The 209,969-nt window shown below is 31.6% G+C and overlaps 26 protein-coding genes and 1 non-coding gene across 39 annotated transcripts; 11 read left to right on the top strand and 16 right to left on the bottom strand.

The window, feature by feature from the left end:
- Window positions 1–5,210: 5,210 nt before the first annotated feature.
- LOC109810959 (butanoate--CoA ligase AAE1-like) lies at window positions 5,211–8,693 on the bottom strand. Its single transcript, XM_083066729.1, has 3 exons — window positions 7,642–8,693; window positions 6,858–7,469; window positions 5,211–6,659 (listed from the first exon to the last, which is right to left on the bottom strand). The coding sequence occupies exons 1-3, from the start codon at window positions 7,903–7,905 to the stop codon at window positions 5,814–5,816; spliced, it is 1,722 nt and encodes a 573-aa protein (XP_082922855.1). The 5' UTR covers window positions 7,906–8,693; the 3' UTR covers window positions 5,211–5,813.
- Window positions 8,694–9,931: 1,238 nt separating this feature from the next.
- LOC109810948 (Pentatricopeptide repeat (PPR) superfamily protein) lies at window positions 9,932–13,071 on the bottom strand. Its single transcript, XM_020374563.3, has one exon. The coding sequence runs from the start codon at window positions 12,937–12,939 to the stop codon at window positions 10,618–10,620; it is 2,322 nt and encodes a 773-aa protein (XP_020230152.1). The 5' UTR covers window positions 12,940–13,071; the 3' UTR covers window positions 9,932–10,617.
- Window positions 13,072–14,544: 1,473 nt separating this feature from the next.
- LOC109810894 (putative serine/threonine-protein kinase At1g54610) lies at window positions 14,545–19,614 on the top strand. The gene is made up of 8 exons (XM_020374496.3): window positions 14,545–15,814; window positions 15,905–16,189; window positions 16,368–16,685; window positions 16,760–16,987; window positions 17,444–17,544; window positions 18,324–18,438; window positions 18,527–18,796; window positions 19,230–19,614. The coding sequence occupies exons 1-8, from the start codon at window positions 15,386–15,388 to the stop codon at window positions 19,362–19,364; spliced, it is 1,881 nt and encodes a 626-aa protein (XP_020230085.3). The 5' UTR covers window positions 14,545–15,385; the 3' UTR covers window positions 19,365–19,614.
- A 1,102-nt stretch (window positions 19,615–20,716) lies between these two features.
- On the top strand, window positions 20,717–23,245 carry LOC109810869 (exosome complex component RRP45A). 3 transcript variants are annotated; one of them, XM_020374452.3, is made up of 5 exons: window positions 20,724–21,397; window positions 21,509–21,697; window positions 21,787–22,028; window positions 22,424–22,482; window positions 22,745–23,245. In XM_020374452.3, the coding sequence occupies exons 1-5, from the start codon at window positions 20,759–20,761 to the stop codon at window positions 22,942–22,944; spliced, it is 1,329 nt and encodes a 442-aa protein (XP_020230041.2). In that variant the 5' UTR covers window positions 20,724–20,758; the 3' UTR covers window positions 22,945–23,245. The 3 variants fall into 3 exon arrangements, 2 of the variants coding, with proteins under 2 accessions (XP_020230042.2, XP_020230041.2); XM_020374453.3 differs by lacking the exon at window positions 22,424–22,482 and having other exon boundaries at window positions 20,723–21,397; window positions 22,745–22,898; XR_003805240.2 differs by lacking the exons at window positions 22,424–22,482; window positions 22,745–23,245 and having other exon boundaries at window positions 20,717–21,397; window positions 21,499–21,697; window positions 21,787–21,928.
- A 1,150-nt stretch (window positions 23,246–24,395) lies between these two features.
- Window positions 24,396–30,386, bottom strand: LOC109810841 (uncharacterized). Of its 2 annotated transcripts, none has more exons than XM_020374413.3 (10): window positions 29,500–30,386; window positions 28,789–28,901; window positions 28,625–28,687; window positions 28,412–28,498; window positions 28,038–28,203; window positions 27,670–27,862; window positions 26,091–26,926; window positions 25,100–25,711; window positions 24,919–24,984; window positions 24,396–24,602 (listed from the first exon to the last, which is right to left on the bottom strand). In XM_020374413.3, the coding sequence occupies exons 1-10, from the start codon at window positions 30,067–30,069 to the stop codon at window positions 24,486–24,488; spliced, it is 2,823 nt and encodes a 940-aa protein (XP_020230002.1). In that variant the 5' UTR covers window positions 30,070–30,386; the 3' UTR covers window positions 24,396–24,485. The 2 variants fall into 2 exon arrangements, with proteins under 2 accessions (XP_020230002.1, XP_020230003.1); XM_020374414.3 differs by having other exon boundaries at window positions 28,625–28,684.
- Window positions 30,387–34,603: 4,217 nt separating this feature from the next.
- Window positions 34,604–37,872, bottom strand: LOC109810978 (porphobilinogen deaminase, chloroplastic). Its single transcript, XM_020374598.3, has 5 exons — window positions 37,593–37,872; window positions 36,535–36,940; window positions 35,521–35,727; window positions 35,082–35,259; window positions 34,604–34,980 (listed from the first exon to the last, which is right to left on the bottom strand). Exons 1-5 carry the CDS (start codon window positions 37,757–37,759, stop codon window positions 34,868–34,870), a joined length of 1,071 nt encoding a protein of 356 aa, XP_020230187.2. The 5' UTR covers window positions 37,760–37,872; the 3' UTR covers window positions 34,604–34,867.
- Window positions 37,873–40,391: 2,519 nt separating this feature from the next.
- Y14 (RNA-binding (RRM/RBD/RNP motifs) family protein) lies at window positions 40,392–43,049 on the top strand. The gene is made up of 4 exons (XM_020374533.3): window positions 40,392–40,767; window positions 40,844–40,980; window positions 41,995–42,146; window positions 42,651–43,049. Exons 1-4 carry the CDS (start codon window positions 40,494–40,496, stop codon window positions 42,694–42,696), a joined length of 609 nt encoding a protein of 202 aa, XP_020230122.1. The 5' UTR covers window positions 40,392–40,493; the 3' UTR covers window positions 42,697–43,049.
- A 1,894-nt stretch (window positions 43,050–44,943) lies between these two features.
- On the top strand, window positions 44,944–50,415 carry LOC109810889 (CCCH-type zinc fingerfamily protein with RNA-binding domain-containing protein). Its single transcript, XM_020374491.3, has 9 exons — window positions 44,944–46,103; window positions 46,209–46,382; window positions 47,948–48,127; window positions 48,205–48,302; window positions 48,969–49,223; window positions 49,307–49,457; window positions 49,621–49,815; window positions 49,921–49,978; window positions 50,085–50,415. Exons 1-7 carry the CDS (start codon window positions 45,229–45,231, stop codon window positions 49,796–49,798), a joined length of 1,911 nt encoding a protein of 636 aa, XP_020230080.1. The 5' UTR covers window positions 44,944–45,228; the 3' UTR covers window positions 49,799–49,815; window positions 49,921–49,978; window positions 50,085–50,415.
- Window positions 50,416–54,703: 4,288 nt separating this feature from the next.
- Window positions 54,704–60,532, top strand: LOC109810976 (uncharacterized). Of its 3 annotated transcripts, XM_020374594.3 has the most exons (11): window positions 54,707–55,989; window positions 56,261–56,500; window positions 56,934–57,063; window positions 57,167–57,319; window positions 57,457–57,701; window positions 57,849–57,918; window positions 58,196–58,402; window positions 58,553–58,788; window positions 59,116–59,194; window positions 59,265–59,402; window positions 59,742–60,532. In XM_020374594.3, the coding sequence occupies exons 1-11, from the start codon at window positions 55,037–55,039 to the stop codon at window positions 59,877–59,879; spliced, it is 2,589 nt and encodes an 862-aa protein (XP_020230183.1). In that variant the 5' UTR covers window positions 54,707–55,036; the 3' UTR covers window positions 59,880–60,532. The 3 variants fall into 3 exon arrangements, 2 of the variants coding, with proteins under 2 accessions (XP_082922913.1, XP_020230183.1); XR_003805242.2 differs by lacking the exon at window positions 59,742–60,532 and having other exon boundaries at window positions 54,704–55,989; window positions 59,103–59,194; window positions 59,265–59,335; XM_083066787.1 differs by lacking the exon at window positions 59,742–60,532 and having other exon boundaries at window positions 54,704–55,989; window positions 59,103–59,398.
- A 1,521-nt stretch (window positions 60,533–62,053) lies between these two features.
- Window positions 62,054–69,667, bottom strand: LOC109810888 (beta-adaptin-like protein C). Its single transcript, XM_020374490.3, has 15 exons — window positions 69,457–69,667; window positions 68,143–68,340; window positions 67,671–67,784; window positions 67,273–67,523; window positions 66,927–67,062; window positions 66,643–66,822; window positions 66,427–66,519; window positions 65,805–66,016; window positions 65,630–65,693; window positions 65,364–65,543; window positions 64,432–64,524; window positions 63,715–64,112; window positions 63,126–63,315; window positions 62,845–63,048; window positions 62,054–62,643 (listed from the first exon to the last, which is right to left on the bottom strand). The coding sequence occupies exons 1-15, from the start codon at window positions 69,541–69,543 to the stop codon at window positions 62,344–62,346; spliced, it is 2,700 nt and encodes an 899-aa protein (XP_020230079.1). The 5' UTR covers window positions 69,544–69,667; the 3' UTR covers window positions 62,054–62,343.
- Window positions 69,668–78,203: 8,536 nt separating this feature from the next.
- LOC109810835 (hexokinase-3) lies at window positions 78,204–83,307 on the top strand. The gene is made up of 9 exons (XM_020374408.3): window positions 78,204–78,677; window positions 79,901–80,057; window positions 80,141–80,320; window positions 80,762–80,836; window positions 81,352–81,507; window positions 81,580–81,678; window positions 81,757–81,884; window positions 82,544–82,625; window positions 82,721–83,307. Exons 1-9 carry the CDS (start codon window positions 78,406–78,408, stop codon window positions 83,072–83,074), a joined length of 1,503 nt encoding a protein of 500 aa, XP_020229997.1. The 5' UTR covers window positions 78,204–78,405; the 3' UTR covers window positions 83,075–83,307.
- Window positions 83,308–85,250: 1,943 nt separating this feature from the next.
- LOC109810921 (THUMP domain-containing protein) lies at window positions 85,251–89,870 on the top strand. Its single transcript, XM_020374528.3, has 7 exons — window positions 85,251–85,410; window positions 85,507–85,623; window positions 86,068–86,556; window positions 87,427–87,566; window positions 87,692–87,812; window positions 88,806–88,946; window positions 89,544–89,870. The coding sequence occupies exons 1-7, from the start codon at window positions 85,336–85,338 to the stop codon at window positions 89,625–89,627; spliced, it is 1,167 nt and encodes a 388-aa protein (XP_020230117.1). The 5' UTR covers window positions 85,251–85,335; the 3' UTR covers window positions 89,628–89,870.
- Window positions 89,871–91,553: 1,683 nt separating this feature from the next.
- LOC109810958 (ubiquitin-conjugating enzyme E2 20) lies at window positions 91,554–92,880 on the bottom strand. The gene is made up of 6 exons (XM_020374576.3): window positions 92,687–92,880; window positions 92,553–92,580; window positions 92,185–92,412; window positions 92,029–92,092; window positions 91,879–91,938; window positions 91,554–91,791 (listed from the first exon to the last, which is right to left on the bottom strand). Exons 1-6 carry the CDS (start codon window positions 92,788–92,790, stop codon window positions 91,745–91,747), a joined length of 531 nt encoding a protein of 176 aa, XP_020230165.1. The 5' UTR covers window positions 92,791–92,880; the 3' UTR covers window positions 91,554–91,744.
- A 1,452-nt stretch (window positions 92,881–94,332) lies between these two features.
- On the bottom strand, window positions 94,333–105,025 carry ALB1 (ALBINA 1). Of its 2 annotated transcripts, XM_020374449.2 has the most exons (15): window positions 104,719–105,025; window positions 104,241–104,419; window positions 103,617–103,701; window positions 103,160–103,476; window positions 102,895–103,018; window positions 101,653–101,745; window positions 100,760–100,855; window positions 98,939–99,073; window positions 98,010–98,210; window positions 97,571–97,726; window positions 96,895–97,002; window positions 96,308–96,442; window positions 95,476–95,637; window positions 94,813–94,933; window positions 94,333–94,727 (listed from the first exon to the last, which is right to left on the bottom strand). In XM_020374449.2, exons 1-15 carry the CDS (start codon window positions 104,956–104,958, stop codon window positions 94,642–94,644), a joined length of 2,238 nt encoding a protein of 745 aa, XP_020230038.1. In that variant the 5' UTR covers window positions 104,959–105,025; the 3' UTR covers window positions 94,333–94,641. The 2 variants fall into 2 exon arrangements, with proteins under 2 accessions (XP_020230038.1, XP_029129709.1); XM_029273876.2 differs by lacking the exon at window positions 104,719–105,025 and having other exon boundaries at window positions 104,236–104,253.
- Window positions 105,026–112,744: 7,719 nt separating this feature from the next.
- SCL3 (scarecrow-like 3) lies at window positions 112,745–115,214 on the bottom strand. The gene has a single exon (XM_020374597.3). The coding sequence runs from the start codon at window positions 114,548–114,550 to the stop codon at window positions 113,126–113,128; it is 1,425 nt and encodes a 474-aa protein (XP_020230186.1). The 5' UTR covers window positions 114,551–115,214; the 3' UTR covers window positions 112,745–113,125.
- Window positions 115,215–117,745: 2,531 nt separating this feature from the next.
- Window positions 117,746–125,486, bottom strand: CYP97B3 (cytochrome P450, family 97, subfamily B, polypeptide 3). Of its 2 annotated transcripts, XM_083066559.1 has the most exons (14): window positions 125,230–125,482; window positions 124,937–125,117; window positions 124,455–124,562; window positions 123,367–123,451; window positions 121,738–121,976; window positions 121,124–121,297; window positions 120,949–120,996; window positions 120,775–120,834; window positions 120,533–120,619; window positions 120,310–120,398; window positions 119,990–120,081; window positions 118,899–118,960; window positions 118,190–118,339; window positions 117,746–118,112 (listed from the first exon to the last, which is right to left on the bottom strand). In XM_083066559.1, the coding sequence occupies exons 1-14, from the start codon at window positions 125,370–125,372 to the stop codon at window positions 117,888–117,890; spliced, it is 1,743 nt and encodes a 580-aa protein (XP_082922685.1). In that variant the 5' UTR covers window positions 125,373–125,482; the 3' UTR covers window positions 117,746–117,887. The 2 variants fall into 2 exon arrangements, with proteins under 2 accessions (XP_082922685.1, XP_082922686.1); XM_083066560.1 differs by lacking the exons at window positions 117,746–118,112; window positions 118,190–118,339 and adding an exon at window positions 118,408–118,813 and having other exon boundaries at window positions 125,230–125,486.
- Window positions 125,487–139,668: 14,182 nt separating this feature from the next.
- Window positions 139,669–142,530, top strand: LOC109810891 (SUN domain-containing protein 5). Of its 3 annotated transcripts, none has more exons than XM_083066886.1 (4): window positions 139,669–139,956; window positions 140,177–141,393; window positions 141,499–141,584; window positions 142,167–142,317. In XM_083066886.1, exons 1-4 carry the CDS (start codon window positions 139,767–139,769, stop codon window positions 142,183–142,185), a joined length of 1,512 nt encoding a protein of 503 aa, XP_082923012.1. In that variant the 5' UTR covers window positions 139,669–139,766; the 3' UTR covers window positions 142,186–142,317. The 3 variants fall into 3 exon arrangements, with proteins under 3 accessions (XP_082923012.1, XP_029129703.1, XP_029129704.1); XM_029273870.2 differs by having other exon boundaries at window positions 139,670–139,956; window positions 142,162–142,530; XM_029273871.2 differs by having other exon boundaries at window positions 139,671–139,950; window positions 142,162–142,530.
- On the bottom strand, window positions 142,400–144,840 carry LOC109810964 (GDSL esterase/lipase At5g08460). The gene is made up of 5 exons (XM_020374582.3): window positions 144,403–144,840; window positions 144,166–144,293; window positions 143,792–144,031; window positions 143,157–143,412; window positions 142,400–143,052 (listed from the first exon to the last, which is right to left on the bottom strand). Exons 1-5 carry the CDS (start codon window positions 144,803–144,805, stop codon window positions 142,820–142,822), a joined length of 1,260 nt encoding a protein of 419 aa, XP_020230171.2. The 5' UTR covers window positions 144,806–144,840; the 3' UTR covers window positions 142,400–142,819.
- Window positions 144,841–147,723: 2,883 nt separating this feature from the next.
- On the top strand, window positions 147,724–149,929 carry LOC109810946 (phosphatidylinositol 4-kinase gamma 2). The gene is made up of 2 exons (XM_083066223.1): window positions 147,724–149,170; window positions 149,250–149,929. Exons 1-2 carry the CDS (start codon window positions 147,842–147,844, stop codon window positions 149,625–149,627), a joined length of 1,707 nt encoding a protein of 568 aa, XP_082922349.1. The 5' UTR covers window positions 147,724–147,841; the 3' UTR covers window positions 149,628–149,929.
- Window positions 149,930–150,062: 133 nt separating this feature from the next.
- On the top strand, window positions 150,063–150,856 carry LOC109810910 (uncharacterized). Its single transcript, XM_020374516.3, has one exon. It carries the CDS (start codon window positions 150,177–150,179, stop codon window positions 150,699–150,701), a length of 525 nt encoding a protein of 174 aa, XP_020230105.1. The 5' UTR covers window positions 150,063–150,176; the 3' UTR covers window positions 150,702–150,856.
- A 290-nt stretch (window positions 150,857–151,146) lies between these two features.
- LOC109810909 (GDSL esterase/lipase At4g10955) lies at window positions 151,147–153,505 on the bottom strand. 3 transcript variants are annotated; one of them, XM_020374513.3, is made up of 3 exons: window positions 153,351–153,505; window positions 152,621–152,741; window positions 151,147–152,273 (listed from the first exon to the last, which is right to left on the bottom strand). In XM_020374513.3, exons 2-3 carry the CDS (start codon window positions 152,680–152,682, stop codon window positions 151,304–151,306), a joined length of 1,032 nt encoding a protein of 343 aa, XP_020230102.1. In that variant the 5' UTR covers window positions 152,683–152,741; window positions 153,351–153,505; the 3' UTR covers window positions 151,147–151,303. The 3 variants fall into 3 exon arrangements, with proteins under 3 accessions (XP_020230102.1, XP_020230103.1, XP_020230104.1); XM_020374514.3 differs by having other exon boundaries at window positions 152,621–152,994; window positions 153,351–153,456; XM_020374515.2 differs by lacking the exon at window positions 153,351–153,505 and adding an exon at window positions 153,269–153,344.
- A 1,651-nt stretch (window positions 153,506–155,156) lies between these two features.
- LOC109810872 (dynamin-related protein 5A) lies at window positions 155,157–160,423 on the bottom strand. Its single transcript, XM_020374458.3, has 16 exons — window positions 160,191–160,423; window positions 160,041–160,104; window positions 159,852–159,959; window positions 159,670–159,771; window positions 159,466–159,516; window positions 159,302–159,363; window positions 158,999–159,089; window positions 158,736–158,800; window positions 158,302–158,496; window positions 158,058–158,177; window positions 157,721–157,791; window positions 157,367–157,592; window positions 156,702–156,752; window positions 155,878–156,106; window positions 155,608–155,747; window positions 155,157–155,524 (listed from the first exon to the last, which is right to left on the bottom strand). The coding sequence occupies exons 1-16, from the start codon at window positions 160,317–160,319 to the stop codon at window positions 155,396–155,398; spliced, it is 1,833 nt and encodes a 610-aa protein (XP_020230047.1). The 5' UTR covers window positions 160,320–160,423; the 3' UTR covers window positions 155,157–155,395.
- A 1,608-nt stretch (window positions 160,424–162,031) lies between these two features.
- Window positions 162,032–163,967, bottom strand: LOC109810913 (small ribosomal subunit protein uS11). Its single transcript, XM_020374520.3, has 6 exons — window positions 163,806–163,967; window positions 163,588–163,707; window positions 163,463–163,508; window positions 162,943–163,028; window positions 162,576–162,705; window positions 162,032–162,331 (listed from the first exon to the last, which is right to left on the bottom strand). Exons 1-6 carry the CDS (start codon window positions 163,806–163,808, stop codon window positions 162,264–162,266), a joined length of 453 nt encoding a protein of 150 aa, XP_020230109.1. The 5' UTR covers window positions 163,809–163,967; the 3' UTR covers window positions 162,032–162,263.
- Window positions 163,968–166,674: 2,707 nt separating this feature from the next.
- On the bottom strand, window positions 166,675–171,774 carry LOC109810861 (UDP-glucose 4-epimerase GEPI48). The gene is made up of 9 exons (XM_020374441.3): window positions 171,359–171,774; window positions 170,618–170,667; window positions 170,314–170,449; window positions 169,287–169,388; window positions 168,788–169,015; window positions 168,372–168,450; window positions 168,169–168,251; window positions 167,488–167,579; window positions 166,675–167,131 (listed from the first exon to the last, which is right to left on the bottom strand). The coding sequence occupies exons 1-9, from the start codon at window positions 171,662–171,664 to the stop codon at window positions 167,038–167,040; spliced, it is 1,170 nt and encodes a 389-aa protein (XP_020230030.1). The 5' UTR covers window positions 171,665–171,774; the 3' UTR covers window positions 166,675–167,037.
- A 7,202-nt stretch (window positions 171,775–178,976) lies between these two features.
- On the bottom strand, window positions 178,977–179,049 carry TRNAA-CGC (transfer RNA alanine (anticodon CGC)). The gene has a single exon. It is a non-coding gene; the product is annotated as a tRNA-Ala (tRNA).
- Window positions 179,050–180,815: 1,766 nt separating this feature from the next.
- LOC109810952 (RING-H2 finger protein ATL20) lies at window positions 180,816–183,527 on the bottom strand. Its single transcript, XM_020374567.3, has 2 exons — window positions 182,712–183,527; window positions 180,816–181,371 (listed from the first exon to the last, which is right to left on the bottom strand). Exons 1-2 carry the CDS (start codon window positions 183,427–183,429, stop codon window positions 180,902–180,904), a joined length of 1,188 nt encoding a protein of 395 aa, XP_020230156.1. The 5' UTR covers window positions 183,430–183,527; the 3' UTR covers window positions 180,816–180,901.
- A 9,058-nt stretch (window positions 183,528–192,585) lies between these two features.
- Window positions 192,586–196,962, top strand: LOC109810927 (PHD finger protein-like protein). 2 transcript variants are annotated; one of them, XM_020374536.3, is made up of 6 exons: window positions 192,586–192,757; window positions 192,940–193,073; window positions 194,107–194,265; window positions 194,857–195,117; window positions 195,861–196,526; window positions 196,684–196,962. In XM_020374536.3, exons 2-6 carry the CDS (start codon window positions 192,990–192,992, stop codon window positions 196,771–196,773), a joined length of 1,260 nt encoding a protein of 419 aa, XP_020230125.2. In that variant the 5' UTR covers window positions 192,586–192,757; window positions 192,940–192,989; the 3' UTR covers window positions 196,774–196,962. The 2 variants fall into 2 exon arrangements, with proteins under 2 accessions (XP_020230125.2, XP_082922635.1); XM_083066509.1 differs by having other exon boundaries at window positions 192,586–192,862.
- Window positions 196,963–209,969: the final 13,007 nt, after the last annotated feature.

The following is a 209,969-nucleotide window of genomic DNA, read 5'->3' as shown; positions in this document are numbered from 1 at the left end:
TCATACATAGGCTAATTTGGTATAAATAAATTATCACAAAATTTAAATACATATTTTTAATCTGCGATTATCCGATTAGAATCTTATTTAGTAATATATAATTATATTTAATATAGATTTCATTAATATATGTTTATTCATATTACTGAATTTAATTTTATTTAAAAAGTTACATAGATCACATCTAAATAATTGTATATAAATTTTATTTAATAAATTATATCCTTTTATAAAAATATTAAAAATTGATGAAATCGATCATAAAAAGTGACATGATGACAATAATTTTTAAGTATTTCTTTGATTTGGTTGTATAATAAGATAAAAAATAAATAAATATGAAAATAAATTTTAGATTAATTTTTAATATAAGATTAATTATTTATTTTTACTCTTAATAATGTTAAAATTATAAAAAACTTATAATATCTAATAATAATATGTAAATATACAGGAAATATTTTCTACACTTTACATGATTATATATAGAAGAGGGAGTATTCTTAAATAGATCTTTTTTTTTTTGAAGAAATGCTACAACCTCTGAATCATAAATGTCAATTTATTCTCTGATTTTTAAAAAAACAAAATATTAAATTAAAATAATTTTATATATTAAATCAATCTACAAAAATTCAGTGTTAGAAAGATTTTTTTGGATTATATCTTTCGGAAGATTAAACATTTCCTTTTCAAATTATACAAATCACGCCAGACAAAATTCAAAAACATATTTGTAGTTGTCTTAAAATGTTATTTATTTATAAGATACTTTTCAAGAAAAAATGTTATTTTTATGCTCATGTAACATTATAACTATTTTTCTACTATTTAAATTCTTGTTATTAATAATAATATTTAAGATTCCTTTTGGTGAAATAATTAACATTTAAATTTAATATTTATATAATAATTCAGGTCAAAGGGATATGAAAAGACTGTAGTGAATCACGTAATCCAAAAATTCATGAAAGAGGATAATCTTGGGCACGTTATCATAATAAAATATTGGTATTAGGTTATGATAAATTAATCAATGATGGATGCATGTTCGACTTGGAATCCAATTCTTATGTAGCTTTCCATCTCATATTCATATTAAATAAGAGTTCTTCCACTCACGTTGCTTCCCTTTTTTAACTAAACTTCAGTGATTAATCAATCCACACATATATATAGTAAAAGAGATATAAAAAAGTATAATTTTTTTTATTTTAGTGAATTATTATATCTCTAAAAATAATTTCATATTTCACAAATAACTATTTACGACCTCTTTCAAATTATTATTTTTAATATTTTTAATTTTTAAAATTGAAGACATATAGAGTACTTTTTTCTACTAATATAATATAATAGTGACATTGCGAATTTTTTACAGAAATATAATTTAAAAAAAAAATACTCAAAAAGAACTTGTTATACATTATTTACAAAAGTAGCATAATTCACTGTTCAAGCTCAAAATTCGGTTCTCCAGTAGGAAATCAAATTCTGAATTTCTTCGTCGCTAACGTTCCTGGAAACTAAATTCTGAGCTTGAACGGTAAATTGTGCTTATAAATAATGTGTAACATGTTCTCTTTGAATACTTTTTTAAAAAAAAATTATATTTGTGTAAAAAATTTGACATTGTGCATCTCTCTCGTATTTTTAGGGAAGATAACCATGTTGTGATACTTTAATAAAGCATACTCTTAAATCTGGGATTAATAATAGAATTCATGATGTTGTTACTTATATTATTTTATTATTTTGCTAGCGCGTGTTTCTTCCATGATTTTTAATTAAATTTGTAATTATTCCTTTGATCAATAAAAAACAATTTCCAATGGATGTCCTTTGAATATTTTTTTGCGGAAAAAACCACTCAGACACGACACTTATAATATGTTTTATTTATAGATGTAACTTATTCTAATTAGGGGTGTGTAGACGGTTCGGCTATGCGGACTGGTCCGTAATTCCGTCGATTTTGCGAATAATGAACTTATTTTTTTTTAAATTTATATGATTATGTCTAATTTTTGAGTCCGGTTCGTGAAATTTATAGACTTGGCAGATGTAATCAGCGGGCTCGCGGGTTAGTCAGCAAACTTTACTAATTAATATTTTTAAATATTATGATTTTAATATTAAGTTGTGTATTTAATTTTTTAAATTATTATAATATTAAAATTATGTTTAGTTGGTAGGTATTTGTCATTTGAATTACTTTTATGACATTTTGATGCTTTTATTATTGAAAGTTTGGTACTATTATTTAAGTATTTGTAATTATTTTTATTTTAATATTTAGTATTTTAAATCATTTTAACTATTAATAAATTTTAGTATGATAAAATTTAGCTTATAAATAAAAAATATTTTTTTTCTTCTAATTTTATGTATTTTTATTTTTAAAAATTTATTTTTTTGAACGATTATTTAGGCCCGCGGACCGATCCGTTATCCGCGGATTTTGGCGAGCCGGATACGGACTTAAAAAATAAGTCCATTTATTTTACGGACCGAACTTATCCGGCCCGTATAAAACACGAGTTTTACAGACCGGGCCTTAAACGGCCGGACCAGTCCGTATACCCACCCCTAATTCTAATCAGTGTTATGATTACTTTTAAAATTTTAAATTTTAGTAGTAGAATTGATAAATACTTTTGTTAATATTATGATAAAAAAATTATTTTATTTATAAAAATAAAAGGATAAAAAATAAAGAATACAAAGTAAGACAATTTTTTTAGATTACTTAAAAGAAGAAAATAAAAAGTTAAACAATTTCTTTTTGGATTGCATAAAAAGGGAAAAAAATTATGAATCTATTTGGCAAATATTTTAATATTTTTTTAACTTCTTTATTTTATCTAAATTATACTTTTGGTCTTCTATTTTTGTCAATCCATAATTTAAAATTTTTATTTTAAAATAAAGATATTTAATCTTTCAAATTTTAAAAGTACCAAATTTTAATCTTTTTTATCAAATTGATATTTATTAATTATTAAATTTAACATTTACTTATATTTAAGTAATATGACATTTAGTAGCATGATTTTTTTATATTAAATAATTTATGCAAATAAAATTTATTAATATAAAATAAATAACAATTATTTTAAGAGAATGGATGTGTAAATTTTAGTTAATTGTTTTAACTATTGGATTAAGAGAGAAGTTAAGTTTTAAGATGGGAGTTAGGTTAGTTTTCATCATATGCTCTTATAATTTCTTTTCTTGTACATTTGCACTCTGAAGAATTGGGAGAATTAGAAGTCGTAGGAGATCACTCCAAATGTCCATATCCTTCGATTAGTGTTCCCCAAGATAAGGGGATGAATAATCTTGCTTTAGGCATGTGATAACTATTTGGTAATGAGATTGACCCTCCAATCTCTTATTTATTATATGAAAAAGGAAATCCCAACTTGTAACTTGTGTTGTATTTATGTTGATTCTTCAATGCTCTATGGAGTGTATTGAACATGTGTATGGTTAATTTTGTTTAGCACTAGTACAAAAAGGGTAATTTATGTCGATTATTTTAAGCTTTTTATGTCAGAAAAAGGTCTGACGTTAATACAGGAGACGTAAATTTACGTTGGACATTCACAAGAGCCGACGTAAAAAAGTTAGAAACAACAAAAAACATAACGCGTACAAGCAGAACGGGCCGTTCTCCAAGTAGAACGAGACGTTCTCCAAGTAGAATGGGACGTTCTCCAAGCAGAATACAGGCCGTTCTGATTGGAGAATGCCCCATTCTGCTTGGAGAACGACTCGTTCTGCTTGGAGAACGAGACGTTCTGCTTGCAGATCCACCCACACGCGAAGCATTTTCTACCTGTATTAACTAATATATTAACAAACGATGATCCACTCAAACGCGAAGAAGAGGATAATATTAACTAATATATTAATAGATCAATACATACATTTATTTTCAACATATTAGCTAATATATTAAGAAAGGATTTTCCAAACTAACCTCAAACGCGAGCCTAATGCAATCGGTCAAAAACTCAAGAATTACCCAAACGCGCAAACATACACTCAGATGCAATACACTCTAACGAAATCTTAACTCAGAAAACTCGAATGACACATACACTCAAAACTCTTATTTAAATATTGACACGCATGCGAATACAAAATTTGTAGATATTTTACGTCGGACGACGTAAAAAAGTTAGATTTAATTACAAAATGCCACCACGTTTCTTTAACGTCGGATTTTTCTTTGACTAACAAGAATATAGTGATGTAAATTACCCTCTTTTCCTACTTGTGTACTAAACTAATCTTGTGAATCTTTCATTACTCATGGATTCTTATGGAATCCTTATAAAAATACATTTTGGATTATTATATTAAATGTTATGAGTATATAATTATGTGTAAATTATCTCTTTTAGTAATTTAACTTTACCTTTTTAGAGTGTTTAACAGATTGGAATTTCGACTTGAAAATGTGAACATGTAATGTGAAAATCTAATAAAAATATGTATTTTTTTTTTATAAAAGAAACGCTACAGCCTCCGAATCATAAATGTCAGTTTATTCTCTGATATTTAAAAAAACAATAATATTAAATTAAAAAAATTATATATTAAATCAATCTACAAAAATTCAGTGTTGGAAAGATTTTTTTTGGATTATATCTTTCGGAAGATTAAACATTTTCCTTTTCAAATTATACAAATCACGCCACACAAAATTCAAAAACATATTTGTAGTTGTCTTAAAATGTTATTTATTTATAAGATACTTTTCAAAAAAAATGTTATTTTTATGCTCATGTAACATTATAACTGTTTTTTTATATTTAAATTATTGTTATTATAATAATAATATTTAAGATTCTTTTTGGTGAAATAACATTTAAATTTACTATTTATATAGTAATTCAGGTCAAAGGGATATGAAAACACTGTACTGAATCACGTGATCCAAAAATTCATGAAAGAGGATAATCTTGGGCACCTTATCATAATAAAATATTGGTATTAGGTTATGATATATTAAGCCATGATGATGCATGTTCGTCTTAGAATCCATTTCTTATGCAGATTTCCGTCTCATATTCATATTAAATAAGACTTCTTCCACTCACACGTTGCTTCCCTTTTTTAACACACACACTCACACATTTTGCCATCGGTAATTGCCTCGGAAAATTACCCACTACTTGAGATCTGATAGTAACTATTTCATATAAGCAATTTATCGATAAGATATATCCGTTAGTAATCTATCAAAAATTTGATATTTTTCATGGATTTATTGGTTTCTGTAATTAATATCAATTTTTCTTATAGTACTTTAGTGGTTCAAGGAGACTTTCATATGTTAAATAAAAAAAAAAAACTTTTTTAAAGAAAAACTAATTGAATAAAAAAACACGAAGGATCAATTTTTGGAGTTTACATATTGTTTCTTTTTAGTTCATTTTTAAATTCAGTCAAACTTCTGATTGAAAATAAAAGGTGTAGTTGAATTAATTTAAGTGTCTATTCATGCTAATACACAAAAATTATTTTATATAAATAAATTAAAATAACAACATGGAAGAACAACATTACAAACAAATATGGATCGATCCTCTAGAGTTTGGAATCCTACTACACCATGCACTTATAATCGAACGTTACATCATATTGAAAAGAAAAGAAAAAAACTATATATGTTTTATTTCAGGGAAAATTAAAATAAATATTTCTAAGGGTTTAGACCTTTGCAAGCAAAATTTCAACTACACAGAATCTAGACCCTGAAAATTAACATTACAATGAAATATCAGAAGAAATGTGGTTTATTATAAGCGACTAATGTTCTTCTTAAACAAGCTTCCCATGGCCATTGCCTTCTCCCTCAGAACATACTTCTGCGTCTTCCCAGTTGAAGTCTTTGGCAGATCATGAAACACCACAGTTCGAGGAGCCATAAACCGAGGCAAACGTTTCTTACAAAACCGTATAATCTCTTCCGATGTAGCACTGCACCCTTCCTTGAGCTTCACAAATGCACAAGGTGTCTCTCCCCAGTAATCATCAGGTCTCGCAACAACAGCAACTTCATAAACTGCAGGATGACTGAAAATCACTGCTTCAAGCTCAATGGAGCTAATAATTTCACCCCCTGAGATTATAATATCCTTTGACCTATCCCTGAGTTCTATGTACCCATCAGGGTGCTTCACTCCCAAGTCACCACTCCGATACCATCCACCGCTAAATGCATTTTCTGTTGCCTTCAAGTTCTTCAGATATCCACACATCACAGTGTTGCCTCTGCACATCACCTCACCGATGCTTCTTCCATCCGCTGGAACACTCTTCATTGTGCGAGGATCCTTAACGTCCAGTTCTTCCATTCCAACGTGGAGCATTCCCTGACGTGTCTTCAGTTTTGCCCTTTGATCTCGTGACAGATTGTCCCATTCTGGTTTCCATAAGTTAACTGCTGCTGGACCATACACTTCTGTGCAACCGTATGCATGAGTCACATCAAACCCTAGCTCTTCCATCCTGATTATCACGTCCGGCGGGGGCGGTGCCCCGCCAGTCATCACCGCCACCTTTCCCGGAAGCGGCTTCCGGACTTCAGGTGGTGAATTGATTATCATGTTTAGGATTGTTGGTGCACCTCCCATGTGTGTTACCTATTAGAATACAAAGTCACATAAAACAAGAGAATGAACGTGAACACATGCAAAATCTATATAGACATATGATAAAAGTAAATTTATGAGAGATAATGAAAATATCACTCTAATGTGAAGACCTATGTGGATTCTTGGTATACATGAGATATAATACTCTTGTTGAAAAGTATATTTCTACAATCATTCCATGGTTACCTTGTGCTTAAAAATATTGTGAAATATTCTTTCAGCAGTTACATTTCTTAGGCAGATATTTGTGCCACCTTGAGCAGCCATACTCCAAGGGATGCACCACCCGTTGCAATGAAACATGGGAACGCACCATAAGTAAACCGAGGTGGTTCTCATTTCGTTAAGAAGTATTGAAACCAAAGCATTGAGATAAGCACCTCTATGGCTGTAGATTACTCCCTTGGGGTTTGCTGTAGTTCCGGAAGTGTAACTGATTGAGATTGTTTCACACTCATCTTTTGGCCTCCTCACCTCGAATTCAAGGCTCCCTTTAGCTATGAGATCCTCGTATATCAAGGTTCCTTTAGCGGTGAGAGGTGATGGGTGTCCACACTCCAAAATTGAGACCACAAGGGGAAGCTTGGTGGTGGTTTTGGAAAGGATTTCAAGTGCTCCTCGAGCAAGATCAAGATGTTGATGATCAACGAAAAGAAGCTTGGCCTCAGACTGTTTTAGCAACGTTGAAATCATTGCAGAATCGTAACGCGTATTCAGCATGCAGATAACAGCACCTGCCATGGGAATCGCAAAGTGTAGCTCATACGAAGCTGGAACATTTGGAGCCAATACAGCAACCTGCTCATAAGCACAAATATCACAATATTATTGTATTAATATTTAATACTATGTATTATTTCTCAAAATTATAAACATACAATCACTTTTCTTTCATGACTATATTACTTGTATCGCTGAAAATCAATAAATAAAAAAAAAAACAAAGAGAAAGAAGGAAAGATGCACAAACCACGTCACGGGGAGAAACACCGAGTTGAGAAATGGAAGAGGCAAGTTTGATGCAGCGTTGGTGTGTCTGTGACCATGTGTAGGAAACATCACCGAAGACCACAGAAAGCTTGTCACTGTAAACGACGGCGGCGCGGTCCAAGAAGCTGATCGGAGTAAGAGGAACGTAGTTGGCAGAGCAGCGGATACTTCCCTCCATCGATCTACAATCTTCACCTTTGTGCTTTGCTGAAACTGTAAACTCTGAAAGGATGTGCATGCGCATGAATGTGAATGATTGATAGCAAGGACGTGTTGGTATATATAAGAATGATGCTAAGTGCTAACTAATACTAAAGTATTAGCAGTTATCAATGCATGGTCAACTTTCAGCTTCATGTCCTTCATTTTTATTCGCCAGTCAATCCATATAATTTCTGTTAATTAAATATTTTGACTACTTTTGTATGAATCTATACATATTATATGAATCACAATTAAATATTATAATATTCAACACAAAAAATAATTAAAGATGTTATTTATGAATTTTATAAAAGATATAGCTTTACATTAAAATAATTAGTAGCTTTATAACATTTCTTAAATAACTTGTATATTTTTTCACAATATACAGTATTATTTGTAAGTTTTATAATTAAAAATATTAATTTTAATTTATTTGATTTAATTTTAAAATATTTTATTTTAATTATGTATATTACACATTTCAGCCTTTTCCAATTTTTTACTAATATTTTTTTTCCTTTATAATGTTTGATCTTGAAATTTTACTTAAAAAATTTAAATTTAATTTTACTCGAATATTTATAATTAATAGGGGTTTAAGTAGATTGGGTTGGATGGATTTTGATGGATTCATTATTCGATATGATTAAAATTTAACTAATAAGGTTAAATTATATTTGTGCAATTTTTTAAAACTCAACACAGCTCGATTATGAACAAATTGAATTGGGGTGAGTCAATCGAACAACATAGTTAAATTTATTTATATTTTATAAAAATTCAATTAAATATTTTTTAATGAATGTAAATCGTTTGATATCTTGTTACAAATAAAATGTTATCGACACATAAATAAATTTTAAAATAAATTTGTTGATTTATTACAATATTATCTACTTGAACAATTAACATTAATATTAAATAAAATTTAAAATAAATATATGATATTATTACAATATACTATGAATAAATAAAAAAATATAAACTCATTATTAAGCAAGAATGACAAAGAATATATAACTGGATCGAGTTAGGCCTAATCCAAATGTCAAAAAAGTTGATCCAAACTTATTAAGTCATAATCTATATAATATTTCAAAAATTTAATAATGATTAGTAATTATTAAGATATTTTTATCCAAATTTTTCTTTTCATTTTGATATATTGGTTTTCATATATTTGTATTTTTAATTATTTTAAATAGCAATTTACTTTATAATATTAGAAAAATATAATAATATTTAGTAATTATTAATTATGATATTTAATAAATATAATATATTTTTACGTATAAAATATTGATTAGGATATTTAATAAATGTAATATATTTTTTCAGTTGTTATCTTATCATGAATTTATGATGTTAGAGAAATTTATTATTTTTATAATAACTACTTAAGAATTTTATCAAATTAGTCAACAATCCAATCTTTTTTTAATTACATTGAGGATGAATGCTTATTGAACTTTTTACTTAAATTTAAAAATGTAAAATATGTTTTAATGCATTAATAATTTTTTTTATTATTTAAAAGAATTAGTGGATAAATATATTTTAAAAATGAAAAATAGAAATATAATATACAAATGTATACAGTAATTTATTTATTAATTTTTATCCTTTAATTAATACATTGTATGTAGCCATATTTGTTAATTTTTCTATATATATTATATTTAATGATATATTATTTAAAAATTATAAGTATTAAAATTAGTTCATTTAAGTATATTTTTGAATGAAAATAATAAATAAATAATATTTAATAAATACAGTAGTTAAATATATAATCATGATTGAATTTGACTATACAATGCACCATATTCAACAAACAATGACTTGCAACAACAATATTAACAAGTAACATATTTGTTACATTATATATATATATATAAAGAGGGTTCAAACGACATCGGTATAACTTTTACTAAGTGTTACACCGCTTAATAACTTTATATTAAATGTGAATTTTGAAAATCCAACCGTTAGATTGAAAGTTCATATCTCTTAGATCATATATGTCAAATTTTATATTAATGTAAGATGATTTGATACTTCATTCTCACAAATAAATTTATATTAATCATGTAATAAGGATATAAACAATTTTCGGAAGTTCTAGATGAATGAAAAAATAAATTTATACAAACTTGTAATCTTTGTTCAGTACCCATCCTTAAACCCATCTGTTGCAACAGCAGGTGTCTACGTAATGGTAACAAAATATATCCTGCAAGAATAGATTCCTCAAGCCGTAACACTTTTAATTTCTAGTCTCTGCCTTCCTAAGTTGGCATAGCAGTAATTTCTTTATCGTAGAAATGCTCCATGAAAATTTTCAAGGGGATCTGGAATATGTCATCCAAATGACATCAATCTCCATGTTTGATAAGCAATCGAAAAGTTGGATTTACACTGATAGTTATAAAAGCGCCATCAGGAGATTTATTAACATCTTCCAGAGGATTATAAGGAATTAAGAACAGTGAAACCAACAACCATTGTTAACTTGGTAATAGTTTCACTCCATAACTAGAGCACCCTTTTGTAGAAATTCTCAAGTTTCTGCAGAGGATTAAGAACAGTGAAACTAACCATAATTAACTTGGTGATAGTTTCACTCCATAACAAGAGCTCCCTTTTGTAGAATTTCTCAAGATTCTGCAGAGGTGGTTAGATTTCAACGACCATCATAACAAGACATTATTTCTCGAGTTTATTGGCAAATGCCAACCAAGATAAAAGATTATTGTTCGTTTTCCAGAATGATTTGCATATCATTCTTGCACTCACTTCGGCTATAACCGGGATCCTTACGAACATGGTTGTCACTCATGAGATCTCTTACAACACGTGCATCATCCCATCTTCCCAAAGAAGAATACATGTTTGCAAGAAGCACATAAGAGGCAGAGTTTTGTGGGTCAATTCGATAGAGTTCATCAGCTGCTCTTTTTGCTAAGTTCAAGTTAGCATGAATACGGCATGAACTTAACACAACCTCCCATACAACTGCATCATCTTTACATGGCATGGTATCTAGAATGACTTCTACTTCATGGAATCGCCCTGCTCGGCTCAGACAATCTATGATGCAAGTATAATGATCCAACTTTGGCACCACTCCAAATTTTTGCAGCATGGCATTGAATATTTCAAGTCCTTCATCAACCAAAGATGAGTGGCTACAAGCAGTTAAAACAGCAACAAAGGTAATATCATCAGGTTTCTCACCACATGAAATCATGTCATTGTAAAGGCATAGAGCCTCGTGACCATCTCCATTCTGTGCATAACCATGTATCATTTCGTTCCATGTAACAGTATTTTTACCGGGCATCATATCAAAAAACCATCTGGCCCCGTGTATATCCCCACATTTACAATACATTTCTATAAGAGAACTTCCCACAAATATGTCATCTAGAAAACCATCTTTTATGATCTGAGCATGAAACTGTTGACCTTGAGATAAGGAAGAAAGTTTTGCACAAGAGCTCACTACGGTAGCAAAAGAAAACTCAGAGGGAAAGAAGCCAAGTTGACGCATCTGTTTGAAGAAAGACAAGGCATCTGGTTCAAGAGCATTGATTGAGAATCCTGCTAACATTGAGTTCCAACACACAACATCCAGTTCAGGCAGTTTACTGAACACATGCTTAGACAACTCCATTTTCCCACATTTCGAGTACACATTAATAAGGCTACTAGCAACATAGACATCATCATAAAATCCAAACTTCTGAGATGCTGCATGAACCTCCTTTCCAGCCCCAAGAAGCCCCAATTCAGCACATGAACTGAGAATAATGGCCAAAGTAGTCCGGTCAGGATGTTGGCATTGAAACTGCATTTTTCTAAACAGTTCAACTGCCTCTCTGTGATCACCATTCTGATTATATCCTGAGAGTATAGCATTCCACGAAGTCAAACTTGGGCATGACATGCAGTCAAATATTTGACGCCCGGTTCCAACATCCCCAGACTTAACACACGCTGTCAGCATGTTAATATAAGTAACATCATCAGGCTCATATCCATCACTCTGCATTCTCCGAAGATACTCTGCAGCCTTCTCACTGTTGCATCTGTTCCCATACCCAGCTATCATTATATTCCAAGAAACAACACTGCGCTGATTCATATTAACAAAAACCTTCTCAGCAATATCCATGTCCCCAATCTTGGCATACATATCAAGCAATGAGTTACTCAAATGGAGGTCTCCCTCAAACCCCAATTTAACTGATAGTGCGTGCATTTGTTTTCCTTGAGCATTGTGACAAAGACCAACATCCCTTTCCCCTTTTGCACAAACACCCAATACGCTGGACAAGGAGACAGAATCAACACGAATCCCTTTTCTCAACATGATCCGAAACAATTCTAAAGCTTCCTTGACTTGATTACTCTGTGCTAATCCGCCCATCATGGTAGTAAAAGTAACCTCATTAGGCTGAGGAATGTCCCCAAAAACACGAAGTGCATCCACATTTAGCCCGCACTTAGAATACATGCACAAAAGAGCATTAACGACGTAGATATTACTTTCAAGACCAAATTTGACCACAACCCCATGATATCTCCTGCCACAGTCTGCATCCAACAAAGCAGCACAAGCACTAAAAAGGGTAGCGAATGTTATATGGGAGGGTTTAAGTTGAACTCCATGTTCCAGCATCATTGAATCGTAGGTATCCAATGCTTGGCGTTGATAGCCACACCGTACCATGGTGGTGATCATGGTGTTCAATGAGACGGTGTTCCTTTCAGGCATTTGCAGAAAGAGACGGCACGCGTGTTGCAAATCGGGGATTTTGCAATAGGAGGCCAAGATGGCGTTCCAGGAAAAAATGTTTTTGTGAGGTATTGCGTCGAACACGTGGCGTGCAGAGGCAATGTGGTTGCATTGGGAATAGAGTTGGATGAAGTGGTTGGAGAGGAAGGTGTCGGAGAAAAGGTGGAGACGGAAGAGTCGAGCGTGGAGAACTTTGGCAGATGAATGAGCTTTGTTGGTGATGCAGAGTTGCACTAGATTTGCCAAATTCAAAGTCTTTATTTTTTCCATGAAAACAATGCCACGTCGGAACAGATATTTCTGGGTGCCGCAGGAAATCTATGATCTTGCTCTTCCTTCTTTCGCTGTCAGCGTCCACAATACAACAAAGCCTTCAACGGAAATAGATCCCCTAATCTTATGGAAGGAAAGTTAGGGTAACTTAAGACGTTTAAACCGATGAATTTGTAATAATAGATCAGATTATGACACGTATACATTTAAATCAAAATATATTTTGTACACGTGTCACAATGTGATTTATTTTTATAAATTTAACGGTTGAAATGAATTAAGTTACCATAACTTTTATATCTCCAAATCAGAGAATCCGGATCCGCCTTCAACTTATTTGAAGGTTGTTACTACTGTTTCATCTATCTATTTATTAAAAAAAATTAATCCTTTAAACAAATATATAAGATTAATTTTAATAACATACTCTTTAATATATTTCTATTAATATATTCATTTTTATTGGTAAATTTTATACAAAGCTACAAAATTGTGAAAGATAGTTATTAAATAAGGTGTAAAGTTACCAATTTTTGTATTTTCTAGTAAATTTCAATTAATTAATGAAAGTGTATTTGAATGAGTGAGTTAGAAAAAAATGGACCTCTTCTTTTTTTTTTTTTTCTCTCTCTCTCTCCATTTCTTTCAGTTTTTAAATTTTTTGAAAAAATCAATAAAATGAAGTTGAAGTTGATGGAATTGATGCATACTTTAAGAAATGTGACATATATACTTTTAAAATTTTAGTAATAGAAGAAATGGAAAAGATTTCTACTCATATTAAAAAGTATGTTGTACCATTATGTAGGCTTTGCTATTATTATTATTAAGGTCATGTTACAAAATAAATTTTCAAGTTAGGTTTAGCATTTAAAAAAAAAACTTAAAATAACCTATATTCAATAAACATATCAAGCTTAAAACCTTAAATTTAACAGTCAAGCCGAGGTCAAGCTCATCCTGATTATTCAATAATTAAAACGAAATATATTTATAATGTTTAAAAGAAAAATAAATATTACCGATATGAATCATTTGTGCGAAATTTTTTTAATTTAATCATATTTATCTCGAACAAAATATATTATATCTAATAGAAAAATATATGTATCCAAAAAATATAAATGAATATAATTTTTATAGAAAATGAAAACTTAAAAATATCACAATTTTAAGATAAAAATATATTTAAGTCTTATTGAAAATTTATAACTGGCATTATGACACAGTAATAGTTGTGCTTTTATGATGAATATTAAAAGAGTTTATACAATATTGTCGGTACATAGTTTAATTATTTAAAAATTAAAAGAGGTTGATGTGACTCTTGTGAGTCTTGTCTGATTTCTGATTTCTAATAAAAATTTTTAGAAAATCAATAAGATAATTTGTAATAAATTAAATAATAAGGTAAAAAAATGAATACGATAATTGGTAATAAATTAGATAATAGCGTAAAAATCCTCTAAAAAAAAGATAATAACGTAAAAATCATTTCAATGGATTTCATTAATGTTAATTTGATAAAAACGTTAAGTTAGTTAGTTGATTTGTAAGAATAGAGTGTTTCCAGCGAGGGAGGAAGGAAGGAAGAGTTGGTGTTTCGCAATTCTCGCACAGACACCGCAAATCTCTCATCTCTCTTTTCCTCCCTCCAACCATTTTTCCAAATCAAAACCATTATCAAATAAACCCTTTTTTCATTTTTCATTTTTCATTTTTCCATTAATGTCCCTCCTTCCCTTAACCTCCCCCTTTACACAACATAACAACAATCAAAATCATCTTTTTTTCGTTTATTTTGCTTTTGATTTCAACAAAGAAACGACAAAAATATCTCCTACGTTGTTGTGTTGTTGTGTTGTGTTGCGTCTGTCACCTTCTGTGTTAATAGCGGGAAATTAAAGGTCAAGGAATTTCAGATTTTTCCTTCATTTCTTGCCATCTACCTCCATTGAATTGAATTATCAACACTCATTCAACCCTTTGATTTGGTGTGTCCTTCTTTGATTATACTTTTTCCTGTTCACATATTCATTTAGAACGCTTGAATTTCAAAATCTTGTGCCATTTTCTGTTTTGAGTCCCCATTAAGATTCTTCACTCTGGGAATCTGGAGGGGCAAAGCATTGAATTTTGAAAGCCATATCCATTTCTTATGAATTCTTATTACGTGGGAAATAAGTCAAATAGAAACATTGCAGCATTGATTTCGCCAGTGGGTTTTCCACTGGCATGATCGTCTTTGTTCTCAATAAAGGGTGTCCAATACAAGTTTTCACGGTTAATGGCTACTTGACCATTGGAATTAGAAGGGTGGGAGCTTCTGGGTTCCCAACAAAATACGAGTGTACCCAGTTGCTTAACTTTCACATAAAAAAAAAGGTAGACATTAATTGATTGATTGAAGCAACACCAACACCAACAACCCTTTTGTAAGAATATGGGGTGCATATGCTTTAAGTCCTCAAACAATGACAAAGTTTTTGAATATGAGAAAGACAAGGAAAAGGAATGGAACAAGTATTCAGTGCAATTGGTTGCTCCTACTTTGTTTGATGATGGTAGCAGGAATGGTTCGGTGCCCCGAATGACTAAGTCATCATCACAAGTGATTAGAGGGTCTATCAAAGTGCCATCAGAAGATAAATGCAACCACTTGGAATTCACAAAAAGCCAGCTCCAGAAGTGCATCGCAATGAATTCTGGTGTAGGTGACAGAAAGCCACTAATGAATAGAATACTAAGTGTGCAACATTTTGCTGGAGAATATGTTGATGTTGGATGGCCAATGTGGTTATCTTCAGTAGCAGCAGAAGCCATCAAAGGGTGGGTGCCTCGAAGGGCAGACTCTTTTGAAAAATTTGACCAAGTTAGTTTCAAATATCACTTCTTCATGCGCACTTTTGTTTCAAATTGTTTCAACTAATTTACATTCGAGTGAATGCTGTTGTATCTGCAGATCGGACAAGGGGCTTATAGCAGTGTGCATAAAGCTCGTGACCTTGAGACTGGTAAAATTGTGGCCTTGAAGAAGGTTCGCTTTTCAAGTACAGATCCGGAAAGTGTCCGGTTCATGGCAAGGGAAATCTTTATCTTGCGTCAACTTGACCATCCTAACGTCATGAAGCTCGAAGGTATTGTCACTTCTAGAACATCCACCAGTTTGTACCTTGTTTTTGAATACATGGAGCATGACCTTGCTGGGCTAGCAACTATACATGGTGTGAAGTTCACTGAACCGCAGGTACATACATGTCATGCATGTTATTGTTAAAGCATAAAAAAGTACTTTTAAATTAGTTACTCATTTTAAACATAAGAGCTTACTAGTTATAAGTAGAAGATTGTAACTTGTTTAGCAAAAAGAGTGGTGAAATGTTGTAGCTGTATGGTGTTGAAGTATTTTTTCATTGGCTTGGCAGATAAAATGTTATATGCAACAACTGTTTCGTGGGCTTGAACACTGCCATAGTCGGGGTGTGTTGCACCGTGACATCAAGGGTTCAAATCTTCTGATAGACAGGAATGGAAATCTTAAGATTGCGGATTTTGGTCTTGCAACACTTTATGATCCTAATAAAAAGCAGGCATTGACTAGTCGTGTTGTGACTCTGTGGTATAGGGCACCTGAGCTTTTGCTAGGTGCTACGGAGTATGGAGTTGCAATTGACTTGTGGAGTGCTGGTTGCATTCTAGCGGAATTGCAAGCGGGGAAGCCTATCATGCCTGGAAGGACAGAGGTATTTTTTAAGAACCAATATATGAGTATTGTATGTTTATCAGAACTCCATTGAGAATGATTTAATGTATGCAGGTGGAACAAATGCACAAAATTTTTAAACTTTGTGGTTCTCCATCTGAAGACTATTGGCAGAGAACAAAGTTTCCCCATGCAACAAGTTTTAAGCCACAACAACCTTACAGCCGCCAAGTTTCCGAAACATTTAAAAACTTTTCTCCTACAGCATTGGCTCTTGTTGATAAGCTCCTTTCAATAGAACCAGAAGATAGAGGATCTGCAACTTCCGCACTTGAGAGTGAGGTAATTTTGGGCTGTCTTTTATCCTTTTTTTAAGCATACTTTGCAATTTGCATGGAAATTAATTATGTTATCATGCTTGATTCTAGAGAAGAACAAGACTTAGGCGTTGTTCTATTAGAACTTTGTGTTGTTATTCAATGAAAATACATTTTAACAGCTATAAGAACAACAAATGTAACAGTTCGTCAATGAAAATACAACTTGTGTAATAACTCTATAGACATGTTGTGTTTTCTAGGTGTTGTCCTTTATAAAAGTTAACTTTCCTGAAATTGCAGCTTGATTGTTGTCATCACCATACAAAGAAAAATGTGTCTTTTTTTTCATATATTCTTTTAGGCTTTTTATTTTTTTTATTTTTTTTTTTATTTTTACTGTTTTTCATATTGATTATGTTCTATTATGGTTCTGGGTATCCTACTTACCTTATTACTTCTCATGTTGGATATTTGTCAGTTCTTCACTACAAACCCATTACCTTGTGATCCCTCAAGTTTACCTAAGTTTTCACCAAGCAAGGAGTTTGATGCCAAGCGTCGAGAGAAGGAATCTTCAAGGTATTATAAGTTTTATTTCCCTAAATTTTGAAGATACTAATTGATTTATCATCGGTCTCATTTACATTTTTTTCTCTGTTATGTCTAACAAATATAACAAATTTATACCTTTCTCTTGTTAAGTAGATTTCATTGTCTAAGGGTATGTTTAAATAAATTTTCCTAGCAACATTTTTAGAAAAAAAAAAAAAAAAAAGCAGTTTCTCCATAAACTAATATTAACTTATGTACGAGTTAAAGTAAATTTTTGAAAAAGTAAATTTTTCTAAAAACATTTAAAAAAAAATAATTTCTTCATAAACTAATATTAGTTTATACACAAGTTAACGTAAATTTTTTAAAAAGTTAATATAAGATAATTTGTATAAATTCAACTAAAAAGATGTCTACAAATTAACTTATCTATAAGTTAATTTTAGTTTATAAACAAATTTATTTCATTTTATTTAATTATTTTTTTTATAGAGATCTTTACGAAGAAGTTTAGTTAAATATACTCCTAATTATTTTTGTCACATTATTCATTATTACCATTTTCCTTGGTGGAAACATGGTAAGACTAGAGATCCCTCTGAGAAAATAAGCATGAAAGTAACACCAGTCTACGTGAATACAAGGACTAAAACTATACGATGAAGATACATAGTTTGGGGGAAGCTAAGACCACGTTAAAACATTTGCATCCAATTAAAGATTTAATACACTGTTATTTTGGTACATATAATTTTGTGATTGGAAGCGCCATTTACATTCATAGAACTTTACCCTTTTTTAATCAGGAAAAAAGTGGAAGCTGTTAAAGGACGAGCACCAGCATCTGTTTATAGGGGACCAGGAGAAACCAAAGTACTAGAAACACCAGATTATAATGCACAGGGAAATATATCTATGCGGGTAAGTTTGTGGACATATGATATCCATGGTGATTATCATTTGCATTTTTGTTCAATTCTCAATCTCATGGCTACATCAACGTTGGCAGGGCAAGTCAAATACAAGAATGTCCCGTCTTAAATATCAATCCCAGGAGGATGGTGTGCGTAACGACATCAGCGATCCTAACAAAACAAGTCTACACAATGTCCACACACATTCTACTTCAATGATGACCAACAGTATAGCAATGCCATCCTTGTTAAGTAAGAAACAAGAATCTTCTAGGCTGAATCCTGAGTTCTGGACACACAAGTCTAATATGAATCATGCAGCAGCAGATTTGTCTGCCGCTTCCATTAAAAAGGAACATGGGATGGTAAAGAACAACCTTCTCTTTATTATGTCATTTCTAGTTTGCTTTAAAACTTGTTTGGATACAAGTTTGGTAGTGTTTTTTATTAATTAAAGAAAATTCTTCAATAAAAGATCTCTGAGAAGTACTCTAACTTGTATGTTGTATCCAAATATGTTCTCTTAGTCATGAAACCAACCATGTGATACGTAACATGAGATAGAATATTATCTGTTCATCAGTGTGTTTCACTTTTCTTATTAATTATGAAAATTTACAGCATATTATTGTATGTGCTGCATAAGAACTTCATAATACAACAATTTGTCAACCTGAAAATAGAAGAGTGCACACACACGTTAACGTTACAACTTTTTTGCATATGGTATATATTTGTACTTGTTCCTCTTAGAACTATTTAGATTTGTTGTTACATAGGCTTTGTTTGTGATTTCAGGGCTATTTTCCGAAGAAAAGTAGGATACACTGCTCTGGGCCATTGGTGCCTCCAGGTGGCAACATTGATGACATGTTGAAAGAGCATGAGCGATTAATGCAAGATGTTTTCCGAAGTGTGAAAGCGAATCCGTAAAACCAAAGTATGAAGAGAAATTGTTTTGGAAAGGGAGTGATATGTAAAATGGTAACAACCCCACATATGTAGCATGGATGGTTAAGTATTATTCTGATGACTGGGGTTCTTTGGTGCGGACTTGTTGACAGATATTAACACAAGTTTCTGTGGAAATTGTTTCGTTCCCTGTACATTGCGTCTTTAGCGTAATCAGAACTTAATTGTTTAGTTTACAATAGTGAATGGAATGAATTAGTAGAGAAGAACAGAGTTTTATCTTCCCTAACACTTGGTTCAACTTAAATTTAAATCAGGCTAAATATTTCCAGAACTAATTTAAACTGTTAGGACATAGGCTACTTTCTCATAAAAGATTGTCAAATGCTTCTAAAATTTCTTCTTGGTACAACATTTTTGGGATAATTACACTGTTTTGCCACAATAGAAATTAGATGGTTATGTCACGTGGTTTTTCATTCTAATCATTTTTAAGTTACCCTCTTTTTTATAAGACTTAAGTGATGTAAGAAAAAAAAAACTATACATATGATGAAAATTGAGTAAAATAATAAATCTAATGAACAATTAAAAAACAAATATGACGTTTAAAAAAAATTTACACTCATTTTTTTAAATATTTTTTCAGCTTTTATTTTCGATAGTCTCATAAAATTTAATAAGACGAGATTCAATTAATGAATTGGATAAAAATGATTTAAAATTATGTTTTAAAATTAAAACAATTTAAAATTTTAAAAGTTGACTTAAATTGATAAAATATTAAAATAAATATTTTAAAAAATGAAAAACAATAATATATATATATATATATATATTATAATTTAACATTTAAATTATTAAAAAATTTAATTTTACTTGTATGTCACGTGTTAAATATTTATTATATATAACTAAAATTAAAAATAAATTATGTATATAAATAAATATTATTTTTAAATATATAAATTATATTTAAAATTTAAATAAATAGATACTTTAAATATATAAATTATATTTTATATTTATGATCAATAATTTATATTATAATAAAATATTACTTTTAATTTTAGTAATTTATTTAAAAAATATTAAAATTTAATATATAAATAATTATTATACATAAAATTAAATTAAATATAAAATAAAAAATTCTAAAAATCTTCTTTATGGAAAAAAAAAATCTTAAAAATTTTCTCACACAAAGTAATCATTGGAGTTTTATATACAGTAGTTGATTAATTAACTGTAAATTAAAAAACTAAAATCTTTTGGCAATTATACCACTTTAGTCTTTATAATATTTTGGATGTGATTTTTAAAAATTAATAATTGAAATTGTTATATAAATTTGTAAGGTACTATAAAACTAAGTATGAGAGTGAGTGGCAGCTGCTTTGCCCTAAGCAGAAGTGATGGAGCAGAGGTTAGCAAACAGTTGGCGAATGCCAATAAACGACATCAAATTCATCGAAACGGCACTCCTTTCCGACCTCCGCGTCGACGGCCGCCGCCCCTTCGACCACCGCAAGCTCACCATCAAATTGGCCAAAGAAGACGGCTCCGCTGAGGTGCATTTGGGCCACACCCACGTCATGGCCTTCGTCACGGCCCAACTCCTCCGGCCCTACAGAGACAGGCCCAACGAGGGCTCCCTCTCTATCTTCACCGAATTCTCTCCCATGGCCGACCCCTCCTTCGAGCCCGCCCGCCCCGCCGACGCCGCCGTCGAGCTCGGCCGCGTCATTGACCGCGGCCTCCGCGAGAGCCGCGCCATCGACACCGAGTCGCTCTGCGTCCTCTCCGGGAAGCTCGTCTGGTCCATTCGCGTCGACATTCACATTCTCGACAACGCCGGAAACCTCGTCGACGCCGCCAACATCGCCGCGTTGGCCTCGCTGTTGACTTTTCGGCGGCCGGAATGCTCGCTGTCGGGAGACGATGGTCAGGAAGTGGTGGTGCATCCTCCCGAACACCGCGACCCTATTCCTTTGATTATTCATCATCTTCCTATTGCCGTCACCTTCGGATTCTTCAGCAATGGAAATCTTCTCGTATGAATTTTCTTTTCTCTCTCTATATCTATCTGGTTTTGTTTTTAGGGTTTAGGGTTTAAGGACTCTATGGTTTAAGGATTTTAGGGTTTAAGGTTTAGGTGTGTGTAGGTGATAGATCCGACGCATCAGGAAGAGCGCGTGATGACGGGACGCATGACTGCGACGGTTAATTCAAACGGCGACGTTTGTGCGATTCAGAAGGCTGGTGGTGAGGGCGTGTCTCAGAGCGTTATCATGCATTGCTTGAAACTTGCTCATACTAAAGCTACTGATATTACAACCAAGATTAGGGATGCTGTGAGTTCTTTTTTCTAATTTTCATGTTTGCTACACTTGTTGGATTGACATATTGTGATTGTAGTGTATATGCTTTGTTAATTTATTAGGTTGAAATACATAACAATGAAAGGGCATTGCGGAAGATTAAGCGACATTCTTCGTCTGTTGCTGTGGATGTATGTGGTGCTGTTATTGGATTAGGGGAGCAAAATCAATTAGATGGTAGTCATTTGGAAAATTTGAAGCTGAAAGAAGAGGAAAATTTTATGGAATGTGAAGCCACACCCTCAGGACAAGTGCAAAGTAAGGAGCAAGTGTCAAAAGATTTCGTAGGTGGTCCCTCGAGTTGGTAAGATATCAGATAGTCCAAGAACTAATTGTTTTCTTTGCATTGGTTTGTAATTTGAAATTTATTCATAGTCTAGTTGTTTCTAGTCAATCCATTTACTCATATGTCAATGGCATAACAAATTGTTCCAGATTATTTATATAAATCTAAAATGAACTGTTATGAGAGTGTAGAAAGTAACAGAGTGATAGAAAGTAAACTGGAAACTTGGTGCAACAAAGCAACAGAGTGATGGAAGGTAAACTGGAATTAGTAATTAGTGGTACTGGGTAGTTTTGATGTTCTTCCATTTTGAGATTTGTCTATGTGAAGAAGAAAATAGCTCTACTTATTCTTTTAAAATTTAATATAAGTATATTTTATATCCTGCCACCATTGCTCCTTCACTTCCTCAGGGATCCCTACTCAGAGTGTGTCAATTCAGATCTTCTAAAAGCTTCTCTAGCTTCACGTGGTAATGGCTTCTCTTTTTATCTTCAATTGTGATATCTTCTGTTATGTGGCTTTTGATTGAACAGTGGCTTTTTGTCGATGTACGGATCATTTTCTATTGTTGATTTCATTATTACTTTTATTTAGACTTTTTCCTTTCAGATTCCATTATCTATTTCAAATGATAAGTTGGTGTCTGTATCACTTTATGCACATGTATGTGGTCTAGTGAGAAGATACAACTGCATAATCTCTACTCACTGGAACTGTTGTATAATATGCAGGACCGTCAGTTCCTAGTAAACAAAAGGATTCAAGACGTGAGACTAAGCCCAAGGAACCACCACAGGAAATTAAGACAGATTCTTCACCAATTGACAATGCTCTAACTGCTGGGCAGAATAATGAAGGTAAGACTCTGAAGGATGCCGTCAAGCCCAAACACAAGAGAAAAAAGAAAGTATCTTCCAATAGCGAAAATTAAATGAGCTGTTTGTTGACTTATTATCACTGACCTTGGAAGCTTGTGTTTGTATACCCGTTGCAACTGAGAAGTGTGAGTTTCAATGTTCCCATTTTGTGAGAAGCAACGATTTTTTGTTTTGGGGGACCTTCCCCATATGGTATTCCAAATAGGAAAACAAACATGCAGCAAGTTGTCTGAAGTCTGAACGTTCTTTCTGTTTTTTCTGTAATGTGATAGACAGGACATTGTAAACATTCGATGGACAATGGAGTCTCAATTTTTTTCTGTGGTAGAAACTCCTAATACCGAGATTCTATTATACTGTTGTAACTTTTTGATGGCACTTGAAAGTTCCATACCCGTTTCCCCTTTACTACACGGTTGATAAAAATCTAAAAAAAAAAGTTCAAATTTAAAGTATTAAATTAAATATTTATTTTATAATAAATTTATTAAAAGATATCAATATTTTAATATTTCAAAGGATGATTTGTAGGCGCAATCCTCTTTAATTAAACCTTTCCATTTTCATTTTATATAACGATAGAAAAACAGTAAGAAGTGACATGAAGGGCATCAAGAAACAACTGCTTGATATCAAGAAACAACTGCTTGATTTGTTGTGTCCATATGAAGGAACATGATTTGGATTAAAGTAGTAATAAGTGACATGAAGGACATCAAGAAACAACTGTTTGATTTGTTGTGTGCATATGAAGGAACATGATTTGGATTTTGGATTCAACCTACAGCATATCAGTTGGTTCCAGATCAGTTTGTTCTAGAGCAGCTTTTTTCCGTAACTTTTGAATTCTGTTAACAATCTGTAGGGGACAATTCCGTTCACGATAAATTTTAGGTCTAGATGATATAGAACTACAGAATTGATGTTTCAAATTAGGATAAAGTTGTGAAATTAATTACATAAAAGAGCCTAGAGAGACCGTGTATGTCTATAACTAATACTATTACATGAAACATATATCGATTATTCCAAGGAAGAAAAACAATATCCATAAGCCAGGTGGGTTAATCGGACTAATAAGTAAAGAAAGATTCATTCTTAACTCCGAACCTTGGTGACTTGTGAGACTATTATTTATCCCATTCCCACTGAAAGTTTACTGAAGCAATGTGAAGAAAGAGACATTGACATTGACATGTTTTAATCATGAATAGAGAGAGAGAGAGAGAGACTGCTCATTTCTATTAGTCTAGGGCTTTTTTATTTTTACCTCAAACATCCCCTGCTCTAACTTACAGATGAGATAAGCAGGCATGCATCTTTCTGCTGCTAACAAGTAACTGTTACTATTCTTTCTTCTATTGGCATATGTTTTACATTGTCTGTACACCAAGTGTTTCAGAATTACCCATGATAGAAATTTAATTGTCAAGCGTCAAGGTAGAAGAATTTTATATTTCTTAACGGTGTTATCCCGTAATTCAATGACTTTGACAAATTCATATAAATAAATAAAAATATTAAATAATTTAATAACACATTATTGAATGACAGTTTACATATTTTCTACTCCAATAATACATTAGTATTAAATTCATGAAAGGTTGTATGCTACAGTACTCCAATAATTTTCTAAGCATAAACTAGCTGGAGTGCCAATGATCCGGGACCACACCCATTCTGTCTTCTCTACCAATTGAATTTCTGCCAACTGTCATAAGAGATGATGTCAGAAACATAGCATAACTCTACCACAAATAACTTAGGCTTCTAATATTGCTGCTGTACACTGAAAAGCTTCATAAGTTTTAATGAACATTAATAATAGGTATTGATTTCTATTAAGTTGGCCTTAGTTCAAAACTAGGTATTAAGTACGAGATTAGTATGTTATATTTGGATCCACATCCATCCTAGTTTTTCTTGTACATAATGATTGATTATTACCTTCTATACAATGGACTGTATTAATTAAACTATGATTTTTCATCAGATAATTAGAAGTCTCATTGTATTCAAGTTCTTACCCTGCCATCTCTGAGTTCAAATATTACAGAAGCTTCAGAAAATGGAATTGGCCTTGTAGGTGCCACCTGTGTCATATCAGACTAGATCAATTCCATGCCACGTTTTTATTTTTCTTTTTCTTTTTGAACATGCAATTAAAATTAAGTAATTCTACCAATTATTTTGGACTATAACATTTACCTTTGAGTCACATTTAATGTTCAGGTCACCAATTTTTCCTTGGTACTTCTTCAAGTATGATGTTGAATCTTCATCAATACAATCTACTTTGTCCTTTTGGAATCCTCCGTGTCTAGGTGCTTCAACCAGATTATTTCCTACATAGGGAAAACCACAATCCTTCCACTTCCAGGCCTTTTTGTCCATGTATCTAAGGTATACTTTTCCATCTGAGCCTATCAAAAATAATTGATTGCCTTCAAAGCCTGGACCAGGTGAACCAACAAGTGTTACACCTCTGTTGGGTGTTCCATGTTCCACCCAGTTCCATCCATATAATGAGCTCCATTGATATTCAACAAGGCCACCTTCTCTTGAAAGCATGAAGAGGGAACCTGAGAGTGTTTTTAATGATGGCCTTATAACTGTTCCAGGAAACTGTGATAGAACCAAATGCTGAGAATGGTAATGTTCATGCCACAAATCAGTCACTTTGTTATACTGATATAGGCGACCATTTCTTCCAATGACAAACACTATATTTTTCCTGAACAGTTCCTGGTCTACTATACATGCCACCTTGGCATCTGGAGGGTTTCTGCAATCTTTCCATTTCAACTTCTTCATGGAAACCTGGAAAAATTTTGTATAGAATTTAAATCTCAAATTATGGCATAGATATCTTTTGTTGCTGTATTTGGTTTTGATGTCTGAAGAATTAATTCCCAACAAAATTATATCCTTGTATATGGTTAACAACTTTTTCAATTAATCATATACTGTCAGTATAAAAAGTTTTACATAGTTAACCAATCAGAAATTACAATTTATATGACTTTTAAGATGGTTATCGTAAAAGTTAACAAATTTATTATATATGTAAATTGTGATTAGATGATAGTATAAAGTTGTTTTACACTGTTAATATATCACTATTAAAGGTTACACAATTAAGTAACATTGCGTCAGGATCAATATTGTCATTTTGTTCTATTTTTTAGAGTTTACGTACCATTAACTTCATTAGTTTTCCATTTTTGCTCACAAAGAAGAGTGTATCTTCAGTTGCAACCTTTTCTTGGCCTGGTAATCCATCCCAAGGTTGACCTCCAATAACATTTCTTCCTTTCCTCACAGCAGTGCAATTCCTCCATGATAACTCCTTGCCACTTCTTTCTCTGAGGAGCAGATTCCCATGTGCATTAACCATGAATAAGCTTCCATTATAGTTACTCAATATACCTCTCATAGCTGTTGAGCTTTCATGCCTCAGCCATATCCATGCACTCTCAATGCAGATGTACTCAAAAACCAAACCATGATCTGTTATTAAGAAAAATGACTTCCCTTCATCCATCAATCTCAGGCGAAAGTTGCCACTAATCCAGTTATCTAGTGTATTGTACTCTTCTGAAGATTGTATCAGTCTACCACCTGAAGCTCCTACTGATAAATAATGATTCTGTGCTTGGTTTTGCTTTCTCCTACTACCTGATACTAAACTTATTACTGAATCTTCTGACTCATCTGTTATGCCTGTGAGACAATTGTTGGGGCCACGTTCTTCTGTGCAATATTCTGCATTCCATCCTTCACTCTCTGGCACATCCAATATTGACCAAACATATTTGGTTGATGCTTTCCTTCGGATGCTTTGTGGCTGAGATGGCCCTGAACTTTCACCACCTAGTCCTAGTGGATGTAACTCTGCAAGTCTGCCATCATCTAGTGGAAACAGTATCCTGCCACTGTATAATTGTAAGCCAGATATACCTCTTGCAGCTTTTGCATGGAGAGGATGCTGATGATTTTTCCATGCTCCTGGAAATTGATTATTTGGAACAAGGCCTGTTTTCATGTGACTGTCAGAAATCAATGTCTAGAACGTAGGATTTAGATTGTATAGACCATAGATATAATTTGCTCTTTTTAACACTTCTACCAAAATGACTTTCAACAGCATTTTTTAAGGAAACAAAAGTAAAAAATATATATTTATTATACTAAGAATACAAATTTATAAATAATTAAATATTGAATAGAATATATTAAGTAATCTTTAACCAATGTAGGCACTCATCGGCAATATGCTATTGCTAAAACTTGTCATTCCTATCACTTGAAAATAATAAAATATCGAGAAATGGTGTTAAATGAATTTAAAAAATGAAGAATCTAATGAGCAATAAACCGTGTTGAAATTATCTGATATATGTAGCTTCTGTGAATTGGTGCTAGCCTTGACAGCTGTTAAATAGCTATTGATGTTACTCCCTCTATTTCAAAACTTTGGATCTTTTAGCTTTTTAATATTGTTCCAAAACTTTGGGTGTTTTAAGATTTCAATGTCTTTATATAATTTTTCTCAATTATACTCTTATATGTTGTTGAGTAATTAAGATTAGTTTAAATGGAACATTAATATTACTTTTGCGTGGAATGAGATTAATAAACGAGAAATAATCTAAATGTATTCTCCCTTCATTTTAAAACTTTGGGACTTTTATGCACACAGATTAATACTCCCTCCGGTGCAAGAAATCAATCATGGAAAGTAAAATATTTTTGCACTACTAGATGAGATGACTGACCTAATTGTTTTGGAATTCGATATTCAAAGACAGAGCCATATGATGTAGTGAAGAATAAGGAAATGGATGATGTTTCACTTGATTCATCTTGAAGAGCTGGTGTAATGGATGTTAAATTTTGATCTTGGAGACTTCCATGGACTACCCATTTCCACTTCCTTTGATGCAACCTTCTCTCTACCAAAGTGCCTTCCTGTATGATCACCCATTTTTTAAAAAGGGTGTCCTCTTAGACAAGAATAATTTCTTTAAACAACTTCATCGTAAAGTAAATCTAACCACGTCTGAGCCAAGCTAAGCATGTTAAAGTAATTCACAAAACCTATTGAATTTTTAAAAAAAGTTTCACATTCTTGTACCCGACAGACCTTTGTTAAAAGGAACAGAGATTCAGAATGGTCACCACTCAATCCAGGTACACTGCACCCTTTAGATGGCATCAAAGGTGCAGCTTGTGCTTTTCTTTCTTGCCATATGTGCCTCTTCCATGATGGTTTTGACTTTCTGTCATATTCATAAAGATCTCCAGCAGAACTACAGCACCACACCATTTGTTAAGTTTGTCAAACTCAAAAGATGAATAGTGCTTTTGATGTTCACTAGGTGGCAGTTTTTGACATTAAAAGAGAATAATATATTATAATTTTGCTTTCAAATCCTGTAATTTATTTAGTACTTTTATCAAATATGAAATTGCAACAAAACATGCCTAAAGCAATACAAGCACACACAAATCACCCACCTTATTGTATATACCACTTCTCTTGTTGAAGCAGCATCAGCTATTGCTGTTAAATTTGCTCCAGCTGGTTGGCCATGATTTATCCATCTGTTCTATATTTATGTCAAGATTGAGATGAAATTAGTAACACCTTGGAATCCATTTGTTAAAGGTTAGAGAACTTAGGATTCAACTTCCTATCTACAAATAATTTCTCCAAAACTAGAGTTTTACCTTGGGGGCTCAACCCAAGCAAGTTCTACTAGTGTTCCCTTCTTTGTACAGAAATAGACTCTTCTGTCCAACATGCAATAACACGAGACATCAAGTGACTAGATTTAGCACTGGCAATGCTAATGGCATATATGTTTGATCTCAGGAATTAAATTTGTACTTACCCCCCATCGTGTGAAGCAACTCCAGACTTCATCATCAAAAGATTTTTGTCCTCATCAGTAGGTGTCAATTCAACCCAAACTGGTTGTGAGCTTTCACCATATTGCACTTGTATCTGTAGCACAAAAAATATAATTAGCCGATCCAAAGTATAAGGGTTATTTATGCAGCTCCAATTCCAACTTCCACAACTTACAGAGGATCACTTCTTTCATCCGAGTTTATTACATATTAATACCGGTTCAAGTGTTGAATCTTAACATAATAGTGTCACTGTATCAGTGTCCAAATTACATGACTGATGCATAACGTTGGTAGATTAAATTGCATGGTAGTGCATGCTTGTGTAACATATATCTGAAAAATAAAGTTAACATGCACAATGCATAGTTTGCGGGACTTGACATCTACATGTAGTCGATAATAACCTGATAGCGAATAATTCAAATAAGCTCAACAACAATTAATAATTGATACAACAAGTTTTGATACTATTTTAAAAAGTGAATTATGGATATCACTCAATTTTATAAAACCAGCTTATAAGGTGAAAGCATTGTTTCATATACATTTTTTAAGTCTTATAACTAATCGATATGGGATCTCCGATAACATTTAAGGTTTCATTGCTCATGAAGATAAGGAAAGAAATCAGGTACTGCAGTTCATGTGAGCACTTAACATATGATGCATGGCGTATTATATCTTCTAACCTGATACAGATTTCCTGATTCTGATAGAGCAAGAATCGTTTGATTGATGACAAAAACAGATATGGCATGTCCTGCTGATACGGGTAAGTCATGAGGAACATTCACCCATTCCATTCCATTCCAAAACCTCTCATAGATAGAACCACTTTGACCAGTGATCCACACAGATGTCTCAGATATTTTAATCAATGAAATTCTCTTCCTCTGGGGCAGAACCACATCCTCTGCTTCCATGTTACTATCCTTATTATTTTCAACACTTTTCTTTTGTTCATCAAGTTTATGCTCAAGCTCCAACACTTGTTCTGTAGTCTCCTTCTCTGTCTGAAGTATTGAACCCACTTTTCTACAATCACCATTCACACAAGAGAGAAGATCATAGGGCAGTTTTGCTTCAACCCATGTTTGAGTTTGTTGACTGAACACCCAAAACTTTTCAGTTTTCTGCTGAAATCGTTGATTGGTTTGTTGAAAAATTTGATATGGGCACCATGAAGCACAAACCACAACTATGAAGCAGCTGAGAGACGAGAGTCCCCAGATGGCATATATCAAATGGAACATTGACATGGTGATGTTGTCATTGGAAGCAAGAGAAATAGCAAAGAATTGAAAATGAAGATTTGTTGTTTGGTCTAAGGACAAGTTTGGTTCTCTTTTACCATATCAAGTACCCCAAATGGAACATGGCTTCAAAAGCTTCGAATTATGGATAGTTCATGGAAAAGTGCTGCTTTAATGGTCCCCAAGATCAAGAGAATTTATTATTTGGGATGTGAATTCCCTCGAGAGAAAGGGAAGGTTAGTTACTTGTTGGACCATGTGGAAGGTGGTAGCAGCGGCTACTGATTCTTAGAATTTAACTACCTCTACGTACATAGTACATGCTTCTGTGTTCCTCAACTTTCGAGGTAATTATTGATATCAAATTACAAGTGTCTTTCATTACTTGGCCCCTTTTTAAATTTCCTTTTTCTTTTCTTTCACATCGATGTCCTAAAATTTCATCTTAGAAGTTGAGGGGTAAATAAAGTTTTCCTATTTAAATTTGAACTTATTTTTTTTAGATTTTAATCGACTAAAACACTAAAATGATCTAAGGGAACTTTCTTTAACCAATATATACGAAATATTAAGAAAGAAAGAGCAAAGGAATATTATTTTACTTTATGCCATGATTTATCTTCGTTTACGTGCATGACTGTGAATGAAGAATACTAGTCTGTATATATGTTAAGATTCTTGATTGGAAGCAAAAGTTTGTATGATGCTGCAGCAACTTTATGAATACTGTGATTGGTGGTTGCACTTCCATTAAGATGCCCTACCCTATAACTATAATTGGTATTGTATTCTACCTTTTGATTCCATTGATATAAAGTCATCAAAATATCAAATCAAACGGGGTTTTGTTTTCTAAAAGCGACTGAAAAATGCAGCAACCACCCAATTTTCTTTTGAAGCAACTCGCGGGAGAAAATGACATGAACCATTCACAAATCACAAGTGACTCGTCTTTATCAGTAACACAAATTACCTCTGCTCAAACAAAATGTTATTAATTCTATTTCATAATTTTTTATTGCCATTACTAAAAGATAGAAAATTTTATATAGTTTCTTTACACCAAAATTTTCTTTAGTTAGAAAATATTTAATGTTTTATTAATTGAATTTTTTTAAATCCATAATATGTTTTTAACTAGAAATAAATATAAGTTGAGTGATTTTTCAAATTTAATATATATATATATATAAACATTAAAAAAAATATTACATGATTTAGAGATTATTTAAATCATATTCTAAAAAAAAAGTAATTAATATATAAGTATCCAAAATTTACTTTCTTCTCTACATGTCACGTGTATCATAAAAGAAGAATTAGTCGACAACTAATAAATAAGAGTTAATCACCTATATATAGTCAGTGTAAATTTTTTTTAAACTGACGGTTAATCAGAACTGTTAATAGTGTCTTTTCATCTGTTCATTTAATTAAATTAAAATAAAAAAGCACTATTAACGACTTTGATTGACTGTCAATATAAAAAACTTTACACTAACAGTATTAACTCAATAAATAATCTTTAAGGGTGACCGACTTTTTTATTTATAAAAATTAATTATTAGTAAAATTAGTAAATATTCACACTGATAACCTAAAAAATAATTGAAGTATAAAAAAAATGATTCCATATATATAAATATATAACTCATTAAAAGATTAATGAATTTAATTTCTATATAGACTATCGGTATCAATATTTTATTTATTAACTGATTAAGAATAATTTTAAATGGTGACTTTTAAAATAATTATCACAAAATTAATAATATTTTATTATATTATAATTCATAATTGAATGGTAGTGAAAAGAAAAAGATTGTCAGTATATTTAAATTAAATTTAAAGATTATTTTCATTCTTTATTAATAAAATTGTAAATCATACATATTTTAATTTAAGGTAAGAATTTAATTAGAATACGTCATTAGTGTAATATTTCACACTACCAATTAATTATGAATTGTTATATGTTTTAAAAAAAAAAGTAGTCATTTTTTTGTAATCAATATATTTTGAAAAAGGTTGAAAATATAAAAGTAAGTAAACATATACAATAAATAAAAAATACATGGAGAAATAAATTGAAACAAATTTACAGTTTAAATAAATTTTCCTGTGACAATCTTAATTAAAAAAAATACTACGTTTATAAATATAAATGTTATAATTAAAAATTATAATTTATATTATGCATTCTACATACACAAATACCAATAGTAATTGTGAATAATATGTAACCAATATGAGATTTTTCAATAATAAAACAAAAAGACATGGGCCTACAACATCATATTGATGGGCCTGTGTATTAAAAAAAGGAAAAAGTAAAGGTGGTAGTTGTTCAACAATGAACAGAGGTAAGTAAGTTTGATTGATCTAAAAATAGAAGAGCATGTTGTGGTATGGGGACTTATACAACACGACAAGACTGACTTAGATTCCACTGTGAAAAGAATGCCACACTTTGATTCCACCAATACACATTGCATCAGAATCTCTAACGTGTGGACACCATTTTTCTGTTTCTTTTTCTTTCATCTTTTTCAAAATGCCTCATTCTCTCTTTCAGATTCATTGATTCAACTCTCTTCTTTTTCTTTTATGTTTTCAGGATTTCGTTTCATCTTTTATGTTGCTACTTTTTAATTCAGATATTATAATAGTTATATATGTATGTTTACAAAATTCAAAATAAGTATATTGATATTCAATGAAAAATAATATTTTTTAAAAAGGATCTGAAAAATCATATTACGATTTTTTAAACTTAAACAAACGAGTTTTTTTTGTTTTCTTTAATTTTGAGATTTTATAAAATGAGATAAATTTTTAATTTTTTTAGACTTAAATATATTTTTTATTTTTATATAATATATAATTTTTATTTTAATCATTGTCAAAATATTTCATTAGTTTTAATTCCTAAAAAATATATAAACCATTATTTTTTTTGTCTTTATTGTTTAATGACATTAATTAACTACTTGTGTTATGCGCTGTGTTGTGGTGTCTTAACATGTGATAGTTCTAAAAAAAATCATAATTTAAAAAGATAAAAATATTGTAATATAGATCATGGAGAAAAGGAAGAACAAGATAACAAACATCGTGACAATAACTTTTAAGTTAATTTTGATCTTTCAAAGTCTTTATGTCTGATCTCTTTCGATAATCTTTAATGATGGAAAGTTAGAAAACAAAAATGATGCATATGACTTAGAGATTATAATCCTTTTATTGTAGTCAAGTTTTCTTCATGAGTAATCATGTCATTATAACTTTATAATCATCCAAGAAAAATTACAACTATTATTTATTTCGTATTTCTATTTTACCCATCAAAATAATAGAAATAAGAATTTTGGTATCTACACATTATACAGGGATCACACCAGATGAGATTATACAAATCTCAATAAATTTATTCTTGTATCACTTTAATAAAGACATAATCTTATAGATAACATATAATACATGACTTAATATTATATATACAGTCACATGTTAAAAATTATCAGAAAAACATAGGAAAGTTTTGCAAGCACTAAAATAAAATTTTGTTCATTTTATACAATAAAAACATATTTAAGATTTATTTTTACTAATTCTTAAATTATAATTATATTTTTATTAACTTTACTAGTTTATTTCCGTTAAATAGCTAACATATGAAGCAGAATATGATTCCTTCATTTAAAAATGAATCTAAACTGTTACATTTTCCATTTAAAAAAAATTAAATCATCATATTTTTGTAAAAAAAAAAAAAAAAAGTGAAGCTTTTATTTAAATGTGATACATAGCATATATTAATTAGCATTTGGAAATGAAGTAGCCAATCAGCTTTTGCAGCAACAGCTTCTCCGAGTTGAACACCCCAATAATTGTTTTACTCTTAATTGGGCCCGACTTTACCCAAACCCAGGTGGCAAGAGAAAATTTTAGCACCAGAGGTAGATGTATCAATCCAATTTAGATGATTACCCATCATGCTTAGGGTGTGTTTGAGAACCTTGAAGAAAAAAAAAATTACACTCATAACTTTTTTTTTTTTTTTTTTTTTATCGAAACATATATTTTAAACTAGAATTCACACATACACTTAAGCTTCCACATAATAAAGTTTCAATTTCAAAGTTCCGTCAACGGTATGTACACGCATTCACCTTTTAGTTTTTCAGTTCTTCACCATCTAATTACAGCTGCGCACTTGCTATATTTTTATTAAACATGTACATGTACATGTGAAAACCAAAGAGATCGAACCCATTTGGTTTGGAGCCGATGCAGTTGAATAAGATGTGCAAGTTGTTGTAGACTTCTTAATATGAGTTTGATTACAATAAATAAAAAAATAAATTATATGCATGAGTGAAAAGATGTGACAGTAAACATAATGTGCCCTTGGCATTAACTCGCTGCAAAGTAAGCTGTAACTGTAACTGAAGTCAAGGGCAAAACCTAGGATTTTTCCTTTGGGGATGTGTAGTCTGTGTTAACCGTGCAATAACAAGGAAATTTAAGTACAGTAGAATTGGAGAAACGCCCAGATGTATTTAGCATGAACTCTCAAAAGTCCACTATTGTGGGGATTATACAAACTATCTAAAAAATTGGCATTCTAATATCCTCAAAATACAACAACTCGACCTTAATGAGAGGTCCACTCTCCCAAACTCAATTGGACACATAATCTACTCTAAGTTACAACAGGTCAAAGAATGAATTAACATGGGAAACAGTTATCAAAAATTGACCATGAAGCCTCTGTGCACCCAGTCAACACTTTAACCTGAGGCTAACTACTGAAGAAGTTAGGTCCAGCCCGAGAAAGAAGCTCCTTGCCAGCATCCTTACCCATTTCAATCATGTCTTCAACAGCATAAGGACCAACCCTGGATGTTTCTAGCACTACACAAAGAAATTGCAGGAGAGCTTAGAGAAAAGTTACTTGTGAAGGATTAGAAAGTAGACAAAGTCAAATACATAAATCTATGACAAGATGCTCATACCGCGGGTTCCATCAGGGGAGGCAACTAGTCCTCTGAACAAACAATTGCCATCCTCATTTCTGCAAGCATACCCTGCAATAGGAGTGCGGCAAGACCCATCCAAAGTCTGAAGAAAGGCCCTTTCACAGACAACTGCCAGTCTTGTTTCATCATGATTCAGTGAAGCAATGTATTCTGCCTGCAGAAACCATTCAACCAAAAAGTCAAAAATATTGAGAATCATAAACGAGTAAAGAATGTAAGGTGCAATGTAAAATTGTAATATTATTCAGTTAAGTTGGAATGCTTCAGATTCCTAATATAGACCAATATTTTTTTCCTGATTTGAGTTGGAATTTGTTGCAGTTAGGTATTTAATGGTGCATACAAACATTACTTCCCGGCACCTAAAAATAACAGCAAGTCTGCCAAAAATTCTGCACTATATTTAATCACTTACCATTTTATCATCATTACTTCTACAGGCTATTCCAATAGCACCTTGGGCAACAGCTGGAAGCATATCGTCAATTGATAGGATTGAAGTCACATTTTCTGTCATATTTAAGCGTTTGAGTCCAGCTAATGCTAATAGTGTAGCTTGGACAACCCCCTCACTGAGTTTTCTTAACCTTGTTTGGACATTGCCACGGAAATTTTCCTGCACCTGAGAAATAAAAATCCAGAACAATTTATCAGTGGTCCAAAAAATAAAAAAACCACAAATGAAGTAGCACAAGAACAATTAAAAACCTTTGATGGAAAAGGAAAATGCTTCAAGAAAGACAACATTCATGGAGTGAAGAAAAAATGACCATTTGAAACAGCAAGAGAAAAACGACTATAGCTTTCTAAGAAGGCTAAATGTTAAAGACACAGACAATGCTCGTAACCCGAGTATGGCTCACAAGGATAACATATTGTCTATTACTTCATAGTCCCAACCAAAATTGTTAGTCCATGTGTTAACATGGGCATACTAATGAGTAATGACAATCTACTAAATTCAATCATCCACAAATGATTACAACATTACTTTAAATTATTTGATCACAATTCGTACATGACAACAGCTATAAAATATTATGATTTGAAGTGTTACAAGTTCCCATTACATACTTTCATAAGCATTTAAAAATCTGATGTATGTATTAGGTTTCAGCAACAGCAAGTGCAACACTACTGTGACCATTTGTCAATTTGCTCTTCTATTTTACCTTGAGAATAGAGATTGAAACTTCCAATGACTTCTCATTAACTATAATTTTCTATTTTTATGTTATATTGACAATGTATGTAATGATAACTTTGATAACATCCTGCAGGCAAAAAAGGAAATTTGAAATTTTATACAAGAGATGTCCATTTAAGTCATCTGCTAGAGCAACTAATTTGGTAAAAACAAGTGTAGGAAACAATAATTTGCGATTTCAGGCTGTTAGGTCATAATGAGTTAAAAGGATTGCTAACTTACATTTAAAGATGGATATCTGTGGAGTATCTGTGACTTCCGTCTTAGTGATGCAGTACCAATAACACTTCCGAGGGGAAGATCAGCTAAAGAAGTTGCACTCAAGGATATAAATGCATCTCTGACATCCTCTCGAGGAAGGTTACATGGAAGAATTGTTTTATCAGGTAAGTAAGTAGGAACGTCCTTCATTGAATGGACAGCAATGTCAATTTCACTATTTAAGAGAGCCTCGTCTATTTCTTTGGTGAACAAGCCCTTCCCACCTATGTCTGCAAGTGGTTGTGTGAGGATTTTGTCACCTGTTGTTTTTATTATCACAATCTGTATAGCCCCCTCTTCGGCTAGATCTGGGTGTGATGCCATGAGTTTGTCTCTGGTCTCATACGCTTGTGCTAGAGCTAGTGGACTGCTCTACACATGAAAAACATAAAAATAACCCAATTTGGATAGAAGGGATCTGAGAATCTTTGCTAATCCAAAAATGGAAGCATGTATAACCACCATCCAGCTAGTTAAAATTGAGTAACAAATAATGATAAAATTTCATAGCAGAAGTGAAGACAAATTGCCATTTTTTCCCTTTCTTTCCACAAATACTTATTTCTAGCCTAGAAATTACTAAAGTTCAAAATTTAGTAACATATAAACAAATTTTCATAACAGAAGAATGAACATTTTACTTTCTTTTCCCCCGAAATAATTACTACTTCTAGGCTCAACATCTTTCGAGTCTAAATGGGTATGAAGTCAACTCAAGTCTAACTCACCAAAATAACTACTAACATTCCATCAATTAGCTCATCAATACATTTCTGGATGGCATTGCACACTTGTTTTCACCAATGGTAATAACAGCAACAAAATCATGAAATAGATAAATAATTTTAAAACAAGATAATAAAAAAGTGGCATCACAAATATTAAGACATTTACATAACAAGCCTTCAAAAGTATGACCAAGAGGGTGAAAGCCTATACCCCCAAAACCCTCTTTTGAAAAAGAAAAAAAAAAGGTGCATTTAGGGTTTATAAGTAGGGAAAATGGGGGAAAAGAATACCTTCCTCTGGTGCCAATTCTGATGAGAGCAACCTTAGTTTGTTGCTCAACGGCAATGGAAGCCTTGATCCGATGAAGCCTGGTGTGACATTTCGGAGATGACAACGTTAACTGAGAAGGAGGAAGGGTAACCCAGGCGCTATGGAGCGTGGAAGAAAGAGTATTCATATCAAGGAGATGAGAGAAGAGAATTGGTGAGTTGAGTTGAGTTGAGTTGAGGATAGATAGAATGTGATATCATATCATATCATCATATGTTAAAGATAAAGTTCATGCCGATTATTAATTTTCTTTTTCTTTTCGGAAATTACACGCTTTCATATTTTAATTCACCTATGCTGCTATTGCTCGCTCATTCGCTGTACTCGTCATCATTCAAATAATGTTTTTTTCACATTCATCAAGTGTTCATAAAGTAAACTAATACAAAATATAAATGTACTTGGAAGATTAAATTTTAGAAAATGGAAAATTATTTCAGAAAAAAAAAAAAAAAAAAAACTGAGTCTTAACCCACTGACTATTTCATCTCCGATTGTATTTTAAGAAATTCTATTTTTAAGATTAATGTAACTAAATGAACTTAGGATTTAATTCTTTTTTTAAACTATAGAATCCGTGGAAGTATCCTTCAGTTTCATCAAAATTAAGTCTCCTTCAAGACTTTGATGGTAATAAAGTTACCCACTCTACATTATTTTTCTTTACCAAAAAAAAAGGTATCTTATAAAATGAGAAATTAAAGATAATAGTGATTTTAAAACGTGTATCAGAAAAAAATTATTTTCAAAACTTATTCAAAAAGTAACATGATTATCTAACATTGGAATAATTTTTTTTAAAACCGAAATAATATGCTTTTAAAATCAAAACTCATTCTCATCTTTTTAAACCCGGAATATTATGTTTTTAAAAATCAAAAAATTTTGTAAAAATATAATTAATTTTTAAAAATCTATATAAAAATAATATTAAATCATGTAATTACGATTATTCTCTAAATGTTGTCTCATTATTATTCTCTTCACAATCTTTCACACAAATAAATGAATATTTAATTTTTCTTAGTAACTTTTAATTTAATGCACAAACATTTCAATAATATAATATAATTGAAAGTTTTTAAAAGGAAAACATACCTCATCATCCAACAATCGGCTCTCACCTCCAAAAATTGATCGATTCGAAGATGCAAACAAAGCAAAATTAGTTATAGGAGGGACAATGGGACATTGAGTATTGTAGCTTTAATTAATCACACTAATTAAAATTAATTAATTTTAAAATATTTCATCATTAAAATTAATTAAAACTATAATAGTCAAATTTTATGTTCTATTAAAATTGATATTAATTGTGTTTAATATTAGTAATTAATAAAATAATTATTTTGAATTTAAATTTAATTTTAAAATAATTTTATAAATTAATTAATCTTTTTAAATATCTCACGAATTTGATTTTCTAGTATTTTATATCTTTTTATGCGAATTTGTATTAAAAATAACTTAAATAGTCAGTAATCCCATTAAAAATATTTAAAGAGGTTGATAATTAACTTTAACGTTCCATGAGGTTATACCCATACCTTATCCCAATCTACACTTTTTGTAACAAAAAAATGTTAATACATATTTAAATTTAACCTTTTAAAAACACATTTTCTAAACTAATTTTAAAAACAGTAATTATATAATAAAATTGTATTATATTATACTAACAGTGAAAGATGCACCACGCACCTCCACTAAAAAAAAGGAAATATAAGTCACCACGAGTTACAATTTTATTTTGTTTTTTGTTTTTTAACAAAGCCAAACAATCAATTTATGGAGCTTTCTACATTGAGGCATAATAATCCCAAATTTCGAAAGGTTTAGCAAATGTTTGTCACCAATTGGTTATTCAAGTTTGGAGAAAATATACGAGTTTCCTTTCTTGGCTATCCAATTGATAATTGTGAGGAGACGAATAACTTCACTTTTGTAGACATTAAATAGGTATATTTTGTGGGATACTAAAGTTTTTACAAATTAACCAGTATCATCTCTTAAGCACATACTAACACTGAAATACATGATTTTTGTTTCTTAATGATCCAGCTGATTGTTGTAAAAAAGTCAACAGTCTTACTTTCATAGATACTAGGCAAGTATATTTTGTGGTACACCAACGTTTTCACAAACTGATCACTAGTATCTCTCAAGTACATACTAACATTAAAATAGACAAGTATGTTCTGTGACGATCTACCAATGCCTTCATAAGTTGACCACTAACATTCATAAAACACATATTAACACTTAAATAAATAGGTTTCATTTCTAAATGATCTAGTTGTTGGTTATGAGTAGATCGATAGTTTCATCTCTGCAAATACTAAATAAGTACATTTTACGATCCACCAAAATTTTCACAAATTATATACCAATATCTTTAAATACATATCAATAATAAAATTGTTGTGATTAGAGAAGAAAGTTGTGTTTATATTACACTAATGAGAAAGGAACCATTTTATTTGATATGTGTAACTAATTTAGATGAAAATTTTTTAATTTCAATTAATTTTTATTTTTATTTTAAATGTCATTTTTTTTAATTATTGTAAAACATCCAATAATTATCATTTCATTTTTATTATTTATTTTATTCATAATTAAGAAACAAAGTAAAAATTAAAAACTCACTTAAAAAAATTTACAATAAAATAAAAAAATTTAAAATAAAAAAAAATGTAAATAGAGAAGGAACGTTGTGCCCTAGATAAACCCCGGAAGGATTTAACCTTATCGAGCTAAATATCCGAACATAAGAATAAGATAAAGAGCTTTTTCTCTTTCTTACACACACTGAGACTGTTCCATAACTAAATTCGAATTCAATCGCGTGTGTTTGAGAGATGCAGGGAAGCGCAGCCGACGGAGAGGCCTTGGATTTCGAGCCTGAGGACGATGACTTGATGGACGAGGAGGGCGCCCCCGACGCTGACGCATCTCCGCCTCATCCCAAGCTCAAATCCGCCATCACCGCTGCCGCCACTTCCTCTGTCGCCGCCCCTAAGAAGACCAAGGGCCGCGGATTCCGCCAGGAGACCGATGCCAACCGCAACACGCGCCTCTCTGGCTCCGACTTCGACTCTCTCACAACCGAGGGCGGCCCTGGCCCTCAGAGATGTTAGTCCTCTTTCCCCCCTTTTTATTAGGGTTAGGGTTTCGATTTATTTTATTTATTTCGATTTTCTTTCCACAGCCATTGAAGGATGGATCATTCTGGTCACCGGCGTGCACGAGGAGGCGCAGGAGGACGATTTGCAGAACGCCTTTGGCGAATATGGAGAGATTAAGAACCTGCATTTGAATCTCGATCGCCGCACTGGTTTTGTCAAAGTAAGTGGTTATTCCTCTTTTCTTTTCCCTTTCTCGCTGCAAATGATTTTATTGAGCTACCTATTCATTGGATACTATCTACTCGAAAGGCTTTTGATTCTGAGAATAGTCTCTATTACGGAGGAATTTAATTGTAATCTGAGTTAAATTTGTTGCTCTATCTTTCAACTAGGACCCTTTTTTTTGTTGAAATTTTATTTTTGACATCATGACAAATATATGTATGGCTATAACCTAGTGGTAAATGATAAATGTTTGATCTACATGGTGGTTACTGTTTTGTCTCTGGCATTGTATTGTCAGTGTCCTGCATTGCTGATCTATTTTGATGATTTGAGTCATTTGACATTTGGATGTTTTGAATTTTTTGTTTTTGAGTTGAGCTTTTATTTTGCTTGTAAAGACTTCTGGCATGAATTTTGTTTTACTTGGTGGTTAATTATTGGCCCAAAACTGATACTCTGTGGGAACAGATGGATGTTAATTTGTTTTTCATTGATAGGAAAGGTTTTGGCTGCACTCCATGACATATATATATATATATATATATATATATATATATATATATATATATATATATATTTTATTTCAAAATTGACATTGCTTTAAGCATAGAACTAATACTGTCTTGATTTTGAAACAATGTGAATGAAGGAAAACACGGTTCTTCTTCCGGACTATGTGTAGGTTATTGTCACTTCTTGAACTGTTTCTATTACATTGTACTCTTGTTTGCCTCTGGCCCCTTTTTCAACTCATTTTATTATAAAAGATAAGTCTCTTTTTATAGACTTTTTGTCACTGTAAGTAGCAAGGTTTTTTCCTGTTCAGCAAGATCTTCTTCCGTTTTGTGCTTTTATATACATACAGCATTGATTCATTTTTTAAAATTAGTATTAGGAATGGCAAATTTTCTATTCTTCTTTCTATAACTTCGTTTACCACATTTTTTCCATCAGCATCTGGATCCCATGGAAATTTTGTTTTCTGGACTAATTAGTATTTTTATTTTAGGGTTATGCACTGATTGAGTATGAAAGTGCTGAGGAAGCTCGAAATGCAATAGAGAATTTGAATGGATCTGAGCTTCTTACACAAACCATTTATGTTGACTGGGCTTTCAGCAGTGGGCCTATTAATGAGTCAATCAGAAGAAAGAATGCTAGGTATGTTTATACACGTTTAATGTTTAAAATATTTTGATAGGGTTTTGTAGTTGTGCAACATTAAAGTATCATGGGAATGCAGTGTTGGTCTGAGTGTTACTTTGTTAGGTTTGGTATTTCCTGTGCTATTTAATTTAGCCAATGTGAACTCCCTTTGTTGCTTGGGTTTAACATAAATTAAAATTGATATTATATAATTTTCTTCGTGGCTAATGGATTGAAAATGAAAATAATGGGTATATTCCTGGACTGTGGATAAGTGTAAAACAATTTGAATTCCTATTTTGTACTTGTTTAATTTAATCCTGCCCTTTTTAGTTGTGATAGTGCTGAGTTTCTTCCCCGTATGTGAACACCCTGTTGTAAACTTTGAAATCTATTTAAAACCACGGGCCAGAACTTCAAATACCTAGAACTTAGTCACGTGGTTAAGGTTTTCTGGATTTGTATTATAAATCTTTCCGTGTTCAGCATATAAATGTTTTGAACTTTATCATTTTTCAGACCACCTCGTGAACGTCGCTCCCGAAGCCCGCGGAGGAGATATTGACATGTGTTTTGAGTGAATGCTTGTGTCGATGTGTGAACCCTTGAATGAGCGGCTTGGTTTCTTCTATTGCTCCAGTGTTGGAGGATTTTTCTGATACTTGTGCTTCCGTCAGGGAAAATACATATTTGACGCTGATGATTCTCATCCATTAAATCCGTTGTTGAATGCTATTAATTTGTAGCTAGTTTATTATGGTGTATGATGTTTAACATACTCTTGTTGCATTTAGTAATGTGTTTTGAACATGCTCTTTTCGTACACGTGACGGTGTTATGTTGAGGGACGTAGGATCGCCTTTCGATTGTGGTTTGTTTGTGTTATGCATTTTAAAGTGTGTCTCTATTCTTTTTTTCTTTTTCTGAGCTATAAATCTCTCTTTCTTTCAATGTATGCATCTCTTTCTCATATCTTTTCATTTACCCTGTCCGTGCATTTACATGGGTATGGGAATTGGTATTGTTACGTGTAAAGGCTTAATAAAGTTAAATGCGATATGCAACACCAATATTTCTGTTTGGTGGCATTGGTGGATCTTTGTCGTTTAGTTTATAACCTAGCGTGTGATGCCTACCTCTTACTTGAACCAACTAGTCAATGACTTGGTAACTCCTTAAAGGTGGTATTTATTAATTCATTTAGTAGTGAAATGTTTGATGGCACAAATTCGTGTGCCACTATGTTAACATTTCTCTTTTCATTTTATCTAACGTGTGTATTATTATCAAATTTGTGATAGGTTATTTTCCTTTAGTAACTTTTGCCCCATTTGAATTCTGTTATGAAATAGTAGCGCTCCTTTTAATAAAATTAGACTGGTTGAAGGAAAAATTTGCTGAATAAAGGAAGCCCAACATCCTCTATGATCAACAAAATTATACGATGGTGAACATATTTAAGAAATTTTTTTAATGTCAGGTAAAATATTTTTGGGGGGTCTTTATAGGTGAGTTTGAGAGATGAAGTGTTAGATTAAATTGGTCACTTTTGACTCCTTATTTGATAATCTTGGAGGTGTTAACCCATGCTTACTATTTTATGTAAAAAAATACTAGTAAGTAGTGTCTTTGGAATAATAATAATAATAATAATAATAATAATAGTAGTAGTAGTAGAAGAAGAGTATATAACCTTTGAATTTCAGCCCAAAAAAAGCTTTTTAATATCAAATTATATCTGAATTAAAATGTGATAAACATAATTTGTGTTATGAAATTAAAGTTTGTCTTAAATGCAAACAATTACCCTACAATCATTGATTTTATTTGACGGAATAATCATTGATAATATTAAAGAGATAGCATATGTGTAGTAGTAGCTAATACGTTGGCTATCACTCCACCCTAATGAATAGGAACTAGAAAAAAAAAAATTAATGTAACTAAAAACAAAAGGTGAGTTATAATGGTAACAGACTTTAGCATTATTTTAGTACGATGACATGTTTAGCGATTACATGAATGGTAGGATGTAGCTTATATCTAAAACAACTTTTAAATTCTGACTATCTCGTAACTAATTTATTGGTGTTGACACGTAATTAAATTGTTTTATATTTGAAAATTTAAGTCTTCCATTAAAAATGCAACCATAAAAAACTTATAAACAATTGAATCTGATAAAATTGAAAAACTAAAATTTGGAACAATAAATTAAAAATCTTTGTATTGCAGCGTTTAATTATACTGTTAATTTATTTTGAATATTAATCAGTTGTATTTTTAGATGATAAGATTGAGTCTTTTAAAAAAAATTATTTATTATTTGATTATTTTCAAGTCGTAACAAGTTAAAAGAAATCACAAGATATTTGAGTTTATGTCGGAAATATTTATTTTTTTAAAAAGTAACTATTTTTTCAAAATTTCTTAAAAATTTGACTAAAGCTGTTTGTTTGTTTGTTTTTTTTTTTCTGGTGTACGCATTTGAGTTAAATAAATTACCGTTAAATGGAAATTTTCTTTATTTTTTCCCTTTCTTTCTATATAGAAAAGGTATTATACTTAAATTAATTTAATATACATAAAACCGTTTAAAAGAATTAAATTACATTTCTATATTTTGTAAAACATTCTATATATTTTTTTGATCATCGACTCTTGAATTGAGGAATAATTTTTGTGAAAAAAATGACCGATTATATGCTGTGAAATCTCTTTTGTTTTATATATTTATATGGTTACAAATAATTTTTTAAATAAAAAATTGAAAGCGTTATTTTGTTTTTCCTTTTTTAAGAAAACCTGGGAGCATATTGTAACTTATGGTGTTGACGATTATCCATCCATCTTGTTGTGGATCTGAGAAATCTACCGCTCTCGGTCTCCGAAGATAGGAGAGAGATTACAGAGAGAGAAAGAGAAAGAGAGAGTGAGAGTGTGAGTGTGAGTGTGAGTGTGAGTGAGTAGAGTGAGTGTTGAACCAATGTATGCTTAGTCTCCAAAACCTACTGCTACTCCTACTGCTAAGGTAACAAACTTCACCACCACCACCCCCTCTGGCTCTGCCATTTCTCCCTCCAAGATTTCATCTTTCATGGGTTCTTTCGAAGCCACTAATGTGGTCCTCTCCAAAATAAAAAATTTTGATCCTGAAAACGCTTCAAAAATCATGGGGTACCTTCTCATGAATCTTGAAGAGTCTGAACTAATTCGGTTGGCGTGCAGCGCTGACTCTGTGCTCCACAATCTTGTTATGAGGGTTAAGAGCCACTTGGGACTCACACTCTCTACCCCTTCTTCCCCTTCTCTCCCCCCTTCTCCTCTTAACCCCATAGCAAGACTCGCTGCAACCTCCTCCAACCCGTTTTCAAGAAATGGTTTTGACTTCACCAGGAACCCATCTTCACCCTCCTCTCACGCCCATGCCTGGAACTTCCCAAACAACAACCCCATTAGTCCAAAGTCCACTCCTTTACTCTCTTACGACAGCATCCGAGCCCCCTCGCCCCGTGTCAACGGTGATTGTGATTTTGTTGACGAGCACCAAGTGAATGAGTACTTCCCCTTCCTTAATGACTCTTCCAAGAACGAAGATTTGCTCGATCCACGCCTTGAATTGGGTGTTGGGGGTCAAAATTGGCACGCTGGTGACTCACATTTGCACAGAAGAAGCTTTTCCGCCAGCGATGTTAGTTTTGGGTGTGAAGAAACCGGTCCTGGACTTGGATTCAAGCCGTGCCTTTACTTTGCCAGGGGATTTTGTAAAAATGGCACCAATTGTAAGTTTCTTCATGGAGCCTTCAATGATTCTGGAGATGTCATTGTTGGCTCTCCTAGTAAGCTTGAGGGGATGGAGCCGCGGGAAGATTTTGTTAGGTTCAAGGCCTCACAGCTTCAAAGAGTAGCATCTGGACCTTCTGCAGCAGCCAGAGAGAAGTACTACGAGTTCTTGGTGCAGGAGTCTCAAAGGTTTATTACAATTTGGAAGGAAACCTCTTTATTTTTGTTTAGCTTTCTAGCTGTGAGGGGTGATTTTTATCTGTTGTACATTCTTGTGTTGCTTTTGCTTTTCAGGGCAGCATTCATGATGGGGGAAGAGCTCTACAACATTGCCTGGGATAGGCCAGAAAGGAATGAATTTCTAGCCGCGATTTCTGGGGAAAAACCCAACTCTGCTTCGCGACAGATTTATTTGACTTTTCCTGCTGAAAGTACATTCAAAGATGAAGATGTTTCGGAGTACTTCAGGTAAAATATGTTTGCATGGATGCGATGCCATTGAAAATTGTGAAGTTATATGACATTATCATGGCTAGCTTTTTATGTGTAATGTGTCAGTACTTAATTGTTGCTATTAATTCTTCCAGTTTTTTTCGGCATTTTCACTGCACACACCTTAAATATTTTTGCTTGTGCTCCTTGGTGTGATTTTTGTTTGAAGCCCCAAAGAAGATGGATTTTGATTGCCTCTGATATTGATTTTAAGTCCTAGCTTGAGCAATGTTCGTGCAATTTGCGATGCTTGATTGATTTGAGTGTGCTTGGGGATTAGGAGTCTTTTGTGGTCTGGCCCTTCAGCAATCTAGAGTGCCCAGTTTAAACTCAGTAATCATTCGTCATGATGTTACTGAATTTAGAATTTCACTTCCAAGTCATATGTTTTATGTGTAACATTTAGAGTTTGTCTTTTTTAGGCGATAAACTTTGAAGAGCATGATGTATGTCTCCCATGAGGAGACTGGGTTAATACCATATTTTCAGGTATCACTTCAATATGTGTTTTCCCTTTAAAACAAAATAATTTAGTTTTTCTTGTTAAGAAGCTTGGCAAACAATGAAGTTCATAGCTTATAGTGATCACTTCTCATGAGTCATGATGCATACCATTATGATGTGTGTGCATGTCCCAATCAAAATAGTTGTGCAGTTCTTTAGCTTGCCAATGACTATTGGTTTATCAAAGGAAAAGTCTACATCAATGGCCAACTCATTACTAAATGAAAGTGTTTTGAACATGCTAATTACTAATTAGTGTGTGTTTTTGAAACTATATATCTACTTCTTTGGTTGGGTAGTCCGTGTTAGGATGCCATACATAAAGTAACCCTGTTTTATTTAATGATTAAATTCAAATTTTAGTTTTAATGTTTGAAATACATCTCATAATTGGTATGATTGTAACGTGTCAAACTGGGATTGAAAGAAAGCTTGAAAAGTGCTTTTCATAAACATGACATTGATATAAAGATTTGTTGTCATGATTTGCAGTTATACAATTAATTTGCTTGATTATGATTTTGCGGTTACAGAATAATATCCACCTGATGGTGTACACAATCCCAAGTTCTAAACGACAACATTTTGGAAGCAGATGTAGGATTTCATCTGGATTTTTTAATTTCTTTTTTGTGTGTGAAAGATATAGTTGTTCATTAATTATAGAAAAGGATGGATGGAGGCTTGTTTGTGACCTGTAGGGTTTGATTCTGGTCAGAAGGATGCAGCTTAAAAATAGTGATATATTCTATTAACTAAGATTAAGTGTCTTAGTAATGGCGTGGACCTTATGGCAAGTAAATGGAAATTATTTTATATGTATTACCAGGTAAGAACTAACTTTATTGTAATGATCGGAATTGTGATCTATGATTGACCTTACCATGCCGTATAATTTAATGTATACAATTACATATAACACAGTAGTGGCTGTACTTTTGCAAGTTCTTATAGAGTGTCTTTACATATTGATGCACACATACATTGAGATCCAAATTGAGGGATTTCATTGAAAAGTTACTTTTGTTCCTTTGAAGCAAATTCGGGCCTGTACAAGATGTGAGAATTCCATATCAGCAAAAGCGAATGTTTGGGTTTGTTACCTTTGTGTATCCAGAGACCGTGAGACTCATATTATCCAAAGGAAATCCTCATTTTATTTGTGATTCACGTGTACTTGTCAAGCCCTACAAGGAGAAGGGGAAAATTCCTGACAAGTAAGCGGGCATCATGTTTTTAATTGGCTTATATCTTACTATTCCTTAATTAATACTATTCTGAATAATTTATGCAGGAGACAACATCAACAACAGCAATTAGACAGAGGAGATCTTTCACCGTGTTTAAGCCCCTCGGGGTTTGGTTCTAAAGAACCTTATGATTTCCATCTTGGTAATCAAATTTCTCATATTGGCATTGTTGAGATCGTGCATCAACTAGAGATATGGGCCATATGGCCACTGTCGTTCTTTTAAGGCTTGGACAATCTTCACCTAACAAGTTGGTTTTGTGGGTTTGAGTTAGGCTTTCTAATCCAAATTCTAAAATAGTACCAGGGTCTATCATAGATCTGTTATTGGGTCTCCCTATTTGTCTATGCTTGGGATGTTTAGTCCTAGGTGTGAATATGTGTATTGAGATCTCATATTGATTAGAGATATGACCAGTGCAGTTTTTATAAGGATTGGGTAGTTCTCACCTTACAAGTCGTTTATGTGGGATTGAGTTATGCCTAAGTCCAAATTTTACATGTGATCAGAGCTTAGCGTGATAGGGTGTGTTGAGATTCTACATTGTCCAGAGGTATGACCAATGCAATTCTTATGAGACTTAGTCAATTCTCACCTTACAAACCAATTTTGTAAGTTAGGTCCTAGGTCCAAATTCTAAGACATTTTTATACTTGGTTTTTAGAGGGGTGTACTAAAAGAGTTGCTTTATACGATCCCTTTACTTTGAATACCCCAAACTTTCCGGAACATTTTAAGTTGATGCACATACTTGCAAAGGAGTCTCTCATGCTTGTTTCTTTTTATTCTCACCGTTTGTTTTATGCAGGGGCAAGGATGTTGTATAATCCCCATGATATTTTATTAAGAAGAAAAATTGAGGAGCAGGCTGAATTGCAGCAAGTCCTTGAACTTCAAGAAAGAAGGCTGAAGAATCTACAGCTTCCAGACTTCAAGAATAATCCCATTCACCATCACCAACGCAGTCTTTCTGTTGGCACTCCTTTGATCTTGCCCCATCAACTTCATAATCATATTAATGATGCAGGTCTTTCTTCTGATAGCAGTAAAGGAGATAATACAGGTTAGTCAATTGAAGGTGGCATATGGTATAGTTCTAGTGAAAAGGATTAAGACAGTTTACATTATCATCATATTTAATGGCAGGCTACGGTGGCAGCTTCACTTCCAATTCTTTAGGTATTGCATCTGAGAAACAGCAGCCTCAGATAGAAGTTGATCCAGCTCACATTGATGATTCTGAGAGTGGGAATATGAAGGATAGTGGAAATAAAGAAGGCGTAGATCTTAGTAATAGGTATGGGTAATGACTTTGTTTCAGATCTTCTTTCTATTGTACTATGGTGCAGCATTTTGGCGGCGTTTGCAATTTTAATTTTCCCTCTTCGAGGATATGATCATTTCATTTCAAATTTTCTGATGTTGAGTTCTTTCATCATGCTCTTTTTGCATTGGAGAAGTGTGGAGCAGGCCCTTCCTGATAATCTCTTCGCTTCACCAACAAAAGCAGCTGGAGATTATCATGCTGATTTCTCTACAATGGCAGAGGTCAATGAGAGTGCTGTATTTTCATCTAGCTCATCTTCTCACAGCAAGCCAGAACCTATAACTACTTCAAGCGATGTGGCTTCCCGTTAATTTCTTTGCAATTCAAGGTACTGTTAATTGCTGTCTGAATGTCACTCTTCCCTGCATAATAAATGTGGATGGACTTCTGCTGACAAGTTACACATTTCTGTGGCTCCATTTTGTGTCTCAAGATTATGGATTGTAGGTAATAAGAATAGAAGTGGCCAGCTGGGGATAATTTTTATTAGGGTAAGTTTTGTTTTCCCTGTGTCTCTTGGAAAAATGGTTTGTTCTTTACTAGTAAAAATCACCTCAGAAATGATTTTTCTTTTGTTGCTGGTTTGTTTCTTTGCAGATTTATAGAAGCTTATAGAAGAATCTTCTAGATGTATAGCCAAATACACCTAGATCAGAAGATTAGATCCTCTAGAGAAGAATCAAATGAGGTGTCACCACCATCATCAATACATACTACTAACAGCAGGCGATACATGTTGCATACTTGGACAGACATATTAGCTTATAAGACTAGTTTTTCTTTTCCTCCTTTCCTTTATTGTTGTACTCCCATTGCCTCCATATAAATCATCTATAGATGTGTATGTTTCTCTAGACTGAGGCAGAACAAAGTACTATTGTTTTACTTTAGCTTAGTGTATAAAACTTTGTCTACCATTTGGTTGCTATTTTCTACTGCTTCTAGGTTCTTTTTTATCAAGTGATACCTGACCGCAAATTAGTTTTCATTATTACTTATCACTTATTTACCAGTAATCGTAGCTAATCATGTACAAGAGATAACAACTGCTGTTAGTCGCTTTCAAAAAATGACCAGTAGTGGCCATTATCTGATTTGATTCAATTGTGTATCTATCACTATGTAACATATAAGCGATGATTCTTTGTTGATAATAATGTCACACCATAGTAGAAGTTACAATTCATTTTAAGCCATTTTTGATTAAAAGTTGGTGTATCAAATATGATTGTCCTTTTAGACTAACCATAATTAGAACAATATCAGAAGAGTTGCTCTATTCCACTAACCAACCATAATAAGGAAAAAGAATGTATATTTGTAGCAATGAACATAGCCAGTTAGTTAACCTTTTGATAGAGTTAGTATACTATAAATATAGTCCCGGTTCATTGTAGATGAGTTATGAAAGTATTAACTAAGGAGAAAGAGAGAGAGAAGTTGCAAGTGGAAACAAATAGAGTTTGTCTAGTAATGCGGAACGGAAGGCCCACATGTGAGGTGGGGAGAAGAAAGAGAGGGGGTTCACCTGTGCTGTCACATGGTGCTGACAACATTGAACAAAAAATTGTACAGAGGGCATTGCACTCCTTTCACCATCAAACTCATTGAAATGTTTGTTTTTGAGTCTTTCTGTTTTATGAATGGCAGAGCCTGTTTGTCCTCGCATACCCTTAATTTATGGTAGTTTCTACGCAGTGCTCATTTTGTTTTTGCCTTGCCTTGCAGCCTTTTCAAAAGGTTCTGCAACTGTTTCATGGCCTCAATCTTATTTTACTGCTTAATGGCCTAATCATCATCATTTTGATTCTTTTTTTTATGGTGCAGTACATCAAAGAAAAGGGAAACCCCCCATAAAAACTAGATTCTATAAAGTTACACCCCAGTGATGATTTTTATCTTGATTCCTTTACAAGTCACATCGTAAAATTCATAAAATATTAATGAGTCAATTTGAGCAAACTACTCTCAGATACTTTTAGAGTAGAATTTTTTTTATAAATTAAAATTAATTTATACACATATTCTAATTTGTAGAAACTTATTTTTATTAATTTTTCATAATCTTATTTCTAATTCATACATAAATTAGTTTTAATTTTTTTAAAAAATTATTTTTAATTTTTAAATATTTTTAAAAAAATATCTAAACAAACTCTTAGATTCAAATTTGAAATGGATGATTTTCTACCTACTCGATACACTTTTAGAGATTCAATTTTTTCAGCATTCAAAAGTTGTATTAGACTTTGACTAATCCGAATCAAGTCAAATACCGAACATAACTACATATAGAAATGTGAGGGAACATGTACTCACTCATTTTGAACTTTTTAACACTCCTATTTGTTAGGTTGTCATTTACACTTTATTATTTTTAACTTTACAGTGTTATGTCTCTTATTATACCATTTTTTTTCTTCCTACATTAAGTAAGGTATATTGTCCTATCTATTCACAACTTAAAACATTGGCCAGATAGACCTATTTAAGGAATTGAAATTCTCTCCACAGTTTATTTATTTACTTATTTGCGTGACTCCTATTGCAAATTATTTGTGCACAGTGCTATTAAGTATTTACATTTTTCTAACTAAACGTTATAAACATAAATAATCATTAAATTATTCTTATAACAAATAAAGTTCAACATTTAAGCCATTAATGAGAGGTTTAAGTAATTTGCAGGATATGATGTGTTCTAATTTTAGCGTTGTTGTCATACACCAAAAGTTCAATATTTCACCAATAACCTTTTTTTTCACAATTTTTTATGGAATGCTTTGGGAAAAAAATCTCATGTTACCTTTCAACATTTCAAATATTTCTGTAGTGGTTATTTATAATCATTCAGTTTTGAACTTTGTGCCTCACTATGTTTGTGCGAGGCTTTAATCATATGTAGGGCCCAAATAAATGTGAAAGTGTTCCATATCATGGCCCAAAAATATTTCTGCCATTTGTGTTCAGATTACTTTCGTTATGTGATCTCTTAAAGTTTTCTAAAAAGGTTTATATGAACTATGAAGATAAAACTAGAACACGACAAACTTTATTTACAAGCGTGGTCAAATGACAAATTTTATTAAATTTTTTTATCTGTAGTTAATGCGAAACAAAACAAAATCATTGTAGATTAATTATTTAATTTATTTCACGAGAGATGCATGACTTATATTCATATATAAATAAATAGGTAGTGATTTTTTTGTTTGTTTATTTGAAGATAGTGAATTTGAATATGGGATATCTATCTTCACCTAACCTAATTATACTCAATTAATTTTTTTGTCAATGTCAAAAGAAAATCATTTGAAGGGTCAAATCATCAATGTTAGAAGTAAAGCTGCAGTGATGGATACAGGTTATTAAAAAATCAAATTAAATATGATTGTGTTTAAATATCTCCACTTTATGAAAGGTTGAAACATTACATTAAACAAAAATGAAAGTTGCCCTTCATAGTTTGACCGCATCAAAATGGAAGCAAGCAATGAAATACTAATTGCAAAGTAAAATCATGCCATTTGACATTCTAATTGCAAAGTATCCAAATTAATGATGCAAAATGTTTTGGAAAACACATATAGCTAAATTTGATACTCTTTACATGCAAGAGGAAAAACAATTTGTATTGGAAAAAAAACAGACATGCCAAAAATGGTGCAACATAGGCTATTTCAGTAATCGTGCAAACGAAATAAATAGCTGAAATTTGCGTTTCAAATTCGAAGTTTGAACTTTCTCATCTAAGAAACATTTAAAATTGCTGAAATTGAAGTTACATATAAAAATATCATGGCAACTTTATTTTAGTAATTTTTGTTTAGCCAATTTTGAAATTTATGTTTTTCAATTCTGACTGACATAACACCTAATATGATCTGTATTATTACTATGTGATAATGGGTCCATGTCTATGTTTTTTCTTGGTCTGGTATTGGGCCTAATGTTTCGATTTTAACCTGAAAAATATAAAAACATATTTACGAGAAAAGCCTAATAGAAAGCTAAAAGAAAAAGTAAAGACATAAAAACTTAAAAGCAACCTAAAAAGGCGACAAACACGTGATAATATAATGAAAGTGAAGATGGAACATGGAAGTACCCTTTTGTTCCAGGAACACTTCTTTAAACTGCACCATACATTATAAAAAGCTATTATTAATACTTTTTTAATTCAACATTAATATTATTTGTCTCGAACAATATAAATACATGGGCAACAAACATTTTTCTAAGCAAAATTATTTCTGTATTATTATTAATCTGTCACCAAATGTAACTAGTAAGTATATCTGGAAAAAGCTTTTGCCTAGATTTTCTTCCAAACTGAGTACATGTTTATTTAACATTTATTTAATTATAATTAATGACGAGCGTTAAAAATATGCTTTAGAACAGATTTTTTTAATATATTTTATTATTAGTTAAAATTTATGGAAACACGAATATACTTAACAAATAAAAATAAGATCCACATTTTCTGATTTCAATAAATTTTGAAAATCATAATGTGCTTGCACACTAAAAATTATGTTGAAGAGCACAAAATAAAATCATAACTAACATTTTCGTTATCATTAAATTTTGATTAAGAGTTAGTGCATAATTTTATTTTAATTTAATTATTTTTAAAATAATAATTTCTTCAAAAGTTTTACAAAACATATTTAACTATTATTCATTTTTTAAAATAATATGTTTATTATTATCATTTTTATAAAAACAATGTTATAATTAGTTATTACCAAAAATAATTTAATTGATGAGAAAATCTTTAAAATTGTATAACGAAAAATATTTTTATTCTTTATCATTAAATATACTAATATTTGAACGTGTAATCATGTTTATTATATAATTAAAATTTATAATAAATTATATATATAAATATATAAATTTATATGTAAAATTTGTATAAATATATATTTTTAAGTATGTAAACTATATTTTATATTTATAATAAATAATTTATATTTTAACATAAAATCACTTTATTTATTGATAATTTATGTTGAAATACAAATATTTAATTTATAAATAATTATAATAAATAAAAATAAATTAGATAAAATTTCGTAAAAAAATCTTAAAAAATTCTCGTGACATGTCATAATTAATATTGATTTTTTAATTTTCACATAATGTTTTTTCTTACATACTAACATGTAATATGACAAACATGATTAATAAATCAGACATTAAAAATGATATTCATATTTTCTTCTACATTTTCCTCATTTCATCTTCGACGTTACGGTTACGGTGGTTATCAAAATGGTAATAACATATTTCAGAGAATGATTGTCACCAAAACTGTTGATTAAGGCTAATGACCACCGTTAATCACTTCATCGCTTCCCTTTCCACACCTCGCCGGAGCTCCGACTGCCCCGCCACCGTGTGCCCCCATCCTCTCTCCTTCGATTCGCCAGGTTTCAAATTCGTTTAAATTTTGGAAGCTAAACTCCATTTGTATTGTGATCGCCAAAAAAAAGAAAAAAACGGTTTTTGGATGAAAAAACTCTTTTTTGAATGTTGATGAAATGGAAAAAGGCCTCAATCTGGCATTGGAAGATATGATCAACTTGAAAATTGAAGAAAGTAAAGAAAAAAGAGATGGTGGAGTTCCCGAGAGAGATGATGGATTTGTTTTCACATCAAAACAACACAATTCAGGTCCATCATTCCTTGAGCTTAAGGCACCACCCCTCAAAACTAATATCTTTGGTGATGCTCATGATAAATTAAAATTCAGTGCAAAGAAGGAACAAGGTGGCAACACTAGGATGAACAAAAGTAGAGCAAAACTCAAGCTTTCTGCCCCCATCCAGCCACATGATTTCATTTGGAAGGCAAAGATGGACGTGTCGCAAAAAAATTATGTGACGTCCAATGAGTCATTTGGTTTAAGTGTGGATGGCATTGGCAACATCATACCCACTGATAAGGGCTTGAATAAGAATGAATGTGAAGTTGTAGGCAGAGAGACAAAAAAGGAAGCTTCAGAGTGTAAAAATACTAATTGTGATGGTGGTGATCATGATGATGATGGTCCAAATGATGAAACTGAAACTGCAGGCTTCAAGTCTGCCAATGATGAATTAGACATAACAAATAATGGTGATAGCATGTCCCATCTTGTTTGTGGTGATTCAGGTTCAAGAAATATGAGTGGATTTGGCTTCACATTTTCTGCTAAAGTGCAATCATCTAGCCCCAAACGCCACCCTAAAAAGATAAATTGGGTGAAAGTTGATCATGGTCATGATACTTACAACTCCAGTCCTAATTCATTATCACCTGTGACTTGTCCTCCATTATCTGGAACTTCCTCTCTTTTCACATCAGGCCAAGGTCAGAAAGCCACAGTATCTGCTCCTCTTCCCAAGACTAGGGGTTCTGAAGTGAATAAGGAGCAAGGGATAAAGAAGGAACTTGCTTCCATTTCTGCTATAACCATTGCGGCTGAGGAATCCTGTGAAAAGTGGCGTCTCAAGTTAGTATATATATATATTTTTGGTTTGCTTGCTACATTTTCAATCACTTGGTTATGTTATGATGTACTTACTTTTGTAGTACTTGTACTGTATTTCATGTCCTGGCCTATCACAATGACTTCCAATCTGTTATAAAATAGAAACCACATTATGTATTTATTGTGAATGTGAACACTCATGAAAAAGGGACTTGCATGATACAAAGTAAAGTTCATGTAGTTACATTTATTTTGATAAAATAGTCACGGTACTGAATATGTTTTATGACAGAGGAAACCAAGCCTATAAAAATGGGAATTTGTCTGTGGCTGAGGATTGTTACACACGAGGAGTTAGTTGTGTTTCTAAAGAAGAAGCACCTCCGAGATGTCGTAGGACTTTGATGCTGTGTTATAGCAACCGTGCTGCCACACGCATGTCACTTGGTAGGATGAGAGATGCAGTGGAAGATTGTATGCTGGCTGCAGAAATTGATCCAAATTTCCTCAGGGTGCGACTTAGAGCTGCAAAGTAAGGTCCCATTTTTTTGCTTTTAATCTTTGTCGATTGTGATTTAAGTTGTATGGACTTAATTTTGTTCTTTGACAAAAGAATACGCAGAATAAGGATATAACATAATAAATTCAGTGTTTTGTTGCACGTAGTCCTTGCATCCCAACCAATCCATTGTAGATCATATGTGCTTTAGTTTTTATAACCTTAATGTTGGAGATGATCTAGCTGTAGTGGAAAGTTTCATAAAATTTCTTGAAGACATGGATTAAATGTTCTATTTAGTTTTTAATGGATCGCTGATTTTGCAAGTGTTTTGTTTTATGCTGATTTGTCCAAGGCTAAACTACGTTGGTGTGTTTCAACACAATTTATTTGTGAACTAAAATGCTCAATATTTAGTAAATTAGATGATGTATCTCTCAGTTCTTTTCTTTTCATTATTTTTAAGTTGTTTCCTTGCTTTGGGGGAAGTTGGAGACGCGTCCAAGTATTCCAAGACATGCATGCAGTCAGGAACTGATATTTGTGTAGATCCAAAAATTGTTGTGGAAGCCTCTGATCTCTTGAAAAAGACACAGGTTTGACTGTTTATATTTATTTTGACTCTGGGGGCTTTGATCATTAGCTTTTCTTTTTCACCTCTCTCCTCTTTAACTGATAAGTGTCATTGACGGATGGCAGAAAGTATCGGAATTAATCAATCATTCTGACGAACTTTTGCAAAGAAGAACAGCAGCTGATGCAGAGAGAGCATTGGAACATATAAATGAGGCATTGATGATAAGTTCATACTCTGAAAAATTGCTTGAAATGAAGGCGGAGGCTCTTTATATGGTCTGTATTTGTCTTATAGTATATGCTGGTATTTTACTATAACTTTGTCAAAATCAGTCAAAATCAGCATTAGGCAGTTTGTGAAGTATTTTATTCAAGTTGACTCTGTGTTGGATAACTTTTGCTTTAAATATCAGCTATGTAGATATGAGGAAGTAATTCAGCTGTGTGCTGAAACCCTTGGTTCTGCTGAGAAGAATTCTAATCCATTAGATGCTGATTGGAACGTGAAAGATCTGGATAATTCACAGGTTTCAAAAAGCTTCTATTTCAGGCTTTGGCGGTGCTCAATGATGCTTAAATCCTACTTTCACCTAGGAAAGCTTGAAGAGGGTCTTTCTTTGCTGGAGGAACAAGAGGAAAAGGTATCTGCCATAAACAAGTAAGTATTATTAACATCTGATATATTCATCCTCCTATGTCCTCTCCTCAAAAGAACAATGAAAAAATAATAAAAAGATGGACATGTTTCATGGTGATCCCTTTTCATAAAATAGACATCAGCTTTGATAATGTCCCTGCACTGCAGGAGTGGAAGCAAGGTTTTGGAGTCACTAATACCACTAGCTGTCACTGTACGTGGGCACTTGCATCATAAGGTTAGCTTATACCATGTTCCATGATATCTTTCTGATGATTTTATGTATACCATACCATCAATCTTTTTATGAAACTGTCAGGATACTAATAATAGAACTTTTTGCTTCTCTTCTGTAACACAAGTACACAACTTTTTCTTTTGTCAAAGGGCACAAGAAAACATTTATAAGCTACATTGTCTTCCAATCTCTTTTCTTCAGTAGTGATCCGCTCTGTCCTTTTACTGTAACATGAAAATTCTTGTATTAGGACTAATGAAAATGTATTCAACTGTAGACTTTAGGGAATGAAGCGTTTCAGGCAGGAAGGCATGAGGAAGCTGTTGAACATTATACAGCTGCTTTATCATGTAATGTGGAGTCTCGCCCATTTTCAGCTGTCTGTTTTGGTAATCGTGCTGCTGCATATAAAGCATTAGGTCAAATTACTGATGCCATAGCAGATTGCAATTTGGCTATAGCTCTTGATGGAAGATACTTGAAGGTTTCTCTCGTCATTTTTTATGATATTGCTTTCTCATTTTATGCACTATTTCATTTTTAGCATTTTTCAAATGTATATCTTTTACAGGATACTAAATAATTTGTTTGTTAAAATGATCATATGAGGATAATGTATTTTATACTCTTGCAGGCACTTTCTAGGCGTGCAACTCTATATGAGATGATCAGAGATTATGACCAAGCAGCCAGCGATATAAGGAGGGTTGTCTCTCTTCTCATTAAGGGGGATGAGGATAATAGTAATCACCATTGCACATCTGATAGATCAACCAATTATCCCAATGATTTGAAACATAGCCAAATTTGGCTTTCGGAATTAGAGGAGGAAGACAGAAAGGGGATCCCTCTTGATATGTACCTCATTTTGTAAGCTCTTCTACTAATAATTAGCACTCCTTTAGCATTACTTAACATCTCAACCAGTATAAACCCCATCCTCCATTGATTCAAAATCATCCATTGGTCAGAAAGGAAGTGCAAGAACTTTTGTGCGTATAGGGAATATGTTGAAAATTTTCTTGTTAACAGACTAAACAAAATTCATGTTAGGATTTGTCATCACTCTTTGTGCAAGCTGTGTTTCATGTGTGACAAAAGTAGCATGCTGTTATTAGAGAACCCTGTCTGTTGCTAACTCATGCCACAATATTATCAATCATTTGAGGCGTCTGCTGATTCAGATTATAATGGCAGAGGAGTTGAACATTTTGTTTCGTCATCCGAAATCAAGAAGGCCTATCACAAAGCCGCACTAAGACATCACCCTGACAAGGTTGTTTGATTGGCCTCTTTGTTAAATCTTCATATATTAATAATCATTTAACTACTTTTATGTTATTTAGGCTGCCCAATCTTTGGCAAGAAGTGACAGTGGCGATGATCCGATATGGAAGGATATTGTTGAAGAAGTATGCAAAGATGCTGATAGGCTTTTCAAAATAATTGGAGAAGCATATGCAGTCCTATCAGACCCTGCCAAGGTATTGGAAAATGATACTTGTACAACATAATTTTTTTTATCTATCTCTCTCCATCAAGTCATTTACTACATGCATTTTGGTTCCACATCCATGATTTACTTAATCACATCAAAATTGATGCAAAAACAATAAATCGTTGTTTCTACTTATCCACGTCTAATTAAAATTGATGTGAATCCAAACATAATCTATATTTATTAATGATGGAGAGATATAGACACAAAAAATAATGTTGTATAAATTGTTGCAAGTGTATCATGACTTCAAGATATTCTGTGTGTTTTCATCCTCCTGTAACAAATATTCTGAGAGTATTTATATCTTCATGATTCCTCGCAGCGATCACAGTATGATTCTGAAGAAGAAATGAGAAATTCCCAAAAGAAACGCCACGGAAATAGCACGGCTAAAATTTGGAGACCATTTGGTACCTCATCTTTTAAAGATTATGAAGCTGGCCCGTCAAGTAGGCAATAAGAAAATGTGTGTTGAATTTTTGTCCATGGCTAGAATCTGGATTGCAGTTTGACTCATTGAATGTGATCAAGTTTGGTGATGTGTGTTTATCTTACGCATTTGAGATTAAGACCAACATGGAGGCAGATTTGAGACCAATGACATTGCAATTGGAGAAGTTCGGTTGATCTGTTCTTCGGATTTCTTTGGGATATTGGAAGAATTTTTCTTTTGGCATGCGAATGGTTGCATTCGATTATTATTATTATTATTTTACTACCGAGTCCTTACCATTATTCTTCTTCTTGGCTGACAACAAGCAAATGAAAAGGAAGGTTGGTTTTTGAGGTGTGTAAAGATCTTGTACTATCTGAAAGTTGATGTGTAAACAAACAGATTACATTAAATTGTGTAATACCACATGAAATATTTAATGACCTGAACATGTGCTTCCGATTGGATCTATCATCTATCATATATGCAAAGAAAGAGTACATTTACATTTGCTCTGGAACTACATAATTAAGTTCAAACCTTGCAATTGGATTGATGTTTGGAAAGAGACTGGATTAGAGAAACAATATAAGGATTTTTTTTTTCTCTTTACAAGATATATTTGAACATGCTCTATTTATTATGTATTTGACATTAATCTTATTTTTATTATTGAGTTATCATATATTTAAAGTATTTAATGTGTTGGTGTAAAAAAAAAGGAGTTAATATGTTCTTCCATATATTTATATATATATATATATATATATATATATATATATGAGGAGGGTTATAATTACACCGGTGTAACTTTTACTAAGTATTACATTACTCAATAATTTTATATTAATTGTAAAATTTAAAAATTCAACCGTTAGATTGAAAATTCATATCTCTTAGATCATATATACAAAATTTTATATTAATCCAAGATGATTTAATACTTCATTTTTATAAAACAAAATTGATGTAATATACTTATTTCAAAATACACTAAAATATGAACATTTTGATTACTTTCAAGTTGTTCAATTTTAACAAAATTTGTTATATACATATAAAATGATATGAACTTTCAATCTAACGGTTGAATTTACAAAATTCATAATTAATATAAAGTTATTGAGCGGTGTAATACTTAGTAAAAGTTACACAGGTGTAATTATAACTCCTTATATATATATATATATATATATATATATATATATATATATATATATATATATATATATATATATATATATATATATATATATATATATATATATAAGATATTTTAAATTTGGTTCGTGTGCTCTATTTATTATTTATTTGGTACTTTTATTTTTACTATTTTGTTGTCATAGATATATAAGATTTAATATGTTCTTCCAATATCTATAAAAATAATATTATAAATTTTGTATTGTGGAAGGGACCAGAGATGGATCCAAAGGAGGGCAGGCCGCATACGTGAGCCTTCCCCCTACGGCCCTACCCATTGCTGCCTTAAATGTTGTGCAGCTCTTTCATTTCACTTACTATCTCAATGAATTGAAAATAATAAAGAATTAATAAATAGTATATTGATTCATGTTCAGACCTTAGGGAATATGTTGGAAAGTTGTAGACAAAGTATCAAAAATTGACTCCCTTAACTTGTAGCATGTAGAAGCTGTAGTTTTACAAGTTGGAAGTGAAATCACGAGTTTAAGTAAGTCGGCTTTTACCTAATGCAACGAAACCATCACCTTCATTATAGTTTCAGCAAGTTGGTTGAACTTGAATATCTTGAGTTTAGCCGTGCAACTCTTAAATTAATTTTGGTAATTAGATGACTAACGATTTGATTTAAAGTAATTTGTGCGTGTACTGATGTGTCTCACCACCTGTATAATTGTTTTAGCAAGTTGGTGTTAGGTTATTTATGTGTGTCCCGACTCCCGCAACCTTCACCATTGTTTTAGTATGTTGGTGGAATGTTCTTAGGTTCAGCCATGATGCTTGGTTAAAAAAAACTCACAGAATGCACGAAATAGTAATGATGCTAATAAAACTGTTACGTAAAACCAGAATCTCTGGAATAAATTGCTCTATTGCCACGAGTCAACTGTGAAACATTAGTGTGATGGTGTAGGATAGGAGGTTTGCTTTTTCACCATCGGCCACTCCCCCTCCCCTGTTCACTGCTTGTATCTCCAATGAAAAATCTTAGGTGGAAATTCATAGAAAAAACTAAAAGCATCACAATATAATCACTTTACAAAGAACGCAATATTACAAGCCGTCGAACATCGGCAAAATGTGTCCTCAAGAGCACAACTGCATCCATGATGCCAATAACGGCAAAAACAGCAGTAGTGAAATACAGCCAGGGACAACACAAAGTCATAGTGGAAAATTTTCTTTTCAAATATAACACATCTGTCCAGGATATTTATCAAATATGCCAAAAAAAACAATACAATATATAAACAATGATTAAAAGAAAAAAAACAAAATTCAAAACTCGTTAACCCATGAGAAGAGTCTCAATGGCTTCAAAGAAAAGTGGTGACATTTCAGGGCTTGGAGTCTTGATTGCACATTTGACGCCAGGGTTTCCAATCACTGTGGTAAGTTCAATTAGTAATGGTATCCCTCTAGGGAGTTTAGCTGAAAAGTAAAACACGTCCTGGTTTGCATTCTTGCGCTTTGCAATAAAGAACGTGTTTGACGCAGCCAGTCGTTCTAGTGTTGCATCTGCACTGCCGATCAAAATGGCTGGGAAGTCCTTCGAAACCTCGTTTGAATCAGGAAGGGACCTCCATGTCTGCAGTGAAGTTAATAATCAGTTTCTCCATTTTTAAGTTATTAATAAGAGAACTGACAGATTTATTTGTGTTAAGGTTTCACAATGGACATGGCCTTCTATGTAACATAGATAACTAAACTGACTAAGCCCATGAAACTATAAAAGAAAACCTATTGCAGTTATACGTCAAAGAATCAAACAAATGGGAAAAAGATATACCTCTAGAAAACTGGAACGTTCCATTCTACCATCCTCGGTAAAAAATACATGTACAGAGATTTTATCATTGAAATACCACACAGGCTGTTGACTGTTTTTCACAGCAACCTGTAAAAGTGAGCTAGGTGGACCTTGCGACATATTCTGAAACATAACCATTGGGAGGAGTGTCCTAGCTGAAGTTCCAGGTTGAACCTGAGGAACCTGAACAAAAGGAATAATCTATAAGAACCTATGTTGACAGAAATATCAAAATAAAAGCCATATATACAATAACAAACCTGCAGGGGTCCGGCAGCTGCCAGACCAAATGTGTTCTTGTTAAATTGAATCATGAAACCATCAAGTGGAACTTGGGTGTTGTTCTCAAACAACAAACTATAAAATATTTGACCATCTTGTCTAGTCAGTTGTGCACTAATTTGTAAACCCTGACCAGTTGAAGCAGGTAGTAAAATAGGTAATGGAGGCCTGCAACCAAAGCATAAGATCTAATTACGCTTGATTTCACAAGCAGAGAATATTTTAATATTTAATATATCAGAATAACACAGTTTATCACTAATTGAAAATAGACTATGCAGTATACTGACTGTCATCCACCCAAAAATTGACGTGTATGTTAACTTGGTTGACTTTCACAATAACCACCTTAATAGTCATATACCTACTATGATTTCCAATTGGTTGACAATGTAAACATTTTCAAACTGACATGCATAGAAATTAAACTCATACAATTTCTATACAAAAGTAACATTCTGCCAATCTTGCAACAAAATATATGTAATACTTGTAAAAAAAAAAAAAAAAAAAAAAAAGATAACACTATTGCACAAAAATATGTTAATGACCCCAGATGGCACTCACCCAGTAGGAGTAGCTGGCTGATCAACGGGAACAATAGAATTATCCATGTTCATCAGATCACCAAGTAAATCTGGCACAGGTGCAACAGATGGAGGTGTGGCTGGTGCACCTGTTGCAGATGTAGATGCTGATTGCCTGGCAGTAGGTGGTGATGCAAGACCATTAGCAGGATTTGCTGGTGACTCAGGAAACCCTGATTCACTTCCTTCAGGATAGTCCTCGTCTTCAGTTCTCTGAGCTGAAGAGTGTACACGAGTTACAAAAGCATCTGGAGGCTTGTGATAAACAGAAGATAGTGTAGCAATGTTGGCAAGAAGCTCATCAAGTAGAGAAGGTTCAAGTTGGTTTGAATCATCAGTTATCACAGGCTTCTCAGCTAACACTACATCCTTAGCAGCCTGAGGAAAACAGAATAGATACATTAAATGTACTGCTCCATACTGATCCAAAGAAATTAAAAAAAAATAATAATAAATGTAGAACACCTATTATTTCCATGTGATTAGATCCAAACCACCAATTCATGGCCAAAAGGTCCACCCTAAATGTATACTAGTATTTTGCACAGAATGATAGGACAAATTAAGCAGTCTTCTGTAAATAGTTAACCGTTTTGGTGATTATCCAACCTTTAGTTAGATATGCAGCTCAACTATTGACCCCATGTATATATCATTGCAAACAAAAGAGATCAGACTCAAGTTCAAGAAATAAAACCTCAGGATCAGTTGAAAGAAGACGCCAATATATGTATGCACGATCTCTCAAATCAGGATTATCAGTCTCCACAGTGGCATTGTTCAAAACAACCTGTAAAGATGAGCAATTAAGTGAAACTTAGCATGCAAGTCTGATGATCATACCTGATTAAAAAGTTCAACTGGAAAAAAAAATGGGACAATAAAAAAGGGAGGATTTTTTAGTCTTAACAAGACAACTAAAAATAGACCGACAGATTTGTTGTCTTCTAAATTTGATTCCAATAATTTTAGGAAATTTTCTGGACATAATCTCAAATATGCATTCTTCAAAGCACAAGGATTTTTCTTTTCAAGGATATTCAAATTCATAATATACTGGGTGTAACTCAACCCAAAAAGCTAGCTCAAGGGAGAGGATCCAAGTCTAAGGGGGGGGTACTTTACCAGTATACTCCGTCAATGGGATCTTGACACCCGGCCCCCCCTTCTTACCTAGGCTCTAATACCATATTATAATTAATACGAATTGGGCCAAAATCAAATCCAAAAGATCACTCAAGTAGAAAGGCTAGCTCAAGTCATTATAAGGGGGGTAATTTGCCAATATATTAAGCTACTATGGGATCTGAAAAAGAGATTAAAAAACTAGTATAGAAATTGAAGATAAGTTACCCATCCCTAAACATTTACAGAATAAAACTACAACAACACAGATACATGTGAACAAAATAATAAAAGTTGCGAAAGGCAAGGAAAATACACAATCATCAATTATATCTGACAATTGATATTAAAATTAAAAAATGTGCATATTTACGAATCAATAAAAGAGGGAAGAACAAATTTGCATACTTATTATGCAAATTGTCCAACTTGAAATATCAAAACATGTCGCATAGTGGCATGTTAACCATATCTATATGAATAACAAGCATTTTGAAGAAAGACCTGAATCATCTGTTGTGGGCCTTCAGTTGGCTTCTTAAGGAAAAGTTTGACAGTAGCAGTCAGCAATTGTAGTTGGACTTGTGCAGGTTCTTCAGGGAAACTTTCCAAGAAACTCTCGAGAAGTTCATCAGCATTGTCGATTCTTTCCGCATATTCACCAATTATCCAGATCATTGATGCCTATCCACACAGGAAAAGAGATGAATGCATAAGCATATATGCCAGTGCATAATGACAATTATAAAGGCACACAGACAAACTTGTACCTTGGCTTCTGGCTCATCCAAGGTGTCTAAGCTCTCACAAAGTGTTGCAATTATGGACTCATATCTGCAGAGTAGAACAGAGACTCCATCAAATTTTCAAGGTGTGATAGTAATCTCTGACTGTGCTATCTTCCCCAAAAGTTAAATGTAGATAATAAAAATGTCATAATATTACGTGTTGGGATATCTTCTAAATATATCTTTGATGACAATGATTGCCTCTTGAACCACGTAATTTACTTTTATCTTGATCAACTCAAGCAAAACACTAATGCATCGTTCAGCTGCTCTCTCTAATTTGATGGCACAACGACCAATTGCTCGAACAGCCTTTCTTACAAAATCCACATCAACTTCAGTAGCGTACTCCTTAAATTCCAACAAAACCTGCAGATATTACAATGAAAAAAAATTAAAAACAAACTGAGTTTTACAAGATGTTCAGCAAAATTGGCTCAACTAAATGGTAACACGGCAATGCACCAAATGCATGAAAGATATGAGAATCTCATCAATGTGACAAGTCACAGGACAATTTTCTTTTCAATAAAATAAGATATTCTGTTGGCAAGGATAGAGAAACTACAAGGATAGGGTATCATCCAAAACATAAAGTATAAAACTGTTTGATGGCACAAATTTCCAGTCTCATCCATGTGAAAGCGTAACTGATTACCAAACCTTACGTAAGAAACATGTGAAGTGCTCACTACAACAACATAAATCAATTCCGACCATGTAAAAAATGGGGATGGGAAGAAAAATAAGAACTGACACTAGTATTATGCAAACAATACCTGGTCTATATTTCGATCTGAAGCAAGTTTTATCATAATTTCTAACTTTTCCATTTTCACATAGATGGGATCATTGTACTTGCAAAAGAACACCTGCAGAAAGAATATGCACTCCGTAAGCATTCCATTCTCTTCAGTGTAATAGACAAGTTCTTCACTAATGCCCAAGGGTGTTGTGACACTAACAAGTTCACAAGATAATATTAAAATCAATACCTTAATTTCATGAGCAAGAATTGTTGGTCTTCTTTGTACTATAAGATTGATATTGCGCAGTGCTACATATTGTATCTCAGGTTCTGCAGAGAGTAATGTCACAAGAGGAGGGGCCATCTTTTTGCAAAGATTCCGAACCACATCAGTACTCGTGATAAGCTCCATTTGCAGAAGGATCATCTAAAAGTCATTATAAATAGTGGTTAGTAAACCAAGAAATATGTTATCTCCAAAGCATCAGCAAAGACACAAGGTAACACAGGATAAAAAGAAAAAAAAATCACCTTAACAGCTGATAGAACAACTGCACAGTTGGCATGCTGTAAGCGTGGAGTAACTCTTTCTACTATGTTTTCAGCCTCGCGGGCATCAGCTGCCTTGTATCTAGACAGAGCATCCAATATGAAAACTTGACCCCACCTAGCACATGAAACAAAAGCAAGTGTCGTTAGGTTAATGAACCAATATCTGATCATAGATGTATGAAGAAAAACCAAGATGTCAAATACTCTAATAAAATAATAACCAATAAATTGCACAATCAATCATAAAGGGAGAGGAGTTGTGTTAAAACTGAATTCAAAATTGCTTCCAGTTTTTATTATGTTAGCAGATATACAACAAACTTACTCTGTACATTCATTTAAAGCAGTAAGGAGCTTCGACAGTGTGTGACTGGTGATCTCAAAGATCGGTCTACTAGAGTTTTCCTGAATTTCTGCAAGTGCTGCCACAGCATTAGCTACAACCATAGGATTATTATCAGATATCAAGTCCTTGAGCGATTCCAAAAAACCCCTGTCCTCAACTAACTCAGCATTTATGTCATAAAGTTTGGCAACACAAATGGCTGCTGTCTTACGAACATATGGATCATCATCCTGTCAAAATATATATCATATACAAATAAGACTTAAAAATGGGGGAGAAAGAAAATAGAAACTTTGGCATTATTTTCAGCCAGAGTAATTTCGAATTTAATAATAGATATATCATATATGTAAATTGTAACAGTGCCGTGTAAGTACCTTTAGGCATCTTTGAAGGGGATCACACAGATATTCTGTAATTTTATCAACACGAATGCAGCCCATTGTCCGTACAGCTAAGGCACGGATCAAAGGATTTGGATCTTGTGAATCCTGTCGGCATTTTATAAGATGAAAGGAGACATAAATGCATCATTACAACTTCAGATTAACTTCTATCAGTGAAAGTAACATCAAAATATTCAATTCAAGTGTACAATTATAATAATAAGCCACGTTTTCTGATAAACATCTCCCACGGTAAATCAACACCCTCAACCAGTGTTTATGAATTTGGGATGAATTTCATAAAGTGAGATAATAAAAATTTGGCATTACATGATGAAGAGGGGAAAATGGACATATAGTCAAGAAAATCCAAAAAGGAAAGAAATAAATGATAGCAAAGGATAAATATATAACTAATAAACAAGGCTACATAAGGAAAGAGCACAGTCATTCCAGTTTTTACCTTCACAAATGTATTCACGGCAAGTATTGCTAGATCAGGCTGGCTCTTTGCGTAATTTATCAGATATAAGTAGACTAGCTTTTTTAGCTCCAAATTTTCCGTTTGCATGCAATTCACCACGTCAGTGAACAATGATGAGACATCCTTCCCTACAGTCATTGCAGCAATAACCTTCTTGACAGCATCTTTTCTTTTGTCCTACAAGACACAGAAGAAAAATATAACTTTCACACTTCACATACTTTCCAGAATCTATTATATCCAGTACGTCAATAAAAGAGGGGCTAACAAGAAAGGCAAAGAGGTCCACGAAAACACACACAACAAATTAAAATGGTGAGACAGTCATCATCACCATATAATCAGTGTTAAATAGAAGAAATAAAATATTACAAATACACAGATGTAACATTATATCCAAATTGCATCGTAGGAGGCATTTTAACTGTTCAGATGTTTGAACTGGATAAACAAGAGGGAAAATTAAATATGAGAAGAGAACAAGATCAATGCAGCAAAGGTAAGAAGGCTGTATTAAACGAGAGGATATAAAATAATTTAAAAAAAAAAAGGATAGAATAATGAATGAATGAACTAGAGAAAAAGTTGAGGTAGCAGTAGCACCAACTACCAAAAATAGGTAGAATTTTGCCTTAGCTGGCTTGGGCGTGTGCAAAAAAGACCTATAGAAATCCCAGCAAATATGTAGAGTGAGAGTCTTATTGGACACAAGCTTAAAGGAGCTTTATAAGAGTTTCTCAACAGGAAAAAACTCTTTATTTTCAGTATAGAAACTCTGAAGTCTGAAAATCTCTTCTAAGCCTGCATCCAAATAGACTCGAGAATCGAGATAAGTCATAACGAAGAGTAGTCCCGTTACTAGAGGCAGGGGATGGTTGAGAAATACTGAACCCGCCTAATCCAATTCCAATTTCGCACCAAGTAGCCACATAAACTAACTAGCAAATTCCAAAAAAAAAAAACAAAAATACGAAAATTCACGTCTTTCTTTTCTTCTTCAGATTTCTCTACATTCAAAATCCCTATATTATACATTCGTATCCTAAATTTCAAATGCCAACGAATCCCGTAGACTTCTCCAAGGAAAATTATATATATATATATATAAAATAGACAGGAACATAGAACATAGCAATGAGTTGCGCAGATCAGCGAGTGAAGATACGAATGAAGTGAGTGATTAGTGGATCAACGATGTGAGAAAGCGAAATTGCATGGGGAGGGATGAGGAGCAGGAAGATGGAACAAAAAGAATCAGATCAGATCCAGAAAGGGAAGAAAAGGGAAGCGCACCTTGTACTGAGAATTGAGCTCTTCTTTGAGCTCAGGGATTTCACCTTTCTTGGTGGTGGAGAAGTACTTTGAATCGTTCCTACTCATCTTCGATTTTCCCTTTCGCTTCTCAATTCCTAATTCTGAACAGAACAACACCTCGTGCTTTGCCTATGACTTGACCGGGGAAGGAGAACAGAACGGCGTCGTCGCACCCTCTTTTTTCCTTTTAACTTTCAATAATCACAGTCACACACACTTATAATTTTACTTTTTTAATATAATAATATGAGATTTTTTAACAATTAGTGAAAACTCTTCTAAAATTACCTACTTTCTAACTATAATCTAAATTTAGCTTAATTTATTTCAAAAAGAAGCCTGACTTAATATAAATTTAACGTGAATTAAGACAAATGTCCGAATGAATGATTTGACCTATTATTCTCAATTTTTTCAAAGTGTGTTTGAAAATTTGATTCATTCAAAAATTTGTTTCCATTTAATATTAATTTAATTCCTTCTCGAATAAGTATTAAATCTCACCCACGATACTGATTTATGCGTGTGTAATAGTTAGAACTCATTTTTTCCTAGTGTCTTAATGGGAGAAAGATTATCAATTTATTTTTTAACACTTTTTTATCTTTTATTTTATTTTATTTTTTAATTTAATTTTATCATTTAATTATTAGTTTTTTTTTATTATTTATCTTTTATATTTGAATCAACCTAATCTTTTAAAATAATAATTATTTTTTTTATTTTATAACATAAGTTTGAATTAATTTTTAACTAATTCAAAATATGAAATTTATGATATTAAATTTATTTATGTGAAAATTGTGAAATGTAATTAATTTTTTAATTCAAAATAACTATAAATAAAGTAAAAATTATGTAAAAATATATATTTCGTGAACAACTAAAAAATAATATGAAATTAATTTTTTTTTAATTATTTTTCATCATATTTATAACACATTTGATTTAAACTTGAATTGCATTAATAGTTTTCGTATAAGTGAATCGGATGAAACAAAATTTAAATATTGGATTAGTCAAAAACTAATTTTAAAAAATTAAATTGACCTAAATTTAAGAAATAAATGACTAAAATAAATATTTTAGAATATAAATGACCAAAATGAATCTTAAAAAATAAGATAAAGGGCCAAAAGTGTAATTTAACTTGTTAGTTTAAGTTTACGGAAGTTTTATTAATAAGAAAACGAAATTTATCAAATAAAAATTAGATTAAAAAGAGGATCATTGTTAACATTTCTTATTTCTTATCTATAACATAATAAAAAAATAGCTTAAATATGATAAATTTATTTTTCAACTCTCAAATTTAAAACTAATATTTTTAGTTTATGTAATTTCAAAAAAAAAAAGTTTTTATACTTGCTTTTTTAAGGGATTTGTCAACTATTTTTGTAAGGACTTATTGTGATCGTTACACTTTGTGAAATCCTCAACTCGTAGCATAACTACTATTACTTAGAGCCATACATTCACAAATAATTGGACATGTAATATATATGTATCTGAAAAGTAAACTATGAAGCTTTAAGTGTTAGTCAATAACCCCTATAAAAAGGGTAGCCCAAAATGTCTAAAAAACATCACCATTCACATGATGGCCTCCATTTCAATCCTATGTAACTTATCCTTATTTTGCTCTCATACCAAATATGGTCAACGCAATTTACACCACATGAAAACAAGCAAATGTAAGCTATATTTCAAAAAATTAATAAAGCAAGTATAAGAATAAAAACATTTATACCACTCACTCACATGTAAACATTCAAACCAACAACACATAGTTCACATCATACAACAATCCTTAAACACAACAACCAATTTGAAAAGCTACTCACTAAGCAATCAAACTCGCACCAAGTAAATGTCATATAATAAGACATTCAACCAATACATATGAATACAACACATCATATGCATACATCTCACTATATCGTCATGCATTCACATATGAAAATCTCTCAGCACACCTGAATAGTCTAAGTGACTTGACTTTATCGAATTAACCTTAACACTTTCATGCCCAATATGCTTGCTAGATCAACAACTACAATGGGACATCGATCTCTACCTTTGATTTATTGAGTGTCGCCACTTATATTAAGAAAGTTTGGTTTTAACGTTAAGATTAATATAGTTGGATATAGGCGTACAAAGACTTTGGTATACATTATTAAGTCACATGAAATTAACCAACTAACTATTTGCAAATAATTGCACAACTTTTTCGATAATTAGTTAATGGTTATCCTCAATTTCATACTTTACTCCACGTTGACTAAGGACCTAAAAAAAGCTCAACAAAATTCTCTCTAAAAGCTTCACACATATGCAGTGAGGGTTTTCAATAATTAACCTCATAAAGCTTTAAAACAATACTTCCTATATGGGGTCTTCAACATTCAAACAACGCCCTTCAATGTTATACACTTCATTCAAGACTAGCATACCAACACTCAACAACTTATTTAATATTAGTATACCAATGTCTATTTAACACACTAACCATGCAATTTGAAACATAACAATCATATATAGCACATTAATGCTCATCACCATAATACACCATATCACATCTATATATTTATCACCACATATCAATATATATAGACTTAACGTTTGTCATACATCAAGCAACATGCCATAAACTAAAGTATTATATTCATGTTCACCAATTCATCGATCAAACAACATGTCTCATCAAAACAACCCGCGCTCAATGCCACTGAGGCAAAGAGCTCCCTGCTTCGTCCATGCTCAACATCACTCAATCCACGCCCAACACGATTGAAGTAGGGAACTCATGGGATCTCTTGCTCTGTTTGACAAAATGCATGTCTAAACTTATATTTGAGAGAAAGCCTCTACTTAACTCACGTTCAACGTCACCTCACTGGCTCCCGATGTCATCTAAGTAAAGATTTTACGCCTTGGTCACACTTAGTGCCACTTAATTTAGGCCAATGTCTCACGCCCAACGCTACTGATCTTGCGCCCGATATGGGTGAGAGAAAGATCTTTGGTTGAATTTGCACCCAATGTTGCATCAGAAAGCCTACACTTGCAAATTAAGAAGATTGCACTCTGAAACCCAAAACTCAAAAGAACCAAGCATGCAATGCATCCAATAGCTTTTCCTTATCATTCACAACTCAATTTTAAGTTCAAATAACACATGCAACTCAATTTACATCACTCACCAAATCACCCCATAAACTCAAGACATAAAAAACTCAACATGTAACAAAATCCCACCTCAGATTCATCAAATAGCCAAGAATTTAAAGAAAATTTAGGCATATACGACTCAACAATTCAACAAAAATCAAGTTTAGCTTCCCTTACCTCACTAAAATCAACGATATGGAGGAGGAAGGAAAATACGAGCTTTCAAGCTTCCATGAGCTCCACAACCACCTAACTCAAATTCCTAGCATCTGAATGTTGTTGATCACCACATAAAGTATCAAGGGAACCTCTCATGCCTCCAGGGGATCTAGAAGGAAGAAGTAGAAGTTTCAGAATTGATATCTATTTTGTCTCAACCCTTTTTAAGGTCTCTAAGAAGTTGGGATTACAATGCCCAATTCTCAAAAGAAACCTTATGTACTTCCTCTCTTTAAGGTTAATTAGACCTCTACTAAAAAGCTCTCAAAACTAATTAGACTCTTGAGAGTTCTCAACTTTCAGAGCCTCATAACACAACTTAAACATCGTATAAGTAAATAATTATTGTTAAAAAACAATAATTAAAAACTTACAGTGTTATAATTATCATACAAAATCTACCTACTAGTATATTTATTAGTAAAAACATAATATTAAACTCATTTGATGTATAATTGTCTGAATTTATCATTTTTCACATGTGTTACTAGTGACACGAGGGATTTAAACAAACTTTTTAAAAATTACAGGATTAAAAAAATAATTTTAAATTTAAGATATTAAAAACATATTTAAATTATAAAAATTTGTTTTTATTTTAAATTATTGTTAGTTTTATTTATCTTAGACTTGTTTAAAAATTAAAACCAAATTTTTATTACATACATTTACAATATTAATTTATTTCTATTAACAGATAAAAATATATATATTATGGAAAAATTAAAATTTAAAATCATTTCAATACTATTTTGAATTTATTTATTAAAATATATAAAAATATTGTATACTTTCTTTTATTTTAACAAATAAAAATACATAATGTGAGTTTGATTTTAATTTTATTATTTACAATACTTTTATTTAATACAATATGTAATTTATATTCTAATATATATTTATAAATTATTAATAAAATTAAACAGTTTTCCAAAATTTTAAATTATTATCGATATTATTCATTTTAAATGTGTTTAAAGATTATTTTAATACTAATTTGAATTTATTTTCTAAAACATGTAAAAGTATTATAGAGTTTATTTTATTTAACAAATAAAAATACAAGGTGTGAATTTCATATTATTTTTTTTACAATACTTTTGTTTAGTGTTTAGGGTTTAACTAGGTGTAAATAGTTTTGTTAGTTGTTTTTATGATTTTTTGTATTTTGTTAATTGTGTCTAAATTAATTATCACTGAAAATTAAGTTTATTAATTTAAATTTTAATAAATATTATATATATAACTTTTTTTAATTATAAAATAGAGTAGGTTGAATTTTTGAACTTACTTTATTAAATGGGACAGAACGGGATGAAATGTGCGAATTAATAGAAGAAGACACGAGATATTTTGTCACTCGCGCTTTAAATAAATTTTTATTAACTCACAATAAATATTCAAAATATTATTTTATAAAATTATAAATATTATAAATTTAATAAAATTTTATTCATAATATAATTATAAAATAATTAAATATACTTATCATTTCACATTTAAAATTACAAAATATTTAAATTTAAGATAAGTTAAATTCTTTTAAAATTTAAAATAATTTTTCATGTAGTAAAGAAAACATATTTTTATAAATATTTTAAGTACAATAAAAATACATATAAGACTGCATCTAATTTTAATATTTCTATTCTTTCTATATTTTTTTAAAAAAACTCAAATAATTAATTATGTTATTTTAATATAAATATTTTTTTTATGAATAAATATGTTTGTCACATACAAGAGAGTAATCCATACAAATACACGAGTTTGATTTTAGTTTCTCATAAAAGAGAATAGGCTTGTCCATGTGTAAGCTTATTGGGTCAAACCCACCACAATCTCCAAACTAGTCCATTCATTTTTTTCTTTTCGTCTTCAACCAAACCACTTGTTTTTAGATCGTTGTAATCTTGAACTCCTGACCAAGTTATTCATAATTAAAAACAAACATGAAAAACTCAAACATATTTCTATTCATAACAAAATAGCCATAGTAATGACTAGTAAGTAAAAAATTTCTTCATAAAAACTAAAGTTTAAGTATAGGAAAGATCTCTTCTAAAATAATTTATCAACTCATGATATTTAAGAGAGTAATGGGTCTCCTCTTAATCTTAAAAGGATGTTATATACTACTTGTATTTTGTGTGTATTGAAACTCTAGATTCTTCAAAGATAATTTTAAAAAAATATATCATAATTTCTTTTAATTCTATTTACTGTAAATATGTATAGATTTTAAGGGCAAATCATTGAACTTTGGGTCAACATAATATAGATTCTTACAAGTTGGGTTCAACATAATAAAGGCTTATTCTGTGGGGGAAGACCTTGAATAGTAGAATTTCATATCCAATGAAAGGTGCAGATATATATGTTAATGAAAAAGTAAAAGTGGAAATTGTGAATGTGTGAGTGTATAGAATATTAATGTATAAGAGCATATTGGGAAGGTGATGTGGAAGTGGTAGTATTATAGTAAGTGTGATTAGCAAAGTTTGATGTTTGTAGTCGTTGTCACATGGGCCACAGGTCTAATCAGATTTTGTTTTGTGGGTGAATTGCGAGCACGTGTTTTATTTTATCAAAGGAAACAGATTCCTTTGGAAGCCCTACAAATACTACAACTTATTAAGGGCAACACAAGTGAGGAGTGAAGTCAACTTGGTTTCAATTTCATAAAATAAACACAGTTCATAAATGTACGGTCACGATCATTCCTTTCACCAACCTCCCTCTTCAATTACTACTGCAAGAGTCAAAATATCTCTCTCTCACTCGACAAAATCAACACAACAGATATTCATTTCCCCACACCATCAATTTTTGTTCCGCACACTCCCATGTCATTTTAATAATTACTCTCTTAAAACATTCAAATTAATTAAGTAGAACATTCAAATTTTCCAATTTTTTTTCTTTCATGTTTTCAACTTTATTTTGGTAAAATTTTATTAAACCTAAAATGGGCATTAATTATTTGCCTTTTACATGTCATTGAATTAAAAAAAAAACATGAATGGCCTAAAAAAAAAAGGTTTTTGATAAAAATAGTAGTACATGTTTTAGGTTTGTGCGCCTGTGAGCACACACAGCTGGACTTAGCGGATTCCAGCTGGTACTGTACGGATTCAAATACGCAGCTACCGTCGCCGTTTCTGTCTTTTTTTCATAACCTTTTTCTTAATAAATCAAGTGAAATTACAGTCCTGCCCTCTCCAACGTTCAAGGTTCAACCACCATCATTTTCTTCATCTCCCTCTGTCTCTTCCTTTTCCACCCAATAACAATCTTCTGTTTCTCTGCAGATTACCAACATACCCCTTTCTTCATTTTACCTTTGCTCTCTTCCTTTCCCCATATTATGTTTAGTATTATTTTTTATAATAGTTATAACCATCATTGACCTCATCTAAGTCCAATTTTCTACAAATTAAAACAATGTATGTTAAGATGAGCAATTCAATATGTTAAGTCCTCTTTATATAATCATTTTTTCTCACTGCATTTATCACATTTTCTCTACTTCTTTTTCCAATCCAAGATTGTAGTATACAATTGTTAGGCGGTGTAAAATAATCAATTTTCCAATTAGTAAATTTTAAAAGAATGATAAAAGGTGTTGTTAGAATGTATTAATTGCTGAAGAGTGAAGATGACCGACCTAACACATTTATAAAAAAATGACCTAACATACTGAATTGGGTGGTTTTATCTCATATTTTTTTTATTTATTAAATGTTATCCTTGTGTGGTTTTATCTCAACCAGAAATAGATGGTTCTTCATTCTTCGAATTGCAGTAAAAACCAGTAAAAAAGTCGTACTTGTTCAGATACTAACTACACCAATGTGAATAGAATCTGTTATCAAGAAAACAAACTACTAATAATGCCTTCAAACCCTACCCATTTATTCCACCTTCCTAAAATAATTAATGACATTAACATGTTCAAGATATATTGTATTTTTTTTAATAGATTGGAGTTTAAAATTAATAAAAAATAGATGATGGAATGTCTAAAAGAACGACCTGCTAAGACTGAAAAACTAATATTGTATGGAACCAATAGCTGTCATGAAGAAACTAATATTAAATACAAGAACTGAGGCATATTCCTGTTTTGTATGAAGTATTTTTTGAGAAAACAAAATAATCCAGTGCACCTTTAAGGCAAGTAAAATACATGTTCTCAATAAAAGGAAAGTTTGATGACATCTTTTTAGTATAAAATTAATGTCGAAGGGTTCTTGGTTGATAAATTTAAAGATATATAAATATTTAGGACATGCTTTTTTTTTTTTTTTTTGGGTAGAAGATACCTAAACATTTAGGATATGTTTGATTGTGTTTCATATTTTTATTTTCAGAAATCATATTATAAAATAAATTTGGGTGACTATTTTTTTGAGCAAACTAAGGCACATTTGAAAAAAAAAAATAGAGATGAGAAAATAAAAAGAACATGCTTGATAAATTTATTTTGAGAGTATGTTTTAAAAACTTAATTGTATACTTTAACAGAAATCCACCTAACATTTTTTTCACGAATTTCTGAAATAAAAGAAAAATAATTTGGATATTTTTAAATATGAAGAATAAGATTAAAGCCAATTATAATATAGATTTTTAATTAGTACGCATATAGCTTAAAATGGTAATCCAGTGGGATCAACATAGTATTGGGAGGTTATGCAAAGTTTTAAGTTTTAATATTATTGCTTTGGTTTGTAAAAAAATTACAAAAAAAATTATAAATGATAATTAAACCTAAACCCTATGGTCTAACTACCCCAACTTCTTTCTTTTAATCAATTGACTAACCTTTATAAAATAAGGTCTCTTATAATGATTCCGGGATTAAATTAATAAAAGAGATACATGTCATTAATGTGAAAAATACTTTTCCTCCCCATATTTATTTTTCTTGCAGAATTTAATTAATAAAATTAGATACATGTCATTAATGGAAAACACCTCCTTTCTACGTACACATTTATTTTCAGAATTAAAGAGTTAAAGTTAAAGTGAAAACAGAAAAAGAAGAGTCGTAGTCGTTTCTATAGTATCCAATTTGAAAAAGTATTTAATTGAGATGGAGAGGGTGGTGTATAAATTAAATAGAGAAAACATATTGAAAAAAAAGAGAGGGCATTTGGAAAAAAGGGAGAAAGAGAAAGAACGAAAAAGAAGAGCACAAGTCAAAGTTGTCATTAACCTCAAAATCTGTCATAAACGGTAAAAAGATCGGGAAGAGATACCGTGACAAATCCGAAATATTGGAAAATGTGAGAGGGCAAATCCGTCAATACGCGGAGCTTATAAAAGTTTCCATATTGGTCCTTCCTTCCATTGAAGCGCATCCTAATTCCAAACCACTCCGTAGCCGCCGTATCTCTCTTTCTCTCTCTCATCCAATCGCCGGAGCGCAATCGAGGGTCTCGCCTCGTGCATGTTCAAACGCCGCCCTACGCTGCTCGCCAATCGGGGGAGAGTGGGGTAGGATGTAGGTTGCTTGCCTGATCGGGGGCCATGGGGAGAGCGGTCGTGGGGGTCGCAGTCACGGTCGCCGTCGCCACCTGCGCGGTGGCGGCGCTGGTCGTCGGCCGGAGACTGAGGAGCCGGAGGAAGTGGAACAAAGTGGCCAGTGTGGTCAGGGAACTCGAGGAAGGGTGCGACACCAGCGTTGGAAGGTTGAGGCAAGTCGTGGATGCCATGGCGGTCGAGATGCACGCCGGTTTGGCCTCTGAAGGTGGCTCCAAGCTCAAAATGCTTCTCACATTCGTCGATAATCTCCCCAATGGGTAATCTTTTTTTCCCATTACATTAGGGTCCAATTTCTTTCCCCCTTAACTGCGCCATTCAATGAACTTCCTTCTTTTTTTATACTATTTCTTGTGTCTTTTAACTTCTTTCATTCGATATTATGCAGTTCTTGACCAAGAAGTGATTGTTCTTTCCCCCATTGTTTGATTCCTTAGTACAACCTTGCCATCTCGCTTTCCCTATCTTTGTTTTTCTTAATGCACTGCTGTCTGTAGTTTAATTTCTTCAAGTTACTGTTTGTTTGCTGTTTTCACTCGTATGATGGTTTGTGCATATTTCTTACTAACTACGGGCATTTGTTCCTGTTCTATGTTGTTTTCATGTGTGCGAGTCGCATTCCTTTTGAAAAGTTTAATCTTGATTGGCTGTGATCAACTTAAAGATTTTTGAAGTAATTATCATGATGTCTTAGGAACGACTCTTAAAATAATTATCGTAAAAGTTGACGATATGACAACCCAGGATTGGTTGCTTGACAGCATTGTCGATGTCATTGTATTCTGATTAAATTCTTTTTTGAATTGGGCGTGCTGTGGATATGAAAAAGAACTTTTCTTTTGCAACGTCCAGTAAATATCTAGTGTAATGTACTGTTAATGAAAATTCCATATGTGATGCATGATTCATGTCGATACTTATGGTAATATGAAATCTGCGAGAATGAGTCACAGACTCTGTGGTTTTTGGAGTGATTGCATTTATACTTGTTTTGTGCTTTACCGGGGCAAATGATTCATTCTGTATGCTGCTATTTAGTGCACATTGATGGCGAGTCTTCTGGGTCATCAACATGCTTGAGCTTAATTTTGGAGTGATTGCATTTATACTTGTTTTGTGCTTTACCGGGTCAAATGATTCACCGTGTGAGCCACTATTTAGTGCACATTGATGGCAAGGCTTGCGGGTCATCAACATGCTTGACTGTAACTTTGGAGTGATTGCATTTATACTTGTATTGTGCTTTACTGGGTCAAATCATTCATCCTGTATGCTACTATTTAGCTCACATTGATGGCTGGTCTTACGGGCCATCAACATGCTTGAGCCTGATTTTGGAGTGATTGCATTTATGCTTGTTTTGTGTTTTACCGGGTCAAATCATTCACCCTGTATGCTACTATTAGTGCACATTGATGGCGAGGCACATGGGTCATCAATGAGTATAAAACTGATATATGTATATATATTTTTCCTCTATCAGGACTGAGAGAGGAACATATTATGCACTTCACCTTGGGGGTACGAATTTTAGGGTTTTGCGGGTTCAATTAAGTGGTCAACCATCTTCAGATTTGGAACATGAAGTAGAAGTAGAACGACAACCAATCCCCGAAGATGTAATGACCAGCACAACTGAGGTGACTTGATCAAAAAAACACTAAAATTTTGGAGTTCTATGGTATTTAACATTGTGGAGGTTGATTGATTTTGTTGCTTGCAGGATCTCTTTGATTTTATTGCGTCTTCATTGAAGGATTTCATTGCTAAAGAAGGAGATGGTTTGAATATTTCACATGACAGAAGGGAGCTTGGGTTTACATTCTCCTTTCCTGTGAAACAAATGTCTGTTTCCTCAGGCATTTTAATCAAATGGACAAAAGGGTTTTCAATTCGAGATTTGGTTAGTTAGTTGACTTTCAAGCAGTTTCTTGGTGAAAGCTTGTATTCATAGCGAACTTTGTGTTCATTGTTCATCATAAACTTCACTAAATTTAGTGGCAATTTGTGCATGTTTAAGGAGAAAATGCATGATGTTGAACAGGGTAATAATTTGATTAGTTTTATACTTTATACAAAAAAAATTATTTACAAGCCCAAGGCACTTGGTTAGTGGTTTAGCTGAATTTAATTGTTGATTTTCAATTACATTGACATAGGTTTTAGTGCAGCCATTTAACTGGCCAGGCCAAATCAGTTTTTCAAAATGGCTATTTGTGTTTTACCCCTTTAAACAGTTACAAAATGGAAATGAAATACCTGTTCTATTTGCACTTGATCTTTCAGTAGCAGTTTGGAAATATCATAGCCAAGTTATATTAAGAACAAAACTTTATGTTATCAGGTAGGAAGAGATGTTGCAGCATGTTTGCAAGAAGCCTTGACACGGAAAGGCCTAGATGTGCGGGTGGCTGCCTTGGTAAGGAAGTACATTCTTTTACCTATAGTTATATTCCTTTCCCCCCACCACCCAAATTTACTGCCAAAAAAATGTTTATATAATTACACAACTGGGATTAAACTGTCTGGTGAATTCTGAGGTCACATCTGCCTCAGTTAATTATGTTTTTCTAAGATATATTTAATGTACATATAGAATGCCTGAGTTTTTATTTTATTATTATTATTATTATTATTATTATTATCAAGTCTCATGACATTTCCATGCAATAATTTGATCAATCTAGATGTAAGAGTTGGGTATGCGTGTCAAATGATTTGCTACTTTTTTAATTCTTTTTTTTTGTACTGTTAATTCTACATTTCTTTACTGAAGGATGAATGGTAATATTTGTAGAAATGACCTGTATACATTACATTGTTGTTGAGAAATTGTGCGGGAAAAAAGCGTGTTGTTGTGTAACATAAATCCTTTTTGTTTCATTATATTACTGATTATTATGTGAAACATGATATAATGTTATCTTTCAACAGGTTAATGACACTGTTGGAACATTAGCAGTTGGACATTATCATGATCCGGATACTGTTGCTGCAATTATAATTGGTACTGGTACAAATGCCTGCTATTTGGAACGAATTGATGCTATTATCAAGTGTCAAGGTCTTCTTATGACATCTGGACGCATGGTATTGCCCTTTCTACTTTTCACTTGTTTTTTTGTTGGTATGATGTTGCTTTTTTAACCCTTCGGTTTTTAGGTTGTCAATATGGAATGGGGAAACTTTTGGTCATCTCACTTACCAAGAACATCGTATGATATTGATTTGGATGCTGAGAGCCCAAATCCAAATGATCAAGTGAGGTTCTGCATTTTGATGACTCCTGTTGCTTGATTTGTCATTGTCATAACTAAAATTTTGGTGATTTGGATGCAGGGTTTTGAGAAAATGATATCAGGAATGTATCTTGGTGACATCGTGAGGAGAGTCATTCTCAGGATGTCATTAGAGTCTGATGTCTTGGGACCTATTTCACCCAAGCTTTCAACACCTTTCATACTGAGGTGAGTACCGAATCTCAGTTATTTACTTTGTACACCAAGGGAAGACACATCTGAAATGAGTGTTGAAATATTATTGTAAATAAATTTGTACTAAAATTTGATATTGACGTGGATATCCATCTTTGTCCAGTCTTTTCTAAGCTAAAGATCCATGACCTTCAAAGACTTCTATTTGATATTTAGTATTTCTATGTATTTTTCTAATGTATTCTCTGTTAATTTATTTTGAAGTCTGGCTTTTCTGTTAATAGTTCGATTCCATTTTGATTTTAATCACCAGTGACCAATTTTAATGCCTTAAACTTGGTTGATTAATTTCTTCTCATCCTGTTGGTCGTAATAAGATTTTGTGTAAATCACATGATTTTCATTTACTTAACGTGCAAGGGTTTATTGTTACAAAAAAGTGAATTTTCTGTATATTATGTGATTGTGAGAGGATATGGATATATTTGACTCCAGCTGCATGGTTATAGACTTTGATCCCATTAATGAGAAAACCTTAGGCTTAATATTAAAAGATATATTTTCTTGGTGTTGTAATTTGCTAGTTTTTGCTCCTCTTCTGAAATGGTGTGCAAATTGTGAAGTCTACTGTGTTCCATTATCCTCCAACTCCAAAGCTCTTATTTTAAAACTATTACCTGATGGAATTTCAGGACTCCTTTCATGGCTGCCATGCATGAGGATAATTCTCCTGACTTGAGAGAAGTAGCAAGAATCCTTAATGACATCTTTGAGGTAAACAAGTGAGACACACATGTCATTTCCCTAAATGAGTACCCTTGACTGCTAATAGCCTAATAATACTTCATTATGTATTTGGGTGGTCTCAGATTCCTGATGTTCCTTTGAAAGCAAGAAAAATTGTGGTGAAGGTGTGTGATGTGGTGACTCGTAGAGCAGCACGATTGGCAGCTGCTGGTATTGTTGGTATCTTGAAGAAGATTGGTAGGGACGGGAGCGGTGGCATCACAGGCGGACGAAGTAGAAGTGATATGAAAATGAGAAGAACAGTTGTGGCAATTGAAGGGGGATTGTATTCTAAATATTTATTGTTTAGGGAGTACTTGCGTGAAGCTCTAAATGAAATATTAGGGGAAGATATTGCCAAACATGTAATTCTAAAGGTCACTGAAGATGGATCTGGCATTGGGGCGGCACTGCTTGCTGCCTCCTATTCATCCTAAACTGTGGATAGGGTACACCTGCTATAAATATATATAAATTATTTGATATATATATGTATGTATATATGTGTATATATATATGTACATATATATATATATATAGAGGCACACACACACGTATAGTCATGTAAATCAGAATTTATTCTCCATGTTTAATATCTCTGTATAAAGGAAGGTTTCGTCTATTCTTTGACCAAGTTATCTTCATTTATATAATTATTATTATTTTTTAACGGAGTGTGTTTTATGGCATTGATCTCTCATATCAGTTGAGATCATTTGGGTGTGTTACACATTAGTATTAGGACTTGGAGTATGTCTTGAGATTGAAATTGCTTACGCGTCTTGTTTTCGTGTTAAAAAATTATGAAATCTGCATGTTTCTCTGTTATCTCCACTTTGCACAAATCGCTCTAAAACTCGTCAGATTTTGTTACTAACCACTGCAGCCTTGATGACCCTGCCCTCGGTGACGCTCGACAGTTATCGTAAGCAATATTGGAAGATTATTATGACTTGGGTATAAAAATGTTGAAACAATGTTATTGTAATATCTTTTTAATCTTTTAATATTTTATTATTAAAAAATTGTGTTGAATTCACTAGATTAGTTCGACTTAATTTTATATGGTACAGAGCATTCCTTTGTTCCTTCTCGTCAAAATGATGGCATTTTTCCTTCATTTGTTTCTTTTTTTTGAGTTATCGTTTTCCTCACTGCCTCCCAAGTTTTCCAACTGGTGTAAGGTCACACATGCTTCTATAAAAGGGTAGGTTGTGTCACTTGAAGGGCCTTTAAAGCCTTGACTCTGTTCGAAGACTGCCGACTGCAAAAACAGAGCTAGTTATCTTAAGTAAATGACGCACAAAACAGAGCTAGTTATGAGTTGAAATAAGAAAATGAATATTGCAATATTCTTTATTTCTTCCATGTTCTAAATTCAATTCCCATTGTTTAACATGCTTTCGCCAAGATCCTCATAAATCATAACTCATACTAGTATTTCTTCTAATATTGTCCACGATCTTGCCACAAAACAACCAAGCCGGTCCAAAACCAATTCTAATTTACCACCAGCCCTTTTCTTTCTCTTTTTCGTTAAATATATAAACTTAAGGGATAGGGATGATAATGAGATCTCATGACGTAAATAGTACGATATCAATTCTAATTTTATCACATGAAAATTCATCTCATATTGATATGAGTATCCATTAAGTAAGTAATTGCAAAATTTACAGATATATGTAAATATTCATAAATATTTATAATTTTTTAATATTTTTAAAATATAAAAAAATTTAAATTTGTACATGTTAATTTTATTGAAATATTAAAGATAAATAATTGACATAAATTTTTGAATCTATATTTAAGGCTAATTTTGTTAAAATATTAAAAAAATGTAAGATAAATATATAAATATTTAACTAGTTTTATTTAGTGGATATTGTGAGTATGGATACTATTATATTTATTTTTGTTTAGTTTATAAACCAGTAAAAAAAATATTTGTACTTGTAAATATTTATTTAAATTACCTATTTGTTATATGTGATAGGTTTAATATATATATATATATGCATAAATTTCTTTTTCCATCCCTACTATGGTATGTATTGACAATAAGAGTTGACTAGGTTCTATTAAGGATATATAATGTATTTAGATCTACATTTATCAATCTTTGATGCGTTTTTTTTATGATTTATATATGTTTTTATCGAATTTTTAAATATATATGTAAACAAGTGAAAGGAACATAAAAGATAATATTTTAATGGTCATATTTAAATTTTGTTAATTTCATGACAACTATACTATAATCAACTTGTAATCGTGATAAGGTTGTCTTCATAAATAATAGGTTAATTAATTTAAATAAGTAAGAAATAAATATATATATAATGTATTTACAAATTTTCATTGCTTGTTTCAAAGATAAAACTTGTATTAAGAACATTGCATTTGAAATTGATGACTTAAGTTTTATTCATAACAGCTTCGAAAGATTAGTTAAAGTTTGATTAGGAGATATCTTAGTTTATCAAAAATAATTTGTTAAAATATTTAAATTTTATTATGTTGGTTTTTAAAAATGATAAAATTAGTTATTTACAAATTGTGACTAATTAAATTTTTCTAAGAAACGAATTCGATGGTAAAGTATCTTAAGAAATTGATGTGATTGCGGGAGGTTGAGTTCATTGGAGAAATAAATAAGGGAAAAAGAAAAAACGGAGCAGTGTGAAGCTGTGGTATGGCGCCGAAGGGTAAATCCGATGGTGCCGCCGCCGCCGACGGCAAAAAGAGAAAACGCTATCTTCCTCACAACGTCTCTCTTCTCTTGTGTTATTATGTGGCTTTTGAATTTCCATGCTTCTCTTATTCTTTTTGCTGACTTTGTTTTCAATTTCATGAATGTTTTCAGAAGGCAGTGAAGAAGGGTTCGTACCCTCTGCGTCCTGGCGTGCAAGGCTTCTTCATCACTTGCGATGGAGGCAGGGAGCACCAAGCCTCTCGTGAAGCTCTCAATATTCTCGATTCCGTATGCTTTTTCCTTTTCCTTTTCCACACTTTAAAGTTTAAACACGCCCAATTCTATCAACTTTTCAATTTATTCGAATACAAATTTCCATTTGTGCTAGGTTTTTATTTCTTTTCCCTTTCGCATATTGTATTATTAGTTTAGTGTATCATTTGAAGAAGTTGGCTAGTTCTTCGATTAGACTAGCTTTTTAGTCTTTTTAATTTGACTTGAATCGGCTGTTCCCTGGATGCTTGTTTATTTCGAGCACAAGATTCAATATTATCTCCAACATTCAAACACTGTTCTTACTTCTGAAGGGAATAGTTTAGGCTTCAATTATATTTTCTCATTTTTTTAACTTCGTTAAATTTGTATTTTGTATTGAGTGGCAGTGTGGGGCTCTATTTTTTCTTTTCCATTCTTTGTAAAATGATATCATGCTTTTTGTTTTTTGTCATGCAGTTTTATGAAGAGCTAGTTCATGGGGAACATTCAAGTGTAAAGGAGTTACCCAGCAGAGCTTTGAATAAAAAAATTGTTTTTGCAGATTCTGATTCTTCTTGTAGCAGTGATGAAGATGATGGTGATGATGATGATGATGATGAGGGGGAGGAGAAGGTGGTGCGGGAGGGGGATGAGGAAAAGGGGGACAAAAAGCCCAAATTGGATACTTCTAATGATGACAATGCCAGTCATGACGATGGAACAGGTGAAAAATCAGATCCTCATAAAGTTGATGAACCGCACAGTCAGGCTGTAGATAAAGCTAGTGATAATCAGGGAGACATTGACAATCTTAAGACTACAAAAGGGACAGCTGACGATCAACCAGCTGTGAAACAGTGCTGCAAAACAAACATGCCTACATGTGATTCTAGTGACAAAGTGGAAGAGAAGTCTATTGATAAGTTAATTGAAGAAGAACTCAAAGAATTGGGAGACAAGAATAAGGTGACTTTATAAGACTAATGTTCTGTATATTATTTTATTGTTACTGTGAAAAGCTTGGTTCACAGATCTCATGTTTCTTATATTTTCTTGGTTCACTCAATCATTTTTGTGGCCTATCTGACAATAATAATTTTGTGATTTATGTAGGAAATATTGAAAATAACTTATTGTTTTCAACTGTTATTTTGTACAAATACAAATTTTTAAAAATAAATAAAAAAACAAGTGAAACTAGGTGTCATTTTTTAAATTAAAAGTAAAAAAAATTGAACTTGAAAATATTTTCTCAAATTAAAAGCCCTTTAGTTCTTCTGCCCTTGTTTTCTTTTCTTTTCTTTTCTTTTCTTTTTCATGGTTATGGCATCCATGTTATTATTTTTTTGGTTGTGCCCCTAATTTCTGATTCTTATGCCTCCTCATTTTATGACACGAGATGGAAAATATATGATATTGGAAATATTACCCTTTAGAGTAAAAAATAGCCCTGGAATATCATCTTTATTTGTTGACTTCTTCACAAAAGATGCATTGGGGAGAGGGGGGGGGGGGTGTCTAAAATTGACTTTAAGAGTAGAATCATCTAGATATCTGAAACAGTCACTTCTTATGAGTTGTATTAATTAAGTAGTACGAGGATCAGCTTTTATATTTATCATTTTTCCCCAATAGAGTTTATTTTTTATGTGAAGAGTAAATTTTATTTTGTTGAAAGACACTCTGCTTAATTTAATTCTTCCGTTTGTTGTGTGTTGGAGTATAATTTGAGGGTACAGTTGGCATCTGCCCCTGCGATTTGTTTCAACATTCACTTTAGTCTTTCATTTATGTATTTGGGTGTGTTTTGCTAAGGGTCTTTTTTTCTTTGGACAGAGGCGCTTTGTCAAGCTTGATTCTGGTTGTAATGGTGTAGTATTTGTTCAAATGAAGAAGAGAGATGGAGATAAAAGCCCCACGGATATAGTTCATCGGATAGTGACATCGGCAGCGTCAACAAGGAAGCATATGTCAAGGTATATTTGTAGTCTCTCTCTCTCTCCCTCTCCCTCTCTCTCTCTCTATAAATATATATATATATATATATATATATAATTATTTAAGCACTGAAAAACACTAAGGCAGTTTTGACAACTTCCAGGTTTATTTTGAGAATTTTGCCAATTGAAGTGTCATGTTATGCTTCAAAGGAGGAAATTTCAAGAGCAATCAAGCCTCTTGTGGAACAGTACTTTCCTGTGGAAACACAAACTCCACAAAAGGTAATAATACTATGCATGATTATTATCAAACCACAAAAATGTTACCAATGTTAATATTGTGACTTTAATATAGCTGGGGTAAGTATATTTACAGTAAGTTTAACAATTATTCTTTTACCTAAACTCATTACTGCATTCAAGAGTTTAAATTTTCTTAAACATCACAAACAAGTCATTCCAAGATTTTTATTTTTATTTTCTGTTGAAGGAGGTGGGAGAACACGGCCACAAAGGTTATTTTGTTTTGATGTCTTATGAATGAAATAACTAATGATCCATTTGGGTGCTTAGGGATCTTAATTTGAAATAAAAAGTTGGGCCATCAAATTTTAAATATTCATGTTTGATATGACTTTTAGAATTGGAATCAGATTTCTTACGATTTGAAAGCAACAAAATAAGATCCTTCATAATTCTAAACCCCAACAAAGAAAGCAAATTTTGAAAAATTCTGCATGTTGCTGTCTGTTGGCTTCATCATCACCACCTATATTGCCTCTTGTCTTGCTGCTAAAGCTACTGTTGTACCATAGCTTCCATTGCAATTGTCTCCAATATTATCTATTTCCATTCCTTGCCACCATTACTACAATAAAAACATTTTATTTATATCTATTCAAAATTTCGATTATGGCAATTGTGAGACACATGCTTTGTTTTTTTTTATAACAAAAGTCTAGTTCATACATGATACACCTAACCAATGGGAATATGTTATTATTAAAATATACAGTGGTGGCTGTATGTCAGAATTAGAAATGAAGTTGTTATTCTAAAACTGAAATTTGGCACGTGCATTATGTCCGCATAACAAGAGGAGCCTGCTTTCAAGCAGTCCAGAAAACTAATTTCATTAGTGTAGAATGTCTTATGTCTAATTTGTCCTACAAGAAGCAAATGTTAACAACGTGTATCGGTGTATGCTTAGTTGTTTCTAAATTTCTACGGTTGGCTCCTTTTGTCTGTAGCTGACACATTTATTCTCATGTGTAGTTTGCTGTATTGTATGAAGCCCGGGCGAATACTGGTGTTGACAGGATGGAAATCATCGATGCTGTTGCAAAGTCAGTGCCTGGACCTCATAAAGTTGATCTAAAAAATCCTGATAAAACAATAGTAGTTGAAATTGCCAGGGTAAGAAAACCATGGTCTGTCTGGAATTTAAGTTAAACTGCATGTCATCATGCCAGCTTATCTTATGTACTCATCTTGTCCTCCCCCCTAGCAGCAGTAATGTTGTGATGTGCTTTTCATGATGTGCCAGATTATTTTCCTTCATTTATCATTTCAAATTGACTGCTATTATATTTACTCGCTTAATTGCCCCACCAAATTGTCTGCTTAGTTTTTCTGTGAATTCTATGCATTTTTTAGTTGTTTTCTTTAAAAATTGTTTAATAAATTTTCTATTAGAAAAAACTCTCAAAAATATTTGTTTTCTACCTTTACTCTCGCTTTGGCTGTAGAACCACTAATTTTGCTTCTCTTGAGGCAGTTATTGATTTTTGCCTTTTTGGTGTCACCTAAAAGCACTTTCATAGTTTGGGCATACACCTTGAAAGTTACAAGTGCATTCTTTTTTAAGTGCTAAACTTTGTTTTAATATACCGTTTTGGGAATTCACCCTTAGCACAATTCTGTAGTGTTGGCTTCATAGTATGTAATTTACTATCTTTTATTTGTATGAGTTTAGCACATAACTAATGATCGTCATCCTCTCTTGCTTGGCAGACTGTGTGCTTGATCGGGGTCATTGAGAAATACAAGGAGTTGTCCAAGTACAATCTGAGGCAGTTAACATCACCTAAAGAATGAGTCTTCCAGACAGCTTCTATGCTTCTTGTTGTTGCAGCATTATAACAGCTTAACGTATTTACTTTCACCTTCATGTCTGGTCTTTTTGACAGTTTTCATTTTGGATAGTGTTAGATGGTTCTTGCAACTAGTCCTTTCAGTGTAGTTAGTTCTCGCAAATCAAGCGAAAAGTTCTTACGTAGCAGAGTAATATGTCATATTTGGATTTATAATATTATTTAACAAATTTTAAATTGAATTTCAGCCGTAGTTATCCATCAAAGTATTTTAAAATTCCTTCTCTCCATGGCATTTATGCTTTAAAAATTGATGTTCCAATGTGCTAAACGTTCATTATCTTTCTTTTTAGGAAAAATTGCATTCACCTCTAAGATTTCTTTAAATGACACATCTTTAGTTTTTAAAAATCACTCACCTAACTTAAAATAATGTTAGTAGTTAAAGCGAGAGAAGGGAAACAAATAAAAGTCGAAAAAATAAAAATCAATTCATATTCTATTAATTACATGTGTGTATTCTTTATTTTCGAATATGTATATTTTGTCCTTATGAAAATTTGTTGTTTTTCAATTTTGAAAATAATTAAGTTGATATATTTTTTAAATTATAACATGTATGATATTTGAGGTATAATTTGAGAATTAAAATTGAATAAAAGATCACGGTTTTATTTAATTATTGATATTTGTTTTAAAAACTTGTTGTCTTTTAAGAGTACACAAATGTCATCTTATATAAGTTGTATATATCACTTAAATAAATAAATAAGAAAAGTTAATCATTTAAAAATTAGAGAAAAGATGTGTTATTTAAAAATATTTCAAGGAAAATCGGTATAATTTTCCTTTCTTTTTATGATACCTCTATCATCATGACTAAGATTGGTTCACGCAGGCATAAATTAAAATTATTGTTACATTGGCTATAAGATTTCAAGAATATGGTAGAGAATTATGCTTAAAATATAGAAAGGCCAATGTGTTGCCTAATATTGTTTAATGAAGTTAAACTTCAGCCGTTGAGAGTCTTACTTCTTAGTGGTAATTAATTATGCTTTAAATTTTGAAATGCCAATGCGCTCAGGCTAAATCTATTGGAATTTATTATAATGCTATGAGCATTGGCATGATTCAAAATTACTTCTGCATTGGCAGGGTTCGTAAAATTTAAAATATAATTCAAGATCGTTATAAACTGTTCCACGGGTGCCATGGCATAGAAGAGTTTGGTGAGGAGAGAAATTTTAGTGACGTGGGCATGGTCATGGACCATTCATGACATCCTATAAATTTTAGTTGACTGTCTAAAAACTGTTTCTTACCTTCTTTTAAAAGAAAAAACAACTTGAAACGTTTTTCTTGCAAATCATATCTTGAAACGTGCTTAATATACCATATACCTCAAAAATGGACCCAACCATGTTAGTTCAATCACAAGACCATTTTTATCAGTTAGGCTCGGTCAATTTAGTTTGTTGTCATTGTCACCCATCATCAGATTAATTAATTGATATTGTGAAAATTATGGATAAAATTGACTGATGTGACATCAATAACAATCTAAAAATTTTGAAGTTGCCACCAATATCATAGTTGCATACCATTTCTTAAAAAACCTTGGTTTTCCCTACCCCTTTTTTTGACAGTGTTATAATCTCGATCACAATACCATTTTGGCAGTGCTCCAAGAACATTCATGTGATGTCCTTATCTATTTATCTTATTACTGTTGATTTTTCTTACACATGTATTCTGTCAAAAAAATTATTCTGCGCACATTATTCTACACATACGCGAATCTTTGGGTATGAATATGAAATATATTTTAATTTAAATTTTCTTTTGTAGAATGATTACTCAAAATGTCTATAATGTATAATCCTTTACTTACGCATATAGGGAGGGATTGCTGGTTATGGAGCGGCAATAAGAAACAGGGAACCAAAAGCCTTGTATTGCTGAATTCTTTGAATAAAAAAGTACAGGTGAAGAATATAATGTACCGAAAGAGAGAAAATTATTTGTAGAAATTTAGAAACTCCTTCAAAATTGAAAAGAAAAATACAAGACTCTTTCCAAAAGCCCACAGAAAAGGCCTTCTCCAACTCGAGTTCAAAGCTAAGCACTAGGAAATTTGTATAACTTCTCCACCATCTTCCTGTACTCTGCAAAAACAACAGCAAAAATCACTCCATCTCTTTCCCAGTATATAAAATTACAAATCGTTTACTATTAAAAAAACGTTTATTTACCTTCTTGATTGCTCCAAAGCTGTGCTGCTTGTGGATTCAATGGAGAGCTAATGTTTGGCTCTAAACATACAAAGAAAAATTTAAGAACTTGAAAACTAAATATTTATATTTAAAAGAAAAGGGTTTTTTCTTTATAGCTTTAGAAGTTACCTCCAAGAAGGCTTTGGATTGAGAGAAGAATTGTTCTAACATCATAAGCAGATGACCATTTATCCTATAAAACAAAGAACATAATCAATCAAATTGCAATAGATGAATATTGTTGTAGAAAGTGAGATATGATATGGCCTATGGGGGTTAATTTACCTGAAGAATATCCAAACAAATATTGCCATGCAAATCCACATTGGGGTGGAAGCATGTTGTTTCAAATTTGACCTTTGGAGGCTTAAAGGGATAATCATTGGGAAAAGAAAGAGACAATTTGTATTCAGTTCCTTCAAAAACGGTGTCTTTGCTTCCCTTTATTGTTCCTTTCCAGCACAATATGTTGTCCTCTTCCGGGAACCCAGATACACCAGAATCCCCACTCATCTGAAAATGAAACAATTAACAAACATATCAATATCTTTTTTTTTTTTCTCTATTTTTATTTTTGTTTCAAATGTTCCATACTAACTAGTAAGTAGCACCCATAAGGCTATATGAATGAAAGAGAGAATCTTGTTTCTTACCATCAAAGCCATCAACTCAGATTGCAACCTGCGCAGTGAAATAAACAAAATCAAAACAAGAAAAACGGAATGAGTCAGGAAAAAAAAAAAAAGATAAAAAAGTGATGAAAATGAAAATAAAATAAAAAAGGAACCTTCTGAGAACGGATTGAGAATCAACGGTGTTTGGCGGAGGAAGAGGGTGCCTTGCGGAAGGAAGGGTGTTATCTTGAGTATTCTGCGCATCAATGGTAGCCATAGAAATCAAATGAATATTGAGAGAGGGTTTTGTTTTGTGTGTTGGCGCAGAGAAGAAACAAGAGTGAAGGATTCGTTTGCTGTGTCCTTTGTTTTAAACGACGTGTAGCTTCGCGAAACGACGTCGTGAATAATATAAACGTTGCAAAACCCAACGGCTAGTACTATTCCTTTCCTAAAACCCGCGCTCTCTTTCATGCATTAATTAGCCTTTCTATACTTGCTCCATTTTTTTTTTCATTATCAAGAGTATAAACATGAAATTTCATTTAATTAGTTCTAGAAAATATATTTTTATTTTTATTTTTTATTTTATAAGTATACAACTATGCATTTAGTTCAAATTATGCAAAAACATTTTTTTATTATCCAATTTTTTTTTTAAAAACAAATTATTCTATACGTACTATAAATATTAGAGTATTAGACGATTTAGATTAAATATTGTATTATCATTTTTTACACTATATATAAAAAAAGAAGAAAATAAAATCCATTTATAATGTGTTACGATATGATGGGGTGTAATATATTTGTCTATATATAGTTTTAGGAAAATAAGCTAAATAAGAAAACAATAAATTAAAGAAAATTTAAATCAAATCAAGTAATAACTAAAAATTTAAAACATGACAATCAAATGGAATAATAATAAAAAAAATTAATTTATATACCATGTTAGCGCATGTTAGCGTAAAACATTTTTACACATAAACTTAACATGATCTAATAATTTTATCACATCATCTTATATTCATTGGTATGTTTGTATAAAAATATTTTATATTGTATATAAATTAAGTTCTAATAAAAATATTTCATGCAAACATTCTTTTAAACCATTTGTTTGAACAAATCTCATATTATTTATTTAGGAAAATATTAAATTATAAATGATATATATATATTGACAATGTATTTACATTATTATTAATATCTAAATTATTGTATATGGTAAATTTATTGACTTTAGTAAATAATCACACTCAAAATCACACCAAATCAATTTCTAACATGTTATCCGCATAATAAATCATTTTATATTAATGATACATATCCATTAAACTCTAAAAAATTATATTCCCTCATTTCCATTTTTTTAGTGGTTTTAGCCTTTTTTTTTCTTTTTCAAAATAACTGTTTTAAAATTTTAATAATAAACTAGACATTTTTTATTCTCAATATGACACTCTTATGTAATAAATTTTTTCAATAACTACTCATTTATTTTTACTAGAAAATGAGTTACACAACTAATGCATACACTAGTAAGTTATTTTTTTTTTAATTTATTGAACAAATATGTTAAATAATTTAATTTAAATAGATATATTTAAAATTTTCTTTGTCTAGATACATTTCACGTTAGAATCATTAGAATAGACTAAATAATGGATAATTAGAATAATATACTTATTATTCTAAATTCACACTCTAGTGTCGCTATTGTAATTTTAATAGATAAAAAAATTAATTTCATATTCCCCATCGCATTGAGGTTTCACTATATAAACCCTACGATATCAATTAACCAAGACAAATCTCAATATAAGAATGGAATTAGATTGAAATTCAGATATAAATGGATTCATTTAATATCGTACACCGTGGCAAACAGAAGAAAGTTTGAGATCTGTATGTCCAGGAGAAACCTATACTCGTAACATCATTTTCATTTCTAATTGGGAAACTACTAACTTAAAATGGGGGAAAACTGGATCATAAACAGAAAAAATGGAGCAAGCTATTACGATGTGCTTTCTTCCCATCATAGATAGTGGCATGATTTGAATTAACTTTTACGACAAAAGGGGGAAGAAATCGTATTTGGCTGCTTAATTCTTGTTAGTTTTCATGAACTTTTCAAAGCTGATAAAGCTTCCTTTGTTGCCGATGAGATAACAGCATCTGATGCATTTGGAAGATAATAATACTTCCCTGCAATATGAAGTTATTATATTATATGAATAATATTTTCTTCTATTGCAGAAACTACATACACGGATTCAGTAAATACACAAACCTTGGGCAACTCTAGCAATTTCCTTGGCGAAACCCGTTGAGACAAACTTATTTTCAGTGTCGATGACAAGGAGAGACATTCCTGCTTTATATATTTTCCCAGCCACCTCAAGAATTTCATCCTTTATTAAAACAAAAGATAAAAGTTAGTCCAGACTCGGACAAATTGGAACTGAACATGTAATATATGTAAATCCTGCCAATTCATACAGAATTGAAAAGATCATGAGTAAATGCTTACTACAAAATTTAAAGATATGAAAAAATGGTAAAAAATAGTTAATGGAACATCAAACGAATGTGTAATTATATTATTAGAAAAAGCATTACTGGTCCTGAATTTAATATCATTGGCTTCCACAATGCACTAGATAACATGTTCTAAAAGTTTGGCTGCCAGAAAAATGGCTTCCACGTGCCATTGGGAATCTGTCATGGTGGTGTACCCATATGCCTGATCCTAGATGAGCATGCAGATTCATACTAATGTCCCCTCCTTTGCTACAATGCTACCCCTTTCGTTGAGCCCCAATCACTAACTCTAATGCAACCACCCTCCCCCACCAACTCACCACCTCACAAAAATGACAAAACAGAAAAAATAAAGTTAAGGTTTGTGTCAGTTGAAAGTAACTATGAGTTCAATTACAAAGATTAACTATACTTTCAATTGTTGCGCTGAAGGTTTTGGGGCATCAGTTGCTGCAGCAGCTTCAGGGTCAGTTGACCTTTTCAATGATATATTGGCTCTGCCATCAGTGATTGCAACAATCATTACGCGTCCAACGTCGCCACTTTTCTCCGCATTTAATCCAACCCTAACAGCCTAAATATTTTCATAAATAAGAATTAATAAGCTTAAAAAGACTAGCTAATCCATTTAAAATGTGATCCAGGAGTCATTTATGGGCCAAAGTCCATATACAACACATGAAAGATGAAACTAATATCAGGAGGAATTTTATATGAAATATAAAGAATTCTCAATCAGAAAATGCTGCACCACCAAAAGATCAAAACTGACATTATCCGCCTTTCTTTTTGCACCGAGTCTATGGATATTGTCATTTTCATATAACTGGTAATCTCTTTTTCCTTACAAATGTCAATAGTTGGAAACCATTTAAAATAGGAAAAATGTTTTTGGTCCTATACTTTCGGTCAAATGTGATCAAGGTCTTTCTACTTTCATATTGATAAATTTGGTCTTCAAACTTTAAAAAACACGTGGATTTAATACCTTTTAACTTAAAAAAAAACTTGACAAATTCTTAGAAAGGATGGACTAAATCTACATGTTTTTTAAAGTTTGAGGACCAAATTCATCAATGGAAAAAGTATAGGAACTTTGACCGAAAGAATAGGGACTAAAAATATATTTTTTTCCCTTGATTAAAAACAGGTTCAAAGTAATATAAATTGAAGTCCATGGTTCTATAAGTTTGACTCTGGTAAAATATAATGTAATAAACATGACATGTAAAAAATCTGTATACCGTTGTAAGACCATGAGCTAGTGGGGACCCTCCACCACATGGAAGCCTTTCAAGACGCTTCCTTGCCATTGCAATTGATCTAGAAGGTGGTAGGAGAACTTCAGCTGCATCTCCACGAAACGGAATTATAGATACCTATTTTACAAGAGCAATAATTATTTGAAATAAGATTATTTAGATAATATCATAAAAGTGAGTTGTGCTCTCTATTTACCCCAGCATATCATCAATTAAACTCTCGTATGTTTAGATTTATCTGCATGTGATCAATGACTTAGGCAAATCAAATTTATTGTTTCATTCTAACACTGATTCTGGTTCAAGGATTTGCAATGGAACCAATATGCATATCATAGTGTTTATCTGCAACCAGAGCTATGCACAGGTTAACACTTAAAACATGTACCAACCCATGCACTAATTCTCCATTAGTTGGGTATAACAAGTCTCTTCTTTCAAACTACATGTTCTGTCTTCCATATAAATTCTTCATACGTGAAACCTACATGGCGGATTCCTATTTACTTTCATTCATAAATCAATTATAAACAAATTCCTAAATGTTAAAAATTACATGAGACACTCACCTGATCCCTGCTTGTATAACTTTCAGCCAGAAGTTTAAGTGCTGCACCTTTTGCATTCTGCATCCTGTTCAATGCCATGCTTCCACTTGCATCAACCACAAATATGACCTACAATTATTAAGATTATTTAAAAATAAAATGCATAAAAGCTTACCGCTAACAAGGTCAATATTTCTTTAATAATTGCCTCCAAGGCAAACTTCACAACAGACTCCCTTTGAGATTTAAATTATATTCCATACTAGCCTAGTCAAACAAAAGTTTTTTATACGAAATTAATTCCTCTGGCCGAATACAGATACAAAAACACTGACATTTAAATCCTATAAGAAAATCATAATGGGTTTAATTACTATTACTAATAATCATATTGACATTAAGACAACTCTTAAGGCTTTAAATAGCATCAAAATCAGTAATATCTTTTCAGTTTGATGTAACAATTGTTAAAAAGACACAAGCGCACAGTAAGATGTATAAAAAATTATAAAACCATTTTACCAAAAAAAAAAACGGTGAAAAGGATAGAGATAATAGGAGAAAAATAAGAGGATGATAAGAAAAGATGAGAACACTTTAGAAGAAATAGGAGGAACAAATAGTAGAATAATTCTTTATATTTTTATTTCAAATTAATTACTGTAAATGCAAGTTCTGAATGAAAGAACATATGTACCAATGCTCCTGCTTTACGTGCCATTCTCTTTGCCCTCATGTCAGTTTTCTCCACAAATACTTTTCTACTGTTTCCAGTGTCCTTTGCCCTTCGCAATTTTTGATAAGGTGCAGCAGCTCTAAGGGTTGCATCAACAGCTAATCTCTTTACAGGGCCCTGCAAACAGTAACAGCATTTGTTGTTAATAAAAAGCATATACCATATACAATTGAGTGGCAATCAAAGATGTCAAGTTAATGGACATTACAATGGTCATGTTAGAATACAATGATATAAATGCAAGTGGATACAAAAACAGATCAAATCATTCAATTATATAGCAGAACATCAATACAGCATTCATCAAAATTCCATCGAAAAATTTGCAACAGCTAACCAGATATATTAGATACTATCTCTTTCAGTTATAAGACAAACAAATAGGGTTAGGAGTACCAACCTTTGGAAGCATTGGCTTGATGTATCGGCCTCTATCCTCTGAAAATATAACATTTTTCGCCCTTCCAGCCCTCCCACGGCGTCTTTGTGCTTGTTGGGCAAAGAAGAGGAGTTTTTCATCTACCAAGCCCCCTTCAGCGTCAAAGATAAACTCTTCAGGTAATTGTTCTTGCTGTTGTTCATTCTCTTCATCCTTGTCATCCTGTTCACAAAGGCAATATTCAAAATTTTATATGTACAACAAGGTGGATGTCAAAACTTAAAAGCATCAATGGACATTACTCTTGAATTTAGGTTAAACCTAACTCGACCTTGAAAGCTAGCTGATAAGGAGAGGATTGTCAATCCTTTATGAGCTTAACTTTGGCCATATCTATAATTAGTGTAGGATCTCAATTTTCAAGACACACTCACCCAGGATTGGATAGCTGGAGTGTATAGAATGTATTGTAGGACTAATATTTTTTTTTATTTTTTATATTGCACTAAGAAAGTCATGGGGTCAGGATTGTGGAAAGCCATGCAGTCAGCTAGGCTTATATATATATATATATATTGCAATGGGAAAGCCATGCCAAGTAGATTTTTGGGACAGTTGAGGGTAACCCAATATCAAATCTATGATAGACTTTCATACCATCTTGAATTTAAGTTGGGTCTCATTTAACTCCAAAGCTAACTCATGGGGCGAAGATTGGCCAAGCCTTTATAAGCTCTTCTTGGGCTATATTTATAATCGATATGGGATCCCAGCAATTACATTTATGAAATCTCATGCATATAAGTCCATGAACAAACATTCATTTTAAAAGAAAGGAAACCACAAGGCCATGACTAATATTTCTCCAACAAATGGACAAAATTCTATTACTTTTGAAAAAGGATTGTCCTAAAAAAAATTATTTAACTTGGGAGTTGGTTTAACTCAACCTCTTGTTCTTCCTCTTCATTCTGTTCTTCACTTGATTCTTGATTTTGTGGGGGAGGCGGAGGAGGAGGAGGTTGATTTTGTTGCTCTGGTGGGCTCTCAGTAACAATTGACCGGGGTAGAATGACCAGTTCTACCTGTATCAGAAAATGTATGGTAAAAAATTTGTCAGATAGCTTCTTTATTTTTAGAAAGTAAAATAGCAAAATATGTAACGAGGGTTATTGGGCTGGGTTTCTACTAATTTTACAATATGTACTTAATCAAAATTCATTAGTATAAATACATACAAAAAGATAGCATAACTAAGATCAAGTTAAGATATGCCATTCAGTTTTCACAAATCTTCTCTCCCTCTCCCTATCTCTCTTTACACAGACACAGCATTAGAGCAACCCTAACCTTCAGCATTTCCTTCCAAAATAATGAAAAACTGTTGAAATTATGTCAGAGAAGAATGATTTACTTTCATTAGTCCTCTTCATGGAGTCTTGCAGACCATATTGATAGGTTGTCCCATTTTTAGTGAAATCACACATAAAATCTGGAGACTAACCAATTTGTTTTCAGCCAATTTCATCTTCAAATTTCTCTCCCTTTATCTCTATCATTGTACACTTAACTCAGTACTCAAATCCTACTTTCCATTGTTTCCAATACCAAAAAAGTCAAAAAGGAATTATCACAATTCACAACTACCGAGAAAGATGCCACCTAGTGTCAAATAAATTCTTTTAACCTTTCTGTCTTTCAGACAAATAATTGGCGGATCACAAGACAGGTTATAAACCAAAAGTAACATTTTGTATGATATGTTTGCATGGTAGCTGTAGCCAATGGACATAAAATGGGCATGCCACGGAATCTGTCAAAAGCTTAAGTTTCATGGACTTCATCCTTTAGTCCTGTGTCATTCACTAGATTATTGCAGCCTTGCCAACTTAAGTCAGAACTTAGTAGTGCCTTGTTCACAGCTCACCATGAAGTAAATTCTTGCAAATGTTTGAAACATACCAGAAAATGCTGCAATCATACTTGTCATACTACAATTAATTAACAAGATATCCTTGAAAAGCTTAAACTAATTGAAAGAAGGAAAATCATTAAATCTCTAAGATGCAAAAGGACAGAAAATAGACCATCACTACCCTATGCTGAAATTTAAAATTATTGTAATGGATATAATAACTAGTAAGGATCAAATTGAAGACCTTCTAGAAGTATTAGCCAAAGGTGCTCTGATTGGTGGAGCAGATAATTCTAGAGTAGCATGAAGTTCTTTTAAAACTTCTCCACCATGTTTTCACGTTATAGAAACACAAAATTAAACTTGACAACAGATTATAGAAAGCCCCCAGTAATAAAATTAATTTAAACAAATTCTAGTAATGCCAGCACTCTGATCAGCCTGTACCAAACCATCAACATGCATTTTAACAAATGTCAATCTTAATAGTGAAGTCAAACCATGCAAATTCTGGATGTGTAATTCAAGGAGATTCTTTTGGCACACTTTCTTATCATATGAGGGTATTGGTGTTCTTAACAACTAGCAGGAAATATCTTGCCACAAATCATATTTAATTGAAGCAAATTAATAAATTAGTAGCTGAATGCCATCTTTTAAGAGCAACAATGGCTAAATATTGACCCCAATTTCTAAGGGGTGCCAGAACCCTAGCCAAAAGGAAAGGTAGCAGAGAAAAATCCGTAGTTCAAACTAAAAACACAATTGGTTATGCTCCTAGAAAAGACTAAAGCCAACAGTCCAAGGTGTAACTGATGTACCAAAATCTTGTATCTGAATTTCTAAGGAAGCTTACTGCTTTTTTTAGGTCATCCACATAAACCTTTTCACGTCCCTCCAGAGCAGCTAAGCACTTTGCAACACGGGCAGCAAATAGCTCAGCTCTATGTCCCTGTTGTTCATAACAAGTATTCAAAATTATCAATCAACATGAAACAATTTGCAAACTGGCTTGGCATCCAAACTACCACAATGAATAATAAGTATAACAAATTAATGGTTATTTTTTTCTCTTGAATAAAACATTTGTAAAATGACAAAGTGTCTAGTCACAATGTTTCAAACACTTGTTTTAACTCTCCCATGGTACTATCACCGGTTCAAAGTTTTGTAATTATACATTGAAGCAAGAAATCTACAACTTCTATCACTTTTATATAGCCTAGTTGTTCCTCTCTCTTGCTCTTCCCTCTAACAAGTATAACTTACATGCCCAAGATTAGCATGTATATATGACATCAAATGTACTCATGAATTAATGCTAAAACAATTAAATAGTTTAAGGGAAGGAAAAGCCTTATTGTGGCATAATATGGACATGTTATTTAATAACCTCAACTCAGCAATAAGTATAAATGAAGAGGGGTAGAGAAAAAGAGCCCAGAATGTTTCTCTTAAAATTGGAATGCTTTCTTGGCCACCAAGCACACAAAAAAAAATTTATGTTCCCACAATTTACATTGTACCTAATCACCTAAAAATAGTCACTTCAATGGTTTGGAGCTTCACATAATATAGCAAAAATTTGGAAGGAATTTTTATCTGCAATTAACACAAGAATGAGGCAATTGAAAGCTGATTTACTTCATAGCACAGTAGAATCAATTGCTTTCCTTGAGAGACAGTAAATGGTTGTAACTTCGAAATATACAAAGGTTTTGCCTAAGTGTAGAAAGAGTTGGGTTTTACCTGGCAACCACCTCGTAAAGCTTCAATAACTAGGTATTTTAATTGTTCTCTGCTAATAGTAACATCTTTTAGATACTCTCTAGCCAAGATGATCTGCACAAGGTAAATATTAAGAAAAGTTAAACAGACAAAAGATATTATAATAGCAGAGGGAGTTGGAACTATACCAACATATATAATATAATGAGTAACTTAGTCATTCGGTGTACAAAATCTGATATACTGGACTCAATTTGAAAACATGGATTTTTTTATGCATGCCTGTAGATTCTAGCTGTCCATCTTAACCCCCACTCATTTTGTGAAAATTATGTAATAAAAGTGAACCTATTTGTCAAGTTTACAACCTTACAGGATCAGTTCATGTAATACAGTAGCTTGTATAACAAACAGAACTCTTTAAGGAATCATGTTTAAGTAAGTAGATTAGATATTATTTAAAATAGACCAGTCCTAACTCAACCCAAAAGGCTAGCTCAAAGGGGGAAGATTGCCCAAGCCTTAAAAGGAGTATTTTGGTCATACACCTAGTTGATGTGGGATATCACACGTACACTCATGCCTAAGACTGGACATCTGGAGCATGAGTTTGCAAGACCAAACATCCATGGGTAGTTGAACATAAGAACTTGATAGGCTTTGATACCATATTAAAAAATTATTTTGACCATATTCATACCAAATGTAGGACATTTAGATCATGAAGTTTGCAAGAGTGGACATCTAGAGCATGAAATTTACAAGACTGCATAAAGGTGGTCCAACAGCAACACTTAATAAGCTAGCTCAAGGGAGGAAAATTGCCCAAGCCTTATAAGGAGTATTATGGCCATATTCATAGCCTATGAGAGACATCTTAACAAATACTTCTCTTTACTATTCATTTTCTAGTTAGCAGATCAAAATTAGAAAGGTGTATGTTAGGATAAATAAGGGTGATTACAGGGGAATAGAAATTGGGTCAGTTTCTGCTGTGAACAAACCAGGCTCAGTTCAAGTCATTGACAACTGAATTAACAGTTAGCAAGAGACCCTAACTGAATTAGGAGAGGGAGAAATAGCAGTGAACGGATAGTAGGAGGAAAATAATAGAGATCCATTTGGATTTGGAGTAGAGGTTGGGAGGAGAGAAATGAATCTAATTTAGATTCAAGGAGATTGATATTCAATAAAATTTCTGTTATTTTCTATTTGTTCTTCACCTTTCTGATAAAGTTTATATTATTTGCTTAGTAAACATACCTGAGTTTTTGCATTGTCTGTTTCCTCTTCAACCATCTCAAATACTTGGTTACTGTTCTCCTGAAACTCTGTAGCAATTCCAACAGCTGCAACACGGTTTTCAAAACTCATTGGAAGATCTGCACTGCAGAAGGGAGAATAGTTAGAAATAGGAGAGGTAATCAAAATTTTGATAATTCATTCCATTAAATATGTATTGAGGCAGGGTTCTTTTTACCCCTTTGTGAACCCACAGGAAGCCAAACAATGTCAATTACAACAATACCTTAGATTAATCGCAATGCGATCTAGAAGATGTTCACGAACAGCACCCTCATCTGGGTTATAGGTGGCAATGAGAAGGGGCCTGCAAGGGTGCTTGAAGCTGATCCCCTCTCTTTCAACAGTATTTACTCCTTCAGTCAATACATTGAGGAGCAAATTACTAATACCCTCATCCAAAAGATTAATTTCATCAACATATAAAACACCTCTATGAGCTTCAGCCAGTAAGCCTGGCTGGAAAACAGTTGTGCCTGTTTTCACAGACTCCTCAACATCAACTGATCCAATGAGTCTGTCCTCTGTAACTCCAAGAGGAATCTGAAGTATAAATGAAAATGTGAGTTTTTTTTTTTTTTTTGCAATAGAAAAATAATTTCTTCATAGATAGTAAAAAGAAATTGAATCTTGGGTGACTGAACATAATGAAATATATGAAAAGCTTACTTGCTGAACCGTACCTGAACAAAGGGAGACTTGATAATACGAGTTTTAATATTTCCATCAGCATCATATTCCACGCTTTCGGGAAGACCATCTTCCCACCTACAAATATTAACCTCTCGATTTATAAATTTAAAATAACAGAACAGAGGAAAGAGGAGAATCCAAGACAGTTTTTAGACAAAAACTCAAGGATAAAAACAAAAGAAGGGATCAATAAAAATTGCTTCATCCCAATTAATAAGATGTTATGTCAATTGGCGTTACCAAATATTGATTTCATAAATCTTCACTAGAAAAAGAGAGGAATTCAACAGCATCCCAGGGATTTACTATTTTTAGTTCTGACTACTAGACTGAGTTAGTATATCTCTCAAGGACAACAAATGCAAATTTAGCAAGTGGGTACACAGTAAGAACAATTAACAGCATCACAATATTATCAATTATGAATGACCAAATCATTTTCCGCTGAAAAAGTACGAACAAAATCACCTCAAGATTAGAACATCCATGAATTTCTCCCTTAAGAGCTTCTCTATTTTATGACATACAAAGCAATGTTCACCTTCAGTCGTGTTTTTATTCTTCTCAAAACTTGTAAAGTTTTTGTTATAAATGGAAGAAGGCAGTGACCTTACTCTTCTGGGCAGGATGGATCTGCATTGGCTATGGAACCTGCCACCACTTCAATAGGAGGCAGTATCGCATGCAATCCACGTGCCATTACAGTTTTGGCAGTTCCTCGCTTTCCTTGTATGGCAATTCCTCCAACCCCAGGGTCAATTGCCCCAAGTAAAAGAGCCGTCTTTATAGAATCCTGCACAACAACTGGAATTTGTAAGATTCATCCTTCAACAAAACACCAAAATTGAGTATCATTTGCATATTTAGTCGTTTTTTAATCCGTCGAAATTACAACCACGACATGAGAATTTGAAATTATGATATTATAGATACTAATCTAACTCCCGCCATTAAGTCGAATCAGTGGTTTGCATATTTAGTCATTAAATGTAGCAAGTAATGCTTTCTAATAACACTTGAACACAAATTAGAGTTATGGTATTTATTGCAAGCAATAATAATATTTGAAGGAAAAGAAGCAGAGATGATTACTTGGCCCACAACAGCAGCGAGGGGGAAGTATTGTCTTCCGTAATTAGTGTCGGGTTTCTCAGAAGTAAGCATAGGTCCATTTTGGGATTGAGCGCGAATAATTGGAGAACGGTTTCGAATGCGTTTGGGTGGATAAGTATTGAAGAAAGAGAGAGAGGGTTTTGATCTGAATGCAGCGAAGAGAGAGTGGGATTGGAGGTTTGAGGAAGTGGAAGCAGTGTAAGCGAAAGCGAAACCCATTTCAGAATTCAGAGACTCTCTTCACTCATTTCCAACTTCCTTATAATCTTATCCCTTCTTCTGCTTCGCTTTATTTAATTCGAATATTTAAATTTATGTAAATGTTTTTTACATATGCCACGTGTAACTATTATGCACATACCCAAGTTGCATATAAATGGGCCTCGCGTATCTTTGGGCCTACCAAGACTAGGCTTCTCAAATCTCATTAACCACACGTCTGTACATTGTGCTTTCTTTCCTTTTAACTTGTCAAAACCCTAAACAAGTAGGACTATGGCCAAATTCAATGTAAACGAATTAAGTTGGGTTGATTTGAGTTTATGAATTAGTTAAGTTTGATTTATTTATTTAATTAAAATTAATTGAAATTTTATTTTTATTTATTAAAAAAAATTAAGTTTGAGTTTGATTATTTTTTTAGTGAAATATTTTAGTTTGGCTCGCTTATAACTTAATTATTTTTTATCTCATTTTTTCGTGACTTGTTTTTATGATTTTTTATTAAATTATTTGTTAACTTTACAATATAGAATTTATAATTATCTTAATACTAGATAATTATATACTAATAGAATCACGTACTTGATATGTGAAATTGATTTTTTTAGACTATTAGAAGATTACATAATATTATTTTCATAAAAGAAATATTGTGCGTGTATAAGTGTGTGTAAGAGAGATTTACAGATCCTTAATATTGAATATTTAAAAGCTTTAACTCAACCTATTTAAATAGTTAAATTTAATCTCATGCTTTACTTTATTTATTTATTTAAACAAACAAGCTTGAATGAATAAATAATGAGTTGAGTCTCTAATAATTTACAAATAACTTAATTCATTTATACCTCCTAATTATGTTGTTCTCAGTGACCCTCAACTTTAAATATTTGATGAACATGATTTATGGGTGTACCACAAATTGAATGTTGTTTAATATATTAAAAATAAATGAATGATGAGACTAGATACATGATATCCTTATATATTAATATATTAAAATGAATTTCCATTTTGACTCTAAAGTGATAACAGAACAATAGATTCATTGTCACCCTAACATATTGATATCCTATAGCACTTTTTATAGCGTTTCTGGATCCAACAGTTTTGAATCTGCATCATTTACCTGTGTATTCCTTCATTTTATACCAGTACATTATCAACCTCTTTCTACATACGAATTGATAAAACATTGACATATTTGCCTTTTGTTTTCTTTGAACATCTCTTTTAAAGCCAAATTTTTTAGTTGTAATAACTAAATAAAAATAATTACTTCCTTGATACTTCTTACACTAACCATTGTTGTTGTTACTTTTTGTATGCTGGTATAAAACCATATATCCAACTTTTTCTCCTTTCAAACAAAATTTTGCAACCTCAAGTATGATGTTATGTCAATCTATGAGTGTGTTGCTGCATGTGCAACCACAGTTATGAAAACTTTAGATAACTTTCACATTCTCTTTGACTTATTTACTCAAATATTTTAAGGATACTTGTATGCCATATTACAATAAATGTTGTGTCATAACTTAAAATTGGAGTCGCAATTGGCACAAAATTTAAATTAATTTAAAACAACATTTAGCTTAACACTTTTTTATTAGACTTTTAGCCTAACATGCTTACTCAATACAGAGATATTTTCAATAAAATAAAAATTTCAAATAATTATAATATAACTTTATCAAAATTTCAACCATCTTTTTATAATTTCAACATCTCAAAATAACATTCACTTGTAAAAAAATCATTTGCAATTCATCATAAATTAAAAACAAAAGATGCTCATCTTTTTATATGAAAATGATTAGTACATTAACCAAAAAAAAATTTATACTTTAAGATATAATATAAAGAAGAAGAAAAAGGTCAAGAATTCTACTAAAAATAGTTTGTAACTTAACTATCTAATTGTACTCTTTAAATTAATTTAAAGTTAATGTATCATCTCAACTATAAGTTTTGTCACCTTATAAGCTCGATATAAAAAAAAAAATTGTATACCATTCGAACTTTAGATTGAGATAACACTTTGACTATAAATCTTTTCACTGAATAGATTCAAGGACTATTAACTATGTAACTCTCACATATATGGATTAAAGTTAATGTCAAAGGTCCTTATGCATGAAATTCTCAATTGTATACAAATTTAATTTGTTCCAATTTACTTTCTTTAGTGGCTTACCTTAGTTGCATACGGACTATTCATGCAAATAGTAATCCTTAATCATTAACTAATTGAGTTACTAAATACTATCATCGTAGGAGGATTTTTCTCTACTTCATGATATTATGCAACTACTATATGAAAATTGGAAATCACTCATTAAGATGTACTTACCTTATGAGGAATCCTACAAATAATAACACATTTGTGAATATTTTTGTCAACGGTTATCTTTAGACCATCATCCGAATTTATGTCATAATTGGAACATTAATAATATGAAAAAACAAATAAAGAAAGGGAGAGTATAATAACCACAATGCACATAAAATGGAAACAAAAAAAACATACACACACAAGTGACACAAATATAAGATTCGTAAGAGGTTTGCAAAAATAAACAAAGTTTCTTTTAAGTCGACAATTTACGATGTATCTATAAAAAGGAAAACAACTTGCTAACATTAAAAAAAAAAAATAAAGATTTTAATACTATAGAGTACAACCTTTGTGCCTCCTTTCGTTTTTTTTTAAAACTTTGCTCCAATTCCATCCTTTGCGCCCTTTTCATTTTTTGTCAATATAATATCGACCTATTTCCATGCTTAACTTACTAACTTAGTATAGTATTAATAGAATTAGTGAAATTAAATGATGCTAACCAATTTTTTTTAAGTGTTATTTTTCTTTTTCTTTTTTACATATTTGACTTATTTGTCTTTTGTTTCCTTTAACATCCATTTCATAGATATTTTTTAGGTCACAAAATATAAAGGAAAATAACTATTTTTCTAATACTTGCTTACACCAACCATGTTGTCGCTATTTATGATATTCTGGTACAAAAATAACATATCCTGCTATGCTCTCTTTTCAAATGAAAATTTGTAACTTTATTGGGTATGCGACTATGTCGATCTACAAGTGTGATACTGCATATGTGACCACAATTATGAAGATCTGATATAGCTTATTCCACACACTCTCTAGCATATTTGTTGAAATATTTCAAACGAGATTTATTTGTCATTTTATATTTTAAACAAAAAATAATTGAATTATATTTTAAAGAATTAGGAAATTTCTATAGAATATGGTCTACTTAAGCCTAAAATTCTAGCCTCGGTGAATATTAAAAGAGCTACTGCATTATTGAGAAAGCTTTACACGACTAATAAATCTCAATATTCCATCCCATATAAGGAATTTTTTTGATGGTTTATTGACTGAAATTCAATGTGCTCATTATGAGTTCTTCATATTCAAGCTAGCATCCTCCTTTGATATTGGTTATTCATTCTATATGCACATGTTCATTGGTTTTTGTAGTCGAATCTAACACTATGAGATATTACATTTGCATGGACATGATCTAGCTAGCTAAAAGTCGTTTACTATTTTCCAAACATGAGCCTAAAACAAAAAATAACTAATTATGAAAATTATAATATAAATTACAATATTATTAAGATTGTCGCTACTTTTCATTATAAAAAAACTGATTCTTATGTGGATGCTTTGTATTGGTATAATAATCAACCAATGTTATGTTTGAATATCTATTCTAATATGGAAAACAATAATACAAATGATGTTGATCATTTCATCCAGTTTACTAGTCAAGCTAGTCATCTTTTGTAGTTCACCAGGAAGATTCTATATTACAATCTATTCAAAGGCAAAATATTATATGATATATATTAACTTCCAACCATACATAATACCTCTGCTAGTGCTTCACAGATCACAAGTTATTTCTTGTTAGGTGAAGAATTAGTTATGCACATCAATCTAATTCAATATAAAAACCTAATGAAAAATGAATGTGAAATCTAATGTATAAATCTTCTTGTTGGAAGAGTTAAAGGATCAATTGAATACCCAAATGAATGCAGAGTCTACTATATATCAAATCTTAATTACAAGTCTAATTCGACATATAAAGAAAAGCATATTCATGCCATTTGTATATGGTAAGACAAACTTTAGTATTATAAACAAGATTTATAACAATTATCATGGATTATTAAGTAGAAATGAATATTATTAAATATCCATCTATTTTAACATATTCTTTGAATCCAAATTGAAAGGAGTAATCAATCTAATGAATTTAATTAGTGATGTAGATTAATTATATTCAACCTTAAATAAATTGAGGTATCAATGATGTAGTATTTGATGAACGTTGATTAGCGATGTACTCTTTGAAATTTCAAGTTAAGGTATCATCTCAACTATAAGTTTCTTTATCTGATAGGATAGAGATGGAAAAAAATTATGTACCCTTCAAACTCTTAGTTTGGAGCTATTATCTTAACTACAAGTCTCTTCACTTCAAAAGACTCATGGTTGGAGGATTATCAATTGTGTGTACCTGTTAGGAGTGGATTGAAGTTAACACCTAATATCTTTATAAGTGAATCTCTTGCTTGTATACAAACTTGATTTGTACCAATTTACCTTCCTCGGTGGCTTACCTTAGTTGCTATCAATTATTCACATATATAGTGTCCCTTAATCATTTCAGATTGAGATTCTAACTACGAATGATTATCAGTCGAGTTTGGTCGATTTCGAGTTCAAAATATTTAATTTGACCAAAATTGAACAAAGTTATTTTTATCTTGTTTTTTTATCGTGATAGCTTACAGTTTGGTCGAGTTTTAGATGAGAGAAATAATGAGAATTTCGGATGGATTGAAAAAGATTTTATTTTAACTTTACAACACTTTGAACTACAATGAAATGTATATGGAGAGAGAGAGAGAAAGGGAGAGAGAGAGGGAGATAGAGAGAGAAATGAAGGATATAACATGAAGCTAATTCATGTCGGATATGTGAGTGACTAACCAACAACCTCTAAGGAGTGACCTTTTTGGGATCAAACACTTTACTCTCATAACTCTACTAGCAAGTTCTCTTTTGTTACTAAAAATTGTAACCTTGTGGAGATCATTTGTTGATAGAGGGAAATGAAGGAGTAACATGAGGGAAGATGAGAAAGATTTAAAGAAATGATATTGAACACGATGGAGACACTAAAGAAGGAGTAATGTGATGGAGGCACCTTCTTTTCATTTGCTTCATAATTAATAAGGCTTCAAAAGTTGAAATGCATTATGTCCTGTGAAATAGACTGCAACAGTACATTACTTAGATAATGTGTAGCACACGGTGGACACAAACTATTGTAGTACAACTAGTTAATCTGTAGCATGCCAAGCCACCTGTAGTTTAATAATAAAAAATTTGAAGCAATAATATAATAATAAATAACATTGAGTATCTACAATCAAAATGCATAAAATTGGTCGGGTTTGAATACCGTAAAACAAAATTATACAATCCAAAAAATAACTACTTTAACTCTAATTTTTTAATTTATTATACCATGAAGCTCAATCCGACCCTAACTATATCAATTTTTTTCTTTTGATTTTATTGGTTCATAGTCGATTTATGGGTACGTGATCACCCCTAGTACTAACCACCACAGTCCTAGGAGGACATTCCTCTACTTCACGATATTAGGAAGCTATTATGCGATAATAGGAAATCCTTCACTAAGATGTATGTATATACCTACCTTATGAAGAACCCTAAAAATAAAATAGACTATTGAATATGTTTGTCATTAGTTATTTGTATGCTATCGTTCGAAAGTATCTCGTATTGAGAACATTAATAATATGTAAAAACATATAAAGAAAGGGAGAATATAACAACCACAACTAATACATGTGAAAAGGAAACAAAATAATACACCAGTGATTCACAAATTTAAGATTCAATTATGACAAGAACAAAAAAAAATTCATTTAATCAAAATTTTAAAGAATAGGATTATGAATCCATAGTTAAGAAGTTCACAAAAATAAACAATATTTTTTAAGTTGACAATTTCAAAATAAAAATATATAGATAAAAATGAAAAACATTTCGCTAACATTATTTTTCTTTTTTTGAAGATTTTAATATTATTGAGTCCACCTTGTGTCTCCTTTCATTTTTCATAAATTTTGACTGACCCCATTTTGTGTGTCTCTTTTCATTTTTTGGCAGTACAATATTGACCTCTTTCTGCACATAACTTGGTACAGTATTAACCTACATACCTATTGTTTTTCTTAGCCTTCCTTTCACAGTCGAGTTTTTAGGTCACAAAAAATAAAGAAAAAGAACTACTTTGACACTTGGCTACACCAACCACATTTTTTTTAAGAATATTAAGGTTTCACATGTTTAGTTTGAAGCTTGTAGACATAGTGTTAGCTTATTTTGTTGGCAAAACACATTTCTAAACAGTTAAACGAGAAATTATATGAGGGCAAATGTTGGAATCCAAACACAGTAATAATGCATGTTTGTAGTTCCTTCAAAACCATTCTATTAATTCTTCCACTCATGTTCAAGTGTCTTGAACAATGTGCGAATCGCAAATTAAAAACACATGGGATGATTATTTCAAGGTATAACATTATATCTTTGGGATCTCATTTCCAAGAATATTATATCAATGAGTGTTATTCTCGAGCATGTTTGGTTGACATTTATAAAAATATTTTTTATATTTAATTAAAAAAATTAAGAAAATGAAAACGAGCGAAGAAATGTGGACTAATAAGTGAGAATAAGTAGTTATTAGGAAAAAAAAAGTAACTTTCATTTTCATGAAATATAAAATCCTCATCATTCATTCATCATGAAAATGAGAAACATATAAATAAGAAAGTTTTATATTCCTAAAAATAAAACATACACAAGAATAGCTTTTTAACAAACATAAAAATAAATATTTCTTACTTTGGTATTCCCAAAAATAGAAAAGGATTACTTGAAAGAAAACCTGTCTATAGCTTTTTGCGTATTTTAGTAAATTGGGGTGGTTCTTTTACGTGATTACGGTGTTTCCAAACACATGAAAAGTCTGCCTTATGCCTTTCCGATCTATCCTAATTACCTAACACACTTAGCGAATCACGAAGCTTAATAAATTGGAATGAATCTTTCTCAAAATAAAAAAATAAAACCAAAGTAGTTTGGTTGGCTATAGCTAGACGTTAGTTAAACCACTAGCTAGGAATGGATCTGTAAACTCGTGCTGAGAATGTTAAACAATTATAGGCCTTCATACTTTCAAACATAATTGTACAAAAAATGCAAATGTATGTGTGCAGGGTGGATAACATTATATATTTTTTTTTATCATTCTAGTATTTTATAGTAAAAAAGAAAACTAAACAAGAAGCAGCAAGTGAAAATAAGATGCATACATTATATAAAATTATAAATATTCATGTATACTCTTTAAAATATTGTTCGGTGATTTAACATTTGTGTTCTTTAGATAAAGATAGAGGCTTAAATATGAAGTCAACTCGAGATTCTAATTTACACAGCCAACAAAAAAATATTGATGAGAGTAAACTTCCGAATGTCTAAAAGAAAATAGAAACATGAGCACTATCTTTCTCTTTTCCCAATCTTATTCTTTTGGCTGTTCCAATGAACGGTTGTTATCTAATCAAATAATGCAGGAATTGTCAGAAAGAGACGCTGGTGGTTGGGGGCTATGGAGGAGAATGAGAATCAATGCAAGTCTGAAATTTGAAAAATCAACTTATACCGACCAGGCAAATGAGAAAATTAGCTCATCCACATTCCAGATACAAACAGGTTAGAGTATAGAAGTCAGTTAAAAACAAAATGAGCATAGTACTAAACAATGGAAAGATGAACACAGCCACAAATAAGTGTTTCATTCTCTCACACTTTTCCATTTCCCCATTTCTTTCAATTTAACTCGGAAATAAGGAAATAGAAGTATCTCTAAATTGATCTTCACCATTAGTCATTACTCATTACCATATTGGTAAAACTCTTTCATACAATTACAAACAAAGAAAAAGAAAAAACTTAATATAGATTCTATCAATTACTACATCTCTATTTTTCTTCTTTTTCATACTTCATCAGTCTTACTCACTTCCTTGATCTCCAAGCTGTTGTAGAAAACAAGGAGCGGTCTTGCCAGCAAATCATTACACTACCATTTTCCTCCCTCATCCTATATCCCTCACAACCATAACTCTGCAGGAACCTCCTCGCCTGCAACATGCCATAATAGCTTAAAGGTATGTTGGCAAAGCCAGACAAATCAAGCCTTTGGAACCACTTATCCATCTTCTCATGCCTTTCCTTTCTTTCAGATCCCTCACAAGCTATGATGTTCTTGATCTCCTCACCAAAAAGCATCTTCTCAATCTTCAATCTCTCCAAGGATGCTCTTGACACAGTGGACTCCAAACAATCAAACAATGCTGCATAAGAATATAGAGCTTCTAGCAGCCTCTCCATCAGGGTTGAACCGTTGTGATTAGAGTCTTGCTCAGTTACAACCATGACCTTTGGTGATAGCCCCCACAAGGCATTGAGAAAGCTCTCTGAATTCATGGAAGCAGTTGACGACCCCGGCGAGGACGAGGCGGAATCAGGGCTAGGGCTGTAGCCATTAACCATATCCTTTTCAAGCAAATCACCCAGAGTGCTTTGGTTCATCAGCAGGACCTTGTGCAGGTGAGTTGCATTCGAATTTTTGGACAAAAGAGGAGACTTTCTCCGCGAGGCATCATCATCCAAGGCCAAAAGGGAATGTAGCTGCAGAATAGAACTTATTGCTAGTGCCTCCCCAGTCTTCACACGAAGTTTGTCAAAGTCAAGATTTTCCAACTTGCTGACTATAGGATTGAATTGGAATGGAATATCCAACTTTTCAGCCTCTTCAGTGAGTTTATGAGCCATCTGATCCAAAACCTCCTTCTGCTGATGGACCCCAGTAATTCTCAAATGTGGAGGGCCTTCAAGGCGTGCACTCAAAACTTGGAGGAGAGCAATCCACTGCGCCGGTTCGGCAGCATTGAGATCAATTATATGCACCATTTTCTCCCCTTCCATGGCTTCAACAATAGCCTGATTTGTCAAAATATAGGCCACCTTCAAGAAGGGGAAAAGCTCAAAGAAGAGCTTCTGAACATGAATTTCTTCAGAAACCATAACTATTCTGGTGGAATTGAGAGCCCTGTGGAGGCCAGGCCATGTTTTGAGTATCCGATCAGCGAGTGCTTCAGTGAAGTATGAAGCGATTCGCTGCATAGTATCTCCATCAGGAGATGCAAGCTGTGAAATCTGCTCAAGAATGGTGTTTGCATTTTCAAGGCTACCAGCAGCCACATGATTTGCACAAGTGAGCAGCAAATGGATCAAACACAAACCCCTTTCCTCAGATTTCAATTCTCTGTGCCAAGGATAGGGAGATCCTATGCCAGGTGAAAGAGACATCATGGAAAAGAACTGAAGAGGTGAAGAAGTCACAGAAGACGACCCTTCTTCTTGAAACATGGATTCCATGTAAAGAATCTTCAATCTTGGGATGAACAGAAAAGAGGTGAATGGTGATTATAAAGGCGTTTGAGGATAAAAGGATATGGTTTCCACTAAATTGAGCAGAAAGTTACGGAAGCGGTGATGAGAAAAACTGGAAAAGGGGAACCCTACCGACAGCGCATAAACGGAACCGAACGAGGAAAAGGGAAACCGTTGATGGGTTTTGAAATTGAAGAGGAAGCGAGAGAAAGGCCCATGAAAAGGCGAAAGCTTGGGAGTGGGAACAGACTGAAAAAGGCAGAAGCGGTTAAAGGGGTATTGGCGTGGGAGAGGAAATCAATGTAGGTGGTGTTCATGGGAAGGGAAGGGAAGAGAACGTTATGCGTGATGCGTGTAATGCGTGAAGGGGTGGGTTCTGTTGTGTTGTCTTTATTCTTTTGTTGTCCTTCACTTCACTTCACTTCACTTCACTTCACTCGTTAGTGGTTAGAAAACGTGTTTGTTTGCGGAGTAAGGGTTGTGTTTTAGACGCCTTCTTTTGTCTTTACCTTGGGTGGATAGGGAATCGGGGCTGGCCAAAGGGGTTTTAATATTCCCTAAGGTTGCAAGAATCCAAACATGCCTTAGCAAAGACAAACATTGGCCTCAGATTTGTCTCCTAGCGGGGTGAGTGAGAAGGGCAAGAAAGCTCCCAAGGAATGGTTTTGTTTTATTTCCAAAGACCATACAATACAATTGCTATTATCTTATTCTATAAAGACAAACAGACAAGGATGTTAGGGAAGACTCCAAAAGTAGATTGTACATTTATCTCTATTTGTGGATTCTTAGGTGGCACTTACCATCTGCCTTCCGTTTTTCTTAGGAATTCCCAATTTTCTTAGGAAATTACCAAACTCGAATAACATGCCAGCTGACTTCCTGGGTAGGTGCCGCGTAATCAAATTGGATAACTCTATCTATTCTTTGCCTTCTCATCTTTCATGTAAGGATTTGTTTTTAATGTTTTACTAAAACTCTCCTTTTTAAGAATAAGATTTTCAAAACAATTATAAAATGTGTTTATTGTCCATTATCATTATTTTTTTAATAATTTTATACTTAATTGTGATAGGAAAATTTTATTCTCAATAATTTATAACAATATTTTTCAATTTTTAAAAATATTTTATTCTATTTTTATCGAATATAAAAACATTTTTTTATTGTTTTGAAACTAAAGAAAATGATTGAAACGAAGAAATCCCAAATATGTATATAGACATGAGTACATTTGAATCAATAATTATATTTGATGTCATATACTTGTTGCATATCATAATAAGTGTTATGTTACATATCGTTATACAGATATGGAAAAAATAATAAATAGATAAAAAAAAAGAAGTAATTTTAATAAATTAATTTTTTTATTTGAAACAATACAACACAATAATAATTTTTTTTAAAATATTATTAGAGGTAATGATGAAAAAAGAAATGTTATATTAAAATATTAAAATAATAATAATTTTGATATTTTTTTCTTGAAAATAAAAAAAAATAAAAAAAACTTGAAATTTTAGATTAAAACCTCTCCAAACCTTAAAAATTCAACAACATACATATTTAGTTAAAATTGAGCTTAAATAGAATGAGATTGTGTTGACTTGAACTAAGACATTTAGTAAATAAAATAAGAACTAATTATAATGACATTTCCCCAAATTTATTATAATAATATTAATGAATTTAATTAAATTTATACTAACAACGTAAATATTTTTTATTATCACTTAATAAAAAAATTACTTCCTCAAAAAGTATTGTTTGATTTTTTTTTATTCATAAAGATCAATATAAAATATCTCGTGTTGATTTTTTTATAAAAAATTACTGTTAATTAAAGTCATTTTTCTTAATTCATGAAGCAGTATTTGGTAAAATAAGAGATTTATTAATGTTAAGGTTATTTTAAAAAAATAATTATATGGTTCTCTGACCAAAAGTTATTAACTTGTTCTCTTTAGTAAGATTTGATGACATGAACCATAGTTTTAAAAACTGGACCGGTCATCGAACCGGTTAAGGTACTGGGTTAGTGGGTCAAAGGTTGAACCGATGGGTCATTAGTTGAACCGCATGACTCGGTTTTTATTTATTTTTATTAAAAAATATTTATATTAAATATATTTTATACTTATAAATTTTAATAAATTCACATCTTATTTTAAATTTCAATTTTTCTATCTTATTTAAAATTATTTTTATTTTTATTTTGTAAAAAAATACATAAAAAATTACATGTTAAACGGTATATTAATACAAATTAAAAATATAAATAATATGTACATATATAATATGCTTACAATTAATATCACAAAATAATATATGTAATATTTACATAAATATTATATTATTAAATATATAATTTAAAATTAATAATATATTATAAAAGTTATTTAAGTTGTATATATTACAAACAAATATATTAGAACAAGTAGTCATTGTTATATTTAATAAGACTCCTTGCTTTTTCATTAAGAGATTCAATTTTCATTATTATTTTTTGTGATTTATGGTCCCTTAAAAAAATTTAGAAAAAAGAAAAAGAAAAAAAAAATGGTTGAACCGGTTTGACCCACCGGTTCACCGGTTGAACCGGAAAATTGACCAGTTCAATCCGATTTGAAACGGGTCGACTGCATAACCGATCCAACTTAAGATTCGGACCGGCTGGACCACCGATTCCCGGTCCAACCGGTCCGACCGGCCGGTTCGGTCCGGTTTTTAAATCACTGACATGAACTCAATGTACATACCACTTTACTCTTTTGAATTTAAGTTATTTGAGAGATAAAGTGCTCTTGCTTGCGGAGTAGGTTTTTTTAAATCGAATTTTTTTTTGTTTTGTAATTTGTGTTGAGAGTGCCCATAAAGGCACGAAAGAAAAGGAAACAAGGAATGGGGGATGCGGAAGCATTTCCATATTTTTTCTTTCTCAATTTTTGTTTTCATTTTGATGGTTGTTTTGTATTGGTGGTAGACGACGGGGAAGACGAGGAAGAGGAGGGGAAAAAAAAAAAAAAACTGCCGCCTTCAGAATCAGTGGCTGCTTACGGCGTCTGACGGAGGAGTCTTAAATCTTTATGTCATTGTCTAATTTATAATAAATAAAAAAATTATATATATATATATATATATATATATATATATATATATATATATAAAGTTAAATCATTTTTATACCACAAAAATTGATCTACACTGGCATATGGGTGGGTGGTGAAGCCGTCCATAATAATATACATTATTCTGTAATGTCCCTTTGAGGACATCTGATAAAATTGGAACAGTACATTATTATCCCACCTTAAATATGTTAATGTAAATTTGATCTCTTCCTCAATTTACACCACAATCCATTTTTGGTATGAATAGTTGCCCCAGTAACGAGTTCCACCGATTCAGGGGTCCCCTTCAATTCCACGTCAAAATTCTGGAGCAGCATAGTCAACGCTACAGTGGACTCCATCAGAGCAAATTGGTCCCCAACACATTTTCGTGGTCCACCACCAAAAGGCAAGAATGCAAAATCCGATATAATCTGATCGAGTTAACATTGTCAATGTTAAAAAATGAGACGCAAAAACATTAAAAAAGAAAAAAGGAGCTGGAAGCAACCTCGTTAGGATACAAGGCTCCAGGACTTCTCGATGGGTCAAAACCAGCCCAACCTTCAATTTCATCATTCTTGTTTTGCACTAGAAATCTCTCTGGTTCAAAGTCATGCGGACGGTTCCAAAAATATGGAGATCTATGGAGATTATATACCTGGATATAGGAATATTTGTGCAGCCATACAAATATCAAGTAGATTCAAAATACATGAAGTGAAATCATGCAAAATAACCACAATCACAGGACAAACTGTTGTATTGAAGTGTTAGTGGTAAACCAAGTTATGAAAACTCTTTTTTTTTATAACAAAGATGGCAGTAAGGATAAGGATACTTTTTTTTTGTCGGGAAAAGGATAGGTTCCTCCACGAGTCCCCGGAAAAAAAAAAGATAGGTTACTCCAATACTAACAAACTAAACAAAGTATTAATGGTATGTCTCGGATCCTGAAGGCAATGACCCCTTAAAGGATTTCCTATTTCCCCACGCACAAGTTATAAACAAAAAACTTCCTCAACTGTGTGGGCACTGTGGGGGGGAACTCCCACACGGTACCCCTCTCTTGGTTGTTAAGAAACTGTGAATTAAATGTGCCATTCTGATTTACAAAAGGGGACCCTGTCAGTTCCTGTATAACGTTGGAAAACTCTAGTCCATAAAATCCATGCATTTGTTCATAAATGAATTAAAGAGCCACGTATGTTTGTACTTACAGAAACGAAGACATCGGTCCCAGCAGGAATTGCATAACCATCTTTTTCACCATTGTGCCCTCCTGGAGGAGTGACATAAGTCCATAGATGCAACATCTCAAATGGAAGCAATAAACAAAAGCTAACTAATAAAAATTAACTAGGCAAGAAAGAAAATAGTCACGTCACTTAGTGAATATAAAAATTGTAGATCGTAAAATCTCAGCTACAGAAAACACAGATCCCTAGCAAGTTTACTCATTTACAGTACTGCTTGAAGATGATGCATAAGATGTGTAAACAACATAAATCTGTTTGACCTCGTTCACTAATTAAATTCATATCTTTTTCAAATTTCAACCAGAATTAAGTTAATGCATACAAATTAAAGAATTTAATTAGAATGGACTAATAATACATAAGTGTTTTACACTATAATCCAATTATAGGTTGTCGTATAGAATATGATTATTGGCTTAAAAAGTCATATATAAGGTGATTTCTAATTGGTTGGTAATGTACAAAGGTGATTTCTAATATAAGTTTTTGTGACTAGAGTGCAGTGCATTTGGCAATAGTGCAATGCCAGAATCTGTTATTCAGATATCGTTATCTTTTTGTACAATATGCTTGTTTTGTTCTGTCTCCTTGTCTCATACGCACAGGAAACTGATTTGCTCTTTTGAACTGATGCATGTTCTTCATTATGTTTTTCTTCCCCATTTTCGGAGGATTTCTGATTGTTCTGCACTGTATTCTTTTTCAGTCCGAATTAATTCCTTTATCTCTATTTTGAGGTTGGTATTTGTTCTATATGTCAAGTTCTGTTATGTAGGAGACTTCCAATCCATGTAGCCCAAGCTAATTGGGCAAAGCATGATATCAATTAAGAAGTCCAAACAATAAAATATACATACATGTTCAATCGTCATGATAGATCCATTATTCCATTCCCTAACGTGTTCCTTTACTTTCATATTGCGTATTGATGGTTGGGATTCTAAACATTTGAACAATTTTAGTGCTCAATATTTAGATACCAGGCGATAATAAGAACAATAACATAATTCGTTCCATTCCATCTTTATTAAGTAATCAGTAGAAGCCAATACCTGGTAAAACATCAGAGTTGAGTGAACGTCTGATCAGCAAAGGTGGTTGGGGGTATAAACGAAGAGCCTCCACAACAATCAATCTAATGTACCTGAAAGCATACAAGGTATTTAACAATTAACAAACTAGTTTAATCTAGTAGCTAAGTCCAGCAGAATGTGATTTTGTTTTTCATGTAGATGTGACATATTTTGCTCTTTTCACTAGAAAGTAAATTTATTGTCAATTTGTTATAAATTTAGTTAATCTTTCTGAATTCAATAATGGCTATCAAAGAGATTCCAGTAATAAAAAACGTAAATATGAAATGGGAACCTACTGCAATGTTTTAAGTGATTCAAATGTTGGCTTCCCCGTACCCAGCACCAAATCTATCTCTGCTTGAGCCTTCTTCATTTTGCTAGGATTCTGCAATAAGGAAATTGGTAAGCAATACGATGGTTTAGCACAAAGAGAAAAATCTGAAAAGATAATCATGACAACCAACAATCCTAAGTTGTCTATCATGAACAGGCACTTTTAGGTACATTAGACTAACATACTTGAGCTAGGAGGAAAACTGCCCAAGTAAGAACAGCAGCCGTTGTTTCATGACCAGCAATAAGCATTGTCATTAAATCATCCCTCAACTGTCAAGAGAGAGAAACAAGTAAAGAAAGCCTACATTGAAATGCTTCTGAAATGAAACATATTGTCCAAAAGCAGTTCAACAAGTTATCCAAAGCAACCAAATTTTAGCCACGAAAGTTCTTTTGTAAGCATAATGGACCAGGAATAGATATACCTGACTATCATCAACATCAGCTCCCCGCATATCAACCAGGAAACGCAGAAGACTTGCATCCTGTAAACTTCCATCTTAAAAAACTGGTATTTACAGAACTCCTAGTTTTCTGGGAATTATTCTGATAGTTTAACATAAGCAATTGACATTAAATCCATTAAGAAAAACACACACCTTCAAATTAATGTAATCTCTCTGCTGCAATTTCTCAACATCTGTTTCCTGCAAATAGAATGTAATCAAGACCATGTCATGTACAGTCAATATAATGTGACAGTCTAGCTAAGATACTGATTCCTTCCTGCGACCAATCATAATATTCAATCATGAAATCAAAGTATTAGCTAACCTGTCTGCTCTCTTTTGCATTTCTGATAAGTCCATCAAGACAAGTATTGATAATCTTTAGGTCATCCTGAAACTTTCTTTGCCTTGGGACTATCCACTTTGCCAATGGAATTTTCCAATAAGGAATGTAGAAAGTGGATCTATGTTCAGCTTCAAAAAGAGTGCCGTAGACAGCCTATAACAGACATAAAAGCAGAGGGTATGAGCTCTCCTGACCAATGGTAAGTGAACAAATAAAACATTATGGTCCGGAAAATCGTATTCCCGACATGGCCTAAAATTTTGTCTTGCATTTCCAGAAAGACTATCATTAAATAAACAAGCAGTTTATTACTGACAGTACGATAAACTTTGGAGAATTAAGTAAGATGTGTTATCCACTAATATTGATCATAAGTCCTTAGTTTACCCACATAACTTTTTGTAGGATTTATCTCTCATTGTGTAACATTAAGAGATTGAGCTTCTGGAGAACATAATTAATATAGAAGTACACTAAATAGGTAGCTAGACACTTTTAAGGAGGCAAAATATAAGAAAATTAGCTCGTCTACTTTCATTTACTATCAATACAACATTAATATATACTTGAAATGCATAACCTTTTAGTCAAACCTTAATAACAGGAGATTCTTTGGTGACAGAACCAAAGTCATAGTTGAACACACCAAGCCCAATAACATCAAGAGCCAAACTGGAAAACTCTGCCTCAAGATCCAATTCAATTGAGTTAGCTCCATCATAACCCTCTCCTCCAAGAAGCTTATTAAACTTCAATATCGTTCTTTCTGAACAAGTTGTGAATATTTTGACCATAGCTTCCAAGTATGAGTTATGGAAAGCAGGAGCAATAACTGCATATTTTATAAATATCCAGTAAAAGAAAAAAATAATAATATTAGGTTACATTCATAAAACTCTTGACATTATTAGGACAGGAAAGACAAGGTATAGAAACCAATGATGAGTTAAATGTTATTCAGACTCATAAGTTGTAAGTTGTAATAGATTGCTGTATTAATTCAGTTAATTACTGCAGTCTGTAAGAATTGGAATTCACCGACTTTACTGAAGACTAAACTCCACCAAAGAATCTGGGACCACTTATAGTGGAGTCTCCCCTTTCAACCACATTTTTTTCATCCACCTTTAATAAAAAGACTTTTTAAAAAGCCAAAGTTTGATATTTTTAATAAATAGGTCAAGTTAGGTCAACCGCAAGGCTCCTAATAGGCCATCTAGCCTATTTCCACCCCTGGATAGAGTATATGCATTGCAATTTTAGTAAGAGACAAGAGGAATATGACTTGGAAGTTAAAATGAGAGAGGAAATATCATACCGCATGTTTCTAAGTTTAAATATTTTCTTACCAATATTACAAATAATAGGGAAAGTTAATGAGGTTGCCACATAGGATACATGCATGATGACTGAAACAGAGAAAGACATTGGAGGGATATTTATGATCACAAAGTACCAATCAACCTCAGACAAATTTTATAGTACTTTTATGCTTGACTATACTATATATTAGTGAATGTTAAGTTGGATGAGTAGCCACACAAGAAAGGACATGATACGGAATAATTGTGCACATGGAGATATTGGTGTGACACTGATTTAGAGAACAATGACAAAATCAGTTAAAGTGACTTTGACACCCACAAAAAGGCCACTGAAAGCACCGAAGAGGTGAGTGAATTTTATGGATTTTTAGCCCTATGAAAAGGGAGAGGGAGGCCAAGAGGACATATGAACCATGATCACCAATTTTATGGATTTTAGCCCTATGAAAAGGGGGAGGGAGGCCAAGAGGACGTATGAACCATGAAGATTTGGTCATCCTTTTCTAAAGTTGTTAAGAGGAATCTCATGATCAAAAATATCTGTGTAGATTTGGTCCTTAACCAAGCTAAATGATGTATGAACCATGAAGCTGACCTCACATAGTGGGATGAAACTTTTGTTGTTGTCTTTGTATGGCACTTTCTTCTATACATTATTTTTCCTATAAAGGAAGCATATATTAAAAGAGGGGAAAAACTCAATGGGGGATGTCACTATAAACTACAAAGATAATGAGAGAAAGAAAACTAATCAGCTCAAACAAGCATCCCAATCTCTTTGCATATCAAATATTTGAAAATCCAAGAGCATAAACACAAAAAGAGGCTAAGAAATCAAGACCGTCTCATAAAATAGGTGTGGAAATGACCTAAAAATATTAAATACAGTTTGCACACCTCTTCTTCTTTGCTTCCAAGTATCAAGGTCTGCTGGTATAAGTCCTTTGCCCATTATTGGTTCTAGGATATCAGCAAGCATTCCCTAGTTTTTTAATTAACAAGCAGGTGCTGAAATTAGAGAAATTTTGAAGATGATTTTAAAATGAAATAAAATATAGAAACTATTTAATGAAATAGGCACATATATATGCCAGAAAACCAACATATCCAAGCTTGCACAATCCAAGGGCAGCACATGTTTTACATTTGGCTTAGCTACATTTTAATGGGCAGCCCACTGGTCACAGAATTTTTCACAAAGGTTTACATTCAGTTGGCAGGATTTACTGTACTTACAATTAAGAAAAAAATCCTACTACAGGATCTAAAGGATTTAGTGCAGCTATTTATTTATTTTTTCTTTTACAAAAATAATTTATCAGCTTCGACAGCTACAAGGCATCCTCATCCTGCTCAGTAATGGCCATAAAAACTTAGCCTGTAAAGTTCAAAAGTTTGTCTTTTTCATAAAACTAATGAGGGTAAGTCAGGGTGGAGTTTATTAGCCTGTAAAGTTCAGAAGCACAATGTCATTTTCATAAAACTAATGAGGGGTGAGCAGAGGAGGAGTTAATTTTATTATGAAAGTTCTTAGTTAGAAAGAGGGTAGAGGGTCGACAGGGAACTGGTTGAAGGATAGAGAGTTGTAGTTTTGTTGCAGGAAACTACAGTTGAGATTTAAGAAGATGGACAATTTTTTACTTTATAAAATGTAAGATGGTAAGAGTAAAAGTATACTCTTCAAAAATCAAATCTAAATTCAAATAGCTATCAAATATCACTGAAAAACATTTTGGAATTTTCCATTTCTTATTTTCTGGCTCACGTGGACATAGATTAATAATGGTAAGTTTGCAGGGGATGAACTCCACTTTTCAGTTAGCCAAAATAACATTTTAGTCCTTTTCAGATTCAAACTTCATATGAATGAAGACCAACAGGATAATTTCAGACTTTTCTTTGGAAAGGATACCACAGATAAACAACCACTCTGACAATAGACTGAACCAACTGTAACAAAAATCAAGTGAGACCTGAGATCATACCTTGTCATAAGAAAATGCATTCTCTCGCAGGATATGTCTAGCAACTATGGGATCTGACACAACAACAAACGCTTTTGGTCCAAATGCAAGTTTATACACCGAGCCATGCTGTGTCATGTTCAATAATATCCTTAGATAATAATTAGAATATGACTGACAAGCAAAGTAAAATATGACGTTAAGAGTAAACAAGATAAATTGAGCAATTTTGTGAGCAAACTATACATTCTCCCACACACACATATATAAGAACAGAAATTTTTTTGGACTTTGGTAACGACAGATAAATAGGAACAAAATTTTCTTTAAAAAAAAATGACAATTAAAAAGGAACTGAGGGAATACTTTGTAAAAGTGAACAAAGTCATCATACATGTGGTTTATAATTGCATAACAGGTGCATAGTGTATTTTCTCAAAATCATATACAGAAACTTAATGTAAAATATGAGACGAGTTAATGATTGAGAAAAATTGAAGTACCTCGATGAACCAATCGTATAGTGAGAAAAAGAGAGGTCGACCTAACAAATCCGAGACTGCACCTTCAGCTTTGGGCATGGAACCTATAGTACCACCACTGAGCAGGTCCGTGAGGAGGTTGCTGGCCTTGTCCAGCAGATTTCCACTTGACTTCTTCCTATCGGTATTAACCGATTGGCATCTACATTCAACACATGCTCCTTCAGTCTCGAATGAAGCTAGCATAATCCATAGGTAGAAATAGAAACGAAGTAAAAGCATGCATGCGTGAGCAATTAGGCGACTGATTTAACCTGATTGAAGAAATTGGTTTGGAGTGAGAAGTGCGAATACGGAGAGGGAGCGGGAAGTGAACGGCGGATGAGGTGAGAGCGAATGAAGAGGAATGAGAAGGAAATCTGGTGGCGTCGGTGAGGGCGGAGGCGGTGGCAGACATGGCGGTGCGGAGAGTATGAAAATATGGTACAGTGAGTGGTATATGTATATATATGTAAATGAGATGAGAGTAGTGGAAACTGGGAAGTGGAAAGTGTGTAAGACGAGAGGATGAGGAATGAACCATTATGGTTAATTCGCTTTTTTTTAAATCATTATTTATTACCAAATCATCTCCTTTACTCTTCAATAATTAAAAAGAGCGGAAAGTATTTTTTCTTAAAATAAAAAATAAAATCAGCAATCAATAAGAACCTGTCTAGAAAAAAAAAATCTTAAATTCCAGAAATTAATGTAAGAGTGAGTTTCGGGAAAATTTTTCTTAATTTCATTGATATATATATATATAGAAGATTTAAACGACACTGACGTAATTTTTACTAAGTATTATACCGCTCAATAATTTTATATTAAATGTAAATTTTGAAAATTCAACTGTTAAGTTGAAAATTCATATCTCTTAGACTATATATATCAAATTTTATATTAATCTAAAATGATTTGATACTTCATTCTCATAAAATAAAATTGACGTAATATATACATTTCAAAATATACTAAAATATGAACACTTTGATTACTTTCAAGTTGTTCAATTTTAGCAAAATTTAACATATATGATTTAAGAGATATGAACTTTCAATCTAACGGTTGAATTTTTAAAATTCACATTTAATATAAAATTATTAATAGTTAGATTTTAAGTGATAATATTTAACAGATTTTTTAATACATTTGAATGTAAAGATTAAAATAATAATTTTTTTAATTACAAATACTAAAAAAATCAATTTTAAATTAAAAATACTAAAAATAAATATATCCTAAATTTGATTAATTAAAAATATATGTAAACCATATATATAAATATAAAAGACTCAAACATCTAATTAATCAAAAATTAAAAAATTAATTAATTTAGTTGATAATAATAATTTTTTTTATATTTTTATATTTATTTTTTAAAGGTACTCCTATTATTTCACTCTTAAATAATATTTATTTCTCTTTTAATCAATTAAAGTATGTATGTCATATACTACTTCTCTTATAATTAATAATATTTATTCTCCTAATTTCATATCTTTTAAAGATTTTATAATTAATGTATTTTATTAAATTAAAAAATATATTTTAATTAGAAATATTTAATCTAAAAATAATTAATATATTAAATATTATGATGTGGATCTTATATAAAATAATAAACAATTATTCTAAGTTGGTCTTATAAATAAGAATTGAAGTAGTATTTTTTAAGAAAAATATTGTTAAGTAAATTGTATGTAATTCTTTTTTATATAAATTCATTATATTGTATGTATGTTTAATCGTTCAGGACTAAAATTTGTAATTTTTTTAAATAAGTTATTTTTAAATATATAAATAACACAAGTATAAAAAAAAATAAAATGTTTTTATACGCATGAAAAATTTGTAACAAAAAAAATACATATGAAAAACTTGAAATTTATAATTATTTTTAATATTTTTCTATTGAAGTTAATTAATTATGTAAAAGTATGTTTTTATCCCAACAAAATAAGATATCTTAGAAACGCTTGTGCAACAAAAAATTATTTTGATTATAATTAAATATGCTTATAACATTAATCAATTTTCACCTTTTTATATTTTTTTACCTTTTAAAAGTAATTTTTATTACCTTTAATTATTATAACATATATTAATTTTTTAAGATCTATTTGATTCAAAGGAAATAGGAAAAAGGGAGGAATTTTAACGAAAGAATAGTAGAAATTTTAATGGAGAAAACTTAAGGTGACTCTATTTTTATTTGACTCATAACTCATAAAGGAAGTCAACAAATTTTAAAAATCAAAATACTTGTACATCCTTATAATTTTAAATTAATAAATATAGGTACAAATATTTTAAATATTATATTCAAAATATTTTAAAATCTCTACCCTTTCCTTCAACACTACCAATAATTGAGAGAAGTTAAAATTAAACGAATTTATTCTCTTCTCTTATTAAATATTAAACAAAACAAAAAAATTATATAAAAACTAAATTCTCGCCTTCCATTAACTTTATTAAAATAATCTTCACCACCTTATTAATTCATATCACATTATATATCAATGGAAAATTTTAAATTAATATAATGATGTGTTTTTTACAACAAAAATAGTCATTTATTTTCGATATTTGATCATTTTATTTTAATTACATATATACATACAATTGATTATTTTCATTACGTATCATGTGTGTCATGAATTTCAATAATAAATCAAATCATCTTATTTTTAAATATTTATTAATTAAATGAATAAAATTCACACTTTCTATTCAAATGTGTAAGTTACCATAATTATACTCCTCTGTATTCTATTGTGCTCTGTATTCTATTGTGTTTGGTGTTTTATTAATTCTTATTTGTTCCGATTTAATTATTATTCTATAATATCAATAATTCAATATATCATTAAATATTTTTAATTACTATTAATCCATTCTTTAATTATCGGTAAGAATTTAAAATTTTTAAAATTATACCATAAATTACATGATTTATTTTATGAAATAAGATATATTAATTATATTTCTTAAATCGAACATGAAACAAAATGAAATGAAAAAAAATATTAAATATAGTTAATGCACCAAAAAAGTATTAAATATAATTAGATAAATAGATTTATAATTTATAACTAAGTTCAATTACATTATTTATATATTTATTAATTACCTTTTCTATTATTAATTATTTTTCATCAAACATTAATTACTTTAATTATAATTTTTTTCCAAAACTATAAATACTTTTTAAATTTTCATATTTCAATCAATTTAAAATAATCTTACATTATATATATATATATATATATATATATATATATATATATATCATAATTAGTTTGATTAACTTGTATTATAATATATTATATTTCTACTCTTTAATCTATCGATATTTATTAACATTGATTGATATAAGTAGTTGAGACTTGTATCATTAATAAGTTGTTTAAAATTTAAATCTTAACCTTTATATATATGAAATAAAAATTATGTTAAAAGAAAAATCAATCTATACTTTTGTGTGTTTTAAAAAATATATTAACATTTATGTTAATAAAAAAGCAAAACAAGTTATATTGTTTGTGTGTGTGAATCAATAATATTCCAAAATTGTATGTTGTCATACATTAACACTTCACTCCAAAACTAAAAGTATCCACATGTTCCACTCATATATATATCTATTAAAATATATAAAAGGGATATTCAATTTTGATGTTTATTTTTTAAAAGATAATTATATCTTTATATTTGTATTCTATTTTTTTATCAATATATATCTAAAGAAAAAATTAAAAAATTATATGTAAAATAAAAATTATTTTTTTAAAAAAAATAATTATCCACTTATTCTTTTTAAAATATTTATTTTAAATTTTGTGAACTAAAAGAAAGATAGAGGTTTGATTGAGACTTGAGAATCACCGGAAAATGACGGTGTTTCTTGGGGTGTTCCTGTTGGACAACGTCTTCTAGAACCTTCTCTCTTCGGCGATCTCCCCGCATCACACACAACGTTCGCTGTGCCTTGATCGTGGTTTAAACGCTCAATCTTCAAAGCATGTATCTTACGAGTCAAGTTTAAACGATCATGGTACGTATTAGAGAGAAAATGACAGAGAGTGGAATTGTATTTCATCTATGAATATTAATCTGTTATTAGAAACACAAGGAAGGTATATTTATACACAACAAGAGGACTAACCAGAGTTAGTAGTTAACCAAACCTAAACTAACCCAATATCCTCTTTACCCCCCCCCCCCCCCTCAAACTTAGTGTGGATTGTCTATCTACAACAAGTTTGTCTCTAAGATATAGAAAGATAGCTGTACTGGGGGCCTTTGTCAGCAGATCAGCAACTTGAAGCCTTGCTGGAATGTGTTTGACTACAATCTTCCCTTGAGCTACTCTTTCTCTAATAAACCAGAGATCTAGTTCAAAATGCTTGGTTCTGGTATGTAAAACTGGATTGAGGGATAGAAGCACTGCCCCTTGATTATCACACCAAATCAGAGGTTGATTTTTGTTGATGTGTCCAAGTTCTGAAAGAAGATTCTGAACATATTGTATTTTTGCTACAAGACTTGCCATACTACGAAATTCTGCCTCTGTGCTTGACCGAGACACTACCTTTTGCTTCTTTGCCATCCAAGAGACAATGTTGGAACCTAAATACACACAATTTCCTGACGTAGATCTTAAATCCTCTTGATCACTTGCCCAGTCCGAATCACAGTAAGCATATATTTCAGTATCAGTGAATTTCTTGTAATGCAAACCATGATGTAGAGTCCCTTTGAGATACCGGAGAAGTCTTTTTGTTGCTTTCCAGTGAACATCTAGAGGGTTATGCATAAATTGACACAACTTATTGACTGTGTAGGCAATATCCGGTTTGGTAATGGTCAAGTATTGCAGAGCTCCCACTATTGACCTGTACTGACTCGGATCCTGACATGCTTCTGTGCCATCGTTGGTCAATTTTGAAGCAGGTGTCGTTGGTGTTTTGACTGGTCTGGCATTGGACATGTTGAGTCTGTCCAAAATATCTGTAACATATCTTGTTTGAGAAAGGTGCACACCTCCAGCATTGTCTGAGTGAACTTCAATCCCAAGAAAGTGATGAAGTCTGCCAAGATCTTTGAGAGGAAAATATTGATGAAGAGCCTGGATGAGACCTCGTATGGCTGTGGCTGAATTGCTGGTGATAATGACATCATCAACATAAACTAAAATGTATATGGATGTGGTTCTAGATGTTGAAATGAAAAGGGAATTATCTGATTTTGCTTGTATAAATCCCAGTCGAAACAGAGTGAGAGTAAGTTTCTGAAACCAGGCCCGTGGAGCTTGCTTGAGACCATAAATGGCTTTCCTCAGCTTGCAAACAGTATTTGGACTCCCTTGATGAAACCCCTGTGGTTGAAGCATGTAGATTTCCTCCTTGAGATCTTCGTTTAGAAACGCATTGTCAACATCAATCTGATGAATTGGCCAACCCTTTGAGACTGCTATAGCAAGAACTACCCGGATGCTGACAGGTCTAACAACTGGACTGAAGGTGTCTGTGTAATCTAACCCCGGCTGCTGATTGAACCCTCTAGCCACGAGACGAGCCTTGTGCCTAAGGATTGAGCCATCTTGGCTATACTTGTTCTTGAATATCCATTTACACGTGATAGCTTTTCTGTCTGGTGGTAAAGAAACTAAATCCCAAGTACAATTCTTCAGCAATGCATCATATTCAGCTTGCATAGCTTGTTTCCATTGTTTGTGCTCCAAAGCTTGAGCAACATTTGTTGGTTCAGTCGTAGCAAGATAAACTTTAGGCTTGAAAATACCAGCTTTTGCTCGGGTTACCATAGAATGTTGGTTTTCCAAAGTGTGAGTGGTTGAGGGCATGGCAATCTGTGTGTTGTCTGGAGATCCTGCCAGGTCAGATGATGCATGAGGGAGAGTTGTGCCAGATTCTGCATTCAGGTGTTCAATGTTGGATGTAGGTGGAGCAGGTAAGGAGGTTGTGCTGGAAGTAGTGACTGGAACCAGTGATGAGGGCTGCAAAACTGGAATACTTGGTACCGTATGTGATGATGTGGGTTTGGACATTCCTGCAGATTTGTTAGTGGAGAAAACCAAAGCACCAGGGAATGTGTCTTCATCAAAGATCACATTCCTGGATATGATAATTTTTCCATCACTGGTAAAACATTTATATCCCTTATAGTGCATGCTGTATCCAATAAAAAGGCATTGAGAAGATCAAAAATCCATCTTATGATTGTTAAAGGGTCTTAAATGAGGATAGCAAGCGCATCCAAAAGGTTTTAAAAGAAAGTAGTTTGGTATTTTATTGAATAGCATTTCATATGGGGACTTTTGTCCAAGAGTAGGTGTAGGAAGTCTGTTTATTACATGCAAAGCTGTGCTAAAAGCATCAGCCCAAAATATTTGCAGCAAACCAGATGAAGCTAAAAGTGTTAAGCCAATCTCAGTAATGTGTCTATGTTTCCTCTCAGCTAAACCATTTTGTTGATGAGTGTGAGGGCAGCTTAGTCTATGAAGAATACCACTTTCATTGAAAACCTTATTAAGACACATAAATTCTTTGCCCCCATCTGATTGAAACATTTTAATGTGAGTGCCAAATTGATTTTCAACCATGGTTTTAAAGTGATTAAAATGATGTGCAGTCTCAGATTTATTATGCATGAAGTATATCCATGTGTATTTTGAATAAGCATCAGTAAAGTGAACATAGTATCTAAAACCTTCTCTAGAAGCATAATGTGAGGGACCCCAAACATCACTATAGACAAGCTCAAATGGGAAACTATATTCAGTGGAAGAATCAGGGAAGGGGAGGACATGAGACTTTCCAATACAACAGTGCTTACAAACAGAGATATCTTTATTGCTAACAGATATAGGAACATTACAAGTGTTCATTACAGCTTTTACAACTTTCTTAGAGGCATGAGCAAGCCTATTCTGCCATGTATCATAAGAGGTCTTAGACCTTTGAATATTCAGAACAGTAGGATCATGAACAGCAGTATGCTTATGAGTATCAGATTTCATGATTTGCACTTCATCAAAAACATATAAGCCATTTTTAAGGTTCCCTCGTAGAAGAATTTCCTTCGAATCCTGAGATTTAACAAGGCAATGATGGGTGTGAAATTCAATATAAACCTTGTTATCTCTACAAAACTTAGGGGGTGTATTGGTTTAGGATTTCGTAGGATTTTAAAAGACTTTTTTTGAGTAAAAAAGTCCATTGGTATTCAATCAAGATTTTATGTCACTTAAAAACAATCCAGTGGTATTCAATCTGGATTTTCAGGATTTTTTAAAGAGTCCATTAAAATCCACTGGTATTCATTTGAGATTTTTTACAACTTAAAAACAATCCATTGGTATTCAAAAATTTAAGGATTTTAAAGGATTGTTGTGTGAGAGGGATTTTGAAAGACTTTCTAGTGTTATCTATAAATACCAGATTCATAAAACAATCCCATCCAAACCCATCGGATTTTGAAGGATTGTTTGAAATGATTTTTCAAGTGTTTTAAGAATTTTCAAGTGAGTTTTTCATCTTTTTTTTCTATGCTCCTGTCTTCTCCATTTTTTCTCTACTAATAATACTACACTATTGTTCATTGCTCATATATAATACTATTCTCATACCATTCTCCTATTTTGTGAAACTCTAATATGTAAATGATAGTGTCATTGACTTGTTTTATTTTTCTGTTCGTTCTCTTTAATTGACTTACTTTATTTTATTCTATGTAGTTGAATTTGTTCCTTTATATAACACAAAAAAATACTTGAAATTTTAACTTTTAAGTGGTAATTTTTTTTATGACACACGTTAAGAAAAGAAAAAGGTGAAAGATGAAATTGATATCATAATCTCAACAATATATATATATATATATATATATATATAAGATGAATTTGTTAGGGTTTTTGTGAGTAGAATGAGATAAAAATGGATCTTAGTAGGGGGAAGAACCCTCTTAGCATAAAAATTGCGAATTCTCTCTTTCCCTTGAATTTGTTACTCTTATCCCTCCTCCTTTTATGACTCAACAATTATTTTATTTTTTTTACTATGAATTTTTCTTTTTTATTTTTATATTATGAAATTAAGATTTTTTATATTTTAAAAAAATAAAATTAACATAAAACATTGCAATATCTAATTTTTTAGGGTTTAGGATTTATGCCTTCATTAACTTATTTTTTAAAAAAGAAAATATTGTTAAAATATTTGTTAGAATAATTTATATTTATAAATATCGTTAAAAATTATCATATATATATATATATATATATATTCTCTATATCTAAATACTTCTGTTTATATAAAAAAAATTATATATCTAAATATTTTTTCAGTATCGAATATACTAATTTTTTTATATAAAAAATTATCTTATGTTTCTATATTTTCGTTTTTACATTTTTTTTATAATAACTGAGGTATTTGATCCATTTGGATAGCAAAAATATATTCGATCTTGTATGATGGTGTGCTTCTAAAAATAATAATATAATTTTATTGATTTTGTCTATTATCCGTAATTATTTATATAACTATTTTTTAACATATATTGTTTTAGTAATTCAAATGGGAGATTCACAAGGAAATAATAAAGAAAAATGAAAAGAGAAAGAAAACTATGAAGCTTGGATTAAGGATGATTCCGATGAATTGTTACAATTGATAGTGGATGCTATAAAAAGAGGATAGAATATTATAGAGAATTATTATTATTATTTATCTAGACATTATTTTTTTTATTTATTATTTTTATCTTTGACTCTTTTTAAATTTGAATGTATAATTTTTTTTAAATCTTATCAAATGTCAAAACTCCACAAAATCCCACAGAATCCATTAAAATCATAATTTAAAAGTCTTGCAGAATCCATTAAAATCCTGATTTTAAGTCTGGTAGAATCTTGCAAAATCTTAAAAGTCATGAAAATCCTGCAAAGTCTTTTAAAATCCGCAGGATTTTTTTTAACTAAAAAAGTCCTTTAAAATCCTAATCCAATACACCCCCCTTAGATACACTTAGTAGATTTTTGGTTATTTGAGGGACATGTAAAAGATCCTTTAAAGTGAAGATTTTGGAGGACGTAGGAGTAAGAAAATATGATGTACCTGTATGATTAATTCCAAGTGCTTGTCCATTGCCTATAGTAATCTTGTCTGGACCCGGATAATCAGATTTTGAGCTAAGATTACTCAAATCTGGTGTAAGATGATTAGTGGCTCCGGAATCTGGATACCATTGATCATCATATGCTGTATTCTGGGAACCCGCATACATGGCTTGTAATTGTTGTGAGTTCCCTAAACTGTAAGAATTAGTAGTATTATTGAAATTTGGTTCAGTGAATTGCTGATCATACCTGTGCCAACAGTGAAAGGCTGTATGACCTATCTTTCCACAGACTTGACACTGTTGCCTATTACCTCTTCCATAATTCTGATTCATTCTTCCCCGGCCTCTGCCTCTATGGGGGTTCCTTCCATTGCTGTTATTATTATTAAAGCCTCTACCTTGATTGGTGTACTGTTTTCTTACAGGCAGATTTCCTTGGGCGAGGTTGGCTTGAGGAGGAGCACTTTCACTGCGTTTGTGCTTTTCCAGTCTTTCTTCGTGAGCCATCAAAAGTGCTTCAATTTGCTCAACTGTGTAGTCTTCAGTTCTTGTAAGAACAGAGGTTACGAATGGGTCATATTCTTCAGGCAGTCCATCGAAGATCGCATCAATGTGCTCGGTTGTATCGAGAGGTGACCCAATTGCTGCCAAGGTGTCTACAATCTTCTTGATTTCAAGAAGATAATGATTGATGGCCGTGGATTTCTTGATTCCTCTTAGCTGAATCTTGAGTTGCTTGACACGAGCCTTGGTTTGAGAAGCAAAGTAGGTTTCCAGATTTCTCCACATTTGATGGCACCACTCGTATCCAACCATTCTTACCTTGAATTGAGGTTCCATGCTTTCCAATAACCAAGATTTGAGCAAATTGTCTTGTTGATCAAAGTTTTCATATTCTGCACTGAGAACCCCTTTTTCTTCATCTTCATCTGTCTTATACCGAGAGGGGACGTGAGTATTACCAAGAATGTGTTTCTGTAGGCGATACCCTCTGATTGTAGATTCGGCTTGTTGCCTCCACGTGAGGAAGTTGTCATCGCTGAGCTTGGATGAGATTGGGGTTGAGAAGGTTTGCGGAATGAACAATTTTGTGGGTGCGGAAGCCATGACGTTTCCTGAGAAATTAACCTTCAGCTCTTGATACCATATTAGAGAGAAAATGACAGAGAGTGGAATTGTATTTCATCTATGAATATTAATCTGTTATTAGAAACACAAGGAAGGTATATTTATACACAACAAGAGGACTAACCAGAGTTAGTAGTTAACCAAACCTAAACTAACCCAATATCCTCTTTAGTACGTAACCCACCAAATTTGTTCCACTTCAATATGATAATCTGGACAATTTTTCCTCAACATCTAGTATTTTAGCCGCTTGTTTCTTGTTCAATTATTTGATGTAATCCTTCAAGGCAAATAAGTTTACCTCCACTGATCTCACTTTCTGCATCAAAATTTACAGAATAGTGTCACCAGCTATCCTACCACTTAGTTGTTGTCTAAGATCAATATGGAGAACTAAACTAAACTATATTTTAAGTTTAGTTTAAAAAACTAATAGTGCACTATAGTTATTAAAAAAACTTATAATAATAATTTTTATATAATTATTATAGAATTAATTATTTATATATTGTTAATGTAAAGTTTTTTATACTGGTAACCAATTATATCTTTTAAAATTACTTATTTTATTATTATTTCATTAAATAAATAACTGACATGGTAGTATTAAAAAATATGATTAATTGTCGGTGTAAATTTTTTTTTACACTAACAGTGTATAGGTGATTAACTCATTATTGTATTCAATCTGTACAAGTAATAATTTTTTATATAAATAAGATTATATATTTTTAAAAAAATTTAAATGTTATCCAATTAAATATTAACATGGATAATTTAAATATTATATTTTAATAATTATTTGATAAATTATATTTCAATGCTCTTTAATTAATTTGACTGTGTAAGCAATGTATTACAATTAAATTTTCTTTTAAAACACACCGGATAATGGACTATTAAAAAATGGACACAAATTTCTTGTTGATTGATAGGGTTATTAAAAAATTATTTTAAACTAAAATACTAAAAAATTAAATTAAATTAGATTATAAAAAATATTCAACTATTTTGTATAAAAACTAAATTGAACTTAAGTTTTATTTTAAAAATTAAATTACAACAAAAATCAGTTCCCTTTAATTCAAATCACAAGAAAAATATTGATTTAGGGGGGTGTATTGGTTTAGGATTTCGTAGGATTTTAAAAGACTTTTTTTGAGTAAAAAAGTTCATTGGTATTCAATCAGGATTTTATGTCACTTAAAAACAATCCAGTGGTATTCAATCTGGATTTTCAGGATTTTTTAAAGAGTCCATTAAAATCCACTGGTATTCATTTGAGATTTTTTACAACTTAAAAACAATCCATTGATATTCAAAAATTTAAGGATTTTAAAGGATTGTTGTGTGAGAGGGATTTTGAAAGACTTTCTAGTGTTATCTATAAATACCAGATTCATAAAACAATCCCATCCAAACCCATCGGATTTTGAAGGATTGTTTGAAATGATTTTTCAAGTGTTTTAAGAATTTTCAAGTGAGTTTTTCATCTTTTTTTTCTATGCTCCTGTCTTCTCCATTTTTTCTCTACTAATAATACTACACTATTGTTCATTGCTCATATATAATACTATTCTCATACCATTCTCCTATTTTGTGAAACTCTAATATGTAAATGATAGTGTCATTGACTTGTTTTATTTTTCTGTTCGTTCTCTTTAATTGACTTACTTTATTTTATTCTATGTAGTTGAATTTGTTCCTTTATATAACACAAAAAAATACTTGAAATTTTAACTTTTAAGTGGTAATTTTTTTTATGACACACGTTAAGAAAAGAAAAAGGTGAAAGATGAAATTGATATCATAATCTCAACAATATATATATATATATATATATATATATATATATATATATAAGATGAATTTGTTAGGGTTTTTGTGAGTAGAATGAGATAAAAATGGATCTTAGTAGGGGGAAGAACCCTCTTAGCATAAAAATTGCGAATTCTCTCTTTCCCTTGAATTTGTTACTCTTATCCCTCCTCCTTTTATGACTCAACAATTATTTTATTTTTTTTACTATGAATTTTTCTTTTTTATTTTTATATTATGAAATTAAGATTTTTTATATTTTAAAAAAAGAAAATTAACATAAAACATTGCAATATCTAATTTTTTAGGGTTTATGATTTATGCCTTCATTAACTTATTTTTTAAAAAAGAAAATATTGTTAAAATATTTGTTAGAATAATTTATATTTATAAATATCGTTAAAAATTATCATATATATATATATATATATATATATATATATTCTCTATATCTAAATACTTCTGTTTATATAAAAAAAATTATATATCTAAATATTTTTTCAGTATCGAATATACTAATTTTTTTATATAAAAAATTATCTTATGTTTCTATATTTTCGTTTTTACATTTTTTTTTATAATAACTGAGGTATTTGATCCATTTGGATAGCAAAAATATATTCGATCTTGTATGATGGTGTGCTTCTAAAAATAATAATATAATTTTATTGATTTTGTCTATTATCCGTAATTATTTATATAACTATTTTTTAACATATATTGTTTTAGTAATTCAAATGGGAGATTCACAAGGAAATAATAAAGAAAAATGAAAAGAGAAAGAAAACTATGAAGCTTGGATTAAGGATGATTCCGATGAATTGTTACAATTGATAGTGGATGCTATAAAAAGAGGATAGAATATTATAGAGAATTATTATTATTATTTATCTAGACATTATTTTTTTTATTTATTATTTTTATCTTTGACTCTTTTTAAATTTGAATGTATAATTTTTTTTAAATCTTATCAAATGTCAAAACTCCACAAAATCTCACAGAATCCATTAAAATCATAATTTAAAAGTCTTGCAGAATCCATTAAAATCCTGATTTTAAGTCTGGTAGAATCTTGCAAAATCTTAAAAGTCATGAAAATCCTGCAAAGTCTTTTAAAATCCGCAGGATTTTTTTTAACTAAAAAAGTCCTTTAAAATCCTAATCCAATACACCCCCCTTAGAGTACAAAAATAATTTAATTCAGTACAAAGTATCATTCAAATAGATGAAACATTTACTAATCGTTCCAAAGTTAATGTGTATGTGTTAATATGAGCTTAAACTATTTTGCCTGAATTTTTTATAAGTGATTTTGGCTGGCTTATAACTCAGAAAATTTTAATTTTTCCAAATTAAACTACGATAGATACATTTTAGTTTATTAGTATAAGTTTGAGAATAGAAGTTAGTTTGAAATAAAAATAATTTTTATAATATAATTTAGTTAATTTTATAGTAAAAAAATAGTTTAGTTTAAATTATAGTGCATTCAATCTTTTAGAACTATAATTCACTAAATTAGAAAATAGTTTAGTTTAGTTTTTTTAAACTATTTTATAGTTTAATTCAATTTAGATGCACTAATTTTATAGTTTAATTTAATAATTAATTTAATTTAATTTAACATTTGTAAAGATCCCTAATTTCACAGAATTAGCTAGGGTCTCTCATGAAAGCTCAATAACAACAAATTTTCCTTCAGTACACCAAAGATTTCTCAGCTACTTGTCACGGGCCTTCCTGGGTATATTTTTTGCACCCTTGGCTCCTTATTATGGGTCACCATCTTTAAAATTCAACTATTTTAAATTTTTTTATAAATATTTAAATTTTAATTTTTTAATAAATTTTCTATCCAAATAAAATATTTCACTCTAAAGCATTTCAAATTCACACCAAAAAATTATTACTCTCTTAAAATCTCCCATCCAAACACACTACAATGTTATAACTTATTTCTTATTTCAAAATGGTCATATGCATGAAAATATATAAAATATGACATTGGGGGTGAACAAGAAGACAAACATGAACAAATAATAATAACGTTTTATGTTTCTGTTTATGATTGTTTTGGCCTATATTATTATTCATAAAACATAATATACAGTTGTAATTTTGCAAATTTAAATTAAGAGCATATTTCTTATAAATTACTAAAAACAAAAATTATAAATCATTTCATCATAAGGAACTACAATTTGCACGTACTAATCAAAATTATAACTAACTGAATTTAATGGAAAAGGAAATCTATGCCTATATATAAAAATAATAAAAGTGATCGAACTTTTTTTAATTTTAAATAATAAAAAATAATATTAAAAATTAATTACTCCTACACATTCAAGACTGAAATTTAAAATTCTGAGATTAATTAGATATGACATCAATTAATTTAATAAATATTAATACTTTTTAAATAAATATAGTGAGACGGATCACTTAAAATAAAAAGTAATTAAAGGTATGAAGGAAAGAGTGCAAAATTACCGAGAATAGATGTTAGCTAAAGTTTTGACGTTGCGGTTAAAGGAATTGGTGATGGGTGAGAGTGGCCGTTAAGTCGCAATAATATTCAACTATTTTTGCGCCTTTTTCAACGCCCAGTTTTATACTCTCTTTTTTCGCCATCCATGTTGGATTTCTTTTCTTTCTCTCTTTTGAGTTTTTCCCTTTCTTCCATTCATCAAACAATCAATCAAACATCCATGAGCCGATGAAACTGAAACATGAAGATTCATCATCACCACCACACATCAAATTCAAATTCAAATACCAATTCCAAATGTCAAGGCAACAATGCAATAGCAGCATTTTTGGCCTCTCCTTTTCCTTCATATTCTCCCTATGGTGCCTTCTCTTCTTCTACATCAAGCTTCGCCTCGTTCATGGCACAGGAGGTCGAGGTCCACAACCCTTTTCTTTTTCATATTCATGCTCATGTTCAACCCCATGCTCCTTTTATATATTTTCATACATATGATCATTTTGAAACAAAAAATAAATTATAACATTAATATTTTTCTTATTACCATGTTCTCTGTTGTTATTTAGAATTATCGTAAATAATGACGATCATGCATGCATATTCCTGTCTCTAATCCTAGCATGTTTTCACAAATGCAGCAATGTTAGAGTTCAATGAATCAGGTAGCTCCGTCAGTCTTAGTCAGAAACTAGCGAAACCCTCCTACTCGCTTCCTGAAACAACTAGTTTAGAACAAGTTTTTTGGCACGTTTTAGGTAATGGTAGTAATTTGGTGTGCAAACTACAACCTCCACCAGAGGAAAACAAACACAAACAAATTCCTGATGGGAAACTTCACCCTAATTATGATGAATTACATAACATGGCAGCAACTCAAGAAAAAACCAGGGGCATGGACTCTGCGCTTGTTAATGTAACTCACAGGCTTGAATCTGATGGTTCTGTGTACAACTACGCCTCTGAGTCCAAGGGTGCAAAGGTAGTGGCCCATAATAAGGAAGCCAAGGGTGCAAAAAATATACTCGGGAAGGACCATGACAAGTACCTGAGAAACCCTTGTTCTGTTGAAGGAAAATTTGTTGTTATTGAACTTTCAGAAGAGACCCTGGTTGATTCTGTGAAAATTGCAAACTTCGAGCATTATTCTTCTAACTTTAAGGAATTTGATTTGGCTGGTAGTTTGAGCTATCCAACTGAAGAATGGAGCATGCTGGGAAATTTTATTGCTGCCAATGTCAAGCATGCACAGATCTTTAAGCTACCTGAACCCAAATGGGCAAGGTATTTAAAGTTGAGTTTGCTTAGTCATTATGGATCTGAATTTTACTGCACATTGAGTGTCGTAGAAGTCTATGGGATCAATGCAATAGAGAGGATGCTTAAGGATTTGATTGTTGCATCTGTGGGATCCATTCCTGATAAGTTGCTTGTGCATAATATCAGTGACACCCCTTCTTTGAAATCAGAAGATGGTCAAATCGACAAGGATGGAAAAAAAGTTGATACTAAGAATGATATAGTGGCTTCCAATATATCGAGCAATGATACCACTCGAGAGTTTGACGCAGAAGTAACAAAAACCACAACGACTGTGAACTTGATTCCCGATCCTGTAATTGATCTTAGACAACAACTAAGTGGTAGGATAGCTGGTGACACTATTCTGAAGATTTTGATGCAGAAAGTGAGATCAGTGGAGGTAAACTTATCTGCCTTGGAGGATTACATCAAAGAATTGAACAAGAAACAAGCTGCCAAAATACCAGATCTTGAGAAAGAATTGTCCAGATTATCAGAAAGCATTGGACAAAGCAAGTCAGAGGTCAAAAATCTCTGGCAGTGGAACACAAATTTGGTGGGTTACCTCGCGCCTGCCCATTTCGTCTTTTTGTCTTCTCTTCATGATTCTCTTTCAATTTCTCCTATGCACTTACAGTTCTTGGTCTCTTTCATTTTTCAGGAAAAGGGAATATCTGAGGTTGAGTCTTGGAAAGAAGCTATCTCATCTCAACTTAATGAATTAGCCAGAGAAAATAGCATGCTAAGGTTAGGATAAATCATTTTGATAACTTTGATTAAAAGCTATCTGTCCAATTATTGGTTTTTCAAATTCATACATGTCTTAGAACACCTACTGTTGGAGTTCCTTATAGAGTTCTTAAACTAAAGAATCAGTTCTTATATGTAGTTTAATTGTTGGTGCAATTGACATGATAATCCTTTGCTTATATATGCATCGATTCTTAACTGTTCCTAAGAATTGCAAGACGATTGTAGGGCACATTTTAAATTTTTAAGGATTGTACACTATTAGAAAGAAAACCTGTTGAAGTTCTTAAATCTCATATGACATTGTAAGGACGACCTAAAGTGAGTTAAGCAACTCCACCGTGGTTGCACCATCGGAGATGCTCTTTATAACAAATTTGAAAAAAACTCGTGTTAGTCATTTACATACCTGTTTGCTCACTTTGTTGATGCTAACTTAGCAGGGGTTAACAACCTTTGTTTTACAGCATTTTGTAATAAAAGATTGTTTTCTCCTTACCATTATTTCAGTGACACTTCTCTTTGCTGTATACTAAAAAATGATTGACATGTCATTCATACACTTTCTTTTCAGATCAGATGTTCGAAAGGTTGCTAATAATCAAGTAAATATGGAAACCAAAGAACTTGCTGTGTTAGCAACGAGTCTTGTTTTTGTATGCCTTGCAGTTGTCAAGATAATTTCAGTACACATGTTGACGTTTTCTGCATCATACAATGCAGATAAGGTGCGCCAGACAATTAGAGGATGGGTTACATTATTTGTATGCTGTAGCATAACAATAATCCTCATCTTGTTTTATAGCTAGGCATTTGCTTGTATTGTAGAGACTTGGATCATTATAGAAACTTATAGTTACTGTTAAAAGTTGTCACATAGTAAACTGTTTCATGTTACTCTACTGCAACATACCAAAAAACAAAAAAAAAGTGATTCCAAATACTAGCCTCACTTCCGTAGGTTGCAACTATGCAGTAAAATGCTGATGCTGAACTCTTTTTTCGGTGCTTATTAGGTCATTACTTGTTAGTAAAGTTGAAAATATTTTGTGCATGGGGAAGTTTTTGGGGGAAACAATTTTTCTGGTGCCAATATTAATATTTGGTAACCATTTTACTACGTTATGTGCATATACCTAGTTCTTTTGAGCAACAGGTGCAACAGGACTGCCTACCTCCATTGAGTATCAAAAACTTACGTGTAAAATGTGGAGGAAACTAATATCACAATATCATTTTGGCATCTGAATTACCATGTTCTCCAAGTTCATAGGATAGCACATTTCAGCGTGCTGGCCATTCCATATATTGTCTGCCAGAATGGCATTCACCGCATCAGTTGGATGAAACTGGTCCCACCAGATATGGTTGGAGGCATTACTGCATGCCATTTCCGGTGACAAGCACATGATCCAGCCCTTGTACTTCCCAAATCCACAGCAGGCGTCACTCGTGACATTAAAACCTAATTAGGGAACATCATAAAGCAGAGTAATAAGATGTGATGTTGCTACAGAAATTCCCTAATAGACACAGAGAATGAGAGGTGTAAAAAACATATACTAGTACCATAACGTTCATGATTCTTTAAAATATCCATGGAACCTTCAAACACATCACAGAAGATGATAGTGGCATCCGGGAGCTCCGCAGCAAGATTTTCAACCATGTACCTCGTGAGAAAGTTAAATTCGACGGCCATGTCATTTATCTGCTCAACACATTCTCCATTTTGACTACCGTACTGCCACAGGTAGTGAGGTGCACAGCCAATAGGGGCAAGTCCCGTGATCACCACTTTCCTAACATTTACATTGTACAAGTTCTGTGTCATCGAGGATTACGAATCAGATAGAAGTCAATTTCAATTGCTGTGTGCAAAAATTTCGAAAAATGTATAAAATTACATTAAAGTTTTGAATCTGTCTCATTTACAGAAAAAATGAGTGTTTGGTTAATCAGGCTATGGTGTACAAATTGTAATGCTATGCACACTAAAGGTGCAAAAGCCCCAGCCGATCCAATAATTTACTGGTTTGAAAGCTCATCTTAAAAATTATAAACCAATATTTTTATGAACATTTTCTAAGAAATTTCTGAACATAATGCATTCGAGCTTTATAAACGGATCAGTGGACAATTAGCAATATTTTTTTTAAAAAAAGAAAGTATAATGATTGAGAAATGAAATCTTAGATGTTTACCTTAATCTCTTGCCTCAATGAAGATGCTAAAAAGTGATTGAAATGCCACGGTAGGTACAAATTATCGACGTTGGATACATTGAGCAAATAGTAATGAATGTAGTCGTTAATTCCAATAGAAATATAAAAGATGGAATTGGATATGAGAGTGTTGGCAGCATCCTCTCCCATGGTCAATATAAACTGCTGAAACGTGTCTGTAAATTGCTGAATTTGCTGAGTGAGGGAGATATGCTGACCCTGCACCAATTTGAACTCATGCCATGTTCCAAATTTGTGGGAAAAATAATAATATTCTAAAAGCAACTAGTGATTAGTGAATAATGACTACTTAATTAGAAGTTAAAAAAAGAAAAATGAAAAGTGAAAGAAACCAATTCAGAGCCGCTAGATAGAATAATGCCGGCGCCAGCAGAAGCGTAATTGACCCCTTTAATCATATCCTCCACGGCCCCTGTCTGCCCAAGATAACTGGGCACAAATGGAAGCCCAAGACGCAGAGCTGATGGCAAAAATGATTAATTAAATAGGTGAAATGAATAAGGTAATAAAAATAAAAAAATTGATCATAAAAATAATAAAGTGAGATTAAAGAAAGGGAGTTTGATAACCAAGAAAATCGACGGGGATTCTTCCGTTGGAGAACCTTCCGGTGGGTCGGTGAGTGTCGAAATCTCTTCCGTAAGGAATGTGATCAGCGCGCGCAAAGGTGGCAAGATAGTTGTTGGTTCCGCAATCGACGGAGGAGTCTCCGATGACGAACAAGGCCGGCGCAAGAGGGAGAGGAGAGGGTGCAGCTGAAGGTTGCAACAATGCTCGTGACTCTACCAATGCGGAACATATGATAAGACACACAAAACTACTCTTCATTTTCTTTTCCCTTTCTCTTTCGCACTCACTCAAACTCACCCTTCTTTTCGCGGGTAACAGTCTCACTGCGTTACAATGTCCAAAATACCCTTTATAACTCTCACCCTCACATCTGGCCCACAAAATTAAACTTCTTCCGCCCATGTGTGCTTTAATTTATGCATAAACTAAAAAACATATTTTAAAGAAATTAATACGAAATATCCTTTAAAAACTAGCTCATCGATTTGAAGATAAAAATTTGGTATTTAATTTTTTTTTTAAGATTTATTTTTTATTTTCTTCTCCTATAAATATTTATGGAGAAGCTTAAGCATCTTTTAATTATAAACACGTTTTATTTATCAATAATTGAATATTTTATTTTAAAATTTTTCTATAAATTTTCTAACTTCCTTATAAAGAAAATATTTAAACAAAATAGTAAATATACTTAATGGCTACAAAATGTAAAACTTATTTGATACTTTGCAAATAAAACTTATTTTCTAACTTCCATTTTTTCTTTTCTTTCAATTTATTTTTCCTTATCAGACAATATCTCTGAGGACAATTCTAAATTTTCTTACTTTCTTTATAAAATAAGTATTAAGTGCAGTTTATATTTTAAAACATTAAATATAGTTACTTTTTTTTACATACAATTACTTTTTTATTTAAAACTTTATTATTAGATAATAAAATATTCCGTAGGAAGATTAATAAATAATAATAAAAAAATATTATTTTTTAATCATTATATTGATATGAAGTATTTGTTGCTTGAAATAATTTATTCCATAATAATCTCTTTCAAAGACGATTAGTGCATGCAAAGTGAAAATTTTCTCCTAACTTATTTTGTTTCATATTTAAGACCAAGAATTCATAGTCTATCTAAAACTAAGGTTCAACCTTAAACAATTTGATTAAATATAAAATTATTCTATCATTTATTATATATTGTCTTTGGTCCTAATTCTAAGTAATATAAGACAAATCATCAAGATAAAAAAAAAAAAAATAACTATGTAATTTTTAATCAATTTTTTTCATAAATTTCAATTTTATTTCAAAGATATGTTTTGTTTTAAGTGATTATTATATTTATGTTAATCATAAGTGAATACACGAGAAATATAGTTAATAATTAATTAAAGTATAAAATAAAATTTACCCATAAATAACTTTAAAAATCAATTATTGTTGCCTATAATTAGAAGAAGAAAAATGTTGTTTATAATTAGGAATAGGTGCAGTAATATTTAGTAAAAAATTCTGTATCTTTGATTTGCCACTATAGGATATTATCATTTTTTTTAACCAAAGCCTTTTTTATTATTACTTTATCATTATTAAATTAAATTCTAAAATCTCAAAAAAAAATTATTAAACCGATTTATCATTATAAAAAAACTGCCAGCTACACTCTCTGGTCTTTCCTTTATCTAATTTTTTGCTTCTATAATGATGTTATCCTTTTTTTTTTAATCGAACCTTAAAAGCAATTTTATTACACCAATTCAAATAGAATACACGTAAATTTAATATTACAAATAGTTAACAATATATATCGAAACATATAATGTTGTCTAAATCGTTCATTTACCCGTTAAAAAATTTAATTTGAAAAATATACTTAAATAAGACTAAGACTTTGGCAAAAGATAAAAAATCTCTACATTGGATTATACTAAAGATATTAAATGTTAGATTATTGTTATAAATATTAGTTCAATGTGAAGACTATAGGAAATTTATCGTAATAAACTGACATTTTAATTCAAAGAAATTACATAAAAAAAAATACAGTAATTAAATGATAAAATAATAGAAAAAATAGGTTATAGATTAATCGTGTTAAACAATTTTATACCATCACTCAATTACAAAACATCATAAATAATAAATTTGTTAATTTTTATAATAAAGTAATTTATGATTTATACCATAACTATTTAACCTAAAATAATATATTTTGACGTTGTTTATAATTAAACAAAATTTAAACAGTTCATTTATTTATGTAGTTAGATCGCATGGGTACATATACAGTTTAAATTTTAAGGAGTTTGTCATTGGCTTATTTTAATACGTGGGACCAAGGACAAAATGCAATGTTACTGAAAAGATGAACATCGATATCTCCAAGAAATTAAAGCTTATCAATTTTTTTCATTACTAAATTGCATCACCTATTATTAGTGTACCTTAAACTGCATTATTGGTCACAATGCATGGTATAACAGTGAACGTGCACAAATTCTTCTTAAGCACCTTCCAAATTCCTGAGCATGCATAAAACATAGACCACAATAATGAATGCATGGGCACTCTTCTAATGAATTGGCCGAAAAAGTATGGCCAACGACATTAAAATAATTGTTATCATAGTGAAAGCATTTTAATAATGTTATTAAACAACAAGGTAGAAGAGCTTTATATTTATTTTGTTAATGCAAAAGCAAGATGTGCTAGTTGCTGGTGCATCTCCGAACACAAGACAAGGGAAATTGTGAAGGTGTGATTGTAATAATTATAAGTTCCAACAGAACAAAACACTCCTCGTATTTATTTGTTTTCGTGATTACTGTTGTTAGAAATAGATTTGCATTATCTTAAAAATGTTCCCGATATAGGTGGTTCGTGGTTGGGTCAAATTTCATAAAAATAAATTAAAAAAAAAAACAAAAAAAAACCAATGGCTACAATATCGTTCTCTCTGTTAGGAAGTGACAAGTTAATTAGAGGAAATAAGATCGGCGTAAAAATCGCCCGTCGCTGGAATTAGTTAATGAATCCCTATCTTTTCCATTTAAGCTCTCACCCCTCTAACATTTCTCTTTGATTCTTTCCTTGGTAAGAATCCACTCTCGATCGCTACCATTCCTTCACGCTTCTTACGAGAGATTCGTTCATACCCGTCACCCTAGTTTTTTTACCCATTTTTTGCTTTCATTTAATATGGCATATACAGCACGCTAATTTTTATTTTCTGGGCAGATCATTTTTTTGTAAAAAAAAACTTTTTTTTTTCATTCTTTTAATTTTTTTCTTATCTGGGTCTTTTCGATCCCTTCGATTGAAAGACCTTTTTTTTTTTTTTTAATGGGTTCCTTCCGTTAGTTAACCATAAAACTCAAGATATCCAGCTAGCAAAACTTGAGTTCAAAAAACAAAGATTGTTCTCGAGTTTGAAAGATGTCGGTTGCGGATGTTGCTGTGAGACCGGTTTGCAAAGAATCGGTGCATTGGCAAGGGCATTGCTCTGGAGAATCTATCTTAATATATGTAACCGCAGACGGTGCTGTGACACCAATGCGTGTGTTGGAATCTGATTCCATTGCTTCGGTCAAAATGAGGATTCAATCATGCAAAGGAATTGCAGGGAAGAAGCACAAGTTGGTTTATGGCGGCAGAGAGCTTGTTCGCAAAGACGCACTTATCAAGGACTATGGAGTCACCGCTGGCAATGTTCTTCACTTGGTTCTTCGGCTCTCTGACATGATCTTCATTGTTGTCAGGACCACCTGTGGGAAAGAGTTTGAGTTTCAGATTGATCGGCACAGAAACGTGGGGTATCTTAAGCAACGCATTAAGAAGAAGGGGAAAGGTTTCATTGTTCCCGAGGGGCAAGAGCTTTTTTGCGGTAGGGAGGAGCTTCATGATCAGAGGCTCTTCCGTGACCTGTGCAAGAGTACTGATGAAGGTGTCATTCATTTGGTGGTTAAAAAATCAGCAAAGGTTAAGGCTACATCAGTTCACAAGGATTTGGAGCTTTCAGTTGTTGCTGATGATGGTAATTCTGGTGTGTGGGAGAATCAAATTGAAGAGACACCAAAGATACCACCACGTGATGTAGATTTCTGGTTGGAACCAATATTTGTGAACCCTAAGGTCAATTTTTTTCCTTTCCTTTGGGATATGATTAGCTCCACGTTTGATGGTTTGAAGGAAGGAAACCATCCTATTAGATCTTCTGAGGGCACAGGTGGGACCTACTTCATGCAAGATTCAACAGGTATGGAGTATGTTTCGGTTTTCAAGCCCATGGACGAGGAGCCAATGGCGGTGAATAACCCTCAAGGGCTTCCAATTTCATCCAATGGTGAAGGTTTGAAAAGAGGGACAAAGGTGGGAGAAGGAGCTGTGAGAGAAGTTGCAGCTTATATATTGGATCATCCGATGGATGGGCCAAGAATGGTGTCAGGTGAAGCTGTAGGCTTTGCTGGGGTTCCCCCTACTATTATGGTCCGGTGCTTACACAAATCCTTTAATTACCCAGATGGGTTTGGTTGCTCCTCAAAGCATTTCAAGATGGGGTCCTTGCAGATGTTTATGAACAATGATGGTAATTGTGAGGACCTTGGTCCAGGGGCATTTTCAGTGGAGGAGGTGCATAAGATCACTGTGCTTGATTTAAGAATCGCTAATGCAGATAGGCATGCTGGGAATATATTGTTCAGAAAAGATGAGGGTGGTCGCACTGTGCTCATTCCCATTGATCATGGCTACTGTCTTCCAGAGAAAGTAAGCATTCCTCATCCTTCTTCTTTCTTTCCCTCCCCTGCATTTCCATTTGAATGAATCTTTGTTTGTTCTCTTGCAGTTTGAGGATTGCACATTTGATTGGCTCTATTGGCCCCAAGCACGTAAACCATACTCTCCTGATATAGTTAAATATATAAAACGTTTGGATGCCGAGAAAGATATAGAGCTTCTGAAATATTATGGTTGGGATGTTCCGGTTGAGTGTGCGCAAACACTCCGCATCTCCACCATGTTATTGAAAAAAGGGGTTGAGAGAGGTCTCAGTCCCTATGACATTGGAAGCATTATGTGTAGGGAAAATTTGAACAAGGAATCTGTAATCGAGGAGATTATTTGCGAAGCCCAGGAATCATTGCTACCTGGAATGGGGGAATTTATGTATCTTGAATTTGTCTCAAAGATCATGGATTCCCACCTTGATAAGCTTTCAAAATAGACTCCTTCGGGTTGATGTTTCTATAATAATAATAACAATAATAAATGTTTGTATGTATGGAATGAAAAATACTATATACAGTCCATATTTGGATGGACTGCAGGTTGTTTAAAACAGGGATGTGGCTAAGGGGTGTTCTAGGTCTGATACTCTTCCACGTCTCTCACATTAAACATTAAAAGGGTCTCAATAACATGTTTATAGGTTTTACGTCAGGAGATGGATCTCATGTGTACATATGGATGTCATTGTACTCGTTAAATAAAAATAAATAATTCAAACAACCTTACTAATTGCATATTCATTATTTGTTATGCTATATTTGTTTTTGTCAACCATCACAGATCATTAAATTTAAAATTCCAGCACGTAATAAAGACAAAAAATGACAGGTAAATAAAATTGTACTATTGAAGGGAAAAAACAAAAAAAAAGTAGTCGTAGCTAGGGTCCTACCCACCTCTTGAGAGTTGAGAGTTGAGAGTTGAGAGTTGAGAGCATGTGACTGCTCCTCACATCATCACATATTCACATTCACATTGTGGAGGCATGGCGAAGGCGGAGAACCGCACCAACCTAGCCTCGTGTTTCGTGGCCACCGTTTTCCTACTCTTCCTTCTCATCATCCTCTTCATCCTCTACTTCACGCTGTTCAAGCCGCAGGACCCCAAAATCGCCGTCAGCGCCGTCCAGATCCCATCCTTCTCCGTCACCAACGGCACCGTCAACTTCACGTTCTCGCAGTACGCCTCCGTTCGGAACCCCAACCGAGGCACCTTCTCCCACTACGACAGCTCGCTCCAGCTTCTCTACTACGGGAGACAGGTCGGATTCATGTTCGTTCCCGCCGGCAAGATCCACGCCGCCAGGACTCAGTACATGGCCGCCACCTTCACCGTCCAGTCCTTCCCCTTGGGCCTCGGGCCTGGTAATGTGATGGAGATCGTATCCAGAATAGCCATGGCGGGGCGCGTGAGGGTGTTGCACCTCTTCAGCCACCACGTGGAGGCCAAAGCTCAATGCAGGGTCGCCGTCGCCGTCACCGACGGAACCGTCTTAGGTTTTCGTTGCTGATTTTGCGTTATGTGACTGTAAACTAGTGTAACAGCAGATTAGATGTCACCTTTCGCCTAGGGTTGGGAGCTTAATTTGTCATCCAATTTAGTAGCAGTAATAACTATCTAAATCTAAATGCAACAATAATAATAAATTTGTCTCTTGTATTATTATTGTTTCTGTGAAAATTAACGTAATCATGTTTGCATTTTTTGTTAAAAAGAAATGTTTTAATAGCGTACGTAGCCTTCTTGGGAAGAAAGTCGAGCACCAATTTGTAAAGAAGGGATATTCCCTGGTGCAAAGTTTAGTCCTTGTTGGTTCTCCACTCTCCAGTCTCTTTAATTAAGAGTAAGAGCAAGAGAATATTTTACTACAAAAGGTATTAGTTATTTGATATTTAGATAATTAAAGTGCTTCAATGATTATATGACAACAAAGAAAGCTTAAAGGAACTATGAGCTTGAAAGGAGAAAGGATGCTTTTTGCCATTTATGAACTATGACCACCTTTTGTTTGCAACAGCTTTTAAAACATACACGCATCACTTGGATAAACCAGAGACAACATAGCTCAATATCGTTAATATACATCCACCAATGAATAACGACTATAAGAATTTAGTATTTGTAGAGCTTGGATTCCAGGCGTAAGTCAGGTTTCCACCACTGGTGAATCCCATGAGCATCTTTGAAATCCCGTGAAGGAGTATGATTGACAGTCAGAGAAGCCGAAGGAAGGAGGTGCAAGGGTTCATCAGATTCCTTCCCCAACACACCCATCACTAGACAACCAAGGGAAGTTTGAGTTGCCAACTTTTCAATGTTTCCTGCACCCATCTCTTCCATTTTTCTTCTGTGTTCAAAGTATCCAACATACTCGGAGCAGATATGGTCAGAAGGATTCACAAACAAGCATGGCACCCAGGCAGACAAGGCAGCAAATGGATCAAAGGACAAACTCTTCTTCTGCTTAGCCTTCATAGCAATGGCAAGTCCAGCTGTTACTACACTGCCAGCGAATCGAAGCCCGTGTTTCAATTTCTTATCTTTGATTCTCTCAATTGGTGCAGACACATAAGGAGGGTTGAAAAGAAAAGACTCAATAAATATACCATTCTTGGCCATGGTTTTCCCAGCGAGCATTGCCATTGCTGATCCCAGTGAGTGGCCAGCTAACCAGATATTGGAACCACCTGCAGCAGCCACCATGTTCCGAACAGCTTGGATAGCTATCTCAGAACGTGAAGTTTGATGAAGTCCATTTCGGACTAAGTGGATATCCAGCTCAATATCACGGGAAACCGAGTCTCCCCTGGTTATAGTCCCTCTGAAGGCAATTACATAACGTGGACTTCTATGTAAGGTGTCATTGCACATTGATGATGGAGGCTTGAACTCATAAATTGCACCAAAGATGGAAGAATCAACATCGTCAACAAGCGTACGGAGCAACTGAAAGTGGAAGAATGCCCACCAAGGCGATGCAAGAGCATTGGGACCTTGGCGTCGTTCCTGCCTGTCCTTCGCCAGAACATAAACACCTTGGACCAAACTAGCAGCAACTGACATTCGATGATGTGCATTATCCCTGGATATGATAGAATCTTATGTTATATTAACAATTAACAAAATCCCAACAACCAAAAATAACACATACAACTCTTTAGGGTTCAAAATCATCTTAATTATTAGTTTATGTATAAGTTAATTTGTAAAAACTCTCTTATTAGCGTCTCTAAAATCTTAATTTTATTATCTTCATTTAAACACATTATTATGGACCATACTGCACTGAATACTCTCAGAGGGACTATAACCATATGGCACATCAGAGACATGGTGAAGAATCGTTATAAGTACACAACATACAGTGAAGAAATGATGCAATGCAAGAACAAAAAGATTGAAGATGAAAATTTGTATGATAGATCTTACCAGTCAACATAAGTTAGATGTAAGGGTCCAGAGAGGTCAAAACACTCCCTCTCAGAGGCCATTACACCTTAACCCTCCCCGCCTGCCTGCCTTCTTAGTATCTTCACAATTAGTCAGAGATCTAAAAGGGAAAGAAGTTGGATCAATAGTAAATGAAAGAAAGACTTCTTATGGTTTTAATCAATAACTGAAAAATCATTGCCCTGAATAATTTAGAACCCAACCTATAACATTTACTACATGAGCTGCACGAGAAATGAAGACAAAAAATAAAAAATAAAAAAATAAAATGGAACCCCAAAAATTTTAAATATCTGACAAATTTTTTGCTTGTTGACTCCAAGAAAATTCACAATCCTTTTGTCTAACTGCCCCTGCAAACATAAAACTGAGATCTGACCATAACAAGAATCAAGAACACAAAGGTTTGGGGACTCAAACCTCACTCTTGTGAAAGCAAAATATCAATAGGAATTTAGTGTAAAAAACCATCTTGTCTTGTAAACATGTAGAAATGTGCTTCCGGCATTCGCCGTAAAATTATATTTGTGAAATTGAGATTTATCTTTCATATAGAAAAGGGCAAAAAAATAATAAAAGTTGAAGGACGAAAGATCTAATGCAGAAGTAACTGTGTAAAGTGTGAACCTTGAAGAAAATATCAATTCAGGGAAGAGATCCAAAAAATAGAGAATGAGAATGCAAATGAAATTGAAAGAGGGTGCCTGACCTTAAAGTGGTGGACGTGGAAGTTAGTCACTGAGGTCTGAGGTTGCTTTCTGATGCGAAACATCAACTAATCATTGAATGCTATCTTATTCGTCCACACGCACGCCTATTATGCATACCACATACGAGATAACGAAACTTCTACTCTTTCCTGAAACTCTAGCGAATTATATCAAAATTAAACTATTTTCCTTTTTTATTACTCAGGTTAAAATGTTCTTATTTTTAATTCTTGTAGTTTAATTTATTTTATTTTTAATTTTTTAGTCATAAATCTTTTAAATTCCTATATTTATAATTTTTTATTCATTTTAGTATTTATCGTTAATTTTTTTTGTAAATTTTTTTTTATATATTAGATATATTAATTTAACTTTATATCTTTTGTCGAATTTATTTTACCAATTTAAATTAGATCTTTCAAACGTTAGTGTCTCTTTTAAAGTTGTTGAAACATTTTTTTTTATTTTCACAAAGTAAAAATCTTATTATTAACAAAAAAACACACATGATAAAAAAGAATATTAACGTTAAAGACTAAACAAATATTAAAAAAATTATAAATATAAGAACTAAAAAAATATTTTAAATTATAAAAATTAAAAGGTAAAATAAGTTAAATTATAAAATATATATATATATATATATATATATATATAAAGTTAAATTTATCTTTGACAAATTGTGATTCGATAATGCATTTTGTTTATTCAAAGATATGTACTAATATTTCTCTTTTTTTTTTTTTATCGTGCGTCGTCCTTGTAGCATATCCTGCAAATGCATTTTATTATTATTGTAATTAAAAGCTTAAATAAGGGCCCAACCCGGGACGTAATGAAACATCGTGCCTTACACTCATAAAATTGCACTTCCAAAATATTTCTATAATAGTACGAATTTTAGTTATCTTTACTAACACATTTAAGTCTTATATTTATTTTAATCATATTATTAATGCAAAATATTTGTCAATTTTATTGACTAATTTCTATCATAGAACTTATTCACTTTTAGTAAAATCCTTTTTATTAATCACGTTTTTTCCATACACAATATTTTATGTTTTATTAGTTATATACGATATATTAGTTTTATTATTCATATTTTATATATTAATTTTTATTATTTATATTTTGTATTCACTATATATTAGTTTGAGTTAATCATTCTTACACTGCTAGTGTAAAAAAAAATTTATACTAATAATTAATCATATTTTTTTAAAATTATTTATTTTATTATTATTTTATTAAATAAGCAACTGACATGTCACTATTAAAATATATGATTAGTTGTCAGTATAAAAACTTTACACCGAAAAAATTAACTCTATTAGTTTTATTATGTCTTATTTACATCCCAAACTATATTTTTTTTTTTGGTACACTCCCAGATTATCCATTATTAAGTATTTTAAATATTCCGAGATTATCCATTATCATGTCCTACATTAAATCAATAAATATATTTCATTCTTTAAAATATATTAAAAAAAAACAATAATAGCTTTAATGAGTATGACTGTTTCTTTCCAAACAAAAAAAAATTATGACTGTATGAGGATTAGTAACATGCCATGAGAACATATTTCGAATTATTCTTTTCTTTAACCGCCTCCCATCATGCACGGTGTCGGTGTTGTATATTATCTTATCGTTCATGTTCGTTTTGATAATCCCGTTTAACTGCAGATGCCTCTGAATAACGAAAGTTCGAGTAAATACCCTAGATGCATTTACAATTATAGAAAGTGACTATTCGAGGGAGTAATCTTGATGCATAACTTGTTTTATGCTGCTGAGGGTAGTTTCTCAAGAAATTTCTTTTTAAAACGAGAAATAAAATATCTACAAAGGGCATGAAGACACTCAAATTATCTCACCCAGAAAACTCTTTTTCCCCTTTAACAACCAGAATTCTAGTAAAAGATGACTGTGATAATATGCGTTTTGCATACCTACAATGCAAAAGCTCGACAAAAAGAGGAGATAAATTAAAGAATACAATTGAAATATTAACACTAACGCGATGTGACATACACATCTACTTAGACCAAGCAACTGCATCGATCTCAGCTTGTGCACTCCGGTATAACTCAAGCCTCTTTGCGAGGGCACTTCGTCTTTCCATGATTGCAGGATCCTCATTCAGCAATGAGGATAGACGCTTGGGCTACAGAGAGGAATTTTGATGAAAATCGACCAAAATACAAAAATAAACGTAATAAAACTAGGAAACACAAGATTTATTCTTACCTCAATTTTGCCTAGCTCAGTGAAGAAGTGATCAAGTAGGCTACGTTTGGCTTCCCGCACTTGACAATAGACAATTGACTTGGGAATTGAATGCCGCAGAGTTGCACAGACCATAGTGACATAAGACAGAACATTGGTTCCTGTTTGTACATACACCCAGCGTTAGAAGTTCAATTCATTTCCAACATATTGACAATGGACAAACTTATTTTAAACTATAAGAGAGAATGATCTCAGCCCAAGTAAGAAAATGCATTTCGTAAAACTTACCAATCCGCCTAAGATATGAATCGTTATATCTATCAAAAATTGAATGTGTAGGATTGCCACCCTTATCAACATCTTGAGGAAGCTTCCGAAAATAATCAACTGTCAGATAGCCACACTCCATGTCAACTAGCTGCAGCGTTGCTCTTTTACTTTCCTCCCTCATTTTTTCTAGTGAATCAATGGCTGCATTTCCAACCTCAACACGCAGACCAGGATATTGCTTCAAGTCCTGTTTGATAACCAAACCAACTTAGGATTAAAGGATAGAAACAAGATTAAGTGTGTAAAAAACTAAAATTCAATAAATTCCAGAATCGGCAAGCAAGAAAACCAGAGAGAGGAACCAGATCATTGGCCCCACACTGCTGAATTGTTTCCTTTTACTTTGAAATTCCAACACACGAAACCCACCATATAAAGTCTTCCTAACAGAAGCGTGTATGTTCCTTGTCACAGGAAAACTAAGACTACACGTTGAATTGGTTTTGATTCTTTAAAATAAAATGATGGCAATGTATTAATAAGCATTTTTCCTGTTGAATAACAGATTGAGCTAATAATTAGTCTTTGATAAAAATACTAGCCTTTTTTGACAAGACTCTAATTTCAGCAGCTTTACATAGTTCATAAATATAGAGGTTAGAGATTAACGTACTGGCAGCACCCAGTCATAAATCATGCATATTTTAATTCCTTGAGCAAACAAAACTGAACTTTATAACATTAAACTTGAAGACATTGAAGCAAGGAGGACCAAACATATTAAACATAACATAGCAGCAGCACAACAGAAACACTAAATTTCAGTATGGTCAGGAACATACCAGGGTCTCGCTAATAGCTTTGTGAACCAGGTCTTTTAATAAGGAATGAACCTGTAAACACACAATTCAAATGACATTAATAAATATGAAATATAATATCAGCAAAGATGAAAAGTTGCACAAGCAAACAAATTAACTATGACAAAAATACACAATAATAAAAATATAAACTTCGTAAGTTTCCCCATTTTAAGGCTGCTTCTGACAAGGTGGAAGCTGAGGCCAAGGTTTTTTAATCAGTTAGGAGGCCAATTTATCAACTTGAACAAAGAAAGTTCCCCATGTGATTTCTACCACACAAGATCTCAAAAAATGCTTTTGGGAACAAATGAATTTCCATTGAGAGGAGAGACAATCAATAGCAAAGTTTCGATTCATATTTATAATTATTTTATGAAAACCATTTCTTGACAGTTTGTAAAATATTTGACAGGAGACCAAATCCAAAGGAGGTACACATAATTGTGAATATTGAATAATAATAATAATAATAATAATAAATAATAATAATAAATAATAATAATAATAAATAAAAAAGAAAAAAAGTAATTAAGTCACTTTTCCTGTGTCAATTACAAAAGGAAAATGACTAATTGTAACAGGCAATTGAAAAATATGCTTAATAACAATAATTTTCATATAATTTTTCTCCAATTTATACATACCGCATCAACAGCTGCTTCAGCTGGACCCCTGATAGTAATTAGAGAAGATTCAATGAGGCGACGGTATCCTTGTTCGGGAGCTATTAGATGAGGCTGATACCCATCAGCTTCTGTAATAAGTTTCCTTATATTTTCCATCGAAAGCTGCTTATCAAACTGCAGTCTTTTTAAAGCAGCAGGGAGTTGATTGTCAAAGACATTATAAATTTTATCACCTCCGGGTCGCCTAAGGGGGGATTAACAAATTATTGTTGTTAGTTTGAGAAAATGCATGAAGCAAAGGATAATTAATAAACGAAGAGGAATAAGGGCACTGAATTATTCAAAATAAATGCACAAAAAGGTAATACATACACGCCATCAAGATGATCTTTGAATATTTGATCAAATGAGCGGCATATTTCCATGATTGCATACAATTTTCCCTGAATGTGATTTGCAATCAATCATTAGCAAATTCAAATATATAATGCTAAATTAGGATCACTGAAATTGGAGTGCTATAGGTATACTATATTTCGATAACCATAGCTATCATAAATCAGTTCACCAGAATCAACAGATGAATTGTAGGAAACTTGGAATGGAGGATGAAAATACATGATCGTTTTCAACAGTGGACCATATAAAATAATCAGATACTATGGAAATTTATAATTCAGATTGGTTTAGCTATGCAGAGCAAAATTACCCCATCATCAGATGCAATAGGCTTTCCCAGACGACTCAGTTCAGCTTCAAGTTCAGCAATTGTCTTACTAATAAGAGATTGGATGCCCGGAATTTTGGACTTTATTACTACCTCCAATTGCTGATATATAGATTTAGTCATAGAAACAAGTAAAATAAAATAAGTAATAGTAGTAGTAGTGATAATTATTATCAATGATGTAAAACATATATATATATATAAGGACAAATTGTTATTTTTGTACCTTCGAAAGCATCTTCGCTAGATGCTCAGAACCCATCCTGTGAGCAAGGTGTTTATATTCAGGGGTATTAGAAAAATATTCACGCTCTCTGCGCCTAGCAGCAATCATGTCAACATTCTTGTTAATATCTGCTTGTGATCTATTGACAACACCGATCCAGGGATATTTTAATCTATAAGCTCTGCCCTCCAACATCTGAAGAAAAGGTATATGTAATATGGATCAGTGCTGAATCAAGAAGCTAAGTTTTGCACTTGTGAAATAGGTGCCTGTTCTTAAGGTTTATGTCATTAATTAGAAATGAGTTAACCATCCAGCAAAAAAGTCTTAAAACACAAGAAACCTTTAACAGTATAAATTTTATCCATCTTCCTTATCAATAATTCAAAATGATACTTTGACTTTGTATTATAACTAAAAAATGATCAACTTACTTCAACTGCATCAGTACCCTTGTCCATAAGATCAATCTTTGTCAACACTCCAAATGTCCTTTCCCCTTAAAATTAAAATCAATAAAAATGGAATTAGAACACCAATAGAATATTTGCTTCAAGCTGTTCTAATCAATTGAATTGCTCATTCATTAGAATCATGGTGAAATGTACATTTTCTAACACCAATAGAACCAATGAACTTCGTTAAATTGCAGAACAAACAGTAATCAAGACTACAGAAAAGAGAATGATGCAATTACCAGTGGGATCAACTTCACGGGATATTTTAATTGCATCAGATGTTGCAAGATCTTGATTGGCAGGTGTAATAGCTAAAATTATACAGTTTGGCTGCAAATTAACATCAAATTCAGTATATCACATCTTACCAAAATCAATATAAGCATGCCCCTCAGGTGTTGAAAAACCTATGAAGTTCAGAAGAATTAAATATGGCTAGAAAAGCTATAGCACACAAATTGTGGCAGGCAGGGAGCAAATGTAATAATATGCAGTCCTGCAAAATTTGTTCCACAAGTTTCCTATTAGAGAAAGTGCACTACCTTCTCAATGTAGGAGCGAACCATATTCTCAATATCTTGGACAATACTATCCGGTTGACCCTCTGTATTTAGCAAAAACCATCCGTTAGCATGTCACTTTCCATTCTCCATAACAAAAAAAATCTAACCATTGCCACATGTTTGTCACAAAATTCGATGCTTACCGACAGCTACCTTTGTAAGGCCAGGAAGATCAATGAGTGTCAAGTTAACAACTGCAAATGCCCAAGGGATCATAATAGTAAGTTGAAAATTACCAAACAATCCATGCCACAACTTTACATGGGATCCATTCAAGGTTTTAGATTATCAAGTGGAGTGAAACTTGAAAAAGAAGATAAATAAAGAGAACTGAAATTCAAACATACCATTAGGAGAATATATACTAAGATGAATGGGGACACTTGAAATCTGCTTTGTTCGTCCAGTCTCTCTATCGGTTTCATCTTGAATCTCCTTTCTCACGGCAGCTGTGCAAATCGAAAAGTTAAACCACAGAAATGAAATGATCATTGAAAAAGAAGAAAAAGTTTAGGGTTAAGTTAAGTACCGAAATCGGTGAACCTTTTCCTGGGAAGGTGAAGAAATTCAGCATAGTCTCTGCCACCTTCGTCAATCTTGTGAAGCTGCAAAACAAGGGGTCGCCGGGTGACAATCCCTGCACGTGGGATGCATGCACGATAAGATATGAATTTTCCAAGACGTGTGAATAATTAGTAATTAGAGTGCAGTTAATTACCTGAACCACGAGGTAAGAAATCCTTGCCGACGATACTTTCCAATACAGAGGACTTTCCAGAGCTCTGAAAAAACAAGAAAACGTGATCAGAATAGAAGGTGTTAGCAGAGAAAGGAAAAACGAAGTGAATTGAACAGAAAGCTTGAAAACCTGGCCACCGACGACGGCGATAGCGGGGAGAGAGTCCCAGAGAGTGGGTAAGGCACTTGCTTCGCCGTGGTCGCCCAAAGCGGTGCACGCCCTCTGGATTTTGTTCACCAATGAAATTAGGTTCTCCATTTCAACTTTCAACTTGAGAGAGGGGAATTTGTGTTGTAAGGAAGAGCAACTGAGTGATGTTGATGTTGTTATAGCTTGACTCCAGTCTTCAACTCGCGAGTTTTTCGTTTCTCACGAGTCACGGACAAGGTTTTTGTCTTTATCATTACCATGGCTCGTATGTTAATTGTTACATCTATCCACCGTTACAACTTGTAACATTCTTTGGTAAATCCTTATGCAACGTTAATTAATTAATTAAATTATTTTTTTGGATTATTGTTGAGATGAATATTTATTATTTAGTAGGAACAACTAACGTGGCTGTTTTAATTAATTGTTAGAAGTTATGTTGAATTTGACGATGGGTGAATTATCAGCAAAATCATTTGATATGGTTGATGGAAATTGTTAATTATTTATTTGTTTGGGTCATTTGAAGCTTGCCATTTTCAAATTTGAATGCGTCATGCGATGATTGTGAATTTGAATTCTCGCTTTAAGTAGTGTTGTTTTGTGGTGGGCTCATATAGCCTGGCTATCGTTCCACCGCCTTACCAGTAATTGTACCGTTGGACTTTGGGAAATATGTTCGATTTAAATTTCGTTGCCTTGCGTCAGTGTTTCTTTCCGTCTCCATTTTTAATAGGAGATTCTTTTACGAATTAATAAAAATATATAAACTTTTTTCACAAAAAAAAAATTATAAAACGAACAACCTTAAATAGTTAAAGCAAATACTCACTTTGCTTTGCGATACTAATCTTTGAAATAAAATAATTATCAAATAAGTTCATAAAATACTAGATAAATCTTTAAAATTAATCTAGTTCTGAATATAGGTAAATATATAAGTGCCGTTCATTTTAATTTATTTATTGAACGAAAAAATATTAAATACTAATTTGGTCTCTATATTGTTAACTTACTTAACTATTTTTAATTTAGTCTTTATTAATAAAGTTCCTTCTTAATTTGATGTTTACATATATTAAACATTCCCAATTTAGCTCTAATATGCAAAATTGTTTCAACTTCCAAGTAAACTGGAATCGTGACGCTGTCATACATCCTCTACACAATATGAAATTATTAGTAATTAAACCTGATGGCATGGACTCCAAAGAAACTTTTTACCCACTCTCCCAAATCCCAAACGCAACCAAAAACCAGATGAGGAGCAACAATTGGAGTATTGAATTAAAGTTTATATGCAATCTTCATTGTAACAGATGTATCCAATAAATTGCTCCAAGCAAAATTGCGCCCATCTCCTCGTAAAGAAGGGGGAGGAAGACCAATGATTACAAAAATGTGAGTCTAGGACTCCTTAAGTTGTAGATGAAAAATCGTAATTAATAGAAAAGACTATTGAAAATGATCAATTAATTTGATTACAAAAATTAATCCTTAACAAAACTGTTAAATACTTAAAACTCTGTTTAATCTAAGAGGCCCAACACGATTTAATTTAGCCCTATTCTATTTGTACCACCTTTTTTCTCTGTAATGTTTCTTTTTAGTGGTAGGGATGGTATATTTAAAAAAAATAGTTCCAATCCATCTCAAGGTCAATCTTGAAATGCATCTAATACATTCTGGAAATAAATTTCAAAAATATACAAATTTATAGAAATACTTCATGGAAAAAAAATTTAATTTTCCATACATTTTCATTTCCATACTTCAACGTAGATAATAGTGAGGAAGATTCGAACTACAAAAAACTATAATGAAACCAAATCTACGCACATTTTATCAAGTTGATGATTAGCACCTATGCAAGCCACGAAGCAAATGCAGAACTATCAAAATGCCAAAATGTACTTAACTAAAATTTAGTTCAATACCACAAGAAATACAATAGAAATTCTGATAAATAACCTAACAAAATTTCAAAATGCCACAATTCTGTTTGGCGTGGAGAGTAAAACACAGCAACTCCAGCCATATACCATAAGAAGTTTAAAGCCTTCTACCCCTCCTACCACTCTTTCTACGTGTGCTATCCGAAGGAATGGGAGTCACATCCTCTGGAAAATACAAGATTAATTAGCATTTAAAAACAAATGCAATACAATTAAATCAATCAGATAACTAAACTGGGAAACACAATGAAAGTAGGAAAAAAAAACACTTGAGAATAAACACAGAATTTAATATGTCAAACCAAATTAGCAAACCTATAAGAGATTTATACACAACACACAAAAAAGGACAAGTCATTTGGGTAAGAGCATGTAAAGTGAACTATGGTTTTCTTAAAAAGGCAAATACCTATGCGACCAATTTTCATTCCTGAACGAGCAAGAGCTCGAAGAGCTGATTGAGCACCAGGACCAGGTGTCTTTGTCTTGTTTCCACCAGTGGCACGGAGCTTGATATGAAGAGCAGTTATGCCCAACTCCTGCCCCAAAATAATTTGACACACTGCATTAATGTTATAACATCCTAACTTACTACAGCAATTTCCAGAACAAATTCATTGAAATGGCTAACCCAAACAAGTGACTAGTGATATTGGCGAACTACCAAGAGGATAAAATTGAATTCTATCAAACCATATAGAAGAATGCAACATGATAATCCCATGAGTTAACAAGGTATTAGAAAAAATAAGTATGTTAAGGAGAAGCCTGCTGACCTTGCATCTGGCAGCAACATCCTGTGCTGCAAGCATAGCAGCATAAGGAGATGATTCATCTCTGTCAGCTTTAACCTTCATTCCACCTGAAGTTATAAGTAAACACAGAAGGAAATCACTGAAGTTTTCCTACATCTACTAAAAACCAAAGACAACAAAAATTTATTAAAAGGCATATAATATTAGATTGACAATACACAATTTGACCCCAGCCTCTGAATTGAAAAACTCGAAAGTCATTAAGATAAAGCAAAAGAAAATTTTACAAAAGAACAGGCCTAATTACTAAGCTCCCTCCATCGCGGGTCATGGGTATACCTAAGTACCATGTGCCAACATGAGAATTTCACATAAAATTAACAAGAAAAGCTAACGGGGATCATTAAAAAACATATATTTACTCTTTAGATCCACTGAAATTAAGTAGGGGCTATTGCAATATCACCATTGTAAAGACGTGAAAACCTACTAGAAAGTGGAAACATGATAGCAGCTAAATAATAACCAAAAATTTTCATACCAGTGATACGAACAAGCGTTTCCCTCCCAGACAAATCAGTGACGTGCTGCAATCATAAAAACCAAAAACAAAATTTGAGCAATTGATAAATGAAACTAAGAAATTGAAGAGATGCATATACTGACAATGAAGGTATCGTTGAAGGAGGCAAAAATGCGAGCGACACCGAAGACATGTTCACCGTCTCTGACAGCTGGACCAAGAGTCACGTTCTCCTCCTTTGGCTCTCTAACCTTTCTCTTCGACTGCACAACAACAAACACAAAACCCTATCAGAATCAAATTGTGCATTGTCAATTGAAAAAGGGAGAAGTGTATGAGATTGATTTTAGGATCCACGTACCATTGTTGCTGAGCGTTGAAGAGATTCGGATTCGGGGATTGGATGAACCTTCGGTGTTTCGGAGCTGCTCCCGTAAACTGGAGAATCGAAGAAAGTGGGTTCTTTCCCTTTTATACCTAAGCGGGATTAGGGTTTTGGAAAGGGAAGAACAGGAATTTACAAGATTGTCCGTCAACATTTTTTATTTTAAGTTACACTATTGGACTTGGATTTTTGGACCTCAAGCAATAAAAACATAAGGGATTTTTTTATAGCTTTAAATCTTTTTTATAAAAATTCATGTAATTTTATGAATGTTTAATTTTGGTCAGCTAAATTTTTTTAATTATAAACTAGCTCATGATATATATATTATCTTTTATATGTATATATATATATATATATATACTCTTTTTCCTTTCTTAAAAAAGCAAAATTCTTAAAAAAATTAATTTTTTATTTTTTATTTTTTATTTTATTTTTATACTTCTAGCGTTGAATTTTCCAATTTTTTTTCTTTCTCTTTAAATATTTGATTCCCTTTCCTTTTAATTTTTATATATATCTTTTTGTTTTTGTTATTCCCTTTACTTTCCTCCTACCTCCACCTATTTTAATAATTTTTAATTTTTATATTATTTTCTTTATATTTTTCTTTTTAATCTTCACATTGTTACTCTTTTCTTTTTCTCTTTTAGTTATCACACACCCAAACTATAAAACTTATGTATGAAAGCATTGTAAACATTTATAATTTTCTCGACAATGTCAAAATTACCAAGTCAAATACGAATTTTTCTCCAAGTATTTTCTCCTCTTTCACACTTTCAAAAAATACTATTAAATTTAATATCCAAAAAAATATTTTCCAAAACATTAATTTTATTATTCTAAAAACATTTTTTCAAATTACTAAAATAAACTTCTAGGAAGTTTTTACCGGAAATATGAAAAAAAAATTAAATTCAACGAAATATCTCTATCTTGTGTTGTCCATTCTTTACATTTCCAATGTACATAACTTGCAAAAAAAAAAATTTGACCAACTAGTTTTTCTTGTTATGCATAAGTGATATTAAAAAAAATTAAAAATCATATATAAAAAATGTAATTTAACATTAATTTGTATCTTATATTGAATGTAGGAAAAAAATTACTGTTGAATGAAAAATTATGATTTAAAGAACAACAAAATTGAAAATAAAAGATGGAATTTAAAATATACAAAAATAGGATATAATTATCTTGATTGTGAGAGAAAGAATCTAGAATAATATATATATATATATATATATATATATATATATATATATATATATATAATTAAGAAAAGTTTGATTGGAGAGAAGAAAAAGAAGGAAAGATTAATTTTAAAAAGTTAAAAAATAAATTAATTAGAATGACATTTTAAAAGTTTTTAAAAAAAGGATGGAAAGTGTATTTATCAAAAAAAAAATGTATAAAACATGAACCTTATAAATTGTTCCTATAATTTTTTTTAATTAAGGTTAACTCACCATTAATATGCAATTCAAAATTAAATAAAAAACATTGATGTATTTTTTATTTGTAAATAATACAATTAGTTAGCCACTTAAAAAATAATAATATTAAAATATAAAAATATATTTTATATGTTTTAAAAAAATGATATTGCATGATTCATATAATTAACCATGTAGAACAATAATAGGAGGCATTAGAACTTTCTTTCTTTTTTTAACCATGTTATATCGGTGAAGTATTCATTATTTTTATTATTCATCAACAATTTTCAAATCTATGTTTTTAGCTGAAAAAATGGGTCTAATTCTACTTAAATTAACGACTTATTAGTAAATTTTTTAACCTTTTGTGCAAATTTATGATGACACATCCTAAATTTGGTCTCAATTCATGTAATATATTTTTAATTTAGTCTTTGTATATGAAAATCTAGTTAATAACACAAAAGAGTTAAAGTAATATACGTATAATTTTAAATTCAAACTCTATTTAAAAAAATTATTCATGCATTACATTAATTTACAAAAAGAAAATAATAATAATAATAATACATCGCATTACATGTATAAAATGAAGAATAAATTGAGAATCTGAGATATTTATAACGATTAAATCGTATGTTTAACTCACTTTTAATTGATTGGATTTTGGAAGTAATAACTAATTACTTCAATTAACAAACGTGACTCATACTTTTATTCGTAAAATGAGTCGTAGTTCAGACTTTTATACTGGAAAATAATACTGGCCTCAACCTTCTACGAACACAATATATTGATATTAACCATCTTAATGAAAATGGGGCCTAAGAGAAGTGGTTGATAGATAAACCGACCATGTTATAACACTGCAAAGTGTCTGGTGTGATGAACACCAAAGGTAGTGCAACTCCTCTGCTTGGCGTTGACTTCCAGTGAAATGGGCAAAAGGAAGCATCTACAATACCACCTACTCTTATCCTCAGCACCCTTTCTGTTGTTTTTGGTTCTTACGCTTTTGGTTCTGCTGTAAGTTCATCACAATTTAGAATGACTAAGTGCTGTGCTGTGCTGTCACATCACTACTCATTTTGCAGATCGCATATTCATCTCCTACTCAATCTGGAATCGTGCATGATAGGAATATGAACCTCCAATAAAGCTCACAACCTTTGTCTTTGTATGAATGATGTTCTCCCTTAAAATGTCAGTCCAGTCTCACGCTGGTAAGAATAGTAGAATATGATAGGAATACTCCTTATATAAATGAATTGATCAACTTCTTTTTTTCCTGTTATATTTTAATTAGATTTGGAGATTATAACAATAATTTTTTTGGATTGTTGGGCGTATTGTCAAATTGAAACGGGAGATAATTAATTCAGAGTTTCATATAATGCTATATATTGCTAAAGCTAACAATTAAATTATAATCTGAATAATGAGGTAAGAATACATGTTAGTCACACTTTAAACAAACATGTGCTTTAAGATTTACAAAACAGGACGCTGCTCATGAGAAACATGAGAGAATCCGAATCTAATAACCAATAACCTATAACAAGGAACCTAGAGAACCTTTAAATTAAATTACAGTATAGTAAACCACTACTTATTTACCATGTAACTATAAATCATAATAATACAAGTACTTCGTCACCTGAAAATCTCTAAAGACTTTTGGGGAAACTAAATTCACAAGACCTAGGTGTAGCAGAGTTCAGAAAGAACCCCAAAGAGAGCATTGTATAGTGTATTTAATTTAATAGTTAGTCGGTGGATTCCTGATCTCCATAGCCATAAGGGTTTTTGCTAGCCCAATTCCATTGATCACGGCACATCTCATCAATGCCATATTTTGCCCTGCAACGTAAGATAAATTTTAAGAAAAAAATAAATATTAGGGAAAGAAGTGCGTGAAAAATGTTTTATTAGGCAAAAGTGCATGAAAGTATTTCATTACACAAAACCTCGCCAGTATTTAATCGATAAAATGAAAATGTTTCATACTATAATACTTGCAAATTTAAAGAGACAGACGTACATGGAAATATATATTACAAAAAAATATGCATTTAATATCTGGCCAGGATATTCATTAATAGGAGAAAAAATATCAACATAATGGTGTCCATTCCAGACAAGAAATTAGAAAGCAAAACCTTAAAGATCAGTTAAATGTCAGGAACCTATCCATTTGAAACCTAATTAACACTTACTTCCATTTAAGCTCTCTTTCCGCTTTCTTTGTCGATGCATAAACTATTTCAGCATCACCAGGTCTACGGCCAGCCATTACAAGTGGAATTTTCTACACAAATAAACAGTTAAGAATTAATTATTCATGCGAAGAATTGCCAAATACAAATAAAAATTACTTGGTCCAAGATGTACTAGATTTTAGGAATATAAACAAACTAAACATGAAATAAAACTAAATATAAGCTGTGATAAAAATTAAAAAAAATAATATATATATATATATATATATATATATATATAAACAATGTCAGGGAAATTATTTGAATTTTAGAACATTTTTTGCCAATTTAGCACTCCATGCAGCAAAAGTGGTAACTGAGGTAAACCAATTTAACTTCGAGAAGCTTCATATCCGCAACTAAAAGTTAAAGCAACCAATATAGATCAAAGTATATCTTAGGTCCCAAGCATGCTAAACCAAACTGTGAGAGCACACAGCGCATAACTACTTTGGGGAAGCAAATGAAGCACTACATTGAGTACATTCTCAGCAAAATTTAAAAAGTCTCATCGCCGAGAAGGGAGAAAAACAGAATGTGGACAACAAATGCTTCAAAAAATGATACTGAAGTTGACGGCAAGAAATGTGTTGACACTTGACAGATACAAGACCACAACAAGAAACATTATTCTATTACCTTTCCGGATGCCTTTTCAAAAGATCTAACCATCTCCAGAACTGATGTTCCCTTTCCTGTTCCCAGGTTATAAACCTCACAACCTGTAAGCACACACCATGAAAATTGAATAAAATTCTACACATACATAGTCACACTTCAGAATTCACCAGAACGAGTTAAATATTTGAACTTAGAAGATAAAGAAAATTTTGGAATAATACCTATATTAGGTTCATCTAGTTTAAGCAATGCAGCAATGTGTCCATCTGCTAAATCAACTACATGAATGTAATCCCGAACCTGATAAAATGTTAAGAAACATCCAGTAAGATCCTTGGTGAAGACATCAAAAGTAGATCTATGAAAAGCATGCACTCAACAGAAAATATCCTAAAGGGAAAGTAGTTTACTTGACTGCTTGAGCAGAAATTTTCAGGGGAATTCAAAAGGGGATGTCTAATTTAAACATGTCTACATCTTATATGAAGTGTAACTGGTAAAGAACTAAACCCTAAACTGGCAAAGAACAAAAATATTCCAAACCAAAGGAAACATTGGACAGGATAAGATTGAATACAACATGCAATTTTCTTTTGCAAGAATAATTTTCACTGGACAAGTTAAACTCAGAGCATACCCCGGTGCCATCAGTTGTATTATAATCATTTCCAAAAACTGTCAGTGCAGGCCGTCTGCCAACTGCTACTTGCTGAACAAATGGCATGAGATTATTAGGAATTCCACGAGGATCCTCCCCGATATAACCACTAGGGTGTGCACCAACTGGGTTGAAGTATCTTAATAATATTATTTTCCAATCTGACTCTGCACTGTGGACATCACGACAAATTTCCTCAATGATAAGCTGAAAGACAAACATCTTATCAGATATCAATGAAAGGTTCCTAGAAAATAATTGATACAAGATTCAAGTTTTTTTCTTTATAAAAGGAGAATACTGTTAAAGACAGAAGAAAATTACACGGAATTTGGAGGATAAGGGATTTTCCTTAATGAACATAATAACATTACAAAATAATAAACAAGAATTTGTACAAAACCCCAAAATCAGTGCGCGAACACACAGAAATGAAATCAAAACCAAGTTTCACCTTCTAAAACATTCCTAGTCATACCTTGGTTCGTCCATATGGGTTCATTGCTGACAGAGGGAACTCTTCTGTGCATGGAACCTCCTTTGGCCAACCATATACAGTAGCTGAAGACGAGAACACAAGCTGAAATCATTCAAATAAACACAAAATCAGTGAAATAAGCAGAATGCAGCATCAACGCAATAAAATGCATAATCAACCTCACAAGTCTCTTCAAGGTGTTGATTTGTAAATAAACAATGATATCCTACAGGCTAAATACTTTCCCACTAACACAACTAAATGAATATGTTAGTAAAAAAATATTCTTCCATGGCTGTTGACGTCAACAACTTCACTTACAACAAGAACCACTTGGTGATGTTTTACTATATGGATCACATGATCCCACTGACCTCAACTAAAATACTAATTTTCAGGGATATTAATTACCATGAGTGCCTTTTTAATAATTCCCTCCAATGTCCTTAATCCCCACTCCATTTCACGAGGCTAAAAACCATGTGATCTACTCTTCTTTACCATGCCTCGGGAACCTTTTTAGAACATGTCCAAATCACTTTAACCGATTTTTAGTTATTTTGTCCTCAATTGACAATACGTGTCACATCAATATCTCCTCATATGCAATCAATCTATATCATATCCTTTCTTATGTGGTCACACTTTCATCTTATCAATCATTCATCGTTCTATCCCTTCTTATGTGGTCTTAAAACACTTTTATTTCTTACCTATTCTGGAACACTGTCATTCTACGACCAAGTTTTTATATCTTACTTCAAAATGTTTTGATTCACTAAAGAATACTTAAACTTCCTAACCTTCTTAGACACCTCATCCCAAGTGAGGTTAGAACTAACTTTAATCAATTTAAATAATGATAGACGTGTTGTATTTGTATCTGATCAATAAGAAGGACCTCTATAAAAAAATAAAAACAAGTAAAAGATGTCACAGGTGCCATACAAGTTTGAAAATATTAATGATATTCTTTCAGTGCAGTTAAGATCTGTCATACAAGACTAATAAACAAGAAGGATTTTACCTTCTTGCAGCCATGGGCAGCCATGACTTCCAATAGAGTGATTGTCCCAGTCAAGTTATTATTGTAGTATAGTAAAGGTTTTTGCACACTTTCTCCTACTGCTTTCAGTCCAGCAAAGTGAATGACAGCATCAAACCTGCAAGAAAGGAAAAAGAGGTGAGGAAAAAGGTGAAAAGATGAATTATGCACAAAGAGAACATGAAGCACCGACAGATGAATCTTTTTTATTATTATCACGGAAACTTCCGTCATACTCTACTTAGCATCAAAAAAGAAAGAAAGCAGCTTCTGCCGTAATCCTTACTGTGTCGAACCAAAAATTTGCTCTAGTGCATCTCTGTCCCGTAGGTCCACCTGCAGTAGAAAAAATATAACAAAAAGCGTCGGTCATCACCATAAATAAATCCATAATAAACTAATTAAAAATATTCTCCACTTCACTTAAACAACAAGATATAAAATTAAGCAATTGGCATCTATGGTTGCTATTGCCAAGAATATTTGTAAAGAAGACATGACAGTAGATTCGAAAAGGCACATACAAAATCAGCAGTGATGTGAACATCATAACCATAGTCGGCAACCAAGCAGATAAACAATTTACTGTATTATCAACGCAAAATAAATCATCTAAATTGAGTTAAAAACCAGGACACACGAGTTAAAAATCATATAAATTTGAGTTTAAAAAAATTGTGAAACAAATTAGACATCACCGAGACCACTAGAACACTCTAGAACATTACCGAATTGGACCTAACAAAAGTACCAAATCTAACAAGTACATCATGAAAATTTCTGGTGAATTCGAAACCGACATATCACCAAATCAGATTACGGTAAAACACACACGTAAAATTTAATTAACCGGTCACCGTAATCCCAAAATTCCACAAATCTGACAGGAACGAATTAAAAATCTAAACCTAAATCCAGAAAATGATGAATCCAGAAAAAGCAAAAGCCACGAAGCAAAATAATGGAGGAATACGAAAAAGGCAGGGAAGGAATCGAAATTGGACGAAAGAGGCAACAGAAGGAGCACCTTGTGAAAGGAGAGGTTATTCCCAAATTCACCGGCGAGCTCCCTGACTCTGCGGATGGCAAGCTCGGAGGAATTGTCGAGGTTGTCGACGACGACGGTTCTGAAGCCTCCGAGCAAAAGCTGAAGAACGGTGTGGGTACCGATGTAACCGGCTCCGCCGGTAACAAGGACGGTTTTGTGGAGCATGAGCTTATGCGCAGCGTTTTGCAGTGAAGAGTTGGGAATATTAGGGGGTGGCCGAAAATGAGGGGAATTAATATACGGTGCGGAGGAGGCGATGTTGTTAATGCTGACGCGCGATGCCATATTCGTAGAAGGCGAGAATTGTGTGACACGTTCCCAAAGTTGTGTGCTCCGAATGGGAATGGGAATTGGAAGGAATGGTTTTATGCGAATATTTATGGAGGGAACAACAGATCAGCCACGTGGATTTCCAGTGTTAATCATGTCGACATCACTCCCAAGCACTTTTTTAAACCTCTCTTCTTCTTTTTTCTCCCTTACTCATTGCTTTCTTCAAATTAATGCAGGGACTGCTTCAATCAATCTTGCTCTTCTTTGGTTTACATTTCTTAATTCATCTTAATCACCTCGGTTGCAACTTCCAAATGTGACATCTCTCTTTAACTCTCCTAATATTCACCTTTTTGTTTAAGTATTACCTCAATCGTCTATTCTTCTTCTATAGCTATAGATTAAAAGCACATAAGAAAAATAAATGCATAATAATTTATTGATCGAAAAGTGTTTTTATTTGAGTCTTCATTTCCTTTATAATTAAATTATTTATTATGTTTGTTATTTATAGATTAAATAGGTGAAAGTGATATGTTATGATAGATTTTAATTTAGATGTGGATGATGTTTAAATTGTGATAATTAATGATTTGCATATAAATGTTATAATAATTGGTGAAGATGATATATAAATCGATATAAATGTAGTAAATATTAAGAAGTATGTTTTTCAATGTGCCGTGATATGCTATGTTTTATTATTTTTTGAAAAAAAATATTAATTGCAAGCTAAATGTTCTTTGTTTGATAGTGTTTTTTTAAAAATTACTTAGTAAATAAACTTACCGTAAAGTATTCACATAATTTTTACTTTTATAATTTTTGGGTGTTGTTTTTTTGCAAAGTTGTATCTTTAAACAAGTAAATGACATGAAAACGTTAGAATATGATTATGTTAATTTACGTGGATAGAAAAAGATTTACAGGATAATTAAGATTAAAAAATGCTAGTAGTATCTTTTTTTGGTAGTATTTTATGTGCATTTTGTTTATATTAAAATTATTTTTTAAAAGGATAACATTATCTTCCTTTAATTCTAAATTTCTTACTTATTTGAAATTATTTTCATTCACTTTATACGATATCTCTAATATCTTTATATTTCAAGCCACGTGTTACATAATTATTGAATAATGTGATTTCAATAAAAATAATAATAATATCTAAAGACAATTACAAATTTAAATTATGTGAATAAATTGATTTTATAAGAATTATTTTAACTAAATAATTAAAAAAAATTCACCAATAAAGAACATTTCACCGACACATAATTAATATTTTTTCATGAAATTGCAAAACATAACATGTCATGCACATTAAAAAGTATTTTCATTAACTTTTGCAACATGTATATCATCTTCACCGATTATTATATCATTAAATTATAGGTTATGGTTTGTCACAACTTTAACATCATCTACATCTAAATCAAAATTTGCAACAACATATCACTTACTCATGTTTAACATATTAATCATTTAAAAGTTTCAGTGAACTTTTAAATTAATGGAAAAATATTTAAGAATTTAAATAAATATAAAAATAATATTTTTATACTTTTTTAATAATATTTATTATTAATAATTTTTAGTTAAAAATTATCATTTCCTTTTAAAATTAATTTTTTGATATCACATTATTTTATATTTTATTAATAAAATAATATTTTCAGATTGAATATTAATTTTATTTTATTTTTAAAAATTAAAGTAACGATACATTTACGAAAATTGTTATATATATATATTATTTTATTTTATTTTGAAGAAATCTTTGACGAATTGATAAGGACAAGACTTATAAGAAACCGACCTAAAGAGTCAAAGTGGAGAAGTTCCCAGAATCTCAGGAAAGGTCATAGTGTGTAGAAGTATTTATTATATTTATTTTATGTTTATATCACATTGGAATTTTCTGGATTGTTGGAAAGAAGACATTATTAGTCCAATTAAATTTGAGATTTGTGCCAAACAAATTCACGATGTTATCTCAATCTATCATTTTTATAATATATACTTTTTGTGCATTTTTAAGACTCGTTACGCGTGGTGTTTCCCAAACCTTCTTATTTTTTTAGTAGTTCAAGTGGTGTTCAATAAATACGATCAAAATTTGAACAAAATTATCGTGAGTAGATTTGGCCGGTGACAAGTTTTTTTTTCTTTTTCTTTTCTGAAAATTATGATGATTTGATAGGCATATTGAATTTGATAATCTTTGTTCATTGTTCAAACAATATTTAAAAGAAGAAAATTAAAGTTGTTAAAGTTGCTAGGAAAGGACATTTATTTATTTTGTTTAGAATTGATTTAATTTGTGCAAAGAATTGAAAGAAAAGAAAGAAGGATGTTGCGTGAGTGAACACGTTTTTAACCAAACAAAATAAGCAATATCCTTTCACCGCCCAAATTTTAAGTCATCTAACTTTCTATTCTCGTGACTTCCAGGTAAGTAACTTCCGCAAGCACACATTAGATACGTCATCTATGTATTTTTCAATATTTATTATTTTTTAAAGATAATATTTTAATATTCAATGATTAAGAGATAAGAGAAATAAATAAAAAATATGTAGGTGAAATATAAAAAAATATATAAAAAATTATTTTTATTTTTCAAGAGGATTTAAAATTTTATTATTTTAAAAAAATTATAAAAATTTAATTCATAAAATATTTGAAATTTTTTAAAAATAAATTATTTTATTTAAATTCTTCATCTAAATATATTCTAAAATTATTTATTAATTTTAAACATAATCTAGGAAATAGTTTTTAATTAAATTTTATACACTATATTTGTTAATATCGTTATATTAATCAAACGTAAAACATTTTATAGGTTAATGTAATGGTTGAACAAATTAATAAGTTTATTATTATTATTATTATTATTATTATTATTATTATATATAAATCAACCACCTCTCAGTGTAATTAATATTTTTTTTGTCGTTTATAAATGGGACATAGTATTATTCATATTTGTAGATATCTATTAAATAAAATTATTTAAATATTTATATTTTATCTTATATTTTATATTATTTTTAATGTTTCAAAAAAAAATATCAAATATAAATTTTAAAATAAATATCAATTATTAATCATATTTTAATAAAATTATCATCAAATGTAAATTTAATTTAATTTGTAACATTTTATAATTTTTTTAGTAAAATAATAAATTAATAAATATATATAATTATTTATAAATACCTACATTTATAAAAAAGTCACAGAAGCCATTTAATAAATATTGAGGTAAGTTTGAAATGAATATAGACATTTTTATGAAAAACATTTAAATAAAATTTTTTAGATATGATTAGTGTTATTTTTTAATCAAAAATAAAAATTTACTTCAATAATATGTTGTTAAAGTTAATGTAAAATAAATCTTTAATTTCAATTGAAGAATAATAATAATTATATCTAAAAAATAAAAAAATTTATCTTATTTTTATCAAAGAGAACACGAAAGAGAATAGATAGGGGTGTTTGATTTGAATTTTTGCCTTACAAGTCACCTAAGCTTAACAAAAAAAATTAAATATAATTTGATTTGAATGAATTAAGAAATTAAAATTAAATTAAATTAATATTTTTGATTTTTAAAATATATTATTTATAAATTAATAAAAATATGTAATATCATGTTATTTTCTTAAGATTGTTTATTAAAAATAAAAAATATACAAATACTAAATATTGCAATTACTTAATATATTTAACATTAGTTTTTATTTTATTAATTTTTTAAGAAATATTTATTTAATATAATGTTAGTTATCATATTACATTTTTTTTTCATATATATAATTTGTCACTTAAAAGATTATCTCAAACATAAATAATTCATAATTTTTCATTTTAAAATTTAATTTAGTAGTTTATAATTTTATAAAATAAATTTTAAATATTATAATGTATATATTTTAAAAAAAATATTTTATGTTATGCATTAATTATATATATATATATATTACACATTTAAAAAAATTACAAATAAGGGAAGTTTTATTTAACATTTTAATTTAAAAAATCAAACTAAGTTACATGATTTTAAAAATTTAAAAATCAAATCAAAATTTTTAACTTGTAATTTTCAGTAGGTTATCGATTTTGTAAATTAACTTACAGTTTTCTGTTTGAGTTAGTTTAATTTTGATCACTAAGAAGTACCTAGTACCTTCCATGATACCCCATTCGCTGTCCTTATAACAGTCTTCAATCATAATAAGGATTTAGGCAACTGTCTCCTTCTCATTCCTCTAATCCCTTTTACTTTACCTACCTCCACTAACTGTTATAATAATGTTGCAAATTAAAAATAATGAAAAACTGTTATAATAAAGAAAAATTATTAATTTTTACTATTATTTTTAAGTATAACATAATATTAATTACCAACCCTCTATGATCTGCTTAATAACGAAAAAATTAAAAACAATATTAATTAATTTTTTATTAATAACTTTTTTTAACTTTAAATTTTAATTATTTTATGCATCTACAGTACATTATAATTAAATAACAAAAAATAATCAACAATATATTACAAAAAACATAATATTAATTCTACTAAAATAAAAAAAATGTTATTTATATTTGTTAAAAATAATTTATATATAATATAAGTATAAAATGTTTTTTCATAAACATTTAATAAAACTATTTTATGCACTAATACAACCACGTGAGAATATGAATTTCTTTTATGGAAATAAATATAAATTAGACTTTATTTCTTAATTTATGCACACATCAACTTTTAAAATTACCTAGAAGGGAAGGAAAACAATACTAAGGAGCCCATTAAGGAGAGTGGGGCACTTATGCCACCGTGTCTGTACAAGGAAGGAACATGGTGAATGCAAGCACTGACTAATGGCTCATTCAACCAAAACAAAATCATAAGGAATCAAAAATTAAACAAAGCATGGAATCATCTAAACAATCATTGCATCAAAATTTAACGTGACCGACAGGGAACCCAAATTCATCATCATGCATGTACCTTTTTGCTTGCCCCCTTTCCAAAATCTTAAAAATGAATGCATTATAATGTTATAATTAAGAAAGTGATTTTAGACAAAATTCATCTAATGTTTTCTTTATTAATACATTTTTCTTAGAAAACAAAGGTCTGGCTTTGACCAAGGTGAGAGTGAGAGTTTCGTGAACACCTAATCCACCGACATGAATGCTAAAATATCATATTATAAAAGATAAATATGTGTCCTTGTATTGCGAGGAAAATGAAATAATAGGTGAGGTCATAAGTCTTGACAAACTTGAATTATTGTACAAATGAATAATTAAGCATTTCAATTATCTCTGGACCTACCATATTAAGACTAGAAGAATCAATAATTGCAAATTTGCTATTCGCAAACTTGTGATTCATTAGTCACTTATCTACATAATACAGTCCAGAACATTTCAAGGATAGCATTTAACTAAGGAACTCTGCTTTTTTATGAGAACTACGTGTTAGTGTTACGCAACACTGATATAAAGCATGTCAAACATTTCATTGCGCTCTTTATTGTGTTAGTTTAAAGCAAAAGTGGGTTCAAATATCGGTTTTCGTGTAATTTCTAATATTCGATCCATATCTCTGGGAAAGTGCAGTATACTTTAGTTCTTGTTGTGTCCTTCTGATGGCAATAAATTATGTTGTGGTAGTTGATCGGTCAAGGATTTGGATAACGCAAAGAAAGACTCGTCTCTTAAAGATAAAGATAAGAACAACATCAACAATGTTTATTAGGCGGCAATCAATATATGTTTAACTAATTTTTTGTCTCCATATCTATCCACTTTTTTTTGTTTGTTATAGTCTTTTTAAATTTACTTCTTATATTTAGTTTTTGGTAGTATAAATTAAAGCTGTCATAAAAACAAGGTGTAAAATCTAAAAACATAAACTCTTTTAAAATTTAATTGTAGGGTTTTTAAGTATAAAAATTATTAAAAATTGGAAGAAAAAGAAACATCAAAAGTACTCAAAAGATTAATAATTAAACCATGAAGATAATTTAGATTACAATCTTGTGTTATTATGGGTGGATGGACCTACCTTGATTTACCTTTGACTGAGTGTAGAACCGCTTTCACTTTTTGGTGGCAACCCATTAATATTGGCTTTAGATGCAACGTACTCTTGTTTATATACAATGCAATTTTGTTTGTTAATTGTTATAAGATTCATATTCAAATGCTGAGATGACTAGATGCTGCTATTTTTTTTGGAGTCACGAAAGAACTATATCATTAAGCTGGGAAACGACTCTACGTATATATCAGCAACTGAATAAGAATACAAGATCATCAGAATTTTGAAGTGCCTAAAAACTCCAAATTGAATTAGAAATAAGTACATGGTTTTCGAGTTACAAGAGACATGATGTGGTCAGTGGAAGACTTAGGACAATAGATCACGCGTATTATATAAGTTTAAATATATATTTTTTTATTTTAAATTTAAGATAAATTTACTTTTGTAAAACTTAAATAAAATAAGATAAGTTAATTCAGTATGACAAAATAAATAATTAATAAAAAACTAAGTTAAATTGATCGAACTTATTTAACATCTCTAACTATATTTAAGTATAGTTAAATATCTATACTATTGGTGTTTGGATTTGATAAATTTTCAATTTTTTTTTTATGGTTTTGCTCCTTCAACCTCCCATCTACCATGTTAATCACATACTCTTGTTTAACAAAATATTTTTATAATATGACTGTTCTCTAAACATTTTTTTTCCAACCATGCAATTGTTATTATTTATCCATAACATGTAATTATTTAAAATTCAGTAATTTAAAACCTATTATTTTTATCCATAACATGTTTTTCAAAACTTATTAATTTAATCTCAAACATGTTATAGTGTTGTTATAAGAGGTGGTCCATCAATCTTAATCACGAACTTAGGGAAAATAAAATATTATATAGTTTTATAAATATTGGCCAAAAATAATGAAGAGAATATAATGATTGAATTTATGACATAAAACAATTAGATCATATTCCAAGATGCATATTATACAAATTCAAAGAAAATTGGATGAATGACTAAAAAAATTGTAAATATTTTGATTTCACAATGTGAAATAATTATCTTCTATTAGTCAAACAACTTTGATAGTTTTAAGGGTTCATGACTCAGCTATTTTATTAATTTTGAAATAGATTGAAGACGAAAATAAAATATTTCCAAACTTGCATATCAAAATGTAAACAAACCAATCTATCTAAAAGACTAAAAGTTAGGTTACTTTTGTGACTATCAAAAATAATAAATGGAGGTGCGGGGAATCGAACCCCGTGCCTCTCGCATGCGAAGCGAGCGCTCTACCATATGAGCTACACCCCCATGTTGTTTACTGATTATAAGATAGTAAATTTCACAGTACAATAAAATATTTATCAAATCATTCAAACTTAAGGAAGGGAGGTGACTTCTTATTGATTACTTTGTTTTAATTATCATTTTTCTCCTTTTCTAGACCATTGTGTAGTTGAGTTAGATTATTTGTATTTTTATTTCTCACTATTACTTTTTTTTACTATTGTATTGATAAGAGTATCTTTTATTTTTGTCATTCTTACTATTATTTTAATATCTAGAGTAAGTGAACTCACTAAATATTTATTATACATAATTAAATTTTATAATAATTTATATATATATATATATTATATTTAAATATATGACTTCTATTATATTATAAAATAGTTATGTATATTAATATATATTAAAATAATTTATTATTAATTTAATTTATATAAATGTCTATTTCAATATAAATTTTTATAAAACTTTAAAATTATTTGATACTTTGTTATATTAATTTAAATTAATTTTTATAGAATTTATACAAAATTTTATATGTTAAAAAATTAGAAAACAAAAAATCACAATATTCGGATTGACTCCTTTGCTCAAGCTTAGACCTGGGAAGCTAATGTACTGTCAAACTCGACTGGTACGAATTTGCCAAGAAAGAGGTCTCCCAAAAAATTGCAGTGAGTTGGTTACAGTAGTTGACGGGCTTTGGTAAAAAAAAACTGCCTTCTAATATATGAGACAAATGATATAATTACTATCCCACAAACATGGGTCTATGTAGGATAACCATCTTATCCTTTGTTTACCATAGTTGTTACAAAATATTTTAATTCAATATATTTTAATCACAAAAAGATTTTGGTATCTTCACCAATGAGAACACCTCTAGCTTTAACATATACGAGGTATTTTTGTAATTTAATATAAGTGAGTCCTTGTAAATACGAATATTATATAAATTTATATCCATTTTTTTTACCATATAAGTATAAAAAATACTTGTAGTCGTTATTTATAAATACCTATTTATAATATATGTTTTTTATTATAACAGATTTTATTTATGGATATAATTTTTTTTTTACATAACTTTCAAACTTAAAAGCTATGAGATAATCACCTTATTTTTATTAATCATCCTAGTTATTACAAAATATATTTTGTTGACAAGAGAGATTCAGTATTTGTATGAAGCGTCACAATTTTTTTTACAAGTGTCTTCGTTGTCAAAGTGAAGGACTGACAATCACACCCAACACAACATTGACAACAAGGCATTTGCCCTTTTTAGCAAGATTAACTTTTAATATTTTAATACTTTCATTATTTGTCATTTTAAATGTTTAGTTTTTTGTTTTGTTTTGTTTTTTTTTTTAAATTTTAATGATTATATATGATTTTAAACCTTACAAATTGAGTAATTTTTTCCCCTCTAATTTATGAAAATGAGTTAGATGTTTGTACTACAAATATTGTCCTTTTAGTCTTGTACATGACATATATTAAAAAGTTAGAAAACAAAACATGACATCATATTTTTTAAGAATTAAAAACATATTGACTCTATTTTGCATAATATATTTTTTATAATCTAAATTTATTTCTTTTGTTTATTTTGTTACTTCAAACTTTTGATGATTATTCTTTTTTTACTATTTCCAACATCGTGTTTCAATGTCTCAGTGCAATTTTTTTTTCATATAAATTAATGTTTCATTGCATTTTATGTACGCCACTCTTGATTCGAATGATGATGTCGCCTGACATTGAAAAATGGGTGAAGAGCCACATATAGAAGTAGTAAAACATTTATAAAAAAAAATGTATATTACAGAAGAGACACCAACGCTTGACAACACTTGTGTTCACTGATTATCTATGGCAAAGGGGAATAAATTGATAAAGATGAAGAAGAAGGGGTAACAGTAGAAGATGGATCGGGTGAATTCCTGCATAAGGGACACGTGGCGTTCATCTTGAGCCACTCATCTATGCAGTGTGCATGAAAGTAATGGTTGCATTCGGGTATGGTTCTCAGTGTCTCCTTGGGCTCGTATTCTGACAGGCATATTGGGCACGTGTTATCGTTCGAATTCGGTAACCGCCCACTGTCACCAATTAAAGTTTTGGGGAGTTTTTCAATTTCTGGCCCATTCAGGCCCATTGTGAACGACAGAGGTGGGAAGGTAGTAATCGAGCTCGGAAGCTCGTTGCTGGGCCCAGCCCGGTGGCGATGTGCGTACACGTCAAATTTACTGCACATAAAGCAGCAAAGCCCAGTTAAACACAGCAGTCCAGGTATTCCCACTCCTATCGTTAAGCCATATTTGGCACTTCTTGAAAGTCCTGCATGGATTGTGTAGGTTAAACCAATGTGAGAAATCAATTTTTATGGGCTTGGATATGTTTAGTCTCTGCAAAATAAGTTTTAATTTTGATCATATAATATTTTTTCTTTGTTTTTTTTTCTTAAAAATTCAAAATTACATTTTTAATTTCTACTATTATGTATTTTTTTTTTAACTATTTATGTATTCGTTAGAAAATCAAGTGACTATCACAAGTGGTACCTATAATAACATGTGATACTTCATTATCATCTGATACCTCTATAATCTTTTATAAATCTTTAAAATAGGTGTTATTTATATATCTTAAAAATAATGATCATTTTAAAAGAATCATTAAGGATAAAAATTAATGATTTTAAATTTTAGTGGGATGAAATTAATTTTTTTTTAAAAAGTTGTGAAAACCAAATTTTATTCATCTTATATGGATCAAAAACAATGTTTACAAAATTTAGAAGGATGAAAAATAAAGAAATATTTTTACATAAGTTAAAATCAAAACTTGCTTATTTTACCCATACTAAAAATATATTTAAACCATCTTTATATTACATCTATTTGAGTTATATATATTTTCATCTTATAATTTAACCATAATAAAATATTTATATATGTATTATATAGGATAAATATTAATTTATTAGCAAATTAGTCAATTCAAAGACTTAAATGAAATCCTATTTAGTATTTTAGTATTTACATTACATAGATTCATTGTTTATTATATATAATTAAAATTTATAATAAATTATTTATAAAAATAAATCATATATTTAAAATTTGTATAAATAAATATTTTTAAACTTATAAATTATATTTTAGATTTAAGATAAATAATATACATTATAATGAAAAATTATTTTTAATTATTAATAATTTATTTTAAAAATATTAAAATTTAATTTATAAATAAATATAATATATAAAAAATAAATTATATAATTTTTTTAACAAGAAGCTCTCTTTCATGACTCGCTAAAATGCTTCATGATGTAAGATAATTATTTAAATTTAATAATTAATATATAGGTATTTACAGTTATTCGTAATAGAAGGATTCCTTCTAATGAGCTGAATATTTTTCTATTATGTTGCTCTTATAGTCTACCTGTCTTTTTCTAGAAAAGACTAATTAAAATAAATTGATCGTTTCTTATTTTTGTACTTGCACCAACAAATGCTGAATAGGGTGCACATTTTTTTAAGTATGATAGTAATTTATATATAAATAAAAAAAAAAAAAAAAAACATTAAATAATATATTATGATAGTAACACGAACACGTTGGTGTTGAAAGCAAAAGTAAAAATGGGAAGACATAATTACATTACACACCTTGGGTTTTCTGAGGAGTAGTAGCAGCAGGGAAGCATCCAACTTGAAGACTGGTGTCTCCGGTGAAGCCGCAAAGCTCGCCACGGCCCGCACAATCCCCACACGCCGGTACGTGCCACTTCAACGCAACGTCGTCGTTAAGATCTGCCACCAAAAGCGACGCCGTTGCCTCCGGATTCGCAATGGGCACGAAAGCCGAGGATATCACCTCACACTCATCGCGCCAGGGTGACGTGTCACTGAGAGGCCACCACGAGAATATGACCGAGTCGGAGTCGGAGTCCCGCAGGCAGGAAATGGGTGGGAGCGGGTGCACCTTTGTTACGGTGGAATTGGAAGGGCATCGAAGGAAGGTTAGGTCGTAAAGTGTTGCGTCGAACGTGAAAGGTGGGTGCAGGGAGAGACTGAGGTTCTGCAAGAAACGTTTGGGGAGACAACCTTCGGGGTCGTTAACCTTAACCGTTTGCGCCTCGTAGTTTATGCTCTTCACCACCAAATCCCCCGAACCTGCCACTCTCAGCAGCGTTCGGTTACGCTTGTCGCACCACACTTCGAATCTCGGGTAGCCACGCCTACATCCACGGCTTTCGCTTTTATTCAGACCAAAAGGAAATTCTATATCGATTGCGCCGCATGATACGGTGTCGCAGCTTGATTCTCCTCTCAGAGGAACAACAAACAGAATCAACAGTAGACACAATTGCGCCAAGGTTGCCATTGTGTGAGGTAGCTAATGTGAATGAGGTTAAGGTTATAAATGGCGGTGAGATATTTTTTGTCTTGCATTGCTTTAGAAGCTAGAGTGAAATAAATGAAAAACGAATTAAAGGCTTTAATTGGCAATTTGGCAAACAGTCCTATCCAGCAATTGACTTCACCAAAACATGCCGCTTAAGAAACCTTTTGTTTTGTCTCCTCTCAACAATGCTACATGATGTGATCATCTGTACCCTTTTTTCTCCCCAATAATTAATACAAATGGAATTTGAAACCACCTTCCCCAACGTGATTCCAAAACCAGCCAGAGGGGGCACTTAATCAGAATCGTCCTGAGAATAATACAAGTCAACTGTCTAATTAATAAATTTTAACTATAGAGGAAATAAGTATAACGTTGCTATTATTATGTGTCTCAACAAAATTTAAAGCAGGACTGTTTTTATTGTATAAAAAAAATACTAATAGAAAACAATTCCAATAAATGAAGCTTTTAAATAATAATATTATAATGAATAAATGATAGTAAATTATATATGTGAGTCAACTACACCTTAACAGTTTCTTTAGACCCAATTAACTATTTAATTCATAGTTAATCTCATTAAATTTGTTCTAAATTTGTACTTTTTTATTTATCAGAATTACACGGATAGTACCATGATTTGAACCTAAATTTATATTATCTTTGTATTTGCTTATACGCTAAATTATCGAATTTATGTATTAATTAAGAAAATTAGTTAAGGTTATTTAATTTTGGTAATTTCAATTAAAAAAATTTATATTATCATTCATTAAAACTTGATATAAAAAATATCAATGAAAATAAGATCTTAATTAAATGAAATATCTTTTTGATATAGGGTCTATTTGTTTGAGTTTTTTTTCTTATAAAAGTACTTTTTTAAAAAATAAAATATATACTTTTTTATTTTATTATGTTTTTGTCTAATTTTTTTTAATTTTTTCTAAGTAACTCCTATCTCTTTTTTAAAGAATTAATTTTTTTTAAAAGCACTTGTTTAAAAACATTTTTTTAAGTTTAAACAAATAGTAACATTAAATGAAATAAAGTTAATGGAGATTTTTTATTCATAAGTTAGTTAAGATTTATTTACATTTTAATTCACTATTTGTAAGATTTTTACTTAAAATTACCTCTTGACATTAATGAAACATAATTTTTTTTATATAAATATTTTATTTATTTTAATTATTTTAATCTCTCTCACGATTAATATATTTATTGCTTCAGTTTTTACCGACTATGTAAGTGAAAACTCAAACTGAGATTCTCAAAATATTTTTCATGCAAAATAAAGTTAAACTCTGCAAAAAATTGAAAAAAAAAATAGTTAATTTAATTTATAACTTTAAACTTATCTTAGATTCAATCGCAATCATATTTGTAATCTTTCTTATCTTTATCAAAAAATTTATCTTAAATTTTTGTGTACATATTATGAAAAGAATCCAAGTTTTTATGAGTCTTATAAGAAAAATTAAAGGAGTATTATTTATTGAACTTAAAAAAAATTACATTTAATGTTTTTTTTTTTAAATAGTGCCTGATACGTTTTGAATCAATTCTTAAGAAAAAAGTTTTATACAATTTATTATTTATTACGTTTCAAGTCAATAAAAAAATTTGACGAGAAATAGTGATAATTAACTTTAGAAAAATAATCATTAGTACAAATAATTTAATACTTACTCTTTAACCAATGATTAAAGTTTGATTATCAACTTCGATATAATGTCAGAATAAAATATATCACTTTATTTCTATTAAAGTCGATTTAACATAAAGAATTATACCTCTTATAAAAGATTCTAAAATTAAATTAGTTTTTAAATTAAATAATTAAATATTTTGATTTAATCAATTTGTATTTAGTCAATTAAATCATACGTAAGTTTTTTTTTTTTTTTAAGTGAAGAAGGTTTTATAATCGATAATAAATCAAAATTATTTTCTTTCTCGCGCGTGCCATTATAGATTTCCTTCTTTGATTTACAAATAAATAAAAAAAGTGTGAATTTCACAACAATCTATTTCTCTCTTTGGTATCGAACAAACTCTCATTTATGAATAAAAGAAATATTAATGAATCATAATAAAATCTCATTTCTGCTATGTGTTTTTTTCCCCCTTCTCTCTCCCTTAATTTCACTGCAACTAAATAAAGCATTAATAATTTTATTAAACTCGTGTTTGAATATGAAAATTCTAACTATAAAATATGGTAAGTCAAAATCCAAATTTATCAACTTTTATATATTAAATACAAACAATTGATTTTTAAGATTATTTTTCAATAATTTTTTTTTTAATTTTTTAATTTAACATTTTTATTTACTATATTTAATTATGAACTAAATTTTAATTAATTTCTATGTAGTAAACACGAATAACTATTTTACGTTATAATGATTTTAGGAGTATTTTTATCAAAAGTATTTTTAAGTTTTTTTAAGTTTTTTTTTATCAAATTCAAATGTTTTACTTATCATATTTACTTGTCGACAATAATCTTAAAAAGTATTAATAATAAAAGATAATTTTATGCATCTCAAATTTAAAATATAATTTATATTTTTAAATATCGATCTATTTATATAAAATTTTAATATAATTTATGTATTTAAGTATAGTATATAATTTATTTGGGTACTAATTTTTTATAATAAATAATCAATAATTAAAAATAATATTACATCATAATATAATATCGATGTTTAAAAATATTTGTGTATAAAGATTTTAAATATATATATATATATATATATAGTGTTTATTTGTATGTATAGTTTATTATACATTTTAATTATGCATAATTTGTATATAATTTTTATATATTAGTTTTACGTATATTAAAGTGTCTGTTATTAACGGTAGATACTTCAGGGATGAAAAAAAAAAAATAAAACATAAAAGTGTTAACATTTGATTGTAAAAATTTAATTATGACTATAATATTTTTATATAAATAAAAAAAACTGTAGTTACCGTTTGAGTATATATGATTAATATAAATAATATTTTTAATAATTAATATATGATACGTAGTCTGTTCATTTAAATATTTTTCTAAAACATAATTCATGAATGCATAAAAATATTTATTTGATAACTTTAAAAATAATAAAATTACTTCTGTCTGGTTACAAATTACGTAAATAAAAAGATCACCAAAAACAAATTACGTAAATAAAAAGTTGTTATAATTAAATTTTATTCAACGTAATTTACAAAAAAAAAAACTATATTTTTTTAATAGAATATATTTTATTTTATTTTATAAAATTAAAATTAATTTTATCGGCCCTAATTGAAACACGTGTGAGAAGAGTTTTGTTATGGGTTGGTAACCCGGGTTCTCAAAGGTCAATACTGAACTTGACACAGTAACCAAACTGGATGGCTTAGTCCCTAATCGCAGGACACACATACCATTTTTGGTTGTTATATGGACTCCATCGGACACAACTCTTCTGAATATATAGTCAGTTTCAGGATTTATAATACTACTTGACAACTTCATTAGCTTTCATTTAATAGAACTTTGAGTAGTGTTTGATTTTCAAGTTTAAAATACTGCTTAGATCATGTTTATATATATATAAATAAAATAAAATAAAAAACTGCTCGATCTGATAGTAAAAATGGAAACACCATTAACTTATAAAGTGTATGTTTGATTTGTCGATTGTAATAGACAAACAATGTTTGATTTGTCGTTTGTAACAGACAAACATTCATATATCGGTTAAAAATCTCTTTTGGTCCATGGTAATATGTTTTTATTTTAATTTAGTCCCACTTTAATTTAGGTCTTAATTTGATCTTCAATAATTTAAATTATTGTAATTTGGGACTTCCGTCCAAATGATTTAAACGGGGTTAACTCTTGCTGACGTGGATACCAGGTGGATGCCACGTAGATGCATAGGTGGATGCTAAATGACATGAATACACCTGGAACTAGAACGGCGCGTTCTGAAACCAGAACGGCCCATTCTGCATGCACATGTTATGTGTTAAATTTGCATATGGAACGGGCCGTTCCAAATGCAAATTTAACACAACATGAGTGCAGCAGAACGGGCCGTTCTGAAACCAGAACGGACCGTTCTGCTTTTAGAACGGGCCGTTCTGAATTCAGAACGGCCCGTTTCAGAACGCCAACTTCATGTTTTTTATTGTATTTTTTTTATTATATCTATATTAATAAAAATATAATAAATTAATATTCATTTATGAATAAAATTTTATAAAAAAATAAATAAGATAAGACCTTCCAAAATCTTTATTTGATTTGAGAAAGGAAATCATTTGGGTAACGCTGAAGGGAAACCCTAAACCACAAAAATTCAGGTTGTACCTCCTCAAGAACAATTTGTTATTGTTGGGGTACATCGTCAATGACTTCAAGGGGAAACACCATTTTGTTTTATCCTTGACTGTATAGTGTCAATTTAGTAGTAAGTGGTTCACTCCAGTTTGACTAACAATGAAATAAAACTTGTTACCATTGTCCTTGGTGATACACTGCATCGTCCTTAATGATACACTGTATAGGCCAAATATTTAGCAATTGAAGTTATCAATCCCCATTAATAATAGAGAAATTCTACGGTACCCACTATAATTGTGGGGTACCGGAATAGTCATTTTTTTATTATTTATAATTACTTGTTTTATTTTTTATTTTAATTTAATATTTTTAATAATTTATCTGTATCTTTATATTATTTTTATATTTTGTAATTTATATCTTAATATAGCATCTATTATAATTAAAAAGTTTAATATTAATATTTTGTTAATATGTTTTAGTTTTTCTTTGGTGATAACTTTTTTAAATTTATAGTATAAATTAGTTTTTCAGTTATATTATTTTTATTTTTATTTTATTTTTATAATATTATTATATTATTTTGTTTTTAATTTTTTAATTTGGTCAAATATAAATAAAATTTGTTATCAAAATTGACCTTTTGATTATTTTGCTTTAAATTAGTCTTTTTTATTGATTTATTTTATACAAATTTTTAATTTAAAATTTATGCTGTTTTGAATTTATTTTTTAAAATTTATTTGTTCACATAATGTGATATACCAAAACTCTTCAGTTTTCATGGGTACCGTAGCAGTTTCCTTAACAATATTATCAAATCTAGTGTTTGAAATGCTTTGTACTTTATTTTTTTTACAAAATTCTATAACCAGAATGACCCGTTCTGAAACCATAACGACCCGTTCTGGTTACATTGTTAGTGTGTTAATTTTGATCCTGGAACGGCCCGTTCCAGGTACAAAATTCACACACTAATAGTGTAACCAGAACGGGCCGTTCTGGTTCAGGTGTATTCAAGTACTTTGGGATCCACCTACGTGGTATCTACCTGGCATCCACGTGGCCACCAATTAACTCCGTTTAAATCACTTAGATGGAAGTCCCAAATTGCAGTGATTTAAATTATTGGGGACCAAATTGAAACCTAAAATTAAAGTGGGACTAAATTAAAACAAAAAAATATTATAAGGGACTAAAAGAGGTTTTTAACCTTCATATATTTAAATGTATTTAGATATATATTTCTTGATTTGAAAACATTAAAATGTGTGTAAATAGTAATATTAAGGAAGATAAAGTGAGTCACGGTTTACGACTGATTTGTTGGCATGCCCAAAAATGGTGAATTGGATTAGACATTATGGTTCATCTCATCTAGTCCATCAGACCAAATGGTAGATTGAGATGAGTTGGCCCGTCGATCCACCTAATTTTTTTTTTATTATCTTAATTTTAATGTTAATTTAAAATAAGTTATATGATATTTATTGTGTGAGTAATTTATAATTCATTGAGCAACAAATATATTATGTATTTAATTTATTTTATTATGTGTAATCCAATATTTTTTGTACAACAAATTTATTGGAAGAGTTGTTATTATTGTAATTACATATCTATTTTATTACGTAACAAATTTGATTTTTTTATGTAACAAATCAAATCAAGTTTATTGTAATTTGATATTTATTTATTTTTATTTATGTACACTGATTAATATGGATCTTCTATATAATGAATAATAAATATGTTGAAAGAGATATCTAAATTAAATATGCAAACTTTTTTTATAATCGATCCATCAACCTACTTTTAAGCGAGACAGACCAAAACGTCCAACCTAACTCATTTTTAGTAAGCCAATAACAAATCTGAATATGGATCTTCTATATAATGAATAATAAATATGTTGAAAGAGATATCTAAAATAAATATGCAAACTTTTTTTTTATAATCGATCCATCAACCTACTTTTAAGCGAGACAGACCAAAACTTCCAACCTAACTCATTTTTAGTAAGCCAATAACAAATCTGAATGAATTGAACTGATCCATTTTATCATTTCTAAAAAATACAAACACCCAAACATAATTCACAATGATGAGATATTGTCCACTTTGGGCCTAAGCCCTCACGATTTTGCTTTTGGTCATCACCCAAAAGACCTTTATCATTGAAGTATGTTTGCATTATATAAGTTGTTATTTCTTGTCTTATTTTATCGATGTGAGACTTGTTTGTATCCCAACAATGCTAACTCTAATCAAATCTCGTAAAGTATTTTTGTAGAGTGTTTCTCTTATGTCACACTAGCAATATCTTCACTCAATAATTATGTAATTTTTTTTTGAGGTTTAAAACAATTATTTATTTTTAAATGATTTAATATAATATTGTATCTCTCTATCTATATTTGTTTATTTATCCATGTATATTATCTTATTATTATAAAGTTGTAAAATTATTTATTATTATAAGAAAATGTAAATTTTTGACGGAGATAATTCGTTGGTAAAAAAAAATATCTATCGAAAAAAGAGAATTTTCAACTAATATAAACCTGTCAAAAAAAGAGATGTTAAAAAAAATATATGTCAAAAATAATTTAAAAATAATTATTACAAAAACACTTATCAGGAATGAAATTGATATGAGATTTTGAAAAAATATCCGGATATAAAAGATAAACTAGTTAATAAAAAGACAAAAATAAAAAACATTTGAGAAATTAGTTGCATGAGTTCAAAATATAAATTTAAAGGGTAAAAAATTATAATTCAAGAACATTCATTTATTATATTTAAAGTTAGAAGGTGCGAATGCACCTCTAAACACGATATTATCTAGTTAAAAATTTAGATGTGATGTTGTCGAACTAAAATTCTAACCTTCAATTTATATTATTTAAAATTACTAATAATGAGTTATAAATGTCTAATTTTGAGGAGAATAAATAAATAAAATAATTACTTTTTCACATTCACGATATACACTTTTATCTAAAACATTATTATACGCGTTGTAAAAAAAAAAACACATTGTTATATGATTTCTTTTGACGAATTGATAACACCTATATGGTTGCACATATTCATGAGCAAATAAAATGGGTTATAATTGAGAAAAGGAATCATCACTTTTAATGTTCAGGTTAATTATGATTTTGGTATTTATTTATTTATTTTATATATTTTTATCTGTTAGGTATAAAGAATTAACATACGATATAATATTTTTTTTTCTTTTTTCCATGCAATTAATACATCGACATTAAACCATGAGAAACCACCATAAGGTATTGTTATTATTTGTCTTTTGTCATGGCAATGTTTTATAAAAATAATATCATCTTTTCCTTTATTTTGGTAAGGTACCATTTGTTAGATAAAGGATATTTGGATAAGCAAATATACTTGTTGCATTATCCCAATATAAGGTACTACAAGTCCTTCAACCAAGCATATTTATTTATCTGAAGTTGTATTGATATGTCATTTTAAATGTTTAAAAAATTATGGAAAATACCTAGCCAAATACCAACAAGTTGATATTATTGTGCCTTCATTTTCTTTGCACAAATATATCCGAAGAAGCTCTGAATATAACGTGATTTTCGTTTAGATTACATACATAATGACAAGCTTATAGTCATAGATATTGGCAGTGACGTAGATAATGTAAATTTGGAGAATATATATATTTACTTCGATGAATGAGATCCACAACAAAATTATTATTTTTATTTTCTTCACTACTATAGAATATGAAATACTATTTTTTCATTCTTTTGTTCGGTGTAAAACTTATATTTTAATTGGCGTGCCTTCTTGTATTACAGGTTCATTTCCGTTTATTACCACTTATTAAAAAAAAAAAGCTTTCTATTATAATTAAAAATCTATCGCCAAACAAAGGGTTTCAAATTTACAAAGTTTCATCGACTTAAAATAATATTATTGAAAAATTTAAATTGTTTCTAAACAATATAATTTTATTTAAATTTAATTATGTATATATTTTTTTCAATGAAAAAACGAAATACATCACAAGAAACAAAAATCAAAACAAATATGACTATTCACTGTTTTCAAAAGCAATAGTTTGTTATACTCGAAAAGGATTAAACAAAATTATCAATTATTCACCATTCCTAATAATATAAAACTTTTTTTTTCTATTTTTATGAATTTAAATCATTAAAAATATTTTCAAATATTGAAAGTAGTAATTATGCATATATAAAATTAAAACTAAATATGAAATTTAATTTAATGCTATTTTACAGTAATTCATTAGCTATTTTGACCAAATAATTTATTTTCAATAAAATCGTTTATAATTTTTTAGCTTATAATTTATAAACTTTCAATTTACTTATAAATTTCGGTTAATTTGTGAAATGCACAACATTGTTAATTTTTTAAGGTGACAAATAAGTTATTTTTTAAACAAGTAATTTTGTTTTTATTTATAAAAAGTTACAAACACTATTAGAATGTTATAGATTTTTTTAAGTCAACAAACAATTAAAATGAGAGTAATTTCATTAAAGTTTCAATGGGAGGAGTATAGTATAGGAAATAAAATCCAATTTTACTTAAACATTGGTCAAAATTAATTTTCCCAAAAGCAAAAACAACAAATTTTAAAATGAGGGAAGGAAGAAGTAATTTGGCATTTGATTTCTTGTCTCAAATCCCAAATATGAAATACCACTGCATCTCTTAGGAATTAGGATGATATATGGCGGGAAAATGTCATTATGGTCCTTACTCCACATTCCCAATATATAAAGCCCTAACCCCCCTTTCACAAAACGCGCGTTTATCTCTGTTCTGCTCTTTACTCCAAAGTATCGCTCTCTTCCTTCTCCCATCATCGTACCAATTTTCCGCACCTTCACCGCAACATGATCCAGCAGTTCCACCATTAACTCTGCTAACGCGTCTCGCTCACAAAATTTGGTGCAATAGTGCTTATTCCGCTCTTTATTTTTCGCCCTTCGTTTTCAATTTCGCTTTTGTTTTCGTGGAATCTAGGGTTTTCTCAATCCAGGGGATCCGTGCTAGGTTTTCGCAATATTCCTTATCCACGTGCTTAAGTTTGTTTTCCTTTTATTAATTTCCGCCCCTGCGTTGTATTTTAGGAACGGATCGTGAAACACCGAAACCTTAAGCCGAAGTTTGCCGCGTAGAAATGGAAGGTGGTGCGTTTGACGATGAAGCTGAACCGGCCGTTACTATCGGCGAGTACCTTGATGAAGTCGAGGAACGGGAACTGGTAAGTCATTTTCTACATTTCTGCTGTACTTTCATATCTATATGAAACGATCGAGGTTTTATGTGTATACGAGTTGGTTCTTTGTTGTTGTTACTTTGCGTCTCATTTGGTTGATAAAGCTATTGTGAAGGTCTATGTTTCAGTTATGACTTATGAGTTAGAATGTTTGGCTTTTGCCATTATTACGACAAAGAGCGGTATCGTTACTTGAGTTGTGGTCTTTTAACCAGTAATATAAACCTGATATATTCACTTGGAGATTTTGGTCTATCTATCTGTCGGACTGATCTGTCTGTTACTTGTTAGGGTTTGGACAATTTTGTCAGTGAGTTACTAGAAATTATGTTCCATCTTCAATTTTAAACATTGTTTATCCTTGCTTATTGATCGTAATTTATTCTGTTAGGGGAATGTAAAGTGAATATTGAGTAAGCATTGAAGATGATTCATAAGTGTATTTGAAATGAGCTGAAATTATTTTGCGATTATCCATTATTCTATTATGTTCTACTAATGGGGCACATCCGCACATGTATGGTTTTTGATAGCATTATTGTATAATTATGGCTGGCTTTCCTACATCTTTTGGATTGCTAGAAATGTAGCCCTTTAAATTACATGAAATCTAATGTGTGGTTCACTCCTTCACTTTTGCTGGGATAGTTTTCAATAATTATGATAGTTTATTCTTTATCTTTTATTATTTGTTTCTAGCTTAGTTCCATTTTCTCAAGCATGCTTTTTGAGAATTAGAAAGGTAACTTGTGTATGTGAATGAAATACATTATAATTGTGGCATATGATTTGCATCTGAGTTCTGAAGTGAGCTTGTTTTTTTTCTTGTGCACTTTTCTGTATTGGGAAGAGGCTGCTGATTGAGATTCAAGCTTTATAAGCAATTGTGGTTGGGCAGAGCTATTCCTCTTAATGCTGACTTATTGTTGTTATGATTGATTTTGTTTTACTCAGAAGTCAGAATGTGGCATGATTCAAATATTTGACACTTTAATCATTGGCTTTTTCATTTTTGTAGGAAGCTGATTTAGTTTTGGGGGGTGATGATGGCAAGGAATGTACCTACAACAAAGGTTATATGAAAAGGCAAGCAATTTTCTCTTGCCTCACCTGTACTCCAGATGGGAATGCTGGAGTTTGCACAGCTTGTTCATTGTCTTGCCATGATGGTCATCAGGTAATTTTCTTTTGTCTCTAGAATTTTGGATTGCATTAATATAAAAATGGAAATGGATATGGATTTTTTCATTAATGCTTACCATTTGACGCTGAGTTGTGATAGTAATACATGTGTTAGTTAAATCATATGTTTGATTTTGTGAGGACAGCAGGTGTTTTGAGAGGAAAATATTTAGTCATGTATAATTTCCACAGGGGAACCTGAGAATGTTTCCTTAAATTTCCAGTTGTTGATTTGTGTTGTACTCTAGATGTTTTATCTGGAGTCTCCTGGGTCCATGGTTACATGCTAATAATGTTACCATCATACTCTTTCTCTAACTTATAAGTAAATCATGATTAGGATTTATACATTTATTTATAGTGACCAGAATTTTTCTCGTGGGACATAAAGTTGGTTATTGGTGAAATATTGTATTGTATTTTGTGTCACTTATATTGGGCATGTTTTGATACTGGGATGGGTACACTTTATGTGAAATATCTCGAGCTTTATTCACTAAAATAAAATTTATTACTTGAATATAAACCCAGTTTAATTTTGTGTCGATCAATACTCATACAATATTGTTGTTGATGTGTTCCGAAGATTGTAGAGCTATGGACAAAAAGAAACTTCAGATGTGATTGTGGGAATTCAAAATTTGGTGAACTCTACTGCAAGATTTTCCCAAATAAAGATGTAGAGAATGTTGAGAATTCATACAATCACAACTTTAAAGGTTCCTATTGCACATGTGGTCGCCCTTATCCAGATCTAGATGCTGAAGAACAAGTAGAGATGATACAGTGCTGTCTATGTGAGGACTGGTTTCATGAGGAGCATCTTGGTCTTGAGTCTTCTGCTGAGGTTGGTATCTTTGAATGTGGTGTTTTGACTTCTCTTATCCTTTTATTGTGTTCTTGTACTTCAGTCTTGTGTGAGATTTATATGCAGTTTTTGGAAAATAAAAAATATAAGGGTTTTTTTTAATAGACTTGCCAGGCAGGTTTTATGTTAAATCACACCATACTATCAGTTCATGTTGATAATAATCCATATTTTTCTGAAACCAAAGTATATCTATAAGGACATAGACTTACAGATTTACTTTTTTTTTTTTCCTTTTGTTTTTAAATGTCGGATGTCCCGCTGAACTAATAGTTTTTGGCTTCTGACACCATTTGCTGCATGTTTCTGTTGCATTGAAAAAATTAACTTCAGGCTATAAATGTTAATGAATCCCTTGTGAAGTAGAAACAAGACCTGAGCTTTAGAGATCTTACAAATTATAAATTTTAAAACATAATTAAGAATATGAGGCCATTTAATTGGGACTTGTTAGCATTTGATTATAGTCTTGCTTCTAAATCATTTTGTCATTATTCCCTTCAGAAAGAAGGTATTTTTTCAAAATGCTGATGGTCCCCCTACCCCTTTTCTTTCGTAATCAAATCAATAATTAAAGAGAATCTCTGACAAATTCTTTACAGAACTTTATGCTATTTCACTTTTGGTATATTGGTCTGAAGGTAAACTATATTTGTGAACTGTGATGTATCAATCACTCATGTTTTCCATTTTGATTATTTATTGTTCTTGCTCTACTTCAGATTCCCAAAGATGATGAAGGAGAGCCAACGTATGACGAGTTTATATGTAAGGCATGCTCTGAGGTATGTTTCTTTCTAAATTTATACCCTAAAGAAATATGGGCGGTTGGAAAGCAGCCAGATACTGCTATTAGCAAGGACAAAGGTGTTTTGGAAGATGTGCCTTCAACTTGTGGATCTGAAAAGCTAATGTGTGATACTTCATATAATTCTCCAAAAATTGATGACGCACAAGCTACTGTTGATTCTAATCCTATATCTGATGAGAAGAGTCTGTCTCAGGCAGAGAATTGTAATGGAAGTATGGCATCAAATCAATGCACAAAAAGCACTGATTTGCATGTTAATTGTCTCCTTGGTGTTGACATTCTTGCTTCTTCCCCAGTTTTACATGGTAAACCGATGTTCCTCTCCAAAAATTGGAGACATGCTTTATGCAAATGCAATACTTGTTTGGAGTTTTACAAGCAGAAGCAGATTGCTTTTCTACTCGACAAAGAGGACTCAATTGCGGAATATGAGCAGATGGCCAAGCTAAAGAGAGAAGAAAAATTGCAGCAACAAGAGGGTGCTGAGTTAAGTTTTTTTAATAAACTTGGACATGTAGAGAAAGTGGAGATCTTGAAGGGCATTGAAGAGATGAAAGATGGGCTTCGTGCATTCCTGGTATGTTCTCTGACATGAAATAGATTTCTTATATCATGTTTGGTCACCTGTTCAAAATTGTAGAAAGGTAACGCCAGTTCTGTAGGCAAAATGAGACAGGTGCATAGCCTTGTTTAGTTTTGTGTTGTGGTTGATTATATGTTATATTTTGTGACAGGAGTCTGCAGACTCGTCAAAGCCAATTACTGCTGCTGATGTACACCAGTTTTTTGATGACATTAAGAATAAGCGTCGTCGTGTACAGTGAGTTTTTGTTGTCTTGGTGGTTCAAGCACGTTGGTCAAAACTTTCAAAACTGTTTAGAGTAGATTTGTACTATCTGATGTTCGAAACTCAAGCCTGTATGCTTTATGATATTTATATGACAATGCTCTGCTTGTATCAACTTTTCTACTTGCTAGACTCGTTTTGGTTCCTGGAGTTATTTTGGATTTAACATGTGGCTGTTAGATTATAGATTCTTATCGCAACACATTCAAGTTTTTGGTCCATTTTTTAAGACGTCAATATAAGTCACCTTATAAATAAGTCACTTTTTAGAAAATATACGTCTAATAAAGTGTGTTGGTAACATCCCCTCTCTAAAACACTACCAAAGCAATTTCCGTCTTTCAAAAATTGTGTCAAAATCCTACTTCATAAGCAGTGAGAAATGTTGATAGTTTCATTTATTCAATTTACGGGATAGAAGTTTTTAATTTTGGTATGACATTATCATCGTATAAGATTCACTCGCAAGATGATTTTGTACTTAATTGTTTAATAATTTATTTGGTAAATATTAATATCCTATGAATTCTATCGATAGATCGGAGATTCTTAAACATGATAAAGTTTATAAAATTTTGTTTTGAAATATCGGTGATATTTTATTACACAATTTTATTTTAATATATATTAATTTTTTAAATGTGTTCAAATCTTACATTGTGCATCAAAAATAAACTTTTATTAGACTTTGAGTGGCGTGTCTCAATTCTATAAATGCAATCTTTCATTGATGTCATCATAATTGTCGTAATTAAATCACTTATAATCAGTCACATTGAAAAATGTCGCCACACCTATAATTAATCACACAAGGTGAACAGAGAATGTCCTGTAAATATCTACACTGTCGCAACACCCTTTCTAATGTCTAACCATTTCCAATAGAGTGAAGATACAGCCTCCTAAAATTTTTCGCTGAATCATCTTCCAAACATTAAAAAATTAATATTTATTAATAAATTTATTATAAAATAATTATTTAATTTAATATTTTATAATTTAAATTATTATTTTAATCATTCGGTTTAATGTAATTATCATTTTTCTTTCCAATAGGTTCACATGCAACAATGGTCCAAATTGGATGCATTCTGAACAGAGATGTCATGAAAAGGATTTATAGGAATTAGAAAAAAAAATCGATGAGCATTTGTAAATATGCTACATACCATATATGAATCGTATAGCACCATCTTTTTCAAGACATCTCTATTCGAGATGTGAATCATTGATGCATGCACACGTACCAAAGTTGTTACGTCAATACAAACATTTAGGTTATGTTTGTTTTTAAAGATGGAAAAGGGGGAGTGGAAAAGGAGGGATTTGAAGAGAAAGTGTGGAAAGTGAGGTTGTTTGGATTAAGGGAAAGTGAGTAGAAAGTGTAGAGAAAGTTTGTGAAAGTTTGTGAGTGAATTGATTGATGTGATAGTTAAAAATTTTGGTTTTAATTGATTAATTGGTAAGATTACTATTTTGCCCCTAGAGTAAAAAGAGGTTTATAATTATTGTAATTAATATTGTAATTGATAGTTTGTTAAAGATATTATGAAATTTAGTTATTTACAAATATTATAAATATAAATATTTTACTGAATATAAAAAATAAAAAATATTATGAATATAAATATTAATTTAACTTTGTAAAATATTTTATGTAATATATATATTTACAAATATTATAAATATAAATAGTAATTTCACTTTATTAAATATTTCATGAAATTTAATGATTTAAAAATATAAAAATAAAAATGAAATTAACTCTATATTTTTATTAAAAATAAGATTATTCATTTAATTATCCAATTATTGAGTAGTCTATTTAAATGTTTAGTAAATATAATATTATTAATTTAATAAATATGTGTAATATAAGTGTAGATTATATTAAAATTCATATCTTTTTTGTTTATAGTATTCAATAATTACTATCACCCTAAATAATTATAATACTTAACAAATTTTCTCAAATTACAGCTTTCTTATTCGTCATAATTCATGTTTAAAAGTATCTAATAATTATGTATGTATTGATAAATTTTTAATAATTCAAATTTGTATATTATTTTAAACCATGTTAGAAATTTTAAAATTTATAACTCTAACGGAATAAAAATTTGTTAAATTTCATAATTTCTAGTAAGATGATATTAGCTTATCTAATAATAATGAAAAATTCTTTAACCTTGCATAATGTCGTATATATATATATATATATATATATATATATATATATATATATATATTGCATATATATATATATATATATATATTGCATAAAACATATTTTCATATACAAGATTGAAAGTCATTGCATGATAAACCGTACATTTATATGTTACATAAATGAGAAATTGTGACATTACATTTAAGTTATTATAATTTGAAACATTACAGAACCCTAAACAATACAACAAGTTATCGGATAGCCAATCAATCACTTGCACCCATTAACTTTAGCAACTGGTTTAGACGCAGATGTGAGGGCAAGCCAAAAAGTCGCCTAACATGTGATGGATTATTGCACAACCAATCATAGCATTGAACCATAATCTGCTCATCGGGTAGGTTCATGGCGACTAACATCTCCCATATATCTGACTCTGAATACTGAACAGTTGATGTGCGCCTCATAACATTTATTTGCTCATTAATTAAATCATTTATGCGTTCTATAGCGACCACCTGTCTTTCAACAATGTCAGATAACCTCTCAGTTAGGTCATTACCTCGACCGAAGTAATCTATAAATAAATCGAGTTTCGTTGTCAATTTATCAAATTGGGCATCCATCACATCAACCATAGCAGCTTTTCTTTTCGTGCCCCGCGACGACGATGTGCCACCAGTACCAGTAGATGCAGCAGATGGTATTGACTGAGTACCATCACCAGGACTGTACGAATCCACGTGCGGTGGGGATCGATAAGCTGTATCAAATCCTGCATCAAATGGCTGCTCCTCTGGGATCGTGTCAGCATCATCGTTCAGGTCAACCGTGACTGTAGATGGTGTGATATTCCTACGTGCCTGGCGCGCTGTCCTGGCCATATGGCCTGTGGCACGATCAGCACCCCACAATTCTTCCATCAAGTCATAGTAGCGGATGGGATTGACTCTCCATTTAGCTGCGGAAGGTTTAGTCTGTACAAAAATGAGAATTATTAACAATCGTAATTACAATGTTAGAGTTATTGAAGCAATAACAACGTGTAGAATACTACCGTTAGCAACTCATCCCATACTTCAGGCTCAGCTGAAAAACGTTTTGTAGACTCATCCCACGCGAATCCACTAAGTCCACAAAACAAATCGTGAACCTCACGCCATTTATCCTTAAGACTTTTCTGCCTATTTTTGACATTATTTTTTGTTATGCCAATTAATCCAGATTGTCGGAGAGATTCAACGATGTTATTATATGCTTGGGTTGTCCAACTACCATCAACCCGATTACCCAACCTAGCCTCATCAAGCATAGCACTTAGTAATCGAAAGTCCATTTCATCTGTCCATTTTGTGAACTCGCGGACCGCAATAGACGATTCAGGTGCAATAGCCTTGCCTCTATTCATTTTCCACCTATTACAAACACAACAAATGTTATCATGATAAAGATATATCGATATTATGCATGACACGTTGTGATGGAAGACATATATACATTTACTAACAAACATTTTATTTCATACACTATTTCATACAATGTCTAATTATTTTGATAATCTCTCCACATTTCATTAGCTATAGAATCCCTTAGGTTTGACCCCTCCCTATAATCCTCCTCACGCACTTGAGTAGACATGGTATCCACATCTTCTTCCATCAACTCTCGATCCACTTCAGCTAACAGGGAGTCATCATTGTCAACCCCTCGAAGAAAATTGTGCAGAATGCAACATGCTAGTATTATATTCGTCATTGTATCCAAAGAATAATGAGGCTCTGTTCCACTTGCTATTATGGGAAATCTTTTCTTCAATACACCAAATGTTCTTTCGATCACATTTCTTAGTGACGAATGTCGGTGGTTAAACAATTCTCATGGATTCTGTGGACCTCTTCGGGAATACTCTTTAAGGTGGTATCTTACTCCTCGATACGACGTAAGTATTTGTCTCTTTAACATAAATCCAGCATCCCCCAAGTAGTATTTACCTAATTAAAGTCATTGAAATTATACTTGTTAGAATTTATAAAATATGTCACCATACACGGGTTATTAAATGACAAATAAGTAACCTTGTGGTATGATTAGTGGATCCTGTCTACTCAGTGCATCCTTTAATATTCTTGAATCTGATGCTGTCCCTTCCCACCCTCCTAAAACATATGTAAATTTCATGTCAAAATCACAAGCTGCGAAAACATTTTGTGTTGGCCAATCTTTTCTTCCACGAAATCGGGCCGCATCAGATCGTGGCACTTTAACTCGGACATGAGTTCCATCTATGGCCCCTAAACAATCCTATAAAGTAAAACAGAGATAGTACAATTTTGTTATTAATCATGACTGATAACGTTTAGCTAAAAATATTGTTGGGTTTTTATTTTGATTACCTTAAAGTATGGATAAAATCGACTGTTGTTTTGAATGTAAGGTTGCACATCTACTCCGGATGGTTGAACTAACAACTCTCCCTCGAGCATAATTATGGCATTCAATACGTTATGAAAGTGTCGACTAACGGTTTGACCAGAGCGATGGAAAAAAAATGAAACAGTTCGATTTTTGACATTATGTCCAACAATATGGAGAAATTTAGCCACTTGTTCCTCCACTGTAGATCAGAAGGCATCCTTAACCAATCCAGATCCTCTTATTCGTTCGCACAATGTAATGAATGCCATAGGTCCCATGCGAATAATGTGTCGACATTGTTCAGTGTGAATAAGATACGACATCAACTCGTGCCTACGACGTTCTTTTTGAGAAACGAATTCTCTAATATGACTTGATGTACAACGTACAGTAGACAACATATTTAACCCAAAAGCTACAAGACAAAGGATTGTCATGGCTCCTACTTGGGTTTGCATTTGTACCTGACTTTGTATCTGTGCAATTAAGTTCGCGTTGAAACTATCTTCGTTATCTAAATGATTAACATCCATATCTTCATCTGCCATCTGAATTTTTATCACTTCAATTTACATTTACTCAAACGTATAACATATTCGTAACTTATATTAAATATTTGATATACCCTTAAAATTTGATATTTTTAATATCAGTTACTATACTATACATTGTAAACAAACATGTTATAATTTCATATACATAAGTCGTAAACCACATGGCAAATAATATTTTGGCAATATATTGAATTTTTTATATTATTTACTAACAGTAAATCATTTTCAATATTAATAATTAAACATATTAATTGTTATACCTTACACCCTTCAAAAGTAAACTTTATAATTCCATTTAATCTAGTCCAAATTTCTTAACCCTAAACACACTTATTATTTAATATTTAATCAACTCTTTATAATTATATATAATAAATTTTTCAAATTCATATTTTCGTAAATTGTATATATATATTAAATTATTAATTTTAATTATTTAGTTATGATAAATAAATTATTTTGGCTGTTTACCAAATATAAAATTTACAAATTTTGTACTATAACCCACATAATATTTAATTAAGTCTAACATTATATTTTTAGTCTACATTTTCGATTAAATTTTTTTTTCTAGTATTCAATAAGTACTAAACCATACTTATTTTTAGTTATTATTTTTTTCCAATACACTAATTTTCTTAACCATATATAACTATCAAATAACATAATTAGTATTGAATAATGAATAAATTATTTCTAATTATATTTAATAAATTTTTTAAATTCATATTTGGTTAATAGTATATATTTATATTAAATTATTAATTTTAATTGTTAACTTATATATATATATATATATATATATATATATATATATATAAATAGTTTTCCTTTTTCCATAAAAATCATAATATTAACCTTAATAATAATATCATACCAATAATATTCATACAATAAATAATTAATATAACATCATTAAAAAATATATATAACATATTATTACAATCAATAATTATTTTTAATAACAGAATATGACAAAATAATTCAACAAAATATACATATGAATTATTCCTATCTATATAAACATATAATATATATAATTAAAAAATAAATAAACAAGTAAATACATAACATTATATATATATATATATATATATATATATATTTATATATTTATCTATATAGTTATATATATAAATGTATGTTATTATTATAAAACCATCAGCTTACACATCAATTCACCATTCAAAACTACAAATTATTCAGCATTCAAAACTATATTAAATACTTACCTCTGACTTTCTCGGTTTCACGTCGTCGAACTTGGCCCTTTGCCTTCGGGAGGTCGTCGGAGAAGATGACGGCCGACTTCGTCGGAGAGTCGGAGAATCAAACCTGCAACACGAGAAGCCATAGTTAGCAATGGAACAACAAAACAGCTGCTACATCATGCAAAAATGACGTCGGAACAGCGTCGGAAGGGAGATGCAAAGGGTGGCGCTGGATCACGAGACACGCCACCCCCGGAACCGACGTCGTCCCCCTGCATGCAACCGCTCCATAATTGATTATGCTCGACTGCATAATCGATTATGTGGCACCCATAATCAATTATGGGGTCACATAATCGATTATGCAGCCATGCATAATCGATTATGTGAGCCTGTAGCTTCCATGGCTTCCTCCGGCGACCTTCGACCATTCCGGCAGCCATGTCATGGACCGTTTTGCCATGGTTTGCTTCTCCTTCCTCGTTGCCTTCGGCCACCATACCTGGGAGGGCAGCACGTTGAAACTACGAGGAAAGCTTCTGTGACCTTCTTCAGCCTGTGTAGAGCGACGTCCTTGGAGAGCTTTCATGGAGGTCCTTATACGCACATATTGAGTGCTTTAAACTGGAGGTACATAATGGGGTAGATGGGTAGCTTTTACTACCTTCAACTGTGCCCCCGTGAGTTTGCATGTGTTACATGTGCTTTCTGTCCTTCCATGCAGAGTAGCAGTAGAAATTGCATGTCCTTTCTGTGCATGCATGCAGAGCAACAGTAGAAAGATGCTTCCACGTAGCCGAGGGCAGGTTGGTCTTTTTCACATAGCTGACATGGCTTTCCCCAGATTTCCCCTCCTTTCTCCGTTGATGAGCGAAGATCATTTTGTACGTCTCTCCCGCTTTTCCTCGCTTTTCCTTCCTCGCTTTTCCTCGCTTTTCCTTCCTCGCTTTTCCTTCCTCGCTTTTCCTTCGAAACAAACACAAGTGACCCCCTCTTTTCTTTCTACAGCAATAGTCTTTCCGCGGAAACAAACAGAGACTTAAAGGGCAATCCTCATTCACCTCATGTAGTTATTGATGTGATGACATTCGTCTCATGTAGTTATAACAATCACGTTGATGATGGCGTTAAGGAACTGTGGATGACATGACAAATCTAGTAGTATCCGTTAAAGGATACATGCACTAGTTTTACTTGATTCGTACCCTTAATTATAGGGCCACGTGGGAGAGCCTATCATGTCATAGTACAACTTCAGTGGTTGTCTCTTTGATTAGTATTTAGTCTTTAGATTTTATGGTATGATGATCACGTTGAGATGTAACCTTTCAATAAAACATTCTTATTTGTAGGCCAAATTTGAGGGGATTAGTGAAGTACTTAAGCCCACATATGATAGAAGGATGCAACATAAAAATCACAAAAATGGTATTAAGCAAGATGTTGCGTATCAGGAAAGGAAGACCCAACCCAACAGCAAGTCATGATGAGCATTCTCCACCACATGGAAGAGTGATGCATTTTTAGCAGCACCCATGGGTATGTCAGAAGAGCTTTTGACATTCTGCACACAACCAGATGTCTTGATTGCAACATCTAATGATGCATGCAAAGTATTTGGATGTGGAGCTTGTTGGTAATTGGGTTTTGTATTTTCAATTGACATGATAGATCTAGATGGATCCACCTTTCCAACTTCAGCTTTGTTTTGGCCTTCTCTTGGACTCTCTGCTCCATGTTTTGGCAAGCCACCAGGTACAACAGAGTGTGGTTGCAGTCCCCCATGTGGAGTGCGCACTAAGGTAGTGTTTGTTTTCGGTGATTTATTGTTCATGAGAAACGAAAGGTGAAGAAAGTGGGTGTTTGTTTCTGGTGATTTGCAAGGAAAGGAAGGCGAAGAAAAGCGATAGAAGCGTCGTTGCCATCCTCGCGCTTTTGCGAAGAAAAGATATGAAAGCCACGTAAGATTTGTGAAAACCCGATAATACCCCTGTGTCCCATGCATGCAGAGACTGTGCCATGCAGCAGAGGAATCTCTGCCATGGTTCATGGGCCTTTCTCTTTCGTTTGAGTGGCACAGTGACGTGTTTGAAATGAGTTTATAAGAGACTTGGAAGCTCTGTGTGTGATGTGTGCTGGTGCGAGGGTGATTGTTGTTGCAGTGATTCTCGACGGGGCTCCATTGAAGGTAAGCTTCATCTCATTTCTTTATGCATAGGAAGGGTAGGAATGAAGCATAATCGATTATGCATGCCACATAATCGATTATGCAAGATTATGCCTCAGCATAATCGATTATGCAAGATTATGCCTCAGCATAATCGATTATGCAAGCCCATAATCGATTATGTGGCATGCATAATCGATTATGATGGTCTATTTTCGCTTCCAGGCGAACCCAGAACGGACCGTTCCAAAAATCAATTTTATGAGCAATATGCGAACTCAGAACGGGCCGTTCCACTTTGAGAACGGGCCGTTCCACTTTTAGAACGGGCCGTTTCAGACATGGCCGTTGTGAGGTAATTTGTAACACCAGAATGGCCCGTTCTGGTCTGAGAACGGGTCGTTCTGGATATCAAATTTTGGCATGACAAATGAGTCCAGAACGGCCGTTCTGGATTCGAAACGGGTCGTTCTGGACACATTAATTTGTTAATAAATAATGGTTATTTAATACTCTTTTTCACACACACACACACGTATATATATATATATATATATTTAAGGTATTATATATTAAATATTAATATTTAATTTATATATATATATATATTTATATATAAATTAGATATTAAATATTTAATTTTCCGGTTCCAGATGAATCGTTGGAGTGAGGCTCGTGGTCCTACGGCTGGAGTTTGGTGCCGACGTCTTCGAACTTCTTCGAGTTTGGAGTGCACAACAAATCTGCGTTTTCAGAAATGGAAGATTCGAATCTGAATGTGAATAGGGATGACAAATAAACCCGTACCCGTGGGTAATACCCGAACCCGTCCCGACTTTGACGGGGAATACCCGTTTTGATCGGGTACGGGTACGAGTACGGGTAAAACCCGATAAAAGAAATCGGGTACGGGGACGAGTATATACTTACCCGCCCCGTCCCCGTCCCCGTCCCCATCCCCGTCCCCGGTTTATTTTATTTTTAAAAAATTAACATTTTGTTATAAAATGTAAAAGGGTCACGCACGCTGAACAAGAGCAACGCAAACACTTATTAGGGTTTCAATTTTCAAACCCCATTTGACGACCAAGCACTCCAGTGACGGAGCCACCAGACCAGCCATGCAGCCACCGCGCCATCCGCAAAGTCAGGGAACTCGCCGGTGAATTTGGTAATAACCTCTCCTTTCACAAGGTGCTCCTTCTGTTGTCTCTTTCGTCCAATTTCGATTCGTTCCCTGCCTTTTTCTATTCCTCCATTATTTTGCTTCGTGGCTTTTGCTTTTTCTGGATTCATCATTTTCTGGATTTAGGTTTAGATTTTTAATTCGTTCTTGCCAGATTTGTGGAATTTTGGGATTATAAAGATAAGTTTAAAAAAAAATTGTAATTTTTTTTTTAACGGATACGGGTACGGGTACGGGTATACCCAATACCCGACGGGGACGAGGATGGGATAAAAATTCCATACCCGCTGGGTATGGGGACGGGGACGGGTATGGGTTTCAGTCGCGGGGACGAGGACGGGTATCACGAAACCCGTACCCGCCCCGCCTCGTTGCCATGCCTAGATGTGAAAAATTGAGAAGAAGCAGAGGGGTTTATGGATAACGTTAAAACGCGAGCGTCTCTTTTTAAGCTATGGATTCTTTTAAAACTTTAAAAATGTTTTTTTATTTGAATATAGAAATGTCTTAAATTAAAATAATTATTAATACTAGAGGGTCGAGGCACCTCGTGCCTCTAATAATTATACATAGACAAATATTAGAAATTTTAGAAGATATAAGATTTTTTTTTACATTCAAAATATAATAGTAATAAGTAATGTAAAATTATTTATACGATTATATTATTTATCTAGTGGGACCGAGAGGCACTTCGTATTGGATAATTCATGCAAAGGGGATATGTATATACGAATCGAACAAAAATAGTTCGTGCATATTTGTTCCTCCATTATTTTCTATCAGATATGTTTTCTTGTAAAATTATTTATACGATTGTATTATTTATCTAGTAAGAAAAAAGTACTACGTGTCTGTATTGTATTAAAAGAAAAAATAAAAAAAAATGAAAAGTTACTCATAAAAAGATAATTATTAAAAAATAAATAAAAGATAAAATGGTCCATATAAAAATGAAAACTAAAAATAGTTATTGACAATGATATTTCCTTTATATATTAGTATAGATTTATTAGTTCGAAGTTTTTAAATTTAGTTAAAAATATTTTTTCTAATTTTTAAAATAAAAGAGTATAATGATCAGAAAAAGTGGAGACCAAGGTAGTTACTGAAAATGGATACCTTTTTATATATTAGTATAGATAAAATAAAAATATATTATATTTGTAAATTGATAATAATATAATTTTTTTACATGTAAAATGCTTAAATTGTTTGCTCGTATAAAGGTCCGGAAAATGATTTTATTTTAGTTAGGAAATTGTGGTTAGTAATTAGTTAGGTAACAGTCATTATTCGTCTCTGTACATTGTGAGTTGATTCGAATTAACGTCCTATAACCACTACGTTGTTTTTTCAATTCCTCTTTTCTTTTTTAGCTATGTAATATTTAGTTTTGATTTTTGCTGGAAAAAATTATTAAGGGAAATTATATTCGCTTTAGATTTTTTTTAAATAAATCTTTATTAATTATGAGATGAAGGATATATTTCATAAATAAAAACAAAACTATTGATTTTTTTTTACTTTACATGAGTAGTGAGTTATATATTTTTACTTGAGTATTTAAGATTATTAATTAAAAAAATTTATTTAATATTCTTATTTACTCAAAATAGTTTTTATTATATTTTTTTAAAAGGTTGATATTATATTGTATTTTAATATGATAAATTATTGACTTATTGGTTCATGTGATATTTACTGATATTTGTAAATATTTGTTAATAAAATTTGTGATGAGTAGAAAATAAGTCACTTTAATGAAGATATTTGTGTAATGTGTAAAAATATTTTATCTACTTGTAGGTAAGACACATGTGACACATAAAAAATAGATAACTTCAATAAATATTCACAAGTAATCAATACAAATAATTTTTTTATTTATAGATAATTACACACATGATAGATAAAAATGAATAACTTAATAAATAACATATTTAAATATTTTTTGACATATAAAAAATTGATAACTAAATTAAATATTCTTGATAGTCTGAACTTTTTTTAAGGGGTTTAAAAGTTCATAATACTTGATAAAAAAAATTTATGATAAAAACATGTTCCTACAATATTAAATAAAAAATTTTCCTACCATTATCATTAACAATGTTATTACAAGAACACACATTAAACTAATTTTAATAAAATATGAGTTTTAAAGTAAATTTATATTAAAATTAAAAATTAATTTAAGATTTTTAATTTTTCAAACTTACAACTATAAACCACTTTAATAAAAAAAATATTTAGATTTAGGATTTCATTTATAGTTTGATTTGACTCCTATAAAAATATAGAATTTTATATTACCAACCAATTAAAAATAATTGTAACTTAAATTAATTATTATAAAAGTTAACATTTTATAATTAGATGAAAGTGCAAAAGTTTATTATATTATGGATGTATTTTACTTAAATTAATTTATTTAATATCAAGTTTATTTTTTTTTATTTTTTTATTATAGATTGTGGGTATAAAGATTCATACATCGTTAAATTTTAGGGCTAGCTATCTCACCCTTTGAGGTGTTTCTAATATAGCGAGGAGATTAGTCACTGCTATCGGCAGTGAATGGGACGAAAAAAAATAAAATAAAATTCATACATCATTAAGCAATTACAGATCACTTATGGTTGATGATAAACACACCTCCACTCTCGTATAAATACATCCCCTTTTTAAAAAAACATATATAAAATGTCTAAATTACCCTTTTAAAAAAATGAAATTCCTAAATTTACACCTTCCTTCCCCGCACCTCCCTTCCCAGCACCCCACACTCCACACCCCTCTTCTTCCCAAAGTCTCTTTCCGCTCAATGTCATTAAGTAATATACTTTTACAGTCATTCTGAATAGAAAAAAAGGACTAGCCCCACCATAACCAGCATAAGAAAGACTCTTTTACAATCATTAGCATTCCGGAAAGTACTTTTACAGTCATTAGCATTCCGGAAAGTACTTTCTGGAATAGTAAAATTATTGTTCATATAATTCCGGAAAGAACTTTCCGTAATAGTAACTTTAATATTATGGAAAGTACTTTCTGGAATTATGTAACAAAACATTTCCGGAAAATACTTTCCGGAATAAGAATTTAATATTATGGAAAGTATTTTTCGAAACATTTTTATATAATTTTGGAAAGAACTTTCCGTAACAGTAAGAAGAAGAAGAAGATGAGTGCCAGAAAGAGAAAAAAGAGGGGTGTGCGAGGTGCGGGAAAAAAAGAAGAAGAAGAGGAGTGCCACAAAGAGAAAGAAGAGGGGTGCGCAATGTGAGACCCTACTTCCCCTTTTGATTTTTTTTCTCTCCCCGACACCCCCCTCTCCCACTCACTTTCCATTTCCCTTCACCCTTACTCTCCTTACTCCTCCCTCCTCACTTCACTAATCTTTCTCCTTGGGGTGTGAATTCAAGGTGCTGTTTCGGGTGTTGAGGACTAACTGAGGCATGGGTTAC

The sequence above is a fragment of the Cajanus cajan genome, chromosome 11 (genome assembly GCF_000230855.2).
Source record: "Cajanus cajan strain Asha chromosome 11, NIPB_CcT2T_4, whole genome shotgun sequence".
Taxonomy (NCBI): Eukaryota; Viridiplantae; Streptophyta; class Magnoliopsida; order Fabales; family Fabaceae; genus Cajanus; species Cajanus cajan.
The sequence above is the reverse complement of the archived record's forward strand: the minus strand, read 5'-3'. Positions and strand labels throughout refer to the sequence as shown.

Bases quoted from the DNA above. Each gene is read 5' to 3' on its own strand.
- LOC109810835 (XM_020374408.3), top strand. From the start codon at position 78,406: ATGGGGAGAGCGGTCGTGGGGGTCGCAGTCACGGTCGCCGTCGCCACC. The intron at 81,679-81,756 runs GTGAGGTTCTGC...ATTTGGATGCAG, and splicing joins GCCCAAATCCAAATGATCAA to GGTTTTGAGAAAATGATATC. The intron at 82,626-82,720 runs GTAAACAAGTGA...GGGTGGTCTCAG, and splicing joins TCCTTAATGACATCTTTGAG to ATTCCTGATGTTCCTTTGAA.
- LOC109810869 (XM_020374452.3), top strand. From the start codon at position 20,759: ATGGAGCAGAGGTTAGCAAACAGTTGGCGAATGCCAATAAACGACATC. The intron at 21,698-21,786 runs GTGAGTTCTTTT...TTAATTTATTAG, and splicing joins CAACCAAGATTAGGGATGCT to GTTGAAATACATAACAATGA. The intron at 22,029-22,423 runs GTAAGATATCAG...TCACTTCCTCAG, and splicing joins GTAGGTGGTCCCTCGAGTTG to GGATCCCTACTCAGAGTGTG.
- LOC109810888 (XM_020374490.3), bottom strand. From the start codon at position 69,543: ATGAGTAGGAACGATTCAAAGTACTTCTCCACCACCAAGAAAGGTGAA. The intron at 66,520-66,642 runs GTATTGATTTTA...TTCTTTCTGCAG, and splicing joins TTCTTGCTCATGAAATTAAG to GTGTTCTTTTGCAAGTACAA. The intron at 64,113-64,431 runs GTTTTATTTCTT...TGTTTTCCTCAG, and splicing joins TTCTTTCAACTGATCCTGAG to GCTGCTAAGGATGTAGTGTT.
- LOC109810909 (XM_020374513.3), bottom strand. From the start codon at position 152,682: ATGGCCTCTGAGAGGGAGTGTTTTGACCTCTCTGGACCCTTACATCTA. The intron at 152,274-152,620 runs GTAAGATCTATC...TATCATATCCAG, and splicing joins CATCTAACTTATGTTGACTG to GGATAATGCACATCATCGAA.
- LOC109810894 (XM_020374496.3), top strand. From the start codon at position 15,386: ATGGGGTGCATATGCTTTAAGTCCTCAAACAATGACAAAGTTTTTGAA. The intron at 16,988-17,443 runs GTAATTTTGGGC...GATATTTGTCAG, and splicing joins CTTCCGCACTTGAGAGTGAG to TTCTTCACTACAAACCCATT. The intron at 18,439-18,526 runs GTAAGTTTGTGG...CAACGTTGGCAG, and splicing joins AGGGAAATATATCTATGCGG to GGCAAGTCAAATACAAGAAT.
- LOC109810978 (XM_020374598.3), bottom strand. From the start codon at position 37,759: ATGAATACTCTTTCTTCCACGCTCCATAGCGCCTGGGTTACCCTTCCT. The intron at 35,728-36,534 runs GTAAGTTAGCAA...TTTATTTCTCAG, and splicing joins ACAGATATCCATCTTTAAAT to GTGCAGGAAAATTTCCGTGG. The intron at 35,260-35,520 runs GTAAGTGATTAA...TGGTTTCTGCAG, and splicing joins GAAGTAATGATGATAAAATG to GCAGAATACATTGCTTCACT.
- Y14 (XM_020374533.3), top strand. From the start codon at position 40,494: ATGCAGGGAAGCGCAGCCGACGGAGAGGCCTTGGATTTCGAGCCTGAG. The intron at 40,768-40,843 runs GTTAGTCCTCTT...TTCTTTCCACAG, and splicing joins CGGCCCTGGCCCTCAGAGAT to CCATTGAAGGATGGATCATT. The intron at 42,147-42,650 runs GTATGTTTATAC...ATCATTTTTCAG, and splicing joins ATCAGAAGAAAGAATGCTAG to ACCACCTCGTGAACGTCGCT.
- LOC109810861 (XM_020374441.3), bottom strand. From the start codon at position 171,664: ATGGCATCGCGCGTCAGCATTAACAACATCGCCTCCTCCGCACCGTAT. The intron at 170,668-171,358 runs GTGCTCCTTCTG...TTTCTACTGCAG, and splicing joins ATAACCTCTCCTTTCACAAG to GTGGACCTACGGGACAGAGA. The intron at 168,252-168,371 runs GTATTATTCCAA...GTGTGCTTACAG, and splicing joins ACTAGATGAACCTAATATAG to GTTGTGAGGTTTATAACCTG.
- SCL3 (XM_020374597.3), bottom strand. From the start codon at position 114,550: ATGGAATCCATGTTTCAAGAAGAAGGGTCGTCTTCTGTGACTTCTTCA.
- LOC109810952 (XM_020374567.3), bottom strand. From the start codon at position 183,429: ATGGCAACCTTGGCGCAATTGTGTCTACTGTTGATTCTGTTTGTTGTT. The intron at 181,372-182,711 runs GTGTGTAATGTA...CAATCCATGCAG, and splicing joins TACTCCTCAGAAAACCCAAG to GACTTTCAAGAAGTGCCAAA.
- LOC109810872 (XM_020374458.3), bottom strand. From the start codon at position 160,319: ATGGAGAACCTAATTTCATTGGTGAACAAAATCCAGAGGGCGTGCACC. The intron at 160,105-160,190 runs GTTTTCAAGCTT...TTGTTTTTTCAG, and splicing joins TCGCCGTCGTCGGTGGCCAG to AGCTCTGGAAAGTCCTCTGT. The intron at 155,748-155,877 runs GTAAGTTTTACG...ATGTACAAACAG, and splicing joins TTCATATCTTAGGCGGATTG to GAACCAATGTTCTGTCTTAT.
- LOC109810946 (XM_083066223.1), top strand. From the start codon at position 147,842: ATGTCGGTTGCGGATGTTGCTGTGAGACCGGTTTGCAAAGAATCGGTG. The intron at 149,171-149,249 runs GTAAGCATTCCT...GTTCTCTTGCAG, and splicing joins GCTACTGTCTTCCAGAGAAA to TTTGAGGATTGCACATTTGA.
- LOC109810889 (XM_020374491.3), top strand. From the start codon at position 45,229: ATGGGTTCTTTCGAAGCCACTAATGTGGTCCTCTCCAAAATAAAAAAT. The intron at 48,128-48,204 runs GTAAGCGGGCAT...TAATTTATGCAG, and splicing joins AAGGGGAAAATTCCTGACAA to GAGACAACATCAACAACAGC. The intron at 49,458-49,620 runs GTATGGGTAATG...GCATTGGAGAAG, and splicing joins GGCGTAGATCTTAGTAATAG to TGTGGAGCAGGCCCTTCCTG.
- LOC109810976 (XM_020374594.3), top strand. From the start codon at position 55,037: ATGGAAAAAGGCCTCAATCTGGCATTGGAAGATATGATCAACTTGAAA. The intron at 57,702-57,848 runs GTAAGTATTATT...CCTGCACTGCAG, and splicing joins AAGGTATCTGCCATAAACAA to GAGTGGAAGCAAGGTTTTGG. The intron at 58,789-59,115 runs GTAAGCTCTTCT...TTATAATGGCAG, and splicing joins CTTGATATGTACCTCATTTT to AGGAGTTGAACATTTTGTTT.
- LOC109810959 (XM_083066729.1), bottom strand. From the start codon at position 7,905: ATGCGCATGCACATCCTTTCAGAGTTTACAGTTTCAGCAAAGCACAAA. The intron at 7,470-7,641 runs GTTTGTGCATCT...GCTTATGAGCAG, and splicing joins GTGTTTCTCCCCGTGACGTG to GTTGCTGTATTGGCTCCAAA. The intron at 6,660-6,857 runs GTAACCATGGAA...GTATTCTAATAG, and splicing joins ACAATATTTTTAAGCACAAG to GTAACACACATGGGAGGTGC.
- LOC109810910 (XM_020374516.3), top strand. From the start codon at position 150,177: ATGGCGAAGGCGGAGAACCGCACCAACCTAGCCTCGTGTTTCGTGGCC.
- LOC109810913 (XM_020374520.3), bottom strand. The intron at 163,509-163,587 runs GTCAGTATATGC...TTATGATTGCAG, and splicing joins CCTTCAACGATACCTTCATT to CACGTCACTGATTTGTCTGG. The intron at 162,706-162,942 runs GTCAGCAGGCTT...ATTTTGGGGCAG, and splicing joins ATGTTGCTGCCAGATGCAAG to GAGTTGGGCATAACTGCTCT.
- LOC109810921 (XM_020374528.3), top strand. From the start codon at position 85,336: ATGGCGCCGAAGGGTAAATCCGATGGTGCCGCCGCCGCCGACGGCAAA. The intron at 85,411-85,506 runs GTCTCTCTTCTC...GAATGTTTTCAG, and splicing joins AACGCTATCTTCCTCACAAC to AAGGCAGTGAAGAAGGGTTC. The intron at 88,947-89,543 runs GTAAGAAAACCA...CTTGCTTGGCAG, and splicing joins TAGTAGTTGAAATTGCCAGG to ACTGTGTGCTTGATCGGGGT.
- LOC109810891 (XM_029273870.2), top strand. From the start codon at position 139,767: ATGAAACTGAAACATGAAGATTCATCATCACCACCACACATCAAATTC. The intron at 141,394-141,498 runs GTGGGTTACCTC...TTCATTTTTCAG, and splicing joins GGCAGTGGAACACAAATTTG to GAAAAGGGAATATCTGAGGT. The intron at 141,585-142,161 runs GTTAGGATAAAT...CTTTCTTTTCAG, and splicing joins AGAGAAAATAGCATGCTAAG to ATCAGATGTTCGAAAGGTTG.
- CYP97B3 (XM_083066559.1), bottom strand. From the start codon at position 125,372: ATGTCTGCCACCGCCTCCGCCCTCACCGACGCCACCAGATTTCCTTCT. The intron at 125,118-125,229 runs GTTAAATCAGTC...TGTTGAATGTAG, and splicing joins AAACCAATTTCTTCAATCAG to ATGCCAATCGGTTAATACCG. The intron at 120,620-120,774 runs GTATATCTATTC...CTCTCTTGACAG, and splicing joins CTGATGTTGATGATAGTCAG to TTGAGGGATGATTTAATGAC.
- LOC109810927 (XM_020374536.3), top strand. From the start codon at position 192,990: ATGGAAGGTGGTGCGTTTGACGATGAAGCTGAACCGGCCGTTACTATC. The intron at 194,266-194,856 runs GTAATTTTCTTT...TGTGTTCCGAAG, and splicing joins CTTGCCATGATGGTCATCAG to ATTGTAGAGCTATGGACAAA. The intron at 195,118-195,860 runs GTTGGTATCTTT...GCTCTACTTCAG, and splicing joins GTCTTGAGTCTTCTGCTGAG to ATTCCCAAAGATGATGAAGG.
- LOC109810841 (XM_020374413.3), bottom strand. From the start codon at position 30,069: ATGTCAATGTTCCATTTGATATATGCCATCTGGGGACTCTCGTCTCTC. The intron at 28,499-28,624 runs GTAAAACTCTAG...AATATAGAACAG, and splicing joins GCTTGGGTTGAGCCCCCAAG to ATGGATAAATCATGGCCAAC. The intron at 26,927-27,669 runs GTCAGTCATCTC...ACATGAAAACAG, and splicing joins TCGAATTCCAAAACAATTAG to GCCTTGTTCCAAATAATCAA.
- LOC109810964 (XM_020374582.3), bottom strand. From the start codon at position 144,805: ATGGGCGGAAGAAGTTTAATTTTGTGGGCCAGATGTGAGGGTGAGAGT. The intron at 144,294-144,402 runs GTTATCAAACTC...TTTTGCCATCAG, and splicing joins AATCCCCGTCGATTTTCTTG to CTCTGCGTCTTGGGCTTCCA. The intron at 143,413-143,791 runs GTAAACATCTAA...TCGATGACACAG, and splicing joins CATTGAGGCAAGAGATTAAG to AACTTGTACAATGTAAATGT.
- ALB1 (XM_020374449.2), bottom strand. From the start codon at position 104,958: ATGGGTTTCGCTTTCGCTTACACTGCTTCCACTTCCTCAAACCTCCAA. The intron at 100,856-101,652 runs GTAAAACCCAAC...TATGAACAACAG, and splicing joins CTTTACGAGGTGGTTGCCAG to GGACATAGAGCTGAGCTATT. The intron at 94,934-95,475 runs GTATAGTTAATC...GTTTTAATAAAG, and splicing joins CTTCAGCGCAACAATTGAAA to GATGAAATTCTTGAGGTGGC.
- LOC109810958 (XM_020374576.3), bottom strand. From the start codon at position 92,790: ATGGCTACCATTGATGCGCAGAATACTCAAGATAACACCCTTCCTTCC. The intron at 92,581-92,686 runs GTTCCTTTTTTA...TTCACTGCGCAG, and splicing joins TCTCAATCCGTTCTCAGAAG to GTTGCAATCTGAGTTGATGG. The intron at 92,413-92,552 runs GTAAGAAACAAG...TTTCATTTTCAG, and splicing joins CTGAGTTGATGGCTTTGATG to ATGAGTGGGGATTCTGGTGT.
- LOC109810948 (XM_020374563.3), bottom strand. From the start codon at position 12,939: ATGGAAAAAATAAAGACTTTGAATTTGGCAAATCTAGTGCAACTCTGC.